Source organism: Coregonus clupeaformis, chromosome 15 (genome assembly GCF_020615455.1).
Source record: "Coregonus clupeaformis isolate EN_2021a chromosome 15, ASM2061545v1, whole genome shotgun sequence".
In the NCBI taxonomy this organism is placed as follows: domain Eukaryota; kingdom Metazoa; phylum Chordata; class Actinopteri; order Salmoniformes; family Salmonidae; genus Coregonus; species Coregonus clupeaformis.
This window is the reverse complement of record NC_059206.1, coordinates 2,711,967-2,941,694: the sequence shown is the minus strand read 5'-3', so window position 1 is coordinate 2,941,694 and position 229,728 is coordinate 2,711,967. Positions and strand designations below refer to the sequence as shown.

Below are 229,728 nucleotides of genomic sequence, written 5' to 3'. Positions count from 1 at the left end.
TACTATTTTACACCTAGGGTTACATGATTTTGACCCATTTTATAAGAGATTCTCCAAAATTGAAATGCTCCAGGCATTTATATATAAACCCCAGTCGTACTTTATCAAATGCCTTTTCGAAGTCTGCTATGAATAGCAGGCCTGGTTTCCCAGATTTTCCATAGTGTTCTATTGTTTCCAATACTTGCCTTATATTATGTGGTCCTCTGTGGCTCAGCTGGTAGAGCACGGCGCTTGTGATGCCAAGGTAGTGGGTTCGATCCCCGGTACCACCCATACACAAAAATGTATGCACGCATGACTGTAAGTCGCTTTGGATAAAAGCGTCTGCTAAATGGCATATTATTATTATTATCTCCAATGTATCTTCCATGTAAAAAACCTGTCTGATTAGAATGAATAATATCCGACAATACCTTTTTAATTCTATGCGCTATACATTTTGCTAGAATTTTTGCATCACAACACTGAAGTGTAAGGGGCCTCCAATTTTTTTAATGGACTGGATCTTTATATTTTCCACTTGTATCCTGTTTAAGTAATAATGAGATCAGAACTTCTTCTTGAGTGTCAGATAATCTACCATTTTCATAGTGGTTAAAACATGCTAATAACGGTCCTCTTAGTATATCAAAAAAGGTTTGGTATACCTCGACTGCATTGTCATCCAACCCTGGAGTTTTCCCGGACTTAAAGTATTTAATTGCATCCAGAAGTTCCTCCTCTGTAATTTCACCTTCACATGAGTCTTTCTGTATATCTGTTAATTTTACATTATCAATAGAAATACAAATATCTACAATTAGCTTCAGTTAGAGGAGATGGAGGTGACTGAAACGAAAACATATGCTTAAAGTACTTTGTTTCCTCCTTCAAAATATAATTTGGTGAATCATGGGTTACTCCGTCAATTGTAACCAGTTTCATTAAATTATTTTTGGTAGCATTCCTATGTTGAAGATTAAAAAAGAATTAGGTGCATTTTCCCCCATATTCCATCCAGTTTGCTTTATTTTTATAATATATTACAAGTTTTTCCATTTATTTTTGTTTTTCCTCTAATTTATTCTGAGCCTCTATGTTACAGTTTTTATTGCCATCTATCTGTTCTGTTAGACTTTCTATTTCCTTTGTTAGTATAAACTCTTTTGACCTAAATCGCTTTTGTTTTTGAGATGAGTACTGAATTGTATGGCCTCTGAAGGCACATTTAAAGGTGTCCCATACAATAAGGGGATTTGCTGTACCTATGTTATGTCGGAAAAAGTCATTTACAAATTCCTTTGTCCTAGTTAAAAATAAATTATCATCCAATAGGCTTTGATTAAATTTCCAATATCCTCGCCCCCGTGGAAATTCAGTAAGAGTAATGTATATGCCAATTATATGATGGTCCGACCGCATTCTGTCTCCTATCAACACTTTTTAAACTTTTGGTGCCAACGAGAATGAGATAAGAAAGAAGTCAAGACGACTAGCTTGATTGAGTCTCCGCCATGTATATCTCACTAGATCAGGATATTTAAGCCTCCATATACAGTGGGGAAAAAAAGTATTTAGTCAGCCACCTATTGTGCAAGTTCTCCCACTTAAAAAGATGAGAGAGGCCTGTAATTTTCATCATAGGTACACGTCAACTATGACAGACAAAATGAGATTTTTTTTCTCCAGAAAATCACATTGTAGGATTTTTAATGAATTTATTTGCAAATTATGGTGGAAAATAAGTATTTGGTCAATAACAAAAGTTTCTCAATACTTTGTTATATACCCTTTGTTGGCAATGACACAGGTCAAACGTTTTCTGTAAGTCTTCACAAGGTTTTCACACACTGTTGCTGGTATTGTGGCCCATTCCTCCATGCAGATCTCCTCTAGAGCAGTGATGTTTTGGGGCTGTCGCTGGGCAACACGGACTTTCAACTCCCTCCAAAGATTTTCTATGGGGTTGAGATCTGGAGACTGGCTAGGCCACTCCAGGACCTTGAAATGCTTCTTACGAAGCCACTCCTTCGTTGCCCGGGCGGTGTGTTTGGGATCATTGTCATGCTGAAAGACCCAGCCACGTTTCATCTTCAATGCCCTTGCTGATGGAAGGAGGTTTTCACTCAAAATCTCACGATACATGGCCCCATTCATTCTTTCCTTTACACGGATCAGTCGTCCTGGTCCCTTTGCAGAAAAACAGCCCCAAAGCATGATGTTTCCACCCCCATGCTTCACAGTAGGTATGGTGTTCTTTGGATGCAACTCAGCATTCTTTGTCCTCCAAACACGACGAGTTGAGTTTTTACCAAAAAGTTCTATTTTGGTTTCATCTGACCATATGACATTCTCCCAATCCTCTTCTGGATCATCCAAATGCACTCTAGCAAACTTCAGACGGGCCTGGACATGTACTGGCTTAAGCAGGGGGACACATCTGGCACTGCAGGATTTGAGTCCCTGGCGGCGTAGTGTGTTACTGATGGTAGGCTTTGTTACTTTGGTCCCAGCTCTCTGCAGGTCATTCACTAGGTCCCCCCGTGTGGTTCTGGGATTTTTGCTCACCGTTCTTGTGATCATTTTGACCCCACGGGGTGAGATCTTGCGTGGAGCCCCAGATCAAGGGAGATTATCAGTGGTCTTGTATGTCTTCCATTTCCTAATAATTGCTCCCACAGTTGATTTCTTCAAACCAAGCTGCTTACCTATTGCAGATTCAGTCTTCCCAGCCTGGTGCAGGTCTACAATTTTGTTTCTGATGTCCTTTGACAGCTCTTTGGTCTTGGCCATAGTGGAGTTTGGAGAGTGACTGTTTGAGGTTGTGGACAGGTGTCTTTTATACTGATAACAAGTTCAAACAGGTGCCATTAATACAGGTAACGAGTGGAGGACAGAGGAGCCTCTTAAAGAAGAAGTTACAGGTCTGTGAGAGCCAGGAATCTTGCTTGTTTGTAGGTGACCAAATAATTATTTTCCACCATAATTTGCAAATAAATTCATTAAAAATCCTACAATGTGATTTTCAGGAATTTTTTTCTCAATTTGACTGTCATAGTTGACGTGTACCTATGATGAAAATTACAGGCCTCTCTCATCTTTTTAAGTGGGAGAACTTGCACAATTGGTGGCTGACAATTGGTGGCCCCCTGTATCTACTAGTTCTAATGTATCCATGACATTCACGATTTCCTTAAGAGCATGTGGGTGATTGTTCGTGGTGTGATTTCCTTTACGGTCCATTGAGCTATTTAAAACAGTATTATAATCCCCCACCATAATAATATTGTCTTGAATTGCTTGCAGGGTTGATAATTTATTATATATATTGTCAAAGAAGTGTGGATCATCATTATTTGGTCCGTAAAGGTTAATGAGCCATATCTGTTTATGGTCCAATAACATGTTTAAAATAATCCATCTACCTTGCGTATCTTTTTGGACAATTTGCACATTCGGATCGAAATTACTATTAATTAATATCATCACCCCTTTTGAATTTCTTTGCCCATGGGAGAAGTATATTTCGCCCCCCCATTTCTTTTCCCACGCAACTTCATCTAGAATTGTTGAATGAGTTTACTGTAAACAATAGATATTATATTCCTTCTCTTTGAGCCATGTAAATATTGTTCTTCTTTTGTTATTATCAGCTAAGCCATTACAATTATAACTGGCTATACTTATTTCACCATACACCATAATGAGATACAAGTTTCAAGTCTATTTATCATTATATATGTTTGTAAATTTACCAATAAAAAATACCGTAATGATTGAGTGTCCATATAGCTGTACCGTGATATTTGCATTGCCACTAAGTAACCCTTCAATTGTTCTCCACTTATTCCCCCGCTAAAGCCCTTCCCCCTCCCAAGTTGAGCCGTCATCCCAGTGATCGGCATCCCACCCACGTCCCTCCGGATCCCTAGGGCCCTGAGAGGCCAGGACCCATCCATCGACAACAGAACACAGTGCCACCCACAAAACAGAAACAGGTTAACCGCCAAAAGCATTTCCAATGCTGTCACCTCTCTCTATATATATAGCTTTCAAAAATATATATCTATTCAAATATCCTGCATATCTTATTTTCCATCATTATCAATTAATATGAGTAACAATGTCAGCAGTTCATGCGCAGGATCTCAACATACAACCCGGATTGCCATTATATTACATTTAATTTATTGACAAGCAATTATTATCCTAGCAAATAATTACCGCGGTCCATCCCATACCCCCCAACATCCTCACCCCCCCACAACAGATGCGGGATAAACACACACGCACGTACTCACATACTCACATACTCCAACACACTCAACCCCCCTCCTCCACAATCAACCATAAAATCAGATGCTCAACGGTTGTTACAGTAAGGACATTTTTACTTTAGGAATAAAATTGCTTATTGCAAGTTTCATTTGGTTGATGGGAAAATATTGTACCTTTTTTTCAACAGTAATCTTTTTCCTTGCTTGCCATCTGGGTTCAGACATTTTTTCTTACCATTCCTCATTGTGGCACTACAAAGAAAAACAAGATATTTTGTCTCACTTCTGAGTATTTTCTTTCCACACACAATGTGTTAAATATAATTATACATGTTTTATAAATTTGTAATACTCACATAAGTTCTATCTTTCCACAAAAGACAGTCTTTGGGTACCCCTCTAACTTCTGGATGTGTTTTATCCTCACAGACTGCATTAGTTTCCCCCTGCATTTACATTTCTCAGATCCTCCTCCTATTAAACAGAGGATAAGAGATACAGCGCTATCATTAATTAACTGAAGGTTATTGTTATTACCAGCTTTTCAACATCTGAATCTGCTATTAATTTATCAGGTTTTACATTATCCACATGAATAATGCAAAATGTGCCTTTTGTACAGAATAGGAATATCATTTCTTTATCGAACACATGAAATAAAGATGCAATGGGAAATATACAAATGTCCATTTACAAGTGAAATAGCCTACTTACCAGGGGAATGAGCAAGTCCAGCTCCGAAGACTGTGACACAAAACAGGATCAAAGTTGCTGTCCTCATGTTAATTTGCAGTGTGTGCTACTGATAAGAGCGGGTCAGTTGCTTTTATATGTGTGGGTCATGGTTTCACTTTCCATTTCAAGCTCAAATCCTGCAGGACAATTCCCAGCAATACCAACAGGTTTCCGTTCAAAAATGATATCCCCCACATCTGTGGCTGTCCAGTTCATTTCCACTGATTAAGGCAGTCAGAAAGAAGGGGTAGAACAGCTTAAGACAGCAACAAAACAAAACGTTCGACGCAATGCTGAAAAACATGGCTACATAGAGCACCTGCTCTGTAATAAATAGTTTAATATTATTACCATCTCAATCTTGATTGAGAAAGAAGGGGAGAGGTGAAAAGGGAGGAAAAAATTTGAAAAAATAAGTAAAAGGGAAAATGTATGGTTCTTCTCCAGTTCGAATCCCTCCTCGGCCAGAAATAACATTTCTATACAACCACTATAGTCTCCAAAAGTGTTATTTTTCACATTGGTGATTTTAAGATCACCTGAGTTAATGGTACGATTATGGTTGCATAATCATACCATGTAGAAGTGTTGTTATAATGAGGTTGATTTATTACTGTACTATACTCTGTTACTTTGTTTATGCGATTAGTATCTTAAATTATCTGTTATCTGTTGCGGTTTCTTGTGGACTGCATATTACCTGATATAATTATAAATATATCACATCCCACTGGGCACAGACATCAATTCAACATCTATTCCACGTTGATTCAACATAATTTAATTGAAATGATGCGGAAACAATGTTGATTGCCCAGTGTGTGCCCAGTGGAATGTATGACAATTTACTCTGAGAGACACATATTTTAGTCATTAAAAGTGACGAATGATTGACCTACAATCAAAAGTCATTGAAAGAATTGGTTGAAATATAGAAATATGTTTATTAATGACAAATGTGAAACGTTACACGTACACGTACACACACACACACACACACACACACACACACACAGACACACACATAGCCTCTAGGGACCCAAGGTAATGAGTGGGTATGGCAACTGACTGATTCTGAGTGAATGACAACAGGATCCAAACATATGACAACATCCCTACAAACAGAGGAAAAACCTCCAACTGAACGTTCTAGGGCTCGATTCAATCAGATTAGCGTTGGTTGACACCTGCATAGCGGTTGTTTTGGCTGTGTCGGAGGTGTCAAATCTTCAAGTGGCTCCTTGTGTTACCTTATCACCTACACTGCTATTGGATGCAACGAAACCACCCGACTTTATATCTGACAAATCCCATGTAGCCACGTTAGAATTCCTGCAGCCACGTTAGAAGTTCCTGCAGCCACGTTAGAAGTTTCTGCAGTCACGTTACAAGTTCCTGCAGCCACATTAGAAGTTCCTGCAGCCACGTTAGAAGTTTCTGCAGCCACGTTAGAAGTAGGGATGATCCACTGGGCACAGATGTCAATTCAACATCTATTCCACGTTGGTTCAATGTAATTTCATTGAATTGACATGGAAACAACGTTAATTCAACCAGTGTGTGCCCAGTGGGAAGGAAGGCAGTGGTTTGTAACACACAAGAGCATCCACGGCTTAGCGTTTGATCTGATTGAATCGAGCCCCTCATTTTAGAAATAAGATTAAAAGGTCTGGAGTACAGCAGAGTCTGTATGGAAACTAGTGACGCGTTGCCACTTATCAAACCAATCAAGTTTTTTGCATGGGTGGAATTGGCTGGCAGCGACAGGGCTGTGGGTGAAGCAGGCCAGGTACTGGTGGCAGCAGACTTGGCACTGGAGGAAGCAGGTTGGACTGTAGTGGGAGCAGCCTGGGTGGGGCTGGCAGCAGAGAAGTCAGCAGTGGTGGTGGTGAAGTCTTCCAGAAGACTACCAACTGTGGGGTCCATTGCATAGTCCTCAAAATCAGTCTCCTCCGAGTCAGGGTTTATGTCCTCCATGGCCTTCCCAGTCTACCTGAGCAGGAAGTCCACACACCAATCAGCTCTCCTGAAAATGAAAGACAACAGAATACAAAACAAGACAAAAATAGATTAATATAATTACAATGTCCTCATCAGAACACTGACACATAGTTTTGTTTCTGATTTAATGGCTGTAATGATATTAGTTAAGAAATGACAGTCTGTTATGTATCTCAAGAGGCCTCCGTATTCAGAAAGTACCTACTTTCTGTCGCAAAGAGGAGGATTTCTGCACCAAGTGGTGTGAGGTCCTCAATAAAGCCTCCTTGGACCTTATGGTTCTTGTCACTGAACAAAGAGTAAAAACTCAAACATACGACTAGAAAAAGCTCAAATCAAGTTTATTTACCCACTGGGTCATACAGCTGCAAAGACAAGGTATGATTACACAAGCACATATATTTATAACCTACCAGTGGTGTAAAGTACTTAAGTAAAAATACTTAAGTAGATTTTTTGGTATCTGTATTTTAATTTTGACAACTTTTACTTTTGCTCCACTACATTCCTAAAGAAAATAATGTACTTTCTACTACATACATTTTCTCTGACACCCAAAAGTGTCAGAGAATGCTTAGCAGGACAGGAAAATGGTCTAATTCACGCACTTAAAGAGAAAATCCCTGGTCATCCCTACTGCATCTGATCTGGCAGACTGACTAAACACAAGTGCTTTGTTTGTAAATGATGTCTGAGTGTTGGAGTGTGCCCCTGGCTATCCATAAATTTAAAAAACAAGAAAATCGTGCTGCCTGGTTTGCTAAATATAAGGAATTTGAAATTATTCATATTTTTACTTTTGATACTTAAGTATATTTTAGCAATTACATTCACTTTTGATACTTAAGTATATTTAAAACCAAATACTTTTGGACTTTTACTCAAGTAGTATTTTACTGGGTGACATTCACTTTTACTTGAGTCATTTTCTATTAAGGTATCTTTACTTTTACTCAAGTATGACAATTGGGTACTTTTCCCACCACTGTACCCTCCTGCTAGGCGGGGTCAACTCCTTACACATCTAGACAGCCAATACATCTCTGTTGCTAGGCAGGAACTTAATTGGTTCCTCTCACTGGTGTAGTCATGGCCCTGCCTGATGCTAGAACCTTCGTGGGCGTGAAAGTGTATGTGTGTGAGATAGGACTGTAGTAGGAGTAGAATTTCCTTCTCACTTCATCTGTTGACTTGACCTCGTGCCGAATTCCTCGCTCCTCCCTAGTTCCGCAGCTGGCATGCCTTATCAGAGACTAACTGTTGCTCTTTGCCTCCCTCAGTAACTTTCCATAGACATTCCTTATTCATCCTTCATTGACCCCAACATATACATTTATTATACATGTAAAGTAATCAATAAGTTCTAGTATGGTAACATTAATAAATATATTTCAAGCTAGAATCCAATAACACGCATCAGGAACTGACCACAACTAAGACAGAGATCAATGAGGTCATAGAGAGTGTGAGAACCACAATGGAACCAGAACCTTTTAAAGCTCTGGAAGAAGATCTCAAAATATCTACCACCCAATTCCACAATAACGAAGATAAGCAAACTGAGGAGAGATACCATGGACTTCCGCAATGACAGGGTGTACCCATGGAGGTTGAACGCACCATCGCAGGGCTATGGAAAACCTAAGAAGCAAGTCCATTTCAAGGAGAAGCCAACAAATACAATGTGCGGGGTCAATTCCTTACACATCTAGACAGCTAATCCCCTACTGAATCCTCACAACAAACCACTGTAAGAGTCAAAATACATTTTTGTCCACCAGTCAACAATGCCGCTATTGATACTTTTTGTAATCTGGTGGAGAGAGATATTTAATCCTGCAGTCGTCTAAAAAACAGACATTGGGAAAATCAAATCAAATCAAATCAAATCACATTTTATTGGTCACATGCGCCGAATACAACAGGTGCAGACATTACAGTGAAATGCTTACTTACAGCCCTTAACCAACAGTGCATTTATTTTAAACAAAAAAAGTAAGAATAAAACAACAACAAACTAAAAAAGTGTTGAGAAAAAAAAGAGCAGAAGTAAAATAAAGTGACAGTAGGGAGGCTATATATACAGGGGGGTACCGTTGCAGAGTCAATGTGCAGGGGCACCGGCTAGTTGAGGTAGTTGAGGTAATATGTACATGTGGATAGAGTTAAAGTGACTATGCATAAATACTTAACAGAGTAGCAGCAGCGTAAAAAGGATGGGGTGGGGGGGGCAGTGCAAATAGTCCGGGTAGCCATGATTAGCTGTTCAGGAGTCTTATGGCTTGGGGGTAGAAGCTGTTGAGAAGTCTTTTGGACCTAGACTTGGCACTCCGGTACCGCTTGCCATGCGGTAGCAGAGAGAACAGTCTATGACTAGGGTGGCTGGAGTCTTTGACAATTTTGAGGGCCTTCCTCTGACACCGCCTGGTATAGAGGTCCTGGATGGCAGGAAGCTTTGCCCCAGTGATGTACTGGGCCGTACGCACTACCCTCTGTAGTGCCTTGCGGTCGGAGGCCAAGCAGTTGCCATACCAGGCGGTGATGCAACCAGTCAGGATGCTCTCGATGGTGCAGCTGTAGAATTTTTTTGAGGATCTGGGGACCCATGCCAAATCTTTTTAGTCTCCTGAGGGGGAATAGGCTTTGTCGTGCCCTCTTCACGACTGTCTTGGTGTGTTTGGACCATGATAGTTCGTTGGTGATGTGGACACCAAGGAACTTGAAGCTCTCAACCTGTTCCACTACAGCCCCGTCGATGAGAATGGGGGCGTGCTCAGTCCTATTTTTTTTCCTGTAGTCCACAATCATCTCCTTTGTCTTGGTCACGTTGAGGGAGAGGTTGTTGTCCTGGCACCACACGGCCAGATACATTATCTTCCCTGAGCAGCAACAGGAATGTGGCTTGGAACCCGCTAACAAAGGAGGCGGCTTAGTATTGTTAAATAAAGACAACAATGCCTCTGAGATCATGTCCCAACTCTCTAATGAGACTTGTTACACCATGTTGGAAAGAAACCCTACCACCATTTACAGGGATCAAATGGACTATTTTCTCCAAAATGCATTGGCATAGGGCCATATCTCCCAAGCTGAATTTAAGTATCTTACAAAAGACTTCCCTTCAGTCCCTCTTATGTATTGCCTTTCTATGGTTCACAAATCGCTAGAGAAGCCCCCTGGACCGCCTATTGTAGCATGTAACGACAGTTTAACTGAACCTATTTCCCATTGTGTTGACTGGATGCTATGTCATATTGTGGTACACTTACCTTCATACATGAGAGACACTGTCTATAAAAAACATTTTAAAAAACATAAATGTGTCTGTACCACAACATATCGTCCTCTGAGTGATGACGTCACATCAAGGGAAAGATTAAGAAACATTAGAATCTGCTCATGGCTGATCCTGCTTGGCAAAATATTTTCTCTAACCCTCCTCTCTTTTCCCACTATAAGGCCAGGAATGTCAGCAACTTCATTGTTCGGGCTGATACTCATGTCCTCCCCCACCTCCCCGTAAAATAAATGACGGAAGACTGGACGAGGTGACTGGCTTCTATCCCTGCCGTAGTTGTGCGGCATGTAGGGATTCCTTTAAAAAAGTGAGCGTATTCAGTAGCTCTGCCACTGACAAACAATACACTATCAAATAGTTCCTCACATGCAGCTCTTCTAACGTCATATACCTTATCTCTTGTCCATGCAATAAGCAATAAGTGGGCAAAACCAATGGACAGATAAGAACACGTATTATTGAACACAAGAATGCTGTAAGGAGAAGAACACACAAAAATCTATACACACCTCGGCCTAAACATCAGCGCCACAGATAACTTCCACAAAGGTGTGAACGATCTGAGATACAAGGCAAGAAGGGCATTCTATGCCATCAAAAGGAACATAAAATTCAACATACCAATTAGGATCTGGCTAAAAATACTTGAATCAGTTATAGAACCCATTGCCCTTTATGGTTGTGAGGTCTGGGGTCCGCTCACCAACCAAGAATTGTTGTGGAAAATAACCACTATACTTTATTACAAATAAGGTCTTACAGAGTTGTTGTTGCATCAAGATGACTTTATTAGAGTTTCAACAAAGCCGATACCAGTCTGCAGAATGGCACCCCCTCTTACTCTCTCCCTCCATCTTATTTAGTCTCCGCTTCAGTTTCCCGCTGTTTTATTGCTCCGCCCACTCCCTTTGTCTATGGTGGTGGCTACATTCGACTTTCATTCAGTTCAGAATCAATAGTAATACACTCAATCAATCCCTTATCTTGCAAAAACACTCATGTTTAGTTTAAACTCTGTTCAACCCTGGCACCGCTCTTTATCACTTTGTGTGAGGAGAGAGACAAAAGGGAGCAATCTGACCCTAGGTCAGATTCCCTCTTTTACCCACACACACAGAGAAATGACCCAATTCAGTTAGCCACAAAGAATGTTAACTATATGTTCATGATTAACTCAATTTTATCTGATAATCCATCAAAAATACACATCAGAATTCACTAAATGGGACAAACACCTAATTGAGACTCTGCATGAAGAATTCTGCAAAAATATCCTGTGTACAACGTAAAACAACAAATAATGCATGCAGAGCAGAATTAGGCCGATACCTGCTAATGATCAAAATCCAGAAAAGAGCCGTTAAATTCTACAACCACCTAAAAGGAAGCGATTCCCAAACCTTCTATAACAAAGCCATCACCTACAGAGAAATGAACCTGGAGAAGAGCTCCCTAAGCAAGCTGGTCCTGGGGCTCTGTTCACAAACACAAACAGACCCCACAGAGCCCCAGGACAGCCAAATCATGAGAAAACAAAAAGACAATTACTTAACACATTGGAAAGAATTTACAAAAAAACTAAGCAAACTATAATGCTATTTGGCCCTAAACACAGTGGCAGAATACCTGACCACTGTGACTGACCCAAAATTAAAGAAATCTTTGATTATGTACAGACTCAGTGAACATAGCCTTGCTATTGAGAAAGGCCGCTGAAGGCAGACCTGGCTCTCAAGAGAAGACAGGCTATGTGCACACAGCCCACAAAATGAGGTGGAAACTGAGCTGCACTTCCTAACCTCCTGCCAAATGTATGACCATATTAGAGACACAAATTTCCCTCAGATTACACAGACCCACAAAGAATTTGAAAACAAATCCAATTTAGATAAACTCCCATATCTATTGGGTGAAATACCACAGTGTGCAATCACAGCAGCAAGATTTGTGACCTGTTGCCACAAGAAAAGGGCAACCAGTGAAGAACAATCACCATTGTAAATACAACCTATATTTATGTTTATTTATTTTCCCTTTTGTACTTTAACTATTTACACATCATTACGACACTGTATATAGAAATAATATGACATTTGAAATGTCTTTATTCTATTGGAACTTTTGTGAGTGTAATATTTACTGTTAATTTGTTATTGTTTATTATCTATTTCACTTGCTTTGGCAATGTAAACATATGTTTCCCATGCCAATAAAGCACTTCAATTGAATTGAAATTGAAATGACCTTAAATCCCCTACTGCACATCATTTCTCAGAAGCCGATCACCCCGTCTCCTCCATGTCCTTCTGTGCTATACAGCAGATAAAACAATCACCTAGTGGTGGTCATCTTGAACTTATTCTCCAGACAGAATGTATAAGGGTTGGTGTGAGGTGTGACCCAGGTGCGGTGCAGGATAGACAGTAGGCAGTAGGCAAAGATGGTGAAACAAGGATCTTTACTGGTGGTCCCAAAACCAGGATACAAAATAACGGACCTGTCAGGAAAAAATAAAGGAGGAGCAAATTGGTCTCCAAAAACAGGCTGACAGCAAACATACGAAATACTAACTATGACTGAAAACCACAATGAAACAGGGAGAACACTTCTCAAGTACCTGTACATACGTCTCGCGATCAGACACTGATTAGTACTGTTTGGCATCGAGAACTAGCAGAGAAAACAGCGCAAGGGAACACAGGGAAGTGAGGGCATAAATACACAGGTGAACAGGTAGACACAGGTGACACCAATAAGATAATGATTAGTCCAGACTGTGAGTGAGGAGGTGCCTAAGGTTGTCGGAGGATGACACCTAGTGGGTCGCTCCGGAAATGCGACCCCCTCCTGTAACAGTGCCCCCCCGACGAACGGCCCCAGCCTTTCACCTCGGCGCCTCCAGGTGGAGAAGACGGAATGTTGTTATCAGTCCTGGGTCCAGAATGTCACTCCTGGGCACCCAGGACCGCTCCTCCAGCCCATAACCCTCCCAGTCCACCAGAAATTTGAGACCCCTCCCCACCCGTCGGCAGTCCAGGATCCGGTCCACAGTAAAAGCCGGCTGCCCTCCGACGAAGCGCAGCGGGGTAACAGGACGAGGAGGGGGAGCCAGGGGACAGGTGGCGACGGGCTTGAGGAGGGACACATGGAATGTGGGATGCACCCGCATGGTGGGGGGAAGTTGCAGGCGGTAGGCCACTGGGTTGACTCGCCGGACCACTCTGAAAGGCCCGACGAACCGGGGGACAGCTTTCTGGACTCCATGCGGAGGGGAAGATAACGCGTGGAGAGCCACATCCTCTGTCCGGGCGAAAAACCAGGGCCGGCGATGCCTGCGGTTGGCCTGATGTTGAGACCTTACCAAGGCCTGCTTAAGTGCCTCCCGTACCTGCCTCCAGGTGCGGCGACAGTGACTGATGTGGGCCTGGACCGACGGGACCGCCGCCTCCTCCTCTTGCTCGGGTTGGTACCCGTATTGGCACTGGAAGGGAGACAGGCCGGTGGACGAGCAGAGAAGGGTGTTGTGGGCGTACTCCGCCCACGCCAGTCGCTGACTCCACGTAGCTGGGTTGCTGGAGGCATAGCACCTCAGCACCCCCTCCAGATCCTGATTGATGCGCTCAGTCTGCCCGTTCGACTGGGGATGGAAGCCGGAAGACAAGCTGACGGAGGTGCTGAGGCAGGTGGCGAACGCCTTCCAGAACCTGGAGGCGAACTGAGGACCCTGATACAACACCACATCTTGGGGAAGGCCATGGACCCGGAAAATGTGCTGCACCACCAACTTAGCCATCTCCCGGGCTGACAGGAGTTTGAGAAGGGAAATGAAGTGGGCAGCCTTCGAAAACTGGTCCACAATGACCAGGATGACTGTGTATCCATCAGAGAGCGGTAGGGCGGAAATTAAATTCAGCGAGATGTGGGACCAGCGGCGCTTGGGGATGGGCAGGGGTCGGAGCAGCCCTGCCGCGGCCTGACATGAGCTCTTCCTGCGTGCGCACACTGGGCAAGCAGCTACAAAGGCGCGCATTTCCCCCTCAGCTGATGGTCACCAGAACCTCCTACACAGGAACTCCAACATCCTGGTGCCCCCTGGATGGCTGGTGAGGTCGGACGCGTGCGCCCACTGAAGCAGTCATGACCGCGCAGCCTTGGGTACATACATGGATGGACCTCTGCCCGGATCGGGCTCCCGCCGAAGAGCTGCTCTGACCAGCCTATCAATTCCCCACGAAACTGTGCAGCAGTCAGGGCGTTGGGGACAATGGGGTCATCCCTCTCCACCAGGTCCACGGGTTCGAACTGCCAGGAGAGCGCGTCAGGCTTGGTGTTCAACAACGCCCACCTGGCCTGGCGCGAGTTGAGCCTCTTGGCCCCCTGAATGTAGGCTAAGTTCTTATGGTCAGTCCATATGACGAATGGATGGGCGGCCCCCTCTAGCCAATGCCTCCACTCCCCCAGGGCGAGCTTGACCGCTAGCAGCTCACGGTTCCCCACACCGCTCCGCCGGGGACAGCCGACGGGAGAAAACGCGCAGGGGTGAGTCTTACCGTCTGTGAGGAACCGCTGGGACAGGATTGCTCCCACCGCAACATCTCAAGCATCCACCTCCACAATGAACGGCAGGGACAGATCAGGATGCCATAGGAACGGGTACGATGTAAAACGCAGCTTAAGCGCATCAAATGCGTTCCCAGCTTCCGGGGTCCAGGCGAAGGAGCGCACGCTCATTTGGGTGAGGGCTGTCAGGGGAGCAGCTAGGGAGCTAAAATTGCGAATAAATCGCCTATAAAAATTAGCGAACCCTAAAAACCGTTGTAGTTGCTTGAGGGATGAGGGCTGGGGCCAATCCAGTACCGCGCTGACCTTGGCTGGGTCCATCCGTGGGTCCCCCTGGGTGACGATATACCCCAGGAAGGAGACTGTCTCTGTGTGGAACACGCACTTCTCCGCCTTGACGTAGAGCTGGTGACGGAGAAGGCGTTGGAGGACCTGCCGAACGTGCTGCTGGTGTTCACTCATGTCCTTTGAAAATATCAGGATGTCATCCAAATAAATGAAGACGCTGTAGTCGAGGAGGTCCCGGAGCACGTCATTGACCAACGCCTGGAACACCGCAGGCGCGTTGGTTAGACCGAATGGCATGACTTGGTACTTGTAATGCCCACTGGGTGTGTTAAAAGCCGTCTTCCACTCGTCACCCTCCCGAATCCTCACCAGGTTGTAGGCATTTCGTAAGTCCAGCTTGGTGAAGACCCGGGCTCCCTGCAACGACTCGAATGCTGTCGTCATCATGGGTAGTGGGTAGTGGTTCTTAACCGTGATGTCGTTGAGCACCCGGTAATCAATGCACGGCCGCTGCCCACCGTCCTTTTTCCCCATGAAGAAGAAGCCCGCGTCCGCGGGTGATGTAGAGGGACAGATGTGACCCTCGACGAGTGCCTCGTCGATATACTCCCTCATGGCCAGAGTCTCTGGCAGGGACAAGGAAAACAATCGCCCTCGTGTGGGCATGGCGCCCGGCGGGAGATCGATAGCGCAGTCGTATGGCCTGTGAGGAGGTAGGCCCTTGGCATGCCTCTTACTAAACACCTCCCCCAGATCCAGGCTCTGTCGCAGCCGGCCGCGACCGGGAGACTCATGGGCGGCGCACAATTGGCCCAGCGTCGTCCAGGGTAGGGGAGGGAATGGCCGGCAGGGATGTAGCTCAGTTGATAGAGCATGGCGTTTGCAACGCCAGGGTTGTGGGTTCGATTCCCACGGGGGGGCAGTATAAAAAATATATATGTAAGTCGCTCTGGATAAGAGCGTCTGCTAAATGACTAAAATGTAAATGTAAATGTAATCCCAAAACTCCCAGGGAACGCCTGCCAGGTCTGGGCCGGTGACGGAGTCTGTAGCCGCCGCTAGGGCGGTAGGCGGTTCGGAGTGCGGGACCTGGGGAAGAGGTGAGGACTGGTAGGTGGTCTGGGACGGTGGTTTGGGCTAATGAATGGTCGGTGGAGACCGGAACAGGACGGAGGCGGAGCCTCCCTCCGGGATGATCCGCCCCATAGACCAGTCTATCCGGGGTTTGGGGGCGACCAGCCAGGGGTGCCCGAGGATGAGGGGACACTCCGGAGAGTCTACAATGAAAAACTGGATATCCTCCCATAGCCCCCCCCTGCCACCCGGACATGCACGGGGACAGTGCACTGGGTGATGAAGCCCGACCTCAACAGCCGGCCGTCCAGGCCCATGACCGGAACCGGCTCGGAGAGGGAGAGTAACGGAACGCTCCACACTTGGGCCAGCCCCGCGTATTTCAGGTTTCCCGCGGCCCCCGAATCCACCAGTGCATGCGCCCGATGCGCAGTGCGGGCCCACTGCACCCTGACGGGGAGAAAAGTCCGGGAGTCTCTGGGGTTGGGGTTTTGGTTCTGACTCGCTAGCACCCCTCTCGATATTAGCGAGCCCTCCTACTTCCAGTCACAGCAGTAACCTGCCTGGCCGCAGTACAGGCAACATCCCTGGCACAGACGTCTCTGCTTCTCCATCCTTGCGTCATCCCTCTCTCGTGCGCCCTCTCACGACACCGATTGTCTACCCTCACCAAGAGGTCGACGAGGCCGTCCAGTCGCTCAGGCAGCTCCCTGAAGGAGAGTTTGTCATTCATCCCCTCCGATAGCCCCTGCGCGTAAAGGACGACCAGGGCGGCCTCCTCCCATCCTGCCTCTCGAGCCCGGGTCCGGAACTCCACGGAGTAGTCCGCCTCCCGGCCTCGTGCCCCGACACCACCCGAGAAGTGTCGAACACCTTGCATAGCTCCCGGGTGAATTGGTAGGAGTCGGAGCACACCAGAGTTTGGCTCTCCCTTTTGTATATTTTGTATATCATGCATTCTGTTGTACTATAGGTACTGATTCATAGATGTTCTGCTGTTTTCTTGCTTGATCATGTGATTGGTTGACAAGATCACAGCTTGGGGCTTTGACACTGTGTATAATCTCTTTGTTACAATATGCAATGACAATTTGATGGCCAAATATGATAATAAAGTTGTTGTTCATTAGTAGTAAAGACCGATATTTAATGACAGGTATTTCTAGTAATAATGTTTTCTACATGAACACAAAGTTCAAATGTCATAGGCCTATGCAGGTGTAACCAGTGTGAAATGGCACGCTAGTAGCGTTTCAATCGGTGACGTCACTCGCTCTGAGACCTCGAAGTAGTTGTTTCCCCCGTGGCTTTTGTGGAGCGACGGGTAATGGTGCTTCGAGGGTGACTGTCGTCGATGTGTGCAGAGGGTCCCTGGTTCAAGCCCAGGTAGGGGCGAGTTGAAAAAACTGTTACACAGGTTTTGCCATTGTTTCTTGTCATAATACAGTGCCTTCAGAAAGTATTCATAACCCTTAACCAATTGTTTTGTTGTGTTACAGCCTGAATTCAAAATATATTAAATAGATGTGTTTCTCTCACCCATCTACACACAATACCCAATAATGACAAAGTGAAAACATGTTTTTAGAAACTTTGGGAAATGAAATATAGAAATATCTCATTTACATAAGTATTCATACCCCTGAGTCAACACATGTAAGAATCACCTTTGGCAGTGATTACAGTTGTGAGTCTTTCTGGGTAAGCCTCTAAGAGGTTTCCACACCTGGATTGTGCAACATTTGCCCAATATTATTTCCAAAATTCTTCAAGCTCTGTCAAATTGGTTGTTGATCATTGCTAGACAACTATTTTCAGTTCTTGCCATAGATTTTCAAGTAGATTTCAGTCAAAACTGTAACTCGGCCACTCAGGAACATTCACTGTGTTCTTGGTAAGCAACTTCAGTGTAGATGTGGCCTTGTGTTTTATGTTATTGTCCTGCTGAAAGGTGAATTCATCTCCCAGTGTCTGGTGGAAAGCAGATTGAACTAGGTTTTCCTCTAGGATTTTACCTGTGCTTAGCTCCATTCCGTTTCGTTTTTATCCTGAAAAACTCCCCAGTCCTTAACGATTACAAGCATACCCATAACATGATGCAGCCACCACTATGCTTGAAAATATGGAGTGGTACTCAGTAATGTGTTGTATTGGATTTGACCGAAACATAACACTTTGAATTCAGGACGAAAAAAATATTTGTGCAGAATTACTTTAGTGCCTTGTTGCAAACAGGATATTTTTATTCTGTACAGGCTTCCTTCTTTTCAGTCTGTCAATTAGGTTAGTATTATGGAGTAACTACAATGTTGTTGATCCATCCTCAGTTTTCTCCTATCACAGCCATTAAACTATGTAACTGTTTTAAAGTCACCAATCCCTGAGCGGTTTCCTTCCTCTCCGGCAACTGAGTTAAGAAGGACGCCTGTATTTCTGTAGTGACTGGTTGAATTGACACACCACCCAAAGTGTAATTAATAACTTCACCATGCTCAAGGGGATATGCATTTAACATGATTATTTTTTACCCATCTACCAATAGGTGCCCTTCTTTGAGAGGCATTAAAAACCTTCCTGGTCTTTGTGATTGAATCTGTGTTTGAAATTCACTGCTCGACTGGGGTACAGAGATGAGGTAGTCATTCAAAAATCATGTTAAACACTATAATTGCACACAGAGTGAGTCCATTCAGTTTATTATGCGACTTGTTAAGCCCATTTGTAATCCTGAACTTATTAAGGCTTGCCATTACAAAGGGGTTGACATCTTATTGACTCAAGACATTTCAGCTTTTCATTTTTTATTAATTTTATAAACATTTTGAAAAACATAATTCCACTTTGACATTATGGGGTATTGTGTGTAGGCCAGTTACAACACATCTCAATTTAATCCATTTTAAAGTCAGGCTGTAACTCTACAAAATGTGGAAAAGGTCAAAGGGTGTGAATACTTTCTGAAAGAGGTCATACCATCTATTCTGCCTCGTAGCTGGTCTGTTGCCCCCATCGGTAGGCCAAAACCCTGTGATGGCAAATGTCTGCAAGCGGGACATACACTACCTTATGGGGATTATGGGTCTTTTTAGACATCTGAAACCAACAGGATGAATGTATCACACTACCACAAGAACAATTAGCAATACATAGCAAACCTAATGTAAACTAGGCTAATAGTCAGCCTACAAGAATACATAGTGTTATTGGGAAATGTGTCAGTATTCAAGTAAGTTGGCTAATCAAGCATTATGGCAAATTAGTCAATTTAAGCTATATCTACTAGGCTATATCATGGATAAATAAATACATACACATCTTTTCAAAGAGAACACAATTTTATTATACAGTATCTCTATTTGAGCAAAATAAGTCGTTTTGTTTTGATCACAAGAAAATCCTAACAATTCCGGTAAAGAGCGCCACAGCCACAGCAGAAAAATCTGAACGTTCTATCATAAAGTGAGAACAATTAGTTTGCCTGGCTGATATGGCTGCTACTTTGAAATACTATACCAGTAAATTAATAGATGAAATGTACTGCTATAAACCTGTCTCCAATATAATCACATAGTTTACACAGACCCCACCGCGAACGTTTGAAAAATAAATCTGTGTGAAAAGGCCTCCCATGGTCTGTTTTGTCAATGAACTTAATGTCCTCCAAACACTCGGGGTAATCAGATGATCCCAATAATTTAGGTAGCCTGGTAAACGATGCCCCCTTCTGGTATGTTATTTTGATGACAAAGTCTGATGACATAATTTGCCCACAAAGGACTGCCAATGTATGCATGCCTAACTCACTTTGGATAAAAGTCTGCTAAATGGCATATTTTATAATCCCACCACACAATACTGTAAAAAGGTTGTCTTACCCATACCATTTCTATGGCCGTTAGAAGCTATGTCAACTGATGATTAAAGCAGTGGCTTGGGAAATAATGCTTTTTCAATTGGACCAAATGTGCAAGTTGACAAACACTCTTTAAAAAGAACAGCCAGGTAGGATAAGTGCAAATATTTATTCAATTGGGATTGGTGAACCCCAGTGCACTGCACAGTTCACACTGATCTGTGGAAAGAGTTCATGGATGATTCATGTTATACTGAAAAAACCCCAGACAAGACTCAAAACTATCAACAACACATTTATTTAAACAAGTAAATCCAAAGTGTGTCTAGGATGAGCTGGAGGCAGCCACTGCAGCACGCTTGGGCTTTGGGGTGGTCCCTTCCCGGAATCCATTCCTGAAAAGGATAGGGAAAGAAAATAAGATCTGAACATTATGTAGAAGACTAGAATTGTAACCTTACGGCTCACCTAAGGTAATTAGCAACTTTTCATTCAGTCACTATAGGTCTTTACAGGTTGTGGTGTTATTTGTGAAAGTCTGTTGGATGCATATGCTAGTGCTGAACCAACTATGTAACAGATTGCTATTAACAGATGCGGCAGAATAAATGGAGTTCTATCTGGACCCTAGGTCAGTGGTTTTCAAAAGTATTCTCCGGGACCCCTAGGTCACAACTGATGGGGTAGTGAAGCTTGCCTCAGTAAAAATCTTAATATCACTGTGATCTCATTTGTTCAGACATTTTGTGACATCATTGGCAAGCTCATTTCAGCTAGCATTTTCAAAGCAACAGTTTTAACAGAGCAAACAGGCGGATAGCAGTGGCTTATTGGGCCACAACCAGACTCAGGAGCAGAGATCGATTCACATATAACAGTGTCAACCACCACAAATAAACTCTCACATTGTAGAATGACCTGAATGTCCTTAGCATTTGATTAACTCAGGCCCTTGAGATCCAGTCCTGCAGGTTTTCATTTCTCCACCTAGGGCCGAGGGTCTGCAGCTTTTCGCTCCACCCTTGTAACTAATTCATCAATCAAGGTCACCACTTAGTAAAGGAACTCCCCTCACCTGGTTGTCTAGGTCATAATTGAAAGTAAAAACCTGCAGACACACTGCCCTCCGTGGAATGAGTTTGACACCCCTGCACTAATGTTAACGATTGGCTGGAGTCCACACACCAGGGTCGCATTCAGTAGGCAGGAATCAGGAGAAAACGCTTTGAAAGGGGAAGAGCGTCCTACTTGAACTTGTCCAATGAGAATGCCATTTTCAGATGCAAAACATTTTGCCATGTGCCCTACTGAACGACCTTGGTTTTCCAGGCAATGGGGCAAAAATCAGCAGGACTGTGTACCCCTGGCTTTACATGAGTACTCTGTTGATGTGCTCACCTGAATCTGCGGTAGACGACCCGCAGGTGTCTCAGGCGGCCGGACCCAGTGGTGTTCCTCCTCTTGGCCTTAGCGCTCCAGTTGTCTACAGAAAGAAACAGGTCAACACACAAAAGGGGCATAGCAAAGGGAATTGTCACAAAGCAGGATCAAAGGTTTTGCCAGCAAACATTCCCAAATATCCTCAACTTCATTTCCAGAATAGACTAAAAAGTTATTGTTAATCTGTTAGCTGGTCAACTTTGAGATCCTGATTTGTGATTTCTCACTCCTAGTCAACAGACGTGGGGGCACACAAGTTAGGGAAAGATCTGTCATCCAATGTGCATGCATGGAGAGGTTGGGGTCTCGTCTCAGTCACAAAGTAAGAATCACTGAAATTCATATGTTCAGACATTTGTATTGAAAACATCATTGACAAGACACTGGGTAGTAAACATGAATTGTGTCATGCTGCACTGTGTCAAATATTCTAACAAGTCAATAAGGCAAGCGGTAAAAGATGCCGCAACAACCCTCAGCATTCAACATGTTGAGACAATAACTAAACCATAAATGATCGTTCAAGGAATGGCACTTACATCTTCTCTTGCGTTTCTCAGGATACCCACACTTTCCGCAGGACGACTTCTGCAGGTGGTAAGCTTTGGAGCCACAGCGACGGCACAGAGCGTGCGTCTTATTACGCCGCTTTCCGAAGGACGATGTCCCCTTCGTCTGAAACACACAAGGTCCATAAGTTAGCCAAAGAGATGTTTGTCATCCAGTGTGCATGCATGGAGAGGTCGGGATCATGTCTCAGTCAACAAGTGAGAATCACTGAAATTCATATGTTCAGACATTTGTATTGAAAACATCATTGACAAGATTGGTAATTCTTTGCAGAGAATTAATCATTTGCTGTACAGCCGACTGTATGCTTAGGTAATTAAGATGGACTAGGAACGTTTCTAGGCAACTTAGGTAGTTAGTTCAATGTTTGCTTTAAGCAAGGCAACCAGTTAGCAATGCTTCCTTTGCTAGAAAGCTGACGTTAGCCATGTTGCCTAGTGGTAGTTAGGCATTGAGCTAGCTAGTTATACATGTTCACATTTATTTAAGTCATGTGAATAAAGCATTACATAAAACACTTCCCACCCGAAAAAAAAGGAAAAGGGTGCTTTAGTTGAAAGTGCACTTTACTTTTGCCGGTAACAAGCTAGCTAGTTGAATAGGCAAGTTAGCCAGCAAGCATATAGGCAAGCAAACGTTCAAGTTTTTTTTTACACCATCTAACTTTACATCAAAAACAATATCGATGAGAAACCATTATCGGTGATTACAAGTCGTAAATCACAACGATCTATGGTAAAATAAACAGATACATCAATAGATGTTGTAAGATACATCTCTGACTATTTTTCCACTCACCATTTTCTTCCTGTGGGTGGGTGAAAAGAGACCGGAAAAGGCCTTAGTGTTCCATTCAATCACAACCGAGGTTGTTCCGGTGTAACAGTAAACTAAGCCCCCTTAATTATGACATGCGTTTTCATTCAACGAATAGCCGACAGAGTACTAAGGATGTAAAGATTTATTTCAATACACTACTCAATGCAAAACCGATCAATTTGTTTTGTTATTCATGTCAGGCACGGGCCCTGTTTGAATACTTTAAAATGCATACTTCCTTCTTTGCTGTTACCCACACATCCAATCATGTTGGATAAGTGATTACTCCAAGGAAGGGAAGAGGAAGAGGGACGGATATAATTTGTGAAGTATTCTATCTGGGCCACTTCTATAGCTTGCTTCTGAAATGGATATGAATGCACAGATTTCTTCCTTAGCCTATCAAGATAAAGAGTCCACAACGTTCGTCAATACAGAAGTCCTAATACATGAACACCATACAAATATGCTTTGAAAGACTTTACACACGTGGAGTAGCATACAAGACAAATAATTCATTTCAATCTGTCAATCAATGTCAAATTGTGATCATCATAGGCTATATAATAACTGATGCGTTTGCAACATCAATTGCTTTTGAGTGTTATATAATGTTTTGCCACAAGATGTTGCCATTCAGCTGCTTGTGGCTAGGAGGGACAATTATCTAAAGCAGCTTCATCTCCTATATGCTTTCCCTCATCTGAAACCAATTTAACTGTACAGTTTAAGTGCGTTCCTGCTGGGTATCCGCCATATTGCTATTCCCAGATTTGTAAAGCGGAAGGAGAGAGGAAAATGACAGGAATCCACTCTGGACAAATTGAGATGGACACACTGAATGAGCATGTGACGTGGTGTGATGGGTGATTTGAAGGAGTCAGATGCAGGAGGGTAAATCACAGAATAACAGGATTTATTCCGGAATACAGAGTTACGCAGTAATGCGTCAAAACAGTCCAGTGCGGAAAACCGGCACACTGGAACCAACAAGGTACACGGGGGAAATAACCCGGCAATACAAATACAAGGAGCTCAACCGAGCTTCACTATCCTCACAATAAACAATCACACACAAAGACAAGGGGGCAGAGGGAACACTTATACAAGTACTGATGAGGGGATATGAACCAGGTGTGTGTAATAAACAAGACAAAACAAATGGAATGATGAGATGAGGAGCGGCAGTGGCTAGAAGGCCGCTGACGACGAACGCCAAAGCCTGCCCGAACCAGGAGAGGAGGCAGCTTCGGAGGAAGTCGTGACAGTACCCCCCCGACGTGCAGCTCCAGCAGCGCGCCGACACCGGCCTCGGGGACGGCCAGGAGAACGCGGAGCAGGGCAAGCCGGATGGTGACGGTGGAAATCCCGCAACAGGGAGGGATCGAGGATATCCCTCACCGGGACCCAGCACCGCTCCTCCGGACCGTACCCCTCCCACTCCATGAGATACTGAAGGCCCCCCACCCGACGCCTCGAATCCAGGATGGAACGGACGGAGTACGACGGGGCCCCCTCGATGTCCAGAGGAGGTGGAGGGACCTCCCACACCTCAGACTCCTGGAGCAGACCAGCCACCACCGGCCTGAGGAGAGACACATGGAACGAGGGATTAATACGATAATCTGGCGGGAGTAATAACCTATAGGTAACCTCGTTTATTCTCCTCAGGACTTTGAACGGCCCCACAAACCGCAGGCTCAGCTTCTGGCAGGGCAGGCGGAGGGGCAGATTCCGGGTCGAGAGTCAGACTCGATCACCCGGTACAAAGACCGGGGCCTCACTGCGGTGGCGGTCAGCGTTGGCCTTCTGACGACACACGGCGCGTTGGAGGTGGACATGAGCAGCGTTCCACGTCTCCTCCGAGCGCCGAAACCAGTCATCCACCGCAGGAGCCTCGGTCTGGCTCTGGAGCCACGGTGTCAGAACCGGTTGATAACCTACAACACATTGGAATGGCGTTAGGTTAGTGGAGGAGTGACGGAGAGAGTTCTGGGCATATTCGGCCCATGGCAAGAACACCGACCACTCCCCCGGCCTGTCCTGGCAGTAGGAATGCAGTAACCTACACACATCCTGATTCACCTGTTCCACCTGCCCATTAGACTCGGGGTGAAAACCAGAGGTCAGGCTGACCAAGACCCCCAGACGTTCCATGAACGCCTTCCAGACCTTGGATGTGAACTGGGGACCCCGGTCAGACACCATGTCCTCTGGTACCCCATAGTGCCGGAAGACGTGTGTAAACAGGGCCTCCGCAGTCTGCAGGGCCGTGGGGAGACCGGACAGAGGAAGGAGGCGGCAGGCTTTGGAAAAGCGGTCCACAACAACCAGGATGGTGGTGTTACCTTGAGAGAGGGGAAGATCAGTAAGGAAATCAATACTCAAGTGGGAACATGGCCGTTGTGGAACTGGTAAAGGCTGTAACTTACCCGCTGGGAGGTGCCTAGGTGCCTTACTCTGGGCGCACACCGAGCAGGAGGAAACATACACCCTCACGTCCTTAGCCAAGGTAGAACACCAGTACTTTCCGGTCAGGCAGCGCACTGTACGCCCGATACCTGGGTGACCAGAGGAAGGGGACGTGTGTGCCCAATAGATCAGACGGTCACGGACAAGAGCAGGCACGTACTGCAGCCCAGCTGGAGATGGCTCTGTGCCTAACGCCTGCTCTATATCCACGTCCATCGCCCATACTACCGGCGCCTCAATGTAGGAGGCCGGGAGTATGGGGGTGTTGTCTGTGGGCCTCTCCTCTGTGTCGTACAGCCGTGACAGTGCGTCTGCCTTCACGTTCTTCGTACCCAGGATGTATGATAGTGTAAAATCAAACCGGGTGAAGAATAGGGCCCACCTGGCCTGGTGAGGGTTCAGCCTCCTCGCTGCCCGGATGTACTCCAGGTTATGGTGGTCCGTCCAGACGAGGAAAGGGTGTTTCGCCCCCTCGAGCTAGTGCCTCCACACGGTCAGGACTCGGACAAGAGCCAACAGCTCCCGATCACCAACGTCGTAGTTCTGCTCCGCCGGGCTGAGCTTCTTGGAGAAGAAGGCACAGGGGCGGAGCTTGGGTGGCGTGCCCGAGTGTTGAGATAGGACCGCGCCTATCCCTACCTCGGACGCATCACCCTCCACTACGAACGGTAGTGATGGATCGGGGTGGGCCAGTACCGGGGCTAAGGTGAACAGACCCCTCAGGTTACTGAAGGCCCTGTCAGCCTCAGCAGACCAGCGGAGCCGGGACGGCCCACCCTTCAACAGAGATGTGATGGGAGCTGCGACCTTGCCAAAGCCCCAGATAAACCTCCGATAGTAGTTGGCAAAGCCAATAAAGCGCTGCACCTCCTTTACCGTGGTTGGAGTCGGCCAATTACGCACGGCTGAAAAGCGATCTCCCTCCATCTCCACACCTGAGGTGGTAATGCGGTATCCGAGGAAGGAGACAGACTGCTGGAAAAACAGACACTTTTCTGCCTTGACATAAAGGTCATGTTCCAACAGTCAGGCCAGCACTTTGCGAACCAGGGACACATGCTCGGCGCGTGTAGCGGAATACACCAGAATGTCATCGATGTAGACCACTACACCGCGACCAAGCATGTCCCGAAACACCTTGTTCACAAAGGACTGGAAGACGGATGGAGCATTCATCAAACCGTAAGGCATCACCAGGTATTCGTAATGCCCCGAGGTTGTGCTGAATGCTGTCTTCCACTCGTCCGCCTCTCGGACACGCACCAGGTTATACGCACTCCGGAGATCTAATTTTGTGAAGAAGCGTGCCCCATGCATTGATTCGATCACAGATGGAATGAGGGGTAGATGATAACTAAATCGTATCGTCCCCTTGTTCAGTGATCGGTAATCAATGCAAGGGCGCAGACCTCCGTCTTTCTTCTTCACAAAAAAGAAACTCGAGGCGGAGGGCAAAGTGGAGGGATGTATAAACCCCTGCCGCAGGGACTCGGAGACGTATGTCTCCATAGCCTCCGTTTCAGCCTGTGACAGGGGATACACATTACTCCTGGGAGGCACAGCGTCTACCCGGAGGTTTATCGCGCAATCCCCCGCCCGATGAGGTGGTAATTTGGTCGCCTGCGTTTTGGAAAACGCGTGCGCCAAGTCGAGGTATTCGGGGGGAATGCGCACGGTGGAGGTACTGTCTGGACTTTCCACCGTGGTTGCACCAACGGAAACCCCTAGACACCTACCCTGACACTCTCGCGATCACCCCGTGAGAACCCTCTGCGGCCATGAAAAGGTGGGGTTGTGGAGTGCTAACCAGGGAAGACCTAACACAACAGGGAAATCAGGACTCAATAATAAAAAAAGTGACTTGCTCTCGATCAGTCTTGTGTGTAACCATAGTGACTGGTGCTGTAACTTCCCTAACGAACCCGGACCCTAATGGTCGACTGTCAAGTGCTCTGATGGGGAGTGGAATGGATAGGGGAACCAATGTAATGCCTTGACTATGTGAAAATGACCTGTCCATAATGTTCCCAGCTGAGCCTGAATCGACCAGCGCCTTACACTGGGGAACTACAATGTAATCAGGAAAGTGGATGGGTAGGGTACAGTGCTCAGCAGAGGGCTCTGAACGAGTGTGGGTGTTCGATACCTGGGGTGACGTGAGAGTACCCTGCCTGCCGCCTCCAGACCCAAAAGAACGCTGGCGACATTGTGCAGTGAAATGTCCTCTCGTGCCACCAGAGTGACACTGGCGCTGTCGTCTTCCGCTCTCCCGGATCGCCGCTCCACCCAGCTCCATCAGCTCGTGATCCGGGTTGGGGGGGGGGGTGGAACAGGCAGGCCCCCTCCAGGACGTCCTCTGGCCACCAGCAGGTTGTCCAACCGGATGGCCATGTCCACCAGTTGAGTGAAGGACAACATGGTGTCCCGGCAGGCTAGCTCCCTTCGGACGTCCTCCCGTAGATGGCACCGGAAGTGGTCGATGAGGGCCCGCTCGTTCCACCCGGACCCAGCTGCTAGAATCCGGAACTCCAGGGCGAAGTCCTGCGCGGTCCTCGTCCCCTGCCTCAGGTGGACCAGCCGCTCGCCTGCCTCTCTATCCTCGGGCGGGTGATCGAAGACAGCCCGAAAGAGGTGAGCGAACTCCCCCGTAGTTGTCCAACGCGGCTCCTCCTTCATTCCAGACCACGTTGGCCCACGCCAGGTCTTTCCCAGAGAGGCAGGAGACTAGGGCGGACACCGGGCTGATGCTTGAATAGTATTTCTTTTTTTTTTAACCTTTATTTAACTAGGCAAGTCAGTTAAGAACAAATTCTTATTTACAATGACGGCCTACACCGGCCAAACCCGGACGACACTGGGCCAATTGTGCGGCGCCCTATGGGACTCCCAATCACGGCCGGTTGTGATACAGCCTGGAATCGAACCAGGGGGTCTGTAGTGACGCCTCAAGCACTGAGATGCAGTGCCTTAGACCGCGGCGCCACTCGGGAGCCCAGAGTATAGCTCCAGTTGGAGGAGGAATCCCTGGCAGAGAGCAGCTGTCCCGTCGAAATCCCTAGGTCGGGATATATGGATCCCTCTAGATGCGGGTGGCTGGATCCGGTCGCCCAGCTGGTCCCGACAGATTGCTGGGTAGCATCGTCGAATGCTCCCGGACCCGTGCCACGACTCCAGGCATGTGCTCCTCTCTTGCTGACTCCATGGCGGGTGTGTGATTCTGTGATGGGTGATTTAAAGGAGTCAGGCACAGGAGGGTAAATCACAGAATAACTGGATTTATTCCGGAATACAGAGTTACGCAGTAATGTGTCAAAACAGTCCAGTGCGCAAAACAGGCGCACTGGAACCAACAAGGTACACAGGGAAAATAACCCGGCAATACAAATACAAGGAGCTCAACCGAGCTTCACTATCCTCACAATAAACAATCACACACAAAGACAAGGGGGCAGAGGGAACACTTATACAAGTACTGATGAGGGGATATGAACCAGGTGTGTGTAATAAACAAGACAAAACAAATGGAATGATGAGATGAGGAGCGGCAGTGGCTAGAAGGCCGGTGACGACGAACACCGAAGCCTTCCCGAACCAGGAGAGGAGGTAGCTTCGGAGGAAGTCATGACACGTGGACTGACTACCAGTTGAGTTTATGTTGTGCATTCAAGTTTTTCAATGGCAAAAACAGAATTATGTATATTTCTAACTTGTATATTGTGACGTTATGCTCCCGAGAAAATAAAGGGGAGGGGATAAATATTGCTGATAAATTGCAGATCAATTACTCAAATTTAGAGTTTTGTTATTCAATGTGCTAATGATTGGTGAGGGTCTCTACATGCATACACATATTTTTATTTAAATCCATCAATTATTTTTAGTTTTATTGAAAACATTTTTGGGGGGAGGCCTAAAGTTAATACTCTTGCTGCCTCTCTTTGATTATTGATCTGTGGAACATTCTCCATGTATCTAATCATATTTTTACAACGGGTGGGTCTAATCCTGAATGCTGATTGGTTAAAACCGCATTCCAGCCTGTGTCTATTCCACAAATGACCACCGGCTAAATCTATGACTATTTACTCTGTTCCATCTGACTGCGCAATCCACTGTCTCATCAGCCCAGCCAAGCAATTTATAAACTTGTTCTCCACTATAAAAAGCAACTAGACATTATCTCACATTTCTTTTAGACTAACATTTAGTTTTCAACAGCTGAGATAATAATAAATAGTAATATGCCATTTAACAGACGCTTTTATCCAAAGCGACTTACAGTCATGTGTGCATACATTTTTACGTATGGGTGGTTCCGGGGATCGAACCCACTACCCTGGCGTTACAAGCGCCATGCTTGTAATCTGTATAAACCTTGCTGTCTGTCTCTCCGACATTTCCAACATTGTTTCAATATTCAAATTCGATCTCCAGCGGTCCCATAGTAATGAACGTGTTGGGAGTCGGGACGAGACAGACAGGCAGACAGTGTTTCTCAGCCAGTCAAAAACATGAATCAGCTGGCATCATTTTTATGGATATATACAAAGAAATGTAAATTGAAAAAAGGTATAACGAAACTAAGTGCAGCTAATTTGCAGTATTTCCAGCATCAGTTTGAAATGATTGTGTTAGCTGTGTTGAACAACAGTGTCCTGACGAGCACATTTTCTATGCCAGGCGAAATCATCCCTCATTAGCTCATTGTTATGGATGTATCCAAATAAATGTCACTAGAAAACAGCTTAAACAAATGCAAAATAAGCTACTTTGCTGTTATTCTGGCTGCACTTTTTGACGTGACTGTAAGTTAGCCGTAGTTGGCTAGCTAGTAAGCAAGGGATAAGAACGTTGCCAGCCAGTATGGCAATGGAACATTTAGAATGAAGAACTGGGATTTATTTTTATTTTTATTTCACCTTAAGTCAGTTAAGAACAAATTCTTATTTACAATGATGGCCTACCAAAAGGCAAAATGCCTCCTGTGGTGACAGGGGCTGGGATTAAAAATAAATACATAAAATATAGGACAAAACACACATCACATGTTGCAGCTATGGTTGCGTCCATAGATACAGAACAAAAAGACTGAACGTCTCTAGCAACCGAACCGATAGAACGAACGACCAGCCGGCTTGGGTAGCAACCCTAGCTTTGTGTCAGGACTATATCTTGTGGAAGGATGAAATAGTATGAATAAATTCATAAAAATTATGTTTTTTAATGAACATATGTCAATCATTATATGTTGGTAACCCGTTGTATAAAAGTGATAATTCCCTCGAAGCCGGTGTTTAGAGGATGTATTGGCACGGTTTGCCAGCCCGGGACTTCGTCTCGGGCCTAACAACACCCGTGCCAATATATAATCCAAACACCGGCTTCTCAGACATTATCACTTAAATCATTTTTATCAGTAAGAAAAGGTATTTTGATTGGTATAGTTAATGACAGTATTTATTGTTGTATTTTCTCACAAGACTCAGATTAGACTCAGATTAGTAATTGGGGTTAGTTGTATCGGGGTTAGTTGTAATACAGTGCACCTACAATTCTATGGTATTTTATATTGTTTTTAGACACATTCACATAGTGATATAAAATGTAATTTCTTCCCATAAAGGATCCCAGTACAACCAAGATAATAACTTAGAAAAATTAAAAAGTAAAGTTAATACTTTTGAATGATAATATAAATAAATACATATTTGGACTACTCCATTTTTGGTCAAAATATCAAAATATCAAATGAAAATACTTGTTTGGGGCCTCCCGAGTGGTGCAGTGGTCTAAGGCACTGGATCGCAGTGTTGTGGTGTCACTACAGCCTGGGTTTTTTTCATCCAAAAATGTGTTTCAAATAAAAAAAATGGTTTTATTACCCATACTTTTTAGGATTGAAGACTGTTACATTTAACCCTGCAGCCTCTTACATTGAACCCCACCTACTTGGTCAATTGTAACATCTCACCTCTACCACTTTTGGTTTGAATTGTAAACAACTGGTATGTCCCAGAAACGTAGTTACAGTCAGTAATGGTAGCTGAGACATGCATGATGTTTGTAAACAATACCGTTAGAGTTTGATGAATAACATTTTATACAAACAACATATGTGTCTTAGCTACCAATACTCACTGTAACTATGTTACATTTAGCCCCGGTCAACCCTAGCTCAATTTATTTCCCTCCCTATAGCCTTTGTAAGTAGGCCTATGCTCCCATATAGACCTTGAATAGCCTACTGAGAATATTCATCATTGATATATAGGAATATGCCAATTCACTTTAAGCATCTTATTGGGAAAGAGGAAATACATGTAGGCCTAGTGGTATAACATTTGTATGGAGTGGGCCTTCACACACAGTAATAAAACATGGGAGAGAAGTGTTGAGTGAAAATGATTTGGGCCCCAAACACCAACACTTCAACCTACAACCAAACACATAACCTAGTCTAAGCAAAAAATGCATGTGTGGATGTTTTTTTTTTACAGGATGCTTTTTTTGTCATTAAAGAGGCTATACTCCACTCATCCTTGGGTCATTCTATAAGCTTTTGAAATGGATTTTGTTTTGTTTGATAAAATATTGACTTATGGAAATTAGAATGTCATTCCTTGGCAAAAGACAGATTTTCCCTTTGTAAGGCCAATAGGGCCTTTTAGACATATGGTTGAAGACAGGTATTTACTGTGCACTATTGGCAGACAATTAAATCAGTCTGGGGGGCCTCTCCCTTATACTTGGAAGAAGACACTTTGACCTTGGTTTTGGCTGACCAACAGGGAGAGATATAGAAAGAAAGAAAGAGAGAGAGAGAGAGAGAGAGAGAGAGAGAGAGAGAGAGAGAGAGAGAGAGAGAGAGAGAGAGAGTATCAGCATCAGCATCTCTGGACCAGTCTGCTGTAATAGAAATAAGCTGCAATTATCAGCATCACCAAACTGTGCGTCACTTCATGCCATTTGGTTTGTCCTGATTTTGAAGAGAGCGCTTTCGTATATAGGCTAGGCTACTACATTATTTTCGATCATGTTGTGTTACGTATTTACGAATTACAGTCTTGTTTTGTTTTTTAACTGAGCTAGCCCATCCTCTCCGCGTATGGAAGGAACACTGGTAAATGAGACTGGAATATCTGCATTGCCTGCCATTGTCTGTCCAGCCCCTCGATCGAGCGCACCTCCCAGTCGAGAGGGTAACGCATGATCTCAAAGAGATGTCAGGCATTTTTGACGAAACATTTCATGTTTTGTGTACCATCAGCCTTGCAAAATACAAGAAGGTAGAATATTTTTATTCTACAATTTCTAACCAAATCACTGTCCGTCCGGAATCGTAGCCTTTCCATGATTTCTAGAGGCTATTTATAAGGAGGCAATGCTTCTCGACCAATACCAATGACATCTATGCTGTGACCGCAGCGAAGGATAGGCTAGTTGTAAAAATACCATAAAGACATTTGGACAATGTCCTCACGAATGCTTTCACGATAAACCTGTGTGATTGATTCTGAATGCTGCGGCGAGAGAAGGCTAATTCTGGAGTTTTTGGCACCAGCGGATGCTGCACAGAAGAATGGGATACTCCGACCCTACGTCGGGTAGAGATTTACTCGGCAATAGGTCGCTTTGTTTTATATTCATTTGCGCATTTGGACTGGTTACACTTTTACAACAGATTCTTTATGGCAAAAACTACATTAAAAGGTAAGCGCTCTGAAATATATTCCACAAGTAGCCTATAGGCCCAAATCAAATAATTTGCCATTCATCTGAAGATGAGGTTGCAAGACTCAATTGTTAACAATTGCATAATGTTGAAATGTAAGGGACAGCCTGATATTTTTTCAATTTTGTGAAGCAAATGGCTCTGTTATTGTTATAATTGTAGGCATGTAATACTGTCATTATTGTAATTCAGTGTAAATGTGGGTGTATCCTAGTGGTTATAGTATTTGCTGCATGGAGGGGGAAATAAGCTAAATGGCTGAAAAGAACAATAGCAATCAGCCTTCCATTTTTCCAGTGGCATATTGAAACTATTCTCATGAGATTTATGTTTGATATTTTTCTGAAAATGAAGCATCACATTCATGCCATACACAGTGCTCCAGCTGTATGGTCGTGTACTCCCTTTCTTTCCTTTTTTAATCTTTATTTGATTTTCAGTTTCAGCCTTACTGGTCATGCATCTTCTTACATAAGGCTTGGATATCTGCTGATAGCCTATCTGCTGATATCACAGTAAACTAAAAAACTACAATCTATTGATGCAGTTTATTGATCAGTATTTTTCACTAAATGTTCATAATTTCTACATGTTTTGTCACAGGGGTTATTGTCATATTCAATAGTAATTTAGCTACTACCCTGTAGGCTTCAATGCACACATAGCCATGCACTGTTGCAGCAATGCATTCCTACAATGTTTTGTAACACCTCTGCAACAGCAATATGTTTTCTAATAGGGACTCAACCTTTTCTTATGCAATGTATTTTTGCTAATAGCACCCATAGTGAAATATGTTATTATTAATCACTGGAAGGCATTGACTTCTGCATTATCATCTTCTGGGATGTTTTTCATTGTGAGACGAGCAGATACTGAGAAGCTGAGATATTTTCATCTTTAGATAATTGACCCCCCCAATTTTTTTTTTTAAAGAAAAGAAGAACGATTGTCACACTAAATCCGCCCCCCCTCTCAGACAGTGCATTATGACTTTGCCTTACAACAAACATACATGAACTGCATTCTAACTGTGCTCCCCCACCCCCACCCCCTGCCCAAAGCCCCCTAACCTGTGTGTTTCCCCTGCGCGGACTACTCTGATGACATCCTATGGATTCATGGCATGCTGACACTATGGCTGAGATGGCATGAATCCAGCCCCAGCAATATCTCTATCTATCTACCTATCTATCTACCTTCCTGCCCCCCACTCCTAGCACGCTGACTGGGACAGAGGGGAATGGGCTACAGTCACAACGGACCCAGCCAGTGGGCAACAACGGCAGCCATTTTGCTACACATTATCTGCACACCTCAGGAGAAAGAGAGAGAGAGTGAGAGAGTGAGTGAGAGTGTTTTTGAGGGAGAGAGAGAAAGAGAGAGTGGGAGAGCAAGAGAAAGAGAGTGTGAGCGAAGGAACGTGTGAGAAAGATGGAGAGAATTTGCGAGAGAGATGGACAGAGTGAGACTGTGTGTCTTGAAAATGATGTCACTGTGAGATATTCTCTCCCCCCCCCCCTCGCCCCCATGCTGAAACCATGACAACAAGCTAAAGTCGTTGCAACGGGTCCAACCCCTCCTGACACGTAGCCCACCCAGAGTACATGGGTCTCAATCTCATGAGATTCTCTCATGCCCCAAAGGATCTCAGTAAACCATCTCTGCAATTGAACAAATTCTGTGGGGCTGGAAAATATAATACTAGAGACACTTAAGCTTCAATGCAAAAATGGCAGTTGCAGAGAGAACTATGTGAGAATAACCAGCAGGAAAGTCCTCCATTACTCCAAGACTATTTTATATTTTTGCAGCTGTAGACATAATTAAGTCGTGGGCTGCCATTTTGATCTTATTCATTTTGCAGACTTTGTTTTATCCTCAATGATTTGGGTACGCAAAATATAATAATATTACAATTGACAGGCTGATAATAAGACGCTAAACACAACGGACAGGACGCAAAATTTATATGTTGATCAACTCAACAGGATGGGAACAATAGCTCTGTAATGTCTATAAATAGTCTGCAGAATGACTTCACCAATATCAACACTGTGCCGTGTGACATCTGTGATTTTAAGTAGGATAAAATGGTTCAGTATTTTTTAGAAACCAAGTCAGCAGTTCTTTTGTTGGGAAAGAAACTGTTTGGCCTTTTTAGAGACAGTACATCCCTCTGTAGCAGTGGAGGCTGATGGGAGGAGCTATAGGAGGATGGGCTCATTGTAATGGCTGGAATGGAATTAATGGAACAGAATGGAATTAATGGAATTTGATACCGTTCCATTTATTCCATTCCAGCCATTACAATGAGCCCGTCCTCCTATAGCTCCTCCCACCAGCCTCTACTGCTCTGTAGATGATTGATGGTCTGCAGGTGTGCAGTGGCTGCACCCGCTGCATGGTTTCTTTAGTTTAGGAGCATCACATAGAAGATCCAGAAGCCAAAATCCATGTCCTGTTTTAGTGTACTCCAACCTGACTGCAACAGCCATGGGAGCAGTGTCATTGAGGCTGTTAATTGGCTCTCTGAGAAGCCAAATGGGCCTGCAGTATTGACATTAGGCCCAAAGCAGTGTTCATTTTATCACATAATGTGCTTACAGAGAGGCTTTATGTGTACGATTATTGCTACACTGTGCTGTCCACAAGGCCTTAATGGACCAGAAACAGAGGATTATATGCACAATGGCATGAATGCTCAAATGGATTTATTTAGATTCATATGTCGTTTTTTTCTTAGTGAGTTGGGTCATACCATTACACTACACATATGATGAATTCAATCAAACATGTCCCTTTTACACAAAATTAGTCTTTGAATGAAATCATTTGTATTTCTTACGGGTTGGGACATTTGGGTGGGATATTTGGATTTGCCTCATGCAATTTTGACAAAATCTGTTCAATCCACCAATGTTACTCCGGGAGGAGATGGAATCTGCCCGGTCCAGTAGGGGTCAGCGTCGTGGCCTGGGAGGGTACAGGAGCTATGCACCTTTCAACGGTGGCCTATATGCCGCTGTTGTCTGTAAACCGCTAAGTATCCTCTCAGTTTGTCTGTTCACTATGTAACCCCTTAACCATAATAATTTGGTTCTGATTTATAGAATGCGTTGTGGTTTTTCAGATTGTGCATGAGCATAATGTGCTAAATTACCCTACAGGCTAACCTACAGAACTAAGATATACTGGACACTAGTGCTGCAGATTGGGCAAAACCCCCTGAAATGGTGAATGATTAGGGGTTTTAGACCTGAAATGGTGAATGATTAGGGGTTTTAGATCTGAAATGGTGAATGATTAGGGGTTTTAGACCTGAAATGGTGAATGATTAGGGGTTTTAGACCTGAAATGGTGAATGATTAGGGGTTTTAGACCTGAAATGGTGAATGATTAGGGGTTTTAGACCTGAAATGGTGAATGATTAGGGGTTTTAGACCTGAAATGGTGAATGATTAGGGGTTTTAGACCTGAAATGGTGAATGATTAGGGGTTTTGACCTGTGTGAGACAACAACTGAGTTTTGTCAACTAACCTAAGTTTGACCTGTTTGACCACAATGAATGGACCAAGTCAAGCATTTTTATTTAATGTCATAAAGAAACATAACAAATGATACACACTGTTTTAAACCCAAGTGTGTTTTCTGTCCCCCTGCTCTGCAGCAGAGATAGCTGAGACACTAGTGCGTCTGCATTGCATGCCATTCTCAGATGTGAGGAATCGGCGCCAAGAACCACACCAGATGGCCAGACCCATATGCACATTGTTATTCAGCTGAATCTGAGTTTGGATTTATTTGTCCCTTTCAGATTTTTTACTACTCTTTGGTTGTGTAACAAAAGAAATCGCTATGTAGCCTATCATTAATCTTTGGTAAGATTTGACATACACTTATAAGGCACATTTGTACATTTATTTATTTACCCCTCTTCTTTTTATCCTTAACTCATTTTTATATTGTGTAATCAATATGTGGTGGGTGTTTTGTTCATTTATTACAAATGTATTACTGACTGCCACCGTCCCTTTTACACTTTAGATTTGTCATCACTTGGGATACACTTCAACCATGGTGCCATTATCTAGGTTCATTCTAACCATTCTAACCATTCAAACCATTTTTGGTTTGATTTGGTATACTAAAGCCAAATGCTGATCCCTCTGTATGGTGTGGTGTGTCTCTCAGTGTGTGTGTGTGTGTGTGTGTGTATGCGTGCTTGCACACATGGGCATTGTGTATAGAAGTGTTTGTGTGTGTGTGTGTGTGTGTGTGTGTGTGTGTGTCTGTCTGTGTGTGTGTGTGTGTGTGTGTATGTTTGGCTGACTGTTAGTTCTCAGGTACTTAACGCACAATAAACCCCAAATAAACTGACTAATTTTCTTACTAGTGCGCAACAGTTTAGCCGACTCAAAGGAGACGAGACAGGAAATTGGACCGGCCCTGTTAATTTCTCGGATGATGGATCTCTGAAGCCTGCCAGAAATGGGAAGAAAAGGTACATTTCCAACGTGATTGACTGACTGTACAACACCCCTGTGAGAAAAAGAAAGAAAGAGAGATAGAGAGAGAGAACATAACATTTCCTGCTGATGTCCCAGCCCCCTGCATGTGTGGCCAGGGCCTTAGAAGGGCCTTAGAAGCCTCCACTCGCAATGCATAACCAGTATAACCAACCAAACTGCTGTACTAACTAACCAGTAGAGAGACGAAGTCAGCAACAAACACATACTTAACTCTTTTGCTTCTGCTTGTTTTGCATTTCTGAGGAATCCTGGTTGAGATGTTTGCAGGGGTGATGATGAAACAGGACCCATTCACACTGACATTTAACTCTAACTTACCTGTCTGCATGTTGACAGATGTTTCCGTCAGAATTTTCAGCCCGATTCACAGAGCTCCGTAATAGTCACACCCTGCCTAGCCGATATTAAGAAGAAAAAAAAACGCTCGCAAAGGTAGGCCAGTCTGAAGGCATTTTAAGTACTTTTACAAAAACCCAAGAATGCCTCTTTCTTTTTCATTGGTCTGAAAGGATTAAACTCTCATATATTTTCAGTGGTGGTTGCACTGCAGATTTGCTCTTGCATGTTGTCTGATCCCTTCCACCCAATCCCCCCCCCACCCCACCCCACCCCCCCCCGTGACCCTTGAACCCTGACGCCCATCCCCCCTGAGAAGCTGGTTGGACCACAGCTCCTCCTTGTACCTCTGTGTCCCATTCAGCACCCATCTCTCAAATGCCTTTCCTCCTCAACCTGTGTGTTCATGCGTTCTGCACAGCTCTGTGTGTATGTCATATACATAGTGGACACGTCTCTCTGTTCCCCTATCTCCTCTTCTCACATCTGCATCGTCTCTCTCTGCTACCTACCTGGATTACCTTTCCTTTTGTTTTCCTCTTAAGAGAAGACAAAAATATGACACTTTTCCCAGCAGGTGTCTGGCTTCATTGCTTTGAGGACCTAACGTCACTAGGCATGATAACACGCTGGTTATTAATAGGCACTTTTCCATCTGGCCTTCCCTCATGGATGGCAGAAAGCCAGTGTGGCATGGATGATCTAAAATGACAATCAGAGTCTTCTCTTCAAGGCTACAATACTTATTAGGGTTTCATCATTAGAGCTAAACCAAATGAAGCTAAGATGCTACCGATCTCAGTCTAAATAGGAAATATGATTAGGATGTTTTACATAAGTGTTATTTTCAATGGAGACATGCTGCTCTAGGTAATGTCAGTATCTACTCGATAACAAGCCAATCCAAAATACACTGCATCATCGGCTGGATGCAGACAACCAGCTTCATTGTTCCTTCCTCATTTTGATTTTGTCCCAGCAACTTGTTCAAATGCATTTTTCTGTCATGTCACCCATGTTGTCCTTTTGTGTTTTACCTCACTTCATTTTATTTCAACAGCCACATCAATCATGCTTACCATGTCAGTCATATTTTTAACAAACATTCTCCACCTCATTCTATCTCACTGAGATAGCATTTGCTCTACAAATTCATCCACTGGTGTTGCACATTGTGATGGCTGCCATCTTGGATTCAACTGAGCTACCCCTCACCTAGCGGACAAAGTTTGATACGTGACGTCATAATTGTGTTTTTTGGTTGTAAACTGTTTTCTGGTATAGTAGAGAGGACTTCATATAACCAGATTACAACCAGGTAAAGACTGATTGGTGATTGGAAATGCATTTTTTGTTTGTTATCTGGTCGTATAGCCAAATTACAACCAGATAAAGACATATTTTGCTGGTTGCTAAAAAATACGATTACAAAACGTCATTGCAACCAGTTTTGCCCGCTGGGCAGCCACTCTCTCTGTCCCTCCAGTAGACAGAATCCCATTGGTCGGGAGTGACCGTAGTGGGATACTCAACATCACCTATTTGGTATCTACTTTTAAAGATGCTCCGAATAGAAAGCAGCTTCTCAATAAGTATCAGGTATTGGGAGCCCTAAGCATTCCTCCTTTCCTGGTGCCCCTGAGGTTGAGCAGTCGGCAGGCAAGACTCCACCAGCTCAGGCGCCAGAGAGGGCAGCCCTTTCCAAAGCTGATACATGGATCAATAGCATTTTCCATTACAAGCCTATTTAAATACACCCAGAGGGAGATTTGACTCCCCCGTGTGGCTCTCCACCTGGCCTGAGAGGGATGCACAGATTTGGGTTTGATTCTGTGGCTGATGATGCTCTCAAAAGGGAGGAGAAGGTGCAAAATGTTAGTCAGAAATCCTTTCTGTCATGCTAAAATGTCGACCGTGTTTTCACTTTCCTTTAGTTTCCTTCTCTTCAGATGTCATTGTGTTTGTCTCAAATGTCACACAATCACTACCACCATATTAAACAGATGTTTTTATTTTTTTGTTTTGTTTATACCATTTTTCTGTATAATGTTTCTTTCTTTCTTTCTTTGTTTATTTATTTCCTTGTATGAAACCTCTTGTTAAGAGGTTTTCAAGCCTCTCGAGCATGTAAAACGTTTTATCTGTCCAATAAGGTTTTCATAATATGATATCTATGATAAATATTTTAATAGTTCAATGAGGTGTAAAATCTTATCAAATGGTTTGAATCTGAGTGAGAATGATGACTGTGTACAGTATGTACATGATAATTATGTTTATGCATGTGCATGTATGTGTGTATGAATGTGGGTGTGCATTTCATACCAGCTAGGTAATAAGTATAAATGTAGGACCAGCAGATTTTCATGTGATCTTCCTCAGTTTTATTTCTACATGCAAAGAGATCTGTAGAAAAAGGAGACTATGTTATGGTTAGTCCACACAGGGACTGATGAACTGATGAACTCAGGCTACCCAGCGAGCAAAATTTGGCACATGAAGTCTTAAAGATGTAATTTTCTGGTTGTAAACTGGTGGAGGAGACGTCTTATTCAACAAATTGGTTTTTGTCACAACCGGGTAAACACGTCCTTTTCGTGACAAGACCAAGCCATCATGGGAAAGATGTCATATTTTGGTTGTTATCTGGTCAGATAATCAGATTTAATACAACCAGATAAAGAGGCCTTCTTGGTTGTTCAAAAGACATGGAAAAAAACGGTGAACAACTTGACTATAACGGCATAAGAGACGTCATAATGACGTCATTGCAACCAGTTTTGCCATCTGGGTAAGTTTTCTGTGTCTGCCCTATACAGTGAGACAGCCTCCCCATATTCTCCATTGGCATCATACAATAGTCATTTATCATACTGTACAGTTGTGCAGTTCACTCTAACCAACATACTGTACATGCCATATGACACAGACACACCTTATCCATGATAAAGGTTGTGCATTCTAGGTGCTCCTGCCATCAGGATTTGGTCATATTTTCTCACAATTTACTAGGACTTTCTACCTCCCCCCTTCCCCTTTCTCACTATGTATTTCACACTCCTTTTGTTGTTTACAATGACTCTTTTTTTCTTAAGAGAATGTCAGTGTTAATTGTTGTTCCCCATGTCAAGTCAAAGTTCCCATGTCAAGTCAAAATACAATAATGAATGTTTAAAATCTGAAAAAAAAACAGAGAAATTGTATCACTTTATGTTAAACTTTGGTAGTTGGTGACAAAAAAGTGTCCTGGATACATATTGTGGGTCCCCTACCCATAGGAATGATATCACACCTGCCACTCATCTCACAACAATGTCTTTACATTAAAGATGAATATTAATCATGTATTTTAAAGTATAGCCAATTGTAATGGAATAAAGTTAAAAGTGTCTCACCCCACTGTGCTATGTGTTTTGTGTCCCAGCCTGTTCCTTATTATTGTTGATTATTGTGTAATCGTTATGTTGACTGTGACTGTCCCTCCAGGTATCTGGATTCATACGATGGATCCTATGACTACAACTCCACTGCATGCAAAGAGCTCAGACAGGAGATTATGGATGTCAAAGTCCTGACCATGTGAGTGTATCGCCTGTGTTACGAATGCAGTGATGCGCAGCTATGGTCCTTGAGGGCCTGTGTGTCTTGCTGGTTTGTGTCCTCTCTTTGAAATTAGTTTCTAATCTAGATCTTGGATAAAACAAAGCCTGTGCACTCAGTTCCAACATTCAGGACCATCCCTTGTCCTTTGATTTTTTTGTGTAAATAATGATTTATTGATACAGCAGTGGTGAGATAGAGTGGTAGATACAGACAAGTAAGATAGATGGGAAAGTGGTCCAGACTGGCCTTGAATCCCTGTCGCCAAGGAGATGTACAACCAGCAGCAGCGCTACCACTAGAACAGACTCTGGCACAGGCCTACATGTTCTTAAGGCTGTTCCACACAGGCCTACATGTTCTTAAGGCTGTTCCACACAGGCCTACATGTTCTTAAGGCTGTTCCACACAGGCCTACATGTTCTTAAGGCTGTTCCACACAGGCCTACATGTTCTTGAGGCTGTTCCACACAGGCCTACATGTTCTTAAGGCTGTTCCACACAGGCCTACATGTTCTTAAGGCTGTTCCACACAGGCCTACATGTTCTTAAGGCTGTTCCACACAGGCCTACATGTTCTTAAGGCTGTTCCACACAGGCCTACATGTTCTTAAGGCTGTTCCACACAGGCCTACATGTTCTTAAGGCTGTTCCACACAGGCCTACATGTTCTTGAGGCTGTTCCACACAGGCCTACATGTTCTTGAGGCTGTTCCACACAGGCCTACATGTTCTTAAGGCTGTTCCACACAGGCCTACATGTTCTTGAGGCTGTTCCACACAGGCCTACATGTTCTTAAGGCTGTTCCACACAGGTCTACATGTTCTTAAGGCTGTTCCAGCTAGTTATCACACCTGTAAGAGGAGCTTGCTGAGGGGCAGTGTGCCAGGCCATGAAGTAGACAGTGAGACAGACAGACAGACAGACAACAGCCCATGGCTCTGCCAGCAGTCACAGTGCAGTGACTGGCTTTCATTACACTACATCAAGCCCTGCTGGTGCTTTACCTCCCTGAGCAAATCAAATGCCACAATCATCGAGGGGGAATGTCAGTTCAAGGGGAGCTATTCAGAAACCTATCTCTGGCCATCACCATCTTCTCCTCAAGACGGCGGACGCAAGGCGTCAGTCAGAGGGAGTGCCTGGGCGCAATGCTAAACCCAGAGCCACAGACTCCAGTGTCATTCTCATGTTACACCTCAGTGCGTGTTTAATATTCATATTACAGAGCAGAGCCACGTAGCATGCTGCAGTGTCATCTCTGTGGTTTCTGTAGCTCCATGTAGCCACATCCCCCTCTTTTATCTACCTGTGCAGTTTCCACCCCCTCATTGTGACCATATACTGAACATACACTGAGTGCACAAAACATTAAGAACACCTGCTCTTTCCATGACATAGACTGACTAGGTGATTCCAGGTGAAAGCTATGATCCCTTATTGATGTCACTTGTTAAATCCACTTCAATCAGTGTAGATGAAGGGGAGGAGACAGGTTAAAGATGGATGTTTAAGCCTTGAGACAATTGAGACATGGATTGTGTATGTGTGCCATTCAGAGGGTGAATGGGCATGGTAGTAGTAGGTTCCAGTTGCACCGGTTTGTGTCAAGAACTGCCATGCTGCTGGGTTTTTCACGCTCAACAGTTTCCTGTGTGTATCAAGAATGGTCCACCACCGAAAAGACATCCAGCCAACTTGACAGAACTGTGGGAAGCATTGGAGTCAACATGGGCCAGTATCCCTGTGGAATGCTATCGACACCTTGTAGAGTCCATTCCCCAATGAATTGAGGCTGTTCTGAGAGCAAAAGGGGGTGCAACTCAATATTAGGAAGGTGTTCTTAATGTTTTGTACAGTCAGTGTCTGGTACAGGACCATTTCCTATAGGGCTTATTCTTAGCTTATTCTTAAACATACATGGATCACTTGACTCTTCTCTTGTTTGTCTCGTTTTTATGTGGGGTTTCCCTGGCCGTCTGACAGGGTGAAGACGTCGGAGCTGTTTGAGAGATGGAGGAACCTGCAGGTGTGCAAGTGGCAGCAGAACATGGTGGAGACCAACAACTTCAAGTAAGCACAATTGACCCTCATGGCATCACAGAGATGGTTTTTCATGTCGTCTTTCTTGCAGTCACACTACGCATCTCAGAAGATTGCTATATCATATTATTGCGGTTCACAAAACACTTCTTTAGGCATTGTGATATCTGATCATCTGCATTACGTGACTGCAAAACAGAAGACTTGGAACGCCACCAGAATCTATTACTCCTACTCACTATCAACCCCATCCATTTCTATCTAGTGTGACTAGGGTTGCAAAATTCTGGGATCTAGCTTTCAATAAAAAGGTTGGAGTCTCCCGGAATCAGGAGGTAATATACAGGAAATCCGGAATCCTCCAATCAGGTTCCTGGGGCAGGGAGACCCCCAGCTCCGCTAAAACCATTGACAACTACGTGCCGTTTTCAAGGGATTGTTAAAAAAAGTGTATTATTTGTTTTTTTATATCATCACCTCTAGAAGAGCATAGTCAGAACTACACAGTTCCCATTATTCCACGTTTAGCTCTATCATCAGAGTTACACAGCAAGTAACTGCATGCTTTTCATGATCAGTAAACCTACGTTGGTTGGAGAAAAAAATACATTAGGTCCAATGTTCCCTCTCATTTTTTTCGGCACTGAGCAAATTTTAGGTCTGCAGAGCGCAAACCTGAACGTTGTGAAAATTCTGTGCAACTTCCAGCGCGTATTTACTGTGAACACTTAGCGCTTTAAGTTACAGTTTCAGACTGTGATCAAGTAGGCTACTGTGGCTATTTGATCATAATGTATGCCTACCAGAGTGGCCTACCATCAAAAACAATGGAGAAAATGCATCCCATAACATTTTAACATGTAAATAGCTGTTCTATCATTCAGCCTACAGTAGAAGCCAATGTGTGGTGTTCAATGTAGGCCTACATTCCATGAGACTTTTGAATAAAACTTGCAGGGCTTGACATTAACCTGTTTATCCACTTGTCCTTCAGACAAGGAGGTGATTGAAAATGTTGTTGTGTTGTTTGATGCAAGAAACCACTTAACAAAATAGAATGCATTATTATTCCCATACCATTATTACAGAAAATCAGACAAATTATGCTACCCTCTGACTATTGGCTACTTAGCTTATTCAACATTGCCCCTTTAAGAAGAAAAAAAAGGCCTTTACCTGACTCGCTTTTCAAAGATGTCTAGAAATGTAATGTTTTGTGCTCTTGTAGGAAGCAATCACTCCCCCATTGCTGACTACAAATTAACTATAACTGGGCTAATAACTCACTAACTAGCAAAGGATATGAACAAATGTGCACACGTGGCTACATGCAGCTCTCGCTATGATCTCAAAACAAGAGCATCTACTCAAGACAGCTCATGCTGTAAACACAGTCCAGTTCAAAGTGAATGGCACAGATCCATATATGGCAATGATCTACTTGCATATAGGGATACTGCAGCTCTGATTGGTTATGCTACGCCGGTCTGTGTAGAGTACGGGCTGAGTCATGCGTGTCAATGCAATAGAATCCTACTCCGATGCGTTCTGCCTACAACAAAATATTTTGCATAGTTAGTTTTGCATCCTAAGTCTTGTATAGTTCATTTTGTTTCAGTATGTTGCATTGAAAGTGGCTAATATTACGTTGATTTGATCACAATTCCCACAGTAAAGTGAAACGTTGATAGTGTTAATTAAAGGGGAAAACTCTAGAAAGATTAGTAAAGTTGAATCTCGTGCTTCTCTGCACAGGCATAATTTTTTAGGGGGGGAACATTGATTAGGTCTAATTACCACTATGTTTAGCCAACTGTACAAAGTTTCAGAGCCCACAAAGGATGGGAAAAACCTAAACCACTCATATTTGTCAGGTATACAGTTGGAGTCGGAATTTTACAAACACTTAGGTTGGAGTCATTAAAACTAGTTTTTCAACCACTCCGCAAATTTCTTGTTAACAAACTATAGTCTTGGCAAGTCGGTTAGGACATCTACTTTGTGCATGACACAAGTAATTTTTCCAACAATTGTTTACAGACAGATTATTTCACTTATAATTCACTGTATCACAATTCCAGTGGGTCAGAAGTTTACATACACTAAGTTGACTGTGCCTTTAAACAGCTTGGAAAATTCCAGAAAATTATGTCATAGCTTTAGAAGCTTCTGATAGGCTAATTGACATCATTTGAGTCAATTGGAGGTGTACCTGTGGCTGTATTTCAAGGCCTACCTTCAAACTCAGTGCCTCTTTGCTTGACATCATGGGAAAATCAAAAGAAATCAGCCAAGACCTCAGAAATAAAATTGTAGACCTCCACAAGTCTGGTTCATCCTTGGGAGCAATTTCCAAATGCCTGAAGGTACCACGTTCATCTGTACAAACAATAGTACGCAAGTATAAACACCATGGGACCACGCAGCCGTCATACCGCTCAGGAAAGAGACGCGTTCTGTCTACTAGAGATGAACGTACTTTGGTGTGAAAAGTGCAAATCAATCCCAGAACAACAGCAAAGGACCTTGTGAAGATGCTGGAAGAAACAGGTACAAAAGTATCTATATCCACAGTAAAACGAGTCCTATATCGACATAACCTGAAAGGCCGCTCAGCAAGGATGAAACCACTGCTCCAAAACCGCCATAAAAAAGCCAGAATACGGTTTGCAACTGCACATGGGGACCAATATCATACTTTTTGGAGAAATGTCCTCTGGTCTGATGAAACAAAAATAGAACTGTTTGGCCATAATGACCATCATTATGTTTGGAGGAAAAAGGGGAAGACTTGCAAGCCAAGAACACCATCCCAACCGTGAAGCACGGGGGTGGCAGCATCATGCTGTGGGGGTGCTTTGCTGCAGGAGGGACTGGTGCACTTCACAAAATAGATGGCATCATGAGGAAGGAAAATTATGTGGATATATTGAAGCAACATCTCAAGACATCAGTCAGGAAGTTAAAGCTTGGTCGCAAATGGGTCTTCCAAATAGACAACAACCCCAAGCATACTTCCAAAGTTGTGGCAAAATGGCTTAAGGACAACAAAGTCAAGGTAATGGAGTGGCCATCACAAAGCCCTGACCTCAATCCTATAGAAAAGTTGTGGGCAGAACTGAAAAAGTGTGTGAGAGCAAGGAGGCCTACAAACCTGACTCAGTTACACCAGCTGTCAGGAGGAATGGGCCAAAATTCACCCAACTTATTGTGGGAAGCTTGTGGAAGGCTACCCGAAACAGTTGACCCAAGTTAAACAATTTAAAGGCAATGCTACCAAATACGAATTGAGTGTATGTAAACTTCTGACCCACTGGGAATGTGATGAAAGAAATAAAAGCTGAAATGAATAATTCTCTCTACTATTATTCTGACATTTCACATTCTTAAAATAAAGTGGTGATTCTAACTGATTTAAGACAGGGAATATTTACTAGGATTAAATGTCAAGAATTGTGAAAAACTGAGTTTAAATGTATTTGGCTAAGGTGTATGTAAACTTCCGACTTCAACTGTAGTTTACTTTTATTTTATATCACTCAAATATCCAATTAATGGTAGCCAATATTGAGAGATATCGTGAGGCTACCGTCCCTCACATATCTGAAATTACATGATCAATTCATGTTCACTGAAAAGCATGCAGTTACTTGCTGTATAACTCTGATGATAGAGCTAAATGTGCGCAATTGTTTTGCATGGTAATTCAAGTATATTAAAATATAAATATTACAACCAAATAATTAACATTTATTTAATTTGAAAACGGCACACACATTTGTCAATGATTTTAGTGGAGCTGGGGGTCAGCTTGCCCTCTAGCAGGCAAATCGAACGCTCTGCACCGTATTGTGAAGTTTTATTGATAACGACCTATAGTACCAATCACATTGCTTAGATGTCTCTCTATATATCAGGTTATCTTTATTGTGTGACTGTAACCCAACTTATAGAGAGACTTTCTATTGCAGGGGTGCACAGTTCTGTTCCTCAAGGACCAGGACTGCAGTGTTGCTAGTTTTTCCAGCACCCTTGTTATACTACAGTTTGTTTGGATCTGACAGTAACTCCTGCCTTCTTTTGTCCTCTCCAATAGGATGTCTCTGTCGCGGTGCTGTAATGCACCCTCCTTCCTGTTCACCACCAAGAGGAACACCCCAGCAGGCACCAAGCTGAGGTATGAGGTGGACACCAGTGGCATCCTGCCCATCAGTACTGAGGTCTTCAAGATGTTCCCCGACGTGAGTGTTCCAACTATAACAATATACAGTATAGCATCCTGTAAGACTACCTGTCATCCATGCATCCTGTAAGACTACCTGTCATCCATGCATCCTATAAGACTACATGTCATCCATGCATCCTATAAGACTACCTGTCATCCATGCATCCTGTAAGACTACCTGTCATCCATGCATCCTATAAGACTACATGTCATCCATGCGTCCTATAAAACTACATGTCATCCATGCATCCTATAAAACGACCTGTCATCCATGCATCCTATAAGACTACCTGTCATCCATGCATCCTATAAAACTACCTGTCATCCATGCATCCTATAAGACTACATGTCATCCATGCATCCTATAAGACTACCTGTCATCCATGCATCCTATAAAACTACCTGTCATCCATGCATCCTGTAAGACTACCTGTCATCCATGCATCCTATAAGACTACATGTCATCCATGCATCCTATAAAACTACCTGTCATCCATGCATCCTATAAGACTACCTGTCATCCATGCATCCTGTAAGACTACCTGTCATCCATGCATCCTATAAGACTACCTGTCATCCATGCATCCTATAAGACTACCTGTCATCCATGCATCCTGTAAGACTACCTGTCATCCATGCATCCTGTAAGACTACCTGTCATCCATGCATCCTGTAAGACTACCTGTCATCCATGCATCCTATAAGACTACCTGTCATCCATGCATCCTATAAGACTACCTGTCATCCATGCATCCTATAAGACTACATGTCATCCATGCATCCTATAAGACTACCTGTCATCCATGCATCCTATAAGACTACCTGTCATCCATGCATCCTATAAGACTACATGTCATCCATGCATCCTATAAGACTACATGTCATCCATGCATCCTGTAAGACTACCTGTCATCCATGCATCCTGTAAGACTACCTGTCATCCATGCATCCTGTAAGACTACCTGTCATCCATGCATCCTATAAGACTACCTGTCATCCATGCATCCTGTAAGACTACCTGTCATCCATGCATCCTATAAGACTACCTGTCATGCATGCATCCTATAAGACTACATGTCATCCATGCATCCTATAAGACTACCTGTCATCCATGCATCCTATAAGACTACCTGTCATCCATGCATCCTATAAGACTACATGTCATCCATGCATCCTATAAGACTACATGTCATCCATGCATCCTATAAGACTACCTGTCATCCATGCATCCTATAAGACTACCTGTCATCCATGCATCCTGTAAGACTACCTGTCATCCATGCATCCTATAAGACTACCTGTCATCCATGCATCCTATAAGACTACCTGTCATCCATGCATCCTACGCAATACCTCCCACCCTAAAGTGACGGAACTCAACCCCCCCCGGGTTATAAACTACCCTATATTTCTGTCTGACACTGGTTCCATTTCATTCAAAGGACATGCCGTACTCCAAGTCCCAGTTCAAGAAATGTGCTGTTGTTGGAAACGGAGGAATCATCAAGAACAGCAAATGTGGGAAGGAAATTGACTCAGCAGATTTCGTGTTTAGGTACACAGCATCTTCATCCCGTAGTGCTAAAATTATTTCCCAGCATCACTTGGGCTGATTTATTTTTGTCTGCAGATATCACATGGCAAGATATAGGATTGAACTACTTTCAGTCTGCTCAGGTCTTCTCAGAATCTGCATTGAATAATGTGAATAATTATCCTTCCTTCAAAGATGCAACATACCACCCATCAACGAGAAGTATTCAGCTGATGTAGGCTCCAAAACGGATCTGGTGACGATTAATCCAAGTATTATAACAGAGAGGTACTGTAGGCTATGTCAACAAAAAAGTGTATTGCCATTAACATTGCATTGTCATTGTGCCACACACACACACACACACACACACACACACACAGACACACAGACACACACACACACACACACAGACAGAACATCTAGACTTGAAATGTATTAGCGGCGGCAGTTACAATGGGTGTGCACTTAGTAAAATATAATGTTCGGGCACAGAGCCGCAGCACTCACATCTGCTCCTCTCAAACACACACACCCCTTCCGTCCCTCCTTTTAAACACTCTAATCCCTTACCTCTCCTCTCCTCCTCCACCAGGTTCCAGAAGCTAGAGAAGTGGCGGCGGCCATTTTACGAGGTTCTTCAGAACTATGAGAACTCGTCGGTGGTCCTACCCGCCTTCTACAACACGCGTAACACTGATGTCTCCTTCCGGGTCAAGTATATGCTAGACGACTTTGACTCCCAGAGGGGCGTGTTCTTCTTCCATCCCCAGTACCTGCTCAACGTCCAGCGCTTCTGGGGTGTCCAGGGTGTCCGCGCCAAACGCCTCAGCAGCGGCCTGATGCTGGTCACCGCCGCCATGGAACTCTGCGAGGAGGTCCACCTCTACGGCTTCTGGGCGTTTCCCATGAACCCCTCAGGCATCTTCATCACTCACCATTACTACGACAACGTCAAGCCCCGCCCCGGGTTCCACGCCATGCCCCACGAGATCTTTAACTTCCTGCACATGCACACGCGAGGCATCCTCCATGTACACTCGGGAGGTTGCACGTGATTGTGAACCGGAGTCACGCCCACACCGCAATGCATCGTGGGAAGTCACCATTTACCCCTGTTTTTGTCTCATTTTTCATAATTTTTCATATCTTAATTTAAAGGTACAATGGTTTTTTCTTACAGTTGACGAGAGATAACCTTTTAAACTCACACCGTATATCTGGGCTCTCTACAGTAGCTCCATGTATTGAAGGTTGCTTGCTTTAATGCCAACACTATAAATTCTCTAATTAATGTGTTTCTTACTCTCTTGCTGAATAAGCAACTCCAACGACCGCCGGCATCTCTGATTCTGTTAATGTAGGTTGCTTGTTTTAATGTAAAGTGGTCTTTCCTAGTGACGTCATTTCTGTGAAATCTTAGTGGCTCGGTGGTACTACTGCTGTACAGAGGTGTTGATTTGAAGTTTTAACTCAACGTTGCACAAGTATTTACACTGAAATAGGGCCACTCTGTGTGTCCCTCACCTCCTCCTGTACCTTCTCTTTGCCACTTCCTGTGTTATGATTCCCACCCACCTATGTGCTCTCTTTCTGAGACACTATGTGGGTGAGGCAGCTTTTATGTATGTCTGTGTAAAAAGCCTGAACACTATTGATGTTGTAGCGAATCCAAAATATATCTTCAAAGATCCAACAGTTCAACTTTCCATTGTCCAGCTACATTAACCTGTTTTACATGGGTAAATATTTAATATAAAACACTGTTAACACTCCTGACCAGAGATTACCTTTTTCACAGGTCCACTTTCTTCTGTATAACTAACTTGCCAAACACTGGAAGATATCCTTGGATATTATTGATGTGAAATGGTGGGGTTTTAATTGCTCACTGTTTTTGGTCAAAGGCGAGATGATTAATATTTTATAATCTCCACCACCATAGTAAAATCTCTGACCTCCAGAACAGACAGTCCTAGTCACGCTGCATAGGTAGGGCCAGGAGTGTTTCTTCACCTTGGGACCTGTCTGGGAACACTCTGGGTCCTAGTTATACCCTATATTATATTATATTATGTTATAGCCTGTAATTAGGGCTTGGAGGTGTTCCTGGTCAGGTCACATAGTCAGGGAAAAACACCCTGGCCCTAGTTATTGGGCACTGTTGAGCGATCTGATTTGTCGCTGTCATTCATGTCTTAAAACCACGCTGCCTTATGATATAACTGTACAAATCCTCTCTCAGATATGCAATTCACCCCTGCATCGCTTATCTAACGGACGTTCGTATCAAACAAACTCTGCTGCTGACTCAGCGTAATCTCATTAAGAAGAGGTTCACTTCTGCTGTTGAAATGACTGAATATTCTATAATAAAATATAATCCAATTTGCATACTCATGTGATGCTGTGCATGATTCTACTCTATTAATTGCTTTGTGTGTGCCTGCAACCACCACTGAAATATGTTTACAATGATCATCTTCTGCTAAAGCTCACAGTGCACTGGGAGAGATGGAACCTTATATCACCAAACCTTGAATAGATTTTAAAAGAGAATTGAGTGATGGATGCACTTTTTCACAGACAATGGAAAGGATTATTGCCCCGTTTTGAAATAATACGATTTTTGTTATCATCATTATCACTGCATCGTGTCATTTTCCCTTTGTGACAAAATTGTACCCTTGAAAGCATTGTGGATCTCAGCCTTGGAATGCTGTATGTTTCTATTAATATGTATTGTGTTTAACTGTGACAGAGTAGAGGAACATTGCTGACTGAACTGAAAACATAGGACCATTCTTCTGTACATGGTGTGCAATGCCCCAAATGACCATGATATTTAAAAGACATAACTCCTAAAAAATGTGAACGATTGTTTCTTTCACCTGTAACTCACAGTCACACAGATTGTGTGTAAAAGACAAAATGCACAAGATACATTTATTCAATCTGTACGAGCACATTAAACATTTTCAGTTCGACTCAGAATCACAAAATATCATAATTTTATAGAATAAAAAAGAACTAGGTAGAAGAATTGGTCCGAAAATGAATGGATGGAATTAATACAGCTTGAACAGCGATACAAAACCTATATTCTGGATCATTCTTTATATTCTGTCTGTAAATAAACTTGTTTGGATTTTCTGCTTGTCTTCCTCATTTTGTTTCTATATATAAACATCTGATCTACAAAGAAATATGGATTTGGGTCAGGCATTTTTCTCATCAGAACAACCAATCATTTTAACCCAAACTGTTTACTCCAATCACCATACAGCCCAAATCGAATGTACTAACACTGCAAATGGGAAACGCAGCATCATAGGCAATTGAATACACCCACTGGGCACAGACATCAATTCAACTTCTTTTCCATGTTGGTTCAACGTAATTCAACCAGTGTGTGCCCAGTGGGTAGTATTTGGAGTATTTTTCAAACTATAATCCGTTTGAAGTGAGTGAAATTGAACATGACAGGACAATTTAATTTCTCCCAATGAATGACAGCAAATGCAATCTTGTAATCTGAAGTGACATTTTTGGTCTCCAGTTGATGGGCACATCCGGGCCATGATCATTAGGACACGCAACAAGTCCAAGTAGTTCTTCCGTGTTTCAGTCAGTTTTCTTCCATTTGGTGCCTAATGAACACAACCCTGTATGTGCTCCAGATGGATGGTCCACAACCACATGGTGTAGAATTTACCAATTTACCGTCTCGTTTCGGGTCAGTTGACCTCTGGTTTGTCTGCACCAATTAGCTCCTTAAGCAAAGCTACTGTCAGTGCCTCAATAATTAAGCAGACGTGGTGTCTATGTCCTGTCCACTCACTGAATCACTAACGGAAGGCTGCTACTGTTGCTTTTACTGATATAGGATCTTAATTTGATCATCCTGTTTTTTGCAGGAATTTTCCTGCCCAGCAGGAAATGCAAACTTGTGTATTCAAGGTTTAAAAAGGCTTCTACATTTTGTAATTTCCACTTTAACATTTTAAACTTGATTTGCCCTAACAAAAAAAGTATCAACCCTTGCAAAAAATGTCCATAATTTATAATGCACATAAAAATTCACATTTCCTGTTGCTGCAGGATTATTTTCCTGCAGTGTGAAACTGGCTCAAATTAAGATACGGAATCTATGCATCATGGTCAAATCCCACTGAGTCATCAGATACCATAACTATTAGGTGCAATAGGAATACACCCATATTCACCTGTCATGGCAGTGAAATCTGAGAAAGACCATGCCATTATATATGAGATGTTGGGACCCCACACGTATCATCTATCAAATAATGTTGGACACACATGACATGGATAAATCAATGAAACTCCTACAGATGTAGGATCTTAATTTGAACCAGTTCACTACAGCAGGAAAATAATCCTGCAGCAACTGGAAATGTGAATTTGTATGTGGATTATAATGAATATACAGTTTTTGCAAGGGCAAATCAAAATTCAGAAGCCTTTTTTAAGTTATCCTGCAACAAGGTGATCAAATTAAGATCCTAAATCTATAGGTGATGTGATAGACTCCATACAGTGGGGAGAACAAGTATTTGATACACTTCTGATTTTGCAGGTTTTCCTACTTACAAAGCATGTAGAGGTCTGTAATTTTTATCATAGGTACACTTCAACTGTGAGAGACGGAATCTAAGACAAAAATCCAGAAAATCACATTGTATGATTTTTAAGTAATTAATTTGCATTTTATTGCATGACATAAGTATTTGATCACCTACCAACCAGTAAGAATTCCGGCTCTCACAGACCTGTTCGTTTTTCTTTAAGAAGCCCTCCTGTTCTCCACTCATTTCCTGTATTAACTGCACCTGTTTGAACTCGTTACCTGTATAAAAGACACCTGTCCACACACTCAATCAAACAGACTCCAACCTCTCCACAATGGCCAAGACCAGAGAGCTGTGTAAGGACATCAGGGATAAAATTGTAGACCTGCACAAGGCTGGGATGGGCTACAGGACAATAGGCAAGCAGCTTGGTGAGAAGGCAACAACTGTTGGCGCAATTATTAGAAAATGGAAGAAGTTCAAGATGACGGTCAATCACCCTCGGTCTGGTGCTCCATGCAAGATCTCACCTCGTGGGGTATCAATGATCATGAGGAAGGTGAGGGATCAGCCCAGAACTACACGGCAGGACCTGGTCAATGACCTGAAGAGAGCTGGGACCACAGTCTCAAAGAAAACCATTAGTAACACACTACGCCGTCATGGATTAAAATCCTGCAGCGCACGCAAGGTCCCCCCTGCTCAAGCCAGCGCATGTCCAGGCCCGTCTGAAGTTTTCCAATGACCATCTGGATGATCCAGAGGAGGAATGGGAGAAGGTCATGTGGTCTGATGAGACAAAAATAGAGCTTTTTGGTCTAAACTCCACTCGCCATGTTTGGAGGAAGAAGAAGGATGAGTACAACCCCAAGAACACCATCCCAACCGTGAAGCATGGAGGTGGAAACATCATTCTTTGGGGATGCTTTTCTGCAAAGGGGACAGGACAACTGCACCGTATTGAGGGGGAGGATGGATGGGGCCATGTATCGCGAGATCTTGGCCAACAACCTCCTTCCCTCAGTAAGAGCATTGAAGATGGGTCGTGGCTGGTTCTTCCAGCATGACAACGACCCGAAACACACAGCCAGGGCAACTAAGGAGTGGCTCCGTAAGAAGCATCTCAAGGTCCTGGAGTGGCCTAGCCAGTCTCCAGACCTGAACCCAATAGAAAATCTTTGGAGGGAGCTGAAAGTCCGTATTGCCCAGCGACAGCCCTGAAACCTGAAGGATCTGGAGAAGTTCTATATGGAGGAGTGGCCCAAAATCCCTGCTGCAGTGTGTGCAAACCTGGTCAAGACCTACAGGAAACGTATGATCTCTGTAATTGCAAACAAAGGTTTCTGTACCAAATATTAAGTTCTGCTTTTGTGATGTATCAAATACTTATGTCATGCAATAAAATGCAAATTAATTACTTAAAAATCATACAATGTGATTTTTGTTTTAGATTCCGTCTCTCACAGTTGAAGTGTACCTATGATAAAAATTACAGACCTCTACATGCTTTGTAAGTAGGAAAACCTGCAAAATCGGCAGTGTATCAAATACTTGTTCTCCCCACTGTACCTACACACCATGAATGAGATATCAAGGCAGACCGGTCCTACAGTATAGCATCCACCACCATGTGCACCATTTGCAGTACCAGTCAAAAGTTTGGACAGACCTACTCATTCAAGGGTTTTTCTACATTGTAGGATAATAGTGAAGACATCAAAACTCTGAAATAACACATCTGGAATCATGTAGTAACCAAAAAAGTGTTAAACAAATCTAAATCTATTTTATATTTTAGATTCTTCAAAGTAGCCACCCTTTGCCTTGATGACAGCTTTGCACACTATTGGCATTCCCTCAACCAGCTTCATGAGGAATGCTTTTCCAACAGTCTTAAAGGAGTTCCCACATATGCTGAGCACTTGTTGCCTGCTATTCCTTCACACTGCGGTCCAACTAATCCCAAACCATCTCAATTCAAATCAAATCAAATCAATTTTTATTTGCCACATGCGCCGAATACAACAGGTGTAGACATTACCGTGAAATGCTTACTTACAGCCCTTAACCAACAATGCATTTATTTCTTAATAAAAAAGTTAAATAAAACAACAACAACAAAAAAGTGTTGAGAAAAAAGAGCAGAAGTAAAATAAAATAACAGTGGGGAGGTTATATACAGGGGGGTACCGGTGCAAAGTCAATGTGCGGGGGCACCAGCTAGGTTGAGGTAGTTGAGGTAATATGTACATGTGGGTAGAGTTAAATTGACTATGCATAAATAATTAACAGAGTAGCAGCAGCGTAAAAAGATGGGGTGGGGATGCAAATAGTCCGGGTAGCCATGATTAGCTGTTCAGGAGTCTCATGGCTTGGGGGTAGAAGCTGTTGAGAAGCCTTTTGGACCTAGAGTTGGCGCTTTGGTACCGCTTGCTGCGCGGTAGCAGAGAGAACAGTCTATGACTAGGGTGGCTGGAGTCTTTGACAATTTTGAGGGCCTTCCTCTGACACCGCCTGGTATAGAGGTCCTGGATGGCAGGAAGCTTGGCCCCAGTGATGTACTGGGCCGTACGCACAACCCTCTGTAGTGCCTTGCGGTCGGAGGCCGAGCAGTTGCCATACCAGGCGGTGATGCAACCAGTCAGGATGCTCTTGATGGTGCAGCTGTAGAACTTTTTGAGGATCTGAGGACCCATGCCAAATCTTTTCAGTCTCCTGAGGGGGAATAGGCTTTGTCGTGCCCTCTTCACGACTGTCTTGGTGTGTTTGGACCATGATAGTTTGTTGGTGATGTGGACACCAAGGAACTTGAAGCTCTCAACCTGTTCCACTACAGCCCTGTCGATGAGAATGGGGGCGTGCTCAGTCCTCTTTTTTTTCCTGTAGTCCACAATCATCTCCTTTGTCTTGGTCACGTTGAGGGAGAGGTTGAGGTCGGGTGATTGTGGAGGCCAGGTCATCTGATGCAGCACTCCATCACTCTTCTTCTTGGTTAAATAGCGCTTACACAGCCTGGAGGTGTGTTTTGGGTCATTGTCCTGTTGAAAAACAAATGATAGTCCCACTAAACCAAAACCAGATGGCGTATCGCTGCAGAATGCTGTGGTAGCCATGCTGGTTACGTGTGACTTGAATTCTAAATAAATCACTGACAGTGTCACCAGCAAAGCACCCCCACACCATCACACCTCCTCCTCCATGCTTCACGGGGGGAACCACACATGCAGAGATCATCCGTTCACCTACTCTGTGTCTCACAAAGACACGGCGGATGGAACTAAAAATCTCAAATTTGGACTCCAGACCAAAGGACAGATTTCCACTGGTCTAATGTCCATTGCTCGTGTTCCTTGGCCCAAGCAAGTCTCTTATTATTATTGATGTCCTTTAGTAGTGGTTTCTTTGCAGCAATTCGACCATTAACGCCTGATTCACGTAGTCTCCTCTGAACAGTTGATGTTGAGATATGTCTGTTACTTGAACTCTGTGAAGCATTTATTTGGGCTGCAATCTGAGGTGCAGTTAACTCTAATGAACTTATCCTCTGCAGCAGAGGTAATTCTGGGTCTTCCATTCCTGTGGCGGTCCTCATAAGAGCCAGTTTCATCATAGCGCTTGATGGTGTTTGCGACTGCACTTGAAGAAATGTTCAAAGTTCTTGAAATGTTCCGGATTGACCTACCTTCATGCCTTAAAGTAATGATGGACTGTCGTTTCTCTTTGCTTATTTGGGCTGTTCTTGCCATAATATGGACTTGGTCTTTTACCAAATAGGGCTATCTTCTGTATACCCCCCTACCTTGTCACAACACAACTGATTGGCTCAAATGCATTAACATGGAAAGAAATTCCACAAATTAACTTTTAAGAAGGCACACCTGTTAATTGAAATGCATTCCAGGTGACTACCTCATGAAGCTGGTTGAGAGAATGCCAAGAGTGTACAAAGCTGTCATCAAGGCAAAGGGTGGCTACTTTGAAGAATCTCAAATATAAAATAGATTTAGATTTGTTTAACACTTTCTTGATTACTACATGATTCCATATCTGTTATTTCAGAGTTTTCATGTCTTCACTATTATTCTATAATGTAAAAAATAGTAAAAATAAAGAAAAACTCTTGAATTATTAGGTGTTCTAAAACTTTTCACCAGTAGTGTATATATATAAACTCAGCAAAAAAAGAAACGTCCCTTTTTCAGGACCCTGTCTTTCAAAGATAATTCGTAAAAATCCAAATAATCATAGTGCTTGATGGTTTTTGCTTCTGCACTTTAAGAAACTTTCATAGTTCTTGAAATTTTCCGGATTGACTGACCTTCATGTCTTAAAGTAATGATGGACTGTCATTTCTATTTGCTTATTTGAGCTGTTCTTGCCATAATATGTACTTGGTCTTTTACCAAATAGGGCTATCTTCTGTATACCACCCCTACCTTGTCACAAAACAACTGATTGGCTCAAACGCATTAAGAAGGAAAGAAATTCCAAAATTCCACAAATTAATCTTTAACAAGGCACACCTGTGCATTGCATGAGTAGGTGTGTCCAAACTTTTGACTGGTACTGTATAGGCCTAATGTATTTCACAGGCCTAGCATAATACTGAAACCGCTGAGCTGTCAGAACCACTGATGGATATTCAGATGTACCCGGTAGGCCTTCGAAATAAGTCAAAACCATATCCTGTGCAGAAAAAAGCATCTTTGAATTGAGAATGTGTGTAATTAAGTTTTCCAGATCCTACATACACTATGTATCAAGCTCAGTGTTGCCCTTAGAGGAATAAAACACAGTCAATCTCAGTCCAAAACATATGAGACCGACCGAGAACCCACAAGAATCACAATGTTCCCCTTTAAACTCAGACTTTTCAACACAACCAACCTGTCTGAATCCTAACCAAGTAAACGTCAATCACTGTGTCTCTCCTCTTACAGTATAATCACAAAGCTTTCTCTGTTTTCACCTGTTCTAATTAAATCCAAGTTCACTTTCCACTGAATGATGTTCTCATGCTTATTTAAAGAGGTGACATGGTCTATAAAGAGAGCAGAGGACAAGTGATTGACCTCATGATCTTCAGGTCACCTCACCACCAGGTACGGAGGAGAAGTCAGCACGATTATAAAGAGAAAGAGGAGAGAGATGAAGACATCGGGTAGGGATACAGGTGAGCAATTAATAAAAGCAGGTATGTAGATGCAGGTTGTCACATTGATTATGATGATCAGCAGGTGAGAAGGTATGGATGAAGAAGTGTCCTTAAGCAGGTAAGAACTAAATTGTTTGTTTATGATGTGATTGGATACACTCTTAGAAAGAATTGTTCCAAAAGGGTTATTTTGTTGTCCTCATAGGAGAACCCTTTTGGATTCCATGTAGAGCCCTCTGTAGAAAGGGTTCTACATGGAACTCAAAAGGGTTCTACCTGGAACCAAAAAGGGTTCTTCAAAGGGTTCTCCTATGGGGACAGCCGAAGAACCCTTTTAGATTCTAGATAGTACCTTTTGTGTATGGTGTGTATGGTGCTTTGTTAGCACATGTAGTTGTGTTACGATGTACCGTATACGGGGTTTTATTCAAGTGTGTTTTGATAAGTACGTAAATAGGCATAGGGAAAAGTTAATTGACTTCTTAAAGGATTCCAAGTGCTGCATTCTGAATGGTAGATTATCATCACAAAATTATACATTTCACATCAATATCAACAAAGGGAAAACTAGTCTTCGACTATATTGTAACATCCAGTGACTGTCTGAATACGTGTGGAGTTGAATGTGATTACCTCAACTGAGCTTGTGGAAAGTAATGTTCCTGAGTGTATTGGCCTGATTGAAGACCCTAGTAGACCACCTCTTCATTCATTGTTGTTTCTGAAATTCATGGTGGGAAACTGCACTGGGGAGGATGGTGATGTAGGCTTCTCTAAGTCAAGTGCAAATCAGACCAAAAATCCTAGAAACCTACCTGACTATTTTCTGTCATCTGACGTGCTGTACTGTTCTTATGGACCTTATTGATAACTGGAAGCTTGCCAGAAAACACAATGTAATATTGCTCAGTGGTATGGCCAGTTCTGTCATGTACAGTGCTTTGCAAAAGTATTCATCACCCTTGGCGTTTTTCCTATTTTGTTGCATTACAACCTGTAATTTAAATTGATTTTGGACATACACAAAATAGTCCAAATTGGTGATGTGAAATGAAAAAAAATTACTTGTTTCAAAACATTCAAAACAATAAATAATGGAAAAGTGTTGCGTGCATATGTATTCACCCCCTTTGCTATAAAGCCCCTAAATAAGATATGGTGTAATCAATTACCTTCAGAAGTCACATAATTAGTTAAATAAAGTCAACCTGTGTGCAATCTAAGTGTCACATGATCTGTCACATGATCTCAGTATGTATACACCTGTTCTGAAAGGCCCCAGAGTCTGCAACACCACTAAGCAAGGGGCATCACCAAGCAAGCTGCACCATGAAGACCAAGGAGCTCTCAAAACAGGTCAGGGACAAAGTTGTGGAGAAGTACAGATCAGGGTTGGGTTATAAAATAATATCAGAAACTTTGAACATCCCACGGAGCACCATTAAATCCATTATTAAAAAATTGAAAGAATATGGCACCACAACAAACCTGCCAAGAGAGGGCCGCCCACCAAAACTCACAGACCAGGCAAGGAGGGCATTAATCAGAGAGGCAACAAAGAGACCAAAGATAACCCTGAAGGAGCTGCAAAGCTCCACAGCGGAGATTGGAGTATCTGTCCATAGGACCACTTTAAGCCGTACACTCCACAGAGCTGGGCTTTATGGAAGAGTGGCCAGAAAAAAGCCATTGCTTAAAGAAAAAAATAAGCAAACACATAGGCATGTGGGAGACTCCTCAAACATATGGATGAAGGTACTCATTGAAAAATTGAGCTTTTTGGCCAACAAGGAAAACGCTATGTCTGGCGCAAACCCAACACCTCTCATCACCCCGAGAACACCATCCCCACAGTGAAGCATGGTGGTGGCAGCATCATGCTGAGGGGATGTTTTTCATTGGCAGGGACTGGGAAACTGGTCAGAATTGAAGGAATGATGGATGGTGCTAAATACAGGGAAATTCTTGAGGGAAACCTGTTTCAGTCTTCCAGAGATTTGAGACTGGGACGGAGGTTCACCTTCCAGCAGGACAATGACCCTAAGCATACTGCTAAAGCAACACTTGAGTGGTTTAAGGGGAAACATTTAATATCTTGGAATGGCCTAGTCAAAGCCCAGACCTCAATCCAATTGAGAATCTGTGGTATGACTTAAAGATTGCTGTACACCAGCGGAACCCATCCAACTTGAAGGAGCTGGAGCAGTTTTCCCTTGAAGAATGGGCAGAAATCCCAGTGGCTAGATGTGCCAAGCTTATAGAGACATACCCAAAGAGACTTGCAGCTGTAATTGCTGCAAAAGGTGGCTCTACAAAGTATTGACTTTGGGTTATGACAATTCGCATGGAAATCACACTGGAAAATTGTGAACTTGAACATAAGACAAATTGTATATTAGATAACTGGGAGAATGATTTTGCTAACCTATTTTCAGGCAACAATATACCATCTGTGTTGATTACTTCTTAAATTATACTTGTAACTTAAAGAATGGGATGGAAATTGAGATTAATAGGGCTAGATACACCTCAAACTCATTCCGGAATGCAAAATTGACTATGGAGGAAGTTAGGAAGGCTTTTGAGAAAGCAAAAACAAGAAAATAAACAGGAATAGAGGCGCTTCCAAATGAAGTCCTAAAGTCTCCTGGGTTACTGCAGACTCTATTTTGTCATTTTCAAAGGTGTTTTGAAAATGGTATCATCCCTTCAACTGGGTACAGATCCATCATTCAACCAATCACAAAGTCATCAAAGTATGATTCACGAGTCCCATTAAATTACAGGGGCATCCCCCTTATTAGCACAGTCTACAAGTTATACTCTGGAATCTTAAACAACAGGTTGACTGAGTATTTGGAAATGTCAGGTTTTCTTGTAGATGAGAAGAACGGGTTTCGTAAAAACAGGGCTTGTATAGATCACATTTACACTGTATCCACTGTGATTAGAGCCAGACTACAAGAATGGAAACATACATATATATGTTTTATTGATTCCAAAAGGCCTTTTATTGGGTAAATAGAGATCTTCTTGCTTTCGAACTTATAAATGCTGGGTTGAATGGTAAATGTTATGATGCAATTAATGCTCTATATAGAGCTCCAGTCTCCTGTGGACAGGTAAATGAGTTGAAGACTGGATGGCTTCCTATATAGAGCTCCAGTCTCCTGTGGACAGGTAAATTAGTTGAAGACTGGATGGTTTCCTATATAGAGCTCCAGTCTCCTGTGGACAGGTAAATGAGTTGAAGACTGGATGGTTTCCTATATAGAGCTCCAGTCTCCTGTGGACAGGTAAATTAGTTGAAGACTGGATGGTTTCCTATATAGAGCTCCAGTCTCCTGTGTACAGGTGAATGAGTTGAAGACTGGATGGTTTCCTATATAGAGCTCCAGTCTCCTGTGGACAGGTAAATTAGTTGAAGACTGGATGATTTCCTATATAGAGCTCCAGTCTCCTGTGGACAGGTAAATGAGTTGAAGACTGGATGGTTTCCCACTTCATTTGGAGTCAAACAAGGCGACGTGCTTTCCCCAACTTTGTTTGCCCTTTTTGTAAATGTCTTGGCCCAGCAAATCAAGCATGCTAATCTAGGAGTTAAATTAGATGACATGACTTCGGGGATACTGTTGTATGCAGATTATATTGTCCTCCTTGCAGAGAGTGAGTTTGATTTGCAATGTATTTTGAACACTGTCAATCTCTGGTGTACCAAATGGAGATGAATGATCAACCAAGTTAAATCCCAGATAATGCACTTCAGGAAAAAGGTATAGTAAGAAGTATTCATGACTTCTCTTTTGGAGCAACGCCCCTAAAGTACACTTGCTCATATAAATACCTTGGTTTCCTTTTTGATTAATATATTACCTTTGAGGAGGGTATAAAGTCCCTATCTGACTCTGCAGGTAGGGCATTGGGGTCTGTTCTTAGTCAATTGAAAATCTCTAAAGACCTAAAGGCTATTGTACATATTCACAGCTCTATAATTCATATGTGTGTCGTATATTGAACTATGCTGCTGGAATCTGGGGTTGTAAAAAAGGCCAAACAGGGCTAACTCTATTCAAAACAGAGCCATAAGATGTTTCCTTAGAGTGCATAAGCTTGCCCCAAGCCTTGCTATTCAATGAGACATGGTTTGGGAGCCCAGTGAAAACAAGGCAGAGGGGTGAAATGATTAGGTTATGGAACCGTGTTATCGATATGCCAGAGGACAGAATAACAAACAAGGTTTTTTAACTGGGATAAAACACAATTACACTTGGACAAAGGAACTCAATGCCATATTTAAGGAAGCTGATCTACAACAGTGAACCCTAAACTACAAAGAAAAATGGTCAACTGACATATGGCTAAAACCAAAACTCAAAACTTACAACCAGCTACGATCCAGAACCTTATGTCACCTCTCACCTAACCAGAAACCAAAGGTTCTTGTGTGCCCAGTTGAGAACCGGCATACTTCCTCTGAAAATGTAAGTAGGTAGGTTCAATGCCATAAATGAAGAAGAGTGGCTATGTACAGTCTGCGATGTAGAGGAGATCAAGAATGAACTGCACTTTTTATTTTACTGTACTTTATATGATGATATAAGAGAAACCTTGTTTGAAAAAATGGTAACAACAAAAAACAGAACTATTCTGTGGTAGTGCTGAAGAAAAACTTGAATGGCAATTCAGAGAAGAAGTGTTCCTGGTTGCAAATTTGATCTCCAAAGCTTGGAAGACGCGACAAGATAAGTCGTATACTTAAAAGGTTTTCGTTTTGTTTTCTCAATTGTCTGTTTCTGCCGTATGAACTTCTGTTTATAAAATGTATAGATGTATATGAACATATATAGACATTATTTATTAATTAATGTCACACCCTGACTCTGGGGACTCGTATTTGTTGAGGTAGGGTGTGTATTTTCTGTGTGGTATGTTCTATGTTGCATTTTCTATGTTTAGATCTAGATCGTGTAGATCTATGTTGGCCGGTGTGGTTCCCAATCAGAGGCAGCTGTAGCTCGTTGTCTCTGATTGGGGACCATACTTAGGTAGCCTATTGGCACTAGTGGGTTGTGGGATCTTGTTCCAGTTAAGGTATGTTGTGTTGTGCTGCCTTGGACTTCACGTTTCGTTTCGTTTTGTTTGTTGTTTTGTCGTTGTGTTTAATATTTAATAAACATGTACGCATATCACGCTGCACCTTGGTCTGACCCATCTGTAAACGACCGTGACAGAAGATCCCACCAAACGAGGACCAAGCAGCGTGTCCAGGAGCAGACAGCCTGGACCTGGGAGGAGATCCTGGACGGTAAGGGATCCTGGACTTGGGAGGAGATTCAGGCTGGGATGGATCGCCGTACTTGGGAGGAGACAGTGGAGGCCCGGTATGGAGAGGAGAAACGGCGCCAACAGTGCCGACGACGGAGACCCGAGAGGCAACCCCAAGATAATTTTTGGGGGGGGCACACGGTGTGGACGACGAGTCAGCAGGAGGCCGTTAAAGGGCGGGTCTGCAGGTTAGGCGAGGAGGCCACCATGTTACGGGGGTTATTGGTTCAGAGGGAGCAGGAGTTATTCGGTCAGAGGGAGGCACTACAGGAGGCTATAAGGGAGAAGGAAAGTGTAGAGGCGAGAGGAGCTGGTTAGGCAGCAGAAGGAGCGGGGTTTAATAAAGGAACCCAGTCCCGCTCCTCGCACCAAGCAAGTGGTGCGTGTCGCCAGTCCGGTCCGGCCCAATCCTGCTTCCCGCACTAAGTCAGTGGTGCGTGTTCCCAGTACGGCCCGACCCGTTCCTGCCCCTCGCACCAAGCCAGTAGTGCGCGTCGCCAGTCCGGCCCGTCCTGTTCCTGCTCCTCGCACCAAGACAGTGGTGCGCGTCGCCAGCCCGGTCCGGCCTGTTCCTGTCCCTCGCACCAAGCCAGTGGTGCGTGTCGTCAGCCCGGTCCGGCCTGTTCCTGCCCCTCGCACCAGGCCAGTGGTGCGCGTCGCCAGCCCGGCCCGGCCTGTTCCTGCTCCCCGTACCAGGCCAGTGGTGCGTGTCGCCAGTCCGGTACGGCCCGTTCCTGCTCCCCGCACCAAGCCAGTGGTGCATGTGTCCAGTCCGGCACGGCCCGTGTCTGTTCCACCGGTGCCTGGTCCGGCACCGGTCAGCTGCTCCACTCCGGAACCAGAGCAGTCCGCTCCACCGGTGGCCAGTTCAGCTCCGGTCAGCTGCTCCACTCCGGAGCCAGAGCAATCCGCTTCACCGGGGTCCAGTCCAGCTCCGGTCAGCGGCTCCACTCCGGAGCCAGAGCAGTCCGCTCCACCGGTGCCTGATCCAGATCCGGTCAGCTGCTCCACTCCAGAGCCAGAGCATTCCGCTCCACCGGGGTCCAGTCCAGCTCCGGTCAGTGGCTCCAGTCCGGAGCCTGTGCAGTCCGCTCCACCGGTGCCCGGTCCAGCTCCGGTCAGCGGCTCCAGTCCAGACCCAGACGTCAGCCCCTCTCCAGGTTCGGGGTCTCCCACACCAGGGTCCAGACAGGGCTTGGTACTTCGTGGGAGAAGGGAGAGGGGAAGCAGCGCGCCGAGGTCCAGACCAGACCAGGGGCGCAACAGGGAGGCGGAGAGTAAGTGGTCGTCACGCCCTGAGCCGGATCCGCCTCCGAGGCGGAATGCCCACCCGGCCCCTACCCTGTTATGTTTATGTTGTGCGGTCGGAGTCCGCACCTTTGGGGGGTACTGTCACGCCCTGACTCTGGGGACTCGTATTTGTTGAGTCAGGGTGTGTATATTCTGTGTGGTATGTTCTATGTTGCATTTTCTATGTTTAGATCTAGATCGTGTAGATCTATGTTGGCCCGGTGTGGTTCCCAATCAGAGGCAGCTGTAGCTCGTTGTCTCTGATTGGGGACCATACTTAGGTAGCCTATTGGCACTAGTGGGTTGTGGGATCTTGTTCCAGTTAAGGTATGTTGTGTTGTGCTGCCTTGGACTTCACGTTTCGTTTTGTTTGTTGTTTTGTCGTTGTGTTTAATATTTAATAAACATGTACGCATATCACGCTGCGCCTTGGTCTGACCCGTCTGTAAACGAACGTGACAATTTAGCTACAGCAAATGTAGTGTTTTATAAGCCCATGTGGGCTGGGCATCCTGAAGATGCACAACCCTATGATAATAAAACTAATCAATCAATCATGTAGATATTTTTAGATATGCTCTGCGGTTAACTGCTGAGACGAGACCTGACTATATGCAGTCATTTATGGATTGGGTATCATCAGGCAGTTGATGATAGCGATATGAAGATTATTATGCCCGAACTCTTTCCCTCCTGTCCAATCCCCTTTCTTAATCCCCGTCCCCCCTGACCTCCTCCTGTCTAGATGATCCGGTATCTGGTAGCAGCAATAAGCCTAACGGAGTGGTTTGGCTCATGCACAGGTGCAGATATGTATACGAAAGGTTATGGAGTGTGCCACATTTGCACATGAACTTGATTATGAAATAATAAATCGTCTGAGGTTACTGTTTTCTTAAAACTTCTTAACCCTCAACAGGAGGTTGTGCTGTCCTTTTCATTTGTTTTGCATTCATAGAACAAAGGATATCAAAGTACACTGCAGTACTACTTGAGATTAGATTTTTATCCAGGATTAGATCAAGTGTTAGTTTGCCTGTAGCTTTGTGTAAGTGGTTAACCTGTCTTATCGCCTGTCGTCTATTTGAATCTTTGTCCATGTGAATTAAACATGGGTCTGTGTGATTAAAACATGTTTTATTCAACTCCATTTAAAAGAGTAAGAGAAACGGCTTAAGAGATGTCCTGCATCTCCTGATTAAACAAGCAAACTGAAACCACAACCATGCACAGTCTTTACTCTACACTACACTCTAGTAAGTATGCTAGATGATAGTTTGGATATCGCAAGCTAAATACCTTGTTCTTGCAGGCAGGGGTCAGAGGTGAGGCTGGGTTGACCTGACTCCTAAACAGCAGAGGTCAGCATGGATGGAGCTTGACTGAAAGTGTGACTGCAGTAGCTATATACTATACATGATTTGTATTGGGCATTATAAACTGGGTGGTTCGAGCCCCGGATGCTGATTGGCTTACAGTCGTGGTATATCAGACCGTATACCACGGGTAAGACAAAACATGTATTTTTACTGCTCTAATTACTTTGGTTTATAATAGCAATAAGGCACCTCGGGGGTTTGTGGTATTGACCATATACCACACCCCCTCAGGCTTATTGCATAATTATAGAACTTTGCTTCATAAGGCATTATACAGCATGGTCATAATACACTATGCATGTAGTTATAGATGTTTATGAACAGCTCATAAGGTATTACTAATGAGCTTATAATAAAGTGTTACCCAAAACACTAAATGGTGTTGACTAGCATGAAATGCTAAATGGTGTTGATTAGCATGAAATGCTAAATGGTGTTGATTAGCATGAAATGCTGTTTTCTTTGGTCAAAAAACATCTGGACTGATTTTTTGTTTTACTTTATGGTTAATGATTGTCAGATACTGTTATTGAGATTTTAGTACATGATATCAATGTACATACAAACATATCGTAATGAAATGAAATAGAACTATTCTAAACACAGACATAAATATTTGCTACAACTAAATCATTCTCTAACCAGCTCTCTGAGGTGCAAAGTGGACCAATAGCTTCAGCCATAAGATAATCATTGTTTGGACAACATTCAAGCTCTGGACATAAATCTTAGAGCTGGACTCTTAGTTTGACTGTAGACTAGCTGCAGGTTGGCTCTCCATGCATAGGACTAATATGAGTTCAATACACATAGGCCTTGTATGTTCAGTCATGTCCTGCAGTTGTTCATGATAATGCATTATGTGTGTCCAGGCGTGTTAGGTGGTGGAGAGGGGTGTGTGTTGTGTTTGTGCGTGTATGTGTGTGCACGTAGGTAAAAGCGAGACGTCCCCGGCCCGTAAAGCGATCCTGACACTATGAATAATGGAGAACACAGCGCGGGGCAGAGAGGATAAGTTCTCTCGGCAAGGCTCCTTTTTCACAGGGCTTTCTCCTGTGGGTCACGTGATGCCAGTAATTTTTCATGAGCAGAGCGTGTCGGCGGCCCTGCCCCAGGAGGAGCGCTCCTGGCCAGGCAGAGCTCTGTGCGGCCCCAGCATCCTCCTCCAGCAAACCCACACACCAGCCAGCCCAGTCCATTGCACCCAGGGGCCCCAGTGCGGCCTGCCGCCACGGGTCAAATGAATTGTCTTACACCTCCAGAAACTCAAGGAAGCTCTTACGAAACTTAAGGCCAGGGAAGCGGATGAATAAAATATGCCCTCAAAAGAGAAAAAAACTGCAGGAACGGAGGAAACTGAAGAGGTGGATTGCGACGTGGAGGAAAAGGAGCCAAAACCGAAAGGGAAGAGCAAGTCTGACGCCAACGGAGACACCAAGCCAGACGGACAGAAGAAGAGGAAGAAACACAAGAGCCCAGAGGAGTCTGAGGAGGAACCAGAGAAAGACAGGAAGAAAAAAGGGGAACGCCACGATAAGAAGAAAGAGAAAAAAGATAAGAAGGAAAAGAAAGCAGAAGATGAGCAAGAGAAGGGGGAGGGGGATGAAGTGATTGAAAATGAGGAAGAGGGGGATGAAGTGATTGAAAATGAGGAAGAGGGGGATGACGAGCAGAACAACAATGACAACATCAAACCCAAGAAGAAGAAATCCGAAGAAGAGGACATGACCGAGGGAGAAGTTAAAGAGGAGAAGAAGAAGAAGAAGAAGAAGAAGAAGTGGTCTTCCGAGGGAGACCAACAGGGAGAGGAGGAGATGGGGTCCAAAGACAGGAAGTCCAAAGATGGAGGGAAGAAGAAGAAGAAAGCTCATGATGAGGAGCCACTCTTGGAAGATCAGGAGGGAGAAGAAGAAGACTCCAAGAAAAAGAAGAAGAAGAAGCCGAAGAAGGGATCGGCCGACAGCGACGAGGACAAGAAAGAGAAGAAAGAGAAGAAGGGGAAAAAGAGCAAGGCCAAGCAGGTGGACTACGCTGAGATCTACCACAATGAGCTGCTGACCTACCAAACAGACTCCTCCGATGGCTATGAGGATGAGTACCACAAAAAGAAAGGTAGGACCATGGGACATCTCCCAGCTAGGGCATGAAAGTATCTCTACAAAGTTCAGTTGTAAGTCTGGGTTGTAAGGTACTCCAGTTCTAAGCAGTGCTGTATTCTGAAGTAGCACTGAGTTCTATTTCTACAGCCAAGCTGGGCTCTACTGTGTTGTTGTAGAGCCTGTCTGGGGATCCCTCTGTGATTGTCCCTGGATGAAAGCTCAGTGTGTTCCACATGAATGGAGCCCCACAGAGATTGAGAGGCAGACAGGTGCTTGGAGTCAGGCTGGGGCCAGGGCCTAGGGCCAGGGTTGGGAAGAAAGGTTGGGGTAGAGCTGGGAGCAATGCTGGGGCCAGGATCAAGGACTGAGACCAGACAAACACGCACGCACGCACGCACGCACGCGCGCACACACACACACACACACACACTAAGCTGGACCTCACTGAAAGAGCTATAGCAAGCCTTTTCTATAGCTCACTAAAGACAATTTTTTTATTTAAAGTAATCATATGTTAATAGTAGATTTCATCTTTACATTGCACTGCTAGTAAAAGCAGTTGACACTAAAGCAGATCTATATTTAGTCTGCTCTGTGACTGTGATGGAGATGCAGTTAGGGTTAGTGGTGTCTCATCATTTAAGGCCTAAGGAGGATAGGTGTCTGTCTTCTCAGTTACCTGGCTTGGATAAAGTCAGGCTTGGCTGGAGGCTTGGCCTGCTAACCTAGGCTCCAGAAAGAGAACTCTCTATCTTCTACACATATCAAACCAGGTTTATCAGGTCATAACATTATCACGTCTCTTTTTCTAATCATTTATCAGGTATCTCTCTGTGATCAGGTTTTATCATCTCTCTTTATCAGGTCTCTCAGTCTGATCTGGGTTTTCTCAGGACTCACTTTGTTTTTATCTCTTTCACTTTTCTCTTTCACTGTCACCCCACCCCCCTCGCCGCCCGCCCCCACCTCTCTCTCTCTCTCTCTCTCTCGCTCTCTCTCTCTCTCTCTCTCTCTCTCGTAATGTTTTCTCAGTCTTTATAATGAACTGCTCCTCTGTGAACCCATGAACTCATTTTCACTGTTGCAATGCTGGGGTCCTCTGAATGTTTCCAGAGGAATACCACACAAGGCTCCATTTTGTATCATTTATGAGGCTGTACAATCAATGTTTACCCAATGTCATACAGTATTTACCATGGACTTCTATTTACAGGCTCTCGTATTTACCATGTACATACACTATTAACCATGATCTGTATGTTACCTAATGCCATTGACTGGCCAGGGGGTTTTACCCAAACCCCCTGGTTACATTACCCTATAGCCCAAGCTCTATCCTATTACTACTACATACAAAAAGGTGCTATCTAGAACCTTAAAGGGTTCTTCGGCAGTTGCCATAGGAGAACCCTTTGAAGAATGCTATTTGGTTCCATGTAAAACCCTTTCCACAGAGGGTTCTACCTGGAACCCAAAAGGGTTTTACCTGGAACTAAAAAGGGTTCTACCTGGAGACAAAAAGGGTTCTCCTATGGGGACAGCCGAATAACCCTTTTGGAACCCTTTTTTCTAAGTGTACTGTACCTTCAGTTCTCAGTGGTATAGAAAGAGCATAATGAAGCCTGATGAAGCCTAATGAAGCCTAAAGAAGCCTAAAGAAGCCTGATGAAGCCCAATGAAGCCTGATGAAGCCTAATGAAGCCTAATAAAGCCTAAAGAAGCCTAAAGGAGCCTGATGAAGCCCAATGAAGCCTAATGAAGCCTGATGAAGCCTAATGAAGCCTGATGAAGCCTAATGAAGCCTGATGAAGCCTAATAAAGCCTAATGAAGCCTAATGAAGCCTGATGAAGCCTAATGAAGCCTAAAGAAGCCTGATGAAGCCCAATGAAGCCTAATGAAGCCTGATGAAGCCTAATGAAGCCTAATGAAGCCTGATGAAGCCTAATGAAGCCTAAAGAAGCCTAAAGAAGCCTAAGGAAGCCTGATGAAGCCCAATGAAGCCTAATGAAGCTTGATGAAGGAAGAAGACATAATATAACAAAGGAAATAATTTGGGAACCTATAAAAATCTAGGTTCATATTGTTTGCATAAAAAGAGCAATAAAATGTAATCACACCAGACTCAAAGGAATTATAGAAAGCACTTCTACTGACTTACAACTTTAGCAGCAAAATAAACACATCTACACATGCTTTAGTCACACACATAAACACAGAGTGACAGCAGATAAACACATCTACACATGCTTTAGTCACACACACAAACACAGAGTGACAGCAGATAAATACATCTACACATGCTTTAGTCACACACATAAACACAGAGTGACAGCAGATAAACACATCTACAGTGAGATATGTCAACTCATCTCCCCCTCCTCCTCTCCTCCCAACAACAGAGAGACAGGCGTGGCGAGGTCCAAACTAACACAGCCACATGATACTGAGGAGTGTTCATCTACCATCTACCTTCCTCCCAGTCAGAGAGAGAGAGAGAGAGAGAGAGAGAGAGAGAGAGAGAGAGAGAGAGAGAGAGAGAGAGAGAGAGAGAGAGAGAGAGAGAGATACATACAGATCCAGCTCTGAAATGTGAGAGAGAAAGCCTGAGTAGGCTTGCAGCCAGGCATGGATTCACCCATGGCAGATTAGCTGCATTGAGTTCCCTGGCAGCCCTCTATGGAAGGAAACATAATGCTACTAATTGCGCCATCGTAAAAGGCTTTCAAAATGTTTTCAGATGATTGAACCCTGCCAGGTCTTATGATCTGACTTTTACCCTATTCGTTTATGAAGCTGTGATGAATTTACGGATCTAGGTCATACCTGTCAGCAGGCCCACAAGCAGAAAACAATCATTTTCAGTCTGCGTTTCAGCAGGGCTTCTGAATAGATTGTTGTGTTGTGGGATCAACTAATGTATCAAATCAACTAATGAAATTATGCCTCACCTCTCTCTCTCTCTCTCTCTCTCTCTCTCTCTCTCTCTCTCTCTCTCTCTCTCTCTCTCTCTCTCTCTCTCTCTCTCTCTCTCTCTCTCTCTCTCTCTCTCTCTCTCTCTCTCTCTCTCTCTCTCTCTCTCTCTCTCTCTCTCTCTCTCTCTCTCTCTCTCAGTGTATGAGGTGGTGACTGTCACAGGTGATGTGAGAGGGGCAGGCACAGACGCCAATGTGTTTGTCACTCTTTTTGGAGACTTTGGCATCACTCCCAAAGTGCACCTGGCCAGCAAGTGAGTTCAATGGTATTTTCTCCTAATGCATATGTCAGCTCTGCGGTATTACTGAAAATAAATGCTGGAATACATCACTTACTATAATGAACTACTGACTCACAGAGGGTCAGGGTTATAAAAGGACACGCTCCCAATCATGTTCCATATTATCTTATAAATGTAATCCTGAACTCAAAATGCTCTGTCAATATGTTTTGATCTTTAGTATTCATTTATTGCTAGTATTGAATTATATATATTGTGAATCAGTGACAGGGCATACGTTTTCATCCTAATTCATGAATGTACTATTTAGGTGTTGTAAATAGGATGTATAATGTGGAATTGTACTATTTGTGCAGAATTTTTTTCTTTTCTTTGCCAACTGTTAACCTTTAACCTTTGCATTTCTCTCTGATTCTTCAGCACTGAAAAGAGGTATTTTTATCTAAGGATGATGATTACAGTAGGATTACTTCCCGTGTTGTGTTGCATTGTGGGTATGAGGCTGTATAAGAGTGCAGTCCTGTAACTTTAACCAAATGAGCCTCACATGAGCTGACTTAGTGATGCTGCTCTGACCTCAACTATCAAATCAGTACATTTATCAAACCACAAAAAAAGCTACTGATCATTTTAATAACTGGCCTTATCACGTTTGCCAGATGGTCATTGAAATTATGTGACTGATGGATATGATCCATTATGAGAAGAAGCAAAGCTTCTAATGCGTTTGATAGAGGCCTGGCTAAAGTACGGAATGCACTCCTCTGTACACATAATGGACACACAGAGTATCTGGAGTAAGGAAGAACTACGTGACATGGCCGGTCTTCTTTTCATTTAGAGCAAATGAAAGAAGACCACGATGTCATTTCCAGATGACACACTACTCTGTGTTGGTAATATGAGGACCTACAGTACAGGGACTGTTATCATGCGAGTTGCAGGCTCTCCTTATCACTACACACCCATGGATACGCAGATAGAGTTACACGTATACAGTATCCTGTACCAAGGCCTATCCTATAGTACACTTGACTACACCTTGTCACTCACACCTGGAAGTCCTGTCATTCTCCCCCATCACATTAGACACATTGACTCAATATGTCACATAATACACAGTGCATTCGGAAAGTATTCAGACCACTTGACTTTTTCCACATTTTGCTACGTTACAGCCTTATTCTAAAATTGATTTAAATGTTTTTCCCCCTCATCAATCTACACACAATACCCCATGATGACAAAGCAAAAACAGGTTTTTAGAAATGTTTGCAAATGTATAAAAATAATAATAATATGAAATATCACATTTACATACCCTTTACTCAGTACTTTGTTGAAGCACCTTTGGCAGCGATTACAGCATTGAGTCTTCTTGGGTATGACGCTACAAGCTTGGCACACCTGTACAGTGGGGGAAAAAAGTATTTAGTCAGCCACCAATTGTGCAAGTTCTCCCACTTAAAAAGACGAGAGAGGCCTGTCATTTTCATCATAGGTACACGTCAACTATGACAGACAAATTGAGAAAAAAAAATCCAGAAAATCACATTGTAGGATTTTTTATGAATTTATTTGCAAATTATGGTGGAAAATAAGTATTTGGTCAATAACAAAAGTTTCTCAATACTTTGTTATATACCCTTTGTTGGCAATGACACAGGTTAAACGTTTTCTGTAAGTCTTCACAAGGTTTTCACACACTGTTGCTGGTATTTTGGCCCATTCCTCCATGCAGATCTCCTCTAGAGCAGTGATGTTTTGGGGCTGTCGCTGGGCAACACAGACTTTCAACTCCCTCAAAAGATTTTCTATGGGGTTGAGATCTGGAGACTGGCTAGGCCACTCCAGGACCTTGAAATGCTTCTTACGAAGCCACTCCTTCGTTGCCCGGGCGGTGTGTTTGGGATCATTGTCATGCTGAAAGACCCAGCCACGTTTAATCTTCAATGCCCTTGCTGATGGAAGGAGGTTTTCACTCAAAATCTCACGATACATGGCCCCATTCATTCTTTCCTTTACACGGATCAGTCGTCCTGGTCCCTTTGCAGAAAAAACAGCCCCAAAGCATGATGTTTCCACCCCCATGCTTCACAGTAGGTATGGTGTTCTTTGGATGCAACTCAGCATTCTTTGTCCTCCAAACACGACGAGTTGAGTTTTTACCAAAAAAGTTTCATCTGACCATATGACATTCTCCCAATCCTCTTCTGGATCATCCAAATGCACTCTAGCAAACTTCAGACGGGCCTGGACATGTACTGGCTTAAGCAGGGGGACACGTCTGGCACTGCAGGATTTGAGTCCCTGGCGGCGTAGTGTGTTACTGATGGTAGGCTTTGTTACTTTGGTCCCAGCTCTCTGCAGGTCATTCACTAGGTCCCCCCGTGTGGTTCTGGGATTTTTGCTCATCGTTCTTGTGATCATTTTGACCCCACGGGGTGAGATCTTGCGTGGAGCCCCAGATCGAGGGAGATTATCAGTGGTCTTGTATGTCTTCCATTTCCTAATAATTGCTCCCACAGTTGATTTCTTCAAACCAAGCTGCTTACCTATTGCAGATTCAGTCTTCCCAGCCTGGTGCAGGTCTACAATTTTGTTTCTGGTGTCCTTTGACAGCTCTTTGGTCTTGGCCATAGTGGAGTTTGGAGTGTGACTGTTTGAGGTTGTGGACAGGTGTCTTTTATACTGATAACAAGTTCAAACAGGTGCCATTAATACAGGTAACGAGTGGAGGACAGAGGAGCCTCTTAAAGAAGAAGTTACAGGTCTGTGAGAGCCAGAAATCTTGCTTGTTTGTAGGTGACCAAATACTTATTTTCCACCATAATTTGCAAATAAATTCATAAAAAATCCTACAATGTGATTTTCTAGATTTTTTTTCCTCAATTTGTCTGTCATAGTTGACATGTACCTATGATGAAAATTACAGGCCTCTCTCATCTTTTTAAGTGGGAGAACTTGCACAATTGGTGGCTGACTAAATACTTTTTTCCCCCACTGTATTTGGGGAGTTTCTCCCATTCTTCTCTGCAGATCCGCTCAAGCTCTGTCAGGTTCAATGGGGAGCGTTGCTGCACAGCTATTTTCAGGTCTCTCCAGAGATGTTTGATCGGGTTCAAGTCCGGGCTCTGGCTGGGCCACTCAAGGACATTCAGAGACTTGTCCCGAAGCCACTCCTGCGTTGTCTTGGCTGTGTGCTTAGGGTCGTTGTCCTGTTGGAAGGTGAACCTTCGCCCCAGTCTGAGGTCCTGAGCGCTCTGGAGCAGGTTTTCATCAAGGATCTCTCTATACTTTGTTCCGTTCATCTTTCCCTCGATCCTGACTAGTCTCCTAATCCCTGCACTGAAAAACATCTCCACAGCATGATGCTGCCATCACCATGCTTCACCGTAGGGATGGTGCCAGGTTTCCTCCAGACGTGACACTTGGCATTCAGGCCAAAGAGTTCAATCTTGGTTTCATCAGACCAGAGAATCTTGTTTCTCATGGTCTGAGAGTCCTTTAGGTGCCTTTTGGAAAACTCCAAGCGGGCTGTCATGTGCCATTTACTGAGGAGTGGCTTCTGTCTGGCCACTCTACCATAAAGGCCTGATTGGCGGAGTGCTGCAGAGATGGTTGTCCTTCTGGAAGGTTCTCCCATCTCCACAGAGGAACTCTGGAACTCTGTCAGAGTGACCATCAGGTTCTTGGTCACCTCCCTCACCAAGGCCCTTCTCCCCCGATTGCTCAGTTTGGCCGGGCGGACAGCTCTAGGAAGAGTCTTGGTGGTTCCAAACTTCTTCCATTTAAGAATGATGGAGGCCACTGTGTTCTTGGGGACCTTCAATGCTGTATACATTTTTTGGTACCCTTCCCCAGATCTGTGCCTCGACACAATCCTGTCTCGGAGCTCTACGGACAATTCCTTCGACCGCATGGCTTGGTTTTTGCTCTGACCTGCAATGTCAACTGTGGGACCTCATATGGACAGGTGCGCCTTTCCAAATCATGTCCAATCAATTGAATTTACCACAGGTGGACTCCAATCAAGTTGTAGAAACATCACAAGGATGATCAATGGAAACAGGATGCACCTGAGCTCAATTTCGAGTCTCATAGCAAAGGGTCTGAATACTTAGTTATTTCTGTTTTTCAATTTTTATAAATTTGCAAAAATGACTAAAAACTTGTTTTCGCTTTGTCATTATGGGGTATCATTTCATTTTAGAATAAGGCTGTAACGTAACAAAATGTGGAAAAAGTCATGGGGCCTGAATACTTTCCGAATGCACTGTACAGATGTACATACGGAGATACTGTATACATACACATGTATGTGCATATAGTATGTATGCAGTCTGTTGGGTATATTCATGTTTCTATGTCCATGTGTCAATGTGTAATTCATTACAAATAGCTGTGACATATAGCTTTAATTATTATTGCCAACATTACAACTGAGGAGTACAGTTTCACCTTACTCAGATATAGCCTATGTCCTGTATGTTCTACCTGTATTATGGAATGATCAATGAACATTTGCATCATGATACAGGTAAGTGGAAGCTCTGGTTTTCAACAGGTCTGCAAGATTGGAACAATCAAGGCAGAGCGAAATGCAACATTTTGGAATTCTGATGGAACTGTGCAGATATAACTGCTTAAGTGACATGAATTCCAAAGTTTGCATTGGGGTTGATTTGTTTTGCCAATGTCAGTTTGTATTTATTTTGCAGTGTTGGACAGTCATTTAGTCCCAGCAATTTTATTTGTTATTATTATTATTTTTCTCCACAATTTCAATCTTGTCTCATCGCTGCACTCCCCAACGGGCTTGGGCTCGGGAGAGGCGAAGGTGGAGTCATGCGTTCTCCGAAACATGACCTGCCTAACCATGCTCCTTAACACCCGCCAGCTTAACCCGGAAGAAAGCCGCACCAATGTGTCGGAGGAAACACTGTTCAACTGTCTTGGGTGAAAGGAGCTAGGACGCGATGAGCCAAGTAAAGCGCCCCCGGCCAAACCCTCCCCTAACCTGGACGACGCTGGGCCAATTGTACGCCGTCCTATGGGACTCCCAGCCACGGCCGGTTGTGGCACAGCCCGGGAATGAACCCGGGTCTGTAGTGACGCCTCTAGCACTGCGATGCAGTGTCTTAGACCGCTGCGCCACTCGGGAGGCCCCCCAGCTATTTTTTTAAACACAGTTTGCCCTTTAATTAGTGAGTGCAGCCCTGGCATTGTCACATAGAGTTGAATATTGACCATAATTGTGGGCAGGGGAGCATTAAGAGAAATGTGGGTCAATGACAATGGCAGGTGTATTCTCTATTGTTGGAGGGTGTCGTATCTGATTCACTACGACACTAGCTACAGTGAGGGAAAAAAGTATTTGATCCCCTGCTGATTTTGTACGTTTGCTCACTGACAAAGACATGATCAGTCTATAATTTTAATGGTAGGTTTATTTGAACAGTGAGAGACAGAATAACAACAAAAAAATCCAGAAAAACGCATGTCAAAAATGTTATAAATTGATTTGCATTTTAATGAGGGAAATAAGTATTTGACCCCTCTGCAAAACATGACTTAGTACTTGGTGGTAAAACCCTTGTTGGCAATCACAGAGGTCAGACGTTTCTTGTAGTTGGCCAACAGGTTTGCACACATCTCAGGAGGGATTTTGTCCCACTCCTCTTTGCAGATCTTCTCCAAGTCATTAAGATTTTGAGGCTGACGTTTGGCAACTCGAACCTTCAGCTCCCTCCACTGATTTTCTATGGGATTAAGGTCTGGAGACTGGCTAGGCCACTCCAGGACCTTAATGTGCTTCTTCTTGAGCCACTCCTTTGTTGCCTTGGCCGTGTGTTTTGGGTCATTGTCATGCTGGAATACCCATCCACGACCCATTTTCAATGCCCTGGCTGAGGTAAGGAGGTTCTCACCCAAGATTTGACGGTACATTGCCCCGTCCATCGTCCCTTTGATGCGGTGAAGTTGTCCTGTCCCCTTAGCAGAAAAACACCCCCAAAGCATAATGTTTCCACCTCCATGTTTGACGGTGGGGATGGTGTTCTTGTGGTCATAGGCAGCATTCCTCCTCCTCCAAACATGGCGAGTTCAGTTGATGCCAAAGAGCTCAATTTTGGTCTCATCTGACCACAACACTTTCACCCAGTTCTGCTCTGAATCATTCAGATGTTCATTGGCAAACTTCAGACGGGCCTGTATATGTGCTTTCTTGAGCAGGGGGACCTTGCGGGCGCTGCAGGATTTCAGTCCTTCACGGCGTAATGTGTTACCAATTGTTTTCTTGGTGACTATGGTCCCAGCTGCCTTGAGATCATTGACAAGATCCTCCCGTGTAGTTCTGGGCTGATTCCTCACCGTTCTCATGATCATTGCAACTCCACGAGGTGAGATCTTGCATGGAGCCCCAGGCCGAGGGAGATTGACAGTTCTTTTGTGTTTCTTCCATTTGCGAATAATCGCACCAACTGTTGTCACCTTCTCACCAAGCTGCTTGGCGATGGTCTTGTAGCCCATTCCAGCCTTGTGTAGGTCTACAATCTTGTCCCTGACATCCTTGGAGAGCTCTTTGGTCTTGGCCATGGTGGAGAGTTTGGAATCTGATTGATTGATTGCTTCTTTGGACAGGTGTCTTTTATACAGGTAACAAGCTGAGATTAGGAGCACGCCCTTTAAGAGTGTGCTCCTAATCTCAGCTCGTTACCTGTATAAAAGACACCTGGGAGCCAGAAATCTTTCTGATTGAGAGGGGGTCAAATACTTATTTCACTCATTTAAAATGCAAATCAATTTATAACATTTATGACATGTGTTTTCTGGATTTTTTTTGTTATTCTGTCTCTCACTGTTCAAATAAACCTACCACTAAAATTATAGACTGATCATTTCTTTGTCAGTGGGCAAACGTACAAAATCAGCAGGGGATCAAATACTTTTTTCCCTCACTGTATCTGTCACTGTCAGAGGTAGGGGGGTAGACTTGTGCCAAAACCCCAGACTGGCTCTGGGCAGGTGTCCGATTCTACCACCCAGTGACAGAGACAATAGTAGGCTGGCCTATGCACATGACACTTTTGATCAGATGCTGAATAGGATTGTCTTTCAGGTACCACTTTATTTGATGGTTCGTATGACATGAATATGACATAAGACCTATCATGAGGTGTCATGTACATTCAAGACCACTCATGTCAAAGAAAGTGTTACCAATATTTAAGAGGGGGCAACAGCATATTGGGATTCTGCCACCCCTACCAGCCTGGCAGGAGACCCTCATTGTGCCCCACACTAAGTTGTCTAACGTGTCAACAGCTGCAATTTACCAGATCTATCTTTATCCCTATTTATCTTGTAGACTGTCTCTCTCTTTTGCTCATGCTATGTTTTTTCACATTACAGAAGCCGAACGGCATTTGAGAAAAATAAGACGGACGTGTTCCGGATTAAAACACACAATGTTGGGCCCTTGAAGAAGCTGAGGTACAGCATGGCTTATGGCGATGGCACCATGGTGGCAGAAACCACTGGTTTAAATGACTACATTAACAGCATACTGTCCTGTGGTCGCCGACTGAGCTTAGAATGCCTGTGGGGGATTTCCTCAGAAAGATCACTGAGCGTTAAGCACAATCTGTTCACTGGGGGTTCTGATGGTGATGGTGCTTGAGATGGGATCTGGGTCACATCCCAGTCTTAAAAAGTGAGGAGACATAGATTATGTCTGAGTGACTACAATGCCCTAGGCGTTGGTAATAGCCTGGAGCTATATCTTTAGAGGAGTCAAAATGTTTAAAACATCTGAAAATCTGAAGTTAAAAATACAAGCAGTTTTATCTCTAGACCAGGGATGGGCAACTTTGATGGGGGTGGGGGCCACATAAAAACCTGAACTCATCATGAGGGGCCGCAGTGGCTCGTGGGTCTGCATACCCACATCCATAACCCCCCCCCGCCAGTTGCCTATCCCTGCTCTAGACCATATTAATTATCTCTTTAAATGTGTTTTGAAACTAGATTACAATAAAATAATGTTTCAGGGCTAATTGCCAATTTACCACTACCTAAATTAATAGGCCTAGAACTTCTGATAACATAGGATATTTAATCTGCAAAATGCTACTTTGGGTGACATTTTATCTCTGCAAAACTGAACTTAAATATGCAAAAAAACTTAAAAGGCCAACTCACAATGTTGTAGCAGGACTGGTTAGTGGTGTAGTGGTGCCTGGAGAAGTGGGTATAGTCTGGGAAAAATCATCATGATATCAATTTTGAGACGTGCCATGTAGTACTATTTTCATATTTTAGTATACGCGTTTCATTTCAATGCGAAATTCCTGTTCTGTTTTGAAGATTTCTTGCAAAAAAACAAGCGTATCTCTGTGAAATGTAAACGGAGCACTTTTTGGATATACTGTTAATGAAATGTCAGAGAAATACATTTCTTGAACGATTCAGAACATGAATAATCATATTTGTCTTGGTAAAATATATTTTATAAACATAAGGAAGTTAAATTTCATCACCAAAGTGCATTTTCACCCAATATGGTCAGAGTGGGTGGACACCATACTAATTGTCAAATGAGGAGACGTTACCTTCAGTATCTGACTGTCATTGTGTCCCCAGGATTGAACATGACAACACAGGTGGCTTGAACGCCAGCTGGTTCCTGGACCGGGTCGTGGTGACCGATATGAATCGTCCACACCTGCGGTTCTACTTCCCTTGCAATAACTGGCTGAGCCGTGAGGAGGGGGACGGCCTGTATGTCAGAGACCTGCTGGGCAGCCTCAACCCCATGGACGTCCCCAAACGTAGGTTACCCTGGAGCGCATACCTTTACACACAGTATGCTATACAGGTTAAATCCACATAGAAGATGTGTAAGCTACACTGCACAAGGCTGTACTGCATGGGGCCCACAGTTCATACTGTACACCACTGCATACCAATTGCGGTGAATACACTCTACAGTGCATGCTGTATACAATGTAAAGGGAAACCTAGACCCATGACATATAATTTAGGAGCAACATTTTATATGCTTTTTATATGCTGTATTTAAGCAATAAGGCCAGAAGGGGTGTGGTATATGGCCAATATACCATGGCTAAGGGCTGTTCTTAGGAACGTTGCAACGGGGAGTTATAAACTGAGTGGTTCGAGCCCTGAATGCTGATTGGCTGACAGCCATGGTATATCAGACCGTATCAAATAAAATACAATTGTATTTGTCACATGCGCCGAATACAACAGGTGTAGACCTTACCGTGAAATGCTTACTTACAAACCCTTAACCAACAATGCAGTTCAAGAAATAGAGTTAAGAAAATATTTACTAAATAAACAAAAACACAAAAAATCTAAAAGTAACACAAGAAAATTACATAACAGTAATGAGGCTATATACAGGGGGTACCGGTACCGAGTCAATGTGAGGGGGTACATGTTTGAGGAAATTTGTTAAGTGACTATGCATAGATAATAAACAGCGAGAAGCAGCAGTGTAAAAATTTAAATAGTCTGGGTGGCCATTTGATTAATTGTTCAGCGGTCTTATAGCTTGGGGGGAGAAGCTGTTAAGGAGCCTTTTGGTCCTAGACTTGGCGCTCTGGTACCGCTTGCCGTGAGGTAGCAGAGAGAACAGTCTATGACTTGGGTGACTGGAGTCTTTCACCATTTCTTGGGCCTTCCTCTGACACCGCCTAGTATATAGGTCCTGGATGGCAGGAAGCTTGGCCCCAGTGATGTACTGGGCCGTACGCAATACCCTCTGTAGCACCTTATGGTCAGATGCCGAGCAGTTGCCATACCAGGCGGTGATGCAACCGGTCAGGATGCTCTCGATGGTGCAGTTGTATAACTTTTTGAGGATCTGGGGACCCATGCCAAATCTTTTCAGTCTTGTGTGGGGGAAAAGGTGTTGTCGTGCCCTCTTCACAACTGTCTTGGTGTGTTTGGACCATGATAGTTCGTTGGTGATGTGGACACGAAGGAACTTGAGACTCTCGACCCGCTCCACTTCAGCCCGGTCGATGTTAATGGGGGCCTGTTAGGCCGTCCTTTTCCTATAGTCCACGATCAGCTCATTTGTCTTGCTCACATTGAGGGAGAGGTTGTTGTTCTGGCACCACACTGCCAGGTCTCTGACCTCCTCCCTATAGGCTGTCTCATTGTTGTCGGTGATCAGGCCTACCACTGTTGTGTAGTCAGCAACCTTAATGATGATGTTGGAGTCGTGCTTGGCCACGCAGTCGTGGGTGAACAGGGAGTACAGGAGGGGACTAAGCACGCACCCCTGAGGGGCCCCAGTGTTGAGGATCAGCGTGGCAGATGTGTTGTTGCCTACCCTTATCACCTGTGGACGGCCCGTCAGGAAGTGGAGGATCCAGTTGCAGAGGGAGGTGTTTAGTCCCAGGGTCATTAGCTTAGTGATGAGCTTTGTGGGCACTATGGTGTTGAACACTGAGCTGTAGTCAATAAACAGCATTCTCACGTAGGTGTTCCTTTTGTCCAGGTGGGAAAGGGCAGTGTGGAGTGCGATTGAGATTGCGTCATCTGTGGATCTGTTGCAGCGGTATGCGAAATGGAGTGGGTCTAGGGTTTCCGGCATGATGGTGTTGATGGTGTTGATGTGAGCCATGACCAGCCTTTCAAAGCACTTCATGGCTACCGACGTGAGGGCTACGGGGCGGTAATAATTTAGGCAGGTTACCTTCGCTTTCTTGGGCACAGGGACTATGGTAGTCTGTTTGAAACATGTAGGTATTACAGACTCGGTCAGGGAGAGGTTGAAAATGTCAGTGAAGACACTTGCCAGTTGGTCCGCGCATGCTTTGAGTACACGTCCTGGTAATCGGTCTGGCCCCGCGGCTTTGTGAATGTTGACCTGATTAAAGGTCTTGCTCACATCGGCTACAGAGAGCGTGATCACATAGTCATCCGGAACAGCTGGTGCTCTCATGTATGCTTCAGTGTTGCTTGCCTCGAAGCGAGCATAAAAGGCATTTAGCTCGTCTGGTAGGTTCGCGTCACTAGGCAGCTCGCGGCTGTGTTTCCCTTTGTAGTCCGTAATATTTTTCACGCCCTGACACATCCGACGAGCGTCAGAGCTGGTGTAGTAGGATTCAATCTTAGTCCTGTATTGACGCTTTGCCTGTTTGATGGTTCTTCTGAGGGCATAGCGGGATTTCTTATAAGCGTCTGGATTAGTGTCCCGCTCCTTGAAAACGGCAGCTCTAGCCTTTAGCTCGGTGCGGATGTTGCCTGTAATCCATGGCTTCTGGTTGGGAAATGTACGTACGGTCACTGTGAAGATGACATCGTCGATGCATTTATTGATGAAGCCGGTGACTGAGGTGGTATACTCCTCAATGCCATTGGATAAATCCCGGAACATATTCCAGTCTGTGCTAGCAAAACAGTCCTGTAGCGTAGCATCCGTGTCATCTGACCACTTCCGTATTGAGCGATTCACTGGTACTTCCTGCTTTAGTTTTTGCTTGTAAGCAGGAATCAGGAGTATAGAATTATGGTCAGATTTGCCAAATGGAGGGCGAGGGAGAGCTTTGTATGAGTGTCTCTGTGTGTGGAGTAAAGGTGGTCTAGTTTTTTTCCTCTGGTTGCACCACAGGTCGTATACCACGGGTAAGACAAAACATGTATTTTTACTGCTCTAATTACGTTGGTAACCAGTTTATAATAGCAATAAGGCACCTCGGAGGTTTGTGGTATATGGCAAATATACCACGGCTAAGCGCTGTATCCAGGCACTCCGCTTTGCGTCGTGCATAAGAACAGCCCTTAGCCGTGGTATATTGGCCATATACCACACCCCCTCGGGCCTTATTGCTTAATTATCCAATACTTCATGTTCTTAAAAGTAAACCAACGTTCCGTAAGTTACTCTGCCTACTGTTACTTGTGTGTAAGGTGCCTCATGGAGCCTAATCGGCTGGTAAGCGTTGTAGTCCTCTTGTTACCATGTGACCTTCACCTTACAACTCCTTATTAGACAGAGAGAGAGAGAGTAGGATGCAGGGTGCATGTGTCTTGGGGCCAAATGTGACCATGGTAGGAGACACAGATCATGCCTCTGCCTGTGCCTACTTTTCCAGTCTATTCAAGGAGACCTGTTATTCCAAACCAGACAGCTGTCATGGGAACACCCATACCGCACGCACACACACACATGCACGCACGCACGCACGCACGCGCGCGCGCACACACACACACACACACACACACACACACACACACACACACACACACACACACACACACACACACACACACACACACACACACACACACACACACACACACACACACACACAGTATATTAATATTTTACCTGGAAACTGAGGATTAGAGGAACTATGGGCTGTGTGTCTGTGGTCTATTGTGAAAAGAAGGAGGAGACACACATAATCACACGAGGCATGAGACTAGACGTGAAAAGAGAGAGGTTACTTTTTGAACTGAGAGGTTACAGTCGAACTTACGAACTGAAAGGTTACAGTTCGAACTGAGAGGTTACAGTTCGAACTGAGAGGTTATAGTCGATCTTACTGTTTCAGTGACAATGGTTGCATAACATGAAAGGTACCATGATGGTGGTGTCTATGTGAAATATCATGACCATAACCGGTTCACTGTCAGATATTCATGAGAACACTTACAAACAGTACAATATCACTGAGTTCATGAATATGCTATGCTGTTTGATATTTGGTCGTTTTACAGTGAATAAATACATAGTGAGTGTGTTCACTTCTGCTGAGAAGGGCAGCGGGACAGATGCTGACGTCTTCCTGAATATCTTTGGAGAGCATGGAGATACAGGTGAGATTCAGACTCTTCATGTAATTTAACTGATCAAGCTGAAGATATGGCTCTTCCCTGAGTAATTTGCAGTGAGAATACTAGCTCTGTCATTAGCAGTTTGATTTCATTCTATATCACAATACGGTTTCATTCTATATCATTAAAGGGGAGAGACGGCTGGACAGTGACAAAGATAATTTTGAGCGAGGCACGGAGGACAAGTTTACTATTGAAACACCAAACCTGGGAAGGCTAAAGAAAATCACCATTGGCCACAACAACAGGGGCTCATCAGCTGGATGGTGTCTGGATAAGGTACACACACACACACACACACACACACACACACACACACACACACACACACACACACACACACACACACACACACACACACACACACACGTAACATGTTATCTGTCTCCAGGTGGTGATTGATGACATGGGGAACAAGGAGGTGTATGAGTTTCCAGTGAATCGCTGGTTCGCCATGGACGAGGAAGATGGAAAGATACAGAGAGATGTGTTGGTGGGAGCAACACAGCCCATGGGTGAGCCCACCCATAGAATGACATATAGAATTATTAATGTATTATGAATTATAGGATCTCTATGATCCCACCATTATAACGACAACACATTGAGTTCCAATATTGTATTCTGTATCAGATACATAAATCAGATTTTATGTTTAGGGCCAGTTCACTTTAGTGACATGAGTTTGTCACATGGTCTACATGGGTTTTATAATAGAATCAATTGAATGACCTATAACCTAACCACTCTGTGTTACTGGATCGCCAAAGCGGTTGTGTACAACGTCCAGGTGATGACGGGCAACGTGAGAGGTGGGGGCACCAACTCTAAGATCCACATCATCATGCACGGCACCAAGGGCCTGAAGAACAGCGGCAAGGTGTTCCTGGAGGGTGGTGCATTCGAACGGGGGCTCATCGATATCTTCAACGTGGAGATTGCTGCGTTGCTCAGCCCACTCAGCAGGGTCACCATCGGACACGACAACGGAGCTGTTGGGGCCGGCTGGTATTGCGAAAAGGTTACGTCTCATCTGTGTTGTTGTTGATGTTCTTGTTGTCACATTTTCATGTTGCAGTATTGCACGTTTCATCATCTACATGTACCTCTTATCTACTGGTGTGTGTTTCTAAGTTCTAACATCTTTCTCTCTCTCTGTGTCTCCGCCCAGGTGACAGTGTACTGCCCATTCACAGGCATTGAGCAGACGTTTCCCTGTTGCAAGTGGCTGGATGAGGATGAGGGAGACGGACTGATCGAGAGGGAGCTGTACGAGATGGTGTCCCTCAGGCAGAAGAAACTTAAGAGTGGGTGACCTATCCATTCTACATACACGTCTACCGTAACACACATAGGCCTACAGTGGGTTAAACAGATGTAGGATCTTAATTTGAGCCAGTTTGCTACAGCAGGAAAATAATCCTGCAGCAACAGGAAATTTGAATTTTTATGTGGATTATAATTAATGGACATTTTTGTAGGGGTTGATAAACATTTTGTGAGGGAAAATCTAGTCTGAAATTTCAAAGTGGAAATTACAAACTTCAGAAGCCTTTTTAAACCTCAAATACACTATAAGTTTTACATTTCTGCAACAGGGTGATCAAATGAAGATCCTACATCTGTAGTTGTAAGGGGCCAGTTCAGACATTCAGACATTGTACGACAACTCACAAATACAGTGGGGAAAAAAAGTATTTAGTCAGCCACCAATTGTGCAAGTTCTCCCACTTAAAAAGATGAGAGATGCCTGTAATTTTCATCATAGGTACACGTCAACTATGACAGACAAATTGAGGGGAAAAAAATCCAGAAAATCACATTGTAGGATTTTTATGAATTTATTTGCAAATTATGGTGGAAAATAAGTATTTGGTCACCTACAAACAAGCAAGATTTCTGGCTCTCACAGACCTGTAACAACTTCTTTAAGAGGCTCCTCTGTCCTCCACTCGTTACCTGTATTACTGGCACCTGTTTGAACTTGTTATCAGTATAAAAGACACCTGTCCACAACCTCAAACAGTCACACTCCAAACTCCACTATGGCCAAGACCAAAGAGCTGTCAAAGGACACCAGAAACAAAAATTGTAGACCTGCACCAGGCTGGGAAGACTGAATCTGCAATAGGTAAGCAGCTTGGTTTGAAGAAATCAACTGTGGGAGCAATTATTAGGAAATGGAAGACATACAAGACCACTGATAATCTCCCTCGATCTGGGGCTCCACGCAAGATCTCACCCCGTGGGGTCAAAATGATCACCAAGAACGGTGAGCAAAAATCACAGAACCACGCAGGGGACCTAGTGAATGACCTGCAGAGAGCTGGGACCAAAGTAACAAACCACACTGACATCAATGACAACACATAGACATATATACAATAGAACTCATTTTCCCACGTACCCCTCATCCCTTCCCAGAGTACCCATGGTCCCTGTGGATCTGGACGTCAGACGTGAAGGGGGCAGGGACGGACGCCCAGGTCTTCCTGCAGATCTACGGTGAGAAGGGCAAGTCAGACGAGATGAGACTTGAGAACAACTCAGACAGCTTTGAGCAGGCTCAGCTGGATAAGTTCATGGTAAGACCTGGATCAGGCGTAGACCTATACATCTTCTGCACACCACAGTGTTAGCCCACTGTAACCTGGGTGTTGGTGTGGGTGGACATTTTTGCCCACAGATTTGATATGGACTCATCCATATTCATTTAATAACTTTTGTGATATGTGTGTATCAGTTGTTTGAATGTAGATATTTTGTCTTTGGTGAGTATTTATTCTTTCTTCAATACTAACAGTTTTAAATTGTCGGACCACTGTAGATTGAGATGCCAGACATTGGAAAACTGACGAAGGTCCGTATCTGGCACGAAAAGAGACATCCTTTCGCAGGCTGGCATTTTGCTAGGGTGAGATCTACTGGGTTGTTTTATCTGTCAACATTAGCCTTTTATACTGTTAGTTACATAATCAAACTGATCATGAAAGTGAACTGAATCAAAGCACAATCTGTTATCTGATCATTGAAATAAACTAAAATTACAGCCTACTAAAGCATACAGATGTAGGATCTTAATTTGAGCCAGTTTGCTACAGCAGGAAGATAATCCTGCAGCAACAGGAAATGTGAATTATTATGTGGATTATAATGAATGGACATTTTTAAATGTTTCATAAGGGAAAATGAAGTCTGAAATTTCTAACTTCAGAAGTTTTTCAAACTTCAGAAACTTCAGAAGCCTTTTCAAACCTCAAACACACTGCAAGTTTGACATTTTCTGCATTGCAGGAATGTTCTCCTTCAATAGGGTGATCAAATTAAGATCCTACATCTGTACAGACTAGTATCTGATAGAGCAGTGGTGGAGATATATTATAATAATATAATAATAATATGCGATTTAGCAGACGCTTTTATCCAAAGCGACTTACAGTCATGCGTGCATACATTTTTGTGTATGGGTGGTCCCGGGGATCGAACCCACTACCTTGGCGTTACAAGCGCCGTGCTCTACCAGCTGAGCTACAGAGGACCACAGTTATACATGAGTAGGGCTCTGAGTTTTACCCTTCCATGTGACCTGACCTGGAACTCTGGGCCCTAGTTATAGGCAATAAACCAGGTTAACCAGGTTATATTAGGTCAGGTCACAGAGACAGGAATAACTATTTATATGTTTTTGTAAGTCCCCTATTTAAGTGTTATGTCTGTGTCTTACCCCAGGCCACGGTGATGAAGACTCTGACGAGGGAGAAGTACTCATTTAACTGTGGCCGCTGGCTGGACATCAACGAGGACGATAATGAGATCATCAGAGAGCTGCCTGCCACCGGAGCTCTCATCCCAGAGCCTTTACCATGTAGGACCCACAATGACAAGCATGCGTGTAAACACACACACACATATTTTGTATACTTTATTTTGAATCCACCAATTAAATTGACAAAAAAAGGATCCAAACATTTCAAAGGTCCCACACACACACACACACACACACACACAGAAACAAACACGCGCGCACACACACTAAAACCACATATTGGTATGACAACTGCATGTCTTCAAACATTGCATGAATACTTATCAATACTCTTGTCCTATTAAGAATGTTTAGAATCATCACAGAGACTGTTAACATTCTGTGCTTCTAAGTGCTGAAGTATCGCATCACCATCTGTACGGGGAAAGTGAGTGGAGGAGGCACTGATGCCAGCGTATTCCTTAATGTGATCGGGGACCTGGGAGACACAGGGGATCGACTCATGTTCCTCAGCAAAAACAACGTCAACAAGTTTGAAAAGGGCAACGTGAGTAGGGGTGGTTCAGGAGTACCTGGGTGTATATGTAGTGGAGGTGGTTCCGTGAACGATGCTCATGCGATCAGTAACCCTTCCTGAGACCTGACAACTTTTGTTAGCTCCCAGATCTAATATCTAGGCTTTAGCTCAGTGGGCTAACTTGGTTTTGAGCAGTTTATCTCCCTCATTTCTCCACAGGCCGATGAGTTCCTGATCGAGGCAGTGTCTTTGGGGCAGGTGCGCAGGGTGCGTATCGGCCATGATGGGAGGGGTGGAGGCTGCGGTTGGTTCCTGGATAAGGTGCTGGTCAGGGAGGAGGGCCAACCAGAGTCTGCGGCCATAGAGTTCCCCTGTAACAGGCAAGTCAACCAACCAATCACATGGCAACCAATCACATTATACACTGCTCAAAAAAATAAAGGGAACACTAAAATAACACATCCTAGATCTGAATGAATGAAATAATCTTATTAAATACTTTTTTCTTTACATAGTTGAATGTGCTGACAACAAAATCACACAAAAATTATCAATGGAAATCAAATGTATCAACCCATGGAGGTCTGGATTTGGAGTCAGACTCAAAATTAAAGTGGAAAACCACACTACAGGCTGATCCAACTTTGATGTAATGTCCTTAAAACAAGTCAAAATGAGGCTCAGTAGTGTGTGTGGCCTCCACGTGCCTGTATGACCTCCCTACAACGCCTTGGCATGCTCCTGATGAGATGGCGGATGGTCTCCTGAGGGATCTCCTCCCAGACCTGGACTAAAGCATCCACCAAATCCTGGACAGTCTGTGGTGCAACGTTACGTTGGTGGATGGAGCGAGACATGATGTCCCAGATGTGCTCAATTGGATTCAGGTCTGGGGAACGGGCGGGCCAGTCCATAGCATCAATGCCTTCCTCTTGCAGGAACTGCTGACACACTCCAGCCACATGAGGTCTAGCATTGTCTTGCATTAGGAGGAACCCAGGGCCAACCGCATCAGCATATGGTCTCACAAGGGGTCTGAGGATCTCATCTCGGTACCTAATGGCAGTCAGGCTACCTCTGGCGAGCACATGGAGGGCTGTGCGGCCCCCCAAAGAAATGCCACCCCACACCATGACTGACCCACCGCCAAACCGGTCATGCTGGAGGATGTTGCAGGCAGCAGAACGTTCTCCACAGCGTCTTCAGACTCTGTCACGTCTGTCACATGTGCTCAGTGTGAACCTGCTTTCATCTGTGAAGAGCACAGGGCGCCACCTGCAGAACCACTCCTTCATTTAAACCAACATCCCTACAGTAGGTAATTATTGTGTATGTCTCACAATAATCAGGCGAATTTGCCAATCTTGGTGTTCTCTGGCAAATGGCAAACTTCCTGCACGGTGTTGGGCTGTGAGCACAACCCCCACCTGTGGACGTCGGGCCCTCATACCACCCTCATGGAGTCTGTTTCTGACCATTTGAGCAGACACATGCACATTTGTGGCCTGCTGGAGGTCATTTTGCAGGGCTCTGGCAGTGCTCCTCCTGCTCCTCCTTGCACAAAGGCGGCGGTAGCGGTCCTGTTGCTGGGTTGTTGCCCTCCTACGGCCTCCTCCACGTCTCCTGATGTACTGGCCTGTCTCCTGGTAGCGCCTCCATGCTCTGGACACTACGCTGACAGACACAGCAAACCTTCTTGCCACAGCTCGCATTGATGTGCCATCCTGGATGAGCTGCACTACCTGAGCCACTTGTGTGGGTTGTAGACTCCGTCTCATGCTACCACTAGAGTGAAAGCACCGCCAGCATTCAAAAGTGACCAAAACATCAGCCAGGAAGCATAGGAACTGAGAAGTGGTCTGTGGTCACCACCTGCAGAACCACTCCTTTATTGGGGGTGTCTTGCTAATTGCCTATAATTTCCACCTGTTGTCTATTCCATTTGCACAACAGCATGTGAAATTTATTGTCAATCAGTGTTGCTTCCTAAGTGGACAGTTTGATTTCACATAAGTGTGATTGACTTGGAGTTACATTGTGTTGTTTAAGTGTTCCCTTTATTTTTTTGAGCAGTGTATCTTTCATAACATAATGGGAGCATGGCCAACTAACTAATTTAGGCTCGATTCAATCCGTAGCGCTGAAGACTTGTGTAGCCGGCGCGGTCTGTCTCTTGCCGACTACTGCGTTGTGTTCCGGTGCACTGAAGACAACACACTGGCGTACTTGAAGGCACTTTATTGTGTACAGCTCTCTCACTCTCTCCCAGCCGAGTACAATGCAGACTGTTCAACATCAAAGAGAGAAAATGTTCAACACTCTACCCTCGACCAGAATCCGCCTCTCCCAGCCGAATACAATGCAGACTCAGTATAATCACATTCAAAAATACAAGGAATAAAAATACAACATCATTGGAAAATAAACATTGCATCTGGTGTATATCTTATGTATGTGTCATATTCATGTTATCTCTGCCAAAAACTCTGAGCTTTTAGCCTTTACATTAATACTGTGCAACATGACATAAACCATCTTTCAAACAGGTAATACATACAGTAATATGCACGAAGCAACATGTAATCCTTCACATTTGAGCTTTTCAGTGCCATTAAACACTAATCAATACATGAAAACATTTTAAATGAACACATTTTTAACCTGATATAGGGAATACATACCTGTTCAACATCAAAGAGAGAAAATGTTCAACACTCTACCCTCGACCAGAATCCGCCTAACATAAAAGAACAACGTGAGCTTCGTCACAAGAGGATAGAATGATGATTGCTAACTTACAGCTAAACAGAACACGAGGTTAGCTAAGTTAGCAATTTCTCAACTCTCAAAAATGGCTATATTCACGACACAGCTTGATTAAATGTACGTACACTCATCATATAATATACATACAAGTTACTATGTGCACTGAAACGTTTTAGTTTTAACAGGTATATCAAGTTTATGTCACGCCGAAGTGAACACGTACCTCTCCCAGCCGAATACAATGCAGACTGAGAAAAGCACAACATCCCTCCGCATATAACCAACTCTAGAGGGCGCACTTACACAACTAACTCTCCCAATATCTGTAGACTACACGAAATGCTGAACAATACAATATTTTGGTGAAATCAACTCACAAAATAAAATAAAAAATAGAAAATGAACGGTTGCAAAAATCTGTAATTCTTTGACCTGTTACACTTGCACTACAGTGCGATAGAAATTTAAAAGGCAATGTTCCCGCGTTCGCAGAGACTGCATTCACAGTAAATGTCAGGTCATTCGGAAATTACCTTTACATTTCAATCACGCTACAGTGCTGATCTTCAGCAATATGGATTGAATCGAGCCCTTACTGACTACTAATGTAAAATGAAAATGTAACTAATTTATTTGAATGAAAATTCCATCAGTTTACTGGGAGTTTGGGGAATTACTTTCATGGGAAGCACCTTCATGGACTAGTGCTGTGTACAGGGAAGCACCTTCATGGACTAGTGCTGTGTACAGGGAAGCACCTTCATGGACTAGTGCTGTGCACAGGGAAGCACCTTCATGGACTAGTGCTGTGTACAGGGAAGCACCTTCATGGACTAGTGCTGTGTACAGGGAAGCACCTTCTTGGACTAGTGCTGTGTACAGTGACCTTTTTCCCTGATAATGAAATTCATCTAATCACTCACTCCCATCACTAGTAACAACAAAAGCACCAAACAGCCAATCACACAGCGTTTCACTACCAGCCATACTGTCTCGGGGAAGACAGTCATCCGGCCTGGCCACGCCCAGTCTGTCTCTTTTGGCCGTTCTCCAATGGCCTCGCTTAACCAGTTAGCCAGCTGATGGACCAGCATCCCATTACAAATAGGGACTAAACACACTGTGGCCAGCCAGGTCTCTCTCCCTCCAGTAACTGGAGCTAAACCACAAGTCTGGGGTGCCCTGTTACACCGTAACACTTTCCTGTTTCAACCTCTAGGCTATACATTAAGCAATGTTGAGTGAAAGTGTTTTAGGTTGTATACCTGTGCCTTGTAGAGGTGAGGTTGATTCAAATGGAGTATCTCCTTTTGGTTGTATTTTATGCCAGGTGGTTGGACCGGAATGAGGACGATGGACAGATTGTCCGTGAGTTAGTGCCAGCAGGGGATGGTCTGCGTCTCCACAGTGAGTCAACCATGAAACAGACAAACACTTTAGTTTAGTTTATTTGGACAAATAGAAAGAGAGTTTGTACACAGTAAAAAAAACAAAAAACATTTTGTGCAGGAGGGGGGAAAAAGGCCAAAATGTCCACTTTAAAATGTCAGACTTGATTTATCATAACAACAAAAGTATCAACCCCTACAAAAATGTTCATTAATTATAAATCACATAATAATTCACATTTCCTGCATTATTTTCTTGCTGTGAGAAACTGGTCAAATTAAGATAGCATATCTGTAGGTGATACATTATACTACAGATGTTCACATAGCTAGTGTGAACATATCATTTGTTTATCTTTTACATAAACATGAAAAACTCAAGGCTCGATTTAAAGTTGTGTGTGTGCCTACAAGAGGAAAAACCCATGCCTCATATGTCTTTTAAGATGTCAACTACCATATCTCGGTGAAGACAGGCAACATCAACGGGGCCAGCTCGGACTCCAAGGTGTTTGTCAAGCTGTACGGGGAGAAGGGCGACACCACAAGGATACTCCTGTTGGTCTCGGACAACGACCTGAGTAACTACTATGAGACGGGCCAAACTGATATCTTCACCGTCGAGACCTATGACATCGGACAAGTGTGTCATTTTTTATGTTTTATAGAATACATGATCAGAAACATAGAAACATAGATTATAGTTGTGTTATTTAAACCAACATCCCTACAGTAGGTAATTATTGTGTGTGTCTCAGTTTCTTGGAGTTGTATGGTGCCTTATTACACATCAGAGTTGTATGGTGCCTTATTACACATCAGAGTTGTGGGTTTGATTGCTACATGGGTCTCATACGGACCCAGTTAACTGGATAAAAGCATCAGCTAAATGACCATCCATCCTGATTCTTACTTTCTCTCTCTGTAGATCCACCGTCTGCTGATTGGCCACACTAACGAGGGTCTGCGTGCTGGTTGGTTCCTGGACAGTGTCCAGATCATTGTGCCGGCCCATGGGAAGCAGTACCAGTTCCCCAGCCATCGCTGGCTCTGTAAGGATGAGGCTGATGGCAAGGTGGAGGTGGAAATCTACCCCAGCGAGACCATGGACATCGAGAAATGTAACAGACAATTTACTAGATTGGATACTCTGAGACAATACATGTATTATACAGTACATACTGTGCCAGAGAATTAATATATTTACAGTGTGTATTACATTTTTTGCCAGAGGTAATATTTAAACACACTGTGTAATGTACCAGAGCTTTCAAATACACTCTGAGGCATTTGTACACACAATGTAGCTACCAGAGTTGTCACAAGAACACCCAATGAAAAAGTACAGGAACACTCAAAATGATAGATCACTGAATAAACCTGTAATCAGATGACGTGACTAGATTAATACAGTTCTGTCCAGTAATAAGCGCTGAAGTCCTACTTAGTGATTATGATGGATTGTGGTGCATTAGTCCCCACTCTCCATCATCCTGCCATGGTCTAATTGGTTAGTGACATGTTGCTCTGCCCTCTGGTTTGCAGTGATTAACTACGAGGTCACGGTGGTCACGGGGAACATGCGCAATGGTGGCACAAACGCCAATGTGTTCTGCCAGATCTACGGAGAGGAGGGCAAGACTGAGCTCATCAGCCTCAAGAGCCGCTCCAACAACTTTGAGCGCGGGACCACAGAGATCTTTAAGGTCTGGATCACCTTGTTCAGACACAGTCAGTGAACCAGTAATAGTGGTCTACTGACTACACATTCATGGGTTTCAAATTGTGGGAAGAAAAGTATTTTCTCTTTGTGAATTGGTTTGATTCTTGAAGAGTACAGCTATCATTGGTTTTGAGAAGATTTAACATAAAATCAGTCATTCTGCCATGTTGTGGAGTGGAGTTGATGATGACAAATCTCAAAATTGTAAAGATGGGGAGAGGTCTGTCCGTAATAAAGAGATGCTCTGCTATTTTTTGACACCACACTCCACAAAGCAAGTCCTGCAGGCTCTAGTTGTATCTTATCTTGATTATTGTCCAGTCATATGGTCAAGTGCTGCAAAGAAATACCTAGTTAAGCTGCAGCTGGCCCAGAACAGAGTGTCACGTCTTGCTCTTCATTGTAACCAGAGGGCTAATATTAATACTATGCATGCCAGTCTCTCTTGGTTAAGAGTTGAGGAAAGACTGACTGTTTCACTTCTTGTTTTTATAAGTAACATTAATGCGTTGGAAATTCCAAATTGTTTACATAATCAACTTACACACAGCGCTGACACACACACTTACCCCACCAGACATGCCACCAGGGGTCTTTTCACAGTCACCGGGTCCAGAACAAATTCAAGGAAACATACAGTATTATACAGAGCCATGAGTGCATGGAACTCCCTTCCATCTTATATATGTGAACATCAAACTTGGTTCAAAAAACAAATAAAGCAACACCTCACGGCACAACTCCTCTGCCCATGTGACCTACTTGTTGTGTGTATGTACTGACATGTATGTGTAACTGATAGATGCACACACACTAAATGTAAAAAAGTTTTAGAACACCCACTCATTCAAGAGTTTTTCTTTATTTTAACTATTTTCTACATTGTAGAAGAATAGTGAAGACATCAAAACTATGAAATAACACATCTGGAATCATGTAGTAACCAAAAAAGTGTTAAACAAATCAAAATATACTTTATATTTGAGATTCTTCAAATAGCCACCCTTTGCCTTGATGACAGCTTTGTACACTCTTGGCATTCTCTCAACCAGCTTCACCTGGAATGCTTTTCCAACAGTCTTGAAGGAGTTCCCACATTAACTGAGCACTTGTTGGCTGCTTTTCCTTCACTCTGCGGTCCGACTCATCCCTAAGCATCTCAATTGGCATTCTCTCAACCAGCTTCATGAGGTAGTCACCTGGAATGCATTTCAATTACCAGGTGTGCCTTCTTAAAAGTTCATTTGTGGAATTTCTTTCCTTCTTTATGCATCTGGAATCATGTAGTAACCAAAAAAGTGTTAAACCAATGAAAATATATTCTATATTCGAGATTCTTCAAATAGCCACCCTTTGCCTTGACAGCTTTGAACACTCTTGGCATTCTCTCAACCAGCTTCACCTGGAATGCTTTTCCAACAGTCTTGAAGGAGTTCCCACATATGCTGAGCACTTGTTGGCTGCTTTTCCTTCCCTCTGCGGTCCGACTCATCCCAAACCATCTCAATTTGGTTGAGGTCGGGGGATTGTGGAGGCCAGGTCAACTGATGCAGCACTCCAACACTCTCCTTCTTGGTTAAATAGCACTTACACAGCCTGGAGGTGTGTTGGGTCATTGTCCTGTTGAAAAACAAATGATAGTCCCACTAAGCCCAAACCAGATGGGATGGCGAATCGCTGCAGAATGCTGTGGTAGCCATGCTGGTTAAGTGTGAATTCTAAATAAATCACAGACAGTGTCACCAGCAAAGCACCCCCACACCATCACATCTCCTCCTCCATGCTTTACAGTGAGAAATACACATGCGGAGATCATCCGTTCACCCACACCGCGTCTCACAAGACACAGCGGTTGGAACAAGGAATCTCCAATTTGGACTCCAGACCAAAGGACAGATTTCCACCAGTCTAATGTCCATTGCTCGTGTTTCTTGGCCCAAGCAAGTCTCTTCTTCTTATTGGTGTCCTTTAGTAGTGGTTTCTTTGCAGCAATTCGACCATAAAGGCCTGATTCACACAGTCTCCTCTGAACAGTTGATGTTGAGATGTGCCTGTTACTTGAACCCCCACCTTGTCACAACACAACTGATTGGCTCAAATGCATTAAGAAGGAAAGAAATTCCACAAATGAACTTTTAAGAAGGCACACCTGGTAATTGAAATGCATTCCAGGTGATTACCTCATGAAGCTGGTTGAGAGAATGCCAATTTAGATGCTTAGGGATGAGTCGGACCGCAGGGTGAAGGAAAAGCAGCCAACAAGTGCTCAGTTAATGTGGGAACTCCTTCAAGACTGTTGGAAAAGCATTCCAGGTGAAGCTGGTTGAGAGTATGCCAAGAGTGTACAAAGCTGTCATCAAGGCAAAGGGTGGCTATTTGAAGAATCTCAAATATAAAATATATTTTGATTTTTTAACACTTTTTTGGTTACTACATGATTCCAGATGTGTTATTTCATAGTTTTGATGTCTTCACTGTTATTCTACAATGTAGAAAATAGTAAAAATAAAGAAAAACCCTTGAATGAGTAGGTGTTGTAAAACGTTTGACCGGTAGTGTATGTCAATTGTGAAGTCTTTTGTCTGTAATGTATTTTTCGTTATATGTCAGACCCCAGTAAGACTAGCTGTCACAATTGTCGCCAAATCAAATAAAAAAATAACCACCATTGACCTATATTCCTGTCCCTCACCCCCCAGATCGAGGCGCTGAACGTTGGCAAATTATTCAAGATCCGCATCGGGCACGACGGTTCGGGCGTGGGCGACGGGTGGTTCCTTGAGACGGTGGACATCAAACGGCTCACCATGGCCATGGTGCAAAGGGAAGTGGTGAAGGACAAGCCGAAAGATGAGAAGAAGGACAAGAAGAAAAATAAAAAGAAGAAGAAAGAGGAGGATGAGGAGGAGGAGGAGTATGTGACGGAGCTCCAGGAGGTGGTGGAGAGCGTGACGTTCCCCTGTCATCGCTGGCTGGCCCGCGACGAGCAGGACGGGGAGATCGTGGTGGAGCTCCTCCCCGAGGACCCCGGAGACCTGGAGGGTAGGATTCAAGTTTCAAGTTTTATTAGTCGTATGTACGACTGGTATACATCGTCCAACGAAATGCTTACTTGCAGGTTCCTTCTCGACAATACAACAAAAATAAGGCCGAAGGGGAGTGAATAGTTGTAATTATTGTATGGTCATGGATTATGTAATGAGTGAATTTGTGAATCTGGATGATCCACAGAGAACTCCTATGAGGTCCATGTGTTTACTGGCCCCATGTGGGGAGCAGGAACCGATGCCAACGTGTACATCAACATCTATGGAGAGATCGGTGACACGGGCGAGCGGAAACTCAGAAAGTCCAACAACCTCAACAAATTTGAGAAGGGGCAGGTGAGGAAGCAATCTGCCAATATGATGATGATGTCAATAATATCCGGGTGACTGTTGAACTACGACCTCTCTCCCATTGACCTAGCTGTTTGACCTCTGACCTTTGTGCGTGATACAATAAATTAAAGCATTGAACAACTATTGATCATTGAAAAAGATGTTCCAGGCTACAGGAACCTTTTATTAACATTTTATTCATGCCTTTTACCTCTGACCTTTCCCATGGTTTTACTGTGGGGTTCAGGAGGACGTGTTCTCCATTCCGGCCATCGATCTGGGCATTCTGAAGAAGCTGAGGATTCGTCACGACAACAGCCAGCCTCATGCGGCCTGGTTCCTGGACAGGGTGGAGATAGTAGACAACAAAGACGACACCACGTAAGGGGGGGGCAGGCACAGGATTACACAATAATATTATTATTATCAAGTCACAGACAGACAGACAGACAGACAGATAGACAGTTAGACAGAGCCTTGAAGCCTGACCTGCTAGTGTTCTAGGTACTACTTCCCATGTAAACGGTGGCTGGCCATCGATGAGGATGACGGACAGATTGCCAGGGAGCTGGTCCCTGTGGACGAGGCCTTTATGAAGAAGGGTAATGATGATGATGATGATGATGATGATGATGACGACGAGGAAGACTCCAGTGCAACACTCGGCCTGGAGCAGAAGGGTGAGACACAGACACACACCGGAGGCTAATTGCTAATTGTTTGCTCTTGTGTTGAGTTTGCTCCCGTTATTTTCAGAACAATTATTTTTGTATGTTGTGCTGTACGCTTACACATACACATGATAAGACATGCACTCTATACACACATACACATGGATTTTGTATTGTTGTCACGTTCGTTGATGAACGGGTCAGACCAAGGTGCAGCGTGATATGCAAACATGTTTATTACACGAATAAACACACGACAAAACAATAAACTAACGACACGTGAAGTCCTAAGGTAACACAACAAACCTTATACAGGAAAAAGATCCCACAACCCACTAGTGCTTAAGTATGGTCCCCAATCAGAGACAACGAGCGACAGCTGCCTCTGATTGGGAACCACACCGGCCAACATAGAAATACACATACTAGAATATACAACATAGACAATACACCACAATGAAAATACATACCCTGACTCAACAAATAAGAGTCCCCAGAGTCAGGGCGTGACAATTGTAGATATGTGATAGTTGAGTAGTGGCCTGAGGGCACACACTTAATGTGTTATGAAAAGTGTTATTAAATGTGATGTCATGTAATATTTTAAATTGTATATAATTGCCTTAATGTTGCTGGACCCCAGGAAGAGTAGCTGCTGCCAAGACAGCAGCTAATGGGGATCCTTAATGAATACAAAAGTACAAATGTTCTATTCTCTCTGGAAAATGTGTTGCCCAGATTTCATTGATCACTAGGTATACAATATAACATTAGATTTGACTGAATAATAACGATGCATTGTCGTGAATACATTGTAATCTGACTTGGTTGAAATGTCTGTCAGCCATGTCCACCACCTACACAATGAGGGTAAAGACTGGAGACAAGAAGTATGCAGGCACTGATGCCAACGTGTTTGCCATCCTGTACGGCACAAAGGATGATACAGGTAATGCTTTACAGACACTGAGATAGATGATATACATGTTAGTGTCTTTGAGCGTCTGTATTTGCATATACTACTAACTATGATATGTACTGCTGTGTGTTTTCACAGGCATCATAATGGTGAAAGCATCCAAGTTCCATAAAGAATAAGTTTGAGCAGGCCATGATCGATGAGTTTACAGTGGAAGCTGTGGATATTGGAACACTGAAGAAAATACGCATAGGGCATGACAACTCAGGTTAAACAAGCTCATACATATATATGATATGTGATTACACACATTATGTACACACACACACACACACTTCCAGTGATAATGTGTTATGCCTGTGCAGGGGCGGCATCGGGCTGGTTCCTGGACTGGGTGGAGGTGGATGCCCCCTCCTTGGGCCAGAGGCTGAGGTTCCCCTGTGGTCGCTGGCTGGACAAGGGAGAGGACGACGGGGCCATCGTCAGGGACCTCTTCCCTGCAGACCTCCAGACTGAGCTCTACACACCATGTAAGAACCAACCAGCAGCTTAAAATACTTTGATAACCCATGTTATAGCCTACTAGCATACCACTACCCTACACAGTGTTACTATCTTATATCATGCCATATAAGGCCTTACCTGGCATACCAAGAGCCAGCCTAATGCACCCTGTGCTTATTGTAGATAACCCATATCTTACAGGACCCTATACTACCATACCATGCCATATAGGGCTGGGAAATTCCAGGGACCTCACGATACGATATTATCACGATACTTAGGTGCCGATATGATATGTATTGCCATTCTCACGATTCTATAAGTATTGCGATTCGATACCGCGATTTGTATTGCAATTTGATGTTCCAAACATATTGCTCACTATACAGTATGTCTTTACAATAATTATATATATATATATACAGTACCAGTCAAAGGTTTGGACACACCTACTCATTCCAGGGTTGTTCTTTATTTTTACAGTGTAGAATAATAGTGAAGACATCAAAACTATGAAATAACACATATGGAATCATGTAGTAACCAAAACAGTATTAAAAAAATCTAAATATATTTTATATTGGAGATTCTTCAAATAGCCACCCTTTGCCTTGATGATAACTTTGCACACTCTTGGCATTCTCTCAATGAGATTCATGAGGTAGTCACCTGGATAGCATTTCAATTAACAGGTGTTCTTCTTAATGCGTTTGAGCCAATCAGTTGTGTTGTGATAAGGTGGGTGGGTGGGGGGGGGGGGGTATACAGAAGATAGCCCTATTTGGTAAACGACCAAGTCCATATTATGGCAAGAACAGCTCAAGTAAGCAAAGAGAAAAGACAGTCCATCATTACTTTAAGACATGAAGGTCAGTCAATCCGGTAAATGTAAAGAACGTTTCTTCAAGTGCAGTCGCAAAAACCATCAAGCACTATGATGAAACTGGCTCTCATGAAGACCGCCACAGGAAAGGAAGACCCAGAGTTCCCTCTGCTGCAGAGGATAAGTTCATTAGAGTTACCAGCCTCAGAAATTGCAGCCCAAATAGATGCTTCACAGAGTTCAAGTAACAGACACATCTCAACATCAACTGTTCAGAGGAGACTGCGTGAATTGCTGCAAAGAAACCACTACTAAAGGACACCAATAAGAAGAAGAGACTTGCTTGGGCCAAGAAACACGAGCAATGGACATTAGACCGGTAGAAATCTGTCCTTTGGTCTGGAGTCCAAATTTGAGATTTTTGGTTCCAACCGCTGTGTCTTTGTGAGACGCAGTGTGGGTGAACGGATGATGTCCACATGTGTATTTCCCAACGTAAAGCATGGAGGAAGAGGTGTTATGGTGTGGGGGTGCTTTGCTGGTGACACTGTCTGTGATTTATTTAGAATTCAAGGCACACGTAACCAACATGGCTACCACAGCACTCTGCAGCGATTCGCCATCCCATCTGGTTTGGGTTTAGTGGGACAATCATTTGTTTTTCAACAGGACAATGACCCAACACACCTCCAGGCTGTGTAAGCGCTATTTTACCAAGGAGAGTGATGGAGTGCTGCATCAGATGACCTGGCCTCCACAATCACCCGATCTCAACCCAATTGAGATGCTTTGGGATGAGTCAGACCGCAGAGTGAAGTAAAAGCAGTCAACAAGTGCTCAGCATATGTGGGAACTCCTTCAAGACTGTTGGAAAAGCATTCCAGGTGAAGCTGGTTGAGAGAATGCCAAGAGTGTACAAAGCTGTCATCAAGGCAAAGGGTGGCTATTTGAAGAATCTCAAATATAAAATATATTTAGATTTCTTAACACTTTTTTGGTTACTACATGATTCCAGATGTGTTATTTCATAGTTTTGATGTCTTCACTATTCTTCTACAATGTAGAAAATAGTAAAAATTAAGAAAAACCCTTGAATTAATAGGTGTGTCCAAAGTTTTGACTGGTACTGTGTATATACACTGCTCAAAAATATAAAGGGAACACTAAAATAACACATCCTAGATCTGAATGAATGAAATAATCGTATTAAATACTTTTTTCTTTACATAGTTGAATGTGCTGACAACAAAATCACACAAAAATTATCAATGGAAATCAAATGTATCAACCCATGGAGGTCTGGATTTGGAGTCACCCTCAAAATTAAAGTGGAAAACCACACTACAGGCTGATCCAACTTTGATGTAATGTCCTTAAAACAAGTCAAAATGAGGCTCAGTAGTGTGTGTGGCCTCCACGTGCCTGTATGACCTCCCGACAATGCCTGGGCATGCTCCTGATTAGGTGGCGGATGGTCTCCTGAGGGATCTCCTCCCAGACCTGGACTAAAGCATCCGCCAACTCCTGGACAGTCTGTGGTGCAACGTGGCGTTGGTGGATGGAGCGAGACATGATGTCCCAGATGTGCTCAATTGGATTCAGGGCCAACCGCACCAGCATATGGTCTCACAAGGGGTCTGAGGATCTCATATCGGTACCTAATGGCAGTCAGGCTACCTTTGGCGAGCACATGGAGGGCTGTGCGGCCCCCCAAAGAAATGCCACCCCACACCATGACTGACCCACCGCCAAACCGGTCATGCTGGAGGATGTTGCAGGCAGCAGAACATTCTCCACGGCGTCTCCAGACTCTGTCACGTCTGTCACGTGCTCAGTGTGAACCTGCTTTTATCTGTGAAGAGCATAGGGCGCCAGTGGCGAATTTGCCAATCTTGGTGTTCTCTGGCAAATGCCAAACGACCTGCACGGTGTTGGGCTGTAAACACAACTCACACCTGTGGATGTCGGGCCCTCATACCCCCCTCATGGAGTCTGTTTCTGACCGTTTGAGCAGACACATGCACATTTGTGGCCTGCTGGAGGTCATTTTGCAGGGCTCTGGCAGTGCTCCTCCTGCTCCTCCTTGCACAAAGGCGGAGGTAGCAGTCCTGCTGCTGGGTTGTTGCCCTCCTACGGCCTCCTCCACGTCTCCTGATGTACTAGCCTGTCTCCTGGTAGCGCCTCCATGCTCTGGACACTACGCTGACAGACACAGTAAACCTTCTTGCCACAGCTCGCATTGATGTGCCATCCTGGATGAGCTGCACTACCTGAGCCACTTGTGTGGGTTGTAGACTCCGTCTCATGCTACCACTAGAGTGAAAGCACCGCCAGCATTCAAAAGTGACCAAAACATCAGCCAGGAAGCATAGGAACTGAGAAGTGGTCTGTGGTCACCACCTGCAAAACCAGTCCTTTATTGGGGGTGTCTTGCTAATTGCCTATAATTTCCACCTGTTGTCTATTCCATTTGCACAACAGCATGTGAAATGTATTGTCAATCAGTGTTGCTTCCTAAGTGGACAGTTTGATTTCACAGAAGTGTGATTGACTTGGAGTTACATTGTGTTGTTTAAGTGTTCCCTTTATTTTTTTGAGCAGTGTATATATATATATATACAGTTGAAGTCGGAAGTTTACATACACTTAGGTTGGAGTCATTAAAACTTGTTTTTCAACCACTCCACAAATTTCTTGTTAACAAACTATAGTTTTGGCAAGTCGGTTAGGACATCTAGTTTGTGCATGACACAAGTAATTTTTCCAACAATTGTTTACAGACAGATTATTTCACTTATAATTCACTGTATCACAATTCCAGTGGGTCAGAAGTTTACAGACATTAAGTTGACTGTGCCTTTAAACAGCTTGGAAAATTCCAGAAATTATGTCATGGCTTTAGAAGCTTCTGATAGGCTAATTGACATAATTTGAGTCAATTGGAGGTGTACCTATGGATGTATTTCAAGGCCTACTTTCAAACTCAGTGCCTCTTTGCTTGACATCATAGGAAAATCAAAAGAAATCAGCCAAGACCTCAGAAAAAAAATTGTAGACCTCCACAAGTCTGGTTCATCCTTGGGAGCAATTTCCAAACGCCTGAAGGTACCACATTCATCTGTACAAACAATAGTACGCAAGTATACCATGGGACCACGCAGCCGTCATACCGCTCAGGAAGGAGACGCGTTCTGTCTCCTAGAGATGAACGTACATTGGTGCGAAAAGTGCAAATCAATCCCAGAACAACAGCAAAGGACCTTGTGAAGATGCTGGAGGAAACAGGTACAAAGTATCTATATCCACAGTAAAACGAGTCCTATATCGACATAACCTGAAAGGCCGCTCAGCAAGGAAGAAGCCACTGCTCCAAAACCACCATAAAAAAAGACAGACTACGGTTTGCAGCTGCACATGGGGACAACGATTGTACTTTTTGGAGAAATGTCCTCTGGTCTGATGAAAAAAAAAATGGAACTGTTTGGCCATAATGACCATCGTTTTGTTTTGAGGAAAAAGGGGTAGGCTTGCAAGCCGAAGAACACCATCCCAACCGTGAAGCACGGGGGTGGCAGCATCATGCTGTGGGGGTGCTTTGCTGCAGGAGGGACTGGTGCACTTCACAAAATAGATGGCATCATGAGGAAGGAAAATTATGTGGATATATTGAAGCAACATCTCATGACATCAGTCAGGAAGTTAAAGCTTGGTCGCAAATGGGTCTTCCAAATGGACAATGACCCCAAGCATTCTTCCAAAGTTGTGGCAAAATGGCTTAAGGACAACAAAATCAAAGTATTGTAGTGGCCATCACAAAACCCTGACCTCAATCATATAGAAAATGTGTGGGCAGAACTGAAAAAGCGTGTGCGAGCAAGGAGGCCTACAAACCTGATTCAGTTACAACAGCTCTGTCAGGAGGAATGGGCCAAAATTCACCCAACTTATTGTGGGAAGCTTGTGGAACGCTACCCAAAACGGTTGACTAAAGTTAAACAATTTAAAGGCAATGCTACCAAATACTAATTGAGTGTATGTAAACTTCTGATCCACTGGGAATGTGATGAAAGAAATAAAAGCTGAAATAAATCGTTCTCTCTCCTATTATTCTGACATTTCACATTCTTAAAATAAAGTGGTGATCCTAACTGACCTAAGACAGGGAATATTTACTAGGATTAAATGTCAGGAATTGTGAAAAACTGAGTTTAAATGTATTTGGTTAAGGTGTATGTAAACTTACGACTTCAACTGTATATATATATACAGTATCTCATAAAAGTGAGAACACCCCTCACATTTTTGTAAATATGAGTATATATTTTCATGTGACAACACTGAAGAAATGACACTTTGCTACAATGTAAAGTAGTGAGTGTACAGCTTGTATAACAGTGTAAATTTGCTGTCCCCTCAAAATAACACAACACACAGCCATTAATGTCTAAACCGCTGGCAACAAAAGTGAGTACACCCCTAAGTGAAAATGTCCAAATTGGGCCCAAAGTGTCAATATTTTGTGTGGCCACCATCATTTTCCAGCATTGCCTTAACCCTCATGGGAATATAGTTCACCAGAGTTTAACAGGTCGCCACTGGAGTCCTCTTCCACTCCTCCATGACGACATCACGGAGCTGGTGGATGTTAGAGACCTTGCACTCCTCCACCATCCGTTTGAGGATGCCCCACAGATGCTCAATAGGGTTTAGGTCTGGAGATATGCTTGGCCAGTCCATCACCTTTACCCTCAGCTTCTTTAGCAAGGCAGTGGTCGTCTTGGAGGTGTGTTTGGGGTCGTTATCATGTTGGAATACTGCCCTGCGGCCTAGTCTCCGAAGGGAGGGGATCATGCTCTGCTTCAGTATGTCACAGTACATGTTGGCATTCATGGTTCCCTCAATGAACTGTAGCTCCCCAGTGCCAGCAGCACTCATGTAGCCCCAGACCATGTCACTCCCACCACCATGCTTGACTGTAGGCAAGACACACTTGTCTTTGTACTCCTCACCTGGTTGCCGCCACACACGCTTGACACCATCTGAACCAAATAAGTTTATCTTGGTCTCATCAGACCACAGGACATGGTTCCAGTAATCCATGTCCTTAGTCTGCTTGTCTTCAGCAAACTGTTTGCGGGCTTTCTTGTGCATCATCTTTAGAAGAGGCTTCCTTCTGGGACGACAGCCATGCAGACCAATTTGATGCAGTGTGCGGCGTATGGTCTGAGCACTGACAAGCTGACCCCCCACCCCTTCAACCTCTGCAGCAATGCTGGCAGCACTCATTTGTCTATTTCCCAAAGACAACCTCTGGATATGACGCTGAGCACATGCACTCAACTTCTTTGGTCAACCATGGCGAGGCCTGTTCTGAGTGGAACCTGTCCTGTTAAACCACTGTATGGTCTTGGCCACCGTGTTGCAGCTCAGTTTCAGGGTCTTGGCAATCTTCTTATAGCCCAGGCCATCTTTATGTAGTATTTTTTTCAGATCCTCAGAGAGTTCTTTGCCATGAGGTGCCATGTTGAACTTCCAGTGACCAGTATGAGGGAGTGTGAGAGCAATGACACCAAATTTAACACACCTGCTCCCCATTCACACCTGAGACCTTGTAACACTTACGAGTCACATGACACCGGGGAGGGAAAATGGCTAATTGAGCCCAATTTGGACATTTTCACTTAGGGGTGTACTCACTTTTGTTGCCAGCGGTTTAGACATTAATGGCTGTGTGTTTAGTTATTTTGAGGGGACAGCAAATGTACACTGTTATACAAGCTCCCAACCCCCCCCCCCATTTCACTCATATCATACACCTAACCCTTGTTTTCCCTCTGTCACAGTTGTGCCCTATGAGATCAAGACTTTCACCAGTGACCTGTTTGCAGCGGGTACAGACGCAGACGTGTTCATCGTGCTCTACGGCCGAGACGGGGTGTGCACCCAGCAGAGGTCTCTCTGTGTCAACAAGAGGGAGAGGACCATGTACTTTGAGAGGGGAGCTGAGGACATGTTCATCGTTGAGGTACGACCAGACAGTAGTCACCTATAAGACAATGTAAAGAGCAGACAGCTGTGTAGGGAAAATATTATTCTGGAATGAGGATGATGAGAATCATTGTGATGATGATGATGTGGATGATGAGAATGTTCCTCATGATGATGATGATGACGATGTGGATGATGAAGATGTTCCTCATGACGATGATGATGATGATGATGAGGGTGATGTTTCTGTAACACTGTGGAGTTGGAGGACGTGGGTGATGTCATAGAGAAGATCCGTATTGGTCATGACAACAGAGGGATAAACGGAGGCTGGCACCTGGACAGAGTGGAGATCAGACGACTGCTGAGGAAGGGGAAGGTACACAGGAGAAAGGCTACTCTGTTACTCAGTTACAGATCTAGAATCAGCTTACCCTCCCCAAATCCTAACCTCAACCATTAGGTAAACATTTGCAAAAAACTGATCTTAGACCAGTGTCTAGGGGCAGGGTAATACTACACCGGTCTTCACTATTATATATAAAGACAATAAAAATTTTAGTCACAAGGTGGTGCTCTTCTCCTCATGGAGAGACCTGGAGTGTATTCAGTCACACACTGCTGCTCTGCCTTTCTCTAGGGGTCGGAGACCATAATCTTCCCATGTGAGCGCTGGCTGGCCAGGTCAGAGGATGACGGAGAAACAGTGAGAGAGTTAGTACCTTCTGACATCATAACGGAGAAACTACTACGAGATGGTACCCTGAAAGTCAGCGAGAATGAGGTGGAAGATGCACTGGAGAGTATGTACACACAGACATATGCAAACACGTGCTAACACACACACACACACACACACACATTTCGGCCTAAGCACACACAATCTCGCATAAACACACCAGCTGGCGCAAACAAAAACACATACATACACACACGCACACACACTAAGGTGGAAGATGCAGTGGAGAGTACACACACATATACACACTGGAGGCTGGACATTACAGCAGAATGCACCTCTTTGTTTGTCAGACTCTTTGACTGCCAGGCAGTTTTCTGCTTTAAATTGGTATCTTTCTCCGCTGCAGTCACGCAGAGTGCCGGCAATTTGTTCCCATTTGAACACTTCAGTCCATTGTTATGACTTCCGTCTGTGGGTTGTCTGTCTGTGTTTTCTTATCTGTTATCTGTGCCCATCTCTGCCTGTAGCTCACACTTACAAAGTGTCTGTGATGACGGGCGATGTTTACGACGCAGGCACTGATGCCAACGTCTTCCTGACCATCTACGGAGACCTGGGAGACACCGGCGAGCGTAAACTCAGCAAGTCTGAGACCAACGGCAACAAGTTTGAGAGAGGAGCGGTAAGAAACAGAACACAGACTCCACCGTATCCCTGACTACATATCGTATCCCTGACTACGTATCCCTGACTACGTATCCCTGACTACGTATCCCTGACTAGGCCTTTCTGTCATTCATGTGTATTATTTGTACATCAAGTATGTTTATTGGCTTTTGCATCACAGCATAACATTTTACAATAATATTAAGGCAATATACACTGTCATGGTCAAAAGTTTTGAGAGTGACACAAATACTAATTTTCACAAAGTCTGCTGCCTCAATTTTGATGATGGCAATATATATATATACAGTGTGTGCGAATGTAGTAAGTTATGGAGGTAAGGCAATAAATAGGCCATAGTGCAAAATAGTTACAATTTCTTATTAACACTGGAATGATAGATGTGCAAAAGATGATGTGCAAATAGAGATACTGGGGTGCAAAATAAATAACAATATGGGGATGAGGTAGTTGGGTGGGCTACTTTCAGAAAGGCTGTGTACAGGTGCAGTGATCCGTAAGCTGCTCTGACAACTGACGCTTAAAGTTAGTGAGGGAGATAAGAGTCTCTAGCTTCAGAGATTTTTGCAGTTCGTTCCAGTCATTGGCAGCAGAGAACTGGAAGGAATGGCGGCCAAAGGAGGTGTTGGCTTTGGGGATGACCAGTGAGATATACCTGCTGGAGCGCAGACTACGGGTGGGTGTTGCTATGGTGACCAGTGAGCTAAGATAAGACGGGGATTTGCCTAGCAGTGATTTATAGATGACCTGGAGCCAATGGGTTTGGCGACGAATATGTAGTGAGGGCCAGCCAACAAGAGCTTACAGGTCACAATGGTGGGTAGTATATGGGGCTTTGGTGACAAAACGGATGGCACTGTGATAGACTACATCCAATTTGCTGAGTAGAGTGTTGGAGGCTATTTTGTAAATGACATCACCGAAGTCAAGGATCGGTAGGATAGTCAGTTTTACAAGGGCATGTTTGGCAGCATGAGTGAAGGAGGCTTTGTTGCGAAATAGGAAGCCAATTCTAGATCTAACTTTTGATTGGAGATGCTTAATGTGAGTCTGGAAGGAGAGTTTACAGTCTAACCGGACACCTAGGTATTTGTAGTTGTCCACATACTTTAGGTCAGACCCGCCGAGAGTAGTGATTCTAGTCGGGTGGGCGGGTGCAAGCAGCGTTCGGTTGAAGAGCATGCATTTAGTTTTACTAGTGTTTAAGAGCAGTTGGAGGCTACGGAAGGAGTGTTGTATGGCGTTGAAGCTCGTTTGGAGGTTTGTTAACACAGTGTCCAATGAAGGGCCAGATGTGTACAAAATGGTGTTGTCCGCATAGAGGTGGATCCGAGCGTCACCAGCAGCAAGAGCGACATCATTGATATACACAGAGAATAGAGTCGGCCCGAGAATTGAACCCTGTGGCACCCCCATAGAGACGGCCAGAGGTCCAGACAACAGGCCCTCCAATTTGACACATTGAACTCTATCTGAGAAGTAGTTGGTGAACCAGGCGAGGCAGTCATTAGAGAAACCAAGGCTATTTAGTCTGCCAATAAGAATGCGGTGGTTGACAAAGTCGAAAGCCTTGGCCAGGTCGATGAAGATGGCTGCGCAGTACTGTCTTTTATCGATCGCGTTTATAATATCGTTTAGGACCTTGAGCGTGGCTGAGGTGCACCCATGACCAGCTCGGAAACCAGATTGCATAGCGGAGAAGGTACGGTGGGATTCGAAATGGTCGGTGATCTATTTGTTAACTTGGCTTTCAAATACTTTCGAAAGGCAGGGCAGGATGGATATAGGTCTATAACAGTTTGGATCTAGAGTGTCACCCCCTTTGAAGAGGGGGATGACTGCTGCAGCTTTCCAATCTCTGGGGATCTCAGATGTTACGAAAGAGAGGTTGAACAGGCTAGTAATAGGGGTTGCGACAATTTCGGCGGCTAATTTTAGAAAGAAAGGGTCCAGATTGTCTAGCCCAGCTGATTCGTAGGGGTCCAGATTTTTCAGCTCTTTCAGAACATCAGCTGTGAAGGAGAAGCGGGGGGGGCATGGGCAAGTTGCAGCGGAGGGTGCAGAGCTGGTGGCCGGGGTGGTGGTAGCCAGGTGGAAAGCATGGCCAGCCGTAGCAAAATGCTTGTTGAAATTCTCGATTATTGTAGATTTATCGGTGGTGACAGTGTTTCCTAGCCTCAGTGCAGTGGGCAGTTGGGAGGAGGTGCTCTTATTTTCCATGGACTTTACAGTGTCCCAAAACTTTTTGGAGTTAGTGCTACAGGATGCACATTTCTGTTTGAAAAAGCTAGCCTTTGCTTTCCTAACTGATTGTGTATATTGGTTCCTGACTTCCCTAAAAAGTTGCATATCGCGGGGGCTGTTCGATGCTAATGAAGTACGCCACAGGATGTTTGTGTGCTGGTCAAGGGCAGTCAAGTCTGAGGAGAACCAGGGGCTATATCTGTTCTTAGTTCAGAATTTTTTGAATGGGGCATGCTTATTTAAGATTGAGAGGAAATCACATTTAAAGAACAACCAGGCATCCTCTACTGATGGAATGAGGTCAATATCCATCCAGGATACCCGGGCCAGGTCAATTAGAAAGGCCTGCTCACTAAAGTGTTTTAGGGAGCGTTTGACAGTGATGAGGGGTGGTCGTTTGATCGCAGACCCATTACGGACGCAGGCAATAAGGCAGTGATCACTGAGATCCTGGTTGAAGACAGCGGAGGTGTATTTAGAGGGTACATTTGTCAGGATGATATCTATGAGGGTGCCCATGTTTACAGATTTAGGGTTGTACCTGGTAGGTTCGTTGATAATTTGTGTGAGATTGAGGGCATCTAGTTTAGATTGTAGGTTGGCCGGGTGTTAAGCATATCCCAGTTTAGGTCACCAAGCAGTACGAACTCTGAGGATAGATGGGGGGCAATCAGTTCACATATGGTGTCCAGGGCACAGCTCGGGGCTGAGGGGGGTCTGTAGCAAGCGGCAACAGTGAGAGACTTATTTCTGGAAAGGTGGATTTTTAGAAGTAGAAGCTCAAACTGTTTGGGCACAGACCTGGATAGTACGATAGAGCTCTGCAGGCTATCTCTACAGTAGATTGCAACCCCACCCCCTTTGGCAGTTCTATCGAGACGGAAAATGTTGTAGTTGGGGATGGACATTTCTGAATTTTTGGTGGCGTTCCTAAGCCAGGATTCAGACACTGCTAGAACATCAGGGTTGGCGGAGTGTGCTAACGCAGTGAATAACTCAAACTTAGGGAGGAGGCTTCGGATGTTAACGTGCAAGAAACCAAGGCTTTTACGATTACATAAGTCAACAAATGATAACGCCTGGGGAGTAGGAGTGATACTGGGGCTACAGGGCCTGGGTTAACCTCTACATCACCAGAGGAACAGAGGAGGAGTAGAATAAGGATATGGCTAAAGGCTTTAAGTACTGGTCTTCTAGTGCGTTGGGTACAGAAAAAAAAGGGGGCAGGTTTCCGGGCGTTGTAGAATAGATTCAGGGCATTATGTACAGAAAAGGATATGGAAGGATATGAGTACAGTGGAGGTAAACCTAAGCGTTGGGTAATGATAAAACAGATAGCATCACTGGAGGCACCGATTGAGTCGGTCTCCGCGTGTATGGGGGGTGGGACAAAGGAGCTATCTAAGGCAGGTTTAGCTGGGCTGGGGGATCTACAGTGAAATAGTACAATAAGAAATAACCGAAACAGCAATAAGAAAGGCATATTGACATGGGAGAGAGGCATAAAGCAATCACAGGTGTAATTCGAGAGAGCTAAGACAACAGCTGGTAATGGCGACAAAGTTTGGGCTGAGGCTAAACATAAACAGGATGCGGTACCGTAAAAAGGAACAGTCCAGCAGGCATCAGCTGTATAGCTGAGTTATCATAAGGTCCGGTGAACAGCAATAGGATAGTTCGGAGGTAGTTCGGGGGCTGCTATAGCACTAGCGAGCAAGAGGCCACGGCTAGCGTGTGCTAGTGGGCCGGGGCTAGCAGATGGATCTTCGTGGTCGACGTTGTAACGGGAAGCCTGTTGTAACCACATCAGACGATTTCGTCGGCAGACCAGTCGTGTTGGATCGGCGGGGCTCCGTGTCAACACTAGGAGGTCCCGTCCGGTTGACAGAGAGGTAGATAGCCAGGAGATGGGCCTGGCTCAAGGCTAACTCAGGGCTGATTAGCCAACCACAAACGTCCATTTGGTTGCAGCTAGCTAGTAGCGATTAATCCGGTGATAAAGGTTCAGTGATTCCGGCAGAAAAACCGATATGTTCAGGGTCGATAGCGCGATGTGCAGACTGTGCAGACTGGCCGACAATTGTCCAGGCTAGAGCTGGCTGGTAGGTAGTGCAGGCCACGGCCACGGACAATGGTGAAGACCGCTAACGGTGGCTAATAGCAAGTAGCTAGTTAGCTGGCTAGCTGGCTAGTTTCAGCCAGAGGTTCTGGATAAAAATGTATGAAGAAACAACAGAATCCATTCCACATTGGGTGAGGCGGGTTGCAGGAAAGTATATTTAGTTAAAGGATGGAAAGTGAGATTGAGAAATATATACGAAAAAGACAAAAAAACTAAAAACAGGCTATTTACATAAGGAAACTAAAGAAAACACGACCACACTGCTATGCCATCTTGGATGTATATATACTCCAGAATGTCATGAAGAGTGATCAGATGAATTGCAATTAATTGCAAAGTCCCTCTTTGCCATGAAAATGAACTTAATCCCCAAAAAACATTTCCACTGCATTTCAGCCCTGCCACAAAAGGACCAGCTGCCATCATGTCAGTGATTCTGCCGTTAACACAGCTGAGAGTGTTGACGAGGACAAGGCTGGAGACCACTCTGGCATGCTGATTGAGTTAGAATAACAGACTGGACGCTTTAAAAGGAGGGTGGTGCTTGAAATCATTGTTCTTCCTCTGTTAACCATGGTTACCTGCAAGGAAACACGTGCCGTCATCATTGCTTTGCACAAAAAGGGTTTCACAGGCAAGGATAATGCTGCTAGTAAGATTGCACCTAAATTAACCATTTATCGGATCATCAAGAACTTCAAGGAGAGAGGTTCAATTGTTGTGAAGAAGGCGTCAGGGCGCCCAAGAAAGTCCAGCAAGCGTCTGGACCGTCTCCTAAAGTTGATTCAGCTGAGGAATCGGGGCACCACCAGTGCAGAGCTTGCTCAGGAATGGCAGCAGGCAGGTGTGAGTGAATCTGCACGCACAGTGAGGCGAAGACTTTTGGAGGATGGCCTGGTGTCAAGAAGGGCAGCAAAGAAGCCACTTCTCTCCAGGAAAAACATCAGGAACAGACTGATATTCTGCAAAAGGTACAGGGATTGGACTGCTGAGGACTGGGGTAAAGTCATTTTCTCTGATGAATCCCCTTTCCGATTGTTTGGGGCATCCGGAAAACACCTTGTCCAGAGAAGACAAAGTGAGCGCTACCATCAGTCCTGTGTCATGCCAACAGTAAAGCATCCTGAGACCATTCATGTGTGGGGTTGCTTCTCAGCCAAGGGAGTGGGCTCACTCACAATTTTGCCTAAGAACACAGCCATGAATAAAGAATGGTACCAACACATCCTCCGAGAGCAACTTCTCCCAACCATCCAAGAACAGTTTGGTGACGACCAATGCCTTTTCCAGCATGATGGAGCACCTTGCCATAAGGCAAAGTGATAACTAAGTGGCTCGGGGAACAAAACATCGACATTTTTGGTCCATGGCCAGGAAACTCCCCAGACCTTAATCCCATTGAGAACTTGTGGTCGATCCTCAAGAGGCGGGTGGACAAACAAAAACCCACAAATTCTGACAAACTCCAAGCATTGATTATGCAAGAATGGGCTGCCATCAGTCAGGATGTGGCCCAGAAGTTAATTGACAGCATGCCAGGGCAGATTGCAGAGGTCTTGAAAAAGAAGGATCAACACTGCAAATATTGACTCTTTGCATAAACTTAATGTAATTGTCAATAAAATCCTTTGACACTTATGGAATGCTTGTAATTATACTTCAGTATACCATAGTAACATCTGACAAAAATCTCATAACACTGAAGCAGCAAACTTTGTGAAGACCAATACTTGTGTCATTCTCAAAACTTTTGACCACAACTGTACAAAATATCCTAATATTGAGTTGCCCCTCCCCCCTCAGAACAGCCTCAGTTCGTCGGGGCATGGACTCTACACGGTGTCAAAAGTGTTCCACAGGGATGCTGGCCCATGTTGACTCCAATGCTTCCCACAGTTGTGTAAAGTTGGCTGGATGTCCTTTGGGTGGTGGGCCATTCTTGATACACATGGGAAACTGTTGAGCGTGAAAAACCCAGCAGCGTTGCAGTTTTTGACACAAACCGGTGCATTTCACACATACTACTATACCCCGTTCAAAGGCACTTAAATGTTTTGTCTTGCCCATTCACCCTCTGAATGGCACACATATGGCACACATACACAATCCATGTCTCAATTGTCTCAAGGTTTAAAAATCCTTCTTTAACCTGTCTCCTCCCCTTCATCTACACTGATTGAATCGGATTTAACAAGTGACATCAATAAGGGTTCATAGCTTTCACCTTTATTCACCTAGTCAATCTGTCATGGAATGAGCAGGTCTCCATAAGATTTTGTACACTTAGTGTATGACCCCTGCCTTCTATTCCAGGTGGATAAGTTCACCATTGAGGCGGTGGACCTGGGCCAGGTGTTTAGAATGAAGATTTGCCATGACAACAGCATGATGAGTGCTGATTGGTACCTGGACCAGGTGGAGGTGGTTGACGAGGATACGGAGGAGGTCTTCCTGTTCCTGTGTGAGCGCTGGCTGTCCAGGAAGAGAGAGGACAGGCGCATCGAAAGGATGTTCTATGTCAAGGTACTGTTATAGAGGCCTTTTGGCCTTGGTGTGTGTGTCTGTCTGTGTGTGTGTGTGTGCCACAGTGTGTACACCAATGTATATGTGAACTATACTTCTGCAGTCAGTTTGTGTGTGCATGTACAGTACCAGTCAAATGTTTGGACACACCTACTCATTCCAGGGTTTTCCTTTATTTTTACTATTTTATACATTGTAGAATAATTGTGAAGACATAAAAACTATGAAAGAACACATATGGAATCATGTAGTAACCAAAAAAGTGTTAAATAAATCAACATATATTTTATATTTGAGATTCTTCAAAGTAGCCACGCTTTGCCTTGATGACAGCTTTGCACACTCTTGGCAAAATCCTGGCAAAGTGTGTGTGACCTGAGTATTCTCTCAGGGTTACGAGGGGGAGAGGGAGACTCTCCAAGGCAGTAAGAAGAGCTCAGCCCTGATCATGAAGAGTGTGGACAGCAACATGAATAATAAGAAGAAGAAGGAGGAGAACATCCAAGAGGAGAGTGCAAGTCAGTAAACACACACTACTGTCAATATAAACACACACATCCATTCCCCCACACACACATTCACACATTCACATTAAAAAAGAGTTTCACCAGTTTCATACATTGCAATGAGCTGATTGATAACTCCAGACATAAGTCTTTATTTGCATTCTGCTTTGTAGAGGCAGTGTTTGGAGAAACACACATACAGTGGCTTGCGAAAGTATTCACCCCCCTTGGCATTTTTCCTATTTTGTTGCCTTACAACCTGGAATTAAAATTGATGTTTTGGGGGTTTGTATCATTTTATTTACACAACATGCCTACCACTTTGAAAATGCAAAATATTTTTTATTGTGAAACAAACAAGAAATAAAACAAGAAAACAGAAAACTTGAGCGTGCATAACTATTCACCCCCCAAAGTCAATACTTTGTAGAGCCACCTTTTGCAGCAATTACAGCTGCAAGTCTCTTGGGGTATGTCTCTATAAGCTTGGCACATCTAGCCACTGGGATTTTTGCCCATTCTTCAGGGCAAAACTGCTCCAGCTCCTTCAAGTTGGATGGGTTCTGCTGGTGTACAGCAATCTTTAAGTCATACCACAGATTCTCAATTGGATTGAGGTCTGTGCTTTGACTAGGCCATTCAAATCAAATCAAATCAAATTGTATTGGTCACATGCGCCTAATACAACAGGTGCAGACATTACAGTGAAATGCTTACTTACAGCCCTTAACCAACAGTGCATTTATTTTTAACAAAAAAATTGTTGAGAAAAAAAAGAGCAGAAGTAAAATAAAATAACAGTAGGGAGGCTATATATACAGGGGGGTACCGGTGCAGATTCAATGTGCGGGGGCACCGGCTAGTTGAGGTAGTTGAAGTAATATGTACATGTGGGTAGAGTTAAAGTGACTATGCATAAATAATTAACAGAGTAGCAGCAGCGTAAAAAGGATGGGGTGGGGGGGCAGTGCAAATAGTCCGGGTAGCCATGATTAGCTGTTCAGGAGTCTTATGGCTTGGGGTTAGAAGCTGTTGAGAAGTCTTTTGGACCTAGACTTGGCACTCCGGTACCGCTTGCCGTGCGGTAGCAGAGAGAACAGTCTATGACTAGGGTGGCTGGAGTCTTTGACAATTTTGAGGGCCTTCCTCTGACACCGCCTGGTATAGAGGTCCTGGATGGCAGGAAGCTTGGCCCCAGTGATGTACTGGGCCGTACGCACTACTCTCTGTAGTGCCTTGCGGTCGGAGGCCAAGCAGTTGCCATACCAGGCGGTGATGCAACCAGTCAGGATGCTCTCGATGGTGCAGCTGTAGAATTTTTTGAGGATCTGAGGACCCATGCCAAATCTTTTCAGTCTCAATACATTTAAATGTTTCCCCTTAAACCACTCGAGTGTTGCTTTAGCAGTATGCTTAGGGTCATTGTCCTGCTGAAAGGTGAACCGCCGTCCCAGTCTCAAATCTCTGGAAGACTGAAACAGGTTTCCCTCATGAATTTCCCTGTATTTAGCGCCATCCATCATTCCTTCAATTCTGACCAGTTTCCCAGTCCCTGCCGATGAAAAACATCCCCACAGCATGATGCTGCCACCACCATGCTTCACTGTGGGGATGGTGTTCTCGGGGTGATGAGAGGTGTTGGGTTTGCGCCAGACATAGCTATTTCCTTGATGGCCAAAAAGCTCAATTTTAGTCTCATCTGACCAGAGTACCTTCTTCCATATGTTTGGGGAGTCTCCCACATGCCTTTTGGCGAACACCAAACGTGTTTGCTTATTTTTGTCTTTAAGCAATGGCTTTTTTCTGGCCACTCTTCCGTAAAGCCCAGCTCTGTGGAGTGTACGACTTAAAGTGGTCCTATGGACAGATACTCCAATCTCTGCTGTGGAGCTTTGCAGGTCCTTCAGGGTTATCTTTGGTCTCTTTGTTGCCTCTCTGATTAATGCCCTCCTTGCCTGGTCCGTGGGTTTTGGTGGGTGGCCCTCTCTTGGCAGGTTTGTTGTGGTGCCATATTCTTAAAAAATTTTAATAATGGATTTAATGGTGCTCCGTTGGATGTTCAAAGTTTCGGATATTTTTTTATAACCCAACCCTGATCTGTACTTCTCCACAACTTTGTCCCTGACCTGTTTTGAGAGCTCCTTGGTCTTCATGGTGCCGCTTGCTTGGTGGTGCCCCTTGCTTAGTGGTGTTGCAGACTCTGGGGCCTTTCAGAACAGGTGTATATATACTGAGATCATGTGACACTTAAATTGCAGACAGGTGGACTTTATTTAACTAATTATGTGACTTCTGAAGGTAATTGGTTGCACCAGATCTTATTTAGGGGCTTCATAGCAAAGGGGGTGAATACATATGCACGCAACACTTTTCCGTTATTAATTGTTTTGAATTTTTTGAAACAAGTAATTTTTTTCATTTCACATCACCAATTTGAACTATTTTGTGTATGTCCATTACATGAAATCCAAATAAAAATCCAGTTAAATGACAGGTTGTAATGCAACAAAATAGGAAAAACGCCAAGGGGGATGAATACTTTTGCAAGGCACTGTACAATCCGTTATTAGCATGTTTTAACCACACCTATGTAAATGGTAGATTATCTGACACTCAAGAAGATGGAAAATATAAAGATGGAAAATATGGAAAATATAAAGATCCAGTCCATTTACAAAATTGGAGGCCCCTTACACTTCAGTGTTGTGATGCAAAAATCCTAGCAAAATGTATAGCGCATAGAATTAAAAAGGTATTGTCGGATATTATTCATTCTAATCAGACAGGTTTTTTACATGGAAGATACATTTGAGATAATATAAGGCAAGTATTGGAAACAATAGAACACTATGGAAAATATGGGAAACCAGGCCTGCTATTCATAGCAGACTTCGAAAGGCATTTGATAAAGTTCGACTGGGGTTTATATATAAATGCCTGGAGCATTTCAATTTTGGAGAATCTCTTATAAAATGGGTCAAAATCATGTATAGTAACCCTAGGTGTAAAATAGTAAATAATGGCAATTTCTCAGAAAGTTTTAAACTGTCAAGAGGAGTGAAACAAGGTTGTCCACTATCGGCATATCTATTTATTGTGGCCATCGAGATGTTAGCTATTAAAATCAGATCCAATAATAATATCAGAGGATTAGAAATACAGGGCTTAAAAACAAAGGTTTCATTGTACGCTGATGATTCATGTTTTCTTTTAAATCCACAACTAGAATCCCTCCACAGCCTCATAGAGGATCTAGATACATTTTCTAACCTCTCTGGATTACAACCAAATTATGACAAATGTACTATATTACGTATTGGATCACTACAAAATAAAAATTTTACATTACCATGTAGTTTACCAATAAAATGGTCTGATGGTGATGTGGATATACTCGGAATACATATCCCAAAGGAAATAAATGATCTCACTTCAATACATTTTAATACAAAGTTATCAAAAATAGATAAGATCTTACTACCATGGAAAGGAAAATACCTGTCAATTTGTGGAAAAATCACCCTGATTAACTCTTTAGTATTATCCCAGTTTACCTATTTGCTTATGGTCTTGCCTACGCCTAGCGAACAGTTTTTTAAATTATATGAGAAAAAAATATTCAATTTTATTTGGAACGGCAAGCCAGACAAAATTAAAAGGGCATATTTATATAATGAATATGAATTCGCAGGACAGATATTATTAAATATTAAAGCATTAGACCTATCACTAAAAGCTTCAGTCATACAAAAGTTATACTTAAATCCGAACTGGTTCTCAAGCAAATTAGTAAGATTGTCTCACCCAATGTTCAAGAAAGGCCTTTTTCCCTTTATTCAGATTACAACCTCTCACTTTCAGTTATTTGAAAAGGAAATAATTTCCCAAATATCACTATTTCTAAAACAAGCCATAGAAAGTTGGTTGCAATTTCAATTTAATCCTCCAGAAACGACAAAACAAATAATGCAACAAATATTGTGGTTAAATTCAAATATACTAATTGACAAAAAACCTTTATTTTTTGACAGAATGTTTAAAAAAGGTATAATCTTCGTAAATGATATCATCGGTAGGACAGGTGGAGTTATGTCGCACATGCAGCTAACAAAAACATATGGAAATGTCTGCTCTACCCAAAATTACAACCAAATAATTGCAGCCTTACCGCAAAAGTGGAAGAGGAAAGTGGAAGGGGGAGAAAGTAAGGAACTTGTCTGTCGGCCTTGCATTAAAGAACATAATTCGTTAAGGAAAACTGTGATAAATAAAAAAGTATATCAGTTTCACTTAAGGACCAAAGGATTGACAGCCGTCCCATATAGATTGCAAAACAGTTGGGAAGAGATCTTTGACGTACCGATCCCATGGCATAGTGTTTATGAACTGACACGCAAAACGACACCGGATTCAAAAAATTTGAATCTTTCAATTTAAATTATTATATAAAATTCTTGCTACCAATAGAATGTTATTTATATGGGGGATACAATCTTCCCAGCTCTGCAGATTTTGCTGTGAAGAGACAGAATCATTAGATCATTTGTTTTGGTTCTGTCCATTTGTAGCTTGTTTTTGGACACAGGTCCAGGAATGGCTAAAGGATTGCAATATTTACATTTACATTTTACATTTTTTTACATTTTTAGTCATTTAGCAGACGCTCTTATCCAGAGCGACTTACAGTTAGTGAATACATTTTTATTTTTTTTTATTTTTTTATACTGGCCCCCCATGGGAAACGAACCCACAACCCTGGCGTTGCAAACGCCATGCTCTATCAACTGAGCTACATCCCTGCCGGCCATTCCCTCCCCTACCTGGAGCTAACCTTGCAGATAGCATTACTGGGTGATCTGAAAAGTCATAGTCAATCAATCAATAATATAATAATACTTTTAGAATTTTTTTATTTTTTATTCACAATCTGTAGAAGCAATGAGAATAGAAAGGTTCAGAACTTTTGTAAAACATCACAGTACGGTTGAAATATATATGGCAAATAGAAATCCTATATGGATGGTGTTAATAGATAGATGGGAGGTATTGAATAGAGTTGAAGGATGGGACTAATAACAAATAACAACAAATAATAACAAAGATAGCTAATAATGTAAGCATACTGTGTCCATAATAAGTATATAGGTTGTATGTTGGGAGATTTTGGGAAAGAGCACAGTTAGAAAGATATGGCATATAGAAGCAAACCGGATGGACATCATGAAAATGATCGGAGAGGTTGAGAGTAGAAGAAGTTCAGGAGCAAAAAAATAAAATAAATAAATATATATATATATATATATATATATAATAGAATTATTGTAAAATTAACTCTGTCCATAAGGTGTAGATAGTAAGTATAGACCGGAAGTAGAGGCCTGGGCATTGTTGTTCACTAATTTACTCCAAGTAGGGAAAGGATGGTGGGGTTGAAAAGTAATAAAGGGGAGTATATATATTTAAAAAAAACATGGGGGATTGGAAGTGATGCAGACAATTACATTGATAGAAGATACAATCTATCTGCAATATTAAGCTGATCCATTCCCCAGAAAATATCAAATAAAATAAAAAAAAGGCACTGTACAATCAAACACATTACCTTGTGTCTCTGCAGTCATCCCATACCACTTCACCATCTCCACGGGGGCAGAGAAAGATGCCAGTACCAGCAGCAGGGTCTATGTGATCATCATGGGGCCAAACCACACCCAGACAAAGAGGCTGTGGCTGGACCTGCCTGGGGGGAAGAAGTGCTTTGAGTCTGGGTCTCTGGAGTCCTTCGAGGCTCATGGAGCTGACGTTGGAGAGATAAAAAAATTGGAGGTAAGTAGTTGAAATGGACTTAAATAGACACCAGCAGAGCCATGTATTTAACGAGTTGGGCCAATGCAGTTTCTGCATTTTGATGCATTTACATGACACTTTAACATTCTATTAACATTACATGGGGAATATTTAAAAAACTACTGAATGTCTCGAATGAGCATTATGATGCAAACAAGAAAATGCTCATCCAAATGCTCATCCAGAGGCGTTGCTCCTAGTTGCCGGGGACTTTAATGCAGGGAAACTTAAATCAGTTTTACATCATTTCTACCAGCATGTTACATGTGCAACCAGAGGAAGAAAACCTCTGGACCATCTTTACTCCACACACAGAGACGGGTACAAAGCTCTCCCTCGCCCTCCATTTGGTAAATCTGACCATAAATCTATTCTCCTGATTCCTGCTTACAAGCAAAAACTAAAGCAGGAAGTACCAGCGACTCGCTCAATACGGAAGTGGTCAGATGACTGGAATATGTTCCGGGACTCATCCGATGGCATTGAGGAGTATACGACATCAGTCACCGGCTTCATCAATAAGTGCGTCGATGACGTTGTCCCTGAAGTGATCATACGTACATACCCCAACCAGAAGCCATGGATTACAGGCAACATCTGAACTGAGCTAAAGGGTAGAGCTGCCACTTTCAAGGAGCGGGACTCTAACCCGGACGCTTAAAAGAAATCCCGCTATGCCCTCAGACAAACCATCAAACAGGCATAGCGTAAATACAGGACTAAGATTGAATCCTACTACACCGGCTCCAATGCTGTTCGGTTGTGACAGGGCTTGCAAACCATTACGGACTACAAAGGGAAGCCCAGCCGCGAGCTTCCCATTGACACAAGCCTACCAGACGAGCGAAATGACTTCTATGCGCGCTTCAAGGCAAGCAACACTGAAGCATGCATGAGAGCACCAGCTGTTCCGGACGACTGTGTAATCACGCTCGCTGTAGCCAATGTGAGTAAGACCTTAAAACAGGTCAACATTCACAAGGCCTCAGGGCCAGACGGATTACCAGGACGTGTACTCCGAGCATGCGCTGACCAACTGGCAAGTGTTTTCACGGACATTTTCAACCTGTCCCTGGCCGAGTCTGTAATACCTACATGTTTCAAACAGACCACCATAGCCCCTGTGCTCAAAAACACCAAGGTAACCTGCCTAAATGACTACCGACCCGTAGCACTCACATCTGTAGCCATGAAGTGCTTTGAAATGCTGGTCATGGATCACATCAACACCATCATCCCAGAAACCCTAGACCCACTCCAATTTGCATACCGCCCCAACAGATCCACAGATGATACAATCTCTATTTCACTCAACACTGCCCTTTCCCACCTGGACAAAAGGAACACCTATGTGAGAATGCTGTTCATTGACTATAGCTCAGGGTTCAACACCATAATTCCCTCAAAGCTCATCAGTAAGCTAAGGACCCTGGGACTAAACACCTCCCTCTGCCACTGGATCCTGGACATCCTGACGGGCCGCCCACAGGTGGTAAGGGTAGACAGCAACACATCTGCCACGGTGATCCTCAACACGGGGGCCCCTCAGGGGTGCGTGCTTAGTCCCCTCCTGTACTCCTTGTTCACCCACGACTGCGTGGCCAAGCACGACTCCAACACCATCATTAAGTTTGCAGATGACACAACGGTGTTAGGCCTGATCACCGACAACGAGGAGACAGCCTATAGGGAGGTCAGAGACCTGGCAGTGTGTTGATCAAGACAAAGGAGACGATAGTGGACTACAGGAAAAGGAGGGCCGAGCACTCCCCCATTCTCATCAACAGGGCTGTAGTGGAGCAGGTTGAGAACTTCAAGTTCCTTGGTGTTCACATCACCAACAAACTATCATGGTCCAAACACACCAGGATGGTCGTGAAGAGGGCACGACAACGCCTATTCCCCCTCAGGAGACTGAAAATAATAATCATAATAATAATAGTAATAATATAAAAATATTTGACATGGTTCCTCAGATCCTCAAAAAGTTATACAGCTTCACCATCGAGAGCATCCTGACTGGTTGCATCACCGCCTGGTATGGCAACTGCTCGGACTCCGACCGCAAGGTGCTACAGAGGGTAGTGCATACGGCCGAGTACATCACTGGGGCCAAGCTTCCTTTCTTCCAGGACCTCTATACCAGGCGGTGTCGGAGGAAGGCCCTAAAAGTTGCCAAAGACTCCAGCCACCCAAGTCATAGACTGTTCTCTCTGCTACTGCACGGCAAGCGGTACCGGAGCGCCAAGTCTAGGTCCAAAAGGCTTCTTAACAGCTTCTACCCCCAAGCCATAAAACTGCTCAACAGTTAATCAAATGGCTACGCTATGTACATATTACCTCAATTACCTCGACTAACCACATTGACTCGATACCGGTACCCCCTGTATTTACATTTACATTTACGTCATTTAGAAGACGCTCTTATCCAGAGCGACTTACAAATTGGTGCATTCACCTTATAGCCAGTGGGATAACCACTTTACAATGTTGTTGTTGTTTTTTTTTTTTGTGTGGGGTGGGGTGGGGTAAGGGGGGGTAGAAGGATTACTTTATCCTATCCCAGGTATTCCTTAAAGAGGTGGGGTTTCAAATGTCTCCGGAAGGTGGTGAGTGACTCCGCTGTCCTGGCGTCTTGAGGGAGCTTGTTCCACCATTGGGGTGCCAGAGCAGCGAACAGTTTTGACTGGGCTGAGCGGGAACTGTGCTTCAGCAGAGGAATGGGAGCCAGCAGGCCAGAGGTGGATGAACGCAATGCCCTTGTTTGGGTGTAGGGACTGATCAGAGCCTGAAGGTACGGAGGTGCCATTCCCCTCACAGCTCCGTAGGCAAGCACCATGGTCTTGTAGCAGATGCGAGCTTCAACTGGAAGCCAGTGGAGTGTGCGGAGGAGCGGGGTGACATGAGAGAACTTGGGAAGGTTGAACACCAGACGGGCTGCGGCATTCTGGATGAGTTGTAGGGGTTTAATGGCACAGGCAAGGAGCCCAGCCAACAGCGAGTTGCAGTAATCCAGACGGGAGATGACAAGTGCCTGAATGTTGTAGAGCATGAACCTACAGGATCGGGTCACCGCCTTGATGTTAGCGGAGAACGACAGGGTGTTGTCCAGGGTCACGCCAAGGCTCTTCGCACTCTGGGAGGAGGACACAACGGAGTTGTCAACCGTGATGGCGAGATCATGGAACGGGCAGTCCTTCCCCGGGAGGAAGAGCAGCTCCGTCTTGCCAAGGTTCAGCTTGAGGTGGTGATCCGTCATCCATACTGATATGTCTGCCAGACATGCAGAGATGCGATTCGCCACCTGGTTATCAGAAGGGGGAAAGGAGAAGATTAGTTGTGTGTCGTCTGCGTAGCAATGATAGGAGAGGCCATGTGAGGATATGACAGAGCCAAGTGACTTGGTGTATAGCGAGAATAGGAGAGGGCCTAGAACTGAGCCCTGGGGGACACCAGTGGTGAGAGCACGTGGTGCGGAGACAGCTTCTCGCCACGCCACTTGGTAGGAGCGACCGGTCAGGTAGGACGCAATCCAAGAGTGAGCCGCGCCGGAGATGCCCAGCTCGGAGAGGGTGGAGAGGGAGGATCTGATGGTTCACAGTATCAAAGGCAGCAGACAGGTCTAGAAGGACAAGAGCAGAGGAGAGAGAGTTAGCTTTAGCAGTGCGGAGAGACTCCGTGACACAGAGAAGAGCAGTCTCAGTTGAATGACCAGTCTTGAAACCTGACTGGTTTGGATCAAGAAGGTCATTCTGAGAGAGATAGCAAGAGAGTTGGCTAAAGACGGCACACTCAATAGTTTTGGAGAGAAAAGAAAGAAGGGATACTGGTCTGTAGTTGTTGACATCAGAGGGATCGAGTGTTGGTTTTTTGAGAAGGGGTGCAACTCTCGCTCTCTTGAAGACGGAAGGGACATAGCCAGCGGTCAAGGATGAGTTGATCAGCGAGGTGAGGTAAGGGAGAAGGTCACTGGAGATGGTCTGGAGAAGAGAGGAGGGGATAGGGTCAAGCGGGCAGGTTGTTGGGCGGCCAGCCGTCACAAGATGCAAGATTTTATCTGGAGAGAGAGGGGAGAAAGAAGTCAAAGCATAGGGTAGGGCAGTGTGAGCAGCAGTGGCGGCTCCTGAAAAAATTCTCAGGGGGGGCAATTTTTCTGATGATTTAGGTGACCTACACACATTTTAAAAAAGATATGTCCAGCAACAACATGAAGACAGGGGCAGCATATAAGTCAATACCAGAAGCATTTATTGACTGATCTCAAAAGTGTTGGCTTACCAGGGTTGGTGGAGCCCTCAGTTTCATCTTTGCCTCGCAAAGCTAACTCAAACACTCCGCAAAACTTCACACACTGGATTAGCCGGCTGAGGATGTGGCGGTTCTTGCTAATGTCGTAGTAAATATATTTGTTATAGTGAATATGGAATATGATATGTTGAGTAAAATGTTGTGCTAAGATCTATTTAGGTCAGGCGCTGGTTATAAGTTCTGTTCCTATCCAATAACAATGGACAAAAGGGTCCTATCTTGTCAGCCTTGTCAGTTTCAGTTCTCCAGTAAACTTGTGATTATCAACACTAACCTCATCGTTGTGGCGGCGGACAGCTAGCCTGTATCCCTCATCCAGTTGAGTGGGAATGTTCACTCTCCCCAAAGCAGACAATCTCAAACAGCTATCCATGTGGGTCTTTGACAGCTCATGTTTCTTAATCTTTCCTGAAAGATGGTGCATGTCCGTTACACACCAGTCGCTGTCCAAGCGGTGCTGTCTGCCGTGCCGCCTTCAGGGTGAAAGAGTAAGCAGGGGGTAGCAGAAGACTGCATTAGCTACATCGCAGCCTGCTAGCCAGGTTTTTCGTTCGTACCAATTTTTGGAAAATCCTCGGGTGTAGGACTTCCCCCCTTTAGTAGAAACCTGTTGAATTATAAAATTTGGTCTGGGAGGTCCTAATTGTTTCAAGGCCAATTTATCTTCATTTGTTCGCCGACAAAAAGGAACTTCTTTCAAAGACACAATCGAGTTGCACTGAAGCCTAGCCATTTTGATAGTAGTAGTGAATTGATTGACGAGGCTACCCGCTCTTTTCTTAGTTACGTTCATGGTTATGTTACGTATGACGAAAGCGCGTAAGTGCAAGCCCTCAGAAACCCATAGAGATTGTATTGAAAGCTCTGATATTTGAAAAAAATAGATTTTACATGGGAGTCTATGACAGACTTCTGGGCGATTTTCAACCTGACTGAAATCGCCCCAAAAGGGGGGCATTTGAAGCACGACTTTAGCCTGATTGGACATTTAGTGGCACTGTGGCAGATCAGACGTCTAGATTACAACACTGATAACTACTGTTGCCGTGATATAATTGATTAGAAAAAAAATCCCGTCCTTTTCCCGTTTGGCAGTGCGTCGCCCATATCGCCCTATTGAACACACCGCCCCTGGTGAGCAGGACCAGCAGTGTCATTTGACTTAACAAACGAGGATCGGATGTCGTCAACCTTCTTTTCAAAATGGTTGACGAAGTCATCCACAGAGAGGGAGGAGGGGGGAGAGGGGGAGGAGGATTCAGCAGGGAGGAGAAGGTGGCAAAGAGCTTCCTAGGGTTAGAGGCAGATGCTTGGAATTTAGAGTGGTAGAAAGTGGCCTTAGCAGCAGAAACAGATGAAGAAAATGTAGAGAGGAGGGAGTCTAGTTTTCCTCCATTTCCGCTCGGCTGCCCGGAGCCCTGTTCTGTGAGCTCGCAATGAGTCATCAAGCCACAGAGCTGGAGGGGAGGACCGAGCCGGCCAGGAGGATAGGGGACATAGAGAGTCAAAGGATGCAGAAAGGGAGGAGAGGAGAGTTGAGGAGGCAGAATCAGGAGATTGGAGGGAGAAGGATTGAGCAGAGGGAAGAGATGATAGGATGGAAGAGGAGAGAGTAGCGGGAGAGAGAGAGCGAAGGTTGCAACGGCGCATTACCATCTGAGTAGGGGCAGAGTGAGTAGTGTTGGAGGAGAGCGAGAGAGAAAAGGATACAAAGTAGTGGTCGGAGACATGGAGGGGAGTTGCAGTGAGATTAGTAGAAGAACAGCATCTAGTAAAGATGAGGTCAAGCGTATTGCCTGCCTTGTGAGTAGGGGGGGCGGTGAGAGGGTGAGGTCAAAAGAGGAGAGGAGTGGAAAGAAGGAGGCAGAGAGAAATTAGTCAAAGGTAGACGTAGGGAGGTTGAAGTCCCCCAGAACTGTGAGGGGTGAGCCATCCTCAGGAAAGGAACTTATCAAGGCGTCAAGCTCATTGATGAACTCTCCAAGGGAACCTGGAGGGCGATAGATGACAAGGATATTAAGCTTAAATGGGCTAGTGACTGTGACAGCATGGAATTCAAATGAGGAGATAGACAGATGGGTCAGGGGAAAAATAGAGAATGTCCACTTGGGAGAGATGAGGATTGATATAGCCTTGTTATTGTTATTTTATTGTTATTTTATTGTTTTTACTTTCGTTTATTTCGTAAATATTTTCTTAAGTCTTATTTTTCTTAAAACTGCATTGTTGGTTAAGGGCTTGTAAGTAAGCATTTCACGGTAAGGTCTACACACCTGTTGTATTCGGCGCATGTGACAAATAAAAATTGATTTAATTTAATTTACATGACACTACAACATTCTATGGCAGCCATGTTAGCTCCCCATTAACAAATACATGGGGAATATTTAAACAGTACTATGTAACTGAATGTCTAGAATTAGAACAACATTCTAAAAGTTGGCCTAAATATATGGCTCTGGATGCCAGTACTCATTTTGAGTGCCGATACACTTAAAATGTAGATGCCAGTACTCATCATATTTTAGTGCCAATATTTTATAAGGGGTGCTGGTACTCAAGCTGTAGAACGTTGAGTTGAGCACCGGCTCAACTCAAGCACCGGTCACAGCACAGACACACACACACACACACACACACACACACACATTGTTTGATGTGATTGCTCCATGCCCTCCCTGTAGCTCGGACACGACGGCGCCACTCCGGAGAGCTGCTGGTTGGTTGATGAGCTAGCTGTTGCCGTGCCAACCAAAGGGGTTAAATACATTTTCCAGTGTAAGTGCTGGTTGGCCAAAGATCGGGGCGATGGACTGACTGCCAGGGTGTTCAACGTGTTGGATGCAGATAGCATCACCATCTCCCAAAAGGCAAGTATCACCAATTATATAACTTCACTTACTTGTACAGGATTCAGTTGTACTTACTCTACCTCCAAGTTAAACAGCCATTACTTGCTAATACAATACTAAACACCTACAGTACATTGTCATGTCTGTTTTATATACAAAGCAGTGGAGGCTGCTGAGGGGAGGACAACTCATAATAATGGCTGGAACGGACTCAATGGAATGGCATCAAACACATGGAAACCATGTGTTTTATGTTGATAACTTTTCACTTTTTCCGCTGCAGCCATTACCACGTGTCCGTCCTCCACAATTAAGGTGCCACCAACCTCCTGTGATACAAAGATACTGTTAAACACATACTTTTTGTCACACTGATCAGTTTAACTGGCAAAGTATGTTAACTGATTTCAATTAATCAAACAAATGTTCATTGATTTATTTGATTGATTGGTTAATTTATTAGTTGACTGATTGATTAATTGATTGATTGATTGTGTGTTATTGTCAGATCATCTATGAGGTGACAGTGGTGACGGGAGATGTTCAGAACGCTGGGACAGACACCCAGATCTACCTGTCTGTGTTTGGGGCCAACGGCACCACAGAGGAGATCCTGCTGCAGAAAAACGAGGACAGGTACCAAACACACACCTGACCAAATGTTCACCCACCTGACCAAATGTTCACCCACCTGACCAAAAGTTCACCCACCTGACCAAATGTTCACACACCTGACCAAATGCTCACACTTGAACAAATGCACAGATTTAACACACCCAAATAAACACATCCCAAAGACATCAAGTGGTTTTGAAATGACCAAACTACAATTTTATTCCACATTCATCCACATAAAAACAATCTCTCATTAGCATAGAATAGTCTTATCTACTGTAGTTCACAGTGTATGTGATGTGGACTAGTGGTGTTTACAGTATAAAATACTCTCCCATCATGCATTGTGCTCACACACACTCTGGCTGTCTTTAGGTTTGAGCGAGGTCAGGAGGACACGTTCAGCCTGGAGGTCGATGACATCGCTCCCCTGAGGAAGATGAGGGTCCGTATTGACGGCTCTGGTAGCCGACCTGACTGGTTCCTGGCTAAGGTCAGCACTGACAACATGTCACAGTCTACACTCTTATAAAAAAAGGGTTCCCAAAGGCTTCTTCGCCTGTCCCCATAGGAGAACCCTTTTTGGTTCCGCGTAGAACCCTTTTAGGTTCCAGATAGCACCTTTTCTTCTAAGAGTGTACCGACTTAATTCAACAAAGAGTCCACACAACACAGTTGTAGGATCTTTGACCCTACAGAGTAGTCAATCAATCAATCAAATTTATTTTTAAAGCCATTTTTACATCAGCAGATGTCACAAAGTGCTAAACAGAAACCCAGCCTAAAACCCCAAACAGCAAGCAATGCAGATGTAGATTACTCCATGTTTACTGTAACAATACAATACAATACAATACAATGATAACAGGTGTAGGGATTGCTGCATTAACTAAGTGTCCGCGTGTGTATGTGTGTGTGGGTGTGTGTGTGAGTGAGAGAGAGAGACAGACATGGGTGAGGCTTTGATGTCTGTAAGTCTTAGGTCACAGTGTGTCACGCCCTGACCTAGAGAACTCTTGTTGGTTGGGTCAGGGTGTGAGTTCAGGTTGAGATCTATGTTATTAGATTCTGTGTTTAGGATCTAGTATGTGTATTTCTATGTTTGGCCGGGTGTGATTCCCAATCAGAGGCAGCTGTCGCTCGTTGTCTCTGATTGGGGTTCATACTTAGGTAGCCATGTTGCCTACCTTAGTTGTGGGATCTTGTTTGTGTTCCTGTTTGGCTTTTTGTGTGTATAGCCCATAGGACTTCACGCTTTCGTTGTGTTTTGTTATTTTGTAAAGTGTTTACTCTATTTAATAAACATGTACGCATACCACGCTGCACCTTGGTCTGACCCGTCTCTCAACGATCGTGACACAGTGGTGCTCAATTCACAACATCCCTCTCTCGCCTCAGTCACACCGACAGCGTTTTGGGCAAAATGGTGCGCAGCATCATCTTGATGTTTGTGCAACAAAAGTTCAACATTCACTTTCTGCTACCGTTTCTGTCAAGCCGTCTACGGATACAGTTTAATGCATACGTTCGATAAATCCAACGTATGCACCACACAGAACGCACTGCAACTGCCTATGCAACGCAATGCTGCAAGGCAAACACAGCATTCCATTGGAAATGAATGTACTTCTGGAGTACCAAAATGCAATAACACTGTCAGTGTGATCGAGGCGTCAGACTCTCTATATCTCACACACACAGCTACACACACACGCTTATCCCTGCCTGCAGGCGATAGGTTACTGGATAATTCAGCCACACACACCAGACAGACAAACACATTCACACAATGCTGTACGGTACGGGTCAGAGTGTGTCTGGGGTGAGCTTTAGTGAATGGTATGTAAATGTACTAACCCATTTCAGTCAGTGTGGGGTTGGAGCTAGCCTGGTTGCCATGTCTGTTCAGTTATTACATTCCACTCCTTGTACATTTGTCAAAGAGACTGGTCTTTCTTCACTCTTCAAATATGAATGTTCTATCATTAATGAGCTCGAGGAAATCAGATGAATTGATCCTGATTTGATAACCCTCACAGTTATCCTCCAACCACAAAGGTTATGCAAATATTGGAACTCTCCCTTTTTTTTGCTAAGCAACTGTTTTTTGTTTCTCTAGATGAAACCAGTCAGTCAAAAGTTGCTATCTCACGTCATGAGCAAAAACGTCTTAGCTTTGATTTTAAGCCTCAAAATACAACAACTTTCCTAGCTAACAGCTAAATGTTTTTGACTTTGTTATAATTCAAATTCTATGTTCAAGGCTCCATATGTTGTCATGGAAAATATGAATGTTATTTCCAACAACCAATGAGCAACTCCTTTGGAAATCCAGCTGCATATTGAACATTGAGATTGCCGAAAGGCCAGTCTCTTTGGTATTATGCCACAAGGAGTGGAATGTTACACAGACTGGTACCCAGACTAGGTTGGAACATGCAGGCTCCAGAGACTGGGATGAATCTGTTCTCCCCAGACACACACAGCAGCCTCGTCTCATAGACTAGATAGCATAGCAAACGTAAATGTGGGACACTCAAATGAGTATGATATGTTACGTTTGGTATGGTTACATAAGACAGAAGGTTACTTAAGGCAAGAACGAAAGTAGGGTGGTTGGGTGGTTGTTTGGTCAGGGTGGATGAGTGGGTGTATAACGTGAACGTCTAGCAACCCAAAGGCTGCGTGTTCGAATCTCATCACAGACAACTTTAGCATTTTAGCAACTTTGCAACTACTTACTACTTTTTAGCTACTTTGCAACTATTTAGCATGTTAGCTAACCCTTTAACCTAACTCCTAACCTTAACCCTAACCTTAACCCCGAGCCTAGCTAACGTTAGCTTTAGCCAACTAGCCACCTAGCTAACGTTAGCCACAACAAATCGGAATTTGTAGCATATATCACGTTTTGCAAATTTGTAACATACAGTGCCTTTTTTTTTTATCCTCAGCAATCTACACACAATACCCCATAATGACAAAGCGAAAACAGGTTTGTAGAAATGTTTGCAAATGTATTAAAAGTAAGAAACTGAAATACCTTATTTACATAAGTATTCAGACCCTTTGCTATGACACTCGAAATTGAGCTCAGGTGCATCCTGTTTCCATTGATCATCCTTGAGATGTTTCTACAACTTGGAGTCCACCTGTGGTAAATTCAATTGATTGGACATGATTTGGAAAGGCACACACCTGTCTACATAAGGTCCCACAGTTGACAGTGCATGTCAGAGCAAACACCAAGCCATGAGGTCAAAGGAATTGTCCGTAGAGCTCCGAGACAGGATTGTGTCGAGGCACAGATCTGGGGGAGGGTACCAAAAAATGTCTGCAGCATTGAAGGTCCCCAAGAACACAGTGGCCTCCATCATTCTTAAATGGAAGAAGTTTGGAACCACCAAGACTCTTCCTAGAGCTGGCTGCCTGGCCAAAGTGAGCAATCGGGGGAGAAGGTCCTTGGTCAGGGAGGTGACCAAGAACCCGATGGTCACTCTGACAGAGCTCTAGAGTTACTCTGTGGAGATGGGAGAACCTTCCAGAAGGACAACCATCTCTGCAGCACTCCACCAAACAGGCCTTTATGGTAGAGTGGCAGACAGAAACCACTCCTCAGTAAAAGGCACATGACAGCCCGCTTGGAGTTTGCCAAAAGGCACCTAAAGACTCTCAGACCATGAGAAACAAGATTCTCTGGTCTGATGAAACCAAGATTGAACTCTTTGGTCTGAATGCCAAGCGTCACGTCTGGAGGAAACCTGGCACCATCCCTACAGTGAAGCATGGTGATGGCAGCATCATGGTGTGGGGATGTTTTTCAGCGGCAGGGACTGGGAGACTAGTCAGGATCGAGGGAAAGATTAACAGAGAAAAGTACAGAGAGATCCTTGATGAAAACCTGCTCCAGAGCGCTCAGGACCTCAGACTGGTGCGAAGGTTCACCTTGCAACAGGACAACCACCCTAAGCACTTAGCCAAGACAACGCATGAGTGGCTTCGGGACAAGTCTCTGAATGTCCTTGAGTGGCCCAGCCAGAGCCCAGACTTGAACCCGATCAAACATTTCTGGAGAGACCTGAAAATAGCTGTGCAGCAACGCTCCCCATTGAACCTGACAGAGCTTGAGCGGATCTGCAGAGAAGAATGGGAGAAACTCCCCAAATACAGGTGTGTCAAGCATGTAGCGTCATACCCAAGAAGACTCGATGCTGTAATCGCTGCCAAAGGTGCTTCAACAAAGTACTGAGTAAAGGGTCTGAACACTTATGTAAATGTGATATTTTATGTTATAATTTTTTTATAAATTAGCGAACATTTCTGAACATCTGTTTTTGCTTTGTCATAATGGGGTATTGTGTGTAGATTGATGAGGGAAAAAAACAATTTAATCAATTTTAGAATAAAGCTGTAACATAACAAAATGTGGAAAAAGTCAAGGGGTCTGAATACTTTCCGAAGGCACTGTATTGTATGAATTGCAGTAACTCTTGTTCCAGTTCTGTTTGATGGTCAACATTGAATTGGCAGCTGGCTTTACCCTGTCAGTACAAAATTCACTACAATGCCAAGACCTTACCAATCAGATTTTTTTTTAAATGCATTTCCTATGCAGGAACAACCCCTCCATGTCTCTCCATATCACCCAGCCTGCCTCCAGACTAGCCGAACAGTGGCCAAGCAGTCAAGGCTCATACCCAGCCGTGTCTGTCTGTGGCTGGGCCGTGTCCTTGGAATGACCCAGTAGCTGTACAGCATCCCAAAACAGATGTGTGCTGCCAATGTTATGGATTACACACACAGCGCATGTTTATTTCAAATGGCCACTGCAGTGAGCCGGGCACACAGCCAGCATGCTAATCCCACTCAAATTAATATATTGATGGAAGTTAATGCAGGTTGGGCTGCCTGAGCCAAATCCTTGGGGTTTTACAATAGGCTAATTTGTCGGTGTCAGTCACCTTACCTCGTAATATAAGGGTGAATTAATAATTGTTAAAGAATTATAATTAATGATAATTTCCCCCAGATCATCATGCGTAACCTGACTACAGAGGAGGTGTCTGTGTTCACCTATGAGGAGTGGCTGTCTAAGACCAAAGGACCCAAGCGGACCATGATCTGTGAGATGGCTGCCGTGGTGGACGAGGAGGAGATGGTGGAGATCACCACCTACATTATCCAGGTCAAGACCAGCGACATCGGAGGTGGGTCAGTCAGTCAGCCAGTAAGCCAGTCAGTCAGTCAGTAAGTGAGTCAGCTGGTCAGCCAGTCAGTCAGCCAGGTAGCCAGTCAGTAATTCAGTCAACCAGCCAGCCGGTCAGTCATTCGGTCGGTCAGCCAGTCTCAGTCAGTAAGTCAGTCAGTGCAGAGACAAACAACACATTCTACATTCCTAATGTTTGTCCATCATGTTTGTGTGACTGACCAGGGTCTGTATTCATAAAGCGTCTGAGTAAAAAGTGCTAGGATCAGTTTTGCCTTTTAGATTATAAATATGGATAGGGGGACCTACCCCTGAGTGGCGCAGTGGTCTAAGGCACTGCATCGCAGCGCTAACTGTGCCACTAGATCCTGGTTCGAATCCAGGCTCTGTTGCAGCCGGCCGCGACCGGGAGACTCATGGGCGGCGCACAATTGGCCCAGCATCGTCCAGGGTAGGGGAGGGAATGGCCGGCAGGGATGTAGCTCAGTTGATAGAGCATGGCGTTTGCAACGCCAGGGTTGTGGGTTCGATTCCCACGGGGGGCCAGTATTAAAAAAAATAAAAAAATAAAAAAAAGGTATTCACTAACTGTAAGTCGCTCTGGATAAGAGTGTCTGCTAAATGACTAAAATGTAAATGTAAATGTGATCCTAGATCAGCATTCCTACTCTGAGAAGCTTTATGAATACAGGCCCATGTATCAAACTTAAGACTATTATCCCACTGAATTAAAGCTGAGTAATTACTGTAGTTCCTGAACCACATTTACTACATTTGCTTGTAATCACACTATTCCTAATTTCTAACAAATCCATGCTATTTATCCTACACTGCACCAGATCCAGCTTCAGTCCTGTTCCTAACTAGCTGGGATGTGTCAGTTACAGTATATTCTCCTGTTTCACTTTATCTCTGTGGCGCAGCGGAGTCTCTTTGCTGCTCGGAGAGACGCGACGCTGCAGCAGAGGTGGAATACAACGATCCATTTTGAGTCATAGAGGCTAATGAAAGAGAAACTCCTCTGAAACCTCTTGCTCGGCTTTGCTCCTTAGCCATGCAGTTTTCCAGAGCAGAGGAGAGAGAGGCAGGCTGCTGATTGACACGATAGAGGAGCTAGGTGTCTGAGCTAACTTCAAAGAGCTCGTCATTCTGCCCTTGGCTGCCAGTGTTACTGAAGACACGGCCCTCGTCTTCTCACCAAGCCTGTGTGTGGGGGGGGTAATAATGATTATGAGCAGAGCTGTCACACACAAGACATCAGTGAGGCACTGACTGCTGTATGAACATTACACACATAAACATGTTTGTACACACACACACACACAGAGGTTAAAACATGTGAGACACACGTGCACACACTCAAGCACACACACACGCACGAGTCACACACGTGAATCAGAGGAAACAGGGCTTCTCTGGTTTCTCAATTGAGGTTTGATAAGGTAGTTGGTTAGTGGTTAATGGGGGACTATTGGAAAGGCAGTCTATGGAAGTAAATTGTATTGGTGATTTGATTATTTTTCAAGAATGTCTGACTGCTGATGGTGAAGTGATGTTTGAAAAGGCAGAAGGTTAGTAACTGATGGGGAATGTTTGCAGGGACCTGTTGGGGTGAAATTAGATTTGTAAAATCAATCTATGAAAGTAAATTGTATTGGTGAATAGATTTTTTTCAAGAATGTCTGACTGTTGTTGATGGGGGAGGTTTGAAAAGGCAGTCTGGTGACTATGGTTATTGGTGAATAGATTTTTATGAAGGCTGTAGTGTCGACTGATGGCGAGTTGAGCATTGAAAAGGCAGGCAGTTAGTGTTTAATGGAAGATATCTGAAAAGGTTAGTGAATTATTTTGTTAAATACATTTTTAAGGCTCTAGTCTGTACCTGCTAAGGGTGAGTTGAGATTCGTGAAGGAGTAACAAAGGTGGTTCAGTGAACCATGTTTGCATGGCCTTTAGCTCAGAGGGCTAACACAGTCTTGTGGTGCGCATGAGACCTGGGTTTGAATCCCAATCAGCCAATAGCACTGCAGTTTTTCATAGAAGTTGGTGACTCTCCTCCGTCTCTGCACAGGGGCAGGCACTGACGCCAACGTGTGGATCATTGTGTTTGGGGAGTGCGGTGACACTGGGACCCTGGCGCTGAAAGAGTGCCAGAAATCCAACAAGTTTGAGCGCAAGCAGACAGACGTGTTCCGTTTCCCTGACGTGCTCAGCCTCGGGGAGCTCTCTAAGGTCCGGGTCTGGCACGACAACACAGGTGAGCCAATCGGTCATCAGGAATATGATGACATGACAGGGAGGGGAGCCAATTGTGATTACAGTGAACCAGACAAAATATGAAACCTGCACACCTATTGATTGTAACTAAGCTTGCACTGTGTGTATGCACCAACTGATTGTGAACTACCTAGATCAAATCTTCAGGTTTCTCAGCAATACTTTGACTCAAAACACAATAATATGTTTCACACCTGTCTTTCCCGTCACTTGTTTCCTACTCTACTGTTATGCAATGATCAGGGCCTGCTCCAGGATGGCACATAGAATACATTGATGTGAAGGATGAGGCCATGGACAAGACATTCCGCTTCCCCTGCGACCGCTGGTTGGCCAAGAACGAGGAAGATGGTCAGATTATGAGGGAGTTGGCTTGTGCCAACAATGACATTTTAGACCTCAACGAGAAGACCAGTAAGATCAGCCTTAGTTCTCTTTAATAATATAATAATAATAATAATAATAATAATAATAATAATAATAATAATATGCCATTTAGCAGAGTAGGGTCCAGAGTTTCTCCTGGTCTGGTCATGCAGTCAGGAAAAACTCCTAGCTCGAGTCTTTACATTGCTCCAATCAGATCATAATGGAAACACTACAGTGTACTGTATTATGTAATCTACTTTGAATCCTATTCTATTGCAGTGTTTCTCAAATCCAGTCCTCACGTAACCCCAAGGTTGCACATGTTTGTTCTAGCCATCTAAGCTCTTTATTAGCTGAATCAGGTCTGCTTGTGCTGGGCAAGAACCAAAATGTTCAACATTGGGGTTACGCCAGGACTAGACACTGACCGTACTAATGTCAACGTTTGCCTAATGGACCGTTCATATGAAGAGAATACAGTCCACCCGGGGCCAAGCTAACGCACTGTCTACTTTTGATTTAAAGAATATGAAATTATTACCACCACGGCCGACACAGACAACGCAGAGACCAAAGAGAACGTCTGGATCGCATTGGAGGGGAAGAAGGGACGTTCAAAAGAATTTGTGATGGAGAACTCATCAAAGAAAAAGAGGTTCTTGCGGTACGCTGCTCTTCAGTTTAGTTTTAAAAATGGGGGTTTTGTTTGTGTAAAGAATTAGCAGAAGTTATTGGGTTGGAGCGTTTTTTCTCCATTTTCTATTACGACAGCCAGGCTCATTGGTATGATCTCCCTTGGCACTAAGAATGCTTTTACAGACTCAACAGTATACTCTGCTCTAATGAAATTCAAATCACAAGTAATAAACTCGTTAGACATTTCCAGGCATGGAAAGAAGAGCTCATGAAATCTAATCTACATCAATTTTTCTATAACAACATTTTTGCTAAATGATTTATTCAATTCTAGTCAGTTTTAATATTATTCCCTTGTAATATTCTTTAATGGTTTAAGGTCTTTGTTCTTTTCAATCAGGGGAAGCAAGGACAAGTTTGAGTTCTCCTCCAAACAGCTTGGTGACATCGCTGGCATCTGCCTGGGCCATACCCCCAAGGATGGGAAGAAGGTGAAAGGGGAGGCGTTTTGGCATGTGGAGGAGGTCGTTGTCATAGAGAAAGAGCTGGGCAACAGGTGAGTGACCCATAGCCTGACCCCAGGTATATAAACCACCTGGGGCTTATTCGGTAGGGTGCAAAGCCCTGCAGCTAGCATTATACTGTGTGGAAACCCAGGAGTTTTGTGTCTTGTGGAAGAGACAATCATTCTCCTTCTCTATCCCTCCTGTTCCAGGTTCATATTCATCTGCAACGCCCTGATCCCCCTCTCCCCGAAGAGGGACGAGTTTGTGACCATCGAGTGCACCAAGGCCATCGAGAGCTTCGCCAGCAAAGCCCGCAGCCTGGTGCCCGTCAAGTACGAGATCATCATCATCACGGGCGACGAGAAGGGGGCGGGCACCGATGCCAATGTCTTCATCACCATCTACGGCTCCAATGGTGACTCGGGCCGCCGGTCGCTACGGCAGAAGTTCCGCAACCTGTTTGAGCGTGGCCAGACTGACCGCTTCCTGCTGGAGATGCTGGATATGGGTGAGCTGCTGAGGGTGTGTGTGGAGCACGACAACACCCGCCTCAGCCCCGGCTGGCTGCTGGACCGCGTGGAGGTCACCAACACGGCCAACGGCGTCACCACCATCTTCCTGTGTGGAAAGTGGCTGGACACCAAGAAGGCGGACGGACAGATCTTTAGGGTCCTCTACCCAAAGTACTAAACACCTCATATTGAGACTTCTCCACTATATGAAAAAACGTATGTTAAGCCTCAGGACTCAATTGCACAGCAGAGCAGGAGAGAGGCCTCGCAGTGTGTTGGACTCTATCCAAGCATCTCCATAATGGAGCAAAACAAACTCTTTGAATGGAGTTTGGATGTGGGCAACTGTTTCATTTTTATAATTGCCTCAATATGGTCATGTTCTCAGGAATGGAAAATGTTTATATATTTATTATTACATTTTTTGAATATCTTATAGTATAGCTTTATTGCATTACTATCGGAGGCAGTGGCCTGGAGTTTATGGCTAAACTACAATAGGGTCATAAGGCCAGGTAACACGATTGTGCCACCATTTTAAAAGTACCTATTATCAGGAATAGCATGTTGCTCAGCTGCTTGGTTGTAAATTAGGTTTTATAAGAGAGTATACTATTTTGTACTGCTTATTCCAAAACATTCCTTTTTGTTTTTCAAAACTGCAATTTAAGATGATGGTTTGACTGATGTGTTCATCTCCCGGTGAGATTTCGTTTACCTTGTGAGGGCAGACTCAGAAAACGAATCGAAAGAGGATTGTCAGCCTCATCAGGATGGAGATCATGCTGTGTCTCATTCTCAATGAAAGCATTTAGTAGGGATTCTTTTTTTTCATCCTTCTTGTCCAACTTCAAAGAGTCATAGCTGGCCTTAATTGTAGGGACACAAGGTAACTTCTACTCACGCACTCACAAACACCAGATTTATACACCTTCTTCCATTTTTATCCAATTTATTACAAAAAGAGCACATACAAAAAGGATAATATACCAGCCTTGAAATATGTAAATTAAAAAACAGAACAGTTTGGGTTTAGCGATGCAACTTTTAAAACCATTATTATTAGTAGTAATAAATAAAGTACAAAATTCCACCAAATGTGAATCTAACATTTACACAATATGCTCATCCAGTTCATTAACACACTCATCATCATTAATGAGCTATTGCTTTAATATTAATGATAAATAGCTATATTCTCCGATAAAATATCCTATATTGAAAAACATTGCGCAGTCACAGCTAAACAGCAGATCTCATACAAAGATGGCGGCAGCCCTATCACTGGCACTTTTTGGGATATTTTCTCTTTCCTTCAGTTTTTGTTTTTCAGATGCAAGCAGCAGCAAAATTAATTCTGTAATATTCTTTGTATATCTACAAATATTTTCACCATATACTTATATACCATTGAGACTATATTCAAACCTGAGAAAAACATGCATTTTTAGTAAGGTTGTGCTGTAAGAGATCCTCTGTCTGTTCTTGAGGATTGTGATCGGAAACATTGGATGGATTCTGAGTGGAGGGAGGGATGGACGGACGGAAAGACAAAATAATAAAGAACAGGAAAACAGGGAAAGAAGAAGAATTAGTGTAGCGCAGATGAACACAATGAAACATGCCTCTGTCGTCAAACAATTTCACACATACTTTTATACAAATTAAGGAAATATTTGACCAGAGGAAATATGACCAGAGATAAAGTAAATATTTCAAAGGGTATTACTAGATTAAGTCAGGGATTAACTAAAAAAGATGGAGAGAGAAACTGTCTATTTCCGAGTACTCCTGAAATGCTGCCTTCTTTACTCTCATAAGGTATCCACAGATCTATTTGGTTAGTGAAAGCAATACGACGCCGACCACGCCACCTTGAAGTTCCCACTCCACTTATGGGGGCTAACGTCATATTTCTTTCACCTTGCAGGTTGGTCAGTGGTGACAATGAGAGAAGGGCGAGAGAAGGGAATAAGGAAGGAAAGACAACATTACACAGCATTTGGACATAGCCTACAGTTCATCATGGTGCCCGTGTAATGCAGGAGTAAGACCTCCAGATAAATATGTACCTAGTTCAGGCATGATGGCTTTTGAGTAACTGAGCGTAGGAGTTTGTGTGGCTCGGCAACAAAAATAGCTACAATCGTAAGGAAATATCTCGACACTATAAGCGAGGCACTTGTTGGGCTCAAAACTACAAGATATTTGGAAAAAGGGGAAGGAGAAATATTCCATGAGATAGGAACATGCTTTTTTTAAAGACAGAATGGAGAGAGGGATGAGAGGCAGAGAACTGGAAATGACAGTATACAATAATAATAATGATAATAATACATCTACGATCGTAACTGCGTTATGCCAGTGAGAGGGTTCCCATGTTAAAACTAAGAGTGCAAAACAAGACAAATTACAAACTTAAAAACATTTCACTCCATTGCAGTTTGTCCACTACATCACAGCATAGGGATCAGAGAAAATTGCATTGAATGGAATGTAACCAAGATATCCACAGCACCACTATCCACAGCACCACATGAGAAGAGCAGGCTCGACAGCTCAGCCCGGGACAGTAAACATAACACAGCCGGCTCGGGAGAGAGATCAAACAGCAGGGCTTTTTAGTTTAGTTTCTTCAGGAAAAATACAACTGCATGCGAAGCATTCCCATTTAATTAAAACAATGAAAAAAATGAGGTAATTGTTCTATTTTTTAAATCATTTTGTGTTATTTCTAAATAAATAAATTATGATTCAATTGCAAAAAGAAACTATATAAAATTAAATACGTACCCACGATATCTACAGTTAGTAATAAATAATGATTGTTAAATACTTAAGGCATCTCAACTGACAACACCCTGTGTAAACTATCAAAACTTCCCATAGAAAACTAGGCTAAAGAAGGAGTCAGTATCAACACTGGCAGTGCACAGGACAGTTAGGGTCAGTCCCAAACTGTCACAACTCATCCTTCAGTCCACAGGGCGTTTAGGGTCTGTCCTAACCCTTCACACGAGTTCTCAATGCATAGGACAGGACCTGTGCTAATCCTTAAAAACCTATGTAGTGTTTATGCACATTGACTCAGACATAACATAGCAACAGAACAAAAGGAAGAACACAAAATATCAACATTTAAAGAGTGTTTTTTTTACAACAAAAGTGTTCTATGACCGTTATTTTTGTCCTCATTTTGACCCCAGCCCAGTCCTGTCCATGTGCACTGTGGGGAGGATACTGCCCCAATCACACAATATTCTACATTGTTGTTCTAGCAATACAGCATAGCAACCAGCATAGCAACCACGAGGGGAGATCTGTCACATAAAAACAAGTTCAACACACAAGCTCCTCACGGTCCAAAACACAGCCTGTTTATACCTAAATATACGGAAACCAACGCAAATACAATAACAAAAAGAGGTTGTTGCTATATCTATCTATCATCACATGTGCTTGTTCTTTAGGCAATAAGGTAAACAATACGATTCCATTTTGTTGCCACCAAAAAGGGACAGTATGAACACACGCTACAGGTCAGGGACAGCCACTGACAACGTGCTCCCTTTTTCTTCATTTGTATGTTTGTGTTGAGTAAGATAATCACAGCTCAGATTAACTAAGTCGTGCACAGACAACCCCCTCCTCCGCCCTCCATTTTTTATTTGAACGCTAACACGACAGCCCAAGCCAACATTGAAACATGCATTTCACTACACTGCTCAGCCTTAACACCCGAGCCAGGAGGGGATGGCACAGAGTTGCTGTTTCCAGGGCAGCTAACCCTTCTGCTTAACCAGAATGCGCCACACCTCACTCAGTCACTGCAGTGCATGCATGATGGGGGATAGGTCCTACTACATTTTTTTTGTTGTCCTTTTTTATTTATATTTTTTACTATTCCTTATTTGGCTTTGTATTCTACAAGCACTCCAATCAAATCACTGTTAAGCTAACTTCTATATTCCCCTTTAACCCTTAACACACACTTGAACCTGCACTTTAAGTTTGTCACGCACGCGCAAGCATTGGTTAAACATACACTGAAACCCACACACTGGGGCAGAACATACATATTGCGGCAGGTCAAGCAATACCATAACGCATTTGGTTAAAAACACTCACTAACCTCTGTATTTACTCAAACGCACGCCACCCCATGCCGACATGACAGCAGTGAAATAGTCGTATTATGTCCGAACACTGATGACAGCATCAGTCCCAAGCAAATTTACAACTACTGTATTGCAAAAAGTAGAAGCTGGGTGAGATCTGAACACTCAGTTAGTCCCCCTCTTATAACAAAGTGAGGGGGGGGTTCAAAATACCACTGTGTGATACTGCTACTGTACTATCACAAATGATCTGTAGGCAAACATGGCGACAGGGCTTTTAAGTGGTTGATTAGCTTCCTGTTGTGGCAGAATAAGCAGTGTGTGTGGCAGGCTGGCAAGTGGGGTTGTGTGCTTTTCACTCTGTACATTAATGTCATGGCTTTAAGAACATGCTACAAAGACACAGGAAACAGGAAACACACCTGCCTCCCCTACCTACAACACAACAGCAACGACACCCCACCTCCAGCAAGCAACTAGTAAACCCTGTGTGCGCGTGTGTATATAGTATGTAATGTATGTGTGAGTGTTTGCATGTTTTTTTGCTGGGGATGTGCTTTTATTGAGAGAGAGAGAGAGAGAGAGAGAGAGAGAGAGAGAGAGAGAGTCAGTCTCCAGTCTCTCGTGCAGTAAGTAATCCTGGGTTGGCTCAGTAAAGCGTGAGTCAGAGAGGGTGATGATGTCACATGACAACTGGAGACATTTGGCAAAGCACCCATGTAGGGAGGGGCAGGGCCGAGTGGAAGGGAGCAGGAACCACGCCAGGGTGATTGACAGCAGCCAGGCCGTCAGGCTCCACCCCTGGGCCATCAGCTGTCCGGGTGGAGCTGCGTCTCGATGTCCACGCGGCAGATTGGACACTTCCTGCTGGTCGCCAGCCACTGGTCCACACAGCCCTGGTGGAAGAGGTGCATGCAGGGTAACCGCCTGGACAGGTGAGACGGGAGAGAAAAGGAAGAGAGTGAAGGGAGGAGGTCAATCGTCTGGTCTTCAACTCACACATACTGAAAGAGAAAATATACAGCATGCACATCACACTTGTTCAGCAGGTTCTTCGAATTTGATATGCTGCAATAGGTTAGTGTTGCAGACATTATTCAATATTCGGAGTAACCTGACAGTCATTACCTGACGTCCTCTGCCTCCTCCAGCATCGACAGGCAGATAGTACATTTCTCATCCACATCAGTCTCCTCACCCTCCTCGCCAATCTTCTTATCTAGAGGCTTCCTCTGTGGACCAATCAAATGACATACAGTGGCTTGTCAATACTTTGTAGAGCCACCTTTTGCAGCAACTACAGCTGCAAGTCTCTTGGGGTATGTCTCTATAAGCTTGGCACATCTAGCCAATGGGATTTTTTCCCATTCTTCAAGGCAAAACTGCTCCAGTTCCTTCAAGTTGGATGGAGTACAGCAATATTTAAGTCATACCACAGATTCTCAATTGGATTGAGGTCTGGGCTTTGACTAGGCCATTCCAAGACATTTAAATGTTCCCCCTTAAACCACTCGAGTGTTGCTTTAGCAGTATGCTTAGGGTCATTGTCCTGCTGGAAGGTGAACCTCCGTCCCAGTCTCAAATCTCTGGAAGACTGAAACAGGTTTCCCTCAAGAATTTCCCTGTATTTAGCGCCATCCATCATTCCTTCAATTCTGACCAGTTTCCCAGTCCCTGCCGATTAAAAACATCCCCACAGCATGATGCTGCCACCACCATGCTTCACTGTGGGGATGGTGTTCTCGGGGTGATGAGAGGTGTTGGGATTGCGCCAGACATAGCGTTTTCCTTGATGGCCAAAAAGATCAATTTTAGTCTCATCTGACCAGAGTACCTTCTTCCATATGTTTGGGGAGTCTCCCACATGCCTTTTGGTGAACACCAAACGTGTTTGCTTATTTTTTTCTTTAAGCAATGGCTTTTTTCTGGCCACTCTTCCGTAAAGCCCAGCTCTGTGGAGTGTACGGCTTAAAGTGGTCCTATGGACAGATACTATAATCTCCACTGTGGAGCTTTGCAGCTCCTTCAGGGTTATCTTTGGTCTCTGTTGCCTCTCTGATTAATGCCCTCCTTGCTTGAGTTTTGGTGGGCGGCCCTCTCTTGGCAGGTTTGTTGTGGTGCCATATTCTTTCCATTTTTTAATAATGGATTTAATGGTGCTCCGTGGGATGTTCAAAGTTTCTGATATTTTTTTTATAACCCAACCCTGATCTGTACTTCTCCATAACTTTGTCCCTGACCTGTTTGGAGAGCTCCTTGGTCTTCATGGTGCCGCTTGCTTGGTGGTGCCCCTTGCTTAGTGGTGTTGCAGACTCTGGGGCCTTTCAGAACAGGTGTATATATACACTGCGATCATGTGACAGATCATGTGACACTTAGATTGCGCACAGGTGGACTTTATTTAATTTAATAATTTATTGAATTAATTATGTGACTTCTGAAGGTAATTGGTTGTACCAGATCTTATTTAGGGGCTTCATAGCAAAGGGGGTGAATACATATGCACGTACCACTTTTCCGTTATTATTTTTTTAGACTTTTTTTAACCAAGTTATTTTTTTCATTTCACTTCACCAATTTGGACTATTTTGTGTATGTCCATTACATGAAATCCAAATAAAAATCCATTTAAATTACAGGTTGTAATGCAACAAAATAGGAAAAACGCCAAGGGGGATGAATACTTTTGCAAGGCACTGTATTCAGATTAGAATCAGACAGGGTCAAGAGTTTTTAAAGAGTCAACTAAGGCTTCAGATGTAAGCGACATTGCTTTTTGAAAACTTTGAGTTTGTATACAGTACAATACCACACAGAATTCTAACCTGTACTTGTATCTATGATGAATTTGTGTAGCGGGGGTGATTTGGAATCATGCTCTCGTAGTGAGGTAGCCCTGTGAGACTTGTAAGCCCTCAGACCTTGAAGATGTCCTCTCGGTCTAATGGTTAAGACATTAAATTCCCACTAGTTACATTTGCAATATACAGGTAACTGACAAAATAAAGGAAACACCAATATAAAGTGTCTTAATAGGGCGTGGGCCACCACGAGCCAGAACAGCTTCTATGCACCTTGGCATAGATTCTACAAGTGTCTGAAACTCTATTGGAGGAATGCGACACCATTCTTCCACGAGAATTCCATTATTTGGTGTTTTGTTGATGGTGGTGGAAAACGCCATCTCAGGTGCCACTCCAGAATCTCCCATAAGTGTTAAATTGGGTTGAGATCGGGTGACAGATGGCCATGGCATATGGTTTACTTCGTTTTCATGTTCATCCAAACATTCGGTGACCACTCGTGCCCTGTTGATTGAGGCATAGCCATGGTAGCCAAAATAATGGCCTGCAAGCATTTTTATACATTACCCTAAGCATGATGGGATATTAATTGCTTAATTAACTTGGGAACCACACCTGTGTGGAAGCACCTGCTTTCAATATTCTTTGTATTGCTAATTTACTCAATTGTTTACATTATTTTGGCAGTTGCTTGTAGCTCCACTTGTGTGTGTATATATTTGTAACTCAGAGAGCTGCCTCCTCACCTTCTTGTATTTGTGTGGGAAGGTGAATCTCTCTATGGTGGTCTGAACAGCTCCCCTACTGACACTTCCCAGCCTGTCTTCAAGCTGCAACAGCTCCTAGGGCACAGGAGAGCAAGGCTTTAGACAGATAACTTCACTACACCTATGCAAGTAGCAACCGGTCAGCACTGGTATAAGGTAACATATAATTAAATCTTGCCATTAAAGCTTAACCATTAAAAACAAGTATAGTATCCATGTGTAACACAAGCAATAACATTAATATATACTGAACAAAAATATAAAACGCAACATGTAAAGGTTTGGTCCCATGTTTCATGAGCTGAAATAAAATATCCCAGAAATCTTCCATATGCACAAAAAGTGTATTTCTCTCCAATTTTGTTTACATCCCTGTTAGTGAGCATTTCTCCTTTGCCAAGATAATCCATCCACTTGACAGGTGTGGCATATCAAGAATCTGCATGATCATTACACAGGTGCACCTTGTGCTGGGGACAATAAAAGGCCACTAAAATGTGCAGTTGTGTCACACAACACAATGCCACAGATGTCTCACGTTTTGAGGGAGCACACAATTGACATGCTGACTGCAGGAATGTCCACCAGAGCTGTTGGCAGATAATTGAATGTTAATTTCTCTACCATAAGCCACCTCCAATGTCGTTTTAGAGAATATGGTAGTAGGCCCAACCGGCCTCACAACCGCTGACCATGTGTAACCACGCCAGCCCAGGACCTCAACATCCGGCTTCTTCACATGCGGACAGCTGATGAAACTGAGGAGTATTTCTGTCTGTAATAAAGCCCTTTTGTGGGGAAAAACTCATTCTGATTGGCTGGGCCTGGCTCCCCAATGGGTGTGCCCCTGCCCAGTCATGTGGAATCCATAGATTAGGGCCTAATTAATTATTATTATTTAAATTGATTGATTTCCTTATATGAACTCTAACTCAGTCAAATCTTTGAAATTGTTGCATGTTGCATTAATATTTTTTTTATTTTTTTTTTAGATATTGGTCAAATTGATATAGAGATGGACATTTACCTCATAGCTCTCTCGTACAGCGGAAGCGTGACGTGAGGGGTTGAGGCCCTGCAAAGCCAACAGGTGGAGTTGGGGGTACGGGTAGTTTCTGATCTCATGCACAACCTGTCAAACACACAAAAGAAGACACGTCAGTCATGAACAGTTAACAGAACTCTGTTGGACAACACAGGACCAAGCACCGAATCACTGATGGACGAAAAGACAGAAAGGCAGACATCAAACAACCAACAGGCAGCACACAGACAGTCTCAACAACACAGCCACTAAACAGTCAACATAGACAAGCAGAGACCAACCACAACAGCCAACAGTCATGAATGTACCACTTGTGCAGATGAGGTGTTTCTGGGAAAGTGGTGCATTCTGGGGGATGCTGCCAGGTAATGCTGATAGTGCTGTGGAAGCTGCTGGAGCTGGTACTGATGGTGAGAGAGGCCAGCGTCCACACTGAGGTCCCTACGAACAGACAGAGAGAGAGAGAGACACAGAGAGAGAGACACAGAGAGAGAGAGAGACACACAGGACAGAGACCTAGATTAACATCAACACAGAGTAAAATTAACACTGATCACAGTTTAGCATTTTCCTCCCAAACGGTTAAGATTTGGAATGGGTTTGCTAATCCTAGATATGTCCTTATGAGTAACTTCTACCCACATCCATAAACACTCCCGAGGTGCTCCATACAGACAGGGGGAGAGACACATAAACCTACACCACTAATGCCAGACAGATGGAGGGATGAAACGATGACTTATCGTCTCCAAGGCTTCCCGTTTAATTTCAAACTGTGACTCACCAGTCTGTGCCTTCGGCCAGGTAGCGCGGCTGCTGGCTGATTGGCTGTGGGACGTGGATGGGAGGGGAGTAGTCGTACCCAGAGCGGAGTCTGTGAGGGTTCAGAGGAACGCGCTCCAGAGTTCGTCTGCACGGAGGAGGCATTTACATACATTAGCATTTGGAAATAGGAGGGGGTGTAGTGTTCTAGTGTCTGGCCATCTCAGTGACTCAGAGTGTGTGTGAGTGAAAGAAAGAGACAAAGCAGGCCTGTAAATGTGTGTCCAATGGAGCATGCAAGTGTGTGCGCACGTGTCTAGGAGAGTGAGCTTAAAAAAAGTGTGTTTGTGGTCTTACCTGGAGTGTGGGAGGATCCTGCGGTGCTGCGCCTCTAGAAGCTGCTGCTGGATGAGGTATTGCTGGTGTAAGGCCTGAGGTAGGAACGGAGGCCCAGTGACGTCCTGGAACTGAGGGGGGGGCGGCAGGGGCGGAGGGTGGTGGGGGGCCGGGGGCAGGTGAGGGGCCAGGCCAGTCTGGGGGGGTTGGCTGACGTGACCCAGGGGGAACTCAGCTGAGATGGGCGCCTGAGGGGCCCCTAGGTGGAAGTGTCGGCAGGAGGTAGCATGGCTGTGCTGATGCCTGGTGAAGTGTGCCCCTGCAGGAGACAAGTGCACCCAATCAGGATTCAGAGGAAGTAGGCCCCAACCAATCAAGACAGAGAAGACACAGCCATCAGACGATAGGGAGACACCAATCATATCCACACAGAGAGTACAGAGTGATCAACCAATCAGCCAAGACAACACACTCACCCGATCAGACAAGACACCAGAGAGAGTAGACAGAGTGATCACACCAAATCAGTCAGTCAGATAGTAGAGGGAGTCATCCGTCACACTCAATCAAATGTCACACAGACCAACTACACAGACAGCTCTAACAGGCAGCACAACCACACAGAATCAGACAAGGTAAAATAACAAAATTGAATAACAGAGAGCAATTACAGTCAGAACAGAGAGACAGACAGATCATACTCAAGACAGAAACCACAACCACACACACAGACAGACAGAGATCAAACAGTCAGAACAGAGACGGACATAATCGGAAACACACAGTCAGAAACAGACACACACAACAGAGATCACTCACAACAGTCATACAGATCACTCACCCAGTCATACAGATCAGTCATACAGATCAAATGACCCACAGTCATACAGATAAAATGACCCACAGTCATACAGATCAAATCACCCACAGTCATACAGTTCACTCACAGTTAGAAGACACGTCAGTCATGAACAGTTAACAGAACTCTGTTGGACAACACAGGACCAAGCACCGAATCACAGGTTGAGAGCTTCAAGTTCCTTGGTGTCCACATCACCAACGAACTATCATGGTCCAAACACACCAAGACAGTCGTGAAGAGGGCACGACAAAGCCTATTCCCCCTCAGGAGACTAAAAAGATTTGGCATGGGTCCTCAGATCCTCAAAAAATTCTACAGCTGCACCATCGAGAGCATCCTGACTGGTTGCATCACCGCCTGGTATGGCAACTGCTTGGCCTCTGACCGCAAGGCACTACAGAGGGTAGTGCGTACGGCCCAGTACATCACTGGGGCAAAGCTCCCTGCCATCCAGGACCTCTATACCAGGCGGTGTCAGAGGAAGGCCCTCAAAATTGTCAAAGACTCCAGCCACCCTAGTCATAGACTGTTCTCTCTGCTACCGCACGGCAAGCGGTACCGGAGTGCCAAGTCTAGGTCCAAAAGACTTCTCAACAGCTTCTACCCCCAAGCCATAAGACTCCTGAACAGCTAATCATGGCTACCCGGAATATTTGCACTGCCCCCCACCCCATCCTTTTTACGCTGCTGCTACTCTGTTAAGTATTTATGCATAGTCACTTTAACTCTACCCACATGTACATATTACCTCAACTACCTCAACTAGCCGGTGCCCCCGCACATTGACTATGCAACGGTACCCCCTGTATATATAGCCTCCCTACTGTCACTTTATTTTACTGTATATATAGCCTCCCTACTGTCACTTTATTTTACTTCTGCTCTTTTTTTCTCAACACTTTTTTGTTGTTGTTTTATTCTTACTTTTTTTGTTTAAAATAAATGCACTGTTGGTTAAGGGCTGTAAGTAAGCATTTCACTGTAATGTCTGCACCTGTTGTATTCGGCGCATGTGACCAATAAAATTTGATTTGATTTGATTTGATATACAGATCACTCACACAGTCATACAGATCAATAACACACAGCAAGAAAACAGAAAGCGACCTCACCCAGGAAGAGAGAACACAAAAGAGGTGAAAGAGCAGACACACAGTGACCCCCATGGAGCGATCTCTAAGCTCCAGAGAGAGCCCAACTGTCCTGCTGATATCCTGTCGTTCTACATGGTCAGCTGGGAGTAAAGGGGTACACTGGGCACTGACGACTACCGTTTAGTTTTGTGGACAATCTATGCTTCTGATAATATCAGCTAGGTTGGATTTTAAGGTTTGATGTGGACTTTTGTTTAAGTGGGTTTGTATAATGAATTATGAATAAGTACCCTGGTTTTAAATTGGACCTGTGCATAAGATAATGAATGTAAGATTCTCGTATGGTGCAGAGTTCCCGTGAATGTACTGTTTAACATGTGGTGGCACATATTTTAAAATGTTCTTTAGCATGCTACTTATTCAGAGCCACTGTTGAACTGTTGATAATCATATATAATCTACTTGCAGCTATGTTCAAATAATATATTTTATTGTCACATACACCGGATAGGTGCAGTGAAATGTGTTGTTTTGCAGGGTCATCCATAGTAGTACAGCGCCACTGGTGCAAATTAGGGTTAAGTGCCTTGCTCAAGGGCACAGACAGATTTTTCACCTTATCGCCTCAGGTATTCAAACCAGTGACGTTTTGGTTACTGGCCCAACTCTAACCGCTAGGCTTCCTGCTGAGCTGTGCGATGTAACTGTTGTACTACCATTAGACCTATGAGCACTAGGCCTACAGGCCTCTCATTATGGAGCCTGGCATTATAGGATCAACTGCTAGATCCACCAGCCGTTAAGGGCTCTTGGGGTGTGGCTCAATAGTGACAAGTGGCTTCCTCTCCACGTCTCCTTTCCTTCATCTGCGCTGTAGTTGGGAATGTGGCCAGACGGAAGACACTCCTGAGAAAGGCACATGACAGCACGCCTGGAGTTTGCAAAAAGGCACATGAAAGACAGATCATAAGGCAAAAGATTATGTGGTCTATTGAGACAAAAATGTAACTCTTTGGCCTGAATCCAAAGCCCTATGTCTTAGGACTGGGCGGTATACCGTATTTTACGATATACTGGTATTGATGCAAGGACCGGTTTGGGTTTTTACTTTACCTTCTATAACGGTATTTGAATGTTTTTATTTTATTATGTGATACACCATATGCAAGTCCATTTTTATAGTTTACTTAGCTACTTTGAGTTCTCTCTCAGCTTTCTCTTTCTCCATGCCGCTTTCCACACAGACCTAGCCCAGTCCCGTCACTTGAGGAGCGCACTTGTGTTCAATCTGCATGGTCAATGCAGCACATGCAATAATGTTGATGACAACAATGCTGTTTCACTTTGCTTCTTGATATAAATCCACTAGCGTTCTATAATTACACTATTAGTTTGTGTTTCTTACATCTGCAAACAGCTAGTTTGTCTTTTCTTAGCAACTTGGACTAAATATTTTTTGCCGCTAATGCTAATCGCTAGTTAGCTGGCTAGCTAGCTAATAAATGTACTGAGTCAGCGCAAACATAATTAGCTATACAGCCTGATAATACCAGTGACGGTGTAGACCTAAATCAGCATGTTGTTTGTGCAACAGTATCTTCTAAATCAAAGAGGAATACGCAAAGCATGAACGTTAGCTACATGAAGTAGCTAAGAGAAAACATTCAATGTAGCCAACAATTATAAAGTCCCCTAGGAAACACAACACTTTGGTTCCTACCCTGTCACAATAACTCCTCCCTGGCATTTTCATTCGTTGTCATGTCAAACAACACTGTATTCAATGTGCCCACTAGTATATTCTAAGTATAGAATTAGAATAATCATTCTATTTTTATGATTCCAACAGTTCACCAAAGTGTTTTGCTCTAAATCTGAAGTAAAATCGCAATTGCAACATTTGGTTAAAAATAAGGCCTAGATTGCTTGCCCATACCGTGCAGCCCTACGTGACAGTGTGGAAATGATCTCAAATGAGTGCAAGGAATGCAGAAATGTATGAAAACGCTGAAAATTATTTTAGGTTGAAGTTGAATTGAACAGTATAAAACAATCAGAATGGAGAAAAACACATTGAAATCACGTAGAATGTACAGTGGGGAAAAAAAGTATTTAGTCAGCCACCAATTGTGCAAGTTCTCCCACTTAAAAAGATGAGAGAGGCCTGTAATTTTCATCATAGGTACACGTCACCTATGACAGACAAATTGAGGGAAAAAAAATCCAGAAAATCACATTGTAGGATTTTTTATGAATTTATTTGCAAATTATGGTGGAAAATAAGTATTTGGTCACCTACAAACAAGCAACATTTCTGGCTCTCACAGACCTGTAACTTCTTCTTTAAGAGGCTCCTCTGTCCTCCACTCGTTACCTGTATTAATGGCACCTGTTTGAACTTGTTATCAGTATAAAAGACACCTGTCCACAACCTCAAACAGTCACACTCCAAACTCCACAATGGCCAAGACCAAAGAGCTGTCAAAGGACACCAGAAACAAAATTGTAGACCTGCACCAGGCTGGGAAGACTGAATCTGCAATAGGTAAGCAGCTTGGTTTGAAGAAATCAACTGTGGGAGCAATTATTGGGAAATGGAAGACATACAAGACCACTGATAATCTCCCTCGATCTGGGGGCTCCACGCAAGATCTTACCCCGTGGGGTCAAAATGATCACAAGAACGGTGAGCAAAAATCCCAGAACCACACGGGGGGACCTAGTGAATGACCTGCAGAGAGCTGGGACCAAAGTAACAAAGCCTACCATCAGTAACACACTACGCCGCCAGGGACTCAAATCCTGCAGTGCCAGACGTGTCTCCCTGCTTAAGCCTGTACATGTCCAGGCCCGTCTGAAGTTTGCTAGAGTGCATTTGGATGATCCAGAAGAGGATTGGGAGAATGTCATATGGTCAGATGAAACCAAAATAGAACTTTTTGGTCAAAACTCAACTCGTCGTGTTTGGAGGACAAAGAATGCTGAGTTGCATCCAAAGAACACCATACCTACTGTGAAGCATGGGGGTGGAAACATCATGCTTTGGGGCTGTTTTTCTGCAAAGGGACCAGGACGACTGATCCGTGTAAAGGAAAGAATGAATGGGGCCATGTATCGTGAGATTTTGAGTGAAAACCTCCTTCCATCAGTAAGGGCATTGAAGATGAAACGTGGCTGGGTCTTTCAGCATGACAATGATCCCAAACACACCGCCCGGGCAACGAAGGAGTGGCTTCGTAAGAAGCATTTCAAGGTCCTGGAGTGGCCTAGCCAGTCTCCAGATCTCAACCCCATAGAAAATCTTTGGAGGGAGTTGAAAGTCCGTGTTGCCCAGCGACAGCCCCAAAACATCACTGCTCTAGAGGAGATCTGCATGGAGGAATGGGCCAAAATACCAGCAACAGTGTGTGAAAACCTTGTGAAGACTTACAGAAAACGTTTGACCTGTGTCATTGCCAACAAAGGGTATATAACAAAGTATTGAGAAACTTTTGTTATTGACCAAATACTTATTTTCCACCATAATTTGCAAATAAATTCATAAAAAATCCTACAATGTGATTTTCTGGATTTTTTTCTTCTCATTTTGTCTGTCATAGTTGACGTGTACCTATGATGAAAATTACAGGCCTCTCTCATCTTTTTAAGTGGGAGAACTTGCACAATTGGTGGCTGACTAAATACTTTTTTTCCCCACTGTATGTGTTGCCACCCTAGAGTCACGCAGTACTCATAAAGCAAATGTAGAACTTGTATTATTCAAAAACAAAAAAAACATAAAATACCGTCCATGTTTTTCTTACAATACCGTGATATGATATTTTGGCCATATCGCCCAGCCCTACTATGTCTGGAGAAAACCAGGCACAGCTCATCCCCCGTCAAACAACATCCCCACCGTGAAGCATGGTGACGGCAGCACCATGCTATGGGTATGCTTTTCAGCGGCAGGGACTGGGAGACTGGTAAGAGAACAATGAATGGAGCCAAATGCAGGCAAATATGTGATGAGAACCTGGTTCAGAGAGCAAACGACCTTAGACTGGGGCGAAGATTTACGTTCCAACAGGACAATGTCTCCAAGCATACAGCCAAAGCAATGTTGGAATGGCTTCAGAACAAGAATGTGAAAGTCCTTGAGTGGCCCAGCCAAAGCCTAGACTTGAATCCCATTGAAAATCTGTGGAAAGACTTGAAGATTGCTGTTCACCGCCACTCCCCATCTAACTTAACAGAGATTGAGAAAATCTGCTAGGAAGAATGGGAGAAAATCCCCAAATCCAGATGTGCAAAGCTGATAGACATACCCAAGATGACTCAAAGCTGTAATCACCGCCAAAGGTGCTTCTAAAAAGTATTGACTCAGGGGTGTGAATACTTATGTAAATGTTATATTTCTGTATTTCATTTTCAATATATTTGCAAACATTTCTAGAAACATGTTTTCACTTTGTCATTATGTGGTATTGTGCAGATGGGTGAGAATAAAAATATATTTAATCCATTTAGAATTTAGGCTGTAAACAACAAAATGTAGAATAAGTCAAGGGGTATGAACTTTCTGAAGGCACTGTATATTCCTCATGTATCAACCCTGGGTTAGGGCCGCCTCTCGGTCTGTCTCGGTCTATGGAAGGAGGAGCAGTGTGGCCAACCTGCTGAATCAGCACGCTGCTGGGTCACAGCCAAACAATCAATATCCATTACAGCCAGAGGGAGGTGTGGGGAGGGGGAGGCACTACAGCTGCTCCTTTAGCTCCCGTTATAGTCTCCCAGCTGTCTGAGCTGGGGAACAGACACCAAGGTCTGGGGGGGTTGGGATGGCTCTCCTCTCTCAGACATGCAGGCAGGCCTTATGTGAAAAGCACAAACCCACAGACTGACTATGAATGGCCAGGCTCCATGTATAGACATCTTTAGTGCCATCCGAGTTAATTCAAGCAAGAAGTGTTTTTTTAAAACTGTATTACTGTGATAAAATTATACTACTGAAATCCATAATGATAAAAAGTGGCTTGTAAAACAGCTATGCAATGTTATTCTAATTTGATGCAGAGACGAGTGTGTAATCATTAACTTTACTGTTTGGAGGGGAATTTCCAGTAGCACTGCCTTTGTAATGTCTATGTAATGATTATGATAAGCAGAGGTTCTAAATGCTCTATGGGTTCAAGTTTAGCTGATGGTTACATATTTGGAAAGAAATTACACTGATTTAAATAAATGTATTCGATACAGTGGTTGGAATATTTAATTACAATCCAGAGGGTACTTCAGGTCAACTCTAAATGTGGTCATCATTCCTCTTTTCCCTTTCTACATCATAGCCTACGTAATTCAAAGCAGTGTGACTGTTCTAGTCACAAACCGAGGTGACAGATTCTGCTTGGTTATTATTTTGCTGCCTTGAGACATAGGAAACCCAGTGAACCTTAGAGCCATAAGAGGAGCCATTATGTTGGCTGGCTGAGGAATTACCGCAGAAAGAAAAAATGTTGCCTTCTGGTTTCGGTGGACCAGAGGATGCCGTTTCAAGGCATTTTCACTCCGTTCTGACGCAATGCATTACGTCACTGTTGTGCAAAGATACAGGGACCCCAATAACAATGGGTTAAACTGACCCCAATAACAAAGGAGAAACATAATCATATATTTTTTTTAACAACAAGAACTCAAGGTGGAAACGATCAGTGCTATGATGATTATAATTATAAATGGACCATAGGACAATAAAATAACATTAAACAGGCCTTATTTGGCACACATTGCACCTCTCACACAACCTCTACAGCATACAGTCTCTCTCTGCGCATACCTCTCTCAGCGCTGAGCTCGGGCTGTAAAATCTCCTGACTGGTGCATATCTGAGCACTCAGCCCCTCCAGAGCAGCACGTGCACACATACAGCCAGCCCCTCCCCACAGTGCGGCATGTCTCCTCCGTATGACTGACAGGCATGAGCCCTGCCCACCCATGACTGCAGCAGTCTGACCCGGCTGTCTCTGCAGTTTTATAATCACTGCTACTACTCTCCCCTACATAATCCCCATCAACACTACACACCCAATTCCATCGGTAGCACGAGCATCCCATTACTTTACAACGCACGAAGAGCGGAGGGGACGAGGTAATGTGTAGGCTAAGCAGTGCAGTAGCTATCAACCAATCCTGAAGGATTTAGTATGTCGGCCTATCCGATGTAATGGCAGTAGGAAATTGGTTTGAGGAGGGGGTAGCTAAGAAAATACCTTATGTTTTGCATATGAATAACCCAAAGCACCCAAAAGATTCATAAGCCATTATGGATAGGTGTCCCATGCTTAGTAAAGTATAGTAAAATAAAGGTGCTCTTATTAATCCTTGTGGTATGTGTACTATTTAATCTTATGATTAGAATGCAAATGTAAAACAAAATCTAAAGCAGCTGCATGCACGGAACACTACAGCAGTGTTGAATAATGTATGTCATTGACTGCCTAATATGACCTTGTAAGTGTTTGAAGAATAAGGCGCTGACAATAGCCTTTACCTGCGTGCTCTAGGTAGGAAGGCTATGAACCTTAGCCGGACCTCTTAGCTTTCTTAGTACAAGCAACTGTCATAGAAAGTCTCTCCTCACAAGAACAACATGAGATTGCTGTGATGTGTTGTCCCACCTAGCTATCTTAAGATGAATGCACTAATTGTAAGTCACTCTGGATAAGATCTTCTGCTAAATGACTAGAATGTAAATGTAATGAAGGCAGTCTTAAGTATGCATGAAAAGTGCTCTGTACTATCAATGCAGTCTGTTATTGAATTGGTCATGTGAAGACCAAATTGAACACAATCTAGCATACATTTCTATTATCAATAAACAAGTAGGCCTAGCCCACATAACATACTTTCTCCCCGTACAAATGTTTTGCCATATTCAAATCACACTTTAGGCTAATTTCAGTGTGTTAGAAAGTGATACACCCACATAGAAGTCTGCCGAAGACATAGCAAAGAGGTACCAACGACACTAACTGAGGTGTAATGCTTTTGTCACAGATTTATTCTACCTTAATAGTATTTATGCAATGTCTTTTACTGTCTATTTTACTGTAAATTGTATTGAGATGTTCAAATCCACTTTAAATACAGTTTGATTCAATGTGCTTTAACAAAAACGGGCATAGAGAAAGTTTTGTTAATTGATTTCTGTTTGCTGCCGATTGTTCTAGCTCACCTAAACAGCTAGGTGCCATTCTATAATGAACCAAAGGAGAATATGCATCTATGTGCATATATGTCAAGGTAAAGAAGTGTCAATGTAAATGTTTTCCTTGCTAGTTTTGAGATATAGGCTAGCCTATAAGTTTGTTGTTTTATAAAGCAATTACATGTAACATTGAAATGACCGGTGTTTACCCACTCTGTATAGCTATTGAATGGCTGGTACCACTTCCAACAAGACATTTTTCAAGAACAACATAGTAAACAAAACCGACATGACCTCCATAGCGTTTAGATCAGTGTTTAATGTTGTGTGTTATGTAGAGGGACTTCAAGGTGCGTATTCAGCCTCATAACAAAACTCAAAATCTCCCGTCCTGGTCAGTATCTGAAAGACACTAAGACTCATTATTTTACAAAAAATGTAAAGCCAAATTCATCAGTTGCGTGTGACACTGTGCATAATATGGAATAATACTTTCGTAACCAGATTGCGAAAATATATGTTTTGACTCCACTAAAACCGAGACTGGCGGAAAGGATGAAAAGAGGAGAAAGTTTTGCTCACTACTACTACAGTACACAACCAATGTGTCACAGCCGACAAGACTGTTAAATACAGATGGAATGCGTATTGATTGGGGGTTGGGGGGGTTGACTGTATGGTTCCAACAAATCACTGCCTCCCATGTCTCAGTCAAAATGAAATTTCACAGCAGGACAAGAGATTTGGCTGTCCCTAATCCTATGATTGGGACTGGGGAGAGAGCAGCACCTTGAAGTGCCTCCACAAGAGAGAGCAGAGAGATGAGAGCACAGAGAGATAGAGGGGGGACCGCCTCAGTGACGGCACGGTGGGGGGTGGGGGGGAAACACACATGGAAATCAGCAAAAAGCACACTGAAGGTTAGGAAAAATACTAGAAGTCTTTATTGGAAAATATTAGTATGTGTGGCACTGTGTGATAATAGTAATAATAATGCAACTACATGCAAATAATGACCAAAGGCAAGGCCTGACCATGCTCTGTAGTATTAACAGAACAGAAGCAGCATCCAATGAGTAGATGTGTATGCTACAGCACATTTCAGTACAGCAGGGACATCTCTACACAAAGATTACATTGGAATCTGCTGTTCAATGTGAAAACATAAACAGAATTTTAAAAATGATCATGCATTAGGTTCTAATACAAGAACATAAGGTAGAGAGAAAGCACAACCAAAGAATAAAGACACTTTGATTCTAAAAGGAGTTCTACAGCAGTGCAGGATATACACATCCCTGTAAAATGGATAGCATTCTGTGGAGGTGTGTAAGAGACTGGGGAGTTTGGCATGACAGTGGATCACAAAGGGAATTTTAACCGCGAGTCAAGTCTTGTCGATTCGCTGTGACAAACTAAATGGGTTAATTCAATTAGAAGAAACAATGGCTGGTACACATGGTTAGGATTACGACTGGCCGTTTAGCCACTAGAACAGGTTCTGTGGACCATCAAAGGTGGCAATTTTGGATCGTTTGAGAAATAAAGGCATGCAAATTAGAATGCAGATTTATTGTAGCCAGTTACTGTCCAATTGGTTAATTGTGATTAGGATGATAGCATTTGGGAGGGGGAATGAATGTGATTCATGATTCAAACAGGCTATCAGGTATGCAAGTGGTACAATGCACCTTTGATTGAAGGGGGATGACTGGAGACAGCTATCCTCAAGTTCTATCAAGCCTGGCTATAATCAAATCGGGGGGCCAAGGGGTCAAAATGTATCCACTTTACAGAAATTTACAGCAGAATGTAGTCTATCCACACTGAATGGGAAAATCACAACGACATTTTGTAGTAATAGGCGTAATGCTACAATGGGTTATGTACTAAAGAGCAACATGACAGTTTAAATAAAGACAAACTGTTTTCTAGAGAAGGTGTTATTCTTTAGTCTGTTACACAGAAGGATACGGTATGAGTGGGAGAACTCGGGTTTTAATGCCAATGTCGTCTTCAGATGGAAAGAGGAAATGAAGAAGAAGGGGTTCACAATACAGCTAGATGCAGAGAACAGGCAGAGGCTACGGCAGACAGCAGCAGATGATCGTTAGCTACACAATGAAGGGGGACAAAGGTCTGAGAAATGCGGAATGTAGCGCCAGCCTCGATACTATGGAACAGGAAAAAAGAACACAAATAAAAGCACAATGAAATCATTGGTGCTACTGCATGTATTTTAAAATGCACGTTCATATTAGTATTATTATATAATCAGCACAGATAGCCTTTTGCTGCATATGGAGGATGTTATTTTGGTCAATTTCGGTAGTATGGTGTCTGCAATCGAGCAAAACAAAAGGCAGTCAGTTGTGCTCATGTTTTTCCTTGAACATATTGCTAGATAGTCTCAAAATAGAGATGGGGTTTGGTTTCGGGGTTGAGACAAAAAAAATAATAATCCAAACCTACTGGATAGTGTTTTTGACCGTACTATATGTTGCCAATAAGAAAACGCGTCGTAGGCTGCATCACATTTTAACCCACCTAACCAGCTATTGCCACATTCAATCAGTCATTTTATTGCGTTAATCGCATAATTAAAATGTATATAAATGAGGGATTTAGAAAGCCGACATAAAAAAGTACAGCCTCAACCAATAACATCTAGATACCTACACAACATTTTCGCTGAAGGCAACTAGCTAACCCCACACACCATGTTGTCAAGACTCGAGGCTCGCCTAAACCAAAATGGATAAACAATTGATGTCACCGATGTCATGTTCACTAACCAGCTGTTTGGTCAGATTAAAAACCCAGCCAGTTGTTACGGTATTAGTCGACGGTGCAAAATATAATTAACCGTTAGAGTTGGACAAATTGGGAGAAACGACACCACTAGCTAGTTAGCTACATTATTAGCTAGAAAATTACGGTATTCGACTCACTACTCGCAAGTCTATCACCAAAATATTCTAGCCTGGCCAGATAAACTAGTTAGCTGTTTTAGCTAGCTACCGTTTTGCTTAGTTGGCTTGGCAGGATAACATTTGGACTTTGACAATAATAAGTGCAAGCTAAAACGGATGGCAAAACATTAACGTTACGTATTCGTTATAGCTGTATTAGCTACATAGCTAGCTATTTTGCTTATGTCGTTTGACATGGTTCGATTACAACCTTTACTGCAAACCCGGATTTTATTCTCTCGAGCGCAGCTAGCTGGCTGGCTAGCTAGCATTATTAGCTTGGCCATTGCAGATGACAGCTAGATAGCTTTAATATTTAAATATATGGGAACGAGAAGAGACAAAAATGGATAGAATAAAGAAATAACTTTACCTCTATTTCTTACAGAGCCAAATACGGGAAGAACCAAATATCCGACATGTACTAACACCATCCTGGCTCCTTTGTTGTATCACTAGCCTGTGAGACAGATGGTCCATGGAAATGGTATCTTCCAATCCCTGCACATTCAAACGGGACATGCTTCTCAGCTTCATCGCAGACAAAGACAGAATGAACCAATCAATGAACACCTCTGTTCGGAAGCCTCTTCCTGTGGCACCCGGGACAGCCAATCAGATTAGCGACGAGTCTTTTACAAAAAAGTGGAATGTCAGTCTTCTCGACGCCCACTCTAGTCTATCACGCTCAGATCCAGTGTTGAATATCATTGCATTTATTTCATACCAATACACCTTACTGTTAAAAATGTACAGATTTGGCCATGTTCCTATACCCCAGGACTTCTTTGTTGTAGGGATATTGTAAGCCAGGCTGACAGAAGGATAAATTGTCATGCCATGGCGTTCCATGGCGCTCCTGGCTACTCAAGTCTGCACCAACAGAATTAAGACAGGAGCTGAGCAGAGGCGTATACTACAAAGCAGGATCAATGAGTTAGCCAGCTAACTTTGATTAAGCAACCAGAAATAACAATTGATTTTATGGTACATTAAAAAAAGCTACATTTTGATATGTATTTTCATTTGTTAAATCAATAAGACCATGCCCATTTCAAGCTTATTATTCTACAAAATAAAAAGTTATATCAGAATATTTAGGCAGGCTAGCTGGCTAACTCCATGATCCTGCTTTGTAGTATACCCCTCTGGTCTGACATGGGAACAGATGGAGAGGGGAGGGTGGAGGGGTCACTAAACTCAGCCCCATATGTCATTCTCTACTCAGTGGCAACCCTTAGGCCGCCTAGCCTACCATGATCCCTATATAATCGCCTCTGGTCTTACACAAAGGACCCTGAGCTCTGCTACTGCACCCCCGGCCACCTATTGTCGGCCTAGGCATTTATGCAGGTCATGCTCCAGCCGTTGGATCTCATTTACCCGTAAAATTAATATCATACTGACAGAGGCTGAACAACACTCTTTCACATCCCCACTATCAAACTGACCCTTCATTTAGTGTGACACAAGTAGTCAGACCGGTCATATGGATCAAATCAGAAAAAAGGGGAAACCATTCCTTTGCATTGTTCCCCAATGAGAGATTTGGTTGATTTAGTATTTTTGGTACAAAATATTAATATTCAGACACACAAATAGCACTACACTGATCTCCAAGTTCTGATTGGAATAAAATCCCCATCACATAGCTATCATCTATATATAAAATGGTATTCCTGCACACAGATTTCTGAATGTATTTTCTGAGTCAAGCAAGGACATATTTGTAGAACATTGTGTGTAGGCTACGATGTTATGCAAAGTGACGTCTCAATAGTCCTCCAGCAGGCAGCAGCTCCTGGAGGTGAATTCAACACTATTTCCATACCTATGTTATATACTGTATGGCTTTAAATTGTTTGCAGTACACACACACACACAAATGTCCCTTTCAATAGTCTAACAAAGTGAAAACACATGTTCCTGAATGGCATGGCATGGCGGGAGGGGGGTGGTAATGTTGCCATGCAAAGGTGTGATATAACCTCATAGACTTGTGTACAGTAAACAACATTGAATAACCTAGTATTTTACTAACTGTAAGTCGCTCTGGATAAGAGCGTCTGCTAAATGACTAAAATGTAAATGTATTCATTTCAAGGACTTACTTATTGGTACTTACCAACAGGACTTACTTCAATGAACATTCCTTTGTGATTTCTGCTAGGACAGGGCCCTCTGGTGGTCAGGTGTGTACTCTACAATCACAGATGTGATTTCAACTGCACAAACTAACGCCTACTCAAACATGCAAACACCTCCTTCAGAGCTCCCTAAAACACCAGCACAGAACAATTTAATTTATTTTCTAGGCTAGTAAAATATTAGCAATTCTTCTTCTACTCACCAATGACAAGAGGACTAGCTGTGGGAATTAGCATACAGCTGTAGTGGTGCCCTCAGGATGAGCAGAAGGGCTTCAGTGTTGAGGTTACGACAGGCAGATTGCACAGCTCCAGTCTCTCCACATGTCCCCGTAGCAGCCGGTGCCTCTTTGCCTGACCTTTGACCCTGTCCCTTTGTGGGTGAGGGGTCGTATTGTTCATGGGGAGAGGGATTTGTCTAGACAGCCTGGCCGAAGGCCAGAAGGGAACAATGAGTGATCGGCGGAACCCCAACCCCCATAACTTCTTGTGGAAACACACACGCAAGCTCATTATCGCACACCCTTCTACACACGTGTTGCACATTGATAGATTAACACTTTTTCCATATGCACAAAGCTGATATTGACATACTCACAAGACCAAGCTCAATCATGTTCATGCCAATGTCATCACAGGCACCTGTCATGTATGGCACAAATGAGTGTCAAAGAGAGAGTTGGGTCAGCATACATACATTTTAGGATGAATATCGGTAGTCACTAATAAGACATTTATCAATTTTCCCCCAACAAAAAAATAATCTAGTCAAACTGGGTTAAGTGAACGTGATGAGGGAGCAAACCAATTAGGTTAAAAAAAAAAATCAACAAAGTACTTAAATAATACTCCATTTATTTCTTTTTAAAATAGTTTCCTTTTTGTTCTACAGACATCACGTTTCAAGGAAGTCAGGGACTTGAAGAAGCAACAAAATATTAACACTAATTTCTTGTTAATTTAAAATACTGACAGTAAAATAAACAAAAATAAACAGAATAAAATAGTTAAATTACTGAGAGCGGGTTGAAACGATGTTTGACTTAACAAAAAAACAAAACAAAAAAATGGTATGTGCAACCATACTTGAGCATCGCTGCCCTAGTTTCATACAGAAAGCAATCCACTAAGCCTAAAGGCATGAGCAATGTCTTACTTCACTGACATTTAACAGTAATCATAATGAAGAGCTAGCTACACGACAAGAATGGGCTTAGAGGTGTTGCATGCAAGAGGTCCGGAATAAAAGCGTATATTTCAGTGCTAGCTGCATACAGTGGAGAAAACTGGCCAGTTAAGAGTCAAGGTGATACTGAAATTTCAATATAATCATGACGTCATCATGTAATTTACACAGCGTTTTGCTCTGGGAGGAGGGTGATGTCGTTCAAGTTGAACTCAACTCATCAATAATAAATTCATAGCTCAAAATAATTTCATAGGTGCAAAGGAAAACAAGTTGTCAAAAGCTTAAATATCACAAGTCTCTAAGGTTAAGTCTTTCATTGACAAAAGTTCAATTAGACTTTGGTTCAGTTCCTGGTGTCAAGTAGGACTTTTCCCCTTTCTGTGACCAGCAGGAGCTAATTAAATGCTTCAATATAACCCTCTCATGAGGGAAAGAGAGAGAGAGACCAGGGAGGTTCATGCAGTGCAAATGGATCTGATACAGTGGGGGAAAAAAGTATTTAGTCAGCCACCAATTGTGCAGGTTCTCCCACTTAAAAAGATGAGAGAGGCCTGTAATTCTCTAAACTCCACTATGGCCAAGACCAAAGAGCTGTCAAAGGACACCATAAACAAAATTGTAGACCTGCACCAGGCTGGGAAGACTGAATCTGCAATAGGTAAGCAGCTTGGTTTGAAGAAATCAACTGTGGGAGCAATTAGTAGGAAATGGAAGACATACAAGACCACTGATAATCTCCCTCGATCTGGGGCTCCACGCAAGATCTCACCCCGTGGGGTCAAAATGATCACAAGAACGGTGAGCAAAAATCCCAGAACCACACGGGGGGACCTAGTGAATGACCTGCAGAGAGCTGGGACCAAAGTAACAAAGCCTACCATCAGTAACACACTACGCCGCCAGGGACTCAAATCCTGCAGTGCCAGACGTGTCTCCCTGCTTAAGCCAGTACATGTCCAGGCCCGTCTGAAGTTTGCTAGAGTGCATTTGGATGATCCAGAAGAGGATTGGGAGAATGTCATATGGTCAGATGAAACCAAAATATAACTTTTTGGTAAAAACTCAACTCGTCGTGTTTGGAGGACAAAGAATGCTGAGTTGCATCCAAAGAACACCATACCTACTGTGAAGCATGGGGGTGGAAACATCATGCTTTGAGGCTGTTTTTCTGCAAAGGGACCAGGACGACTGATCCGTGTAAAGGAAAGAATGAATGGGGCCATGTATCGTGAGATTTTGAGTGAAAACCTCCTTCCATCAGCAAGGGCATTGAAGATGAAACGTGGCTGGGTCTTTCAGCATGACAATGATCCCAAACACACCGCCCGGGCAACGAAGGAGTGGCTTCGTAAGAAGCATTTCAAGGTCCTGGAGTGGCCTAGCCAGTCTCCAGATCTCAACCCCATAGAAAATCTTTGGAGGGAGTTGAAAGTCCGTGTTGCCCAGCGACAGCCCCAAAACATCACTGCTCTAGAGGAGATCTGCATGGAGGAATGGGCCAAAATACCAGCAACAAGACTTACAGAAAACGTTTGACCTGTGTCATTGCCAACAAAGGGTATATAACAAAGTATTGAGAAACTTTTGTTATTGACCAAATACTTATTTTCCACCATAATTTGCAAATAAATTCATAAAAAATCCTACAATGTGATTTTCTGGATTTGTTTCTTCTCATTTTGTCTGTCATAGTTGACGTGTACCTATGATGAAAATTACAGGCCTCTCTCATCTTTTTAAGTGGGAGAACTTGCACAATTGGTGGCTGACTAAATACTTTTTTCCCCCACTGTATGTCATATTGGACCATTGGAAAAACTAACCAGGCTTGGTTGCAGTCTCACCAGGCCTGCAGTACTGTACAAGTATAATAAACAGGAGAACCACAGGGAGAGTCCTTAGGAATCAGGGTTAAAATCAAATCACATTTTAAAAACCATTCATAAATTACATTAAATAGGTCTCTCTATAAAGCCCCCAAATGGGCACAAACTCACCAGTACTTTGCTTCTTAATATCTATGTGGTAAATTCACATCTATTATTAAAATATCTTTTTTGTAGAGGCAGCAAAAATCTGCCAAGCTTTAAGATAAAAGAATATACATGATTCTGAAAGAAAATAGTGCACATTCCAAGGCATTCAGGCCATCTTTGCTTTGCAATGTTCAATGGAAGATACATTTCCTCAGTTGTCAGAAGGGGGCCCCGAGAGTTTCGGAGGGATATCTCATTCACACTGATATACACACAATCCATATAAACACAACCAGTCAGCCCTGCAGGGTCATACATTAATTGACTACCAGAACGACAACTGGGACACTATCAGGCTGTCTTACAGTAATAGTACGGTACATAGACTGCACTGCCAGAGGTCTGCAGCAACTGCCTGAGTACAAACACATGACTACAGCACTCCGCTTGTCCTGTGTGTCTGACCACTAGCTACTCAGAGAGGAGAAAGAGAAATGAACAGACCAGTGTAGCAGTTTGTTTCCTTGAATGAAAAAAAAAAAAGTATATCTAACTAGCTTAGAACTTGATTCAGCTACTGTTTAAACACATATGTCCCAATCATTGAAAGCACAATTATCAATAGTACAAATGATTATATATATGTCTACACTACCAGTCAAAAGTTTGGACACACCTACTCATTCAAGGGTTTTTCTGTATTTTAAATATTTTTTACATTGTAGAATAATAGTGAAGACATCAAAACTATGAAATAACACGTATGGAATCATGTAGTAAAATATATTTCATATTTTAGATTCTTCAAAATAGCCACCCTTTACCTTGATGACAGCTTTGCACATGGTTGGCATTCTCTCAACCAGCTTCATGATGTAGTCACCTGGAATGCATTTCAATTAACAGGTTTGCCTTCTTAAAAGTTACTTTGTGGAATTTCTTTCCTCCTTAATGCGTTTGAGCCAATCAGTTGTGTTGTGGCAAGGTCTGGGGGGTATACAGAAGATAGCCCTATTTGGTAAAAGACCAAGTCCATATTATGGCAAGAACAGCTCCAATAATAATGGAGGAGGTGGTGTTATGGTGTGGGGGTGCTTTGCTGGTGACACGGTCTGTGATTTATTTAGAATTCAAGGCACACTTAACCAGCATGGCTACCACAGCATTCTGCAGCGATACACCATCCCATCTGGTTTTGGCTTAGTGGGACTTTCATTAGTTTTTCAACAGGACAATGACCCATCACACCTCCAGGCTGTGTAAGGACTATTTTACCAAGAAGGAGAGTGATGGAGTGCTGCATCAGATGACCTGGCCTCCACAATCCCCTGACCTCAACCCAATTGAGATGGTTTGGGATGATTCGGACGGCAGAGTGAAGGAAAAGCAGCCAACAAGTGCTCAGCATATGTGGGAACTCCTTCAAGACTGTTGGAAAAGCATTCCAGGTGAAGCTGGTTGAGAGAATGCCAAGAGTGTGCAAAGCTGTCATTAAGGCAAAGGGTGGCTATTTGAAGAATCTCAAATATAAAATATATTTTGATTTGTTTAACACTTTTTTGGTTACTACATGAAACCATATGTGTTATTTAATAGTTTTGATGTCTTCACTATTATTCTACAATGTAGAAAATATTAAAAATAAAGAAAAAACCTTGAATGAGTAGGTGTGTCCAAACTCTTGACTGGTACTGTGTGTGTGTTATATATATATATATATATATATATATATATATATATATATATATATAGAGTGAGGGAAAAAAGTATTTGATCCCCTGCTGATTTTGTACGTTTGCCCACTGACAAAGAAATGATCAGTCTATAATTTTAATGGTAGGTTTATTTGAACAGTGAGAGACAGAATAACAACAAAATCCAGAGAAACGCATGTCAAAAATGTTATAAATTGATTTGCATTTTAATGAGGGAAATAAGTATTTGACCCCCTCTCAATCAGAAAGATTTCTGTCTCCCAGGTGTCTTTTATACAGGTAACGAGCTGAGATTAGGAGCACACTCTTAAAGGGCATGCTCCTAATCTCAGCTTGTTACCTGTATAAAAGACACCTGTCCACAAAAGCAATCAATCAATCAGATTCCAAACTCTCCACCATGGCCAAGACCAAAGAGCTCTCCAAGGATGTCAGGAACAAGAGTGTAGACCTACACAAGGCTGGAATGGACTACAAGACCATCGCCAAGCAGCTTGGTGAGAAGGTGACAACAGTTGGTTCGATTATACGCAAATGGAAGAAACACAAAATAACTATCAATCTCCCTCGGCCTGGGGCTCCATGCAAGATCTCACCTCGTGGAGTTGGAATGATCATGAGAACAGTGAGGAATCAGCCCAGAACTACATGGGAGGATCTTGTCAATGATCTCAAGGCAGCTGGGACCATAGTCACCAAGAAAACAATTGGTAACACACTACGCCGTGAAGGACTGAAATCCTGCAACGCCCGCAAGGTCCCCCTGCTCAAGAAAGCACATATACATGCCCGTCTGAAGTTTGCCAATTAACATCTGAATGATTCAGAGGAGAACTGGGATAAAGTGTTGTGGTCAGATGAGACCAAAATTGAGCTCTTTGGTATCAACTCAACTCGCCGTGTTTGGAGGAGGAGGAATGCTGCCTATGACCCCAAGAACACCATCCCCACCATCAAACATGGAGGTGGAAACATTATGCTTTGGGGGTGTTTTTCTGCTAAGGGGACAGGACAACTTCACCGCATCAAAGGGACGACGGACGGGGCCATGTACCGTCAAATCTTAGGTGAGAACCTCCTTCCCTCAGCCAGGGCATTGAAAATGGGTCGTGGATGGGTATTCCAGCATGACAATGACCCAAATCACACGGCCAAGGCAACAAAGGAGTGGCTCAAGAAGAAGCACATTAAGGTCCTGGAGTGGCCTAGCCAGTCTCCAGACCTTAATCCCATAGAAAATCTGGGGAGGGAGCTGAAGGTTCGAGTTGCCAAACATCAGCCTCGAAACCTTAATGACTTGGAGAAGATCTGCAAAGAGGAGTGGGACAAAATCCCTCCTGAGATGTGTGCAAACCTGGTGGCCAACTACAAGAAACGTCTGACCTATGTGATTGCCAACAAGGGTTTTTCCACCAAGTACTAAGTCATGTTTTGCAGAGGGGTCAAATACTTATTTCCCTCATTAAAATACAAATCAATTTATAACATTTTTGACATGCGTTTTTCTGGATTTTTTTGTTGTTATTCTGTCTCTCACTGTTCAAATAAACCTAGCATTAAAATTATAGACTGATCATTTCTTTGTCAGTGGGCAAACGTACAAAATCAGCAGGGGATCAAATACTTTTTTCCCCTCACTGTGTGTATATATATATATATATATATATATATATATATACACACACACACACAGTGGCTTGCGAAAGTATTCACCCCACTTAGCGTTTTTCCTTTTTTTGTTGCCTTACACCCTGGAATTAAAATGGATTTTTGGGGGGTTTGTATAATTTCATTTACACAACATGCCTACCACTTTGAAGATGCAAAATATTTTTTATTGTGAAACAAACAAGAAATAAGACCAAAAAAACAGAAAACTTGAGCGTGCATAACTATTCTGCAAGTCTCTTGGGGTGTCTCTATAAGCTTGGCACATCTAGCCACTGGGATTTCTGCCCATTCTTCAAGGCAAAACTGCTCCAGCTCCTTCAAGTTGGATGGGTTCCGCTGGTGTACAGCAATCTTTAAGTCATACCACACATTCTCAATTGGATTGAGGTCTGGGCTTTGACTAGGCCATTCCAAGATATTTAAATGTTTCCCCTTAAACCACTCAAGTGTTGCTTTAGCAGTATGCTTAGGGTCATTGTCCTGCTGGAAGGTGAACCTCCGTCCCAGTCTCAAATCTCTGGAAGACTGAAACAGGTTTCCCTCAAGAATTTCCCTGTATTTAGCGCCATCCATCATTCCTTCAATTCTGACCAGTTTCCCAGTCCCTGCCGATGAAAAACATCCCCACAGCATGATGCTGCCACCACCAGGCTTCATTGTGGGGATGGTGTTCTCGGGGTGATGAGAGGTGTTGGGTTTGCGCCAGACATAGCGTTTTCCTTGATGGCCAAAAAGCTCAATTTTAGTCTTATCTGACCAGAGTACCTTCTTCAATATGTTTGGGGAGTCTCCCACATGCCTTTTGGCGAACACCAAACATGTTCGCTTATTTTTGTCGTTAAGCAGATACTCCAATCTCAGCTGTGGAGCTTTGCAGCTCCTTCAGGGTTATCTTTGGTCTCTTTGTTGCCTCTCTGATTAATGCCCTCCTTGCCTGCTCCGTGAGTTTTGGTGGGCGGCCCTCTCTTGGCAGGTTTGTTGTGGTGCCATATTATTTCCATCTTTTAAATAATGGATTTAATGGTGCTCTGTGGGATGTTCATAGTTTCGGATATTTTTTTATAACCCAACCCTTATCTGTACTTCTCCACAACTTTGTCCCTGACCTGTTTGGAGAGCTCCTTGGTCTTCATGGTGCCGCTTGCTTGGTGATGCCCCTTGCTTAGTGGTGTTGCAGACTCTGGGGCCTTTCAGAACAGGTGTATATATACTGAGATCATGTGACTTTATTTAACTAATTATGTGACTTCTGAAGGTAATTGGTTGCACCAGATCTTATTTAGGGGCTTCATAGCAAAGGGCTGAATACATATGCACGCACCACTTTTCCGTTATTTTTTTTAATAATTTTTTGAAACAAGTAATTTTTTTCATTTCACTTCACCAATTTGGACTATTTTGTGAATGTCCATTACATGAAATCCAAATAAAAATCCATTTAAATTACAGGTTGTAATGCAACAAAATAGGAAAAACGCCAAGGGGGATGAATACTTTTGCAAGGCTCTGTATATATATATATATATATATATATATTCCTTTTTTTTGTATCGCCTTCTTTAAGCACAATAGGGTAAAACTAACATTATCAATGTAGTTTGACCAGTGAGGGTAGAGCCAGTGTTAAAATCTTAACATATATCTAAAAGTGACATCTTCACTAGAGTATGGAGCAGGTCAAGTCAAGCCACCAAAGCTCCGTCACAGGCGGGCATATCGTGCTGCAGAAAGTGTACCAGCTGCCGTTTAGTATCGACTGAAAGCCCAGTCCAGTCAGTCGGAGAATAGGACACCAGTCTGTAGTGCAGCAGATTTGAGCCACTGATACTGCCCCACCCTCATGCAGCAGCTTTAAGTCTTATGTTACAGCTAGCGGACAGACAGAACACAGTGCCTACCTACGTACGGACAACAGTCTTTATGATCAATGAGGTCCAGGACAGGGAGAATATTGCTATGTGTTTTACTGTAACACCTCTGTATGATCCAATCTACACTAGTGTCTTGCCCTCTTGATTATGTATTTTAAATCCATGATCAGGGAATCATCTTAGTTAAAATGGTTTTGATACAAGGTTCTACAGTAGGTTAATAACATCAGAGGAAGAGTCCATGGGGCTGCGTCTCAAATGACAACATACTCCCTATTTAGCGCACTTCATTTGACCAGAGCCCTATGCGGTATAGAGAATAGTGCGCTATATAGGGAATAGGGTGTCATTTGAGACGCAGCCCATGAGTCACAGGTGGTGGCTCTAACACTCAGGAGGGGCCTTTGCTGTGGTGGGGAGAGGCTGGAGGAGGAGGAGGAGGAGAGGGGAGTAAGGAAGTCTTCAGTGCATGAGTTGCTCAGAGTAGGTATTTGTGTCTGGTGTCCTCGTCCAAAGTGAGGTCCACTACCTCTGGAGGGGACACCCAGTTGGGCTGTGGGGACACGGTAGTCCAGAGCTGGGAGGATTGCCTTGTGCTGTTGTTGAACTGCTCCACTGAGTTGGGCTTCCAGGCAGAGGACAGGCTCTGAATTACCCCGCCCCGAGGATGGGCACATCTGTTAAGAGAAACGGCACAATAACACAACAAGGACATAAGAGCAATGTTAGAGAAACATTAGGGTAACAACATTATACTGATGATTGAGTAACGAAAACTTAGTTTGTGCATTGCAGTTCACCAGTTCCATGACAGTCCCAAAGCAGCCATTGCATTTATGAGCTGTTGACGGTGTTGGTGTCACACAGTAAAACTATATTGACAGTTTTGTTGTGGCAATAAAACATGACCGTAACACTTAAAGTAACATGTTGTAGAGCAACACCATATAAGGATGACAGTTTTGTAGTGTTTGCAGTGCAGGCAAATCTGACCTCGACATGTGTTGTAAATTATGCCTTCTGAACTCACCTTGTGTTTTCTTGCACTCCTACAATTTCTACCTCACTGTCTGAGGAGGGGATGTTGATGTGACCCTTGTGCTGAGGGGGTTCCCTGTGGGCCAGCTCTGCCTCCATGTGACCTGCAACACAACAACACACAAGATATTTTAGAACGTACAGGGACATGTAGAATAGCAGTACACTAACAAAAGTCATTGAAAAATTATGCAATCCACACCTCTTCTGGAAGTTTGATGGACACGAACATCTGGTTCTCTTCATTGCAACAGATATCTATGTACATTTACATCTATGTCAATTGACTAACTGAATTTCTATGAAATATGTGTATAGCAAGACGAAAAATAAATAAAAGGCTAACAGAAAAAACGCATTTGCAGCACCAGAAAGGAAAACACCTGCCTGCCTGTATCATTTCTGCTTCAAACTCCAAAGATCCCCCTTTCCAACCTTCGGAGCACGGTACAAAACGTATGTTTTATTCAATCTTCCACCATGTTTTTATCTCTGAGATGTTGGTTCCTAGTGGCTAGGCTACTTGTTGCACTAACATTATCCCTGTTAAACAATCTCCTTGCGCCTGTCAAACTGTTAGCAGACTATACAGTAAGTCTTCCCAGACTGGGTGGACATTTTCAGTGTGATACACCAGGTTTGTAACTGACCTGCTGAGCGAGAGCACAGATGCTGTACTCTTACTGCCCCAGTGTTTGCTGCCATATCCTGGTCCCTGTGTGTTTTTAGCCTTTCGTGTGTTATCACGGTGGTCCGGCGCACTCGCTCCACAGTCACACTTAAGCTCTCCTGGTTAGAATCAGTGTCTGAAATATCATAGCGGCCCACTATGGGAGTCCCGTCTGCAGAAACAGAAAACACTTCATTATTAAAACCACGTCGTCTCTCAGGTTAGCGGACTTCAGTGCTCACAGTAGAAAGTAGCTACCTCCATTAGCGCAATAATTGCATTGCCATTTGCCCTGTGAAAAGGTTACAACCTCACTCAGACAATATAAGTGTTACACCCAGTTGCAGCACCCTATGGCAGATGATGTAACAGCAAACAACCCTGCAGCAGAGCAGAGTTAGGCCATCGGTGTTGTCTATATAGGCTAGTATAGCAGCTCATGATTTCAGCCTTGGTATCGGAGTGGATCAGAGACATACATACCCTCACTCTACAACTTCCAATATCTTATTTATTTGATGTTCCCGACCGCTAAATGCCACCTGCCATGCATGATAATGAATTAAACAAAACATTTCAGCTGTAAATATTTGTTGCCAGACAATTAATAAGTTAGGTTGAAGAGTAATAATTTAACTAACTACTTGCCTAGTAATAAAGCGTTAGCATATAGCAAATATGCCTACATAATTGCTTTGTTTTGCTCAACTGTAAATGTTTGAATATAATATCTAGGCTATATCAGCCTTATTCAAAATGTCCAGATGACTGATGTCAAACTGAAAATGTTCAGAAATCATAGCGTATAATCTGTGCTCAGTGTTAAATGTGCAATTGGCACATCGGATGTGCAACTATTACCTATTCTAATGTGTGTTTTATGCATGACCTACCGATATATAGCCTGCAATGAACTCAAAACAGATTACAGAATTTATTTTGGGTATCCTTTTTAATGCTTTTCAAATAACAGCCATTCACAACAAAACAAAAAAAACTACCATGGATGCAATCATTACAAAAAAAATCTGAAATGTTCTTTAGACAGTTCAAAATCTGTATTAAATGTTCTCATGTGAATGCAATTAAGCAAGTAAACAATTAAGCAGTAGTTTGACAAAAAAAAAAACTGCAAAAAATAAAAAAGATAAAAGTTTCACCCTTTGTTATATTCTAGAAAAACCCTGGTAGAGTATTGGGGGACATGCGTCGGTCGAGTGTCTGCTCTGTTCTACCCTGTAAGAGGAGTCAGTTACACATAGCCTAGGCCACATGCTGAGGGTCATCTAGACCAGGGTTTCCCAATCTCGGTCCTGGGCCAACCTCACCCCCCCACTCCTCCATGTAGTGCTAGGGCAAAAACCAAAACATGCACCCCGAGGGGGCCCCAGGACCGGGTTTGGGAAACTCTGATCTAGACAGCATACTTTGAGTGCGCAGACAGTGCAGTATGGGGAGTCAAGTCAAGAGCCAGATGGGCACCAGGGTTACAGCGAATGCCAGGCACTCAAGTCTATAAGGGTTGTCACTAGTTAATACAGCCACAAAGTCATGACTAAACACCCATTCCTAAAAAGTATCTTCTTAAAAATCTGATTTTAAACCTAACCTTAACCCCAACTTTAACCATACTGCTAATCTTATGCCTAACCATAACCTTAAATTAAGACAATTTTGACTTTGTGGCTGTGTTATCTAGTGGAAACCCAGAGTTTTTCCAGACTGGTCAGGATTAGGAACAACTCCTAGTCCTCCTTATAACTAGTGGAGATAAAAGGAGCTCCAAAAGTATTGGGACAGTGAGATGTTTTTGCTCTGTACTCCAGCACTTTGGATTTGAAATTATGCCTATGAGGTTAAAGTGCAGACTGTCAGCTTTAATCTGAGGGCATTTTTCATCGGTATCAGGTGAACTGTTTAGAAATTACATAACTTTTTGTACATAGTCCCACAAATTTAGGGGACCAAATGTATTGGGACAAATTCACGTTAATTAAAGTAGTCAAAAGGTTTAGTATTTGGTCGCATATTCCTAGCACACAATGATTACATCAAGCTTGTGACGCTACAAACTTGTTGGATGCATCTGCTGTTTGTTTTGGTTTAAGGTTCTTTTGTGCCCAAAATAAATGAATGGTAAATAATGCATTGTGTCATTTTGGAGTCACTTTTATTGGAAATAAGAATATAATGTTTCTAATAACATCTACATTAATGACAAAAACTGCTGTAATTTCTAAACGGTTCACTCAATATGGATGAAAATACCCAAATTAATGCTGAGTCTGCAGTTTAACCCCATAGTCATAGTAAATCCAAAGTGCTAGTGTTTCACTGTCCCAATACTTTTGGAGCTCACTGTAAACCAAGATTCTCTCTTTGGTAAACATAATCGTGTGTTGTATTTCTGTGTTGTATTTTTTAAAAATCTATTTAACTCTGCATCGTTGGAAAAGAGCTTGTAAGTAAACATTTCACTGTAAGGGTCCTACATCTGTTGTTTTCGGCGCATGTGACAAATACAATTTGATTTTAATACCTGTCCTCAATGGAAAATGACCATGAATGTTTTTGATGCACTTGTAAAATCGGGCTCTCTCTCTTCAGTGAGCTGCTGACATGATACAATACTGTGGTAAACAAATGGAAGACCATTTACAGTACTGGGATCCAAACAGGACAAGGCGGCAAACTAAATATGTCAGATGAACTGTGCGTCATGAAATTGTAGGCAGGAGACGAGAGCTGGACCAAGTCCTGTTAACATAAAACCAAAAGGAAGTTGTCACTCACTACAACTCATGAGCATACGAGCAAAGGTTTACCTTGCACACAGGCTGATCAAAAATTATGAATTATTCTTTGACATTTGCACATATACATTAAGGGAAGATCACATGCAAACAGTAAAACTTTATGCAGATTAAATACATCGTGTGTAATTGAGAACTGTGTAGCTATAATGTGTATGGAGTACATTTTCAAGTGCAAATTACAATGTTCCAAAAGACACCGCCCTATTGAATATGCTTCCAGCTATGTTCCTTTAGCCATGTCCTGGATGTGTAGGTAGTGTTTGAAGTCATTCTTGTTTTATAAGTAGCTGGAGAAGGTTGTTCAGACTCAAGCAATCACAGGCTCTGAACTAGAAAAGGCCACATGGTCACCTGTATCTTAAGTAGGCCTATGTAGGAACCAGTAAACATTAACATGCGCTATACTGCTCTGGAGCCCAAACTCTATAATGATCGTGTGAAACCTGGTTTCAGCTTGATAATAAAAGTCATATCAATACAACTACTATTCTAAAAAAAAGGCAGCATTTGCGTCAAGCACAGGCCAGGTTGGCAGACAAACACAACCAACAGCAGACCAGAGTTGGCACACAACTATTATGAGGATATGGAAAGACATTTGAGGCGCTTGATATTTTAGCTCCTATTCAGCACAAAAGATCACATCCAAGATATGCACATGAAACAGTTTCTCTCCACTGCCATCATAGTATTAGGCCTAATCTTTCACGGTCTCAGTGCCACCACAATACCAGTTCAGGTTAAAAATAAAATATTTAAAAAGTTGGACATCCAATTTCAAGGAATCGTATGGGGCTGAGTATACTGCGCTAATGTAATTCTCACTAGAATGTTTACTGTTAGTAAAGCTATACCACAAAAAGTAAAGGCTGTGAAAACATTGACAAGTATTTAAATCAATTACTAACCCAGTGGATGTGGCTGTAAGTAAAATGGCACTATGACAACGTTCTTATTCCCAGCATAAATTCCGTATGACAAGGCACATGCCATGAAGCAGCCCCCTGCCCATGTGGCTGTCTGGGGTGTTATAATGCACGTTATTGTATGATGCATTTTGTATGAACTGAACCAGAGTGAGTTAGCTGGTAAACATGTATACTGTTGGAATAGGCATACTGCAAGCAATACAATGAGAGGCCTGACTTGACAGTCGGTCGATAAAATATGCATTGTCCGTGTCAATGATGCAATTTTTTCTATAACTTGCAGATAAGTAAATTGGCTCCAGGAACCGATTAGTTATTTTTTTTTACGCATTCAAAATATTTAGGAGATCTCACAGTGATTCAGCACCCACAGCTGCCATGAGCCACACAGTTCATGGAGGACTTCAGAGTGTCATTCAAATGTAATCAACCATCGATTGTGTGTTGGTTTGGTACTTGCAGTCTTCAGTTAAAAACACACAGTCAAGGCCATGCTCACCATGTTAACTATTATGTAATACCACACATTAGGGACTTCCAGTAGAATTGGAGGGTTGGTGATTAAAATCCATTTTTCAAAAAAGCGGAAATCAGATAAGCACATTTGCCATCATCACTGTATGTGTGATGGTAGTGGAACTTTATCCATTTGGAAAATACAGCACTAAAGCGCTCCACGAGTCCAACAAGGGAATCTAAACGTTCAAGAGGCTGGGGTCTGGAACGTCCAGGTTTCCATTTTGGGTAGCCACTGGCACTACGTCAGGCAGGATGTTGTTGTTGAGGGGGTCGGGGGCCATGCTGCTCATGGTGACGTTGGCATTCCCCCGGGCCAACGTGTACGCCGCCATTGTCTCCTGCGACTCCGAGGAGGGCAGGAAGGAGCTTGACGGGCGCGGCACCCTGTGGTGGTGCCGATGGTGCCGCCCGGGGGCGTCGCTCGAGTGGATGGACGAGTCGACGCTGTCGTCCGAGTCGAGGCGCGTCAGCTTCTCCATCCAGACGCGGAAGCGCTCCTCTGTCTGCCGCTGCATCACAGCGAAGCGCGTCATGGCCTCCTCCAGCACACTGCCGATGCTGTTCCTGTCCCACGAGCCACCGCCGTCCAGCAGGCCCTGCATCTGAGCGCTCACTCCGGAACCCTCCGCAGCACGGCGGAAGCCAGCTTTAAAGACATTGAGGCCAAGCCATAAGAAACACAGTAGCACTTTATGGTCGCTGGTGGACTGTTTATCAGTATAAAAAAAATAGAAAATGACAAGTTTTGTTGACGTGCAGATCGACTTTTTCATGCTGATGATGGACTACGTTCATGCAGTTGTAGCAGTCAGGTCTGTGTACGAAATGCAGTAATGGTTGATAAAATGGAGTTCTATAGATCCACTATAGACGGAAATTGGTGTTTTAAGAGATTTAGTTGCTGTAAATCGTTGTAGCAAATGTTTACTGAATATTAACCGTGCATAGTTTGTGATAAGATAAACAACCCTGAAATACGTTTGACTATGTACGGACCCACAGCGTAAAAAATAACCCAGACAGACAACAGCACAAGCACCATGGTTTTGACATTTCTCCTTGGACATCAAATGTACTTAATCCAGCTAGATATGACTTATTTGAACTAGAACCAATTTCAAAATGTGATTCAAATAAAAGATCATGTCTACCTACGCACATCCAGAAGCCTTATGCAGTTATGTGGTAATCAAAGAAAGTGTAAAGGGGGAAAAGGTCAGTTACAGCTGAGGATTGCCATGTTCTCTACAAATTATCTTACAAACTACAATAGCCCTGCTTGAGTACAGGCAAAGCATTGTACCAACATCTCCATGTTATGGCAGTGCTTTAACCCAGTCTAAATTAGGACAACAACAATGCTACCTCAAACTAATATAAATGTTGTCATACCACTGCCAAGATGCAATGTCAAAACACTAGCTGCCACAGCGAGTAATACCAAGTTCAAAACTTTTATAAACCAGCTAGCAACATCGTTGACATACCAGGTCTTAGAAACAGAGGAAATAACTCAATATAAAAAGTAAAGAGTTTAAAGCAATATAGGTCATCTTCATTTGATCTACAGTACTAGTCTTACTGTATTTGATCCATTGTACTGATTGAAGTTGAGCAACACATCCTTTCTGTAAATCAAATCATCCCTCCAATTATCTGGAAATCAAGTCACAGGGGAATCTCAAAGGGCCACATTCAAATAATTCAACAGAATTTCTCAACCCAACCAGCACGGTGAGGCAGGCTACACATCCGGTGCTTGGTAGCAAGGGAATGGTGAATTAATGGAAGGCTCTGAGGATGGAGACATCTCATTCCATTCAGCCTCTATTATGACAAAGGACATTCACATTACAACGGACAGTGGAGTCTTCGATGTGAATGACACATTTACTACTATGTTTGTCACAGCTTTGAGATAGTACTATTGTATGTTTATCACAAGGTTACTACCACACAGGGAGGTCATATACTGTTGTAAAAACAGCTAATAATGGCAGCACAGACTAGACAAGTAAAACCCAATTGTAACACTCAGTAAATGATATCTACATTCCCCACAACATGCAAACAATGACAGAGTTTTAAAAGAACACTTCCTACGGGTGGATTACGTGGTGAAGACGTGATGGGTTGTAAACTTCAAAATGCATGGTGAACAGAGACAAATGAACAGTGGAACAGTTATTAAAACAATTAACAGTCAATCCATTTAAGATCCGCAAACATTCATAAACAGAAGCGTCAGTGTGTTTGCATTGGCTGGGGATGCTATTGTTACTCGACATCTCTGGTGAACGTATGTGAAATGATTCATGTGAGATGTCTGTGGCAACTGTTTTGGAGTCATTTTGTCATAATTACCTGTGATGTCTGTAGCAAATTGGGCTTATTACCTTATGGTGCGCTACGTGGGTTACTTGGAATGCCTGTAGTACATGGGTCTTTCTATAGACTAGGGTAACAGGATTTCCTACACTGGACGACTTGTTACCGCTGTTGATAAGTAATTGATAATAATCATCCAATTTTTGTCATGTCATTGTATTAAGACAGTAGCTATATTCAATCAAATTCACGAGTTGATTTAAAACCTCTATCATGATTACTGTCTTGACGGATTTGTCCAGAATCGTGACAATAAACATTACTTTTCTGTCCTTGCATTTATGGCAGTGTAAGTTGTCCTTATATCATATCTTACGCATTAATCAGTTCAATTAGACATTGAACTTGAACCCTGTAAGAGTTTTTTTGTATAGAGATTTCAGAAATGCAGTGTAACTACTTAACGGGTCTCCTTATGTAATGGGGTGAAAACAGTTTCTGGGCACACAAACCCCCCCAAAATTGTATGCGATTGCAAAATCGAATGATTCTAACAGAGTCACCTTACCTTGATCCTGAAAATCTAAAGCGATAGTCATTAATGTGGTTCTTCAATAATTATGCATAACACTTGCTGGATGAGCATTTGGTGTCCAGATGTCTAATTATGCTGTGATATTTTCACACATCTGATCCAGGAAGGAATTTTCTGAATGACAATCAAATGATGAACAGCTGTTGTGATAGCGCATGCGATGAAACAGCCCAAGTGCTGGAAAAAAGGTGTTTGCGAGGAATGGCCAAAATATTCAGGGTCTCTCATTCCTTACACTGGTGAAGACAGTTGTGCCTGGATCTACACTGGATCTATTATCCCTAGAGAATTTATGTTGATCATCTGTCATTTGCTTGATTTAAAGAAGGGTCTCGTTAGATTTAACAGAAAGCGTCAAGGTAATGAGTATATGTTTTTGTGCCTCGGATTGGACACAGTCTACTGTGTGCAATTGTGTAGGATAGACTATTGCGCAACACCCAACTCTATTCCTATTAATTATTCAGGATATAATGACAAATTACATAGCCTAATAGGCATCTTCACAATATTATCTGATAATGAAATAACATGACAAATACATGTTGGTTTCCATGTTACACCTGCAATTTTAAACAATACGATGGGCTTGAAACAGCCTACTTAAACTCGAAGTTCAGAAATTCAAGTACTGGAATAGGCCTACCTTGAAAATCTGACATTTCCTAGAATTTGGTGCTTGAAAAGTCTTGAATTATTGTAGCCAATTTATAAGTTCTCCTGCTCCCTTCTAATTATCTGTGATTTCATTTCTTTCCCACCGCTTCAATTGAAGGGTGTTGCGCAACTCTGTTGCTGTAAAACCACATGCAGTGATTATGAGGACGACAAGATCTAATGCTGGCATCAACTTGGCTTTCCATACAAATCCTTCCATTACAAAAGGAACCAGGCTTTTGGCTGCGTTCTCATTATAAAAACAGCCACTATTCATGGATTCATTATGTGTGCCTGTTTCGCCACATAGGCTAAAGAAAAATCACCATGCACGCATCCATTTCATTTAGTCAGGCAAGTCCACAGTATTCTCACATTTTAGAATGTAATAATAATTGTAATATCAATGCATTGGCAAGGCCTAAAAAATGCATTATTCTTAAAGTGGTAACGGCCTACTTTTGACAGTTCTTGCATGCTTTCTTTGTGGGGGGGGTTCTATATTAGGCCCTATATGTGCAATTATATAAATTATACAATTGTATAACATTGAGATCCTTGACAACTACAATAAAGGGCTTGAAAAAGTCCCTGAAAGTCCTTCAATATGACTTGACAATGTCTGTATGAACCCTGTTTAAAGGATGTATAGTCCCTAGGCCTGTTGTTGTAGTAGTAGAGGTGGAGTTACAGGGCAATTTGCATATTCCTCCAAGTACACGTGGAACTGCATAAAACTCATTTTTATTTTTGTTTCAACACATTTTGAAAAGTTTATCCCAATGTCACACATTGGCCCCATTATTTATAGAAAGACCCAAACACATTCAACATGGGATATACAGTGCATTCGGAAAGTATTCAGACCCCCTTTTCTACTTTGTGTTACAGCCTTATTATGAAATTGATTAAATTGTTATTTTCCATCAATCTACACACAATATCCCATAATGACAAAGCAAAAACAGGTTAAGAAATGTTTGCAAATGTATTAATAAAAAACTGAAATATCACATTTACATAAGTATTCAGACCCTATACTCAGTACTTTGTTGAAGCACCTTTGGAAGCGATTACAGCCTCGAGTCTTCTTGGGTATGACGCTACAAGCTTGGCACAACTGTACTTGGGGAGTTTCTCCCATTCTTCTCTGCAGATCCTCTCAAGCGCTGTCAGGTTGGATGGGGAGCATCGCAGCACAGCTATTTTCAGATCTCTCCAGAGATGTTCGATCAGGTTCAAGTCCGGGCCACTCAAGGACATTGAGACTTGTCCCGAAGACACTCATTGTCTGAGAGTCTTAAGGTGCCTTTTGGCAAACACCAAGCGGGCTGTCATGTGCCTTTTACTAAGGAGTGGCTTCCGTCTGGCCACTCTACTATAAAGGCCTGATTGGTGGAGACCTGCAGAGATGGTTGTCCTTCTGGAAGGTTCTCCCATCTCCACAGAGGAACTCTTGAGCTCTGTCAGAGTGACCGTTGGGTTCTTCGCCACCTCCCTGATTGCTCAGTTTGGCCAGGCGGCCAGATCTTGGAAAAGTCTTGGTGATTCCAAACTTCTTCTATTTAAGAATGATGGTGGCCACTGTGTTCTTGGGGACCTTCAATGCTGCAGACATTTTTTGGTACACTTCCCCAGATCTGTGCCTTGACACAATCCTGTCTCGGAGCTCAACAAACAGTTCCTTCGACCGCATGGCTTGGTTTTTGCTCTGACATACACTGTCAACTGTGGGACCTTATATAGACAGGTGTGTGCCTTTCCAAATCATGTCCAATCAATTGAAATTCACCACAGGTGGACTCCAATCAAGTTCTAGAAACATCAAGGATTATCAATGGAAACAAGATGCACCTGTGTTTATTTTGAGTCTCATAGCAAAGGGTCTGAATACTTATGCAAATAAGTGTTGTTTTTATACATTTGCAAACATAAAAAAAAAAACTGTTTTCCCTTTGTCATTATGGGGTATTGTGTGTAGATTATTATTATTATATATATTTTTTTAATCAATTTTAGAATAAGGCTGTAACGTAACTAAATGTGGAAAAAGGGAAGGGGTCTGAATACTTCCCGAATGCACTGCATGTTTTGTGAATATTACCCTGTGTGGGTTGGGTTAGGTTAAATGTGTCTGGTGTTTATTGTTAACTGGGATGTCTGTGGTGATTACAGGGCTCTACAGTGCAACCTTTTACCTCGCATATGCAGGTAAATATTTTGCTGTGCGACCTGGAATTTTAATTTAGAAAAAATTAAGGATTCTAGCGTTAATACTTCAAATATTTTTCAACTTAGGCGCACAAGTGCTTCTTGTTAACAAGGTCAGCGTAGAGCCCTGGATTGTTACCTGGGACGTCTGGGGTGATTGTTACCTGGGACGTCTGGGGTGATTGTTACCTGGGACGTCTGGGGTGATTGTTACCTGGGACGTCTGGGGTGATTGTTACCTGGGACGTCTGGGGTGATTGTTACCTGGGACGTCTGGGGTGATTGTTACCTGGGACGTCTGGGGTGATTGTTACCTGGGACGTCTGGGGTGATTGTTACCTGGGACGTCTGGGGTGATTGTTACCTGGGGCGTCTGGGGTGATTGTTACCTGGGACGTCTGGGGTGATTGTTACCTGGGACGTCTGGGGTGATTGTTACCTGGGACGTCTGGGGTGATTGTTACCTGGGACGTCTGGGGTGATTGTTACCTGGGACGTCTGGGGTGATTGTTACCTGGGGCGTCTGGGGTGATTGTTACCTGGGGCGTCTGGGGTGATTGTTACCTGGGACGTCTGGGGTGATTGTTACCTGGGGCGTCTGGGGTGATTGTTACCTGGGGCGTCTGGGGTGATTGTTACCTGGGACGTCTGGGGTGATTGTTACCTGGGGCGTCTGGGGTGATTGTTACCTGGGGCGTCTGGGGTGATTGTTACCTGGGGCGTCTGGGGTGATTGTTACCTGGGACGTCTGGGGTGATTGTTACCTGGGACGTCTGGGGTGATTGTTACCTGGGACGTCTGGGGTGATTGTTACCTGGGGCGTCTGGGGTGATTGTTACCTGGGGCGTCTGGGGTGATTGTTACCTGGGGCGTCTGGGGTGATTGTTACCTGGGGCGTCTGGGGTGATTGTTACCTGGGACGTCTGGGGTGATTGTTACCTGGGGCGTCTGGGGTGATTGTTACCTGGGACGTCTGGGGTGATTGTTACCTGGGACGTCTGGGGTGATTGTTACCTGGGACGTCTGGGGTGATTGTTACCTGGGACGTCTGGGGTGATTGTTACCTGGGACGTCTGGGGTGATTGTTACCTGGGACGTCTGGGGTGATTGTTACCTGGGACGTCTGGGGTGATTGTTACCTGGGACGTCTGGGGTGATTGTTACCTGGGACGTCTGGGGTGATTGTTACCTGGGACGTCTGGGGTGATTGTTACCTGGGACGTCTGGGGTGATTGTTACCTGGGACGTCTGGGGTGATTGTTACCTGGGACGTCTGGGGTGATTGTTACCTGGGATGTCTGTGGTGATTGTTACCTGGGATGTCTGTGGTGATTGTCTTGCCGCCTGATGTCTCGTCGTCGTCTTCAGAGGAGCTGGTGCTGGAGTCACAGGTGAGGTCACTGTCGCTCGTACTACTGTCCTGCAGCAGGTTGTATTTCTTCCTCGCTGCCGCCTCACGCTTCTGCCTCAACAGACGAATCCGCTCCTTGTGCTTTTGGCTCCGGTGACCTTTGACTTTAGCCAGCCGGCCATTGGTCTGCTTCTCGCTGCCTGCTCCTCCCACCACAGCGGGCTGGCAGCGGTTTTTCTTGGCTGCCATTGTGTTGGTGGACATCTCGCTTTCAGAACGTGAACGCCGGGACTTTCGCCCACTTGATGCAGATATTTGACCCCCTGCTGCAAGTCTGGTGTCGGCCCCGGGCTCCATGGAGCCCCCATCCACTGTCGCACGTGAGGCGGATCTCTCCTCACCAGAGGAGAGTGTGTCTGAGTCGGCCAGGTGGCCGCTGGAGGAGGGCGAGAGCATGCAGGGGTTGGAGGAGTCGCTCTCGTAGGCACGGCCCGAGGTGGGCTTGTCGCTGCCGGTGGAGGCATGCTGGGACTCATGGGAGTTTCTCCTCAGCTCTTTCATGAGGCAGGGCATGGAGAGAAGGCTGGGCTCACCCTCTGTCTGCAGGGGGCTGTCCCCCTCCTTTTCTCCTGGCGGAGAGCTGGTGGTCTCTGTTTTAAGGGGCTCCTCCTGCTCCCCCCTGACAGCAGCAGCTGACCCCCCCTGCACGGGGCACTCTGGGAAGATATCAGCATCCACAAACTCCTCGGTGTCTGCCATCTTCACGCTAGTTGAGCGTAGGGCCCCGTGGTCTGACAGTTTTAGAAGGGTGGGCCAGGACAGGAACTCACCTGGAACAACAATATATGATATCGCACAGATTTAACTTTGGTTCAAAAAGACCTACGCTTGCACCCATTCTAATATTGATATATCTTTAAGTCTGAACACATTAAAAATTAATCATCCTCTTGCAGGATCTTTAAAATGACGCAGTACAACAGACCGACTTATGAAAGGTGTAGCTCAGTGTTTCCCAACTCCGGTCCTCAAGTACCCCCAACAGCACACATTTGTCTTGTAGCCCTAAATGAACATACCTGATTCAACTTATTGAGGGCCTGATGATTAGTTGACAAGTTGAATCAGGTATGTTTGTCGGGGGTTATGATAAAAATGTGTACCTTTGGGGGTACACGAGGACCGGAGACGGGAACCACTGGTAGCTTAATAAAAAACATTTCAATGAAGTACCAGCAGCCTACAACAGTACCAATAGGCAATTTAGCACCAATTAATCTGGCTGCATTTACAGCTGTAGTGGGGTATGTTTACATTTTAGTCATTTAGGAGACGTTCTTTTCCAGAGCGACTTAAATGAGCAATTAGGGTTATGTTTGCTCAAGGGCAGACATATTTTTCACCTAGTCGGCTCTGGGATTTGAACCAACAACCTTTCGGTTACTGGCCTAATGCTCTTAACCGCTAGGTTACCTGCCACCCTAAAACCAATAATGAACCAAAAGTGTAAAATATGGGTATTTGGTAGCATTCTCACATAAGAAAGGTTATCAGCTAGATGCTGGCAACACCTGTTCTACTGGTTTAACTTTGAACCCCCTCATGCCGTCAGCTTACAAATATCTGCTGGATCCAAACTTTTACCATTGTGTGGAATGGCAACATACATGTAGGAAGGAAACGCCTACAAATGGTGAGCTTCTTCTTGCAAACTGTATCATGAACTCTTCATTGCTCAAATTCACAGCATTCCACCGAAATACACCTAAACATAAGATTGATGTGGCACAGCTGGTAGACTAACCTTGCACCGACATTTAATATATTGCCCAGTAGTTTTATGGTGCTTTCAAGACAACTGGGAACCTGGGGGAAAAAACTAAGTAAAAAATCATGACGTCAGAGATATTCAGGTCGGAGCTCTAGAAAGTTTCCGCCTTGGAATTCCGAGTTGGATGACCATTCAAAAGGTTTTTTCCCAATCGGAGCTCGTGTTTTTCCGAGTTCCAGTTGTCTTGAATGCACTGAAGTCAGAATTTGAGTTACCCAGTTGTTTTGAACGCGGCATTATAACAGTAGGTTTGTGGCTTCAAATAATGGCGTCATGACACCACTCTGTGTGGGCAACTACGAAACTCAAGTCCGGGGATCTTTGCGCCACACCTTACAGTAGCCCAGGACAAGAGCAAGCTCAGATAGACAGAGCCTCATCTATCACATATGAATAACATCACTGGCCGATTTAACATTACGAAAAACGAAATGTTGACCTATGTAACTACCTGGCTAGCTAGGTCGAAAACTTAGCTAAAAAGCAACTACACGTCACTATCAACTGGCTGGCTAGCAATCAAAAATATTGCTAACTTACGTTAACTGCGCTAAACATACAGAAAACCAGTAACGCCAGGAAGCTGGCTTCCTTCTTCCTTTGCTAGTTATCTAGCTTGATGGTAGCTTCGCTGTCTGGCTAGGTAACTAGCTAACAGGGAAAAGATTGAGGCAAACTGGTTGAGGGTTTCGTTTGCTATCGAGCTAGCTATGACTTACGACGTTAGCTAGTTTGCTAAGCAAGTTTCCCAAAAATCGAGTTTGACGAATGGAGTTGCTAGGGGGATTTCTAAACATAGTCCACCATCCATGCATGCATGCATTTGTGATACCGCTAGCACGAACTCGATGGGCAGCTAGTAAGCTACCTAAAATGGAAGCGACGTATGCTAACGACGATTCCATTTTAACGCAGCCCAGTAGCTAGCCAGCCAGTTCGCACTGACGGCGTAGCTAGCTATGCAGGCTAATATGCTAGCTAAACTAGCAACTTACTTGTGTGTTACGTTATACGCTTGTTTCTTCAGTGTCCGACTTCTGTGTCATCTTCATTCATTTGAACGTATCACGCATGCGAGATATACAACTAATAAAGTGAAGTGAACCTTGGTCCACTCACTCACGAATACCAGCTAGCTACTTATTTCAAAATGTCCCCATCAGCCGTTGTTCACATAAAAATGTGTGCGTCACTTCCATGCGTGAGTGACATAGAAAAAAAACTTGCGCCACCGTGCGTCTTGGGAGAGGTATGCCGCGTTTAAGACAACTGGGAACTCGGGAAAAAACGAGCGTTTAAGACAACTGGGAACTCGGAAAGAAAACGAGCTCCGACTGGGAAAAAACGTTTAACGGTCACTCCGAATTCTAAATCGGAAACTCGGGCATCTTTCCAAAGCTCCGACTTTCCGAATTGAAAATCACTGACGTCACTAGTTTTTTTGTTGAGTTCTCAATTGTCATGAATGCAACAATTTGGATGCCAACCGCCGTTGAACTACATCGAAGGAAGTAGGTGCACACCATTTTAGCTATCCATTAAAACGGCGACATGTGAATTCTTCCATAGTAGCCGTTATACCTTGGCTAGCAGAAAGGGTAAAAAGTAATTTTTCAGCTAAGCTGTTCTTGCAAATACACGTTTTCTTCCTAATCGAGGACGAAGAAAGTATATAATGCCTGTGTTCAGTTTCATATGGTTCTCCAAAAACCAGAGAATATTCATAAAGATAGTAAAATCCACGCTTTGCACTGAGTGAGAAATGCCTCTTGTATGTGCGTAGACACGTAATGAACGGAACAAATGGAATGGCATCAAACACATGGAAACCATGGGTTTGATACCATTCCACCAACTCTGCTCCAGCCATTATCACGAGCCCGTCATCCCCAATTAGCGTGCCACCAACCACCTGTGGTAGGTCTTTGCTTTGGTCGCACTGTGTGATGAGCTGTCATCTTCGCAAGAGCACGCCCGCGGCCAAGGTGACAGCGCATCACACAGTACGACCAAAACAAAGATCTACACGCATGCAAGAGGCATTTCTCACTATCTTTATGAATATTCTCGGGTTTTTGGAGAACAATCTGCAACTGAACAAGGTATAACGGCTACAATGTAAGAATTCACTATCTCCGTTTTAATGTAGAACTAACACCATCTATCATGCACTTGCACACACTGTATTTTGGTTGAAAGATATCACTAATTTTCATAACTAGTGAGTGTACAAAACATTAGGAACACCTGCTCTTTCCATGACAAACTGACCAGGTGAAAGCTACGATCCCTTATGATGGTAAATCTGTTAAATTCAGTGTAGATGAAAGGGAGGAGACAGGTTAAATAACGATTTTTAAGCCTTGCGACGTGTGTGCCATTCAGAGGGTGAATGGGCAAGACAAAAGGTTTGAGTGTCAAGAACTGCAACACTGCAGGGTTTTTCACAATCAACAGTTTCCTGTGTGTATCAAGAATGGTCCACCACCCAAAGGTCATCTAGCCAACTTGACACAACTGTGGGATGCATTGGAGTCAACATGGGCCAGCATCCCTGTGGAACGCTTTCGACACCTTGTAGAGTCCATGCCCTGACAAATTGAGGCTGTTTTGAGGGCAAAAATGGGTGCAACTTAATATTAGGAAGGTGTACCTAATGTTTTGTGCACTCAGTGTAAAAGGCACTGTATGGTCAATCTGTCATCTGCATTAGCCGTGCAGCATTTAAGGTGATACGGCCTCTGCAGAAGTCAGGGCATTCATACATCTTGCGCTTCGCAGAGCAGAGCTGTTGTCAAGGAATTGAGTTTATACAGGACCTCCCGCCCCCACCTACCGTCAAACAATCATGTGAATGTGGAGATATACGGAGCCCTCCACATTGTTACAACATTTGGGAGGCGCACGGCGATGCAGAGCTCAATTTGGAATCTGCATGCCTCCGGAAGCTCCGCGATTGCGTCACACCCTCCATACGGAGCCTCCGACCACATTTTCGGATCAAGCATAAATTGTCTTTCAATCACAAATGGTGAGTCCTCTTCCTCACCTATGATCTCGTAAGACAGATAAGTTCCCTGTTTAGTTTTAACACATTCTGAAATAAATATAGCCCAAGCAGCCCATGACAAGTTGGATGAAAAACATATTACGATTTCCATTGACATTTATTATCATTACATATACTTTCTACAATTACAATCCCCAAAATTCATGTGTCATTTTAAAGGCCGCCCTTTAGGCATGGAGGAATTCATGAAGTCCACCTTCATCTCCAGTTGAGCATCAACTGCAGCCTTAAACAAGGAGAAAACAGTTCAATTCAAATATAATTGTGACAATGTACAGTAACATCACAATATTCCTGTTGTATTGTAGAATGGCAAAACTCACCAATTCTCGCTTTGCCTCTTCAATTTTCACTTGAGCAAGAGATGGACTCTAGGGAACAATGATTTCATTAAGCAGAGCATATCACCAAAAGAAAAAGGAAAATTTAAATGACCGTTTCAAAAAATAAAAAAACATTTCTTAACTGGGCTCAAATCTCTGTAGGGTTCTAGTTTCTTTGACAAAGGTAGAATTTCTTGTTTCAATGTGGAAACTTGCTGCAGAGGGAAGAACAGAAACTCATTGCAATACATTTCACAGCAAAGGAGAACAGCAAACACTTCCATCTTAAAAAATCATAACATGAGGATACCTCACAGAGCTCCATGAGAGCTTGGTGGGAGATTCGATTCTCCATGTGTCTGGATGCCAGCTGGTCCTGAGGGTGAGAATGAAAATGCATTGCTTATGACAAAAGCCAAATGGATAACATAAATGCATTTCTACCAGTCAAAAAGCCCTAACCACCTAACCATGTTTCCAAGGTTGACTTTTGACTTCTCAGCTCAATAAATCAAAAGCTACCCTAATCCAACATAACAAAACCAGAAGCGAACCAGAAAGGATTTCTTGACCTTTTAAGAAAATGGAGTAAACAACATAAACAGCACATAAGATGACAGAAGTCAAAGGCACTAACCTCTGCCTTCTTGTTTCGGTATGAGAGGTCTTTGGATTTTGCTTTGACAAAGTCCATATTCAGTAGTCTTTCTTCTGCTTTGGCACTCTCCACCTCTTGAGCTTTCATTGTTTTCTTGATGTCCCTGTAATCAGATGATTATGTAAATGAATGAACTCTAGAGCTTTACAGATGTGAGCATTTCAAATAATGCAACATTTCAGGTTCATGACTGTGTGATCCTCTTACTCTTGTAAGGTTTTCCGTAGAACAAGAACGGCCCCAAGTTTATTTCTGAGGGCATTGAGCTCCCTATCAAGTCTCCTGTCCGTCTTCTCAGATTCCAGAAGCTCATTGGTCAGGTTATTCACCGCAGGCACAAAGCTAAACAAACAGCATGGATGTAAGATTATTTTCTTGCAAGTTTATCATGAGAATCCATTTTGTATGGCTTTCTGTGTGTACTTCTTTAGATAGGCAGCATTGTACATCAGTGCATTACCTGCTCAGAGATGTGTCTCGGACACCAAGTACCTTAGCGTTGGCCATCAATGCTGACAGGTAATCTGATGCAGGTTTTGACAAGCTTCCAGAGGATAAGCCCACTCCTTGTAAAACAACATCCTGGAGATGAACACCTAGAAAGATAGTTTAAATCAAAGATACAACATTGTGCAAAAAAAGAAAGAAGACCCTTTGCACAGCAGTGTGTTTAGACATGTCAGCCAGAGTGGGGCTTTTTTTTTTTTTTGTCATTTAGCAGACGCTCTTATCCAGAGCGACTTACAGGAGCAATTAGGGTTAAGTGCCTTGCTCAAGGGCACATCAACATATTTTTCACCTAGTCTTGAAGTTGAACCAGTGACACATAATATGCCCCATGTGTCTCAATCATTCAAGGAACCGCTTAAGCTAAATTTAACAGTACATACAATGTTCACTTTACCATCAGCCTGATACTCAGAGGTTTTCTGTTTTTGATCCTCAATGAGCAGGGAAGTCTCATTGCATCGAACTTCACTTGCTTCTGCGAACTGGTACAGTATGTCGAGTGTCCGTGTGTTAACTTCATATTCTGGAATAGTTTGATCTCCAAAGACCGTGCTGAGCCACTTGCTCACCTGAAAAGTAGAAACAAACATCAAGTTTACAGCTAGCTTGTTAGCATAGATTTACAGCCTTGAGAGATGGTTTAAAAAAAACAGAAATTAAACAAAATAAGAGCACAAATAAAATCTTTGCTATTAACACTACCTTCTTGTTCTTTTCACACATATCAACGGGCAACCCAGACAAACAATACAGTAAATGCCTGACTCTTGGCTGAGAGTGGCTTTCTGAAAGTAATCGGGATGCTGACCGTGACCCGAAACGTTTCCCGCGCCCCCTTCATTCTACAGCTTCCGGTTTGAGAGACGAATTTGATTGGATGTTTGAAATAGACCAGCCAATGAGAAAAACTCTTTATTTAAAACGGAAGTAGGGTTTGTTCTGCCCAATAGTGTTCAGATAGATTATTGACATAAACAAGATTGTATCCGACTTTATGATGACAATGTCAATATCCAATAATCTAATCTAATAATAAACGCAGTTGATAACATTAACGAAAAAAATGATTTCATATGATTTTGCAAGTATTTCCGGTTCACGGTATCCTTTCTCACCCTGTCCTCCATCTTCTTAACGCGATTTAACCAGTACGTGGAGTTGGACAAATCCGCGTAGAAACATCAATAACTATGCTGTCAGTTCGCGTTGCCGCGGCCCTTGTCCGCCGGGCTGGATTTGTAAGCTTTTTGTGTTATGCTGTTGTCTGAGTTGTGTTATTATACTTTTTTTAAGTTATTGCCGCGTTCATGTCTTAGTCGGAAACTAGGACACTCGGAAATTTCAGATTTACTAATCGGTTGTAGTTATACACGTGCTGCGTTCAACGAATCAGTAAGGGTTAGTGCTATCCGGGATCCTACCCTAAACCCTAACCCTTAAAAAAAAATTGAACTTCAATGGGGTAGGGACGTCCCAATGATCCCGGATTGCATGGACAAATGAACAAGTCGGACATTTCCGAGTTTCCTAGTTCCGACTAGCATGTGAACGCGTCATCAATATGTGCTCGAATATTGGGAAATGATAAGTCCGTGCATACAGACGGCCATCTTGCACTGTTGATACAAGCTAGTTCTCCCTAACGTTAGTTAAATAAAATGGTAAAAGTCCATACCGGTAGTTGTATTTACAGTTATGACACATTGATCACACAACTATATCAATCAACTAGTCAAGCGACTGTATGGATGTAATTCAGTATGAAGATCTATGCCGCGTTCAAAACAACGGAACGCGGAAATCTCCGACTTTAGTATGTTCAAGAAAACTGGGAGGGGGGTGTAAACGAGCTCTGACTGGAAAAATCGTTTTGAACGGTCATCCAACTCGAAATTCCAAGTCGGAAACTCGGGCATTTTTGTAGAGCTCCACTTTCGGACCTTAAAATCGCTGACGTCATGTCCCCCCCCGAGTTCCCAGTTTTCTTGAAAGCACCAAAAAAGTGTGTTATCTACGATGACCAGATCAAAATGACAGTAGATCACCCAACGGCGTTACACTCTAGTCAATGTTGTAATGTTATGTATCTTGTCAGCCAAGTTGCACAACTTCTGTTTCTTTGTTATACACGCTCAGTGCATTTTATTGATTGTTTGCCAATTAGTGATACCTATCAACATGGCAACTCATCCACTGACAGTTAGTTGACAGTGAGAAGAAGCAAGAGGAATAGGAGGCAAAGTTTAAATGGCAGGGTAATTTTAAACTTGTATGTAGAAATGTCTGTCATTACTATACTCAAAATATGGTGAAGATTTGAGGATAACTATTTTGCATGGAAAGGATTTCAACTGTAACATGATCTCAACCACTGTCCTTGCAGGTCTCCAAAAATGTTTCTGCCGCTGCATGTGTAGGAGCCAGGCACCTGCACACCACAAAGCCATGGATGGCCAAGACGGGTCAGATCTCTTGAATTATACATGTTGCCAAAGTTTGTAGTAGCAATGTCCCTTGAGAAAGTGGATTGTACTAAGACATTTTCAATAGCTTGGGGGTAGGGACAACTGTCATGGTCTTGAGCAATAATAACAGTTGGGACTATAATGTTAAACAATTTAATGTTACTTTTCACAATGCAAATTGTTTAGCAAACATCCATCTGTAATAATAGGCCTTTTAATCTGTTACATTCACTGATAAAATGTACTCCAAATCTGACTGCGAAGATATTTAATGTTTAAAAAAATCTGCGATTTGGTGGTCCCCGGAAAGGAAAAGGTACCGCTGGCCTAGATAACTGATAGTGAGGGGTGTAAAGTAATATTTTCTTTGCTACTGCTTCTTTGTAGGGTCCCCTTGGGTCCAGAATCCGTAGGCGTGTGGGTCTGAAGGCCCCTGGCATCATCCCCTGTATCGCTGTTTGAGAGCCCATATAGACTGGCATCAAGGCCGTGGACAGCCTGGTGCCCATTGGCCGTGGTCAGCGCGAGCTGATCATCGGTGACAGGCAGACTGGGTAAGACCATAGCCCTACAGGTGTGAATATTGTAGTGTATGGCAAGGCTTGGTATTCAATGCCTAGACCACGTGAACTTGAGTTGTAGTGGCTAATGCCTGGGGAAATTGGAGGGAAAAATTGAAGTCATGTCAGTCTGATCCACTTACGTCACATCTCTTCTCATTCCTAAACCAGCAGTTAATCTTGTTATTGAGGACAATGGTCAAGTAAAGGCCTGTTAATCAGCTCCTTGTATTTTTCATGGTAGACGTGTCAGATGTCGACTTATATGGTCATACGTGTGTAGTGGATGCGGAAATTACCTGTAGCAAATTGGCTGGAGTACATCGGTGAACTCACACCTTCCCTGAGATCTAAAGGCAAGTGTCGCTCACAGTGACAGACTAGTCACTTGCTTTGTTGGCTAAGACGGTTGGCTTTGAGTTGCGTGTGTTGTGCAGAAGGTTGCTAGTTCATTGCCCGCTTGGAGCAGAACAGAATGCACTGCTCTTACACATGCATGTTTTGTCATTCACTTGAGTTTTTATAAATGATACAATCTTCTTTCCAATGTCTTTCCTTCGTAGGAAAACCGCCATTGCCATCGACACCATCATGAACCAGAAGCGCTTCAACGACGGCACCGACGAGAAGAAGAAGCTGTACTGCATCTACGTCGCCATTGGTCAGAAGAGATCCACCGTGGCCCAGCTGGTGAAGAGGCTGACTGACGCAGAAGCCATGAAGTACACCTTCGTGGTGTCCGCCACAGCCTCCAACGCTGCTCCCCTGCAGTACCTGGCCCCTTACTCTGGCTGCTCTATGGGAGAGTTCTTTAGAGACAACGGCATGCACGCCCTCATCATCTACGACGATTTGTCCAAGCAGGTCAGTTCAAGCGATGGGGCTCTGAGGTCGATATCTGATTAAGGTTGATCTTAAATAACATCCTATTCCTCAGTTTATACACTACTTTCACCAGCCCTATACGGCTCTGACAATGCACTAAAACACTATATGGGGTATAGGGTGGCACTTGTTATTCTATGCTCAACCTTGATGTGATGCTAACCTTGCTTCCCACCTCTGTCACAGGCTGTGGCCTACCGTCAGATGTCCCTTCTGCTGCGTCGTCCCCCCGGTCGTGAGGCCTACCACGGCGATGTGTTCTACCTCCATTCTCGTTTGCTTGAGAGCAGCCAAGATGAAAAAAAAACTTTGCTACCTCACCGCCCTGCCCGTCATTGAGACACAGGCCGGTGATGTTTCTACCTACATTCCAACCAACGTCATCTCCATCACAGACGGACAGGTGTGCTAAAATATGGTTTTCATAATTAATCAGGAGCTGAAAATATAAGTGTAATGATCTGATTTAAATGGAGCTACCTCAAACCTATCCTTGCATTTATTCCTGATTTGTCATTTTTGGTAATGGCACTTGTCAACTTAGGATTGATTGATTGTTAGGTGTTTAACCTATTGAAAAACTGAACCCATGACTCAACTCATGCATTTGTCTCTCTCAGATCTTCTTGGAGACTGAGTTGTTCTACAAAGGTATTCGACCAGCCATCAACGTCGGTCTGTCTGTGTCACGTGTCGGCTCTGCCACCCAGACCAAAGCCATGAAGCAGGTGGGCCACTAATTAATTTACCCAGTATTTATCATTTGGATCTAGGCGCCTGCGTTAGAAACCCACACAAAAGGGAATAGTGTCCCACTTGTGATTGATCCTGTTTTCTCCCTGGTAAGGTGGCTGGTACCATGAAGCTGGAGCTGGCCCAGTACCGTGAGGTGGCTGCCTTCGCCCAGTTTGGTTCTGACTTGGACGCTGCCATCCGGCAGCTGCTGCTGAACCGTGGTGTTCGCCTTACCGAGCTCCTCAAGCAGGGGCAGTACTGTGAGTATCTCCTAGGATGCGTTGTTCTGGTCACATTTGTATGATTTTAATCAACTGAAATGTTGATTGTGTGCACTGTCCCTGTTAAATAAATTGCTTGAGTAGATGAGACTGAGTTCTGTATTTCCAGCGGGTCGTCCTTAGTAAAGTTTGCTCTATTCACTGCTGTGCTTTATTTATTCCCCTGCCTGTGTGACTGACTGCATCCTTTTTGACCTGCAGGCCCCATGGCCATTGAGGAGCAGGTTACAGTAATCTATGCTGGTGTGAGGGGACACATGGACAAAATGGACCCAACCAAGATCACAAAGTTCGAAGGCTTTCCTTCAACATGTTCTCAGCCAGCACCAGGACCTCCTAACACAAATTAGGTCAACCAAAACAACTACCACCACATTTTTGCCAGCTTTCGCTTTATGTTCAGCATTGTTATTGGACTCCTTTTGTACGTTATCATACCATGGCATGAACATATTTTAACCCCTTTTGTTTCCCCTTGCAGAGCCGATGGCCAAATCTCAGAAACCGCAGATGCCCAGCTTAAACAGATTGTCTTGACCTTCCTGGCAAGCTTTGAGTAGTGTCTTATTTTTGGTCAACTGTTTTGTCAATGTTTGCATAGTGCGGATGTTAAACTTGTTTAAAAAATCTGAAAATAAAGTGCCACTTGACATATATTAATGTACAGATGTCTCCTAACAGAGAATAAAGTTTTTCTACTCCAGGACCCATGGCCCTTTTTATTTTACACTGCGCCTCCAGAAGAACATTTTGGCCACTTACCATGTCCAAAGTGACTTACAATCAGTGCATTCAACTTGGAAAGGTGATGAAGAGTAGCCTGGCTGACGTGACCCACGTGACTACACAGAGCTGGTGTCAGCCAGACTAGATGGAGAGGGTCACATACCAAGATCATCCAGTAAACACTTTTTCAAATGAGTTGAGCACAAATTAAGTGTTCACTTTTTACTGCAGAAGGCATATTTCACTGACTCACTTTTTCCAGGTGTTTTGAAGTAATGATAAGAGCAAGTAATTATAAAATACATTAATAGAAGTGAGTCTCAAAATTATCCTCAGACCCCATATTTAGTTGGCCTACTCACTGTAAGGCCCTCAAAAGCATTTATTTTTTATTTTTTTAACCTTTGGCCAGAAAAAAAACTTTCCCAGATATCAATGATGGATAGTCATAAGTGTTTTTAATAAGAATCTGTCACGGTTATGCTTCACAATCATAAAGAATTATCAACAAAGTAACTACGAAGTTTCATCTGCATTTGGAACCACCTCACCCATGGCATAATAGCAAGACGCTGACTGTGCTGCAGGTTTCTGACATGAAATCTGAAGGAGTGAATTTATGACTGGGTAACAGTTCCACAGACATGCTGCCTACAGGTTCACATTGTTAATGACAACAGTGCATTTCGACAGCTCTTTTTTAAAAATAACATGGGACTGTTAATTTGTAAAGTAATAGCAAAAATGGTTTTAACTCATGTTTCCCCTTTTATTCATTCTGTGGCAATAGTACATAGACACGTTTTGTCATGGGGAAAAACCAAATTGAAACATAAGGCCAATGGTAGATTGTTACTAGGTAGAAAATGACAAAGGAACGTTTTATTCAGATTGGGTCATTGACATGCAGGATCTGCTCCTCTGTCAACCGCAGCGCCGATCAGAGTTAACTGTTGGTGTTACACTCACTTGAGAGAAAAATACACACGAGAAGAGGTAACAAACTATAAAGAAATCAGGTTTCATTCGTTGAACATACCAAGCGGAGCACCATGGCTTCAGGAGGAGAGTAAGTTGGCTATAACTTTACCTAGAGAGAATCCGGTAACCAATAAATAACGTTCGCTTTGTTAGCTGGCTAAAGTTAGCTAGCTTTCGGTTTCTAGCACATAACTAGCTACTAACGTTACCTTTTAGCTAATATCGGTGTGTGTTTTCTATGGATGTAGCTAGGCATATAACTAGTAAACAGAACAGAGACTACATGCAAATAATACGGTTCCACAGAGTTATCTGGCCGCAAGATTATATCAGTGCCGGTTAGCAAGCTAACTTTAGCTAGCCATGTCAAAGATAACAGCCAGCCAGCCATCTACCAAACTGTTAGCTAGCAGCTTAGCTAGTTAACGTTAGATGCGTGGCTAGCTGACAGCGACATGAATGGGAAGACTTTGTGTTTGTCATGTTCTGCTAACATTTGCTAAGTGACGTTTATGTATCTAGCTAACTTGACAGTGAATGAAGTACAATTAGCTAGTCAACTAGCTACCTAAATTAGCAAATTCGAGCTAATGACTGTCCACTAGTTCTCGCAGTATTTCTTGCTGTGTCATGTGGGGGCCTGCACAACACTATTAGCTAGCTACAGATGCACAGCTGAATCTGATGTAAGCTTTTAACAAAACATTAGCATTTTATACAGTAAGCACCAGTGATTCTCCCTTTTTCCCGAACCTAACTAGGTTCGTTCAAGAGTAAATAAACATTATGTAGCTAGCTATATGTTACCTAATAGCTACTACTACTCTCCTCTCCCGTAGGATATTGTTGAGTTTATATTTGTCTTTAAGGAGGCAATTGATTTAGGGGTCCTGCCTATTTCTATGACACAAGGCCTCATTTCTGTAATCCCCAAACCAAACAAAGATCCTATGATGATAGAAAATTGGAGACGTTAATGAACAATGATGGAACGCTACTTTGCAGAAATACTTTAAAAAGGTCTTGACCAAATCAATGATGATACTCAGTCTGGTTTTATGAAGGGCATATGTATGTAATAATATCCGACTAGTATTGGACTTGATAGATTACAATGAGCACATTATGGAAGAGAGCATTATTTTATTTGTAGACTTTTACAAGGCTTTTGATACAGTTGAACGCTTGTCTTTTTGAGACTTCGATTTTTTTGGTTTTGGTCAATATTTTCAAAGTGTAATTAAGACACTTTATAATAAAAGTAACAGCTCTGTTAAATTATCCCATGGAACCTCGGATATTCGATATTAGACGCAGAATTAAACAAGGATGCCCAATTTCTCTTTTCTTATTTTTATTGGTCACAAGTTATGGCACTTCATATCAATAAGGATAGTTTTAGAGGTATTCAGATTCAAGATAAAGAGAAATGTTCACCATTTTTTTTTAAAGATCATAATGAAGTCAGGAAAGCTATGGAGTGTATTAATGCCTTCTCACGTGTATCTGGTTTATCTCTGAATTAGGAAATGTGAATTATTTGCGTTGAAAATATGAGACTAAACTCAATATGTAATATCCCTGTAAAAGATGTGATCACATATCTTGGTATTGAAGTTTGCAAAGATCAGAAAGAAAGGGCCAACTTACATTTTTCTCCTATTGTAGAGTAAATTGGAAAGAGATTTAACTCCTGGTTATTAAGAGATCTTTCTTTATCTGGGTGTGTACATTTGTCAATCTGAAGGTCTGTCCAGATTAGTTTATTCCTCCCTTGCCTTGGATGTTCCTCTGTCAGTAACTAAAATGGTTGATACTAAATTATTTAACTTAATATGGAGGAATAAAACTCATTATTTAAAAAAGGTGGTAATATGTAGCACCCAAAGTGAGGCAGGGTTGAATGCTCTGGACTTTAAAACCTCTAATATAATCTTTAAGATCAAATGGATACAAAACTATTTAAGAAATAAGGATTGCGTTTGGAATATAATTCCTAATTTAATATTCCAACAGATTGGTGGTCTAGAGTTCTTACTCAAATGCAACTTTGATGTGGGTAAGATCCCTAATAAGCTTGCAAACTTTCATAAACAAGTACTTCTAACTTGGAACCTTATGTACAAACAACTTTTTCCCACATAGATATACAATCTGGGATAATAAAGACATACAATACAAAAATAAGTCTTTGTTTTTCCAGAACTAGTTTGACAACAGCATTATCTGGGCTAAACAATTATTGAATAATGATGGACAACCATATGATTATCCAGAATTCATGAGAACACAATGTTACATTCACTCCTGAGGAGTTTCAAATAGTTATTAGAGCTGTCCCTAAAGGTGCTATTCTTCTTTTTAGGTGCAACTGCTGAGGATTTTGTAGCCTCAATTCAGCTAGAAGGAATTTACATTTTAAACTATAAATGTAATAACAAATACATTACCAGTCAAAACTCCTTCAAGACTGTTGGAAAAGCATTCCAGGTGAAGCTGGTTGAGAGAATGCCAAGAGTGTGCAAATTTGTCATCAAGGCAAAGGATGGCAACTTTGAAGATTCTCAAATATAAAATACATCTTGATTTGTTTAACACTTTTATGATTACTACATGATTCCATATGTGTTATTTCATAGTTTTGATGTCTTCACTATTATTCTACAATGTAGAAAATAGTAAAAAATAAAGAAACCCTGGAATGGGTAGGTGTGTCCAAACTTTTAACTGGTACTGCATATACAATGCCTTCGGAAAGTATTCAGACCCCTTGACCTTTTCCACATTTTGTTAAGTTACAGCCGTATTCTAAATGGATTAAATAGATAAAAATCCTCAGCAATCTACACACAATACCCCATATTGACAAAGCGAAAACAGGTTTTTAGAAATGTTTGCAAATCTATTAAAAATAAAAATAAACGTATTTACATAAGTATTCAGACCCTTTGCTATGAGACTCGAAATTGAGCTCAGGTGCATCCTGTTTCCATTGATCATCTTTGAGATGTTTCTACAACTTGATTGGAGTCCATCTGTGGTAAATTTAAATTGATTGGAAATTATTTGGAAAGGCACACACCTGTCTATATAAGGTCCAACAGTTGACAGTGCATGTCAGAGCAAAAACCAAGCCATGAGGTCGAAGGAATTGTCCATAGAGCTCCGAGACAGGATTGTGTCGATGCACAGTCGGGGGAGAAGGGCTTTGGTCAGGGAGGTGACCAAGAACCCGATGGTCACTCTGACAGAGCTCTACATTTTTACATTTTTTACATTTTAGTCATTTAGCAGACGCTCTTATCCAGAGCGACTTACAGAAGCAATTAGGGTTAAGTGCCTTGCTCAAGGGCACATCGACAGATTTTTCACCCAGTCGGCTCGGGGATTAGAACCAGCAACCTTTCGGTTACTGACACAACGCTCTTAACCACTAAGCCACCTGCCGCCCAGTTCTTCTGTGGAGATGGGAACCTTCCAGATGGACAACTATCTCTGCAGCACTCCACCAATCAGGCCTTTATGGTATAGTGGCCAGATGGAAGCCACTCCTCAGTAAAAGGTTTGCCAAAAGGCACCTAAAGACTGTCAGACCATGAGAAACAAGATTCTCTGGTCTGATGAAACCGAGATTGAACTCTTTGGCCTGAATGCCAAGTGTCATGTCTGGAGGAAACCTGGCACCATCCCTACGGTGAAGCATGGTGGTGACAGCATCATGCAGTGGGGATGTTTTTCAGCGGCAGGGACTGGGAGACTAGTCAGGATCGAGGGAAAGATGAACGAAGCAAAGTACAGAGAGATCCTTGATGAAAACCTGCTCCAGAGCAGGTTTTATTTTGATCCAAAGGATATGGACCCCGATTTAACTTTCATTGTTAATTTGTTTATTTTTCATGGAAGATTCTTTATCCATAAAATGAAGTGGGCGGAGAACAAACCCCTCTTCACATTGTTTTAAGATAGAATTGAAACATTATTTTGAAATTATCAGTAATTGTCAAAACAAAAAAGCAATACGTACCATAATACTATGACAAATTGAAAATGTATCTCGACATGTAATACCCCTGTCTGTTTATGTACTCTTGTTTTTGTATTTGTTTTATTTTTCATAAACATTAAAATAATATTCTCCTCTCCTGTTAACTCCGCTATCTAGCTAACAGTGTGGCAGATGACATTTCAAAATAGAATGGCTGCCCATTCTAGTAGTTAGTTTCACTACTGTATAATTAGAAACCGAAAGCAACTGGCCCATAGTTATTCAAAGTTTCTGTCTCTAGTCAGTAGGCACACTTTACTTTTCACCCAAAGAGACTACAGTTGATTTGATATGATAAGCTTGTCACATTACAATAAGGATTAAAGGAAACCCTTTTATCACTTAGCAAAACTTCCCAACAGTCAGCTAGCTTGTCAGTATGTACTCCCAGGTTTATTGATCATGTATGTAACATTGCCATCTGATTTATATTTAGCATCTCATTGATTTTCCCTCAGATCGAAAAATGATGATCTATCCACAGCGATTTTAAAGCAGAAGACCAGACCTAACCGGTTGGTTGTGGATGAATCTCTCAATGAGGACAACAGTGTGGTCTCTCTGTCTCAGGTGAGGCATTGGTGGGGTGAATGAATGTGGCTGGGACATTTTTAGTGAACCCCCAGTCTGCACTGAGTGATACATAGTTATTTCACCAGTAAATCACTCGTTCCAGTTGTGCGGGCTGTGTTTGACTGTTACATCTTCACTGTGGGAGGTTCTATATTAGATCAATAGGATTGTGTCTGACTGATTCCTCTGTCCCTCCCTAGGCCAAGATGGACGAGTTGCAGTTGTTCAGGGGAGACACAGTGCTGATGAAAGGAAAGAAGAGACGGGAGACAGTCTGCATTGTGCTCTCTGACGACACCTGCTCCGACGAGAAGGTCCGCATGAACAGAGTGGTCCGCAACAACCTGAGAGTCCGCCTGGGTGATGTCATCAGGTGAGAAGGAACTGTAGAACTTTGGCATCAATGCAGCGTCGTGTAAAACCAGACCTCTGCTCCTACTTCAATGTACAGTATAGCCCTGACATAATTCATTATTTTGGTGGTCCCACAGTATTCAGCCATGCCCAGATGTGAAGTACGGGAAGCGGATCCACGTTCTGCCCATCGATGACACTGTGGAGGGGATCACAGGGAACCTGTTTGAGGTCTACCTCAAGCCCTACTTCCTGGAGGCCTACAGGCCCATCAGGAAAGGTAACCGTGATCCAGAGCAGGGTTTCCCAAACTCGGTCCTGTGGCCCCCCCACCCTGCATGTTTTATTTTTTGCCCTAGCACTACACGGCTAATTCAAAAAATCAAAGCGTGATGATGAGTTGGTTATTTTAATCAGCTGTGTAGTGCTAGGGCAAAAACCAAAACGTACAACCAGGATGAATGTTTCCAACAATTGTTTACAGACAGATTATTTCACTTATAATTCACTGTATCACAATTCCAGTGGGTCAGAAGTTTACATACACTAAGTTGACTGTGCCTTTAAACAGCTTGGAAAATTCCAGAAAATGATGTCATGACTAGCATTGCCTTTAAATTGTTTAACTTGGGTCAAATGTTTCGGGTAGCCTTCCACAAGCTTCCCACAATAAGTTGGGTGAATTTTGGCCCATTCCACCTGACAGAGCTGGTGTAACTGAGTCAGGTTTGTAGGCCTCCTTGCTTGCACACGCTTTTTCAGTTCTGCCCACAACTTTTCTATAGGATTGAGGTCAGGGCTTTGTGATGGCCACTCCAATACCTTGACTTTGTTGTACTTAAGCCATTTTGCCACAACTTTGGAAGTATGCTTGGGGTCATTGTCCATTTGGAAGACCCATTTGCGACCATTTGCGAATGTTCTTTGAACATTTTACATTTTAGTCATTTAGCAGACGCTCTTATCCAGAGCGACTTACAGTTAGTGAGTGCATACATTATTTTATTTGTTTATACTGTCCCCCCGTGGGAATCGAACCCACAACCCTGGCGTTGCAAACGCCATGCTCTACCAACTGAGCTACATTACCTGCCGGCCATTCCCTCCCCTACCCTGGACGACGCTGGGCCAATTGTGCGCCGCCCCATGGGTCTCCCGGTCACGGCCGGCTACGACAGAGCTTGGATTCGAAGCAGGATCTCTAGTGGCACAGCTAGCACTGCAATGCAGTGCCTTAGACCACTGCGCCACTCGGGAGGTTATCTCAACATCTCAAGACATTAGTCAGGAAGTTAAAGCTTGGTCGCAAATGGGTCTTCCAAATGGACAATGACCCCAAGCATACTTCCAAAGTTGTGACAAAATGGCTTAAGGACAACAATGTCAAGGTATTGGAGTGGCCATCACAAAGCCCTGACCTCAATCCTATAGAACATTTGTGGGCAGAACTGAAAAGGCGTGTGCAAGCAAGGAGGCCTACAAACCTGACTCAGTTACACCAGCTCTGTCAGGAGGAATGGGCCAAAATTCACCCAACTTATTGTGGAAGGCTACCCGAAACGTTTGACCCAAGTTAAACAATTTGAAGGCAATGCTACTAAATACTAATTGAGTGTATGTAAACGTCTGACCCACTGGGAATGTGATGAAAGAAATAAAAGGATTAAATGTCAGGAATTGTGTAAAACTGAGTTTAAATGTATTTGGCTAAGGTGTATGTAAACTTCCGACTTCAACTGTATATGTTGGGGTCAATGGAGGGTGGATAAGAAGTAGGTGTATGGAAAGATACTGTGTGAGGAAGGGGGAGTGCAGAAAGTTTACATGTTAAAACATGGTATTGTTAAATCTCTTGATCCTATGGAGAGGGGCAAAGGGCAACAGTCTGGTTTCAGTCACTGATAAGGTAGGACAGACATGGATTAGGGAGGAGTGAGGAATTCAGGCCGAGCTCAGGTCAGATGAAGTGACAAGGAACAGTTCTATTACACACACCACTTAAGTTCCTGCTTAACAACAGAGATGTAATGGCTGTCTAGATGTGCAAGGAGTTGACTCCGCCCGATAGGAGGATATAAATACTTGTGCTGGTGGAAACATGTCTTTGTCTTTGCAGCTGTTTGACCCAGTGGGGAATAAATTTGTTTTGAGCTTTTCCTAGTCATCCGTTTTAGTTTTCACTCTGTTTGATTAGAACCTAACAGTGCATACTGAACAACCCAGGTTTACTGGCAAAGCCAGTGTGTCTCACAATATGATTATGAAAAACACCAAAAGGTCAAGCCAAGGTCAGAGAATTAGTAATGTGGGTCAATTCTAAATCTCTGTTGTTTGTAGGGGACATCTTCCTGGTGAGGGGAGGCATGCGAGCTGTGGAGTTCAAGGTAGTGGAGACGGACCCCAACCCCTATTGCATCGTGGCCCCAGACACAGTCATCCACTGTGAGGGGGAGCCCATCAAACGAGAGGTACGGCTTAATTCAGTACCAGCACTGCTGCAGTTTTCTATAGAGCAGCAAGTCTGCTCTATTTCTACAGCTTCAGTTGGATCTTGTGCATGAGAGCAGGTTAACATCAGAGCTGCTGTTTTCAGAGATGGGATTTTTCTTGATTATTCAGGAATTCCTGATTTTCTGATCGTAGAAAGCAATTTCTTACATTTGTATGCTATCTGTATCTGTAGCCTTTTGCCCTAGTTTCTAATGCTTTACCAACCACATCTCTTACTGTGTTCAGGATGAAGAGGAGTCTCTGAATGAGGTTGGCTATGATGACATTGGTGGTGTGAGGAAGCAGCTGGCCCAGATTAAGGAGATGGTGGAGCTGCCCCTGAGACACCCAGCACTGTTCAAGGCCATCGGCGTCAAGGTGAGCTAAATACAACTCTCATCCTTCACGTCAAACCTCATGTAGAAACTATTAGATAAATGCCTTAAACTGGTTTATTGTTTTAACCATACGTTTTGATTTGGTTGGATTTGTTTAAACAAGTGAATGAATTGCTGCTGTTTTACATGAAAATGTAATTCATTTTCATCACTTCTAATTTTAATTCAGCCTCCAAGGGGGATCCTGCTGTACGGACCCCCTGGAACAGGAAAGACTCTGATCGCCCGTGCTGTGGCAAATGAGACTGGAGCCTTCTTCTTCCTTATCAATGGTGAGAGCCTGAAGGACAATACCTTTTTAGTTATTTTTCATCAGCATTTTGTTAAATTCCATTTCAATTCAGTCAATGCATGAAGTGAATTGAAATTCCATTAAAAATACTTTTTTTTAGTTGGAATTTCAATGCAACTGACTGAATTGGAATTGATTGACTCTAACTCTGTTGTTCAGTGATGGTCAGAATTACACTTTCAGTGTGTTTGTTGTCAGGAAGTTGCCTAATAGTTTAACTCGCACCTACTAAATGTTTCAGGGCCTGAGATCATGAGTAAACTGGCCGGAGAGTCTGAGAGTAACCTGAGGAAGGCCTTCGAGGAGGCGGAGAAGAATGCCCCCGCCATCATCTTCATTGACGAACTGGATGCCATTGCACCAAAAAGAGAAAAGGTGGGTTCACATCTTCTGATACAGTTTCCTTCCCATCCAGTAGACCAATGTTCTTCAATCCTGTCCCAAGTCATGTTTGTTAGGGAGAAAGTTATGAAACTGAGTGAAACGGGAAGGTACTACCTGAATTCCAAAGTTTTGCTACAATTTGTCATACTGAGGCCCACATGGTGTGCAGGATTTTTTTCTAGCCAAGCGGAAACATACTTTTTTAGTTGAATCAGGTGTGGTAGCACAGGGCTAGAACAAAAGCCTGCACGCCCAGTTGAATGTCCGTGGTACTTATGCTAAAATGTTTGTCCTCTTCTACTGTGCCATTTACTTTATGTTCGTATTCTTTATTATTTCTTAATGTTGTTGTATTGTCGAGATGGAACCTGCAAGTAGTAGTGGAGAGGCGCATGTGCGTACCGATAGGATGCATGGGGTGTGAGTAGCTCCGTTTTGTACCGACAAAACTGGTTATATGCAGAAGCCAGACAACAATGTTGAAATTAAGCCTCTAAAATCGATAGATCAATATATCCTCAAGCAACTAGGAGAGAGTGAGAGGTCAGTTATGTACGACCCAATCAGTTGGTAAAGCGAACGCGGTGACACTAATTAAACAAGCCATGGCTTCCCCCCAGAGGAAAAGACCATTAGCAACTTGGAGATGCAAACGAGTAATGAACAGCTAAAGGATATCCAGGAAAACATAGCTAAAATGCTTCCAAAACAAACAAACTGCTACAATCTATTGTTAAAAAAGTAGATTAGCTCGAAAAGAAAGTAGTCATACAAGGCGTGTGTATAAATGAACAAGACAACACAATTAGCCTTCTGGAAACAAAGTTGCAAACTTTAGAAGATTAATTGGATCAGCAAGAAATCAGAATGAGACGAAACAACAGGTGAATATTGTCCTTAGCGGAAGACGAGGAAAAGGAAGATGTTTCCAGCTACGTGGTCAAATTGATATCAATGGAACTTGATGTGGATAGATCACCAGAGGATCTGGAACGATGCCATAGGATGGCGTGAAACAAAAGAACGCTAAATACCCTTGCATGGTAATCTTCAAGCTGTGGAACTATCAGACCAAAGTCAATATGCTGAAGGCACAGGGGGGAAAGGAGATCAAAATCCATGGCTAGTCCATTCGATTGATCCAGGACCTGTCTGCTAGGCTGAGGAAAAAACCGCAAGGATTACATTCCCATCAATCACTGGAAGAAATAGGAATCAAATCTCAACTACGCTTCCCGGCGGTGCTGTGGGTATGGAAGGGAATGCAAAGGATGGAATTCACAAGCGCTGATGAAGCCCTAAACAAGTTGCAAGAAACCTTTCCAGTTGAAGGAGAGACACCTGCCCTGAGGAGAGGAAGGAGCAGGAAAAAGTGATAAGCACACTAGACTACATACAATAACCTGGTCTTGGGCTGTAAGTTCATACAGTATTCTTTCCCCCTCCCCCTAATACCATACTCTACTTTCCCCAAGTAACTGTTCTTCTCTAGGAAGTAACGATAGAAGTAGCTGATGCCAATGGGTTACATGGACACCGAAAAGAAAATACAAAATGAAATATAGCATGTATGTCGTCAACTATTCTGTGGGTGGGTGGGTGTGTGTGTCTGTGTATATAAATGGGAGTGTGAAAGAGGGTGAATATGTAGGAGGGGGAGAGAGGGTGTGGATGCATAGGGTATATGTTGTATGTGAATGGATGAGTAAGTCGATGTATGGGTATAAATGTGTCTGAGAAGAAGGGATGGTGGGACAAGCTTGGCTTGGGGGAAGGAAAACTGGGAGGGGGAGGTGGAGAGGGACAAGCTTGGCTTGGTAAAGAGGGAAGGAAGAAGTTATCTATAATGTCATTTTATTTATTTTTGTGACTTGCAAACTTGCTGTAAAAGAATAAGAGTTCTGGCCAAATTAGAAGAGGTCAAGTCATTATTATGCCCTGTTTGCCATTATAGTTAAGAACCAATGGTGGTTATTGGTGAGAGTGGAGATGGGCTCTATCTGAGGGATCAGGAGGGGGGGGGGGGCTGGGAGGACATCAGACACTTCCCTGAAGTATGTGTGGTGCCTCCACTCATCTCACTTCGGTCTCTCGGTGGACCCACTCTCCCCAAGTAGAGCCCCACCAGCCACTATACTTTAATTTAATTCACAAGGTATTACAAACTGACCACCGTATTTAAGTGGCAGTCTTTCTCCAATGTAAACTGAACAAAAATATAAACGCAACATATAAAGTTTTTGATTTAACCAGGTAAGCCAGTTGAGAACAAGTTCTCATTTACAACTGCGACCTGGCCAAGATAAAGCAAAGCAGTGCGATTAAAAACAACAACACAGAGTTACATATGGGGTAAAACAAAACATAAATTCAAAAATACAACAGAAAATATATATACAGTGTGTGCAAATGTAGCAAGTTATGGAGGTAAGGCAATCAATAGGCTATAGTGCAAAATAATTACAATTAGTATTAACACTGGAATGATAGATGTGCAAGAGATTATGTGCAAAAAGAGATACTGGGGTGCAAATGAGCAAAATAAATAACAATATGGGGATGAGGTATTTGGGTGGGCTAATTTCAGATGGGCTGTGTACGGGTGCAGAGATCGGTAAGGTGCTCTGACAACTGATGCTTAAAGTTAGTGAGGGAGATAAGAGTATCAGCTTCAGAGATTTTTGCAATTCGTTCCAGTCATTGGCAGCAGAGAACTGGAAGGAATGGCGGCCAAAGGAGGTGTTGGCTTTGGGGATGACCAGTGAGATATACCTGCTGGAGCGCATACTACGGGTGGGTGTTGCTATGGTGACCAATGAGCTAAGATAAGGTGGGGATTTGCCTAGCAGTGATATAGATGGCCTGGAGCCAGTGGGTTTGGCGACGAATATGCAGTGAGGACCAGCCAACAAGAGCTTACAGGTCACAGCACAGTGGTGGGTAGTATATGGGGCTTTAGTGACAAAACGGATGGCACTGTGATAGACTACATCTAATTTGCTGAGTAGAGTGTTGGAGGCTATTTTGTAAATGACATCGCCGAAGTCAAGGATCGGTAGGATAGTCAGTTTTACGAGGGCATGTTTGGCAGCATGAGTGAAGGAGGCTGTGTTGCGAAATAGGAAGCCGATTCTAGATTTAACTTTGGATTGGAGATTCTTAATGTGAGTCTGGAAGGAGAGTTTACAGTCTAACCAGACACCTAGGTATTTGTAGTTGTCCACATACTCTAGGTCAGACCCGTCGAGAGTAGTGATTCTAGTTGGGTGGGCGGGTGCCAGCAGCGTTCGATTGAAGAGCATGCATTTAGTTTTACTAGTGTTTAAGAGCAGTTGGAGGCTACTGAAGGAGTGTTGTATGGCATTGAAGCTCGTTTGGAGGCTTGTTAACACAGTGTCCAATGAAGGGCCAGATGTATACAAAATGGTGTTGTCTGCGTAGAGGTGGATCTGAGAGTCACCAGCAGCAAGAGCGACATCATTGATATACACAGAGAAAAGAGTCTGCCCAAGAATTGAACCCTGTGGCACCCCCATAGAGACTGCCATAGGTCCAGACAACAGGCCCTCCGATTTGACACATTGAACTCTATCTGAGAAGTAGTTGGTGAACCAGGCGAGGCAGTCATTTGAGAAACCAAGGCTATTTAGTCTGCCAATAAGAATGCGGTGGTTGACAGAGTCGAAAGCCTTGGCCAGGTCGATGAAGACGGCTGCACAGTACTGTCTATTCTCAATCGCGGTTATAATATCGTTTAGGACCTTGAGCGTGGCTGAGGTGCACCCATGACCAGCTCGGAAACCAGATTGCATAGCGGAGAAGGTACGGTGGGATTCGAAATGGTCGGTGATCTGTTTGTTAACTTGGCTTTCAAAAACTTTCGAAAGGCAGGGCAGGATGGATATAGGTCTGTAACAGTTTGGATCTAGAGTGTCACCCCCTTTGAAGAGGGGGATGACCGCGGCATCTTTCCAATCTCTGGGGATCTCAGACGTTACGAAAGAGAGGTTGAACAGGCTAGTAATAGGGGTTGCGACAATTTTGGCAGCTAGTTTTAGAAAGAAAGGGTCCAGATTGTCTAGCCCAGATGATTTGTAGGGGTCCAGATTTTGCAGCTCTTTCAGAACACCAGCTGTCTGAATTTGTGTGAAGGAGAAGCGGGGGGGGGGCATGGGCAAGTTGCAGCGGAGGGTGCAGAGCTGGTGGCCGGGGTAGTGGTACCCAGGTGGAAAGCATGGCCAGCCGTAGAAAAATGCTTGTTGAAATTCTCGATTATTGTAGATTTATCGGTGGTGATAGTGTTTCCTAGCCTCAGTGCAGTGGGCAGCTGGGAGGAGGTGCTCTTATTCTCCATGGACTATACAGGTGTCCCAAAACATTTTGGAGTTAGTGCTACAGGATGCACATTTCTGTTTGAAAAAGTTAGCCTTTGCTTTCCTAACTGCTTGTGTATATTGGTTCCTAACTTCCCTGAAAAGTTGCATATCGCGGGGGCTATTTGATGCTAATGCAGTACGCCACATGATGTTTTTGTGCTGGTCAAGGGCAGTCAAGTCTGAGGAGAACCAGGGGCTATATCTGTTCTTAGTTCTGTATTTTTTGAATGGGGCATGTTTATTTAAGATTGAGAGGAAATTACTTTTAAAGAACAACCAGGCATCCTCTACTGACGGAATGAGATCTATATCCATCCAGGATACCTGGGCCAGGTCAATTAGGAAGGCCTGCTCGCTGAAGTGTTTTAGGTAGCGTTTGACAGTGATGAGGGGTGGTTGTTTGAGATCCTGGTTGAAGACAGCGGAGGTGTATTTAGAGGGTAAGTTAGTCAGGATGATATCTATGAGGGTACCCATGTTTACGGATTTAGGGTTGTACCTGGTAGGTTCGTTGATAATTTGTGTGAGATTGGAGGTCATCTAGTTTGGATTGTAGGATGGCCGGGGTAAAAAGCATATCCCAATTTAGGTCACCAACTCTGAGGATAAATGGGGGGCAATCAATTCACATATGGTGTCCAGGGCACAGCTGGGGGCTGAGGGGGGTCTGTAGCAAGCGGCAACAGTGAGAGACTTATTTTTGGTAAGGTGGATTTTTAGAAGTAGAAGCTCAAACTGTTTGGGCACAGACCTGGATAGTATGATAGAGCTCTGCAGGCTCTCTCTACAGTAGATTGCAACTCCATCCCCTTTGGCAGTTCTATCTAGACGGAAAATGTTGTAGTTGGGGATGGAAATTTAAGGCAGGATTCAGACACTGCTAGAACATCAGGGTTGGCGGAGTGTGCTAACGCAGTGAATAACTCAAACTTAGGAAGGAGGCTTCTGATGTTAACGTGCAGAAAACCAAGGCTTTTACGGTTACAGAAGTCAACAAATGATAGCTCCTGGGGAGTAGGAGTGATACTGGGGGCTGCAGGGCCTGGGTTAGCCTCTACATCACCAGAGGAACAGAGGAGGACTAGAATAAGGATACGGCTAAAGGCTTTACGAACTGGTCTTCTAGTGCGTTGGGTACAGAGAATAAAGGGGGCAGATTTCCGGGCGTTGTAGAAAAGATTCAGGGCATTATGTACAGACAAGGATATGGAAGGATATGAGTACAGTGGAGGTAAACCTAAGCGTTGGGTAACAATGAAAGAGAGAGCATCACTGGAGGCACCGATTGAGCTGGTCTCGGTGTGTATGGGGGGTGGAACAAAGGAGCTATTTGAGGCAGTTTGAGAGGTACTTGGGGTTCTACAGTGAAATTGTATAATAAGAACTAACTGGAACAGCAATAGGCAAGGCATATTGACATGGGAGAGAGGCATAAAGCAATCACAGGTGTTACTAGAGAGAGCTAAGACAACCACTGGTAATGGCGATAAAGTTTGGGCTGAGGCTAAACAGAATAAACAGGACAGGGTACCGTGTAAAGGAACAGTCCAGCAGGCATCAGCTGTGCAGCTGAGTGATCATAAGGTCCAGTGAACAGCAATGTGTGAGTCTGAGAGCAGTTCAAATTAGTGCTTCAGCACAGCGAGCAGGAAGTACGGTTGTAGTTTGCGTGTGGTAGCGGGCCGGGGCTAGCAGATGGATCTTCGTGGTCGTTGCAACGGGAAGCCTGTTGAAACCACAGACGATTATGTAGGCAGACCAGTCGTGATGGATCGGCAGGGCTCCGTGTCGACTCTAGGAGGTCCCGTCCGGTTGACAGAGCGGTAGATAGCCGGGAGATGTGCCTGACTCAAGGCTAGTTCAAGGCTGATTAGCCAACAACAACGTTCATTTGGTTGCAGCTAGCTAGTTGCGATTATCCAGTGTTAAAGGTCCAGTGATTCAGTGATTCCGGCAGAAAATCCGATAGGTTCTGCGTCGATAACTCGCTGTGCAGACAGTGCAGACTGGCCGATAATAGTCCAGGCTAGAGCTGGCTGGTAGGTAGTGTAGGCCACGGACAATGGAGAAAAGCCGCTAACGGTGGCTAATAGCAAGTAGCTAGTTAGCTGGTTAGCTGGCTACTCCCGTCCGGTAGACAGAGAGGTAGATAGCTGGGGCTAGCTCAAGGCTAACTGGTGCTACGGGGGCAGTGGTGATTAGCCTACAGCAACATCCATTCGACATCCATTCGGTTGCGGCTAGCTAGATCCGGTGTTAAGGTCCAGTGATTCAGTTATTCCGGCAGAAAATCTGATGTTCTGGGTGAAAACCGCTAATAGCAAGTAGCTAGTTAGCTGGTTGGCTAGTTTCAACTGGAGATTCTAGATAAAGGTGAGTAAATAATAGAATCCGTTCCACATTGAGTGAGGCGGGTTGCAGGAAAGTATATTTAGTAGAGGGATAAAAAGTGTGATAGGGAAATATATACGTAAAATAAAATAAAAAATAAAAAAAACAGGCTATTTACATGGACACACAAGAGAACACGACCGCACTGTTACGCTATCTTGGGTATGGTCCCATGTTTCATGAGCTGAAATCAAATATCCCAGACATGTTCCATACGCACAAAAAGCTTCTCTCAAATGTTGTCCACAAATGTGTTTACATCCCTGTTAGTGAGCATTTCTCATTTGCCAATATCATCCATGATCATTACATAGGTGCACCTTGTACTGGGGATAATAAAATGCCACTCTAAAATGTGCAGTTTTTTCACAACACAATGCCACAGATGTCTCAAGTTTTGAGGGAGCGTGCAATTGGCATGCTGACTGCAGGAATGACCTCCAGAGCGGTTGCCAGAGTTGAATGTTCATTTCTTTACCATAAGCTGCCTCCAACGTCGTTTTAGAGAATTTTGCAGTATGTCCAACCGACCTCACAACCGCAGTATGGCGTCGTGTGGGCGAGCGGTTTGCTGATGTCAATGTTGTGAAGAGTGCCCCATGGTGGTATTATGGTGTGGGCATGCATAAGCTACAAGCAACGAACACAATTGTCTTTTATTGATGGTAATTTGAATGCATAGAGATACCGTGATGAGATCTTGAGGCCCACTGTCGTGCCATTCATCCGATTCAGCATGATAATGCACAGCCCCATGTTGCAAGGATCTGTACACAATTCCTGGAAGCTGAAACTGTCCCAGTTCTTCCATGGCGTGCATACTCACCAGACATGTCACCCATTAAGCATGTTTGGGATGCTCTGGATCGATGTGCACAACCGCGTGTTCCAGTTCTTGCCAATATCCAGCAACTTCGCACAGCCATTGAAGAGGAGTGGGACAACATTCCACAATCAACAGCCTGATCAACTCTATGCAAAGGAGATGTGTCGCGCTGCATGAAGCAAATGGTGGTCACACCAGATACTGACTGGTTTTCTAATCCACACCCTTACCTTTTTTTAAGGTGTCTGTATTCCCAGTCATGTGAAATCCATAGATTAGGGCCTAATGAATTTATTTCAATTGACTGATTTCCTTTATATAAACTGTAACTCAGTAAAATCTTTGAAATTATTGCATGTTGCGTTTATTTTTGTTCAGTATAGATCAACCTCACAGGAACTTATTTTAGCAGGTGACCTAAATCATGCATTCAGCAAGTTAGACACACATGGCAATAAAAAAGGGAAATTCAAGGAACCTCCAAAGGGGCTGAAAAACGTAATCTCTACAAATATTCTACAGAACACCTGGAGATTATTATTCCCAACTACAAAAGACAACAACAAAAAATAAGAAAAGCTGTTCAAGAATCTACTACATTTTTATTTCCAGAAATGCACTCAACAATATACTGTGTTCTAAAATCCATGATAGTGGTATCGGATCATTCTCCTGTATCATGCTTAATTACACCAACAGAAAATGCACTTAGTGACAGAATATGGAGAATCAACAGCGCATCGTCAAGACCCTACATTTATTAAATCCATAAACTAAAAAATGAAGACCTTTTACAAATGTAGACAGAGGACAGAGAAAAGCAGACCCACAACATAATTTGGGATGCTTTTAAGGCATACATTATCAATCCCCTAATCTCATACTCTGCAAAAGTAAAATATGAGTTTGATTTATTTTTCTTTAATTTACATTTCTATCTTAGAAAAAGCCCATAACAAATCTTTACAAGGTAAAGAAGGGAATACAATTTCTGATTTTAAGCAAGAATAAGATATTTTACTCTTGGAGAGCCAACAACTACAGGTTAAACTCAAATAAAGCATACTATTTAATGGCAAACAAACCTGGTAAACACCTCGCAGCCCTCGCAAAACGAATACACGCCAAACCAGTTATAGTTTCAAAAGGATAAGGATTAATTAGAAACAATGCTATTAATCATTCTAAAAGCTTCTATGAAAATCGATATAAATCAGAATTAAACAACCATTGGACTGATCCTACAGTCTTCTTAGACTCAACAACCTTGAAGCAACTATCAGTAGATTTTTTTTTTAAATCACACAAAAAATGGAATTCACCCAAAAAGAAATATTAGACACTTAAAACATTTGCGAGGAGAAAAGCACCAGGGATGGACTGCTTTCCCATAACATTTTATTTGATATTCTGGGACAAAGTAGAGCCCCTATTTATTCAAATGACAACACGCATCACTCACTTCAGTGCTTCTGAGTTCCATGTATCAAACTGTTATTTCAGTTATATTAAAACCAGGAAAATCTGGAGTCCATAAAATAATAACAAAACTAATAAGCAACGGAATGGCAAAAGTATTACCAGACTTGATACATATTAATCAAACAAGGTTTGTTAAAAATAGACACTTACAAATACAAGAACATGTTTTAGTATAATACAATGTGCTAAAAAAACAAGATGTAGATTTATGAATAATGGCTGTTGATGCCGAAAAGGCTTTCGACCATCTTGAATGGCCTTTTCTATTCAAAACTTTAGACGCATTCAACTTTCCAGCTTCATAAAAATATTATATAAATATCCTAAAACAAAAATGTATACAAATAATACATTATCTGATCAAATTGCTTTAGAAAGGGGTACAAGACAGGGATGTACTCTCTCCCCCCTCCTGTTTGGACTGGCAATTGAACCGCTTGTTGAAAGAATTAGACAGGACCCAAACGTAACAGATATTGGTAAACATGAATATAAACTAAACGTATTTGCTGACAATCTCCTGATATACCTGACTAATATTGAAAACTCAATGCCTCCTTGTTAAATATTTTAGGAATATTCTAAGATCTCAGGATATAAAACTTGCGTGGAAAGAAATGGCAATAGGAAAAAGGGTTCATAGCTTTCACCTGGTCAGTCTGTCATGGAAATAGCATGATTTGTACACTCAGTGTATAAAGGTAACTTTATCCCAGATGTTTTTTAAACTATACTCTGCCATAAGACGTTATATGGGCAAATAAAAAAATGAAAGTTTTATATATCCCTAAATCTGAGGGTGGTTTTAACCAGATTTGTAATTGTATCAACTCGCCACACAAGGCTTTTACTTGCAACATATTGTTAAATGCACTAAAGAGGAATATTGAAGATGTACATGTCATCCCCAGTGTCACGCCCTGGCTCTGGGGACACTTATGTTGAGCCAGGGTGTGTAGATTTCTGTGTTGTAGGTCTAGTTGTTTCTTTTCTATGTTGCCAGTGTGGTTCTCAATCAGAGGCAACGAGTGTCAGCTGTGGCTGGTTGTCTCTGATTGGGAACCACATTTAAACAGGCTGTTTTCCCACAATAGTTGTGGGATCTTGTTCTAGTTGGTTTGTGTTAGACCGTTGACTGTCACGTTATCGTTTTTGTTGTTTTGATCGTGTATCACCTATAATAAATATGTTCGCATTCAACGCTGCGCCTTGGTCCTCCTCTCTTACCGACGATCGTGACACCCAGAACCTTTTCACATGTTTGTTTTCAAAGGAAGGCGCTAAGAACATTAACTTCATAGTTAAGAACACTATAACAACATGGAAGAAAATGAAAAGTATTCTACAACGACCAATATCACTCCGTAAACCACTCCCCTATGGAACAATCCGTTGATAGCTTTTCAGAATTCACCGATAAATTGGCCCACGTAAATGATAGTATAGGAAATGGTAATAGGAAATAAAATGATTTCCATGACAGAAGTAAAAAGCAATTTTGGACTGACCAGTGTAGACGTTTTCAAATATATGCAACTTAAAAGTTTGTCACGAAATTTCGACCTGAAAGCTTTTGGACATCCGAGCAATGTTGAAGGAATCCTATTTGACTCAAAGATACTCATATGATAGGTAAGATATAATTTAACAAAACCTTGCAGAGAGCATATCCAACTGACAATAAGAATTAACTATTGGAAACAAGATTAAAATAACTGAGTGCATTCAGAAAAGTATTCAGACCCCTTGACTTTTTCCACATTGTTACTTTAGTCTTATTCTAAAATATATTGAATTACCCCATAATAACGAAGTGAAAACAGGTTTTTAGAAATGTTTGTAAATGTATAAAATAAAAAAATACCTTTATGTAAATAAGTATTTAGACCCTTTGCTATGAGACTCGAAATTGAAATCAGGTGCATCCTGTTTCCATTGGTCATCCTTGATGTTTCTACAACTTGATTGGAGTCCACCTGTGGTAAATGCAATTGATTGGACATGATTTGGAAAGGCACACACCTGTCTATATAAGGTCCCACAGCTGACAGTGCATGTCAGAGCAAAAATCAAGCCATGAGATCGAAGGAATCGTCCGTAGAGCTCAGAGACAGGATTGTGTCGAGGCACAGATCTGGGGAAGGGTACCAAAAAATGTGTGCAGCATTGAAGGTCCCCAAGAACACAGTGGCCACCATCATTATTAAATGGAAGAAGTTTGGAACCACCAAGACTCTTCCTAGAGCTGGCCGCCCGGCCAAACTGAGCAATCGGGAGAGAAGGGCCTTGGTCAGGGAGGTGACCAAGAACCCGATGGTCACTGACAGAGCTCCAGAGTTCCTCTGTGGGGATGGGAGAATCTTCCAGAAGGACAACCATCTCTGCAGCACTCCACCAAACAGACCTTTTATGGTAGAATGGTCAGACGGAAGCCACTCCTCAGTAAAAGGCACATGACAGCCCGCTTGGAGTTTGCCAAAAGGCACCTAAAGGACTCTCAGACCATGAGAAACAAGATTCTCTGGTCTGATGAAACCAAGAATGAACTCTTTGGCCTGAATGCCAAGCGTCACATCTGAGGAAACCTGGCACCATCCCTACGGTAAAGCATGGTGGTGGCAGCATGTTGTGAGGATGTTTTTCAGCGGCAGGGACTGGGAGACTAGTCAGGATTGAGGGAAAGATGAACGGAATAAAGTACAGAGATCCTTGATGAAAACCTGCTCCAGAGCGCTCAGACTGGGGCGAAGGTTCACCTTCCAACAGGACAACGACCCTAAGCACACAGCCAAGACAACGCAGGAGTGGGTTTGGGACAAGTCTCTGAATGTCCTTGAGTGGCCCAGCCACAGATCCCGGACTTGAACCCGATCGAACATCTCTGGAGAGACCTGAAAATAGCTGTGCAGCGATGCTCCCCATCGAACCTGACAGGGATTGAGAGGATCTGCAGAGAAGAATGGAAGAATCACCCCAAATACAGGTGTGCCAAGCTTGTAGCGTCATACCCAAGAAGACTTGAGGCTGTAATCGCTGCCAAAGGTGTTTCAACAAATGACTGAGTAAACAAAAATTAAAAACCTGTTTTTGCTTTGTCATTATGGGGTATTGTGTGTAGATTGAGGATGAAAAAATAGTTTAATCTATTTTAAAATAAGGCTGTAACGTAACAAAAAGGGGTCTGAGTACTTTGAATGCACTGATTGTTTGTAACATCGAATCGCAATACATATAGAATCGTGATAATCACAGTACATGTCGTATACTTAGTGATATCGTATCATAAGGTCCCTGGCAATTCCCAGCCCAAGCTGCAAGTTAGCATTTCGTTGGACGGTATATACCGTGTGTCCTGTACATACGACTAATACAACTTGTAACTTGGGTCTTTAGGACCAGGGTTGAATGACACTACAGTAAATTCACTATACCCCCTACCATAAACATGACCTCCTTGGGGTCAACAGAGAATGTAATTAACCCTTTATTTTGTCCTGTGCAGACACACGGTGAGGTGGAGAGGCGCATCGTGTCCCAGCTCCTCACACTCATGGACGGCCTTAAGCAGCGCGCTCACGTCATCGTCATGGCAGCCACCAACAGACCCAACAGCATTGACGCCGCCCTCAGGCGATTTGGTACGATGCCTCAGTGCACTTGTAGACCTAGAATGTAACAGTTTCAGTTCTTAAATCAAGTTCTTAGTTTTGCCAGAGGCCTCTTGTATTTGATATATTTGATGAATATCTTCCTCCTGTTTTGATTCATTGTCATTACTGCCTGTGAATCAGCAGGGTTGGTGGTAACATAGAAATTAAATGGAATTTAATATATTTATATACTGGTTAGTGAGACTGACCTTAAATGTGTGATGTTTCTCCTCAGGGCGTTTTGACAGGGAGGTGGACATTGGCATTCCTGACGCAACCGGCAGACTGGAGATCCTCCAGATCCACACCAAGAACATGAAACTGTCCGACGATGTCGACCTCGAGCAGGTGTGTGTGTATAGCACTACTGTAATTTACAGAGTGAGGTTGTCAATGTAACTCCGCCATTTTGCGTGTGTGTGAGGTAGAATGAAAAGTGATTGTGAGTGGGTTTTCAAGTGATCTCCCTGCCATATTGATGCTGTGTGTGTGACCATGTCTGTCTGTGTCCCCCAGGTTGCCAATCAGACTCACGGCCACGTGGGTGCTGACCTGGCTGCTCTCTGCTCTGAAGCCGCCCTGCAGGCCATCAGGAAGAAGATGGATCTCATCGACCTGGAGGACGAGACCATCGACGCAGAGGTCATGAACTCCCTTGCCGTCACCATGGACGACTTCAGAGTAATGAACTGGATTATTTTCTCCAACACACACAGCACTCAAAGTAGCTTCTACTGCACTGAGAACTTTATTCACCTTTCTGTTTTTTATCACTATGTAAATCTGCAGCATCCAGTATGTATTTTCGCTAATGGTCTGAGGACAGACGTAACTATTGAGCATTAGAACCAGTCGTAGCAGAGAATCGCTAAGCCAGCAGGACTAACCAGTTCTTTGTGGGTTGTGTTTCAGTGGGCTCTGAGCCAGAGCAACCCGTCTGCCCTGAGAGAGACTGTGGTGGAGGTGCCCAACATCAGCTGGGAGGACATCGGTGGTCTGGAGGACGTCAAGAGGGAACTCCAGGAGCTTGTACAGGTAGGCCATGTTCTAGTTATAGGTACATTACTGATAAGATGCAGATTTATATGCTATGAAAGCTAATGTCATTTGTTGATTTTGTATCATTAATGGGGAGAGTGAGGAGTCTGAATGATGAATCCCTGTCATAGTTAACCTTTTCACACGTACTAACAAACGGGTGTGATCATTCTACAGTGGTCCCTGCAGCATACGTTCAAACCAGTGTGATTAGAACGCTTATTTAGAACGTCCAGTTTCGATTGACGCAACAGTCAGCATTTGAGCTAGCCACACTGTTTTTTCACAGAAACATTTTGCACAAACACAGTCCTTACAAAGTTATGTCCTGAATGTGACCAGTTTTTATTTTTGGATGCAATGTTCAGACATTCCCAGAAGTAGCGACAGCATACATAATCACCCAAACCGGGAAATGTAGGCTACATTAGTCCTAGCGCTAACTGAGGAAAGATTGTCGTAACACAAGCGGTCATATTTAGATAACTCTCGGCTGTCAGAAACCACAATATGAATTAGCTAATAGCAATGACTATTTAATTCATCACATCACGGGTGAGCTCACCATTGATCTAAATAATTGAGTAAAATACTTTCTAGAAATCTAAAGTAATCTGACGATGGGTAGTTTGTGCACGGCGCCATGTTTTTTTTTTCTTCTTCGTCAACCAAAGATAATAAGAGGAGATAAGATGAGTTTGGTCTGTTTGCAGTATGCATGTTGAAGGGTGTGTGTCGTCTACGATCATTCACTGCCCTTCATTCACTTCCGGAAGTTTACCCTTCACCTCATTATAACATCTTTGGTCTGACAGATGTTTACGTGACACTCAGAATGCATTGTATAATGTCAACAAACATGGCGCCACACAAATCTGGCAAATAGCTTAGCATTAGCTCGATATAATCAGTAGACCCTTCAAAAAAAAGTATTTTACACACATCATAGGTGTCCATTACAATCTATGCAATAATCAGAATGCATAATTTGTCACTAGTACTTGAAAACGTTAACTGTAAATACATTATGCTCCATACATATACTGTATGCTACAGTAGAAACGACAACACGAAAAACAGAAAATAAGGCACTTCCTTTGATAGGAACGCACACATGTCCAAAGTTATTATTTGTAAGGAAAACAACAAGGAAGGCAATGTGAGCGCCAGACAGGAAATGTTCCAGTTCATGCAAGACTGCGCAAATGTCTGCATACTTCATCTGTGGAAACATTGGTGAAGTGCTTGGGCTCTCCTCGATTAGAGAAGTTTGTCTGGCTCAGTAAAGCCTCAAACACAAATTGTCCGCAACACTGAAATGGGCTACTTCTATGTGAATTAATGAGGAGGCGGAACACACCTCAATTCAAACTGTTAGAAAATCATTTGAAATTGACAAGTTGAAACATAGCTTATAGATAATTAGCAGGCAGCACGTGTTAACTGTCATGTTGCGTATCAATCACATTTTGGAACAGTGAGTGCATTCTGACATCACATGCATAAAACAACTCACGCTGGGGCGACCGTTAGCGATATTTGGAACTCACGTAGGAAAAGGTTAATTAACGGTTTGATTAACCTTCATGGCCTGCTTTTCTTCTTCTCTTCAGTACCCAGTGGAGCACCCAGACAAGTTCTTGAAGTTCGGCATGACCCCATCCAAGGGCGTGCTGTTCTACGGGCCCCCAGGTTGCGGTAAGACCCTGCTGGCCAAGGCCATTGCCAACGAGTGCCAGGCCAACTTCATCTCCATCAAAGGGCCTGAGTTGCTCACCATGTGGTTCGGAGAGTCCGAGGCCAATGTCCGAGAGATCTTCGACAAGGTAAGGCTAAACAGATTTATCAAGATCCCTCTATGTGGTGTTTTATCGATTGTATGGCATCTAATTTGTGAGTTACACATGTACAAAAGATGGTTAGTAAATGTGAAACGCTTATTCTCCTTTTCCATTGCAAAATGTTTTCTGTTGTGCCCCAATATTGTACCCTCCTAAACCCTCTGTCTTCCAGGCTCGCCAGGCCGCCCCCTGCGTGCTCTTCTTTGACGAGCTGGACTCCATCGCCAAGGCGCGTGGCGGCAACGCGGGTGATGGTGGCGGAGCAGCCGACCGCGTCATCAACCAGATCTTGACGGAGATGGATGGCATGTCCAGCAAGAAGAACGTCTTCATCATCGGCGCCACCAACAGGTTGGCCATCTTTACCCCTTACTCTGCTTCACCGTTATTCTTACTAATTGAGTTTTTAAAACATTTTTAGCACTGGGGTTGCTGCTCTACGCAAATATGTGGTAGTCTTCCTGACCTTAGTTGAATGCACTTTGTTCTTAGGTGGACAATAAGGTACTGTATAATGAGATATAGAAATGTAGGTTAAGCTAAATGACTAAACTGTGTGCTGTACCAGGCCTGATATCATCGACCCGGCAATCCTGAGGCCCGGCAGACTGGACCAGCTCATCTATATCCCCCTGCCAGATGAGAAGTCCCGCATAAACATCCTCGGAGCCAACCTCAGGAAGTCACCCATCGCCAAGGCAAGCCTCTATCTATTTAAATGTGTATCTGGCCATGCGCTGACATTGTGCTGACTAAACTGTTTTTCCCACCTCGGTCAGCATGTTCTGATGTGAGCGGTTGGGGCTCATCAAATGTCTTCATTCCAGGCTGGGCTACATGTAATGGGTTTGTGGGAAAATATGTTGATGATATGGAAATTGCTGTTTGTGTGAGAAATATAAAATGTGTTTTATAATCCCATTTACTGTTTGATCTTTGTCTGGAAGTGGTTTTAACACTCTCTCCACCCCTGTCTAATTATAGGATGTGGACCTGGATTTCTTGGCCAAGATGACCAATGGTTTCTCTGGAGCTGACCTGACAGAGATCTGCCAGAGGGCCTGTAAGATGGCCATCAGGGAGTCCATCGAGAACGAGATCAGGAGGGAGCGGGAGAGACAGACCAACCCCTCAGCAATGGTGAGTTTAGTCACTAATCTTTATTTGTTCAATGACGCAGTCTAAACTATAGCTAACTTTGGTGCATCGTGAAGCCTGGATAATGTAGGATCTGGGCAAATCACCAGCAGATTTAATTTCAGGAAGAAACAAAACATTTTTGGGCCATCTGTATTCATTATTAAATGACTGAGTAAATCAACTGGGGCACTTCTTTGATTTCTATTAATTATTTATACACAGGAAGTATGTTTTATTTTGCAAGGGAGTAGGGATAATGCATTTAACCTTAAACCGATTCACACACATACGGAGGAAGAGAAGGCGTGATTGTATTTTGTAGATACAGTGGGGGAAAAAAGTATTTAGTCAGCCACCAATTGTGCAAGTTCTCCCACTTAAAAAGATGAGGCCTGTAATTTTCATCATAGGTACACGTCAACTATGACAGACAAAATGAGAACACATTTTCCAGAAAATCACATTGTAGGATTTTTAATGAATTTATTTGCAAATTATGGTGGAAAATAAGTATTTGGTCAATAACAAAAGTTTCTCAATACTTTGTTATATACCCTTTGTTGGCAATGACACAGGTCAAACGTTTTCTGTAAGTCTTCACACACTGTTGCTGGTATTTTGGCCCATTCCTCCATGCAGATCTCCTCTAGAGCAGTGATGTTTTGGGGCTGTCGCTGGGCAACACGGACTATCAACTCCCTCCAAAGATTTTCTATGGGGTTGAGATCTGGAGACTGGCTAGGCCACTCCAGGACCTTAATGCTTCTTACGAAGCCACTCCTTCGTTGCCCGGGCGGTGTGTTTGGGATCATTGTCATGCTGAAAGACCCAGCCACGTTTCATCTTCAATGCCCTTGCTGATGGAAGGAGGTTTTCACTCAAAATATCACGATACATGGCCCCATTCATTCTTTCCTTTACACGGATCAGTCGTCCTGGTCCCTTTGCAGAAAAACAGCCCCAAAGCATGATGTTTCCACCCCCATGCTTCACAGTAGGTATGGTGTTCTTTGGATGCAACTCAGCATTCTTTGTCCTCCAAACACGACGAGTTGAGTTTTTACCAAAAAGTTATATTTTGGTTTCATCTGACCATATGACATTCTCCCAATCCTCTTCTGGATCATCCAAATGCACTCTAGCAAACTTCAGGACGGGCCTGGACATGTACTGGCTTAAGCAGGGAGACACGTCTGGCACTGCAGGATTTGATTCCCTGGCGGCGTAGTGTGTTACTGATGGTAGGCTTTGTTACTTTGGTCCCAGCTCTCTGTAGGTCATTCACTAGGTCCCCCCGTGTGGTTCTGGGATTTTTGCTCACCGTTCTTGTGATCATTTTGACCCCACGGGGTGAGATCTTGCGTGGAGCCCCAGATCGAGGGAGATTATCAGTGGTCTTGTATGTCTTCCATTTCCTAATAATTGCTCCCACAGTTGATTTCTTCAAACCAAGCTGCTTACCTATTGCAGATTCAGTCTTCCCAGCCTGGTGCAGGTCTACAATTTTGTTTCTGGTGTCCTTTGACAGCTCTTTGGTCTTGGCCATAGTGGAGTTTGGAGTGTGACTGTTTGAGGTTGTGGACAGGTGTCTTTTATACTGATAACAAGTTCAAACAGGTGCCATTAATACAGGTAACGAGTGGAGGACAGAGGAGCCTCTTAAAGAAGTTACAGGTCTGTGAGAGCCAGAAATCTTGCTTGTTTGTAGGTGACCAAATACTTATTTTCCACCATAATTTGCAAATAAATTCATAAATCCTACAATGTGATTTGTCTGTCATAGTTGACGTGTACCTATGATGAAAATTACAGGCCTCATCTTTTTAAGTGGGAGAACTTGCACAATTGGTGGCTGACTAAATACTTTTTTTCCACACTGTATAAATTATTTAACCCCCCTTCCCCCCACAGGAGGTGGAGGAGGACGACCCTGTCCCAGAGATCCGTAAGGACCACTTTGAGGAGGCCATGCGTTTCGCCCGCCGCTCCGTCAGCGACAACGACATCCGCAAATACGAGATGTTCGCCCAGACGTTACAGCAGAGCAGAGGCTTCGGTAGTTTCCGGTAAGCAAAATGCACATAACACATAGCGGATGATGGTGTTGAATAGTACTGTTACCTAACTCCGCTCCCATGTGTCCTAGATAATTTATAGCCTATATACACCACCAGTGGGGAACATTCATTCAACTTTTCTTCTTACAAAGTACATCTATTCTATGTACAGCTAACAAGCCATGTGTTTTACATAAGGAATGTACTGGCACTACCAAGCCGTCTCGCCCTGATATGTACTGTACTGAGCTGAACAATTCCTCTCCCGTCCTCGTCTCAGGTTCCCCACTAACTCTGCACCAGGTGCCGGGCCCAGCCAGGGCTCTGCTGGTGGCAGCGGTGGCACAGTCTTCAACGAGGACAACGACGACGACCTCTATGGTTAAACCGCACCATGACCCACAGTGGACCAAAGTTTCCTCATATACATTCTGGCAAAACTGTACAATGCCGCAAAATATACACAAATAATAATTCCATTACCTAAGACAAAAAAAAGCCATTATTTACAAACCTTTCTCATCCCCCTTTAATAGTTAGAGAGCATGTTGCAGCTTGTCTGTATTCTGGCATTGCAGGACTTTTTTTCAAACCTTGTAAGGACTTAAGGGTGTGTAGGGGTGGGTAGAGTACATCTGGCTTCATATGAGCAACTAATGAAGGATATAAAACTAGCCTGTTATTGAGGAAAGGGAGGGGAATTGCTTATGACTTGTCATTTATGAATATATTGGGTTGAAAAAATGTGAAAATTGAATTGTACGAAATTAAAACAATAAATTAACTGGTGAATAGTGGGTGTCAGTTTGCAATTTGTAAATTTGTGGATAGATCTTTGATAGGGGAATGAACAATACAATACAATCTTTATTGAAAACTTTAATACTGGGTGAAATCAAATGTTCAAGCAATTTTAGTGCATATAATAAATGTGCTTATTCAAGTGTAACAAACAAGAAAGTGAATAGTATAAGTGTCTTGGACATTGAATGAACATAGTTTGAGAATAAATGTGTGATTTACAAAAGTGAGTGCAATTCTTTAGAAAACTGGTGGGGGTAAAAGTTACATTTAGCTCAGTTGAAAAAGTGATAATCTGTGTTAGTGTGCTTTTTAGAATTAAATATTTGGAGAAAAAAAATGTATAGCCTAATAACAAATATTAAAATCAGTTTAAAACATTTCGTGTTCTCTGGCATCATACCCAATAATGCTTGGTATGTAATGCAGGCTTGTGATGTTTCTGTTTGGGTATATTTTTCTCCCTCACATAGCACGGGTCGTAATAGTCCCACTCCATTCCGGAGTCCCACACACCGTTGGTGAGACCGTCGCTGTCCGCGGATAAAATCCGGAGCGAGACACCTGGAGAAGCGCTTGCGTAATTAGGTTGGCAGTGGTGGAAAAAGTATCCAATTGTCATATTTGAGTAAAAGTAAAAGACACCTTAATAGAAAATGACTCAAGTAAAAGTCACCCAGTAAAATACTACTTGAGTAAAAGTCTAAAAGTATTTGGTTTTAAATATACTTAAGCATTGCAAATGCCTTATATTAAGCAAACCAGATGGCATTTTTATTTTTTCGGGATAGCCAGCGGCACACTCAGACATAATTTAAAAAACGAAACGTGTGTTTAGCGAGTCAGTCAGATCAGAGGCAGTAGGGATGACCAGGGATGTTCTCTTGACACAGTAAGTGCGTGAATTGTACCCTTTTTCTGTCGTGCTAAGCGTTCAAAATGTAAGGAGTAGCCTACTTTTGGGTGTCAGGGAAAATGTATGGAGTAAAAAGTACATTATTTTATTCAGGAATGTAGCGAAGTAAAAGTTGTCAAATATAAATAAAGTACAGATACCCCAAAAAACTACTTAAGTAGTACTTTAAGTATTTTTACTTGAGTACTTCACACCACTGTAGGTAGGCTGAGAGGGCATCGCTTTCTAATTGTGGAGAAAATATAATATTCATACTTCATGTAACTAAATGTAAAACTGTTCTAGTAGGCTAATGACAACTCACCTGCGCTTGCTCCAAAGTCGCTGTCCAATCCAGGGCCCATGGTGGAAGAGTTGTCAGATACAACAAAGCATGAGAACTCTGGAGGTATGTTACTGGCATATTCACATTCAACCATATCAAACTGGTGTTCGCCTATGTTGTTCAATAGCTCCATGGTGCTGCACCGACGCATGGGCCTCTGGTCAGGTGTTACCTGCGTGCGTAAAACAGTCATTCATCACATGTATCCAAGACAGAGTTCAAGGGTTACATAAACTAATTTTAGGTTAGAAACCACGAACTAACCCTTGAGTGTGGATTATTTAGCGCAGGTGAGTTGGGTGGTACGAGGTCAGGCCGTTCTGCCTCTGAATCACTTGACTGCGGTAGGACAGGGGCGCTTTTGCGCCATTCCATTTTGTTCCTGCTGTACATTCGTGACCTAAAGGGCTGGTCGACCCTGGAGGTGGCCTCGGCCGTTGTGGCCAATATGGTACTCTGCGCCCTCAGGGACTCCAAGACACCGCCTGTGGCCCCGTCCGGCCGGATGAATCGGATCCTCTGGTCCACTGCTGCCCTCTCCTTTGACGAAGTTCTTGAAGAACTCGAGGGCTGTGCCAGCATAGTCTCTGAAACCGAGATGTAAGCCCTTTTCCCATCTTGATTTGGCAACAATGGCGCCTCGGATATTCTGGTCATTCTCTGGCGCGTCGACAGAGTAGACTGTAAAATACTGTCGGTGTCCTCTCGTCTTTTTCTGTTCTTTGAACAAATGTGTAACTTGTAACACAGAAACAAACAGTTCAACAGCAACAGAAGAACCACGCACGGTAAGAGTAGGATAATAAGTAGCGTTAAACTGGTAATTGGCAAACCATCACTCCGATTTGAGGGTGGTGTTGATGGTCCTATTAGCGACATTTCATCACAAATAGTTTATAGGATCCAGTTCCAGAACACATAAGATTGTGATTTTGTTCAAAATTGCTTAGCCTAATTGGTTATTTTCTGTGAGAGCGCAGGTGTTTTGTGGCACCAATCAATTTCACTATCCTGTGATTGAACTCTGCACAATGAGTGCTTGGATTTTGTACTTGGCAAACCCTGTGGCCATGGCATCTTAGATTTTCTGCTTCAATATCTATTCAATTTTTTTGGGTCACCACAATACATTCTGCATTTAAATGAGCATATTTTACGCCCAAAATTAATAATTTAAGCACAGTCGAAATTCACTTTTACGCACAGACAACCGAACGTAGGCCTACTCGAAAATGTGCTTATTTATAGGCATGAAATAATAACCCCAAACGCAGGTGACGAGTTAATGTCGGCTTGCTTGATGCTTGTCAGTCTTATAGAATAGGTCACATATAATCAATTACGTCACCCTGATAGCAAGCTCATATCCAAGATGCCAGTGACGCACAGGTGTATAAATATTATTGCACAATGAATAAACCAAGGATTTAGAATGACAGGATAACGTATTGGCCCAACCGCGAGGTTTTATGGTCTTCCTCTGTGGTATTATGTCGGTCCGTAAACAAATGTTATAGGTGCATGCACCAACCTTCTGTATTGGCTGTGTGTCATCCACAGGAGGTTGGTGGCACCTTAATTGGGGAAGACGGGCTCGTGGTAATGCAGTTACAAACGCACGGAGGCTTGTTGTGCAATTAAACTGAACGTCTTTACTTCAGATGAACATGTTAACCACTCATCCAATCCTCACTCCTCCGTTTACGCACAACGTGCCTGATACATTCTTAAAGCAACAGTATTCGATACTCAACTGAGCTACGACACCATATTACTGAACACAACAAATGCCTCTAGCAGAATGAGTGGAATGGTATCAAACATGGTTTTCATGTGTTTAATGCCATTCCATTTGCCATTTTCCAGCCATTATTATGAGCCATTCTCCCCTCAGCAGCCTCCACTGGTATCAGCCTACTATTCTGTAGTATGAATTTATTACACTTTGTGAAAAATACAAATAATACATTACCTACCAACTAACCCTGCAACCTTACTGAAGCACATGTTATTCCTATCACTCTATTGGCCTTGGCCTACTCCTCTTAGGATCC

The 229,728-nt window shown here is 43.4% G+C and overlaps 8 protein-coding genes, 3 non-coding genes and 1 pseudogene across 16 annotated transcripts; 4 read left to right on the top strand and 8 right to left on the bottom strand.

Moving 5' to 3' along the window:
- Positions 1–20,350: 20,350 nt before the first annotated feature.
- Positions 20,351–22,979, bottom strand: LOC121582136 (60S ribosomal protein L37). Its single transcript, XM_041897740.2, has 4 exons — positions 22,877–22,979; positions 22,048–22,183; positions 21,467–21,551; positions 20,351–20,463 (listed from the first exon to the last, which is right to left on the bottom strand). Exons 1-4 carry the CDS (start codon positions 22,877–22,879, stop codon positions 20,394–20,396), a joined length of 294 nt encoding a protein of 97 aa, XP_041753674.1. The 5' UTR covers positions 22,880–22,979; the 3' UTR covers positions 20,351–20,393.
- Positions 20,759–20,833, bottom strand: LOC121583735. Its single transcript, XR_006003592.1, has one exon. It is a non-coding gene; the product is annotated as a small nucleolar RNA SNORD72 (small nucleolar RNA).
- On the bottom strand, positions 21,812–21,890 carry LOC121583734. The gene has a single exon (XR_006003591.1). It is a non-coding gene; the product is annotated as a small nucleolar RNA SNORD72 (small nucleolar RNA).
- LOC121583733 lies at positions 22,257–22,335 on the bottom strand. The gene has a single exon (XR_006003590.1). It is a non-coding gene; the product is annotated as a small nucleolar RNA SNORD72 (small nucleolar RNA).
- Positions 22,980–32,253: 9,274 nt separating the features above from the next.
- Positions 32,254–52,526, top strand: st8sia5 (ST8 alpha-N-acetyl-neuraminide alpha-2,8-sialyltransferase 5). Of its 3 annotated transcripts, XM_041897741.2 has the most exons (9): positions 32,254–33,079; positions 37,499–37,606; positions 37,971–38,066; positions 41,457–41,549; positions 43,558–43,644; positions 47,711–47,855; positions 49,282–49,394; positions 49,569–49,661; positions 49,969–52,526. In XM_041897741.2, exons 1-9 carry the CDS (start codon positions 32,934–32,936, stop codon positions 50,429–50,431), a joined length of 1,344 nt encoding a protein of 447 aa, XP_041753675.1. In that variant the 5' UTR covers positions 32,254–32,933; the 3' UTR covers positions 50,432–52,526. The 3 variants fall into 3 exon arrangements, with proteins under 3 accessions (XP_041753675.1, XP_041753676.1, XP_041753677.1); XM_041897742.2 differs by lacking the exon at positions 37,971–38,066 and having other exon boundaries at positions 32,255–33,079; XM_041897743.2 differs by lacking the exons at positions 37,499–37,606; positions 37,971–38,066 and having other exon boundaries at positions 32,255–33,079.
- Positions 52,527–68,427: 15,901 nt separating this feature from the next.
- On the top strand, positions 68,428–140,021 carry LOC121583123 (lipoxygenase homology domain-containing protein 1-like). The gene is given in 44 exon segments (XM_045225345.1): positions 68,428–68,976; positions 69,040–69,223; positions 72,323–72,437; positions 79,839–79,919; positions 81,069–81,256; positions 85,188–85,286; positions 85,435–85,583; positions 85,696–85,819; positions 86,075–86,325; positions 86,476–86,611; positions 87,729–87,889; positions 88,132–88,218; positions 89,034–89,169; positions 89,463–89,617; positions 89,807–89,967; positions 93,684–93,760; positions 94,188–94,384; positions 94,670–94,862; positions 95,287–95,447; positions 98,164–98,280; positions 98,362–98,506; positions 98,696–98,847; positions 99,092–99,225; positions 99,349–99,524; positions 100,360–100,464; positions 100,573–100,610; positions 100,612–100,702; positions 100,800–100,964; positions 107,605–107,786; positions 108,012–108,128; positions 108,390–108,552; positions 108,959–109,113; positions 115,798–116,007; positions 116,399–116,525; positions 122,131–122,339; positions 129,353–129,538; positions 130,029–130,156; positions 130,511–130,628; positions 135,165–135,342; positions 137,413–137,598; positions 137,862–138,032; positions 138,513–138,651; positions 139,024–139,179; positions 139,339–140,021. Coding segments are annotated over 44 exon segments (7,233 nt in total). The 3' UTR covers positions 139,820–140,021.
- Positions 140,022–144,331: 4,310 nt separating this feature from the next.
- LOC121582138 (E3 ubiquitin-protein ligase RNF165-like) lies at positions 144,332–162,136 on the bottom strand. Of its 3 annotated transcripts, XM_045224953.1 has the most exons (8): positions 161,961–162,136; positions 149,495–149,792; positions 149,160–149,285; positions 148,684–148,816; positions 148,358–148,462; positions 147,310–147,405; positions 144,888–144,991; positions 144,332–144,686 (listed from the first exon to the last, which is right to left on the bottom strand). In XM_045224953.1, the coding sequence occupies exons 1-8, from the start codon at positions 162,019–162,021 to the stop codon at positions 144,569–144,571; spliced, it is 1,041 nt and encodes a 346-aa protein (XP_045080888.1). In that variant the 5' UTR covers positions 162,022–162,136; the 3' UTR covers positions 144,332–144,568. The 3 variants fall into 3 exon arrangements, with proteins under 3 accessions (XP_045080888.1, XP_045080886.1, XP_045080887.1); XM_045224951.1 differs by lacking the exon at positions 161,961–162,136 and having other exon boundaries at positions 149,495–150,535; XM_045224952.1 differs by lacking the exon at positions 161,961–162,136 and having other exon boundaries at positions 147,310–147,402; positions 149,495–150,535.
- A 9,647-nt stretch (positions 162,137–171,783) lies between these two features.
- On the bottom strand, positions 171,784–187,087 carry LOC121583124 (uncharacterized protein C18orf25-like). Its single transcript, XM_041899333.2, has 5 exons — positions 187,075–187,087; positions 185,234–186,100; positions 173,845–174,036; positions 173,187–173,298; positions 171,784–172,833 (listed from the first exon to the last, which is right to left on the bottom strand). The coding sequence occupies exons 1-5, from the start codon at positions 187,085–187,087 to the stop codon at positions 172,635–172,637; spliced, it is 1,383 nt and encodes a 460-aa protein (XP_041755267.2). The 3' UTR covers positions 171,784–172,634.
- Positions 187,088–190,228: 3,141 nt separating this feature from the next.
- haus1 (HAUS augmin-like complex, subunit 1) lies at positions 190,229–192,523 on the bottom strand. Its single transcript, XM_041897744.2, has 9 exons — positions 192,365–192,523; positions 192,057–192,231; positions 191,613–191,748; positions 191,360–191,494; positions 191,132–191,255; positions 190,805–190,870; positions 190,638–190,709; positions 190,495–190,542; positions 190,229–190,397 (listed from the first exon to the last, which is right to left on the bottom strand). Exons 1-9 carry the CDS (start codon positions 192,383–192,385, stop codon positions 190,320–190,322), a joined length of 855 nt encoding a protein of 284 aa, XP_041753678.1. The 5' UTR covers positions 192,386–192,523; the 3' UTR covers positions 190,229–190,319.
- A 1,317-nt stretch (positions 192,524–193,840) lies between these two features.
- LOC121583126 lies at positions 193,841–197,294 on the top strand (annotated as a pseudogene).
- Positions 197,295–198,222: 928 nt separating this feature from the next.
- LOC121582140 (transitional endoplasmic reticulum ATPase) lies at positions 198,223–226,426 on the top strand. Of its 2 annotated transcripts, none has more exons than XM_041897745.2 (18): positions 198,223–198,383; positions 202,799–202,910; positions 203,114–203,286; positions 203,405–203,547; positions 205,605–205,735; positions 206,004–206,135; positions 206,325–206,427; positions 206,689–206,822; positions 219,409–219,544; positions 219,792–219,904; positions 220,073–220,237; positions 220,469–220,591; positions 222,208–222,420; positions 222,608–222,786; positions 223,004–223,133; positions 223,420–223,575; positions 225,487–225,641; positions 225,913–226,426. In XM_041897745.2, the coding sequence occupies exons 1-18, from the start codon at positions 198,367–198,369 to the stop codon at positions 226,016–226,018; spliced, it is 2,421 nt and encodes an 806-aa protein (XP_041753679.1). In that variant the 5' UTR covers positions 198,223–198,366; the 3' UTR covers positions 226,019–226,426. The 2 variants fall into 2 exon arrangements, with proteins under 2 accessions (XP_041753679.1, XP_041753680.1); XM_041897746.2 differs by having other exon boundaries at positions 198,243–198,310.
- Positions 226,427–226,512: 86 nt separating this feature from the next.
- On the bottom strand, positions 226,513–228,669 carry hwa (huluwa). Its single transcript, XM_041897748.2, has 3 exons — positions 227,939–228,669; positions 227,654–227,846; positions 226,513–226,997 (listed from the first exon to the last, which is right to left on the bottom strand). The coding sequence occupies exons 1-3, from the start codon at positions 228,551–228,553 to the stop codon at positions 226,831–226,833; spliced, it is 975 nt and encodes a 324-aa protein (XP_041753682.1). The 5' UTR covers positions 228,554–228,669; the 3' UTR covers positions 226,513–226,830.
- Positions 228,670–229,728: the final 1,059 nt, after the last annotated feature.

What these genes read in the sequence shown, in the direction of transcription:
- st8sia5 (XM_041897741.2), top strand. Translation starts at nt 32,934, where the DNA reads ATGCTGCACAGAAGAATGGGATACTCCGACCCTACGTCGGGTAGAGAT. An exon ending in GGCAAAAACTACATTAAAAG is followed by an intron (nt 33,080 to 37,498) that starts GTAAGCGCTCTG and finishes TTTTCTTACTAG; the next exon opens with TGCGCAACAGTTTAGCCGAC. An exon ending in GCCAGAAATGGGAAGAAAAG is followed by an intron (nt 37,607 to 37,970) that starts GTACATTTCCAA and finishes GCATGTTGACAG; the next exon opens with ATGTTTCCGTCAGAATTTTC.
- LOC121582136 (XM_041897740.2), bottom strand. An exon ending in TGAGAAACGCAAGAGAAGAT is followed by an intron (nt 21,552 to 22,047) that starts GTAAGTGCCATT and finishes TTCTTTCTGTAG; the next exon opens with ACAACTGGAGCGCTAAGGCC. An exon ending in GTCGTCTACCGCAGATTCAG is followed by an intron (nt 20,464 to 21,466) that starts GTGAGCACATCA and finishes TATCCTTTTCAG; the next exon opens with GAATGGATTCCGGGAAGGGA.
- haus1 (XM_041897744.2), bottom strand. Translation starts at nt 192,385, where the DNA reads ATGTGTGAAAAGAACAAGAAG. An exon ending in CTCTGAGTATCAGGCTGATG is followed by an intron (nt 191,749 to 192,056) that starts GTAAAGTGAACA and finishes CTATCTTTCTAG; the next exon opens with GTGTTCATCTCCAGGATGTT. An exon ending in CTACGGAAAACCTTACAAGA is followed by an intron (nt 191,256 to 191,359) that starts GTAAGAGGATCA and finishes ATCTGATTACAG; the next exon opens with GGACATCAAGAAAACAATGA.
- hwa (XM_041897748.2), bottom strand. Translation starts at nt 228,553, where the DNA reads ATGTCGCTAATAGGACCATCAACACCACCCTCAAATCGGAGTGATGGT. An exon ending in TAAATAATCCACACTCAAGG is followed by an intron (nt 227,847 to 227,938) that starts GTTAGTTCGTGG and finishes TTACGCACGCAG; the next exon opens with GTAACACCTGACCAGAGGCC. An exon ending in CGACTTTGGAGCAAGCGCAG is followed by an intron (nt 226,998 to 227,653) that starts GTGAGTTGTCAT and finishes GCGCTTCTCCAG; the next exon opens with GTGTCTCGCTCCGGATTTTA.
- LOC121582140 (XM_041897745.2), top strand. An exon ending in CTTCTTCTTCCTTATCAATG is followed by an intron (nt 206,428 to 206,688) that starts GTGAGAGCCTGA and finishes TAAATGTTTCAG; the next exon opens with GGCCTGAGATCATGAGTAAA. An exon ending in GGAAGTCACCCATCGCCAAG is followed by an intron (nt 223,134 to 223,419) that starts GCAAGCCTCTAT and finishes GTCTAATTATAG; the next exon opens with GATGTGGACCTGGATTTCTT.
- LOC121582138 (XM_045224951.1), bottom strand. Translation starts at nt 149,895, where the DNA reads ATGATTGGTGTCTCCCTATCGTCTGATGGCTGTGTCTTCTCTGTCTTG. An exon ending in CTGTACGAGAGAGCTATGAG is followed by an intron (nt 147,406 to 148,357) that starts GTAAATGTCCAT and finishes CCTGTGCCCTAG; the next exon opens with GAGCTGTTGCAGCTTGAAGA. An exon ending in TCCCACACAAATACAAGAAG is followed by an intron (nt 144,992 to 147,309) that starts GTGAGGAGGCAG and finishes ATTGGTCCACAG; the next exon opens with AGGAAGCCTCTAGATAAGAA.
- LOC121583124 (XM_041899333.2), bottom strand. An exon ending in AATCACCACAGACATCCCAG is followed by an intron (nt 174,037 to 185,233) that starts GTAACAATCACC and finishes CTGTTTCTGCAG; the next exon opens with ACGGGACTCCCATAGTGGGC. An exon ending in TCTGTGCTCTCGCTCAGCAG is followed by an intron (nt 173,299 to 173,844) that starts GTCAGTTACAAA and finishes GTTGTGTTGCAG; the next exon opens with GTCACATGGAGGCAGAGCTG.